This window comes from Coffea arabica, chromosome 2c (assembly GCF_036785885.1).
Source record: "Coffea arabica cultivar ET-39 chromosome 2c, Coffea Arabica ET-39 HiFi, whole genome shotgun sequence".
Lineage (NCBI taxonomy): Eukaryota > Viridiplantae > Streptophyta > Magnoliopsida > Gentianales > Rubiaceae > Coffea > Coffea arabica.
Window position 1 is genome coordinate 14,340,305 of NC_092312.1, and position 233,843 is coordinate 14,574,147.

Below are 233,843 nucleotides of genomic sequence, written 5' to 3' on the forward strand. Positions count from 1 at the left end.
AAGAGGAAGCAAGGAAGTAGGAGGGATAGAGGAGAAAAGTAGAAATGAACTTCACCCAATTACCCTCTCATCCCCAAATTGTCAGAGCCAAGACTCTTTTAATTGGCCCAAGAGTGAGCTGTTTAACGGGCCAACAACAATTTTGTCCGGGTCCCGTGAATGTGCTCTTTCTCCTATGAAGCACGTCTTAGGCTTGGGCTTTGGTTCGGGTCCATCTTGCTTTTTGTGCATTTTTAGTGGGCTGGATTAGTTGAACAATAACAGAAGTGTTAGATCAAACAAGGATTTGGACTCCGTGGGCAACACAGATTGAGGTACTCGCGGTTTCTCGCTATACTACCACCTAATCCACCCTTATTTCCAAAACAATTACGTCGTTTCAACTACCCACCTTCTTATAATCACTTCATGTACCATTGAATTATCCACTACTTCCCTAACAAAAAACTATAGCTTCATTAAGATACTAAGGGGTCTGTTGTGGTAACTTATTGAAAAGTATTTTACTAATAGAGTTTTTAATAAAAGTATTTACTAAGTACTTAAGTTCTTTTAAGTATATTATTTAGATATATCATTTAATAAATACTTGTTGTATTAGATAATGTGTAATTTGAAATTTTTTGAATGTCTTATCTCTTTATTTAGTTCATAACAAAGGATAAAAATGATTAAATTTAATATTTTATTTTTTGACCACGAAAACTATTGTAAAAGTACCAGATTTGAGCTTTGTTAACACTGCGTTTAACACCAGAAGCCCTACTCCTAATTTTATAAGATGATAATTCGCCAAATGCCTCAAAAGTATTTTCAGCATCTAAAAGAGCTTTTTTATCAAAAGCACCGCAATCTCAAATGGAACATAAAGTAATTTAAGACTTTTAGACTACTACTTTTCCAAAAAAAAAAAAAATCATAATTCAACTCTTCTTTAATATCTTTTTATTAGTTGCACAGTGAACTCAAACGCTTGTACTTTTATAATGCTGTCTGGGACGAGACGATGATCTTGTAGTATAATTTAATCTTAAATTGCAAAAGCTAAGATTGGCACATGGAGTGACCAAAAAAACAATGGGCAAAAAGATTTCCACATGAAAGATGAACCCTAAACAATTACATTGGTATATATATAACGTCGTTTTCGGGAATTCATCATTGCTGAGTTGGTTGGAACTTAAAGTAGGTTTTTTGCCACTATTTTGATATTTTCAAGCAGTGAAATTTTGACATTTAAGGATTCTAGTTGTATGGTAAGAGAGCCAAAGAGGGAAAATATATACTCTGTATTCTAGATTGATGCCGGAAACCTCCTTTTTTTTTTCCCCCTCATTGGTATGGATTGCATATTTCGAGAGTTCTTGAAAGTTTTTTTTCACGAAAAACACTATTTGAGAGTTGATACATGTGAGGTAACATGGCATCTAGGAGATGTGTTAAAAAAATATTCTCCAAAATTGAGAATATTACAACAGTATCGGGGGTGGATTGGTGCAATTTAACCTTCATGAGGGCAAAGGTAAGAAAATAGTTTTTTTTTTTTTGAGGGGTTTATTGGAATTAACCAGCCCTATTTTTTATGCTTCAGCAACCAGATAGGATGGCCAGGGACGTCATTTTTCATCCTTAAACATACTTACAGTAATTAATGATGCATTATTGACTTAATCATTCGTCGTCAAAAAGGAACACCGAATTAAGTTTGGACCATAGGAAAATTCCGTGGTCGGTCACTTTGAATCCAGAAGCCAAAAGCGAAGTATTCTCATCTGGATCTTTCCCGCGGAAACACAAGCCCTTCTCAGCCAGTCAAAATGGCACTTTCGCCCAACAATTTGTTCTGATGCTTTTCTTGATGCCTCTTTCATGCCATTTGGGAAAACCCAGCAGGATTCTTGATTATTAAGCTGGATAGGTTTTGGAATTAGGAGCATTCTATTATCATGGGCTGTGGTTATTTGCAAAGAAATAAAATTTGTTGTTTTTAATGACTTTTTTTTCTAATTTTCTTTTACCATCCTTTTATCTCACATTGCAGTACAAAAAATACTACAATATTATTATTGTTAAAACAATTCAAAAACCCTCAATCGTAAGAAATGCTCAAATTTATCAATTACGCTTCAAGATTCCAACTCAACTATAGGACTGACGTGGCCGTTTTACTCCTCAAAAACAATTTGAATGAAAATATGGGATTACTCAATTAATCTGGAGGGGGGTTTAATTTGGAGGCTGTAAAATATTGTCACTATAAAGTCTAGGTCACTCAATTAATAAAAATTTCAAATAGCCCTCCAAACTTCTGAATTAAAAATGTTAAGCAATGCTTTTCTTTCTATCTTAGCTGGTAAATAAAAAAGACTTCCCAACTAAAATGGATGGAATTGCTAAGATTTGGAAATTGAGTGAGTTAATTGAAACTTTTAACTGTACAGTAACAAACTTTTAAATGGATGCGAGAATATCTTCACAGTTAATATCTCAATCTGTCTCCAATAAGTCCAGGGAGGCTCTTAATCCGAAATCATGAGATTTTGGCTTGTTAATAATTTCCTAGTTTTATGATAATAACCACAAAAGTTTACTACGAAATCCTCAAAAGCAATTAATATAATTGCTACACAAGGAGTTTCTAGCCCTCCATAGACGGAGTGGGTTCTACACTTCTATGCCCCCCATGTAATGAAACCATCTATTGACAATACTACTAACTTGTTTGACTAGCTTTCACAAAATTGTTTATATTATTATTAGCCTTGTAATTTTGTTTATTATCTGTAAGAGAGTAAATAACCACTAAAAACAAACATTTACCCCGTTATAACTAAGAATTTTTGTGATTTACATCTTCCATGATTTTGCATGGTAACTCCTGTGAAGTACAAAATGAAGCACGCGTTTGACTTGGGCTTCACTCAGGGATGATTTCAACATGGATTTTTCTCATTTTTTAGCCGACTTCATTAGTTGGACAACAACAGAAATGTCAGATCAACAAGAGGGTTAGGATTCCCAAGATTAATCTGGGAAGCCACAATTTCACACTACTATTTTACTGATGCTCTCTGGAACGAGATGGTGATCTTGTATAATTTACTAATTGATATCGATAAAGTAAGGATTGGCAGTAATTTGGCACCTACTGTGACAGACTGACAATGGGCTTAAGCATTTCAACAAGAAAATTAAACCCTACATAATTAAATTGGTCTACTATGTCGTTCTTGGTCTGTATACTTGTACCCCATCAATAATCTTGACTAAGGATATAAAGCATTTGGGGATTTGAAACATTTGGCATTCAAGATGTGAAAAAATGTCTTCCAAGGAAAATGACAGGAAATTTCTAACGCAAGTAGCAGTGGCAGTTTGCATTAGTAACTGTTGATGCTATTTTGGTAAAGTAAATTGATGTTTCGCGATGGTGATGATTTAAACTACTTTTTAATGCCTTAGGCTTACATGCCAGGTAATTCATCCAAAATTTGTCTCTTATGGTGGCTTTGGCATTTCAAAGCCTGCCTAAATAGTTGAGCTCTAAATCTAAAGTAGGTATTTTGGTTTTCTTTTTCCCCCATTCGTTGTCATATACAATTCATTATCTTGCTCGAAATTCTTTTCTTTTCTTTTTTTACCAGCAGGGAACATGGAATTTAAAAAATGAAGAAATAAAAAGAGATTTGAATATGAAACGTCTACTTTTTGAATCTTCAATTTTAACTATTAGTTCAAAACCTTCTCGGCATCTTGCTCGAATTTCACTATCAATATATAACATAATATGCATGCATAACTGCCCATTTGATAACGTGGTGCTTTTAATCAAACTTTCTTTTGTTTGGCAAAGTTTTTTTTAGAAAGTGTGCATGTCAACATATTTCAGACTAGAAACACTTTATTTTGGTAGAGATATTGCTCCAAGGGCACATTTTTATGTTGTTGAAACATTACAAGTACTTAGGCACAAAAGTATTTACAGTCGGATGATATTTGCATTGATTGTAGGGATAATTTCATAAACCTCCCCTGAGGTTTTATGAAATATCACCTAGCTCCCTTGAGGTTTTCAAAATCTCACTTAGCACCCCTTGAATTGACATTTTGATAACATTGGAAGCTCTTCTAACCAAAAGTAATGTTAAAAAATTCATGTTTGAGGAGAGAGATTATTTTAGTGCCTTTAATACCCTTAGACTATAAAAAAATGAACATTTTACAAACCAAGGGAAAAAAGTACTAAATTGGAACCATCTTAAAAGTGAGGAGATGAAAATTGGTAAAATTTTATGTTACAGCCAATAGTCACTTTTACAGTAGGAACAGATGGTAAAAACAAATACTAGTTTTTAAACCATTTCTACAAATAAAACTCTTCATAGCGTTGAAGGTAATTAGCATGTAAAATCATACATTTGAGCAAAAAAAACTTAGTAATAGATGAAATTCAATTTCAATATCATACAAAAAATTTACTCAAAATACACAGATTTTTTTTATGGGTGTGAAATATGAAAATTTTATTATAGAAAAAGTCAGAATTTGAAAAACTATTTGGAGTTTCAATTACTTTATTTCTCTTACGCTCTACATGAATAGGAATAAATAAATAAAGTTGTGAAACACCAAAAAAGGGAAGAAAAAAAAAAAGAACCTGCAGCTATTATTCTCCAAATGCATTGAATATTTCATTGATTAAATCTTATATTTCATTGATATTTGCAATTCAATTATACATATATATATGTATGTATGTATGTATGTATGTATGTATGTGTGTATGTTTTTATAGACATTGTTAAAGAAAAGTAGAAAATTTAGAGAAAGAAAAACAAGTTCAGAAAATTTAAATATGGGGGTATTATTGACAATTTATCACCTTTGATATTAGTATATGGTCTTACTATCACTTCAAGAGTGTTAAGTGAGATTTTGAAACGTTTAGGGGAGCTAGATGATATTTCATGAAACCTCAAGGGAGGTTTCTGAAATTATCTCTTGATTGTAAAACATTCTAAGAAGGTGTCTAAACATGTTTTTTTTCCCCCCTAAATTCTTATCCGAGCAATGCCATAAAAAAAAAGCACTTTTAGTTAACCTTTTCTCCAACTTTCGGAGGGGGATTTAAGTAAATTTACACGGCAAGTAAGCCAATTACCGTTTTAACACCGAAGAAAATTTAATGACTGCCTCTATTTTCTTTGCGAATGGTGGCATTTTAGAAATGATGGTTACACTCAAACCACAAACTTTTATTAAACTATTCCTTAAATTTCCTTAATCTTTCTCCTTCCTGGTTATAAACCATCCGCTGTGTGGTAAGACTTCTCCTTTTTTTGAGCTTGTAATGTAGTTTTAAGTTAGGATAAATCACCAATAATCATCATGTGGTTTAAGCTTAAACCTATTATTAATCCTTGTATGATATAAAACTTCCCTTGCCTCTCATGATGTTTTGGATGAGAGGGTGAGCTTTAGAGATTACCACTTCATTTGACCCGAATTAATCAGCACTAACAGTGCTATGAATATTTATAAGTGAATTGAGGACAAAAGTTTTTCAACCTCGTGGAATTGATTTTGAAGGGAAAAACTTTCGAATTTGATTAGCACACTAATGTTGGTATTGATGTGAAAACTAACTTTTTTTTATGTGTAATAATCGCCCTACTGACATGAATGACCATTTCTAACTAATACAATTATAAAAGCATTAACAAATTGGCCTGATAGGAGTTAAGAAATCATTATAAATTCTTATTTCTTATAAGCACAACAACATAAAAAATTACTTCAATAATTTGATACTCCCTCTATCCAACTTTAATAATTTTAATTTTTTTTCATGCATATTAATGAAAATTAGTTAATTTTGTCGAAAGAATGTTGTTAAATTGCATATCCGTTATTTCAATTAACCTGCAGAGATGTAAATCAACTCATGTTAGACAATTTTCAACAATCTAAAATTTACTTTTTTATCCCAAAAAAAACAGACACGAAAATCTTTCCGCAGCCCCTGCCATAGTTAAATCAGTGTAATTAGTCCTAAATATTTGTAGAAATTGTCCAATATATGTGTGTCTTTGGTCTAGTTTGACTTTTTTGGGCCAAGCATTCATATTTCAAAGACGGTCCAGCGTTGACTGCCGTTTTAAGTACGTGGCGTGACCGAAACGTCCATTACTTTTTGTCGTTTCAGCTGTCTACGCTCGTAACCTTGAAAATATGTCGGTCGTTTCTTGAGCGTTCCTTCAAATCCGATGTGGCCTTAGAAAGTTTTGTGGAATTTTTTAAAATTTCTTGGATCTTCTGTCCTGAGTCATGAGGTGCATTGAGGATTGAAGGTGGAGACTTGGAAATTTTGTATCTATCGTGACGGATGGTTCAATGAATTTAGGCCAGCTAGCAACCCAATCCTGACCGGGTACACACCCAAAATAATAATAATAATAATAATTCTTAGACCTAACTGCAAATGAAAACGAATTATAGAACTATGATTATGCATCTATAACCTAAAGATAAAAATTGAATTTTTTTTTTTTTACAAGTGAAAGGATTTGAATGTAAAATATCTTACTCCCAATCCAATTCTCCCCTAGTGCTATAATAATTTTTCTAATACTTTTAGGCTTTCACATCCTTTTTCTCTATTTTTTTTTTTAACATTTGGCTTTGATTAGGGTTTGAACTCGAGACTGCTATAGGCGTGTGGCATTGAACTAAAGCTCATTGGTTCCTTCCCCTCTCTGCTACTTGAGACTTGAAAAAGGGTTGGATAGTCTGGATATATATTGAATTATGGCCTCAGAAGCTAAATTTTGTCCAATTTAATCTGGTTGTTGTGGTGCGTAAACTCCTTCGTTATAGAGCAAACACTTGATCATCAAGTTATTAACGTTTTTGTAATGCGTTTTGGTGGAATTTGAGAACTCAGTTACCAATGTTTGACAAAGAATTACTTGTTTATCAAATTTTTTTTAGAAGAGAGATGAGATTTAAAAAATAAGGAGGAGACAGTGGAATTTGAACTCAGAATATCGATTTTTCATCGTCTAAACCTCGAAGTTAAAGTAACTTTTTCAAAGAAAATTACGTTTAGTTATTATTTTGATATCAAAATTGCTTTATACTACAAAAACAGACAAAAAACCCTTCAAAGTAATTTTGATCCATTGCATGTCAGAAATTTCTTTAGCTTGCCAACCCTACTTCCATTCACAGATTAATCATAAGATTTCAACTTCATCTAGTTGCTTTTGAGGGTATGATGCATTGAAATCAACTCTTAAAGGAGCTACAGAACTTAATAGTCTTTGTCTAAGTAATCCATGTGTGTATGTGGAAGTATTATCAATGATAAGCATACAAAAAAAAAAAAGCTCTATAATATCAGTAATGAGGTATTTTTTTTTCACTTGTTATCACCTACATTTATACCTACTACTAGTTCTAATCTAACCCATATTAGGGGGAGTGACACAATAGGATTACGAAGAATCGATGGAAACTAAATCACCGTCGAATCACACGGATCCTGTGCACCGCATGAATCTTAAGCAAAGGAGTAATGGGGTAGCTGATTGCCAATTTACCACACATCTCTGTCATTGCCGCCTCCTTTTGGCATCCAACTGTTGTTAATATATTACTGCATAGGATTCCTATGCAAATAGTGAATTTGCCTAACTGATGTAAGACCTGAACAAGAAAAGGATTGCATTGAGTCAGTCAACTGATACAATCTTGGAATTTGGAGGAACAAATATAAAATTATGTAAAATTACCAATGAACTCTCACCCTCGAGGCTCGAGCACAAAGAATGACATGAAAAAGCACGGTATGCTACTCCTTTGAAAAACCCTAGTACTTTTATCTTACTTGAATATTTGGAACTGGTTTTTTTATTCCCTTTTCTTGCCCAAAAATAAGAAATATATGTTTAAAAAGGTTATTATATTGAAAAAAATGTTTTAATTACATCAGAAACACATTTTTAATCACATTTTTATCTTTTTAATTATCTTTTTATCTTATATATTTCATATCACAAAAATAGTATTACAGTAATAATTATAAAAATTTTCCAGAATAACCTTCTATGCAAAGTTTTCATGACTTGTTAAACAAAGAAAATGATGTTAAATTAGCATTCTGTAAGTGCGGATGCTTGAAACTTCTCATAAATGCATGGATTAATACTTGAATCCACCACACCCCAAAGAACTAGCAACTTTTGTTTTGTTGAGCTCGAAAACCATTTTTCTAAATCTTTTGCCATTTTTCAAGTGGCGAATATGGAACATGGGGCTATAAGATGACATAATTCTTTCATTCTTTCATCCTTTCAAAAATTTTTTTTTCATTCTTTGACATTGTGGATTGCCGAAGTAATAATCTCGCACAAACACAATTCCATACAGTTTTTTTTTGGCCCCCTTAACCACTATTGAATACCTTCATGCAAAAGCAAAAGTTAACTAACTACTTTGAAGTTCATTAAAAACAGGTTTGGAGAATCATATTCTTTTATATTGATTTAACGATACTAAGCTATATAACAAGGTGATTTATCTCAACTTGGAATATATTGGAGGTTGAAAATACAATCTTTGTTAATTTTTCAAATCTAGTGCCATCGTAGATCTTCATATTTACTGCATTTGTTGCATCTTTAGGCCATGTTTGATAACCCAATTCGGTATTTAAATTTAATGGATTCAGATTTTAACATATTCAGATTGTTTAATAACAAAAAATTGAACATCTGAATTAATTAAGCGGCACTGAATTTTCTAAACAAAACTTACTTCCAAAATTAAATGATAAATTATTCATTTATCACTGACTATGATATGCACTCAAATGTATTAGATTTAATACATAACAATTTAGTAACTTAATGAATTTAAACTTCAGATTTCGAATTTCAGATTTCAGTGTTTAGACTTCAGTTTTATGAAAAACATCCTTAGTATATCTTCAGTGATTAGTACACAGATCTAATGCAATGAAATTATGATGCTTATAAGAAAAAGTCTAATGCTTTAAGTATGAAAAAAAATTGGTTATATAAATACCAATTACCACCTCAACGAACTATTGCTACATATTCTGTTAGATACTCTAGTTTTCCAGTATTTTTCTAAACTGTTTGGGTGGGTGAGTGAAACTGGGAAGGAAAGAACAAGAAACAAGAGTGAAAGAGATGGGAACAATCTTTCAATAGGAAAAAACCCCCAAACTATCCAACATTTAATTATGCTGTATCATGATGTTAGATATACTAGTTTTATATTAAGGAAGCATCTTCTTTCCAAGTACTAGTAATAATTGAAGCTCATCATGAAAGAAGGCTAAAGGCAAAGAAACATTTTGGTTGCTTCCAAAATCCCATTTTGAACTTGAGCACAGATCACATAGGGCCATGAAAGCAAAATCTCCATGTCATGGAAAGAAGAGCTCATACAAAAAAAAAAAAAAAACAAAATAAATAAAGTCAAAACCAACATAATGATGCGTCCTCATCTCACTTCCAACCACTGGGATGAGGGAACTGATCCAAGTCCAAAACTCTTGCTTGGTTGTTGGGAATTTTTAATGGTGCATTTATACAGCTACTGTCACAGTGTTCAGAACCCAAGGAGACTTTGGATTTGCATTATTATTATTATTGAATTGTCCAAAGCAAATTTTGTACAACTAGCAGAGGAAAGAAGTACACTTTCTGGTTTGGATCTTTGCCAACCGTTTGTTGGGTCAAACAAACAAAAGATGCCAACTGCACTAGGCAAGAAAAATCAAAACCCTTGCCAATGCAGTCTAGTGTATGGCACTAAGCTAAACCACTTTTCTTTGGGTCAACTCTTGAATTAATTGCGAAAGAAAAAGATTTTGAATCATTCGCCTCTTTAAATCTTTTTCTAACTGCTGCTTTGTTGGGTTCTTCAAGCAGTTAGCAAACTGCAAACCGCCAGATAGAAGCACAAAAACTGGCCAGTCAACAGTCCTTAAATAAAAGTCTACCTGAAAAAGAGAACAAATTCAAAAGAAAGGTAGAAACGAAAAGCAAGAGAGTTTTCTCTTTTCACCGTGTTGTAAACTTCACACAATTGAAAGCAAGCCAAAAAAAAAAAAAAAAGAACTCAAATATGAATGCAGAGGAAAAATTGTTAGTCTTTGTTCCTTTAGATCAATTTTTTTGTCTTTATTTTTGCTAATATATTGAACAAAGAGGAAAATCAGGATCAGGGTTTCTACTAATTTTGCCCTTCAAAGATAGTTAACCGCTAAATTTGACAATTACACTGATCCATCCAGCAAAAGTGCAACTAAGCTATAAATTGCCTATACTTGTCCCCAAGCGATCTAATTGACCTACTTTATTTGACTTACGTCAAAATTACTCAAATTTTTTTAAAGTTAACTACTTTATCTTCTTGTTTTCTTTCCCCTTCAACCCTTTTCTCCTTGGATAGCTGTCCTCCTACATTGAGTAGATCTCATTGGAATTATTTTGCCCTAGAAAGCAAACTATTGAACTAACCTTTTTTCTTTAAACTTTTTAAGTGGAAATAGCTACTAATTAATACTTCAAAATGTCAATATACTCAATGACAATCAAGACTAATATACTATCTTACATGGAGTGATCATGATGCTCATGGAATTCTTTCACCTCTCAAAAACTTTTCTAACCATAGATTAGAAGCATACATCATAATTCATATGTAGAAAGTATTACTTATAAATCCATGAAATCATAGCAACAGATCAGCATCCACTACTAAATACCCTACCTTGCAACTTGTTATCATCATAACCATCTGAAATAACCCACAAACATTGAACGATCCCCACCCAATTATCACAATACTTCCTAAAAAAGAAAAAAAAATCACCCAAAAGGGCACTTTTTCATAAAACATCCATTTTCCCAATTGCAAAGCCATTACAAATCTATATTTGTAAAGTAATGATACAGACATGCATATCTTACTAAGATATTTCTCATTTAGCTATAAAAACATAATGTTTGGATAGGAGATTATCTGGGATAATTTTTTTTGAGAAAAATAATGTAATACCTTTTTGATGTGATATATATAAGATAAAAAAGTAATTAGAAAATATATTTATGATGCAAGGTAATAAATTTACGTAAATAATTTACTATGCAAACACTATTGAGTCTTTACTTGCCGAGAACATTAAGTACGCCAAACACACTTTATTAAGTAAAATTTCGTTTAAATCATCAAATCAAGTTTGAAGTAGTATGAAAGTTGAAAGAATTTATCCATATTAATGTGTAGTTTTACATATATTCGTACGACATACGTAACTCTATTCTTGTAAGGTTCAACAACATGAAATACATAGACTCAATTATAACCCAGCATATGCTTGTAATGTTCAACAACATAAAATACATAAAAATCAATTACAACATAAATTTATCATGCAAATCATCATTGAATTCTAAATAAAAAGTTAAATTTTGTGAATTTGTGTCATGATGTCGAAATACATACATATATATATATATATATACCCTTGTTCTCGTATTAATGTTTGACAATGCAAATTAAAACATAGAACCCTGTTGGAACTAAATTATGATATGAAAGTCATGACTCAAGTGCCTAAGTACAATATGTTCATATAAAGTTATACGGACACCAAATGGCAAAATTGTAAGAGTGGAAAAAGGAAATTGATGAGTGGACTCAAAGATGCATAATTTAATCCGTCAAAGCTAAGACAAAACGAATGTCATTTTCATCCAGGCTGCCGAGAAATTCCTAGAGGAAGAGAGACATTATCGTGAAATAAGTTATTACAATTAAAAGAAAAAAAAACCCAAATAGGAAACAGAGTCATAAATTTTCCATCTGAAATTCAGTCAATATTCCATTTCACACACAACACACACTCACATACAGCCCTTTTTCTTCCTTTCCGTTCGCTTCTTCCACTTCTCCTCCTTCCACCTACGCGGATTCACAATTACCACCTCACCAAAGAAAAAAAATTAAAACTAAAAAGTCAAAAAAATTATAAATATAGGCAATAAAGAAAACTTCCTTCTTCCACCATGTCTGTGGAGGCATCAGTACAAACACGACCCATTCATTTATTATTTGCTATCCAAACACACACCAAGACACGCTCAAACACACACGGAGACTAATTCTTGAGTACAGCTTTCTTTTGGGTTCTGAAGTTTTGATTTTGATCTTCATATTAGCTTTAAGATTGAAAAGGGTCTCTGAATCTACCAATATTTGTTCATATTTTGGATTATATTGGAAGAAATTCTGGATTTTTTGGTTTATGGCTTCAGCAGCGGTCTTCTCATCATTACGGCGACGGAGGACGCCGTCACTGGAGGCTTTATTGGCGCCGGTGGAGTTATCCGAGGAGAAATTATTGGTAATTTTGACAGGAATATCATCTGAGCTGATTTCAACATTTTCTTTGAACAACAAGACGATGTCGTTTCAGCGGAAGAATTCGCGGAACCTGGTCAGAAAGATTGAGGTTTTCGCGGTTCTTCTTGAGTGTTTGATGGATTCTACATCTGGGATTTCATCAATATTGCCTTCTACAGCTGTTTTGTGCTTCAAGGAGTTGTACCTTGTTCTTTACAGGTCCAAGATTCTTCTTGAATATTGCCTGCAATCGAGTAAGTTATGGCTTTTACTTCAAAACCATTCGATTTCTGGTCATTTCCACGATTTGAGTCAAGAAATTTCCACCCTTTTGGATGTTCTTCCTTTGGATGGATTGAATTTGCCTGATGATGTTGTTGAACAAGTACAATTAATAAAGAAACAGTCAAGAAAGTCTAAATTGTTCATTGATAGAAGTGATGAAACTTTGAGATTGAAACTCTATTCATTCTTGAATGAATTTGAGTGTGGATATATACCTGATCGGTTTCAACTGTACTCATTTTTTGTCGAAAAGTTGGGGATTAGAGATGCTAGGAGTGGTAGAATGGAGATTGAGTTTTTGGAGGAGCAGATTGCAAATCATGATGGGGATATTGAGCCCACAGCTTCTGTATTGAATGGATTTGTGGCCTTGACACGTTATTGTAGGTTTCTGTTGTTTGGATTTGAGGAGGATGAAGTACAAATGAGGATCAGGAAGCATAAGAAACTGAAAAAGGGATTGCTTACTCAAGAGATAGCTGAGACGTTTATTACAATCCCAAAGGACTTTTGCTGTCCCATATCATTAGATTTGATGAGGGATCCTGTGATAATATCAACTGGCCAGACCTATGATCGGAGTTCAATATCAAGATGGATGGAGGAAGGGCATTGTACTTGCCCGAAAACAGGGCAAATGCTTGTTCATACTAAGCTTGTGCCGAATAGGGCACTCAGAAATTTAATCATGCAGTGGTGTTCTGCACATGGATTTCCATGCGATCCACCAGAGCATGGCGATCCTTGTTGTGATATAATTGCAGCTACTTCACCTAGCAAGGCTACAGTTGAAGCCAATAAGGCCACTGCACGTGTTCTCATTCAGGAGCTGGCAAATGGATCCGAGGGTGCAAAAACTATTGCTGCACGAGAATTAAGACTGCTAGCGAAAAATGGAAAAGAAAACAGAGCTTATGTTGCAGAAGCTGGTGCTATTCCTCACTTGAAAAAGCTGCTTTCTTCTCCTGATGCAGTTGCACAAGAGAATTCTGTGACTGCTATGCTTAATTTGTCAATTTATGATAAGAACAAAAGCAGAATAATTGATGAAGATGGATGTCTAGAATCTATAGTTCGTGTTCTTAAATTTGGGTGCACTACAGAGGCCAGGGAAAATGCTGCAGCAACTTTATTCAGTCTGTCTGCTGTTCATGACTATAAAAAGAGAATAGCATTAGAAGATGGTGCAGTTGAAGCCTTGGCAGGGCTGTTAAGAGAAGGGACACCCAGAGGAAAGAAGGATGCTGTAACTGCTCTGTTTAATTTGTCTACTCATACAGATAATTGCGTGAGAATGATAGATTCAGGTGCTGTTACTGCTTTAGTTGGAGCCTTGGGATGTGAAGGTGTTGCTGAAGAAGCAGCAGGTGCGTTGGCCCTGATTGTTAGGCAACCAATTGGGGCTGAAGCAGTTGGAAATGAGGAAAAGGCCGTAGCAGGTCTAATTGGAATGATGCGATGTGGGACTCCTAGGGCAAAAGAGAATGCAGTTGCCGCACTGCTGGAATTATGTCGGAGTGGTGGTGCTGCCGCAGCAGAGAAGGTGTTGAAAGCACCTGCATTGGCGGGTTTGCTTCAAACCTTGCTCTTCACGGGGACAAAGAGAGCAAGAAGAAAAGCTGCATCCCTTGCTAGAGTTTTCCAGAGGTGTGAGAATGCATCGCTGCATTATGGCGGATTGGGAGTAGGGTATGCATTTGCAGGGAACTCTGCAACAAGTAGGGAAATAAGTTTCAGTAGTGAATATGTGATGCCTGTGCCTGTGTCAGTGCCGGTATTGTAGTCATAACTTGTACACTTGTTTTGTTATTCATTTTCTTCCCATTTTTGCCTGTAATATTCAAATTTTTTTTTAAGTTATTAGTGTAAAAAAGTGAAATGAAGTTATAGGAATACAATTATTGATTTACTGAGCAATTCTTCTGTTTTGGGCATTTATTTCTTCATATCTGATCCGGAGTGACCTAGAAACTGAAAATGTTGAATGCCGAGAGTTTATTGGACTGGTACATGATCTTTGAAGACTGAATATCACGATTCTGGTTAAAATGCTGGCAATAATGTGCATTGTGAAAATATGTCCGTAAGGTTGGGAAGAAAAGAAAACTATGGATGCTCAGAAGAAAACAACTATGTTAGATACGTGTTATGCTTCTTGGAACTCTTTTCGCTAATGACCAACATGGTTACAATATTTTGGCTCTATATCCAAGAATTATTAATGTCAGAAGCCGGTACCTCTTTTGCCTCTATGGTAAGAGATACTAAAGGTGCATGGATGGGCCATACTGGGGAGAAAAGATGAGGCTCTAAAGAGGCCAGTTACTAGGGAAAGTTGAAAAAGGCGCAATACTTCATGCTTGATTAAGAGTTATTAGGCTTTGTTGCATGAGACTAAGCACTCTTACCAAAGTTCTATGTACTTTCAAATTGTCCAACTTGGACGAACTCCTTGGACTTGATCAAAAGGGAAACAAAAACAAATGAAGGGCAAATAAAGTGGCAAAACATTATTGTCAAACAGGCTCAGCTAAGATGCCAATTCTTGTCAAATCATTGACTGCGCATATCTCTGTTACATTCTCAAGTGAATGTTCTATAGTGTTCAGAACCTACTGAAAAAAGCTATCAAAACAAAACTCTTTTGTCATTTCAGCTTTTCATTGGATGCTTCAGAAGCGTGGTGGATATTGGTTGCTGTTCTTTAGATGTGCACCCACTGTTAGTTCAAGGAATATGTGCCAGTGGATTGGAGATGGGATCCAACTCCAACCACGCGTCCCTAAAATCATTTTTTTTCTGACGCAGCATTGCTGATGCTATCTCCTCCTTTTAACCTTTTTTGATCCTTGCTTTCGCCTTCTCACCACTTTTGCTTAGTGGATGCTGCATCTAATGCCTTGACTGAGACTTTCCATGATTTGGGCTGTGATAAGACCAAACTGCGAAACACCTAAACGCGACTTTCTGTTAATGTCTGGTAGGGAAAGGACGGACTTCTTGGTGGGATGGATGTACGTTCATCAGTTCATCTTTAGGTACATAATAGAATGGCATTTTTAGGAAAGTTCTCGGAAAGCCAATGTAGTGGAGTAAAACTAGCATCCCTTGTCTGCGATTGAAGAATATGCAACTTGGATTTGGACCTAAATTAACCAAATCAAGTGGCATGCTAATTATTTCCTTTGAAATTGAACAATGAATATTTCGGTGCTGTAGTCTTTTGTTAACAGAGTATTCTGTCTCTGTTTGAAACCTATTCCATGAAAACAGAAGCAGAAATATTTTTTGTTACGTTATGTAATTTCTTGTTTGAGTTAATATCTGTGAATTCATTTTCATTATGAATTATCGAAAGTGAGGCTTGTAACCTTTTTTTTTTTTTTTTTTGAATCTCCAAAAATTTCAGCAACTTCCACAAATATCCATTTTGAAATCAGATTAGAAAACCACTGCTACAGGCTGCTGCGCAACCTTTTTTAACCCCTCTAAAATTTAAAGTACTGATATGAAATCCTTTATGCACAAATTATTGCTAGTAGATTTTGTGATATTGGGTTGGTTTTCTGGTCTAAGTTGTGATAAAGACTGATATTCATTTCCTTCTTCCTTTGTCCATCTTTGTTGGTCTCTCTCTCTCTCTCTCTCTCTCTCTCTGCATTGTTATGCATTCATATACTGAGAAACATTTTCGACCTTAGATGTCAACATGGTAGCATAAGCTGCTGCGGGGTGGATTTGCTTGTGCTGGCTGAGGTTCCCCCGATGACCTCAAACAGGAAAGGTGGGGTTCAATAATATTGATACGCCCATGGTTTATGTTGTACTAGTAATGGAGCATGTGCTTTGCACGTGAACACGATGCTTCTAGATTTTTAAATTTTTTTTTTAAAAAATCTATTATTTTGAAGTGATAAATGTAATTGAGACAAACAAATGGGATATTTAATATTTATATTATTTTATATTTTTTCTGAACTTAGTTAGCTCTAACCAATACAAATGCACAAGCAATAAATCATTCTTTGTTCCAAGAGCACAATATTTTTGTCTTTTGGTTAAATTTAGATTACCTAAATGTTATTTTTTATGCCATTTGAGTTTAAATTTTTTTATTTTTGAATACTCCCTTTTAAGTCATTCTATGAATTGTTTATCAGTTATAGTGAGGTTTTCTAATTATTACTATTATTATTATTTTGTTAACGGTGGATTGTAAAATGATCATTCTAATTATAATAGCATATAAATATATTGAAATTCTATTGTTCGAATTTAAATAGCTTAAACTTTGAAGAGAAATGTTTTGATTTAGTGAAACTTAATTGTATTTCTTACTGATGACTTGTTTTATGATTATAGAGTTTATATAATTAAAAATTGTTAGACGTTAAGGCTATTTATTATATAATAGTCAAACTGAACTTGGATATATTTTTATTCACCATTGAAGTACTCCTTGAAATTTAAAAAAAAAATTTATTTTTTGGCTTAATTCACTGTACCTCAAAGGGATGCTTCACCTTTGCAATTATTATTATGATTGGCATTGATGAATATAATATTCATAAATTGTTGTTTAATACTGTTAGTTGTTACAAGAATACGATTTATAAAGTTCATTAAATTTAATCTTTATTGCAATTTAAATAAATAAACTTCCCAACATAAAACCCTTTGCCTACCATTTCCTATTTATATTTTGTATTAAAGTTTTTTACTCCATACTAATATATTCATACTAAAAAGGTGCTCTTAAGGCTTAATTTACTTGTATCCAAAAAATAAAAAGACTTATGGCACTTTTTAAGAGACTCATAGTACCAATTCATTATTTATTAATAATGAAATGCAATGCAATTTGTCCATTTATTAGAGAGGGATGTAATTTTGGCATCATAAAAACTAATATAATTTTTGCTTACACTATTAACTACTAAGATTCACCATATTTTTTAATTAAAATTTGTTCTTTTTTTGATTTAATTCACTATAACTCAAGGGAATGTTTTTCATTCTTGTAATTGTTGGCATAATTGATATTAATTATTGATGAAATGCAATGAATTGGCTGTTCTTTTTTTTTTTTTTTGGTTTAATTCACCAGAATCACCGGAATTCAAGAAATGTTTCTTTGTAACTATTAGCATAATTCTTATTAATTATTAAGGAAATACAATATAATCTGTCCATTTATTAGTGTCAAGGGCAATATTGGTATCATAAAAACTAAGATTAATTTTTACTTACACTAACCATAAAGACTCATTATACTTTTTATATTTTATAATTATTATAAAGTATAGTATATAGTACTAGATAATACATATCTGACTGGCATCATTTCTGTTTGTCTGATAACCTTGGGAGAAATTTCTAAGTTTGTGATGAATTTTAAAAAAATTCTACAAAAGGGGTGATTGTGGCGAGGAATTCTGTCGGGGGGGTTTTCGCATTCGTGAAATGCGAGCTCAAGAGAGCTCGCATTTCGCGAATGCGAGCTCTCATTTGCTCGCATTACAGAGATGCAAATTTTTTTGCTTTTTTTTTTTTGGAGGCAGAGATTTATATTTTTGTATTAAAACAAAAAAGGATTTTGACAATCAGTGATTTTGACAATCAGTGATTCCGGAAATGGGCTGTACCATCCTGTCAGTAGGTTCCTTGTTTCTTATGACAAAATTCAAGCCTGAACTGGATGTCGGAGACGCCCAACGTATTAATAGTTCATTTCCTGTTGAGATGTTCCATGAAGCTTGCCACTCCTCAGGTGGTTCTTGAGGTGTTGCAGTGCCTACAACTTTCTCTGCACTAGATGACAATTGCATGTAAAATAAGCACGGAGGTTGAGAAGGAAACAGCATAACTGAAGAATCAAAACAGGTGGAAGCAGTGAGAAAGAGCTACATTAAAGCACATACCAGGGGCTTTGCCGATCGAACTAGAAACGTAGGACCAAGAACCTTCACGAATCTCTATGATCCTGTCCTCCCATTTAACAGCTGAAGGTGTTTCGCCTCCTCTCCTCCAAAATCCTCCTCCCATCCTGGATCATTCTTAATCATTTGAAACTCAGCATACTGAATAAAGCAGACACAAATCACTGAGCTCGCATTTTCGGAATGCGAGCTCGAATTGAGCTCGCATTCTCAAAATGCGAAGACCCCCATTTACAGAAACCCCTCCAGGAAACGCCCTCGTTGTAGAATTCTTTTGTTTTTTCATCATAAACTAAGAATTCACCCTAACCTTGGTTACCAGTCAAAAAGTTTGTTTGTGTATTCTAAAGAAAAATGACTGATTTGGCTAAACCTGATTAATTGTAGGTGCTTAGATATGCATCTCTTCTCGTGAACTGCTAATTGGAGTTTCGTATTTGCCGCTTCGTCAACTGCTCTCTTATGTCAACCACTCGAGCGTTGTTAGAACTATATTATGCTCTGAACATTCTCTTTAAATTTCCCAATTTCCCCTGAAAAGAAAACTTATGTTTTAGATACCCTGCTCCTTTCTTGAGCTTAATTTCCATTCTTGTGGTATTTGCAGTTTCCATCCGTTCATTGTTTTTTATAGTCTGAGAACCATGAATGACCCCATCCTGAGCCATGGAGATTGCGCTGGACGTGGCCAAGGTTAATTTGATTTACTAATGACAATCACATCTGCAGCACTTGTGAAATGTTATGTACCAGGTAGATGTGGTCATGTAGTCAAAACATTCCATTTTCTATTGATTTAGCTTGATAAATCACTATCGTAAATTGACATACAAAAGCTTCGTAATTCATTAGCTCCAAACATGTCTTCAGGGCAGAGATTGCGGTTATTTTGTGATGCTTCAGGACAGGGAATGCCAGACTTGATGGACTGGACTTAATCATTTGGTGGTATTTATGGAACAAGGAACATGACAGTCTCCATGATGCTAGGTCATTGAGCTAAAATGCATCCGATTCAAGTGTACTAACATAAACTGTCCATACAACCATGATCAAGTCTGAAGAGCTAAAAGCCGGTTACCATCTTCCTAGAAGCCCGAGATAGTGATTTACCTTTCCCCTGGGAAGGTAAGGTAATGATTATGTCCTTCCTAGGAGGGGCTGTCTAGACTTGTATCATGAAGGGAAACCATCACCTCACATGGGAGAGGGAGGCCAATAAGGCTGCAGTTTCAGACTAAGTCCCCTCTTCCTGTCATCTTCATCATTTTCGTAGTTGTAGTTTTGGTCTATAGATGAGAAAAATTCCTTTCATGGCATATGTTTTATGAGTTATCACTAATTCGTTTGTATGATTAGTCATCTGCAATAGAATGCAAATTTTGCTGTTGAACTTGTTCGAAAATGCAAGCATATGTTATTTCTTCAAGATTTTCATCTATTTAGTTCTGACCCTGCTACCTACATCTTCCATATTGGTTATGTGCATGTTATGCATATCAAAAGCTGCATCTTAGTTTGTATCGAGTAGAGGGTAAGCTGTTTTTCTGGGGGCTGTTACGGGTAAAAGTGCATAGAAAAATGACATAGCATCTACAGAGAGGATAATTCAAGGTTAGTTTTTAATACATCACATCTCCATTCTCATCCGTGAATAGTTGCGAACTTGAGATGTCTTGACAGATTATGACTTCACCCCAGAAAAGCTTTACAATTGTGACTTTTTTTAGGTTCTAATATGAGATAGCCACGTTCCAAGAGCTATTGGCCATTTTCTGAGTGTTTTATCTTGTACTTCAAATTCTTGCAGTCGAAGAATTCATTTAACTTCTGAGTTGAAAATTCTTATGTTGCTTATGGCGGCAGTGGGTTCTCGGGATTTGTATCCAAAAGAAAATTCAACAGCGCACAGCAGAGCCAAATTTGGAACGCAAGTACGACTTCTTTGATGCCATTGAGGACATGTATTCCAACCTCTGTTTGTCCTATTCACTTCCATGTCTTTTACGTTTCTGTTTTTTGGTCAATGAGGCAATCTTAGTGATTTTGGCTACTGCTTTGACCGAGTCATCCCCAGGGATAAACATAATTGACAGCCAAAAAACTTTGACAAACAGCATTTTACTTGTCAAAAATCCAAAAAATATAGGGGATTTCAAAACCTGTCAACTAAGATGGTTTTATTTTATTTTATTTTATTTATTTAATAAATCTTTTAAATGGGTATACACCTAAGCTTTAGATGTGTTTAGGTGAAAATTGCTTTCCTGACATCAATCCCTTGCCAAAGTGATCTGAAAAAATGACTAAAGGACCTTTCAAGACTTATGACAATTCCATCCCAATGACTGCTACAAGATCATATGGCACCTAAACTTAGCTGGGAAAGTGTAAATAGCTCACAACCAAAACTGTTAGAACCGAACATGGAAGATTAATAACCAAAGGCTTATTATTGGGGGTATAGTAAATTTTTCAATTTTTCCCCCCACTAAATCTGAAAGGATAATAAGGATCCTAGTAATATTTGGAAGTGCAAACTGATTTCAAACACGAAATTTTCCATTGGCTTAGTCTTATCATCAGTCTGCTAACCAATTTTCATGATAAGAGACCTCAAGAAAGCTATTATTCCAAACAAAAAAAAAAGGGCTATTTTACTAATAATATAATAGTTATATACATAAGTTACCAGTAGAAAATGGTACAAAAATAATTCTCCTTTTCCATCCCCAGGCAGTTCAATTATCCAGTTTAGTTCATCATAGGACCACAGAATTCATGGCTAGATGGTCTTTCAAAGAAGCTTTGCGATTAGTTTTTCTTGTGATCGTAGTCCTCCAAATAAACTTCCTTTCAACAGAGGTGGTAGCTCAAGAAACAGCAAAAATCTCCACTTCATGGAGAAACAATAACCACTCTGTAGCCAATGTTACCAGAGCCTTACTTTATCCTTACTATACTTTCAATGATTCATCAGGGCCTTTTATGCAAATTATTTTGTTAAAAGAGATAAGGCCCCGGGTTGGTTATGCTTGTGGTTTTGTCTCAAATGGAACAGACGATTCTTTTGTTTTCTCCATCGGAATCGTGCACTATCGTACAGATTTCGTTGGGGTTCATTATTGGTCTGATCTTGATGTAGTTTGGTTTGCAAACAGAAACAAACCTATCCGTGAGAATGGAACTCTACAGTTCCTCCCAGATGGAAATTTGATCTTGAAAGATGCAGATGGAACTCTTGTATGGTCTACCAGTACATCTAATAAGGGTGTTGTGGGCATGAAGGTGATGGAAACCGGTAATCTGGTGCTTCATGATGGGAACAATCAAACTGTTTGGCAGTCTTTTGATCATCCAACAGATACACTTCTTCCAGGGCAGAAACTGGTGGATGGTCAAACTCTTGTGGCTAGATTATCTGAAACTAGTTGGAACGAGGGCAATTACTATCTTTTGGTAAACCATCAAGGTCTATTTGCATTTTACAAGTCTAACTCCCCGCAGATGTACTTCAATTTTTTTATTCGTGGAGAAAGGGAAAGCATTGAAACAAGCTATGTTAAAGCAGTAAATGGTACGCTTGCTCTATACATATCTTCAGCTGAGCCAAATGAACCAGATGCAGTGTTTTCAAAGCCATCCAGCATGAAATATATCAGATATGATTATGATGGCCATTTCAGAGTTTATAATGAGGAAAATAGACCTGTTGATCTCTTGGCAGATTTTCTGAGCGAATGTGATTATCCAACCGTTTGTGGCAGTTTGGCTCTATGCTCGGGGGGGCAGTGCTCTTGTCCGTCAGGCTTTGAAAGAAGTGACAACCAAAACAACAGTGGCTGTGTGGAGATAAATCCCACAAAATGTGATGGTCCCCGTTCTCATGGACTACTACATCTTACAGATGTATATTACTTCAATTATGTTGATTCTGATGCTGCAGTCTTGAAAGCGACAGATATTGAGAGCTGCAGGTGGTTATGCTTGAGAAACTGCTCATGCAAAGCAGTTCTCTTTCAGCATTTTTTCAGTAACTTTTCAAGGGGAAACTGCTTCTTACCCTCCCCTGTTCTTTCACTAATAAGTGATGGAAAGCAAAGAAATGATTTTGAATCATCAGCATTCATCAAAATTTCCAATGACATGTCAAATACATCGGGATCTTCTGCATCGTCCAAACGAAAAGGAATTATAGCTGGATTGACTGCAGGAATTTTCTGTTTGTCAGTAGTAATCCTTGGCATCTGCATTGTGCGTAGGAAGAAGCAAAGTACTGAGGAAGACGTTGAGACTTACTGGGAACAGCTATCTGGAATGCCCGTGAGATTTTCTTTTCAGGAGCTACAGGATGCAACTGGAAATTTCTCAAAATTGCTGGGAGAAGGAGGATTCGGCTCAGTTTTTGAAGGAGTTCTGAAAAATGAAGAGAAAATTGCCGTGAAGCAACCCAACAGTTTAGGGCAAGGGAAGAAGGAGTTCCTGGCTGAGGTCCAGACAATTGGAAGCATTCATCATATCAATCTTGTGAGACTGATTGGATTTTGCGTTGAAAACCATCATAGACTTTTAGTCTATGAATTTATGAACAATGGATCACTTGACAAATGGATTTTTAGCAAGGATTCTGTTCAACCTACTCTTGACTGGCTGATAAGAAGGAATATCATCCATGATATAGCAAAAGGTCTGGCTTACCTTCATGAAGAATGCAGACAAAAAATAGTCCATCTAGATATCAAACCTCAGAACATCCTGTTAGATGAAAATTTATGTGCAAAGGTTTCTGATTTTGGCTTGTCCAAGTCCATTGATAAGGATCAGAATCAAATTGTGACTACATTGAGGGGAACTCCTGGTTATCTGGCACCAGAATGGTTAAGCTCATTTATCACAGAAAAGGCAGATGTCTATAGTTTTGGAGTTGTTGTAATGGAGATCATATGTTTAAGGAAGAATTTTGATATGTCAGAATCTGAGGATCGTGTACATTTGCTTGATCTGTTTAGGAGAAAGGACGAGGAAGATAGGCTGATTGATATAATTGAAAGTAACGATGAAGATACTCGACTAAATATTTCAGACATGATTAGAACAATGAAGCTTGCACTATGGTGTTTACGAAGTGATTTTACCCAGAGGCCATCTATGTCTGCTGCAGTTAAGGTCATGGAGGGTACACTGGACCCCGAAATTAACTTGGAACATCAAACCTTGGACTTTAATCCACTTGCAGCCATCAGAAGAAAATCTGAATTTGAAACAACAGTATCAGTTCCACCATCAGTACTATCAGGACCAAGGTGAACAAAAAATGTTGCTTCATCTGTTGCTTTACTTGGCCTTTCTTTTCATGTTAGTTCGTAAACGTCTATTTCTTTGTTCTCCTTACCATGTCATTGATGGTTTATATTATGTTAATTGAGGTAAAGTACAACTTGTCAGAGTAATGTAAAGTATGTACAGTTTTGTAACATTCTGTATTATGCTTACCACCTACAAAGGTTTCCATTTGTTAGCATTAATAAATGACTACCTAATGACACCACATGTACCTATATTGTTTCCATTTTCTCATGCTTAATCAAAATTCTTGCCAGTATTCATTCTGTCCGTGCGTTCTCATATTTCTTTTAGAATTGTCATTTGCTTTCAACATGACCCCATTAATAATATGTAGTTATTAGTAGGTTTTTCCACATCTTGTGACCAGTTACGTGCATTAGGGGATTCTATAATAAGAATACATTATTTTTTTGTATTAGCTCCTTCATATCATTAGATAAGGTGAGTATAGAACTCCTGTTTAAGCAGTCAGATTTTGCTATCAGAAAGTAAAATCTGAAAACCCCAGTCCTTCTTCATAGTAATGATAGTTGACTTCAGAAACTAATTTATACTCGAAATCTGCAATAATCTGTCACAAAACAATCTCACCGGAAGAATTCTGGCCAACTTTCTAGGCCTTCCTCTTTTGAAGAGGTGGTGACTAGCGAGTCTTCCTGTATTTTCAGATCATCAATCTCCTGCTAATAGTCTTTCTCTCTATCTGTAGGGTTTTGTTTCATTAATGTTCCTTTTTCTTATAAATAGATTCTGAACGATGAACTACAATTACATAGATAATTTCTTTTCGCTCCTACAAATACCACTTGCAAAAATTTCATTGAATGGCTATGTTCCATTCAAAAGTTTCGAAACCAGGAACACAGCAGAAAGACTTCAAATAGTGTTTTTCAGATTTTTAAAAGATTTTCGATTCAGCTTTCTCATGGTCCAACCAAAAGCGTCTTCGATTTAAGTAACCCCAAACCAAATGTCCAACATTAGCAAACTTTTTTTGAGTTTCATTCGTTTATTGTTGGTCCTATCAGATTGTGCAGAAAACAAGCTTGCAAGTACCTTAGGCAGTCTTATTATACTCTGTCTCAATTTCACTGATAGGTTTATCAGTGAGAATTTCTTGCAACTGAAAACTTTTCATGAATACAGCTCTAGGTAGAAATTATCGAACTGATGTTTATACAAGAAAGAATAATAGCACCATCTTCCTGAAGTATCAAAAGTTTTGTTTGCTCACCAAGGATTCTCTGAAATCATGAAGGAAAAGGATCTTTTTATTTTATTTTATTTCTGCCGGCGGACCGGGGGGGGGGGGGGGGGGGGGGGGAGGGGAAGTGGAGGAGGTAATTAGCACTGCCGGAATTTCAAAAAGGGGTAAATGACCTTCAGAAAGAAGTATTCCATGCAATTAATGACTGAACATGATACAGAAACAAGAATAGGAACTATAGATTAGAAGAAACAAGATGCAACTTATTATTTATGGTGATGTATATCCTTTCTGAGACTAAGTTAATTGTCTGATATCAAATTCATCAGAAACATTATCACAAATTCTTTACAATAAGAACCACAGATAGAAATTCAGATGCCAACAGTAAAATTGAACGTGAAACAAATGTCATATGCATGTAGATTGTTGAAGTAAATAGTAAGAAAAACATGCATCCCCACTCCAGGGTGAGATAATTAGAGTTCTTGTAGCTAATCATGACATTACCACAATATAAATGAGATGAAGAAGAAGAGCAAGGAGCAAACAGAATAGGCAGTCTTAAATAAGATGTAAAGATTTAAATGATCCTCGTGATTGTCTTGCCAAACCAGTTTTGGGGAGACGTTTCTTCTATGCATCCATATGAATCCTGATCGCTTTCTTATTACCTGTCAGAAAAATTCAATTTTTGTAAGATGTAGATTACGTTGTAATAAGACAAGGTCAGAGCTCATGATTTTATAATAATGGACATCTTTAGAAAAAAGATAACACCATTTATTCTAGGTGCATATTTTCAGATACTCCATCCTGATCTTCCATGATAGAAACAGGTTTTTCCTCTTGATTTTCCCCTTGAACAAGAGTATTGGAGGCGATAAGATCCTGCAGCTTCAGAATGGCTTTTGGATGATACTCTTCTAGCTCTTCATGTCCTCCATTTTCATGCTCTGAATCATCCTCTATCATTTTCTTCCAGAAGTCACGATTTTGATAAGTTTCTGAAGTTACAGTAGCTTTCTTTTCTTCGTTTGAACCTCCTGAGTTATCAGGGGAGCAGAAAGTTTGACCTTCTGTTTGGATTACCATCACTTCTTCTTGCACTTGTTCGTTCTTGTCAATATGTCTAGAACAATTCCCCTCAGCGACAAGCGCCAAGATTTCCTTGCTCATAGAGTTGTCCAACCCTTGATTCTTTGTGGCTTCATATTTACTCATTTCTCTTTTCTCTCTTAGCTTCTGGATGAAAACCTGAACAAGTAGTTGGCTGACCATTTCTTCTTTTTCTCTCTCAGAAACTTTTATGCTCTCTTCTATTTTGTTGAAGTGATTCACCATTTGCTTTTGTTTTTCATTAAGTTTCTCAAGTTCAACTTTCAAACCATGCTGCTCAATCATTAGAGTTTCTAGCTGGTCCTCCATTCTATCCTTCAACAAATTATCTGTAGATCCACATGAAGGCTGGATCATGGAATCATATTCACACTGTTGGTTCCTTCGCTTTATATGCTTGAGCAAATGCCTCTTTCCTGCTTGAAACCATGGGTTTTCATATTCAAATTTCTCCCAACTGATCTTTTTGAACCCCTATAATATTTTAAAAAGAAAATGATCAACTTTTCAAATAAACAAATGTAAAAGCGTTAAATCAATTATATTATGAATCCCAAAGAGAGTTTCACTGTCAAAATTGCCGTTAGGCAATAAGCAAAACAATGCTGTACTTTGACATATCAAGACTACCACATTGAGCACTAAACTTCGTAAAGAGATTAAATTTATGTTACTTGTCCAATTAATGGTGAAGTGTTTAAGCAACATAAAGATGAATTAACATGATGTATGCCAATCGCAGTTGATCATCAGTTTTGAGTAGCCTTTACTACTTACAACTGATCAAATGAGGGAAAGTACTCACGTAGTTGTTGAGCTGATAAACAAAGCTTGAGAAATTGCCATGCCTAAAGTTCTTGGGAAGGAGCTCTGCAGTGAACTTGATTTGGTCCCAAATTGTGAAACTTGTACTGTTTGAACTCCAAGATATGATGGAGTTGGTTTCTGGATCTTCAACCATGTCGAATGTCTTCATCAGAAAAGGAGGTGGAAATGACCTTACTCTTCGTCTCCTCGGTAATGGACCGATACCCCTAGTGTTACCACCATAGCCACCAGCTCCTCCTCCATCACCATTATCACCGCCGGTATCATCAATTGTCTTTCTTTTGCCTTGCATTTGTAGTTCAAATCCAACACAGTCTTTAGCCTAAGTGAACCTTCTTGACTTCAAGAACCTTAAAAGATAAAAAAAACACAATGACTATGCATGCAATGGATTAACCAGATGAAAGAAATGCGGAATTTGTAATCTTGATAAAGTAATAATTACTTTATTTTGCCTATATTTGAGGACAAGATTATTCAAGTTTTTTCAAGTTATTGGATTAGTATTCAGATGATGCTACCTACATAAGGAGTAACGCTGGTTATTTTGGTTTACTCATTTAGTTGTTGCCTTAATGAGATTTTGATCAATCACCACAAATTTAATTATCCCTTGAGGTTCTTTTCAAGTTGTCCGTGCCAAGGAGACAACACACATAGAATTTGCATGTATTCTTCATGTAAAACTATTACTATTACTTTTTGGATTGTAGATCCTAACCTTCCATCTAGATGAATAATAAATGAAGTCAAGTTTACATTTTAAAATACTTGAAGGCTATCAGATCATGGTACACTAGTTGTCCTTTCTTTGATTATTATTTCATTTTGAGCAATTTGATTGTCGTATGGGGCATTTTAAGTTACAAAGCGACATGTTACAAGATGGTTGGCTTGGAGAAGCTAGTCAAGTGCAAAAATTATGAGGATGCTTTTTGTTTTGGGTCGATTGAAATAACAATAAAGTAAAATCTTAAGGGTATATAACATTTCCTTTGCCTCATTTATAGAATTGATTTCATTTTAGCCTTTGAAGCAAACTTACAAGTTCAATCTTGCCCCCAAAAGTGATGAACTTTCAAAATTGTCATGCACACAAGAAATCATCTTCCACTTTGACCTTTTGTCCAAATTTTGTTTACTATTTTATATCTAGTAACTAATAAGTTTACTCACATTGCAAAAATAATAATAAAAAGAAAAGGCGTCCTCACATGAGTTCACAAAAGCCCTTGGATGGGGGCGGGATTGGTTGGATGGTTTGGGAGAGCGAGTTTAAGTGATAGGTTCTGAAATCGAACTCTCCCACTTACACTATAAAAAATAATGTATTAGAAAAAGCCCTCAAATAATGTAAAGATAAGATATTTGGACATACATATCATTAACATAATGATTCTCATTCACGAATATATTGTAATAAAGTCATATAAGTTGAAAATTTCCATCCCATAGTGTTAGTGAATTGAAAAAAAAAAGGTTGGTGAAATTATTTAAAGGGACTTGAAACTTTTATATCTTTTGGGGCTCAAAGAATTCAAGTCCTTAAATGCTTTCTCACATAAAAAATTGTATATATTTAAAAATAAAAAAAGAGAAATTACAAAACACATAAATAAAATAGATTCCAGTTCTCTCTATCTTTTGGGCCAAGCCCAAAGTTTTGAACTTTGTATCGGGCCTTTACCCTCATCCCAGGTTAAACTAAAGTAAATGTAACATTTCACTTGAGCTTTCTAGCCCAACTAACCATCCTATCCGGAAGAAAGAACTTGTTTGGGATTTGGGAACATGCCCTTGATGCGTTACTTCCATTTGGCATTATTTTCACTAGTGTTAAGTGCCCATTCAATGTGTGTGCAATTAGGAAATAATTAAAATGAATCAATTTTGTATAAATTTTATTTTTTACATATAAAAAAATTATATAAAGTTTTCAAGAAAGAACATTGGTTTAAATGATTATAGTAATTTGGTAGATACAATATACTTAGGGTGGTTAAATTGGTAAAATGTGATTAGGTGATTAGAGTAAAAATTAATTTTTATAATGTTAAAATTGAAAATTCAAAAGATAACACAAAGTGTCTATACCAAATGCTATTATTCAGGCATTATATATTGTATAGATATTACTTCCATAAACATTATTCACACTAGTGCTAAAAGCACACATGATATCTGTGCAATTTAGAATTACTTAAATGTTTTTTGCAAATTGATTTTACACAAAAAATCTCATTAGTAAAGAAGTTTTTAGTATTTTAACCTTGTTTTTTCCCATCAAATGATTGTTATGTTAGTTGTTACAACACTTAGAGGTAGTTAAATTGTCAACATGTGTTTAGAGAATTAAGGTTAAAAATAGGTATACATGGTTATTTTGAAAATATATGTTTAGATGGTAAAATGGTAAGTAATCTATACAAGGGTAAAGTTGAGAGTTTATACATTAACAAATGATTGTTTACCCTAAACTCCCTCTCCTCTTATATATAATATAGATACTGTCTCTTTTATAAATAAATAAGAACGAAACCTATTTACCTAGTGTACTCTCGGTAGCGGCTGCGGGTAACAAATGGTAGCTTTCTATTTGTACAGTTGGTTGAATACTTCAGTTGATCTTAGGACTGGAATCTTGGATTGCCTGATTAACCCACAATTTCCTCTAATTCTGAGATTTGCTCAAATGAAAGTTATTTTTGTCCAGAAGGTTTTCAAGAAGGTGTCTATGTTAATAGTTTCGGTGAATATTGGAGAGCAGTTCAACAAAGTGTGAGGATCCCAATTCCCATTGACTTAAAGAGCTAAAACGTGTATATCACTTTGAGTGTGTTGGTCTTGATGTTTCAGCTCAATATGAAACCGAGGTGGAGAGCTGCAAAGAAGCATGCTTGAAAAAACGCTCTCGTGAAGTAGCTCTAGTTCGGTTTTTCTAGTGATTATCAAAAGGTTATCGAGTCTTTCCAGGTCCAGTTGTGACACTCCTGTACAATGAAAGTGGAAGATATAATTTCATCTACATTTATTAAAGTATCCAATGGCAAGTTAAATGCAACAATATCTACTACATCAGCAACAAAAGGTGCTGCACCTGCAAAACCTATCAGGAGCATAGTGGGATCTTCTGCAGGTGTTTTTGCTATATTAGCAGCAGCAGTTGGTTTGTCGATTTTAGTTAGAAAGAGAAGAACCCTGATGAAGGTAGATTTTGATGAAAACTTGGATCAACTTGATTACCTATGAGATTTTCCTTTGATGAGTTGTAGGTTTTAGCGGATGATTTCAGCTGGAAGATCAGAGGTTTTGGATCCGTATATTGAGGTGAAAATTGTGGGAAATATATGCCCTGACAGCTTAGGTGAAGGAAACAAGGAATTCCTAGCAGAGGTCAAGACCATAGGAAGCATTCATCAAGTCAATCTGGTTAAACTGATCGGGTTTTGCATTGAGAAAACAGTGCAGATATCTAGTTTACAAGTTAAAGAGCAATGGATCTTTAGATAAATGGATCTATATGAAAAGCCCTGACCAACCCTGTTGGCAAATGAGAAGAAAGATCATACACGACATAGCTCAAGGCTTGGCTTATCTTCATGAAGAATGCAAATAGACCATTGTCCATTTAGATATATAACCTCAAAATATTCTGCTAGATGCAAACTTTTCTGTAAAGGTTTCTGATTTTGTCTTGTCAAAGCTGATTAATAGAGATGAGATCCAAATTTGACTGCAAAGAGGCACACCTAGATACCTGGCTCCTGAAATGTTGAGCTCATGTATCACAGACAAGGCTGATGTTTACAGCTTTGGAATTGTTGTGATGGAAATCGTCTGTGGAAGGAAAAATTTGGTAGGACTGAATCCAACAAATTTGTACATTTGCTCAATGATTTCATGAAAACAATCTGAGGAAGATCGATTGGTTGACATGGTTTACAGTTACTGTGATGGTGCAAGGAAAATGTCCCAGATATCCTCCACATGGTGAGGCTTGCAGTATGGTGCTTACAAATTGATTTTACCTTGAGGCCGTCTACGTCGACAGTGATTAAACTGGTAGACGGGTTATCAGATATTGAAGGTAGACTGGAATTAGTGTCCTTCATTTCACATATCTCACAGCAATCAAACGAGAGCATGAGTTAATCACCACAGCAGCGGTATTCCCATAAACTCTTTCAGGATCAGGACCAAGGTAGAGTTTACAAGAGGATTTACTGTAACTTTTGCACTTTATAGCAGCTTGAAGAATTCTATGTGTTGGTGTGTAATTACTAATTTCTTGTTATTCTTAGTCTTTATTGATCAATGTGACAATGTTCAGTCCTCCTCTGTTTACTATTACTGGAATTCGTGCAGAATTTGCAGAGCTTCTTCTAGTTGAGTTACTAAACAAAGTCCTGTTCTTATGAACCTAAGTGATATTATAAGACCAAATGCTGTCCACCAACATTTTCTAAATGTGGAAAGTTGGCTTTCAAGAAACCTACTTTGTGGGATTCTCATTCAGCTCTTTCTAGAAGCATTATCCACTCCAGGCATAGACAAGAAAGATGAATATGAAATTTACTATCAGTTTATCATAATACCTTGCTTGTTTCATCACGTTTCTTAATCCAATATAGCTCAAGATTAAGTGCTCATAGTAAACCAAATAGCATTTTCGTTCTAGATTTCTCACGGATTAGTTGTTTACTTGTTGGATGAAAGTCTATAGCACGGTAAAGGCAATATTTTACACATATCCTGGATTAAAGCATAACCTTCACTTCTTTTCCAAAATTTACAGGTATCTCTACCTTTTGCCTTTCTTTCCACTTATTTCTTTCCATTTTAAAATCAGAAGTTGCGCCATTTGGATACTCTCTGGGATTTCTACAGAGGGGTTTTGTGTGTGTTTTGCTTGAATTTTCAAGGATTTAGGGAATAAGACCACGCTAAGAACTAGAATGCGGATTGCTGCTTACTAAAATCTCCCATCTCTTGGTCTAGTTGCTTTGCATTTCTGTTTTCTGTACCTCATTTTATTGTTCTAGCAAATTCGAAACCCGATAAAATAAAATTTATAGAAATTTCTGCAAGGGCTTTTCTGGGTTTCTTCTTTTTGGTGTCATTCCATCGAACTTGGAAAATTTGCAGAACATGTTCAAAATACAAAACAAGATTTTGCTTTTGCTTTAAAAATGGGTCTCCCTATTGCTTCTCCTAGCTTATACAAGATTCCACAGCAGTTACTATCTTTTCAGTACAAGAATGTCAAAATCAGAGACAGTCCATTCTGCCACCTGATTTGGGGTTTTGAATATTTCAGTTCCCAAGTCAAGAGAGGTCCACTTCCTCCTAGCAGGTGGGGTTCCTGGATCCTGCAACAAAGATTTCCCAACATCGTCAATCCCAAAATTACCAACATTTTCTAGGCACTCATTTAGAGCACATTTTTCTATAATTTCCTATTTCATTAATGGCTATTTAATGGCACTTCTGTTCCACTGAAAATGGAGAAAGTATGGGCATTGATGAAGGGGTTGATATAAATAGAGAAGTTAGGCAGTTTTTTACACTGGGCATGACATGTAGCATTCATTATTGGGAAAGGCCACAGCTGGCAATACTGATGGTTAGAGTAAATTGACAATAATATGGCCAGTCAGGCGTTTGCATGCACTTTTTCCTACTCCCATGGTCATACTAGAGGTGTCAAAATGGGTGATTTGGACGGGTTTGAGTTGGATAAAATGGGTAATGGGTATAAGTGAGTGGTGTCAAAATGGGTGATTTGGGCGGGTTTGGGTTGGGTAAAATGGGTAATGGGTATAAGTGAGTCAACTCATTTATATCCATTTAATTAGATGGGTATAAATGGGTAAGTCAAAAAATGAATTGAGTAACCCAATTACCCATTTATAACCCATTTATTTTAACATTTTGCAAACTCATTTAAATTCATTTTTGCAAACTAAGTTATCAATTTATATCACTCTTTGTACCCATCATTAGTTTTAAATATTTACTTATAATGTTCAATAAACTTAATTACCAATTTTTTTTCATTTATACTCTATGTCACAAAATTACCTATTATTTAATAATTGAATAATAAGAATATAAAAATTTGAACTAAGTACTATAAAATTAATATAAAAACTTAATCCAAAATTTTTGAACCCCTAACATTTTTTTCATATATAAATTTAAAATTTCATTTTATAAAGATAAGAAAATAGGCTAAAATTTATCATAAATTGGTAATGCTAAAAAATGAGCAAGTTAACAAACTAAGAGAAAATAAAATAATAAGATAAAACCAACAAATAATAATAATAATAAAACAAAAGTAGTTAACATCATGACAAAATGAAAAATTAGAAAAAAAAAAGGTGGGGGAAAAGAAGAGACTTGGGGGGAAGATAATTTTAAATGGGTTAATTGGGTTTGATGGGTTACCCAATAATACCCATTTAATAAATGGGTATTATTGGGTAACCCATTTATACCCATATACAAAAATTTAAGATACTCATACCCATCTATTCATGGGCGGGTATGGGTAAATTTAGTTAAGTGGGTTAATTTGCCACCTCTAGTCCATACATCATCTCTAATGTATCTAATGAAGCTTAAAGAAATTGATGATTGAAGCCAAATTTTAGGAGATCAAAATCATTGGAATTTACTTAACAATGGGAAAGTTTATATAGCAGCCAAGTAAACGAATCCTAAATCATTCCAATGTACTCCATGGTACCAAAGACTTGTTAGTTGTTTCTTTTTACTTTTCTTGAAGACTTGAGTATCCTTTAGTAGATTCCAAAGCTAGTAACAAGAGAGAAATTGGTTGCATACCTGGTAGAAGTAAAGGTTGTGTGAGAGCCGTCCAACATCCAGCTCCCATGTCCTTGATTCACCAATCCAGCCCTCACCTTTCCTGGTTGGGTAGCCATAGTACGCCCAAACTGGATGTGGCAATATCTGCAGTATCTCCTGAGGCTGAGGATTACTGAAGGGATCACACAAAATGTTAGGCTTTTCAAGATGATTGGCATTTCCTGGTGCACAGTACAAGTGATAGGCCTCATAAGGGAAATGAGCTGCATCAGTGCGATGAACTCGAGTTCCATTAGGAAATGTGTGGTATGGGGGACACAATCTGGGGTCTTTTGCAATGCACCATGATTGTGTTTCTGGATTTATTATCATTTCACTGTATCTTGTTACATCTGAAGTCACGTCGCCGTCGCATGGCTGGCCGTTGTTCTTCCAACAGCTCCCCATATCCATCAAGTAAAATTGGCTGCCTGGACCTCCGCCTCTTATCACATTCAAGGTGAATCTCACCTTGAAATTTGGTGATTCAGGAATCTGTTGACCATATTTGGCATGGACCATATTAACCAGAGAAATTACATTTCTCATAGAGAAAAATAATATGCAGAATTCATATATCCTGTGAACTGTAAAGGAAAATTTGTTTTGAGTAAAAGTGAATTGTTCAGAAACACTAAAACAAGAAACAGAATTATGAAACTTGGCAAAGGGAATAGAGAGATTGTCAATAAATCTTGAAGAATGTACTCACAATTTTCAACATGCCCCTAGTTGAGTAATGGTACCCACCCGAAAATCCATGTGTGGCATCCGATCTCAAGTAAAGCATCAGCCAGGGATACTTGGTTGAGGTTCTCAGTTTATGGTGGAAGATCCAACTTCCATGTCCAAGTTCCTTCTCCCAGGTGACAGAATAGTACGAAATATTCTGCCCCTCTCCTCTGCTAAGATCGGCCTTCAGGTCCCAAGAACCATAAAATCTTCCCTTAAGTGTGGTCTTTCTTGGCCCTTGTAGGGTGGTGTAATCATGATACATTGATGGTTGGTTCATGCAACCGTTGCCAAAACAAGGGAACTGGTTATCTGGACCGTATGGCCCTACCTTGTGGCCATTTTTCGGGCATCTCGCTGCATAAGTATCCATGTTGCCACTTTTAAGCATGATCATCCAAAACTGCCATGGATGTGGCTTGTCTTCTACTTGACATTTATATCCTAAATACAGCTCTTTCTCTGCAGCATAAAGGTCCACATTATGCAATGCCTCTGGCTGCCCACCAAGAAATGGTTGTCCGACTCCTAGTCTATTATCACCCTCTGTAACTCTATGGACCAGAAGGTATGGAAATTTGCTGCAGAAGGAGCACTCATTCACCCCTGTGAAACACAAATACTGATGATATAAGCCAAGGAAGAACACCAATTACAGAAAAATGACGTGTGAAAAGTGAAAACAGAATGCAGAATTTTCCGGATAAAGTTTCATGCTGCAGAATTGGCAAACATGAACTTCTTTCAAGCGTAATGTCAAGAAAAGATGAATAGTAAAAGATAGTACGTTCCCACATCCTCTTTCTATCTTTTGAAATCTGAAAGCCACAGAAACCAAAAATACAGGAAAAAGAAGAACAAAAACTTGCCTTCCTGTTGAGATGAAGCTCTGTATACATCAAAACAATCAGCAGCTCTAGGACTGCCCATGTTAGGAGCTTCTTCTCCAACCTCATTGCATTGATTCCAAGCCTCAATTGCCAGCCTCAAACCATCCCTTTTCATCCCAGGATCACCAACAGCTGATATGAATTCACTTCCCAAAGCAGGAAAGAAGACATTGGAAAGAGACACCACAACCAAAGGGAAAAGAACAAAGCAACATGGGATTCCATGTGCCATTGACAAGTTTCAAACTTTTACTCGTGCAACCAATCTTGCTGTATTTAAAAGCATAGATAAAGTTAGAAGCAGTTAAAACCTAAAAGGGATGCACAATTTATTCAAATCCATTATAGTTATTGTCACATCCCTAACAACTTAAAATCAAAGTGGACCAAGTTTTCTACTTTATTGAAAGCCTGCAGCTTTGCTTAAGTCACCAGATGCAACAAAAATGTCAGTTATATGGTGCAAGTGCATAGATTTATTGGCACGACAAGTGTGTACAAATCTTGTTACAATTGAATCCACACAGAATTTGCAGTAGTGTACGTTTGACATAAAAACAGGCATTTTATGGTGCAGGTAAAAGAGTGCTGTGCAGCTAATTGTCTAGGTAGGTGTTTACACTACTGCTTCCATCATTGGTTTAGGTGCCAACTTGACTGAATACAACATATGAAAAGTCTTATCTCACCAAATCTTTATGCAAGAGCTGGATTAGGCTGATTTGCTTCAAAATGAAAGCGAAATTATTGTGATTTGTCTTCATAGGGGGGCCAACTAGTGCAATGCTATTTAGGTACGAACTTTTCAGTTGAGTTGTTTAGTTACTTGGATGTTTTTGGTAATGTGAATTATTGTGCATTATCAACTAGTCATTGCATCTTAAAATTTGGGATTGATTAGGATCAATTAAGGATTGATTGTATCTTTTCCCTTACTTAATGTTCAAATTCATGAGCCTATAAACATAGGCCTTTTGTACCATCGTAACACATAATTTCTCCAACCAAGATTATCTCTAACGCAGTATGATTGTTTACTTCCTCATTCAAACCCACGAGCCTATAGATAATAGGCCTTTTATACCAATGTACTATATGAAATTGATGCACAATACACAAATTGCCCAATTCATTTTCTCTAACATTTTTGGTCCATGTGTTTCTTGACCCTCTAAATTATTTCATTTTGTTTTTTGTAAGACCCTCTAAAGTTGGGTTGCAAGCAGCTAGCCTCAACTCAATGCACTGTTAAATGCAATCACATTCTGTGGTTGGTACTTTAACTACTATTGCTGACTCTTTTCATTTCCGATTCGCTTGAATTAGAGGTTCAAGTCACATGCAAGAAGAAATTACATATGCCAAAAAGAAAAAAATAAAATTCTAACTTTATCCAATCTCTGGTCCAAACTCTCATAATTTGACGTTTTCCAATAATATGACTCTACATCCTCGAATTATTGCCTTGTGGGACTTTGCACCTACAGGTCCAATTGGGAGCAATCTTCCAGTCTAAATTATCAAGAACCTGATTTGACTCAACTCATGACATATATAGATCTGGCTTGTATCATTAGACTTGATTAATTGAAAATTTTTCGTATTTTTTCTCTTGTTTTCTGATAATTGATTGGTGGGATTGTGCCATGAAGTTGCTAGTCGTACTTTCCAAATTATAAAAAAAGTATACATTCTTTGTTAGTATACATTCCAAATTCTTAAGCATGTCGATAATTTCTCTGTTAGCTTGTTGACTAAAACGACCTTTTTTGTACCCTTTTTGTTTCTTTGGGGCAGCAAAATCAGCTTTTTGACTCAAATCGCAATAAATAACTGGATCCAACTTGCAAAGGCTTGAGGTAAAAAATTATATTAAAAATAAATGGGAACCCGAAAAGCAAATAGTTGAGACAGACATGAACTTTGGAGCTAAGAAATTAGAATTCTTATATTGGAAGCAATTCCTTCATGATGTCTTTGAGTTTGAGTAGCCTTAAGAGGTAGGTATGGTATGCTTTCCCTATACCAATATACTTCAAGAAAGAAAAATTTTGTTAAAAAAAGAATATTAAAAAGAAAACTCGAATGTTATACTTGTATTGCCAATTTTCCCATCAGATAAGTTGCTTTCAAATTTTGCAGGAAATGACCCATTTACGTAAAGAATGTTTCTACTTGTAAACAAGCTTTGAGAATCTCTAAATAGCTTGTCTTGCTTAAGCTTGAAAGATTTTTAATGTAATTGGTGCACAGCCAAATGGACCCCATTTCAGCTCTTACCAAAACACTTTCGGCTCTTTATTCTTTCTTGAGAATGATATGAAAAACTATATTAATCTTCTTTATAGTTGTTTTTACAAAAGGAAGATAATTTGGTATAAAGGTTAACATTGACCTATTGGCTTAGGCCTTAGGGCGGAAAGAAGAAAAAGCATTATTGTGTTGAGGAATTGCAATGCAACATTTGTAGCTAGCACCTAAGCTAAGTACTTGTGAGTAAAATTGAAATGAAATCAATTCTTGAAACTTGAAAGAGTAAAGCCAATTCCTTTTATGTGAATAAACGTTGCAGGTTTACATTTATTTATGCGTTTATTTATACATTTTTTTCTTCTTTTGTGGTACAAAAAAGTCTTAATTGCACTGTAGAGGTGTCAAAATGGGTGACTTGGGCGGGTTTGGGTTGGGTAAAATGGGTAATGGGTATAAGTGAGTCAACTCATTTATACCCATTTAATTAGATGGGTATAAATGAGTAAGTCAAAAAATAAATTGGGTAACCCAATTACCCATTTATAATCCATTTATTTTAAATTTTTGTAAACTCATTTAAATTCATTTTTGCAAACTAAGTTATCAATTTATACCACTCTTTGTACCCATCATTAGTTTTAAATATTTACTTATAATGTTCAATAAACTTAATTATCAATTTTTTTTCATTTATACTCTATTTCACAAAATTACCTATTATTTAATAATTGAATAATAAGAATATAAAAATTTGAACTAAGTACTATAAAAACTTAATCCAAAAATTTTGAACCCCTAACATTTTTGTCATATATAAATTTAAAATTTCATTTTATAAAGATAAGAAAATAGGCTAAAATTTATCATAAATTGATAATGCTAAAAAATAAGCAAGTTAACAAACTAAGAGAAAATAAAATAATAAGATAAAACTAACAAATAATAATAATAATAATAATAATAATAATGAAACAAAAGTAATTAACATCATGACAAAATGAAAATTTTGAAAAAAAAGGTGGGGGAAAAGAAGAGACTTGGGGGGAAGAGAATTCTAAATGGGTTAATTGGGTTTGATGGGTTACCCAATAATACCCATTTAATGGGTATTATTGGGTAACCCATTTATACCCATATATAAAAATTTAAGATACCTATACCCATCTATTCATGGGCGGGTATGGGTAAATTTAGTTAAATGGGTTGATTTACCACCTCTAATTGCACTAAACCTCCTTCGATTGTGGACAAAATTGATTTAATCAGCTCTTTGCCCTTGTTGACTAATGATCAAGAATTTTTTTTTTTTTGGTTAGTTTTTCCATCTCAAAAGATGTTGAACTGACTTCTATGCGCTGAATATCATTTACCTAGGTTCAACTCCTTCTTTTTCTTCATTTTTTTTTTCACTTTCCTTCTTCAGCATTTTACATAACACCACTTTCTCTGCCTAATCTTTTGAATGGTCCTCCTGTACAATTCTATCTTTCCTTTAACTCTTTTTTAATCTAGTATACTGTTTCTGATTGAACTTATAATTGAAAAATAATAAGCCCTAACTTGTTTATATGTTCTTAAATAATTCAATTGCTAGATTAAACATGAACTATGAATTATGCGTTTTACTGCTAAGGAGCTCTGTTGAGTACGTTATTAACAATGATAAATAATAAATAACCAGACTAAAACAAAACTAAAAGAATTAGTTAAAAAGTTACGTATAATAACAGCTGAGGGAAGAAAATGATGGCACAAAAGAAGGATGGAAAAAAAAAAAGATGAAAGGTAAATTAATTTAGTCACTCAAGGGCGTATAAGTCATCATATACCATCTCTTTTTAATGAAAATATTTTTAGTCAAAAGGAACAAAATGAAAGCAAAATGAACCCAGATGGCAAACAGCAACTTACACATAATTTATAGATCTAGTGTAATTAAGCCTGCAACAATTTGTTAGGATAGTTGCATCTTACTAGTAAATACTGCTAAGTATCACCAAAAGGCTGACCCCATCTCAGTGAGTCTGGTTGAGTCAGAGATCAAAGAAGATATAATATCCAATATCCAGATTCTACCTAATCAAATGTTGTCTGGTTGAGTCGGAGGTCAAAGAAGATATAATATCCACTATCCGAATTCTACCTAATCAAATGTAACACCTCCCCAGAAGCAGTATCAACACGGTCGACAAGTATCCAAATGGTTGATGGAACTAAAAGTTAATTGTATTTGTTTTCTTTCTTCATTCTTAAATTCTCAGTGCTTTTGCAAGCAATGGCTGTCCATTTTTCAGACCGAAAGTTCATCTTACTTTACAGGAAAAAGACCCTTGATAAGCTCCAAGAACTACTCTCTTCCTGTTGACCAACAATACACCACTCTATTCAATTTTAACTATATGGAAAAACCCATCAAAGTTTTCAGCTCTAAACTTTATTTCATGGTAGGCGTATGCAATGTATTGCCTGTTTCACATACAGTCATTTCGGCAATGATATGATACAATTCTGCAGTGAAACTCTACGAGCTCATAGACTTCAAAAGAGGCAAAGACTACAGTAGATTGGTTTTGGCTCAGGCCTCAAAGAAGATGAGTTCATAATCATCAGGATTTCATCTAAAATGGTGGCAATGCATCGTCAGCCTGATGAAGAACAAGCTGAAGTTCACGTCTACTCTAATGCTTCGGATGCTTGGAAAAAGATAAAGATGGATAATAGATTTCGCGTCGGAGGAGACTGTGTCCTTGTTCAAAAGGGAATACCATATTGCTTTTCATCTATAGAACTCTCAGAAGGGGGCAGGGAGGAGATAGTACCTGTTTTGCTCTAGTATGATGTGGAAAATGAGGTTTTAAGCACCTTCAGCTGCCAAGACTCGATCCAAAAGAAAAGGTTTTTTTTGGGTTTGCGAATTGAAGGATAATCTTGCTTTAGTCGTGTGTCCAATTTCTCGTACTGATGAATTAACCATTGAGCCAGTCTACATCACCATGCATTGATATTTGGACTGTTGATCATGCTGGAGAATGTTTTAGCAAGAAATATAGTGTTGGTCCTATCAAAATTGGAGCAGAGAAACTTACGAGTTGTTTACCAAGTGGAGAAATTTTGTTTGCCAAAATGGAAACTTCTGATCTCTTTCGTTTGATCCTGTGAATCAGAAGAGTAGGTACATTTATACCTGTGAACAGGAGAATCGCAACAGCGAAATTGGGATTCTTGATGTTTTTTGATTTACACAGAAAGTCTGATTACTATTGAGGGGATGGAGCAATACGAGGAGCAGGTAAAATCTTGAGTGGAATAAAAGGTTACCAGAGTGTGTTTTCCAACACATACATCACAGGTATGTGGAGAGGAGAATCAAAAAATAACTTCAAAATGTACTTTTTCTCATCCATAACAAGTCTGATTTTCAAAATGATTCTTCACTTCTAATGACTATAATAAATTCGGCTTATGATTGTAAGTTTCCAGGATGACCACGTCTTGAATGTACTGTATATTGTTATAAACAATTTTCTACAAAATCTCTTAATTAATAATCTTCATACTAATCTCAGAAGCTGCAAGTCTACTGTGGTCTCTAGAGAATAGACAAGATAATATAATATCTATTTGTCCAAGACAAGATATTGTTCCAAGATTGTTTATCAAGTCATTTGATTAAGTAAGTCCTTTATATCATTAATAATCAGGTTATTCAGAAACATATATTATCTCTCGGTGATGTATCTGATAACAGTAGTATAATTAGCACACTGGTTCTTGGTTGGTTTATCTTATTTTGACTCTTGATTTTAGACAAAATTATTGCTGGGAATTCGATTACAAGCTCTTAATAGGTTTAATCTTGGAGAAATTTAAGCTGATTTTTCCCTGTTCTTGATATAGGGTTGAAGTGATATGAAGAGTTCAAGCAAAAGTGGAGCTGATGCTGTTACTATTTAGCCCAACTATTGGATCCGTTTTTATTAAAATCTTTATCATAAAAAAAAATGAGTTCTTGATAAATAGGTTAAGTGAAGTTTAGATTTGGAGAATGAGTTGACAGTGGGCGTAATCAAATGTCTCACTTCCCATGCGAGAATACATCTAGGGTATGTTTGATTGGAAGTAAAATGTTTTCCTTGAGAAAATATTTTCCGTGGAAGTAATTTTTCATGAAAATTATTTCCCTTTCATCATTTTCAGGTGTTTGGTTAGCTTATTAAAAATATTTTCTTACTTCATTTTTCTGGTGTTTGTTTAACTTTTGAAATATTTTCACTTTTATCTCTATCGTTACTTTCTACACATTATAACTACGTACTTCTTCCCATGCAAAATAAGAAAATTTATCTCATTGTTTAACTTTATAAAATCTTGGAGAAATGTATATATGAATAAAAAATATCTTCTTAAGTAATAAACAAATTGTTGGCCATTTAATGTCAAATATCAATCACATGCAATGTTTATTGTGACATATATCTTGCACTCTCACTGCTGCAAGTTTCTCTAGAAAAGAATATCTCTATTATACATAATTAATTACTAGCATAGGATGAGCAAGATGAGGTTTTTTTTTTTTTTATTTTGAATATACTAGGGGGAGGGTTGGGTTGGATGGTACGGGGGAGGGAATGTAAGGAAGAGATCTTGGGTTCGAGTCCTCCTGTTTACACTAAAAAAATAAAAGAATATACTACAAGATGTTTTCAGTAAGTTTGGAACATACTACAGGCGGGATACATGCATTTTGGAAAACAACTTCAGTAAGTTTGGAAAGGAAGTTGTTTTCCATAAGATAACTTTTGTGCAACCAAACATGGGAAATTAGGAAAATATTTTCCTGGAAAATATTTTCACCCGAAACAAACGGACCCCTAATTTACAGAAGCTTCTGTTTCATTTTACTTCTAGAACAATATTTTTCTTTGTCAGATATGAATTAAAATAAAATCAGGTAGACTCCACATTATTTTCAACCTATATTTTCTTTGGATTTTAATTTGCTCTACACGTTGCAACTTATAAATAAATGGATACATGGTAGTTAGGGAAGAATACGAATAGTCGAATATGCATGGTTCAAGTGCCCCTCTCTATTTAAGCAAGTGCAGTCGCTCTTCCGAGAATAAGGTTAATTAATTTAAGATGCCAATTGAGTGAAAAAAAAATTGCAGAGTATAACTGGCCCTAATTGTTTGTGTTTTCCATTTGAGAGGTCAAGAAATCATAGACTAAATATCAAGATTTCTCTAAGTTCTCTTTTCAAACATTAAATTAAAAATATATATTAAACAATATCTAAATTCTCTGTAACTTGAGCAATAGAGGACATTGTGAACCCAAATTCCTATTGAGGATGGTCAAATCGGCTCGGGTATCCCGAAGGCCGAGCCCACACATCCCACGGGTTAAACCCCTGATAGTTCCATCTCGGACATCCTGTACACTTAGGCGATCGGGGTGAATTCACCTCTTGTTCTCACCTCAGTCAGAGCTATAGCTCACACCGCCGAAGTAATGCCTAAAAGGGCGGACAACTGGAAAAGTATTAGATGTGACCTCTAACACATGCTGACGTATGACTGGCAGCTGCTCTGACACACTACCTCTTGTAGAGTCCGATCAAATCAATATGATACGCTGTCTACATCAAATTTATAGAGACCTGCACCCGCAGCTTCTCTCTTTCTCTCCCGATTGTCCCGTATAAATAGCTGGAGCTCCCACTGAGAAAGGGGATGCAAAATCTCTAATAAAAAAACTAATATTCATCTTCCCACATTACTTGAATATTTACTAACTTAAGCATCGGAACTATACCGGGTGATTTCTCCCCTCTTCATATAATTTGAACAGGTGATTCTATTGTGGTGACCTCCTCGGCTCGGAAGACTTTTTGATCTCCAAGCCACCTTGTCAAGTCAAAAATCACCTCTTCACCTATCATCGGCAACGATAAAGGAAAAGCATCCTTGAATAGAGGTTGCAACGATTGTTATATACAATTGTACGAAATGATAGATAAGAGCACGTATATACTTGCGGGACAACCAGCCACGGATTTAAGGGGGGGCTGGTGGGGGCTTAAGCCCCCCCCCAAGCCGCCGGAAAACCCCCTAAGTTTCTGACTGTTCTGCAATACTCCAGTGAAATTATGCAGGCGCTGTTTTTTTTTTTTTGACTATTGTTTTCTTACTGTTCACTAATTAGTAGTTTCCGCACTAGAATGTTAGAGGACGTGGACATGTTTTTAACTAAATATTCTGGGTTCATGTGTAAAGCTCAAAACTAGACGAAACCTTTCTTTCACTTCTTTTTGATGTTCTTATGCTGCTGCACTCGTGTCTTTGTTTTTATTTCCTTTTCATTGATTTTCCCACTCGTGAATTCTCATCCCAAACTGTCCTAAGCCCTAGCGACTAGGAAGATGCGTTCTTAGAGCGAAACGCTCGATTACGTAATTTGTAAATGAATGTTCCAAGTGAGCTGAATTTCGCAACGTGGCCTTTAAAAAGGCTGGTTCGAGTAATTGTTTGTTGTCCCTAGCTGACATCGAACAATTGCTGGGATACATACAATAGAGGATCAAGAAACCGTTGATTTTTGCTGGAAAGTCTTATACAAAAAAAAAAAAAGAGTAAGTCAAACAACCTGAAACAATTCGATCTCCTACCTCAATTTTCTGGAAATCAGACGCATTATAAGCTTCACGGTGGAGTGAAATGCTTGCACCATTTGCAAATGGATCGCAAAAGGAAGTCTGTGAGGCCGAGACTTGGAGCAAATGGATCATTAGCTTATGTCCGTGTTATTCGGAAGTAGTCACGGTTTTTAACACTTTTTTTTTTAATGATCTAAACCCCCATCTCAACGGATGAAGACTCGCAGAATGCAATTGCCTCCTCTTCGTTATTCGAGTGCAACAACTACCAATACTTCAAGTGTTAATCAATAACAAATTTTTGGGTATGTATAATTATATGTTTTTATTATTTTTATAATTATTGATTCTAAATTTTACTTGTTAAATATATTTATTTCGTCACAAAAAAAAATTTTAATACACTTCAGCCCCCCCAAAAATAAATTTCTGGCTCCGTCCCTGGGGACAACTATATATCAAGATGTTGTAAACGAAAATCTATTGATTTTCTTTTATGTCAGTAAAATCTATTGATGTTTGCTATATATCGTTAGTGTAAAACAAGTTTTTATACGAGCGGATTTAGATACACAACGCATCTTTTTTATATATATTGGAAATTTTTTATTTGTACGCGTGTCATGAATTTATATTCACTTGTATAAATATTTATGACAATGTGTAAGTGCAGAAAAGAGAATCAAATTTTACATTTTTTAATGGGAAATTGTGCATACAATTAATCACAGCTCTTCAAATCAGCGTGGACTATTCCCTCAGGCAACCACTCTTGTGGCATGTCGAGTTTGGTGATCGCTTAAGAGCTAGTGACCATTTCTTTAGCAATCTACTGAAAAAAAAAATTGACAAAATTCATGAACAAATTAAATATGTGAAGATTTTAAGAACTTAACACTACACGAGTAAAGGACAAAACTTGTGCCAAAAATAGGTTATATAATTCACAGAAGAAAACACAATTAGTTTTAGAACTTCTAAATACGGGTTGAAATGCTAGAAATATCGCTATGCTTTTAACATGATATGAAAAGTATAATCAAGTTTAAAGAGTGATTTCTGAATACTTCACAAATAGAATATTTCATGAAGATAGTTAGGAATGACAACGTGGTGGAGGTGGGGTGGCGGACCCCCCCTACCCACTAATCCCCCTCGTCCCGCCTCTCCTCACTTCCCTTATGGATGTCTCTACGAGGGTTAATAAAAATTTGTCCTATAATCTCATTTTAGTCAAATTTTAGCAAAAAATCAAATACTTAAATATCAACATATCACCAAGTCATTATTCATTGTAATTTTACAATTGAAATCCATAATAATCAAATAAAAGCTATTTGAATAAAATCTAACATGACGAGACAAATACAACTAAAATAGTCAAAATTTTATTTTTGAGTTAAATACAACCACTAAGTCATTATTGTGTTTTTTTAAGAAAAAAGTGTTATTTTGATAAGTATAATTAGGAATTTAACATAAATGTATTAGTAAATTTAATATAATTAATTAATAATTTTTATTAATAGACATATATAATTATTAGTATAATTAATAATATTACATATACTAATATATAACTAATAATATTATTATTATAAGTTTGCAACTAATTAAATTACATATATATATACATATGTATTTATGTGTGTGTATATATATATAATATTTCAAACGAGTGACAGGGCGGGGATATCCTCCCTTGCTCATGTCCCATTTTTTAACGAGGAAAGAATTCCCTCCTGTGGGGGTGCCTCAATTGCCAACCCTATTGGATAGTTTGCTCACTTTACACAATCATGTGAGGTACATGAATAAATCCGTTATAAATTGGGCTTTCCGACCTGATTGCACCTAATTGGAAATATCGTACTATTATAGGGGTGCATTGGTGCAATTCCCCCTTCAGGGGGGCAATGTGAGAAAAGAGTATTTGTCGAGGGGTTCATTGGAATTAAATGCATGGTTTCTTTGATAAATTAAAATTGATTAATGCTCGAAAAATTTGAGCTTTTCGACGGCAATTTACCCGTATACGGTATACCATGTTTTCCGGTAGCTATATTATGCTGTCTTTTATGTTGTATTTGCAAAAGCCTACCACGGATTAGTTCTGAATCTGGGGTATACCTTGTAATTGCATTCAAATGTGAGTAATTGATCATAACTGGCACCTCTTTTCTTTCAACTCAGCAAGAAACAAACAAAAGATGTCTGCAATCTTTACAAGCTTTTGTCCACCACCACCGCCACCAATCATCTCTTTCATGGAAATGGCCACTTCCATTTCAGAGCTCCATCAAGCTCATGCTTATATGCTCAAAACTGGTCTTTTCCAACAACCCTTTGCCGCCAGCCGCCTAATGACGGCTGCAGCCAGCTCCTCTATTGACAGCCTCTCGTATGCCCACACTATATTTACCCAAACTCCCCAACCAAACACATATATGTACAACACTCTGATACGTGGTTATGCTACTAGTCCTACTCCGAATGTGGCCCTGTTTTTGTTCCTTAAGTTGCTTTGTGATGATCAAGATTTGCTTCCAGACAAGTACACTTATACATTTGTTCTCAAAGCTTGTGCTAGTCTTTGCCGTGTTAAACATGGGAAACAAATTCATGGGTGTGTGATAAAAAATGGGCTTTCATGGGATGTTTATATATGCAATACTCTGCTCCATATGTATGCAAAATGTGGGTGCTTTGAAGCTGCACGCCATATGCTTGATAGAATGCCTAATAGGGATGTTGTTTCGTGGAATGCTGTGTTGAGTGTTTATGTAGAAATGGGGTTAGTGGACTTGGCATTTGACTTTTTCAGTGAGATGCCTGTGAAGAATTTGGAGTCTTGGAATTTTATGCTTTCAGGGTATGCGAATTCTGGACTTCTTGATGAGGCATGGAGGGTTTTTGATGAAATGTCGGTGAAAGATGTTGTTTCTTGGAATGCGTTGATCACCGGATATGCTAATTCTGGTAGGTATAATGAAGTCTTGGAGCTTTTTGATGATATGCAGAGAGCAAGAGTGAAACCTGATAATCATACACTGGTGACTTTACTGTCTGCTTGTGCTGGTATTGGAGCTTTGGAACAGGGCAAGTGGGTTCGTGCTTACATGGATCGAAATGGGATAGAGGCCAATGGTTTTCTAGCTACTGCTCTTGTGGATATGTATTCCAAATGTGGGTGTATTGAGAAGGCTGTTGAAGTGTTTGACAGTGCATCAAGGAAGGATGTTAGTACTTGGAATGCGATGATTACAGGTTTCAGCGTCCATGGTTTTGGAGAACAGGCATTAAAGGTATTTTCTGAAATGGTTGAAAATGGTTTCAAACCTAATGACGTTACTTTTGTAAGTCTCTTATCAGCCTGCAGTCGTGCAGGTTTGTTATTTGAGAGTCATGAGATCTTTGATAACATGTTTTCTATTTATGGAATTAAACCTAAAATTGAGCATTATGGTTGTCTGGTGGATTTACTTGGTCGATTTGGGTTGTTAAAGGAGGCAGAAGAACTTGTGGAGAAAATGCCACAGAAAGATGTGCTTATTATTTGGGAATCTCTTCTGAGTGCTTGCAGAAATCATGGTAATGTCGAGCTGGCAGAACATATTGCTGGGAAACTTTTAGAGTTGAATCCTCAAGACAATGCCGGTTATGTTCAGTTGTCAAATATTCATGCCTCCAAGGGACGATGGAGTGATGTTGTGGATATCAGAAGGAAGATGAGGGAAAAACTAGTCAGTAAGAAACCCGGTGGCAGTGTGATTGAAGTTAATGGAGTTGTTCATGAATTTTTAGCTGGTGAAGGAATGATTTGATAGCTGGAAAAGGGTGCAATTTTGCCATACATGTGCTGTTGCTCCAAACGGTTAATTACATGTTGTTCCAAGAAGTTCAGAATATTGAGGCCTTGGACAGTCTCAGATGGTGAATGTATAATTAATTGTAGTACAAGTGGCAATCTAGTGGGTATTACAGGTGAAGACAAGTGTGAGGCCTAGTATTGTGAAGCTTGGTTGAATTCTCTTAAAATAGAAATCAGATGCATAATGCTTTATGAAGTATATCAAAATGACGATTCACGTGAAAGGTAAATGATAACCATAAACTGAGATTTGAAAGATTGTTTGGCAAGGTCAAGCTTCATCCAATGTGTAACCGTTCTTGGGCTACAGTCTACATCAATATCATATCTGGTATGTCCTTTGCTAAATATAGTTTCTGCATCCCTGTACAATTAATGCACAGAAATTCTAAGGAACCAACATGGACAAAATTTTGTACAGACATTTTAAGCAGCACATTTTTTATTGAACATAATAGAAGCAGTCCATTCTCTATTTTCAATTATGTTTTAATAGTTAAGATGTCAACTTTATATTCTTTTCTGTGCATGTTTGATGTCATTTTTTTTTTCTAAAACTTGGCTGCATCTGTTGGTTACAAGATAAAATAGATACGAGAAGTGTGAAAGCTCCTTTCAATAATTGATGTCGATCTCTTCAAAGTATTTTCTGACTTTGAAGCATAGCAATCTTCTAAGTACAATTGATGTCTGACTAAACATACTTCAAAAATCACTTTGAAACAAATTTATCTGGGATTTCTTTGGTGTACAACAGATTCAAAAGCACATCTTGCCATATTTCATTGTACAAGTGCTCTCAAAATTTAAATCTAAAGTGCGGTTCAATGAAAATCACAAGTTCATTGCTAGATATTTTTACCTTTTCTTTTATTCCTAAACACTACACAAGGAATTGATAATCAACTCTTGAGCGCTCATTCTGTAAGACAGCAGCAAGATACAGCTCATTCAGTTCAGACCATACCTGCCTGAAGACTTTGACAATTAGGTCATGGTATTCATCATAATTTAATGTCAGATAACAAGCCAAGAGTTCTTCGAGCTCTTCTGGCTTCTCAATGCCTTTCTCTATGATCATCTCAATCATAGATTCCCTGAAGTCATTTTGTGGATTATATGAATTCTTTACAACGGCATAGCTATCAAAGGCTGTTGTGTCTCCTTTTGCTTTCTCCTTTGTCTTCTTTTTCACCCTCTTAGCTTTCTTGATATCCTCTAGAGCCTTGATTTTGCACTCAATCTTGGCAGTATTTCTGGGAGAGTAAGATTTGATTCTGCTGGTTGATTTCCTTCTTTTACTCTGGCAATCTCTGTTGAAGTACACTGACCTCCTCTGCTGCTCTAATTTTGACTTCATTTCTTTTGGTTTTATGTCCTTCAAGTTTTTCCACTGCAAACTAATTTCTTCATGTTCTTTTTCAGAAAGGGCAATACATTCCTCCAAATTCTTAGCTTCCGACATGCAGTCCTCTTCAATTGTTCCTAGATTGGAGTTCGAGAAAGAAAAGCTGGGCTGCTTCACAGAATTTGGGGCTCTTGACTCCCCGAAGTCTTCTCCAGTATAAGGAATCCTTTCTGGGTATACTTCAAATATAATCTTCTCAGCTGATTTGGTCATTATCGCCTCTTCTTCCTTAGATCCTCTATCTGCATTTTTCTCTTTTAACTTCCTTCGCTCTGGTTTTCTTAATTTGTGAGGTTTTGCAGCTTTTTGTTGTGGTGTTTTCACCTCTATTTCCTCAGCGATCTTTTTCCTTCTGAGTGGATCATTTTGCAGTGGAATGCCTGCCTTCTCTTGCAAAACACCTGAGTTTCTTAGGGCAGAGACCATGTCATTGAATTTCCAAGTAACTTCTCTTCCGGCCATTCCCATGACTTCTGATTTAGAATCTGCAGGGCCTCCAAGTTCGTCATCCTCTGGATTGTACCACTCAGAATTTAGACCAACTGTATGCTTCTCTGCTTCCTCCCCAAATGAAAGCCTCCAGTAAGAGTCATCATCTCGATTATAGAACCGACCCTCTCCACAGCGAACAAATGATAAAGAACTTGGGGATGACAATTCTAGTTGCCTTCCCTCCTTTGCTTTCGCTGATATGGGGTCATCAGACCTGCCCTTCTTTTGCTTAAACTTTGAGAGCCAAGAAATTGGGAAGACATGGGTGATTAAAGAAGAATGGGATGAAGTAAATGAAGTATTCTTTCTTCCCAACTTCATCATTTGCTTGAGAGTGTTTCCTTCCTTTGCAGTTATGCCTTGAATTTGATGTAGTTTCAAGTTGTGGAATGGAAAGAGTGATGAAACTCAAGGCGGAATAGATAGATATAGAGCAGTTGAAAGCAGTTAGCATGGCATTGGGGAAGTGGGTCTGTGACCATTTACTTCAAAAGAAAAGCCCGCCTGATTCTTGTGACCACTCGCCCACTTTTTCCTACTTTCTAGTTTGTACTTTGCTTTGTAGAATGGCTGTTCTATCTCCAGGAGACCAATGATCTATGTGGTCCTTTTAACTAGAACCTACCTATTCCATCACCATATAAAGGTCGAATACACAGCAAAAAGGTTATATTCTTTTATTTATGGGATAATTTCCGAAACCTCCCCTAGGGTGTTTCCACCAATTTCATTGACCTCCCTTAAAGTTTGTAAAATTACACTGACCTCCCCTGAGGTTAAGGTTTTTTTAAATTACACTAACCTCCCTTGAGATTAAGGTTTTGATAAACCAAAAATCAGTCCAAATAAGAAAAAATACCATTAAAAAAGTACTTTTTGGGGAGAGGCAAACTTTTATTCCATAAATGGGCTTTATGCTTGTGTACAAGTTATATTGTAAAGGAATGAAAAACATATTAATAAAAATGAGGGAAGGTAAATGCAAATAGCAAACAAAAAATAACTAGCAATTGACTTTCTCTACATAGTTGAATCAATAGCAAGTACATTGGATTACAACGGCTTTTTTTTTTCAGCTCTTTGCCATTTTGCGTGTAAAAGCAACAAGAAGCATTAAGATGGGTCTCATTTTCACTTGAAGAAGCAAATTTTGAGGAGGGAAGGGGGGGGGGAGGAGGGGGACTACTGATTTTGTGTAAGTTTTGCAAGTTGAAGGTGAAGTATAGGTGTAGAAACTATGGTCTTGTCAACCTACAAGGAGAAATCATGGAATTTATTGCAATTGTAATTGCAAGGCATTTGTAAAGATTTTTAGAGTTAAAAAAATCTAGACAAATTGTTGTTTGGTGCATTAATTTCTGAGGGTGAACAAATATTTGGTGCATCAATTGATACTATTTTGTAACTACAGGTTATTATTCATTATTAAAAAAATTTTCAACAGCTGTTTTCATTAATTAGTTACTAACAATTAATTAGTAACCTAATTACCTAATTATCATATATTAATTTTCGATAAGACATAATATCTTATGGTATATGAGTAAATTTTTTTCTAATGTGATGCAAGCAATTGGACCCACAATGCTATTAATTAGGGGACGTTAGTGATATTTTATAAACTTTAGGGGAGGCGAATGAAATTGTCAAAAATCTCAAGGGAAGTTTATGAAATTATCCTTTTATTTATTCTTCATGATTGGTTGGTACAGAGTAATGGTGCTGTCTACTCGCAATAAAATATGTGAGGCTCGAATCTACTGGGGGAAAAAAAGTTGTGATACCGAGATGGGATTAGTTCATCAAAGTGTGTGCACTAAACAAATAACTTGTACTAACTCGAGATAATCCATGCACGGGTTGGATGATTGGACCCGCCTAGTTTCTTTATTTGATGATAATCTACATTTAGGACACATCATAATTTTGTAGAAGTATAATGACAGAATCTCTAAAAGTTTTGCATGAAATCCGAGATTTGGAGAATTATATATATATATATCTATCTATAAACTACATAAAGCTCGGAAGCTTCAACTACAGTTGATTGTGCCGGTTTCGCTGTGATTTTGCTGCTCATTTCGTCCTTTTTGGTCTTTTGGCAGGCTCCCTCCTCCATGCAGGGGCTTTGGTTCCTGCTGCGCTTTTCCTCATTTCTGCTTTGGTTCCCTTCTTCCGATTGTGCCCTTGTCCTGGTTTCTTTGTAATTTTGCAGTCAATTTTGTCCTTTTGTTTCTTGTATCTTTGACTGCTGCAGTTGCTATCTTCAGTTCACTTTCTTTGTCTGCGTTTTTATGTTTATAATTTTCCGTAGCCTTTTATATTTATTAGCTCTCTCCAAAATGTGTATATTGACCAAAATATTGATTTTCTAAAATTTTTTAAAAAATATACAAATCAGTGAAAATTCTGTGTGTATCTAATATATATAAATTAATGAAAGTTCTATGTGTATCTAATCAATATAATCAATTGTACTACTTTGTATTAACATGCAAATCAATGAAAATCCTATGTGTATGTAATATATACAAATGAACAAATTCTATGTGTATCTAATAAATATATATCAATTGTACCGCTTCATATTAACATATAATAAGTGTTATTCATATCAAATAATCATAATTTAAATTTTCCTTATAGATCAATCAATGTGATATATACAAATCAATAAAAATTCTATGTGTATCTAATCAATATAAATCAATTGTACTACTTTGTATTAACATGCAAATCAATGAAAATCCTATGTGTATGTAATATATATAAATGAACAAAAATTCTATACATATCTAATAAATATAAATCAATTATACCGCTTCGTATTAACATATAATAAGTGTTATCTTATCATTCTTAAACCACATAAAGCTGCAAAGCTCCATCTATAGTTAATTGTCCTGGTTTCAATGCAATTGTGTGGCTGATTTTGGACTTTTGTGTCCTTTGAGCCAGCTGAGGAGTTGATTGTCTGCTGTCCTCATCTTGGATTTTGTCACCTTATATTCTGATTATGCCCTTTTGTCCTGGTTTCTTTGTAATTAATATCTCAAATTTGCACTTTGTGGTCTTTAGCCTGTCATATCCCTTTATTATTGTTTCTTTGCTTTTGTTTGTTAGGCCCGCAGCTGCTACCTTCAATTCCCTGATGAACGCGCAAATTTTTCGCTATACAAATCTAGATATATTAGTTGTGTCCATTTTTATACATATTAATTTTTTGCAAAATTTATATATCGATAAATGATTTTCTAAGCAAGATAAATATATGGACGAAAATTTCCTCTGTGTCTAATAAATATAAATCAATTGTGTCACTTTGTATTTGCTTACATTGATATAAAAGTGCTACTTCAACAATATTTGTTAATTATTTAATTATTAGCTTAAAGCTTTTACATTTTAAGATTGAGTGATGTAACATAGATGTAGTGAATACAAAGTGATAGTTAATTAGATACTTGTCTATAAACGAATAAAAATGGATGCTTCTCTATAAAACCGGTGATTAATTACATGTCTGTTTTGAAAAATGTAGGATAATTTCCCTCTATTTCAAAAATGTTAATTTGACAGTATTTCTTTAGGACATCACTTTTATTCTCCTTAAAAATGACGATTAATTATATGCTTGCTTTAAAAAATATAGGATAGTTTCCCTCTATTTCAAAGATGTTGCTTCGATGATACTCTCTCTTAATTATTGTTTCTTTGCTTTTGTTTGTTGCAGCTGTGCAGTCGCTACCTTACATTCTTAATGTAGACGCGAATTTTTTGGGCTATACAAATCTATATATATTCTTGCATCCTATTTGTGTGCCTTTATATATATATATATATATATATATATTTATATATATATATTCATTTTCTCCAAAATATATATGTCGACAAAAATAATGATTTTCTAGAAAATATATATATCGATAGAAATTTTGTGTGTATCTAATAAATATAAATCAATTGTGCCACATTGTATTAGCTTCCATTAATACGACCAATGGTTTTTAAAAATATAGGATAATTTTCCTCTATTTAAAAAATGTAACTTCCATAATATTTGTTAACTACTGAATTATTAATTTAAAGGTTTTGCATTTTAAGATTGAGTAACATAACATAAATGCGGTTAATACAAAGTGATAAGTAATTGTGTGCCCTTATATATATATATATATATATATTCATTTTTTGCAAAATATATATATCTACAGAAATATTGATTATAAGTATAAATCAATTGTGCACTTCATGTTAGCTTGCATTAATACGACTAATTGTTTTTAAAAATATAGGACAATTTTTGTAAATTTCAAAAATGTTACTTCGATAATATTTCAAAAATTAAAAAATTAGAAAATATACCACTTAAAACCAAAATAAAAAAGACAAACTTTTCTCTAAAACTATAATAAAGATAACCAAACTACTAGAAATTTACATACAAATACTTAAAACCACACCCCTATATATATATATATATATATATATATATATATATATATAGACAAAAATATACATGATGCAACTCAAAAAAAATCATATTGACACATGAATCACAAGACAAATAGGAATGCCGCAAATATAACAAACACAAAACTAGAAAAGATAGATACGCTAAAACAATATTAAACAATCATACAAGCTCAAATAAAATATTGAATATACATATATATACACATATATAAATAAATATATAATAAAAATATAACAAACAAACAAAACCACAAAAAATATAAACACTAAAAAAAATTAAACCACTATATCACGTAAAATAAAATACTAAACACACACACATGCATATATATATATATACACATACATATTACAAAATATATTGTATACCTATATCTATATATTAATACAAAATTCACTACAACTTTGAGTAACCTAAAATAAGTCACATAAACGTCAAACAATAAATATTTAAAAATTCTACTACAAATTACAGTGATTAAACTCTATAATTTTCATGTGCAATCATTTCTATTTCTTATAAAAAAAAATTTATACGCATCACCTTACTTTCAATAATATCCATTTAGCAATAAACTATTAATATAAAATCTCCTAGCTCTCAAAATTAATATTATTCTTTACTTATTCAGATTCTATTAATTAAAAAAAATACAACTTCCATCTATTTCAATCACATTCATTCATAACTAAATCAATATCATCTTTACTTATCGAAAAAAAACATAATTAATAAACACATATTTTACCAAGCTATGATATCAAATTATTCCAAATTATTAATTTATCTCATCACACAACACCAAAACTATATCAAAATTTGCCAAAAAAAAATCTATTATCCATTTAATTTTTAACAAACTTCTCATTCTTTCATATCCTTTCCATAGACTTTTCCACTGCAACAATGCACACTCTCATCCTAGCTATCCAAATTATGAAAATATCATCTATCATCCTAAAATACATAAAGTACCAATGCCCAAAGTACAACAAATTATAACACTCTTAATGTAGTTCTCCACCTAATTTTTCATCCTATCAACTTTAAAAAATAATATATATTCCATTAATTTAAATAATATTTACTTATCACTAAATTAAAATCAAAAAATAAAATTTTCTGAAACCAATATTACCCATCAAATTTTCAAATCACATCAATTTTAAAAAAAACAATACAAATCACATCAATTTTACTATATCTATTTATATATAAATCAATCCAATATATCACTCTTCTATCTACTATTCCAACTCCATTATCATACAAAATACTATAAGTCTATATTAATAAATAAATCTTATATTACCCTAAGATAGTCAATAATGGACAGCCCGCGGAATCCGCTGGGCACCATGCCTAGTATATATATATATATGTGTGTGTGTGTGTGTGTGTATGTACATACCCTTACAAATTCTGAAATGTTAATGATTGATAAATCAAAATGTCTAGGCAATTTGAATGCAATACGAAAGGAGATGTAAATTTAATTCACATGCTAAATTGAAAAAGTAGAAAAAAGCACAAAATGCTTTTAAGCTGTAATCTTCAACAAAATAATGCATTTGACTAGGAAAAGTTCAAAAGAAAAAGGAAAAAAGTGGGTATATGGAGTCAGTCACGGACTCACGGGCGTACAAATACAATAGAATTCTAAAGCATGCGAGGATTTCCTGGACAAGATTTAGCAAGAAATACTGAAGGACAAATATGTAGGCTTGGTACACTTTCATGACTTGTGGTTCACAAGAACTTTTTCTTTGGTCACCCTTCAAGACAGCATCTGTAGCAGTTTTAAGCAGCCGGGTTAGTTGTACGTTCGGTTCAATTGTGAAAATCAAATATTCAGCATGTGTTAAGGGTCCATTTAAAATATAATTAGTGTTCATTGAGTTAAATTGTCAATATGAGTAGGCCATTACATAGAAAGTACCAGTGTTTTCCTTTCCGGATGATCTTCCCTACATTACAGATTTTGAAGGAACCACGTCTATTGGGTCAAGTAGTAAAGATCTTAATGTCCCTCAAGTGAGGTTTTTAGTTCGAGTCTTGTGAATAGAGAAAGGAAAAAAATTCACTTTTCGTCCCTAAATTTTGAGATAGAGACACATTTCATCCCCAAACTTTTAGATGCACTTTATTTAGTACATGAATTAATTATTTTTTGTCATATTTAGGCCAAAAACGGTAAATTGCTTGATTTGGATAGAAAAAGTCACGTGCCAAACACGTGACCGTTAAGTAAAAATAATTTCTCAGTCAAAATTAACGACCACGTCAGTCTTCCCTATCCAAAATGAACACTTTACCGTTTTTGGACAAAATATGGTCCAAAATAATTAATTCATGTACTAAACGTGATGCGTTTAGAAGTTTGAGAACGAAATGTGTCCCTAACTAAAAGTTTAAGGACAAAAAATGAATTTTTTCCAATAGAGAAAATAACAACATTAGGAGAACTACTCCTCAAAAGAGGTCCGACGCTGCTTGACCTAATATTATTATTAGTTGGGGCTCAATGCGGTCCCTCGATTTTCAATTTGCGTCTACGGTGTGTTGCATCGCAACAATTTCTGGATACATATGTCATGTGGTTCCGTGTTTGGGTTCTCGTGGGTGCAGGTGACTTTCTTGGGTCGTGATTCTGGACATTTTCAGGTCATGGCCACCAGACCAGAGGATTCAATAAGTTAGACCAATTGCTCACTAAATTAGAAGACTAATCTAACTTTGCAACAAAATTTATCACGCATTGTTCCTACTTTTTCAATCTGCTTTACGTGTGGTGTGGGATTCACAAATCACAGTCCAACTTCGATTTGAAAATACAGGATGCAGGAGGAATGATTAGCCATATGGTTGAAATGATCACGTCTCAACTTCGATTTTGTGGACAAATCAACAACATGTGACTGATAATAATGTTGACTTGAAAGTCAAAAACTATTGTTCACATCATTTAAGGTGAAAATTCATACGGCTTTGAATAGTCTCCAAACATGAAAACTTTTCTTTTAGGGTCCGTTTGTTTCGGGTGAAAATGTTTTCCAGAAAAATATTTTCCTAATTTCCCGTGTTTGATTGCACAAAAGTTTCTGAAAACATTTTCCTATGTAAAATATTTTCACTCATCTTATGGAAAACAACTTCCCTTCCAAACTTACCGAATTTGTTTTCCGAAATGCATGCACCCCGCCTGTAGTATGTTCCAAACTTACTGAAAATATCTTGTAATATATTTTTTTTTTTTTAGTGTAAACAGGAGGACTCGAATCCAAAACCTCTTCCTTACACTCCCTCCCCCGTACCACCCAACCCATCCCTCCCCCTAGTATATTCAAAATAAAAAAGAAATCTCATCCTGCTCATCATACGCTAGTAATTAATTATGTATAATAGGGACATTCTTTTCTAGAGAAACTTTCAGTAGTGAGAGTGCAAGATATATGTCACAATAAGCATTGCATGTGATTGACATTTGACACTAAATGGCCAGCAATTTGTTTATTGCTTAAGGAGATATTTTTTATTCATATATACATTTCTCCAAGATTTTTTAAAGTTAAACAATGAGATAAATTTTCTTATTTTGTATGGGAAGAAGTATGCAGTTATAATGTGTAGAAAGTAAAGATAGAGATAAAAGTGAAAATATTTCAAAAGTTAAACAAACACCAGAAAAATGAAGTAAGAAAATATTTTCAATAAACTAACCAAACACCTGAAAATGATGAAAGGGAAATGATTTTCATGGAAAATTACTTCCACGGAAAATATTTTCCCAAGGAAAATATTTTCCTTCCAACCAAACAGACCCTTACTTTCTCTAATTTTTCACCATTTCAGCATCCAAGGGTCAATATATATAAATATAAATCTACAATCCCATTACTTATGATACAGATCTTCGAATCAAATTTCATTATTCTAAGACCGTTTGCGCTAGCATGGAAGCTCTTTGGCTATACTACGTTGTTCTTGCCTATATTCTTTTTTTTTCTCGGGTTCAAGCTTTTATACAAGAGGTCTGTGCCAAACCTCCCACCAAGTCCGACACCGACATTTCCCATCATAGGACATCTCCATCTCCTAAAACCACCACTCTACAGAACTTTCCACAGCCTTTCTCTAAAATATGGTCCCATAATTTCTCTCAAATTCGGCAACCGCCTTGTAGTGGTGGTGTCTTCACCATCACTGGTGGAGGAATGCTTCACCAAGAATGATATCGTGCTCGCCAACCGCCCTCAATTCCTCATAGGCAAATACTTGGGCTACAATCACACCGGCATAGGGAGCTCACCATACGGTGATCATCTGAGGAATCTTCGGCGGTTGTGTGCCATGGAAATATTCTCCACCAGTCGTTTGAACATGTTCTTGTCCATTAGGAAAGACGAAATCAGGCGCTTGCTTATCAAACTGTCTGAAAACTCACTCCAGAATTTTGCCAAGGTTGAATTGAAGTCTAAATTATCTGAGCTCTCGTTCAATATTATTATGAGGATGGTTTCTGGTAAACGATATTTTGGCATAGATGAAGATGAAGAAAACCATGAAGCAAAGCTGTTTAGGGACCTGATCAAAGAGGTTCTCAAACGTGCTGGTGCATCAAACCCTGGAGATTTTTTGCCATTCTTAAGGTGGATAGATCACCAGAACTATGAGAAGAACTTGGCTAAAATTACTGCTAAAGTAGATGCTTTCTTGGAGGGATTAATAGATGAGCATCGTGGTCATAACAAAGATGCAAATACGATGATTGATCATCTGCTTTCTTTTCAAGAATCCCAGCCAGAGTACTACACCAACGAAATTATTAAGGGCATCATACTGGTAAATCTATTTTTCTTATAATTACTTAGTGCATTTTATGTTTGAATATGTATACCAAAATATTCCTTAGCCTAATCGCACTTAGAGCGGGAGGGTTCAAATTGTTAAAAAAAAAAAGAGGGGGATCGATCGTAGAGAATTTTTCAAATATGAACAGTTGAAAAGAAGGTGCACTCTCCCTCTCCCTGGTCCACCGCCAAGAAAAGTACATAAACAACAATAAGAAGAAATCAACTAAAAAACGAATAAAATTTTCAGTATCTTTTTTTCCTTCTTGAGAACAAAAAAAAATCGTAGTAGTGTTAATATACCGAAAATGAAAAAAAAAATTAATTGTTGTCATTTTTGTATTTGGTATTATGAGGGAAAATTTGTCATAAGCATACCTCTAATTAATTTTTGTAATAATGCTTTTATATCAAAAATTCAAATAATTATAACTAGAACATGGGAGAGCTACCTTATGCATCGATTTAGGTTTAATATAAACATCTCGAAATAATTAAAATTGCCATTTAATTAGTCACAAACATTGATTACTCTTTTGGCTATTAATTGTAGGCGCTGCTCAACGCTGGGACAGACACTTCAGCAGTGACAATGGAATGGGCCTTGTCCCATTTGCTCAATAATCCTGAGTTGTTGGAGAAAGCTAGAGCTGAGCTGGAAACTCAAGTAGGAACTGATCGATTAACTGAAGAACATGACTTGGCCAATCTTCCTTACCTTCACAACATCATCTTAGAAACTTTTCGATTGTGTCCAGCAGGACCAATGTTAGTACCACATGAGTCGTCCCAGGATTGTAACATTGGAGGATACAACATTCCACAAGGCACGATGCTGCTTGTCAATGCCTGGGCAATTCACAGGGACCCAAATATTTGGGATGATCCTGAGAGCTTTAATCCCGAAAGATTTGAAGGAGTTGAAATTGCACCCTCAAAACTGTTGCCCTTTGGGATGGGAAGGCGATCTTGTCCTGGTGCTGGCCTTGCACAGCGGGTGATCGGTGTTGCATTGGGATCTTTGATTCAGAGTTTTGTATGGAAAAGAATTGGCGAGAACAGAATTGATTTGTCTGAAGGGAAAGGATTGACTATGCCCAAAGCTGAGCCATTGGAAGCTATGTGCAAAGCTCGCACCATCATTAGCAAGATTGTTCAAGAAGATGCATCAAGTGCCTAATTTTTTTTTTTTTTTTTTGATGACCAGGGGGTCAAACTTCACAACTTAGATGAGTTAAAAATAGATTTACGTTGTAAAACTAATAAGACAAACTAAGAAGAGTGAAGAATAAAGAGATTAAAATAGAGACAAAGAAATAGTAGGACTATATATCTGTCATTCACTTGTATTTCCGATGGTTACAAATGAGGCTTGTAGTCTTCTATTTATTGGTGTTATAAGACCAAAAGTATATGCACTAATATCATTATCATTATTACTATATAAAAAGTATAATGAGCCTTGACAATAGAGAGTATAAGCGTAAGCATATTTTAATCTTAATTTTTGTTATGCCTAAATTACCCTTATGTCTTTTAATTAAAGTTATTGCATTTCAATTATGACACTAATAAAAAAAATGAAAAGTTTCAATAAATTACATCTAAAAAAATGTTGTAATTAAAATTAAAAACTGCCCGTTTACAACTATATTCACCAATAATATTCTTCATCTCTAATTATTGTATGTGTTAAAATTATTTCCAATTATTATATTTTTATGTGTGATAATTAAAACTAAGTATGTTTTATATACATATTGGATTAGAAGAAAATCAAGATTAATAAGAAGACAAAAGGTTATAAACAGTCAATGAAAAGACAAAAGGTTAAATTGATGATTAAATTCACTATATTATGTCATATTGGCTAAGAAAACTTCAAAAAATTATCGATAACTATAAAAATATAACAAAAAATGTATAGAACTATTGAAATTGATAAAAATTTGTTGTATCCAAATCACAATGTTTTAGTATGTATTTTGCTCAAGTTTTGTTGTGTACACTAGTTTGACACAATACAGAAAATTTTCTCTTCTTACTATCACAATTAAAGTAAAATATGCAATGACTTAGTTTAAATATGACAATCTTCCATCTTCAGAGTTTAATAAACTTTTAATTACTTTGTATATAATAAACATTTTCTACAATTAGCAATTGGTTTATTTTGTTTATAATATGGTTTCTTAGTCAATATTATACCAACAACTTAATCTTCAGAGTTTTTATAACTGTAAAATATACAATAAACTTTTAATTACTTTATACACAATAAACATTTTATACAATTACCAATTACTTAAGTTTGCTCATTATATAGTTCTTAGTTTATATTATGCCAATAATCAAAGTTTTGCATAGAAATTTAATATATTAAAGGTTTTATATATTGAAAAAATATTTGCACGAGTTATTACTAGTTAATATAAGTACATGAATATAGTACTTTAAGTACATGAATTTAGTAGTACCACAAATGAACTAACGAATTATAAGAAGATATATGAATATTTTAATAAACCTTGTAGGAGGATAAATGTTTTAATATATTTCTTGGAGGATAAATGTCCATCAGGAAGGACGAAATCAGGCGCTTGCTCATCAAATTGTCTGAGAAATCTCTCCAGAATTTTGCCAGGGTTGAATTGAAGTCTAAATCATCTGAACTTTCGTTCAATATTATTATGAGGATGGTTTGTAGTAAACGATTTTTGGCCTAGATGAAGATGAAGAGCACCATGAAGCAAAGCTGTTTAGGGACCTGATCGAAGAGGCATTCAAATATGCTGGTGCATCAAACCCGGGAGATTTTTTGCCGTTGTTAAGGCGGATAGATTACCAAAACTATGTTCTTCCACTTTCCTTTAATAAAATAAGGGGATGACATCCCACTCCGTGTATGGGGATTGCCAAAAAAACAAAAAAACAAAAAAAAAAAAGATTACCAGAACTATGAGAACAACTTGGCTAGGATTACTGCTAAAATGGATGCTTTCTTGGAGGGATTAATCGATGAACATCGTGGTCATAACAAAGATAGTAACACGATGATTGATCATCTGCTTTCTTTGCAATAATCTCAGCCAGAGTACTACACTAACGAAATTATCAAGGGTATCATAATGGTGATTTAGTGCTCTATTTTTTTTAATTTCATTTAATCTTTACCAATTTTTCTTATAGTTAGTTAGGAATTTTTATGTTTAAATTGTATAACCAGACGATTCCTTAGCCTAATAGCACTTACAGCAGAAGAGTTAAAAACAAAAAAGTAAATAAACAAGAAGAAAAAATTAACCACATGATTCCGTAAGAGTTTTTAAATATTTGCAGTGAAAAAGAATGTGCACACGCTACCTGGTCCAGTGACAAAAAAAGTAAATAAACAAGAAGAAAAAATTAACTAGAAAAACAACACAATTTTCAATACTTTTTTTGTTCGTATTCGAGGACAAGAAAAATCATAGTAGTGTTACTAAACCCAAAGTGAAAAATAATTATTGTTTCCATCTTAATATGCTTCTAATATTTGTAATAATTCTTTTATATCGTAAAGTCAACTAGCTTTAAATAGAACTTGGGATAGCTACCTTAAATGATTATATCCAATTAGGTTAAGTAAAAACATCTCGAAATGCAATTGCCATTTAATTGTCACAAACATTGATTACTCTTTTGGCTATTAATTGTAGGCCCTGCTCAACGCTGGGACAGACACTTCAGCATTGACAATGGAATGGGCATTGTCCCGTTTTCTCAATAATCCTGAGGTGTTGGAGAAAGCTAGAGCTGAACTGGAAACTTTAGTAGGAACTGATCGAATAATCGAAGAACGTGGCTTAGCCAATCTCTTTTATCTTCGCAACATCATCTTAGAAATTTTTTGATTGTATCCAGCAGCACCAATGTTATTAGCACATTGAGTCTACCGAGGATTGTAACATTGGAGGACACAACATTCCGCTAGACATAACTTTGTTAGTCAATGCCTGAAACTTATGGAGTAATCGCAACGGAGCAGTCTTTGATGAAGAATATTGTGATCCCCTCAGTTTGGTATCATTTTCTATGAATTTCCTGTTAGTGAAATAATAAAATAGGCTGATACAAAAGAGAAGAATAAATACAACCCAAAAAGAAAGTAATAATCGAAAATAACAATAATAACAATCCGAGACTTGTGAACACAATTTCCTTAAAACAGATTCGCCCCCTCTAGGTAGAGTGCTTGAGGTTGAGTAGGCGTCTGTCTCCCAGGATACAACGGATTAAAGGTGAATATGTCAGCACCAAACGTTCTTCACCCCAGCGAACTCGAACTAGAGCAATATGGAACACTATAAAAGATGCAGATGCAAGAAGGAAAAAGAGAGAGAGCGCCCTTTCTTTTGAAACAAAAGAGATATTTATAGATGCTGGCCTAGGGTGACTGTTAGAAATTGGCAACAAGTGTTAAATTCCAGATAATTATCTTCACGTTTATCAAAGGACCACATTCATGTACATACATGTATCTCAATAAGATAACCTCAAAGGAATCCTATCCAAAATCATGTATCAATAATTAATATATATGAATGAATGATAGAAAATTATCCTGGATTCTTTCAAGAGTGCCATTATGAGAACAATTTTCTCATTCATTCTACAATGAATATAGCCATTTTTCCAACAATCCTCCACATGAATGGAAAAATTGTTTTGATTTGACTCTACAGTAGTGTTCCACGACTGAAACCTGCATAAGATAGGTTGGTGTTACCCGTTGAACCTTCTCTTGTGAAATACACTTACTTTACTAGCAATCCAGTAGACATGATGTCTTTGAACTGTCTCGCTTTTTAGTGTAAATGAACCATATATTTCACACAGGAATCATGCTCCATTAGTTCAGTTCTCATAGTTATGTTCGTTTTGGCCATGAACATCAACTTGGTTCAGCAAGAGTTTTTAAGAATTGAGCCCTAAACAATTCTCTTTTGAAGCGGCCCCACTTCACTCTCACATAGGTGATTTACTTAAGTCTTCAGTAATAAATTACTTCACTTAAGAATCATTAAAGCACACATTGTGCTATCCTTAATTCTCCTTTGCGTCATTGTTTCATTACGGAATGGGTTTAGGGGTATCCCCCCACAATGACTACGCTAAATCCTTATAATTAGGTTGTCCCTTTGAACCTAGATCTTGGGATCTCCAGTCAGCTAGGTTGGGTTTCCTTTATAACACTTAGCCTTCCATGGGCTTTAGTCCCATTCCCTTTGCCATTGTTGCAACCAACTCTCTATTCAATCCTTTGGTTAGCGGATCCGCTATATTATCCTTTGATTTCACATAATCAATAGAGATAACTCCTGTTGAGAGTAGTTGTCTAATGGTATTATGCCTACGACGTATATGTCTAGACTTACCATTATATATGTTATTCTGTGCTCTTCCAATTGCTGATTGACTATCACAGTGAATACAAATTGGTGGCACAGGTTTCTCCCATTTTGGAATGTCTTCAAGGAAATGGTGGAGCCATTCAGTTTCTTCTCCACATTTGTCCAAGGCAATGAACTCAGATTCCATTGTAGATCTAGCTACAATAGTTTGTTTAGAAGATTTCCAAGATACTGTCCCACCGGCAAGTGTGAACACATACCCACTTGTGGACTTTGAATCTTTTATATCAGATATCCAATTTGCATCAGCATACCCTTCTAAAACAGCAGGGTATCTAGTGTAATGCAGTCCATAGTTCCGAGTGTACCGTAGGTATTTAAGTACCCTTAAAATTGCTTTCCAATGATCAGCACTCGGATTGCTTGTAAATCTGCTCAATTTGCTCACAGCATATGCAATGTCAAGTCTAGTACAACTCATTAAATACATTAGACTTCCAATGATTCTTGAGTATTCTACTTGAGAAATACTCTCTCCTCTATTCTTAGATAGATGGAAACTATTGTCTAATGGAGTTCTTGCAATTCCAGAATCATTCTTATTGAATTTTTCCAGAATCTTGTCCACATAATGAGTTTGGCTCAAGACCAACCCGTCTGATATTCTTGTAATTTTAACTCCTAAAATTACATCAGCAAGCCCCATATCTTTCATGTCAAATTTTGAATTCAACATGTCCTTGGTAGACTTGACCATTTTGTCATTACTACCAACAATAAGTATGTCATCTACATAAAGACATAAGATGACATAGCCATTGTTTGTTTCTTTAGTGTAGACACATTTGTCACACTCATTTATTCTATATCCATTAGTTATCATTGCATTGTCGAACTTTTCATGCCATTTCTTTGGCGCTTGTTTTAGTCCATACAATGATTTGACTAATTTACAAACTTTATGTCTTGCTCCCGGAGTTATGAAACCCTCAGGTTGCTCCATGTAGATTTTTTCATCTAAATCACCATTTAAGAAGGCCGTCTTTACATCCATTTGATGTATCTCCAGATTTCTCAATGCAGCGATAGCAAGTATCATTCTGATAGAATTTATTCTCGTAACAGGAGAATAAGTATCAAAATAATCCAAACCTTCTTGTTGCTTGTATCCTCTGATTACAAGTCTGGCTTTGTACTTATCGACAGAGCCATCAGGTTTCATTTTCCCTTTAAAGATCCATTTGGACCCTAAAGGTCTACAACCAGGAGGAAGATCCACTAACTCCCATGTATGATTCTGTAAAATAGAATCAACCTCACTTTTTATTGCTTCTTTCCACAAAAATCCTTCAGAAGAACTTACAGCTTCTGTATAGGTTTGTGGCTCCTTTTCTAATAGAAAAGTTGTAAAATCATCTCCAAATGATTTTTCCACTCTAGACCTTTTGCTACGTCTCGGTTCATCTTGTTGAATCAAGTCATGATCATGTTTTTCTTGATTCATAACTTCATGTGTTCGTTTTGATGAACTTGATGCACCAATCAATTTACAAGGAAACACATCTTCAAAGAATGAAGCATTCCTTGATTCCATTATCATATTTTTGTGTATATCCGAAATTTCTGAATTATACACAAGAAATCGATAAGCAGTACTATTATGTGCATAGCCTATAAAGATACAGTCCACAGTTCTAGGACCTATCTTTATTCTCTTTGGTGCTGGAATAGCCACTTTTGCAAGACACCCCCACACTTTCAAGTATTTGTAGGATGGTCTCCTACCTTTCCATAACTCATAAGGAGTTTTATCTTGTTTTTTTCGGGGTACCCTATTTAAAAGGTAATTGCTTGACAAAATAGCTTCACCCCACAGATTTTTGAGGTAATCCTGAACTTATTAACATCGCATTCATCATTTCCTTTAGTGTGCGATTTTTCCGTTCAGCAACACCATTCGATTGTGGTGAGTAAGGTGCAGTTATTTCATGAACAATTCCATATTTTGCACAGTAATCACCAATAGGTGTTTCATATTCACCACCTCTATCACTTCTTAACCTTTTAATTCTCCGGTTAAGTTGATTTTCAACTTCATTCTTGTAGAGAATGAATTTTTCCAAGGCTTCATCTTTGCTTTTGAGCAAATACACATAACAGTATTTTGTGCAATCATCAATGAAAGTGATAAAATATTTATTACCACCTCTTGTTTGAACAAATTTCAAATCACAGACATCTGTGTGAATCAATTCAAGGGGTTCGGTGTTTCTTTCAATTGTTTGAAACGATGACCTTGTTAATTTTGCTTCTACGCAAATCTCGCATTTATGGTTTGAATTGATGTGAAAGGAAGGAATATGATCCAAGTTAATTAGTCTACGCAAAGTATCATAATTAACATGACCTAGTCTACCATGCCATAAATTGGAAGACTCAAGCAAATAAGTAGAAGACTTATTCTTATTATTCACAATAGCCATTACATTCAATTTGAACAACCCATCGGTTGTATATCCTTTCCCTACATACATCCCAGATTTGGATAATATAACTTTATCCGATTCAAAAACCATGCGAAAGCCATGCTTGTTCAGCAACGATCCAGAAACAAGGTTCTTGCAGATTTCTGGCACATACAGAACATCGTTCAAAGTCAATGTTTTGCCAGAAGTCATCTTTAGTAACACCTTCCCTTGACCTTCAATAGCAGATGAGGCAGAGTTCCCCATGAACATTTTTTCACCTTCAACCTTTTCGAAGGTAGTAAACAAGTCTTTGTTTGTGCAAACATGTCTTGTAGCTCCAGTGTCAATCCACCATTCTTTCGGATTTGACCCTATCATATTTACTTCAGAGACCATAGCAGTCAGGTTCATGTTTTCCATGTCTCCCTCGATTCTATCAAGCAAGTTTGCTTCATGCTTCTTCTTCTTTGGAAGCTTACATTCAGTGGACTTGTGACCTTTTTTGTCACAATTGAAGCACTTACCTTGGAATTTCTGCTTAGAGATTTTTCCTTTTGCCCCAAGATTTCGAGTTGGCTTTTTGCCTTTGGAGTTTTGCCCTTGCTTATACTCCACAATATTTGCTTTAGCATCATCAGAAGTTGTTGCCTTGCAATCAGAACCCCTGTTGTCTTCTTCAATTCGAAGTCTAACGATAAGGTCCTCCATACTCATCTCTTTGCGCTTGTGCTTGAGATAGTTCTTGAAATCCTTCCATCCAGGAGGTAGCTTCTCAATAACAGCAGCTACTTGAAAGGTTTCACTCAAAATCATGCCTTCAGCTAGAATCTCATGCAAGATAATCTGAATTTCTTGCACTTGACTGATAACAGTTTTGGAATCCACCATTTTATAGTCTAGAAATTTTCCAACGACAAATTTCTTTGCTCCGACATCTTCAGTTTTATATTTCCGATCTAAGGATTCCCACAGAGCCTTCGCCGTCTTGTGTATTTGATACACGTTATACAGCGAGTCATGCAAGCAGTTCATGACATAATTTCGACAAAGGAAGTCGGAGTGCTTCCAAGCATCAATAGCATTGACAGCTTGTGCATCAGTTAAGCCTTCAGGCAGCTTTGGAGCATCCTCACTTAAGAATCTCGAGAGATTCAATGTTGTCAAATAGAACAACATCTTTTGTTGCCATGTCTTGAAGTTTAGGCCATAGAACTTCTCAGGTTTCTCACTATGGTTGGTAGACACCATAGGAGTAATTTTTCCTTCAGGTTGTTTCACAATTGAGCCAGAGGCAGCAGCATCAGAAGTAGAAATATTGGTGTCTCTTCCTGTATTGTCAGCCATAGAGAATCGAATCTGTTTTAAGACTATTAGTGAAATAATAAAACAGGCTGATACAAAAGAGAAGAATAAATACAACCCAAAAAGAAAGTAATAATCGAAAATAACAATAATAACAATCCGAGGCTTGTGAACACAATTTCCTTAAAACAGATTCGCCCCCTCTAGGTAGAGTGCTTTAGGTTGAGTAGGCGTCTGTCTCCCAGGATACAACGGATTAAAGGTGAATATGTCAGCACCAAACGTTCTTCACCCCAGCGAACTCGAACTAGAGCAATATGGAACACTATAAAAGATGCAGATGCAAGAAGGAAAAAGAGAGAGAGCGCCCTTTCTTTTGAAACAAAAGAGATATTTATAGATGCTGGCCTAGGGTGACTGTTAGAAATTGGCAACAAGTGTTAAATTCCAGATAATTATCTTCACGTTTATCAAAGGACCACATTCATGTACATACATGTATCTCAATAACATAACCTCAAAGGAATCCTATCCAAAATCATGTATCAATAATTAATATACATGAATGAATGATAGATAATTATCCTGGATTCTTTCAAGAGTGCCATTATGAGAACAATTTTCTCATTCACTCTACAATGAATATAGCCATTTTTCCAACATTTCCTACATCAGTTTCGCGATGCAGTTTCAAGGCCAACAAGTTGTTCAACAAATTTTGTACAGCCACGGCCGTCAAATTCTTGCTGGACAAAACCATCTTCTGGTTTTGTGAAAGCAAACTTGGACTGCAGTTTTCCGCAAAGAAGGCTTCTTAGGCGTTGGAGTGGTAACAACTAATAAGAGAAGATAGAGAAATTTTCTTAGCCGGATTTTCAAAGAAACTTGTTGGAGTTTTTGAGCCTGTTGTCGTTGAATCTTATGCAGCAAAATTTGCTGTTAAGTTGTTGCTAGAGTTAGAGTTGTATAAGATCAACTTGGAAGGAGACTCTCAAAGGTTAATCAAAATTATCTAACATATGGAATCTGATGACTCGGCATGAGGGGTACTAGTTGATGATATTCTTGAATTATTGCAGAATTTTAGTAGTTGGGAATTGTCATGGGTGCCTAGATCTTGCAATAGATCTTTTGGATTATTGTGAGTGGAGTACTTGCCCTCCATCTTTCGTTCATTTCGCGCTTGCTGCGGATTTCTCTTCATAAAATCAATTATATGTTTTGCAATCAAAAAAGAAAAAAAAAAGAAAGAAGATTAAATGTTGGAGGAGAAACGGAAGAAAGAAAATGAAGATGTACCTAGAAGTGAAATAAGAATAAAAGTGAAACGACGGGAAGTACGGCAGAAGCAGAGTGCAAAAATAGTTCACAAGATTTTTGGGTCCAATGAATCTAAAATTAGGTTATCAAAATCAACTGAGAATGCAAAAAAGTTACTTAATGCAAATTAAAAACTAAAATTAGGTTTCCAAAATCAGTTAAAAACACACTAGCTCACATCCAACTTGCGAAAATATATACTTAGGGTAGATTTAGACTTTTAGCCCAAGAGCTTCAAGTGAAGACTTATTAGGCTTTTATGCATGCTTTAAGCAATTTATCACTCGCCGAGGATACATAGGAAACAGAGTAAGACCTAAAATTTCCATTAAGATCACAGGCATAATGTGCCTATGACATTGTTTGCCGGTAAAAGTGATCAACTGAAATTCGGATAGTCTTGTCACTTAGTCTCTTCTTAATATTTAAGGGCCAAAGAGACGTAAAATCCGAGTGGTTGAAAGACCATCTTTTGCCATATTTAGCTTGAACACGCGTTAGGTTCAGCATATATAGCTTGTGAAAGCCATTCCAAGCGATCCTTCGTATATCGGGTTCACCCAACAGATTGATGTTTCTTCAAAGAAAGGGATTTCAAACTTGTCCACCAATTATCTACCAAAACGATATAATTTACCACCCGACAAGCTTTGAATCCTTTTTTTTTATTGATATAAGAAAAGCACTAGCATCAAGAGGAAAGAAAAGAGAACTCGAGGATAGCAATGGCTAACGCTCCACCATCAAGTTCTCGCCCAGACCTACCAATTTCTCCTGGGGACCTATTATACTATACACATGCATTCCCATGCGGAATAAAATGTCTGAGCAAATAGAAGCCATGCATGGCAATGACTATGACCGCAAAGAGGCCCGCAGGTACCATGAATGTTAGTGAAGCGAAAGCAGCCCTTCTCCAATAGCCTAGAGTTTCGAACCATGTTGCCATCATCCAAAAAACCCCCGCAATCAACCCTCCGAAAAAAAGGCAGCCAACAAAATTCATCAAGTCCATAATGATAACACTTCTCTTCTTGGCATCTAGGCCTGCCAAATCAATGCATAACAAACATAAACCGATTGCAAAAAGTAGTTCATACGTCAAAAGAGCATATTTTGTACGTACTAGCAGAATCACAATTGAACAAACAAATTGCCTATGTCTTCCAATTAACAAAGCACAAGCCATTGCCTTTTGGTGTCAAAATTCTTGTATCGCTCGTTCTATCCCTACATAAGTAAAGATTTTTCTAAAAATTTCCCTTTTTTTTGAGGCTTTTAACTAAGTGGATTACCAACAATTAACTAGCTTAAAACTAAGAAAAGAAATGAATCACTTAGACTTAATAAATTACTTTATGTAAAAGTAATTTCCAACAATCCTTATTTCTTAAGGGGGGGAAAATGGCTTAGCACCTGCAAGTAGGCCAGAACCACTCGTATGTTGGATAAATTGGAGTGGACGAAGCTATATTTTCGATTGAATGTAACTCATGATAATGTTGGGAAACAAAGCGAAACACATTAGAAAAATAAAGGAGCAAAGCAGATATATTATCCTACCCTTTAAGTGATGAAGAGGACCAACGAGACAGACCAGTAGTGTCTTTATGAAGCAAATTGAAGGAAACAAGAAAAAATAATTAAATAAAGAGTTTGATTTGAATGAAGGCCCGGTAAACATTTAGGGTTTTTACTACAAATTATATGGGAAAATTTTATGATACCTTTTTAGTTACAATTTCTTCAGCATGTATCTTTTCATGATTGTAGTGGTTATGTTTAACTCGGAAGTATGATACTTAAACGGACTAGAGAATCTCCCAGTTATACGAGGACTTACTAGCAGACAAACTTTTGGACTTTCTTTAGATACATGATTTTATGTCTCCGCCTCTTCAGAAATGGTACAGAGTCCATTGCTTAAGCTCCTATTGATGAAATCTTATGACTGGAAAACCTAGTTCTTAAGCTGATTCACAAGGCAATATATCAACAGCTCATTGCGCGGTACGAGTCAACATTTCTACCCTAAATCCATGGCATGCACCTTAAACTCCCCACCACCGCTAGGCCCGCCACCAAGTCGAGAATCAAAATACCGTACCCTATGAAACACATCTTTATCAATCTGTGCCAATTGTTTCTCCTCAACCGAATTTTAACGAAGGGGAATGCAAACCAAAGTATACAAAAAACACAAACGAGCAATTTACATCAAAAGTGAATATGGTAAACATAAAAGCCTATCCTACTACAAAAATAGAATGCACGTGAAACTAATGTACAAGCTATTAGTATTAAAGTAATATATTAAATAAAACGTAATTAACGATGACTCTCCTTCATCACCTTCTGATTTCGAAAGCTCTGAAATTGAAACTTTGAAAACTGAAATTTAGGATATTTGATAACCAAAAACTAAACAAGCAAGAATTATTTAGGGAAAAATTTAAAAACGGAAAGAGAAACGTCCAAGAAGGACGAACGAAAGTTTACTAGGTAAATAGAAATAGGAAAACTTCATTTAAAAAAAGATAAAATTCAAAAAAGCATTATGTAAACTCACAACCTGCTCCTGCAGATTCTGCTCCGGAGAATTCTGAATCTGAAACAGGCGTAACCCTCGAGTTTTCCATGGCTTGTTGTTTTTCTTTTGTTTTTCACGAAATATTTTTTCATTTTGGGTTGTTTTGTGTTTGTGATTTTCGAGATCGAAATAAAAGAAACAAGAAGTGATGGGCTGATAACCAACTACTACTTCAGTTTCCTCATCCGACCGGGAGTTGTATGACTTATCTTCTATCCTTTTTTTTTTTAACACGTTTTTTAATGGTAATATACAACTCCAAGAACTATGACAACAAAGTGTCTCAGTACAAGAAAGTATTAGGTGGACCATGTACAACTACTTCTAAATACCTGGGACCAATTCAAAAAAGCCGAAGATAAAGAAGAAGATTGACGATTTTGGGAAAGGAAAAGAATCACATAATACAGAAAGAAAATAAAATTACATGCAACTAAGAGACCGACAAAATGTCATGGCGTCCCATATATGGAAATGACTTGATGTTCTAGTGACACGGTCCACACCTCACTCGGGCAAACATGCACTATTGGCTATAAGGGCGTAGTTAGTAAACCCGGCTTCGTAAGAAATTCGACAAAGGAACTAGGTAAATGGGTCACTGGTTTAATTAATGGATGAACAGGTGAACGGATGATTATTAATTAAATATTTATAAATATAAAATGGTAATTTTAATATACATAAAATATATAATAAAGTACTTTTAAATACTAATTACTACACTTAGAAAGATATATAATAAATATATAGATATTAATAAAAGATTTAATTTCATTTTATCGTACTTTTAAATAAATAAATAATATAGTCAAGTATAAAACAAAATTTATATCGATTGTTTTAAAAAATGTAGGATTATTTTTTCATCATTTTATTTTTTGTTTAAAAACAAAGTAATTTTCTAACTAATCAATATTGTCAATTTAAAGTTAAAAGGATTAATTGTACAATAAAAAATTAAACAAGTTTATTTTAAAAATATTTATTTATCAAATAAAAACTAAGCAAATAGTAAAATCTTATACATATTTAAATGAAGATCCAATGTACAAATCTTATCAAAAGTATATATACATTTTGTTTAAAAAAACAAAGGCTAACAATTATTTTAAAAAAAAAGTAATCCGGGTCAATTGAAAAATCGGGTGGGTTCTTGATTGAACCACTAGGTCACATGGGGTTTGTTCGAGTTTAACCAAATCAATTTCTTGTCCAATCAAATTAGAGACTCGGCTCGGTCTGATGCCTGAGTCACTAGGCTGACCAGTTCAACTGTCGGGCCGGGTTGGATTTAATAATTATGTACAAGGAAATCAGTGAAAAATCAAGACCAGTAGTAGAGGGTTAGTCTACTTCATTGAACGAATGGGAAGCCATGGAGGTTAGGGTCAATAATTAAAGGTTTCTTGGAATGTTTTGGTAATATTCCGAAATGTTTTAGGCCGTTCAAGAGTTTTAGGGAATAGTTTAGAGTTTGTACACAAGGGTCTTACCTTGTATAGAATGTTTTAGAGATTGAGTGTAGAAAACTAGTGTGTAAAAGTTTCTAGAACTTTTAAAGACTTACTAACTTGTCTATAAATAATCCAAACCCTTCATTTGTAAACACATTACATAATCCTTTGAGTGCAATACAAGAGTTTTCTTAACCTCCAACCTATCTCTTTTTTGCTTACTTCTTTTGCTTCGGCGCAACCGTTCATAACTCAAGTCTTGAAACTTGCTAGTGCCGCACGGACATTGTGTTAATAAGGATTTTAGCCAACTTTATTAATGCCACACAATTGTTGTGTTAATAGGGTTTTCGCGAACCCATAGCATTAGGAAAAGGGTAAGATACTATTATGCAATACATAACTACTTTAAAAACCTTCTTGTCTAATAAAGTTTTTTATGTTTTTGGTTTTTCAGTTATGCAGAAATCCCAAGTCTCATGCATGCATTGCTCATATAAAAAATAATGCAATTTAGGCCTTGAGCACAAAAGTGTTTCCCAAAATTTTGTCTGATCTTGAACTATATCCTAACAAACCATAATACCATATAAAGGAGATGTCCACTTTACTTGTGCCTTGTGCTTGTAGAAATGTTAACCGAACAAGCAAATTGAAATGATTAGTACTCTACATATATCTAGACACAGCCAATTAATTTTTGAATCATAGAAGCCATTTTATTTCGGAAAAGTATGACACTTTTTAGTCTCTCAAATAACATAACATAAAACAACTTGCTTAACACATAATTAAAGTTTACTACCATTTCATTCCTTCACTTAGGCCTCGAACAAAGAATTGAGGTAGCTAAAGTTGATGCTAGTATCATATGAAGTTGATATTTTCACCAATAAATTAGATTTTTAGCCAAAATTAAAGGAATTAGATTAGTCATCAAACTTGAAAAATGTTCCAAAATGAAATATATACCTGCTACATTAAACACCCAAAAAAAACCAACGAAACCAAAAAAAATGAAGTCAAAAAGAAAATTAGTGTTTTTCAAACCCTTTTACAGTGCCAAGTTGTTACCAACACTCCCACAATAGCCATGCAAGGTGTCAAAACCACAGCCTCCTCCTTTCTCAGTCCTTACTCTATCCTCTTCCCTCCTTATCAAGAAACCATTTTCTAGTTCTCTAACATAGTTCTTTATAGTTCTCTAAAACCTGGATTTCTTCTTTCATGGTTCTTCATACATTTTCAATCATTTTCTCATAAAGTCTTCTTTTTCTTTTGTTATACTCCACTGAAAAACTAGAACTGCTTTATACCATAGCACCATTGAAACCCCAAAACCTTCGAGAGCCATTATTATTGACTCACCTTTTTCTTGATATAAGCACTAAAAATGGCAGAAAGCACTCAGCAACTAGAACTCCAACCACAAGGAAACCAAAGCCAACCATAATGAGGAGATAACTGCCATGACTATGGTATCCCCATCAGCTATTTGACTTCAATAGCCACTGATAACGACCTAGCAACGGCTTCTAATACTACTCAAAATCTTGTTTGTCCATAGCGCTACTGTACCTTGATTTTATCTGTGTGGGATTTGCTGTTTTGCTTCTTGAAGGTTTTGTGGCTTTTGGTGAATTCCACGAGAGAACACTGGAAGAAAGAGAGAAATTGGCCAACCAAGCTCCAGCACCCGGTTCAAGCCTATTTCATAGGCTAAAGGTTAACAAGTGTTCTCTTTCAATCAATGTCGCCTCAGCTCTTCTACTTGGGTTTCTCATCTACAAATACACAAAAAGAGGGCTAAAGAAGAGGGAGCTCATCAGAGATACTATGTTTGTATGTATTGGAGGAATCCTACAACCCAAAATGCTCCAGGCTACATGGGTCAGCTTTGCAATTGCTGGGTTTATTGTTTGCTGCAACACATTTAGGCCTATCCTTTTGGCATGTCGTTGCAATTTTTAGGGTCAAGATACCCAGATTGGGGGATTTAGTGTGTTTCCACTTCTGTTTGCAACGTTTGAGGCTTGTGTATGGTTAGTTTTGCTCATCAACGAGTTGTAGTCTCCCTAAGTTTGTTGTTTTTATTCCCTACGTAGGAAGCCCCTCCTCCTTAACCTCAAGGAGAGGCCGATAGATGTCGTCAATACCCAAGTAAGCACCACACAACACATTTCAGCAACAAGATAGCATACAAAACACACCAAGTACCGCAATATCCCGATTGATAACACTTTTCTTTGGCATAATTTCAAAAACTTCCTTGAGAATTAGTGACGATTGCAACCACCCCTCTTGTTTGAAAAATTACAAAAACCTCCTCTAAACAGTATGTTTTGGTAACAAATGGTGATATAAGTACAAAAAGTCTAACGAATATCTTTGCCCCTAATTGATTTTCAAAATAAATTAAATGACAAGAAATCAAATATCAACATTACTTGCTTAGTAAAAAATTTTAAGATAATTCTTTGCAGCAAAATTTAAACCATATTTTAAAGCATAATTTTTTAATGTCTGGACTTTTTTTCCTTTGCTGAGTAAGAAAACATTTTTAACAAATGCATCCCCACTAGTCTACTATTTTTAAAACTAAATAAGAAGTCTATTTATATGACTTAAGAATTGAATATAATGTATTAGGTGAGATAATGTTAGAGTTTCTAGATAAAGAAATTTGCAAAATGCAGTTTTCTTTTTCCTTTACTCCTATTTTTCAATTAAGATTTATAGAGTTGTCAGAATCAATATAATCTTTCACAATACCAAAGAGGTAAGTGTCATTTTTCAAAGTTGGGAGAGGTGATTACAATTGACAAAAATCTCAGGGGAGGTTTATGAAATTATCTCCTTTTCTTTTTGCCATCATATGGGGCTACCAAATTAATATTGCACTACAAGCATAAACCCATAGCAAAAATAGTTCATACGTTGAAACAGCACATTGTACTACGTTAATCACAATATTTGAACAAAAAACAAACCACCTATATGGATCTTCCTATTAACAAAGCACAAGCCGTTGCTTTTGGTGCCAATTTTTGTGTTGCTCATTTTATCCCCCATGTAAGTAAGCAAGGATTTGGCATTTCTCATTTTCATTTTTTCTTTGTAAAAAAAAAACTTCCTTTATTTTGAGGCCTTTAACTAGCTAATAGTGGATAAGCAACTAAACAATTACTTGGGTTAAAACTATAAAAAGAAAAGAACCACCTAAAATTAATAAATATCTTTATGTAAAAGTAATTTCCATCAATCCTTTTTTGCTTAAAAAAAAGAAGTGGCATAGTGGCAATTAGGCCAGAAAATCTAGTTTCTACAATAAGAGGCTTGTTATCTCTCAAAGTCATCACATTTATTCATCCCTTCAATACGTATATATCTTCATGATTATAGTGGCTATATTTAAGGGTATGATACCTAAACGGACTAGAGAATCTCTTGCTTATATGAGGACATACTAGTAGATAAATTTTTGGTTTCTTTTAATACATGATTTTATTTACTAAAGCACTAAAACACAAATCGTTCTTTCCAGAGACATTGCAGAATCTAATGCTTAAACTACAATTAATGAAATCTTGTTACTGAAAAACCTTATTCTTAAGCTAATTTACAACGCAATATATTTGCTACTAGTGACTCAAAAACAACTCTATGCACCTTAGAAATCAACATTTCTACCCTTAATCCATCGCATATGCCCTAAGTTCACCACCAATGCTGCCAACTCAAGATTCGAAATACCATAGCCCATGAAACACGTCTTCGTCAATCTGTGCCAATTATGCCTCCTAACCCGAACTTAAATGAAGGGTAATATAAACCTAAGTCTACATTACAAAACACACAAGCCAGCAACTTATATTGTTTTTTATTTCCCTGCTCCCTCCCTGGTCTTTTAAATCTTACCCATCTCTTATTTGAAAAAAATTTTAGAAAAAAATTCAATTTATATCAAAGGTGAATATCGCAAACATAAATGCCTATTTTACAACAAAAATAACATGCACAAAAACTAGCGTACAAGCTATTAGTATTAAGGCAATGTATGAAATAAAACGCAATGAACGGTGACTCACTTTCATCTCCTTCTAATTTGGAAAGCTCTGAAACTGAAACTTTGATAACTGAAATTATAGGATATTAGATGACCAAAAACTAAACAAGCAAGAACTATCTAGGGAAAAAAAGAAAAAACAAAAGGAAACAACTGAGAAGGGACAAACCAAATTATAATTAGTAAATAAAAATTAAAAAAACCATATTAAAAAAGAAAGAAAAGTTGATTCGAGAAAATTGTGTGTCAAACTCAAAACCTACTTCTACGGATTCTGCTTCAACGAGTTCTAAATCCGAAACTTGCGTAATCGAGTCTTCCATGGTTTTTTCTTTTTATTTTTTTAAGATATATTTTTTTTAATTTTAGGTTCTTTTGTTCTTTTTCTTTTTCCGGATCGACGTAAAAAACAAGTTGTTAATTAACTACTAGTTCAATCTCCTCATCCCACAGGGACTCTATAGGACTTACCTTCCATTTTATTTTTTCTTTTTTTTTTTGAGGGGTAACAAACAATATAAATTTCAAAAATCGTGACAAAGGGTCTCGACACAAAAAGGTATTTGCACGAACTGCACTATTTTTTTCTATTTTTTTTTCTTTTTGGTGTAGTGATATGACAATCTCAACACTGAATGTTCACCATGGAGGTATGGGTCGTAAGTAAAACATGAATATGCAATCTTGCAACTATTTTGTAGATAAGGCAAGTGAAATTTGCTCTCCTAAAATAGCTCTAGGCACTCAAGTTTCTTCTTGTTTTTAAGGCTTATTTTTGAAGGCTTTTGGTGAATTACACGAGAGAATACTAGAACAAAGAGAGAAATTGTCCAACCAAGCTCCAGCACCCGGTTCAAGCCTATTTCATAGGTTGAAGGTTAACAAGTGTTCTCTTTCAATCAATGTCACCTCAGCTCTTCTACTTGGGCTTCTCATCTACAAATACACGAAAAGAGGGCTAAAGAAGAGGGAGCTCATCAGAGATACTATGTTTGTATGTGCTGGAGAAATCCTACTACCCAAAATGCTCCAAGATATATGGGTCAGCTTAGCAATTGCTGGGATTATTGTTTGCTGCAACACATTTGGGCCTATCCTTTTGGCATGTCGTTGCAATTTTTAGGGTCAAGATACCCAGATTGGGGGATTTAGTGTGTTTCCACTTCTGTTTGCAAGGTTTGAGGCTTGTGTACGATTAGTTTTGCTCATCAACGAGTTGTAGTCACCATAAGTTTGTTGTTTTTATTCCTTACGCAGGAAGCCCCTCTTCCTCAACCTCAAGGAGAGGCCGATAGATGTCGTCAACACCCAACTTAGCACCACAAATCCTACTACCCAAAATGCTCCAGGCTGTATGGGTCAGCTTAACAATTGCTGGGATTATTGTTTGCTGCAACACATTTGGGCCTATCCTTTTGGCATGTCGTTGCAATTTTTAGGGTCAAGATACCCAGATTGGGGGATTTAGTGTGTTTCCACTTCTGTTTGCAAGGTTTGAGGCTTGTGTACGGTTAGTTTTGCTCACCAACGAGTTGTAGTCTCCATAAATTTGTTGTTTTTATTCCCTACGCAGGAAGCCCCTCTTCCTCAACCTCAAGGAGAGGCCGATAGATGCCGTCAACACCCAACTAAGCACCACACATCCTACTACCCAAAATGCTCCAGCCTGTATGGGTCAGCTTTGCAATTGCTGGGTTTATTGTTTGCTGCAACACATTTGGGCCTATCCTTTTGGCATGTCGTTGCAATTTTTAGGGTCAAGATACCCAGATTGGGGGATTTAGTGTGTTTCCACTTCTGTTTGCAAGGTTTGAGGCTTGTGTGTGGTTAGTTTTGCTCATCAACGAGTTGTAGTCTCCATAAGTTTCTTGTTTTTATTCCCTACGTAGGAAGCCCCTCTTCCTCAACCTCAAGGAGAGGCCGATAGATGTCGTCAACACCCAACTAAGCACCACACATCCTACTACCCAAAATGCTCCAGGTTGTATGGGTCAGCTTTGCAATTGCTGGAATTATTGTTTGCTGCAACACATTTGGGCCTATCCTTTTGGCATGTCGTTGCAATTTTTAGAGTCAAGATACCCAGATTGGGGGATTTAGTGTGTTTCCACTTCTGTTTGCAAGGTTTGAGGCTTGTGTATGGTTAGTTTTGCTCATCAACGAGTAGTAGTCTCCATAAGTTTGTTGTTTTTATTCCCTACGTAGGAAGCCCCTCTTCCTCAACCTCAAGGAGAGGCCGATAGATGTCATCAACATCCAACTAAGCACCACACAACACACTTCAGCAGCAAGATAGCATATAAAACACACCGAGTACCGCAATATCGTGATTGATAACACTTTTCTTTGAGATAATTTCAAAACTTCCTTGAGAATTTGTGATGATTGCAACCACCTCTCTTGTTTGAAAAATTACAAAAACCTCCTCTAAACAGTATGTTTGGTAACAAATGGTGATATAAGTACAAAAAGTCTAATCTCGCTTATATGAGGACATACTAGTAGATAAATTTTTGGTTTCTTTTAATACATGATTTTATTTACTAAAGCACTAAAACACAAATCCTTCTTTTCAGAGACACTGCAGAATCTAATGCTTCAACTACTATTAATGAAATCTTGTTACTCGAAAACCTTATTCTTAAGCTAATTTACAAGGCAATATATTTGCTACTAGTGACTCGGAAACAGCTCTTTGCACTGTAGAAATCAACATTTCTACCCTAAATCCATCGCATGTGCCCTAAGTTCACTACCAATGCTGCCAACTCAAGATTCGAAACACCATAACCCATGAAACATGTCTTCGTCAATTTGTGTCAATTATGTCTCCTGACCTGAACTTAAATGAAGGGTAATGTAAACCTAAGTCTACATTACAAAACGCACAAGCCAGCAACTTTTATTGGTTTTTATTTCCTTGCTCCCTTCCTAGCTTTTTAAATCTCACTCTTCCCTTATTAGAAAAAGATTTTAGAAAAAAGTTTAATTTATATCAAAGGTGAATATCGCAAACATAAATGCCTATTTTAAAACAAAAATAACATGCACAAAAACTAGTGTACAAGCTATTAGTGTTAAGGTAATATATGAAATAAAACGCAATGAACGTTGACTCACTTTCATCTCCTTCTGATTTGGAAAGCTCTGAAACTGAAACTTTGATAACTGAAATTATAGGATATTAGATGACCAAAAACTAAACAAGCAAGAACTATCTAGGGAAAAAAAGAAAAAACAAAAGGAAATGACTGAGAAGGGACAAACCAAAGTATAATCAGTAAATAAAAATTTAAAAACCATATTAAAAAAGAAAGAAAAGTAGATTTGAGAAAGTTGTGTGTAAAACTCATTACCTACTTTTGTGGATTTTGCTTTAACGGGTTCTAAATCCGAAACTCGCGTAATCGAGTCTTCCATGGCTTTTTCTTTTTTATTTTTTTGGGATATATTTTTTTTAATTTTAGGTTCTTTTGTTCTTTTTCTTTTTCCTGATCGATGTAAAAAAAAAAGGCTGTTAATTAACGACTAGTTCAGTCTCCTTATCCCACAGAGACTCTATATGACTTACCTTCCAATTTTATTTTTTATTTTTTATTTGTTTTGAGTGGTAACATACAACATAAATTTCAAAAATTGTGACAAAGGGTCTCAACACAAGAAGGTATTTGCAAAAACTGCACTATTTTTTCTATTTTTTTTTCTTTTTGGTGTAGTAATATGACTATCTCAACTCTAAATGTTCACCACGGAGGTATGGGTCGTATGTAAAACTCGAATATGTAATCTTGCAACTATTCTGTAGATAAGGCAAGTGTAATTTGCTCTCCTAAAATAGCTCTAGGCACTCAAGCTTCTTCTTGTTTTTAAGGCTTATTTTTTAGGGTTAATCAATTTTTATCCCCTTAAAGAATACCTCATTTCTCAGTTTACCCCTAACTTTTAATTTTGTTCACTTAACCCCCCCTTTAGGACAAAATTGCCCTTGCATTATTTTGACTTTTCATTTAGCTTGTTTTCCATTCTTTTATTTCTTTTTCTGTTTTTTCGTTATTGAATTCTTCCTCTTTCCCACAAAAATCTTCACCTTAATGATTGAAATTAAAAAAGAGGAATTGCAGATATATATCTTCTCCTTAAATGATTAAAAAAATATTCAAATCAATTTCCTAAAATACAATTTTTTTTAGCCTTTCAATTTTTCTAATTTTGGATTTTCCTCTTTTCTTTCTAATTTCTCATTTTATTCTCAAGAAAATATCATAAGATGAAATTGTTTTCCTTTATTTTATTTCTTTTTCACTCTCTTCCCTCTTTTATTCTTCCTAATAGAAATTTCATTTCAACGAAAATTTTTGTTTTGAGTTTGAATTGCATATTTTTGGGTGAAGGTTTAAAATGTATCAAAAACTAATTTTAATTTTTTGTATGATGTCACATGTCAAAAATTTCAATTGGTGATTATTAATCAAGTCACAATTTCATTTTAAGATATTTTTTTGAGAATAAAATGAGAAATTAGAAAGGAAAGAGGAAACCCCAAAATTAAAAGAATTGAAAGGTAAAAAAAATTGCATTTTAGGAAAGTGATTTGAATATTTTTTTAATCATTTAAGGAGAAGATACATCTCTGCAATTTCTCTTTTTTAATTTCAATCATTAAGGTAAAGATTTTTGTGGGAAATAGAAAGAATTAAATAAAGAAAAAAAGAAATAAAAGAATGGAAAACAAGATAAATGAAAAGTCAAAATAATGCAAGGGTAATTTTGCTCTAAAGAAGGGTTAAGTGAACAAAATTAAAGGTAATGGGTAAACTGAAAAATGAGATATTTTTTAAGGGGATAAAATGTGATTAACCCTATTTTTTAAGGCTTTTGGTGAATTACACGAGAGAACACTGGAAGAATGAGAGAAATCGTCCAACCAAGCTCCAGCACCTGATCCAAGCCTATTTCATAGGCTGAAGGTTAACAAGTGTTCTCTTTCAATAAACGCCGCCTCAGCTCTTCTACATAGTCTTCTCATCTACAAATACACGAAAAGAGGGCTAAAGAAGAGGGAGCTCATCAGAGATACTATGCTTGTATGTACTGGAGAAATCCTACTACCCAAAATGCTCCAAGCTGCATGGGTCAGCTTTGCAATTGCTGGGTTTATTGTTTGCTACAACACATTTGGGCCTATCCTTTTGGCATGTCGTTGCAATTTTTGAGGTCAAGATACCCCGATTGGGGGATTTAGTGTGTTTCCACTTCTGTTTGCAAGGTTTGAGGCTTGTGTATGGTTAGTTTTGCTCATCAACGAGTTGTAGTCTCCATAAGTTTGTTGTTTTTATTCCCTATGTAGGAAGCCCCCCTTCCTCAACCTCAAGGAGAGGCCGATAGATGTCGTCAACACCCAACTAAGCACCACACATCCTACTACCCAAAATGCTCCAGGTTGTATGGGTCAGCTTTGCAATTGCTGGAATTATTGTTTGCTGCAACACATTTGGGCCTATCCTTTTGGCATGTCGTTGCAATTTTTAGAGTCAAGATACCCAGATTGGGGGATTTAGTGTGTTTCCACTTCTGTTTACAAGGTTTGAGGCTTGTGTATGGTTAGTTTTGCTCATCAACGAGTAGTAGTCTCCATAAGTTTGTTGTTTTTATTCCCTACGTAGGAAGCCCCTCTTCCTCAACCTCAAGGAGAGGCCGATAGATGTCATCAACATCCAACTAAGCACCACACAACACACTTCAGCAGCAAGATAGCATATAAAACACACCGAGTACCGCAATATCGTGATTGATAACACTTTTCTTTGAGATAATTTCAAAAACTTCCTTGAGAATTTGTGATGATTGCAACCACCTCTCTTGTTTGAAAAATTACAAAAACCTCCTCTAAACAGTATGTTTGGTAACAAATGGTGATATAAGTACAAAAAGTCTAATCTCGCTTATATGAGGACATACTAGTAGATAAATTTTTGGTTTCTTTTAATACATGATTTTATTTACTAAAGCACTAAAACACAAATCCTTCTTTTCAGAGACACTGCAGAATCTAATGCTTCAACTACTATTAATGAAATCTTGTTACTCGAAAACCTTATTCTTAAGCTAATTTACAAGGCAATATATGTGCTACTAGTGACTCGGAAACAGCTCTTTGCACTGTAGAAATCAACATTTCTACCCTAAATCCATCGCATGTGCCCTAAGTTCACTACCAATGCTGCCAACTCAAGATTCGAAACACCATAACCCATGAAACATGTCTTTATCAATTTGTGTCAATTATGTCTCCTGACCTGAACTTAAATGAAGGGTAATGTAAACCTAAGTCTACATTACAAAACGCACAAGCCAGCAACTTTTATTGGTTTTTATTTCCTTGCTCCCTTCCTAGCTTTTTAAATCTCACTCTTCCCTTACTAGAAAAAGATTTTAGAAAAAAGTTTAATTTATATCAAAGGTGAATATCGCAAACATAAATGCCTATTTTAAAACAAAAATAACATGCACAAAAACTAGTGAACAAGCTATTGGTGTTAAGGTAATATATGAAATAAAACGCAATGAACGTTGACTCACTTAGTCAACTTTCATCTCCTTCTGATTTGGAAAGCTCTGAAACTGAAACTTTGATAACTGAAATTATAGGATATTAGATGACCAAAAACTAAACAAGCAAGAACTATCAAGGGAAAAAAAGAAAAAACAAAAGGAAACGACTGAGAAGGGACAAACCAAAGTATAATCAGTAAATAAAAATTTAAAAACCATATTAAAAAAGAAAGAAAACTAGATTTGAGAAATTGTGTGTAAAACTCATAACCTACTTTTGCGGATTTTGCTTCAACGGGTTCTAAATCCGAAACTCGCGTAATCGAGTCTTCCATGGCTTTTTTTTATTTTTTTAGGATATATTTTTTCTTAATTTTAGGTTCTTTTGTTCTTTTTCTTTTTCCGGATCGATGTAAAAAAAATGGCTGTTAATTAACTACTAGTTCAGTCTCCTTATCCCACAGGGACTCTATAGGACTTACCTTCCATTTTTATTTTTTATTTGTTTTGAGTGGTAACATACAACATAAATTTCAAAAATTGCGACAAAGGGTCTCAACACAAGAAGGTATTTGCAAGAACTGCACTATTTTTTCTATTTTTTTTCTTTTTGGTGTAGTGATATGACTATCTCAACTCTAAATGTTCACCACGGAGGTATGGGTCGTATGTAAAACTCGAATATGTAATCTTGCAACTATTCTTTAGATAAGGCAAGTGAAATTTGCTCTCCTAAAATAGCTTTAGGCACTCAAGCTTCTTCTTGTTTTTAAGGCTTATTTTTTAGGGTTAATCAATTTTTATCCCCTTAAAGAATATCTCATTTCTCAGTTTACCCCTAACTTTTAATGTTATTCACTTAACCCCACCTTTAGATCAAAATTGCCCTTGCATTATTTTGACTTTTCATTTAGCTTGTTTTCCATTCTTTTATTTCTTTTTCTCTTTTTTCATTATTGAATTCTTCCTCTTTCCCACAAAAATCTTCACCTTAATGATTGAAATTAAAAAAGAGGAATTGCAGATATATATCTTCTTCTTAAATGATTAAAAAAATATTCAAATTAATTTCCTCAAATACAATTTTTTTTAGTCTTTCAATTCTTCTAATTTTGGATTTTCCTATTTTCTTTCTAGTTTCTCATTTTATTCTCAAGAAAATATCATAAGATGAAATTGTTTTCCTTTATTTTATTTTTTTTCACTTTCTTCTCTCTTTTATTCTTCCTAATAGAAATTTCATTTCAACGAAAATTTTTGTTTTGACTTTGAATTGCATATTTTTGGGTGAAGGTTTAAAATGTATCAAAAACTAATTGTGATTTTTTGTATGATGTCACATGTCACAAATTTCAATTGGTGATTATTAATCAGGTCACAATTTCATTTTAAGATATTTTTTTGAGAATAAAATGAAAAATTAGAAAGAAAAGAGGAAACCCCAAAATTAAAAAAATTGAAAGGTAAAAAAAATTGCATTTTAGGAAAGTGATTTGAATATTTTTTTAATCATTTAAGGAGAAGATACATCACTGCAATTTCTCTTTTTTAATTTCAATCATTAAGGTAAAGATTTTTGTGGGAAATAGGAAGAATTAAATAAAGAAAAAAGAGAAAAAGAAATAAAAGAATGGAAAACAAGATAAATGAAAAGTCAAAATAATGCAAGGGCAATTTTGTCCTAAAGGGAGGATTAAGTGAACAAAATTAAAGGTTATGGGTAAACTGAGAAATGAGGTATTCTTTATTGGGATAAAATGTGATTAACCCTATTTTTTAAGGCTTTTGGTGAATTACACGAGAGAACACTGGAAGAATGAGAGAAATTATCCAACCAAGCTCCAGCACCTGGTCCAAGCCTATTTCATAGGCTGAAGGTTAACAAGTGTTCTCTTTCAATCAATGCCGCCTCAGCTCTTCTACTTAGTCTTCTCATCTACAAATACACGAAAAGAGGGCTAAAGAAGAGGGAGCTCATCAGAGATACTATGTTTGTATGTACTGGAGAAATCAAACTACCCAAAATGCTCCAGGCTGCATGGGTCAGCTTTGCAATTGCTGGGTTTATTGTTTGTTACAACACATTTGGGCTTATCCTTTTGGCATGTCGTTGCAATTTTTGAGCTCAAGATACCCAGATTGGGGGATTTAGTGTGTTTCCACTTCTGTTTGCAAGGTTTGAGGCTTGTGTATGGTTAGTTTTGCTCATCAACGAGTTATCGTCACCCTAAGTTTGTTGTTTTTATTCCTTACATAGGAAGCCTCTCCTCTTCAACCTCAAGGAGAGGCCGATAGATGTCGTCAACACCCAAGTAAGCACCACACAACACACTTCAGCAACTAGATAGCATACAAAACACACCAAGTACCGCAATATCCCGATTGATAACACTTTTTTTTGGGATAATTTCAAAATCTTCTTTGAGAATTAGTGACGATTGCAACCACCCCTCTTGTTTGAAAAATTACAAAAACCTCCTCTAAACAGTATGTTTTGGTAACAAATGGTGATACAAGTACAAAAAGTCTAACGAATATCTTTGCCCCTAATTGATTTTCAAAATAAATTAAATGACAAGAAATCAAATATCAACATTACTTGCTAAATAAAAAATTTTAAGATAATTCTTTGCAGCAAAATTTAAACCATATTTTAAAGCATTATTTTTTAATGTCTGGACTTTTTTTCCTTTGCTGAGTAAGAAAACATTTTTAACAAATGCATCCCCACCAGTCTACTATTTTTAAAACTAAATAAGAAGTCCATTTATATGACTTAAGAATTGAATATAATGTATTAGGTGAGATAATGTTAGAGTTTTTGGATAAAGAAATTTGCAAAATGCAGTTTTCTTTTTCCTTTACTCCTATTTTTCAATTAAGATTTGTAGAGTTGTCAGAATCATTATAATCTTTCATAATACCAAAGGAGGTAAGTGTCATTTTTCGAAGTCGGGAGAGGTGATTACAATTGACAAAAACCTCAGGGGAGGTTTATGAAATTATCTCCTTTTCTCTTTGCCATCATATGGGGCTACCAAATTAATATTGCACTACAAGCATAAACCCATAGCAAAAATAGTTCATACGTTGAAACAGCACATTGTACTACCTTAATCACAATATTTGAACAAAAAACAAACCACCTATATGGATCTTCCTATTAACAAAGCACAAGCCGTTGCTTTTGGTGCCAATTTTTGTGTTGCTCATTTTATCCCCCATGTAAGTAAGCAAGGATTTGGCATTTCTCATTTTCATTTTTTCTTTGTAAAAAAAAAAAATTTCCATCAATCCTTTTTTGCCTAAAAAAAAGAAGTGGCATAGTGGCAATTAGGCCAGAAAATCTGGTTTGTACAATAGGGGGCTTGTTATCTCTCAAAGTCGTCACATTTATTTATTCTTTCAATATGTATATATCTTCATGATTATAGTGGCTATATTTAAGGGTATGATACCTAAACGGACTAGAGAATCTCCTGCTTATATGAGAACAAACTAGTAGATAAATTTTTGGTTTCTTTTAATACATGATTTTATTTACTAAAGCATTAAAACACAAATCGTTCTTTTCAGAGACATTGCAGAATCTAATGCTTAAACTACTATTAATGAAATCTTGTTACTGCAAAACCTTATTCTTAAGCTAATTTACAACGCAATATATTTGCTACTAGTGACTCAGAAACAAATCTATGCACTTTAGAAATCAACATTTCTACCCTTAATCCATCGCATGTGCCCTAAGTTCACCACCAATGCTGCCAACTCAAGATTCGGAATACCATAGCCCATGAAACACGTCTTCGTCAATCTGTGCCAATTATGTCTCCTGACTCGAACTTAAATGAAGGGTAATGTAAACCTAAGTCTACATTACAAAACACACTAGCCAGCAACTTATATTGTTTTTTATTTCCCTGCTCCCTCCCTGGTTTTTTAAATCTCACCCTTCTCTTATTTGAAAAAGATTTTAGAAAAAGTTCAATTTATATCAAAGGTGAATATCACAAACGTAAATGCCGATTTTACAACAAAAATAACATGCACAAAAACTAGTGTACAAGCTACTAGTGTTAAGGTAATATATGAAATAAAACGCAATGAATGGTGACTCAATTTCATCTCCTTCTGATTTGGAAACTTCTGCAACTGAAACGTTGATAACTGAAATTGTAGGATATTAGATGACCAAAAACTAAACAAGCAAGAACTATCTAGGGACAAAAAGAAAAAACAAAAGGAAACGACTCAGAAGGGACAAACCAAATTATAATTAGTAAATAAAAATTAAAAAAACCATATTAAAAAAGAAAGAAAACTTGATTCGAGAAAATTGTGTGTAAAACTCAAAACCTACTTCTGCGGATTTTGCTTCAACGAGTTCTAAATCCGAAACTTGCGTAATCAAGTCTTCCATGGCTTTTTCTTTTTATTTTTTTAAGATATATTTTTTTTAATTTTAGGTTCTTTTGTTCTTTTTCTTTTTCCGGATCGACGTAAAATAAGGTTGTTAATTAACTACAAGCTCAATCTCCTCATCCCACAGGGACTCTATAGGACTTACCTTCCATTTTATTTATTTATTTTTTTTTTGTTTTGAAGGGTAACATACAATATAAAATTCAAAAATCGTGACAAAGGGTCTCGACACAAAAAGATATTTGCACGAACTGCACTATTTTTTCTATTTTTTTTTTTTTTGGTGTAGTGATATGACAATCTCAACACTGAATGTTCACCATGGAGGTATGGGTCGTATGTAAAACTTGAATATGCAATCTTGCAACTATTCTGTAGATAAGGCAAGTGAAAATTGCTTTCCTAAAATAGCTCTAGGCACTCAAGTTTCTTCTTGTTTTTAAGGCTTATTTTTTAAGGCTTTTGGTGAATTACACGAGAGAACACTAGAAGAAAGAGAGAAATTGTCCAACCAAGCTCTAGCACCCGGTTCAAGCCTATTTCATTGGTTGAAGGTTAACAAGTGTTCTCTTTCAATCAATGTCATCTCAGCTCTTCTACTTGGGTTTCTCATCTACAAATACACGAAAAGAAGGCTAAAGAAGAGGGAGCTCATCAGAGATACTAAGTTTGTATGTGCTGGAGAAATCCTACTACCCAAAATGCTCCAGGCTATATGGGTCAGCTTAGCAATTGCTGGGATTATTGTTTGCTGCAACACATTTGGGCCTATCCTTTTGGCATGTCGTTGCAATTTTTAGAGTCAAGATACCCAAATTGGGGGATTTAGTGTGTTTCCACTTCTGTTTGCAAGGTTGAGGCTTGTGTACAGTTAGTTTTGCTCATCAACGAGTTGTAGTCACCATAAGTTTGTTATTTTTATTCCCTACGTAGGAAACCCCTCTTCCTCAACCTCAAGGAGAGGCCGATAGATGTCGTCAACACCCAATTTAGCACCACACATCCTACTACCCAAAATGCTCCAGCCTGTATGGGTCAGCTTTGCAATTGCTGGGATTATTGTTTGCTGCAACACATTTGGGCCTATCCTTTTGGCATGTCGTTGCAATTTTTAGGGTCAAGATACCCAGATTGGGGGATTTAGTGTGTTTCCACTTCTGTTTGCAAGGTTTGAGGCTTGTGTATGATTAGTTTTGCTCATCAACGAGTTGTAGTCTCCCTAAGCTTGTTGTTTTTATTCCCTACGTAGGAAGCCCCTCATCCTCAACCTCAAGGAGAGGCCGATAAATGTCGTCAACCCCCAAGTAAGCACCATACAACACACTTCAGCTGCAAGATAGCATATAAAACACACCAAGTACTGCAATATCGCGATTGATAACACTTTTCTTTGGGATAATTTCAAAAACTTCCTTGAGAATTTGTGACGATTGCAACCACCTCTCTTGTTTGAAAAATTACAAAAGCCTCCTCTAAACAGTATGTTTTGGTAACAAATGGTGATATAAGTACAAAAAGTCTAATCTCGCTTATATGAGGACATACTAGTAGATAAATTTTTGGTTTCTTTTAATACATGATTTTATTTACTAAAGCACTGAAACACAAATCGTTCTTTTCAGAGACACTACAGAATCTAATGGTTAAACTACTATTAATGAAATCTTGTTACTGGAAAAACTTATTCTTAAGCTAATTTACAAGGCAATATATTTGCTACTAGTGACTCAGAAACAGCTCTTTGCACTGTAGAATCAACATTTCTACCCTAAATCCATCGCATGCGCCCTAAGTTCACTACCAATGCTGCCAACTCAAGATTTGAAATGCCATAGCCCATGAAACATGTCTTCGTCAATCTGTGCCAATTATGTCTCCTGACACGAAGTTAAATGAAGGGTAATGTAAACCTAAGTCTACATTACAAAATACTCAAGCCAGCAACTTATATTGGTTTTTCTTTCTCTGCTCTCTCCCTAGTTTTTTAAATCTCACCCTTCTCTTACTTGAAAAAGATTTTAGAAAAAAGTTCGGTTTATATCAAAGATGAATATCGCAAACATAAATGCCTATTTTACTACAAAAATAACATGCACAAAAACTAGTGTACAAGCTATTAGTGTTAAGGTAATATATGAAATAAAACGCAATGAACAGTGACTTACTTTCATCTCCTTCTAATTTGGAAAGCTCTGGAACTGAAACTTTGATAACTGAAATTATAGGATGTTAGATGACCAAAAACTAAACAAGCAAGAACTATCTAGGGAAAAAAGAAAAAACAAAAGGAAACGACTGAGAAGGGACAAACCAAAGTATAATCAGTAAATAAAAATAAAAAAACCATATTAAAAAAAGAAAGAAAACTAGATTCGAGAAAGTTGTGTCTAATACTCATAACCTGCTTCTGCGGATTCTGCTTAAACGAGTTCTGAATCCGAAAGTCGCGTAGTCGAGTCTTCCATGGCTTTTTCTTCTTCTTTTTTTATGATATTTTTTTTTAATTTTAGGTTCTTTTGTTCTTTTTCTTTTCCGGATTGACGTAAAAAAAAGGCTGTTAATTAACTACTAGTTCAGTCTCCTCATTCCACGGGGACTCTATAGGACTTACCTTCCATTTTTAGTTTTTCTGTTTTTTTTGTTTTGAGTGATAACATACAAAATAAATTTCAAAAATTGTGACAAAGGATCTCGGCACAAGAAAGTATTTGCACGAACTGCACTATTTTTTCTATATATATATTTTTTTTGGTGTAGTGATTTGACAATCATAACTCTGAATGTTCATCATAGAGGCATGGGTCGTATGTAAAACTTGAATATGTAATCTTGCAACTATTTTGCAGATAAGGCAAGTGAAATTTGCTCTCCTAAAATAGCTCAAGGTACTCAAGTTTCTTCTTATTTTTAAGGCTTATTTTTTAAGGCTTTTGGTGAATTCCACGAGAGAACACTGGAAGAAAGAGAGAAATTGTCCAACCCAGCTCCAGCACCCAGTCCAAGCCTATTTCACAGGCTAAAGGTTAACAAGTGTTCTCTTTCAATCAATCTCGCCTCAGCTTTTCTACTTGTGCTTCTCATCTACAAATACACGAGGAGAGGGCAAAAGAAGAGAGAGCTTATCAGAGATACTATGTTTGTATGTACTGGAGAAATCCTACTACCCAAAATGCTCCAGGCTGTATGGGTCAGCTTTGCAATTGCTGAGTTTATTGTTTGCTGCAACATATTTGGACCAATCCTTTTGGCATGCCGTTGCAATTTTTTGGGTCAAGATACCCAGATGGGGGATTTAGTGTGTTTCCACTTCTGTTTGCAAGGTTTGAGGCTTGTGTATGGTTAGTTTTGCTCATCAACGAGTTGTAGTCTCCCTAAGTTTGTTGTTTTTATTCCCTACTAGGAAACCCCTCCTCCTCAACCTCAAGGAAAGGACGATAGATGTCGTCAACACCCAAGTAAGCACCACACAACACACTTCAGCAGCAAGATAGCATACAAAACACACCAAATACCGCAATATCCCGATTGATAACACTTTTCTTTGGGATAATTTCAAAAACTTCCTTGAGAATTTGTGACGATTGCAACCGCCTCTCTTGTTTGAAAAATTACAAAAACCTCCTCTAAACAGTATGTGTTGGTAACAAATGGTGATATAAGTGCAAAAAGTCTAATGAATATCTTTTGCCCCTAATTGATTTACAAAATAATTTAAATGACAAGAAATCAAATATCAACAATACTTGCTAAGTAAAAAATTTTAAGATAGTTCTTTGCAGCAAAGTTTAGACCTCGTTTTAAAGCATTATTTTTTAATGTCTGGACTTTTTTTTCCTTTGCTGAGTAAGTCGTGAAGAAACCATTTTTAACAAATGCATCCCCACTAGTCCACTATTTTTAGAATTAGAACTAAATAAGAAGTCCATTGATATGACTTAAGAATTGAATATAATGTATTATGTGAGATAATGTTAGAGTTTCTAGATAAAGAAATTTGCAAAATGCAGTTTTCTTTTTTCTTTACTCCTATTTTTCACTTAAAATTTGTAGAGTTGTCAGAATCATTATAATCTTTCATAATACCAAAGGAGGTAAGTGTCATTTTTCAAACTCAGGAGAGGTGATTACAATTGACAAAAACCTCAGGGGAGGTTTATGAAATTATCTCCTTTTCTTTTTGCCATCATATAGGGCTACCAAATTAATATTGCACTACAAGCATACACCCATAGCAAAAATAGTTCATACGTTGAAATAGCACATTGTACTAAGTTAATCACAATATTTGAACAAAAAACAAACCACCTATATGGATCTTCCTATTAACAAAGCACAAGCCATTGCTTTTGGTGTCAATTTTTGTGTTGCTCATTTTATCCCCCATGTAAGTAAGCAAGGATCTGGCATTTCTCATTTTCATTTTTTCTTTGTTGAAAAAAAAAAAACTTCCTTTAGTTTGATGCCTTTAACTAGCTAATAATGGATAAGCAATTAAAACAATTAATTGGGTTAAAACTATGAAAAGAAAAGAACCACCTAAAATTAATAAATATCTTTATGTAAAAGTAATTTCTATCATTCCTTTTTTGCTTAAAAAAAAAAAAGAAATGGCATGGTGGCAATTAGGCCAGAAAAACTAGTTTGTACAATAAGGGGCTTGTTATCTATCAAAGTCGTCACATTTATTCATCCATTCAATATGTATATCTTCATGATTATAGTGGCTATATTTAAGGGTATGATACCGAAACGGACTAGAGAATCTACCGCTTATATGAGGACATACTAGTAGATAAATTTTTGGTTTCTTTCAATACATGGTTTTTTGCTAAAGCACTGAAACACAAATCGTTCTTTCCAGAGACATTGCAGAATCTAATGCTTAAACTACCATTAATGAAATCTTGTTACTGGAAAACCTTATTCTTAAGCTAATTTACAACGCAATATATTTGCTACTAGTGATTCAGAAACAGCTCTTTGCACTGTAGAAATCAACATTTATACCCTAAATCCATCGCATGTGCCCTAAGTTCACCACCAATGCTGCCAACTCAAGATTTGGAATACCATAGCCCATGAAACACGTCTTCGTCATTCTGTGCCGATTATGTCTCCTGACCCGAACTTAAATGAGGGGTAATATAAACCTAAGTCTACATTACAAAACACACTAGCCAGCAACTTATTTTGATTTTTATTTCCCTGCTTCCTCCCTGATTTTTAAAATCTCACCCTTCCCTTACTTGAAAAAGATTTTAGAAAAAAGTTCGGTTTATATCAAAGGTGAATATTGCAAACATAAATGCCTATTTTACTACAAAAATAACATGCACAAAAACTAGTGTACAAGCTATTAGTGTTAAGGTAATATATGAAATAAAACACAATGAACGGTGACTCACTTTCATCTCCTTCTGATTTGGAAAGCTCTGGAACTGTAACTTTGATAACTGAAATTATAGGATGTTAGATGACCAAAAACTAAACAAGCAAGAACTATCCAGGGACACAAAAAAAAAACAAAAACAAAAGGAAACAACTGAGAAGGGACAAACCAAAGTATAATTAGTAAATAAAAATAAAAAAAACCATATTAAAAAAGAAAGAAACTAGATTCGAGAAAGCTGTGTGTAAAACTCATAACCTGCTTCTGCGGATTCTGCTTCAACGAGTTCTGAATCTGAAACTCGCGTAATCGAGTCTTCCATGGCTTTTTCTTTTTATTTTTTTAGGATATATATTTTTTAATTTTAGGTTCTTTTGTTCTTTTTCTTTTTCCGGATCGACATAAAAAAAAGGATGTTAATTAACTACTAGTTCAGTCTCCTCATCCCACAGGGACTCTATAGGACTTACCTTCTATTTTTATTTTTTTTCTTTTTTTTGTTTGAGTGGTAATATACAACATAAATTTCAAAAATTGTGCCAAAGGGTCTCGGCACAAGAAGGTATTTGCACGAACTGCACTATTTTTCTATTTTTTTTTCTTTTTGGTGTAGTGATATGACAATCTCAACTCTGAATGTTCACCATGGAGGTATGGATCGTATGTAAAACTTGAATATGTAATCTTGCAACTATTCTGTAGATAAGGCAAGTGAAATTTGCTCTCCTAAAATAGCTCTAGGCACTCAAGCTTCTTCTTTTTTTTTAAGGCTTATTTTTACATTAGTTCACATCCAGAATCAGATTTGCAGCAAGGTATCGTTGTTTAGTTATTGCTATTTTCAGTTGTTATAGCATAAATACAACATTTAAAAAAAAAAAAAAAAAAAAAAAAAGAGTGCCCATGTGCACATTGAGAGCGAGATCACAAAGGAAATACAATCATCCTTTGACTGTTAACAAGCAATTTGAAGGGAGCTTTTAAAAAATTTTACCTTTTCTTTTTGTATTTCCTTTGTTAATTGCAATACGTTAATTCCACTAATTAGCAATATGCACCTCCCAATAGACCAATTGGCATTTTAATAAATTGCAATGTCCACGTTGATGAACAAAAAGATAAAACGGGAGAATTGATATGTTTAAGAATGTAGCATTTCTCCTTAAATACCAATCGATGTGCATTTCCTGTTTCATATGAGCCTATAAAATGACAAATATAAACCAGTTGTAGAAATAGTCAGACGTCAAGGGCAAGGCAAATCTAAGCTAGAATTTAAAGTTTTTTTTAAAAAAAAAAAAAAAAAAAAGATTACCCCGTGTACCATAATAGTTCCAGTTATGAGCCCCTAACTCACAAGTTTGTCTCAATTGAACATCCATTCAAATTGGAGAGGACAAAACTATCTACAGGAATAACAAAAGGATTATGCACCTCGTGATATATTGGAGAAACAAAGTGAAACAAATTACCCGTTTCTCTCTGAATCCCTCCCACCCCTCCTACCCCTCCCTATACCTTTCTCACCCCCAATTATTAGGTCATAATTCCAATTCAATATTCGAATTATGAATTTAACAGCTGAGAAAACTTTAAGAGCATTCTCCTTACTGCTGAGCTAACACCAATGGTTCAAAATAAGACACATTACAAACATAAAGGAGTAAAATGAAATAGTTTGTTTTGCTTTCATTTTTTTTTAGATACGATGAAATAAGATGATTAATCTATTCATAAATAAGTTGAAAACAATTAAAAATTGGTCTAATATGAATGAAAATATGGCAAACTTATGATGCCCGCAAAATGAAAAATTAAACACAAAGGAGTAAAATGAAGTTAGTTTTTTTTCTTTTTTTTTTAATCATAAAGAAATTGAAAGGAGATTTAAAAAAAAAAAAAAAAAGTTTGCTGTGATTGAAAATATGGCGAACGTAGGGGCTGCAGCTTATCTGAGAAGAAACTTTAGTAGTTGAGCAAGAATTGAGTTTCTTGAATAAGTGCTCAAGTGCTTTATGCACTAGAGCAATAAAAATGCAATTGCTCAGTTCAAAAATGTTGCAAAACTTAATGCTAAAGCTAAAGCTCATGAAATTCGCAAAGGCCCCCTTCGGGCTATAGTGTACAGCACACAGCCTACCGATGCTATATCGAAGTGTGAAGTGCTCCAAAGACACAATCTGAATTTATAGTAATTATGCAACAAACTACTATGATTTCAAAATTTTAATCTATGAAATCGATGATGAACGTAGTAAAGTCCTAAGACCAAAAGCAAACCACAGAGAAACTAAGATGTTAAGGGCGTAAAAAGCACTAATTTTTGGTGCAGGGGGTAAACAGCCAAGAGCATCTTTGCAAGGCGGGAATGGTGAAATTCTACAAGATAAAAACCATTTAGAAGTTGCGGTTGGCTCTGATGGCACAAAGTTCTAGAATGACCATTCCATTAGTTTTTTACAGATTTCCAATAGATTTTGCCAAGGGAAAAATGTTTGCGATATGGTAGAAGTGAGTTTATTGTACATTATCCTTGTTTTTAAGCTAAGACTTTACTCAAAAGGGCTATTAATTGAAAAAAAAAAAAAAAAAAAAGAGCTTTGAATGAAAAGAGAATCTGTATGTTTATAAAGACGAACTTCACTTTTTTTAAGAGATTCTATTTAGAAAATATTATTCTTGTAAAAGGATGTATTACGAGATTCTGTTTAGGAAATATATATCATTTTTATATTCGCTTATGTTTTGTATCTTTCTCCGGTATTAATAAAATTTTACCTATCCAAAAAACTATATATATTTTTATAAAAGGATGCAGCAGTGGCTATGAGAATTTAGTGTACTCTGAGAATATGGTCAAGACACTATCATTCATCGCACAAGCATTCAAAATTTCACATACAACACTAGTCGTAGTGATAATAAGAAATCTAAAAATAAGTTGAAGGAGTCAATTCGTATTCCAATTTTGCTTTTGCAGTGTTTGCACTCTTTTATGTTATCCATCCTGGCTTGTAATTTTTGTATATATATATATATATATAGATGCATCAAAATTTTCATATCTAAGTTGCATTTTTTGCTTCAAAACTTTCTTTTGTCATCATTGTACATACACAATTTGGACAGCCAACAACAAATGAACATAGTGCAAGCATAATGGTCTATGTCAAAATTCATCGACCACTCTTAGCCAAATTATTGATGAGGCCAATGAAGTAGCTAGAATCAAATTACTGCCCTTCAAAGCGCAAAACTCACAACCACGAAGAAAAGAATACCCGACAACGGAAAGCCAAGGAAACACAACATTCTTAATCTCCCATGTATTTTAAAACCAACCCAGATAAAACGCAATTATCCTACAAAACCTTAAAAAGAAAAAATAATAATACTTGTAGGGTCCACTTCCTCCCCCCGAATGCATGCGCGTTCCACGTGCCAACAGCAGACTCAATTGCTCGCCGCTGAGTTGGGCCCAAATGGTTCTCTCTAAAGTATGATGACAATTAGTCGAAGCAGTTCCGGAAAACATAGGAACATGGAGGGAGAGTGGGCAGAGAAGTGATGAGCTAGCCAGTGTGCAGGTTTTGAGCAGGGCCAGCAGGACGGTATCAGGGCTAGACCGTGGACTGGCACCATGTGGGCTGGTTTCATCGAGGAGAAGAGACACGAGCAGCCGCCAGCTCAAAAGAGCCCAAGGGAGGGAAAGAATTCAGTCAGTTTAGTTAGTCAAGCGTACTGGATATGATTCCACAGATATTTCCAATGCATTAGAAATGGTTTGGTTGATTGATGCATATCCAAAATTGAAGGAAAATGGTTAATATCTCTTAGGACTTATATGGGATGGATATTTAGTTTGACAGATTTAATATATGTATACGGTTTACATGCTAAAGGATCAAGGACTCAAACCATGACAATAGGTAAAAAAATCATTGGAATAAGTTAAAATGCAAAATATAGTTTAACCTATTTACAACACGATTCTGATCTGATCATAGAAATGAAGGTGTGAAGATGTCCTATAGATCAATAATGTATTAAAGCAGCATGAAGCAGCATTTGCGTAACTAAAGCAAATAAGGGAGAGAAAGCAAACTATCACTGAAGGGAGAGAGAGAGAGAGAGAGAGTAGCCTAAAACCTAAGACAAATAGAAGAAGTCAGTAATTGTTCAATTATTATGCACTAATACACGCGCATCATTTGGTTTTCATAATCTATTGACTTGTGGATGTGGTTCCAACCTAATTTCTGTAATTGTACACAATAACCAATTAAGTCACCAATTCACATCTGCACCTACTAAGTTTTTTCCGAGCAGGGTCTATAACATCAGTAATTCTATATACCATGCTCATAAATTTTGCTAATTAGATCACTCCAAGTAGCATAGACAGAACACGAGATAACAATCAACAACATTGATCTCCCCATCCATGTTGAAAACATTTATGGACCTAGTCATTAACAGTATCAACCAACCAAGATGATACTGAAAGGAACAAGTATTCCACACCTGTTAAGAGTAACAAAATTCACTGTAGAATTATTAAGTTTTGTTATAGCTGTTCATGTTCATGAAGAACAACAAAAAGAAAACTCATTTGAAAGGGGAATAAAGAGCAAAAGAAAATAATTTGTAAAATGTCATCTAATGCCAATAAAACACTCAGCTCTGTATTCACAACCAGCCAAAGAGGCAGCGATTAAGCATTCAAAGTATTTTGAACCCCCCCCCCCCCCCCCAAAAAAAAAAAAAGAGTGCGGTACATGACCTACTGACATCAAGTTCTTTCTGGTGGAAGAGTATAATGTCCCAACTGTTCTGGAAGATTATTTAAACTTCTCATGTTCCACCAAAACCTGCCATGATCATGATGTTTACTTTCACTTCTGATGAATTAGTAGAACCAGGATTTTCAGTCAAGAATTGTTCCCAAAATACATCATTGACCCCAGTTGGTCCGTTAGTGGGTACATTAGTGGGATTCATAGCTACTAGTTCGTCTGAGTTAGCAGTATCGTTGATGACAGCAATGTTAGTATTCTGGTCACAGTCCATGTCAATCTCAGAGATCTTGGGCCCAACAGAGACATCATTAGTATTAGGCTCTGTGTAAGACACAACAGGGCTCCCAGCACAACTTGTAGATTCAACCAAGGCTGGAGATGAAGTAAGTCTGTCACATGCTTGACCAACGTTGATCAATATATTTTCCCAAAACGACAGTGTAGAGTCCAACTCCTCCAGCAAATCTTTGTTGAAAGCTAAAAGAGAACTTGCATCTAACTGCTCTTTTTGCAAAATTTGAGAATTTATTTGGGTATTTGCCATGCTGATGTCTTCATTTAGATAACTGTTTCCCGGAATCCTTCTCTTTCTCTCATGAATATGTGGTTCCGGCATGAGCTCCAAAGCAAGTATAGGTCTCTGCAAAATTTTAGACAAGAAGGACATCATGTTCTTTTGCTTCTGTTCCATGAGCTGAACACTTTCTGTCGTACCCAGCACTTGTAATTCAAATCTTTGCTCCTCCTGTTTATACCTCTGTAGTTCAAAAAGAAGTGCCTCTTTATCGCTCTTCAGCCTCTCAACATCATCCTTGTACCTTCGTCTTTCTGATTCACTTAACTGAGACTCAACAGCACCTTGTCCAGAATGACTATGAACAGGCTTACGTCTATAAATGTTCTTTAGAAGATGTGGCTGCCCTCTGACAAAATCATCATTAGCAAATTCCCATTGTTCAGGATCAATCTTCCTGAATCCCTGCCAAAGGAGTTACATATGCCCAAAATTGTTAGAACATATACTCTTAACAAAGGAGATTACATATGTGAACAAAGTTAACACGAAAAAGTAACACAGAAAAAATAAAAAACTAGCTCACATATGTGTTGAGTTGTCTGATAAAGCTGGAAAAGTTATTGTGCTTGAAGTACTGGGGCAGTAGATCCCTTGAAAATTCTGGAGGGTTCCAGACAATGAAGCTTCGGTTATTGCAACTCCATGAAACTATGGCGTTTGTCAAAGGATCATCCACCATCTCGTATGTCTTAGTGAGGAAAGGTGGCAGCACATTTGAACTGCAAGGTTCGTCCATCAAGTAGCAAAATTCAGCCTTGAATTTTTACGCTCAATTGGATTAGTATTCAATGAAGTCGAAACCCTTCCACAAAAGATCACATTCCCTTCCCTCAAGTCCCTGAAAGACCACTTGAAACCAGGTTCAGAGATCCTGAAATGCACCATACACGAAGAAGTCTCGGTTTTTCACTTAAAAATTGGCAAGCGAAATGACATTAGGAATCAAGATTTCCCAACAAAAGTCAAAACCAGAGCCCCAAAATATGAAAATGTCTCAGGTTCATTTGATCCAATCAAAAACCAAAATCCACCCAGACAAACCCCTTCTTTTCTCACATGTTACAACAATTATATAGCCAAAACAACCATACCCCAAGATAAATTCCTCAAATTTCCTTGGATTCAACCAAGCTCAAGTCTTTTGGCAGCCCCAAATCCCTCTCAAACAAACCAACAAACTTCCTATCAATTCCAAAACCCACGACTTTCCTGTTCAAATTCCTTAACCAACTCAATCAAAATTCAAGTCTTTTCACAAATAACCAACAATTCCAAGCAAAACTCGTAAACCCTTTATCACCAACAGCCCTGTAAATCAATCCCACAAAGCTAAACCCTTCCAACATTCATCCCAGAAAACAAAAATTCCTCACCATAAATGAAAAAAGTCAACAAATGGGTCATTTTCTTTGAAAATCACTTGCAACACTTAAACCTCAAAGCCGTTAAAACATCAACCAATGTCCCCTTCTTCAAGCAAAAGCATCAAATTTTTTAACAAGAATCTGCATATGCATATATGTATAATCAAATACACACATGCATAAGCAGAGAATTCGTTCTGTCGAACTGTAAGCAAGGTGTTTGAGATTTTACCTGAAAGAGGGAAAGAAAATGATAGACGGTCGCTCAGACAGAGAAACCCAGAAATTTCTCAAAAGGGTCTTCAACGGTCGGTTAAGGTAGGTAGTATGTTTACGGTTTTTTTGGGATCTGCAAGAATTAGCCAATCAAGGTCTGAACCGTCAGGTACAAGATAATGGGTGGGGTTTTCAGTTGTCCAAGTGTTCATGAAAATAGAAATGAGAAGATGGATGAATAGGACTGGGAGTGTAAATTTATAAGGATCAATTTATGAGGATTTTTCTTATAAGGTTGGAAACATCAGATAAGGATGAATATTTGGCGCAAAACGAACAATTGTGACACAATTAATGTTCAATGTCGCATGTCGTACGAATTGACTTGATACATGGAAAGAAATTTCAGTCTTAGCACGTAGAAATAATATAAAGGGCAAATCTTTCGTGCACAGTAAGTAAGTATCTATATGCATGTTAGATATGCAAAATTTTGTGTTTAAATTCAAATTAAAATGATATGATACACAGTTAATATATACACACTGACGCAGACAGCGTGGGATAAATTAGTCCAATAATAAATCGAATTCTGCTATTTTTGGCAAATGAAAGGGCTGAAAAAGTTGATGCACTATTTAAAAGCATTTTGTGTCTCAAATTTGGCACTTCAACTAATTTGCATGTGTTGTCGGAAACTTTTTAGTTGGAGAAAGGTTGGCCAAAATTGGCATTTGGTTTGTTTTTATGCAATCATGAAGTAATTTGTTTCTAACTTTGTTGAAGTGCTTTTGACACCCAAAAAAAAAAAAAAAAAAACTTTGAAATGCTGCAGTTTGATAGTCCCCAGCCACATATGCTAGCACTTCATCTCTTCTTGAGGATAACCAATGTTTTTTTTTTTTTTTTTGATAAAGAGGATAACCATATATACTCAATTCACGTGCACATTTAATATATGCAAAATTCTAATTTTTCGTCACATATTATGAATTTTCCCATTCAAATCAAGAAAATCTTATCATGAAATTGCTAAATGGTTGGAAAATGCAATGAAAGCAAGCAATTTGGGGAAAATGTTAAATTGCTCCTAGGATTTTTTTTTTTTTTTTTCGTTAAGTTCACGGCATGCAATTTCATGCTAAACATGTAACTGGACGTAACGTACTTTTGAATCATAAAACATTGAACTTATCAGGTGGTTGTCCACAGGCCTTATTTATATCATCCCAATAAACTATGACTATGTTGTCATTTGATTTTCAATTAACTCGTGGGAAGGGAATTCTGCAATTGTCACAGTAATTGCACTATATAATTGTAATTGATCATTCAAATATGTTGAATTTGAATTTAAGTAACTGAGACAGTTCTTTGGACATTATTTATAAGGCATTAAAAAATTAATTTTGCTTGCACCTTTTTTTTTTTTTTTTGGTGCTTATACCTATTGTGTCAATGCATCCATGCTGTGTTTGGATCGAGAGATTTGACGAAGAATTTGAAATTTTCTTAAATCCATCTAGTTGTTTATATTACTCAAAAGGTATCTGAATTTATAAATCACTAATTATTCTAATGATTAAAACGCATTTAGATAATTACTAAATTATAAACCCAAATGTCTCTTAAGCTATTCAAGCAATTAAAATGATTTGGATCCTTTTATCAAATTTCTTGACGGGAAAAAAAAATAAAAAGGGCAGGCAAAGGGTCTCACGTTTCGCTTATTATATGCATGCCGTTTGCCGAGTAATGCATGTCTTCCAAAACAAGCTGCGTGGCTATCGAAGAAATTATTCTCACAATCAAACAGAAAATGACAAACAAAAAACTAATAATAATAATAATAATAAACGACTCCACTAATACACACGAAATGGGGAAAACATCTACCAGGTTAACTGAATTATTGATTACGTAGTTGTTGATTTATGTACAGATGTTGACAGCAACGGTGTCGTCTGGATCGGATGCAGATTTTTTCTTTTATTATTCTATTTTTCTACGTGATTCATTTTTCACGTCGTTGATTGCGTTGGAGAGTTCTTTCTTGAGATATTTTATTTTGTTTGGTTCTTGTTAAAGTAATAATATATATTTTTTTGGTTCTATGCATAGATTTTACATTTGAGTGACGTGAGTGCTTTTGTGGTAATGAGATGGCTAACGACTTTATGGATGGTTTTGTGGAATTTTTATGGATAAAGACGGTGACTTGGAATTTTTAGCACGCGGTGACTTGGAATAGTCTTTCATTCTAGAGTTTTTATCTGGAATGAAAGCGGAAGGTTGATTTTTTTTTTTTTTTTTTGGCCTTCGACAATGCATGCAAGCTGGTTCATTTGCATGTATGAGATGATGATGATATATTTAAGGAATTAAGGAGGTGTTTGGTTCACATTCGTGAATTTGAATTATATATCCTACTATTAATACTATGAGTTTTGGTCATTCATCCGGACAGTTTGGTTTGGGAATGGGGTTGATTTCATTTTGTTTAAGAGGTAATCAATTAATTAGAACCTATGAAAATGTTAATGAGGGTAAAACTTGACGCTCGTATTTCAATTGAACGATGATCTACCATACAATCTGTATGTATATCATTAATTTGGTTTGAATTCGTAGGACTCGTACCTATTTACAAAACACCGTCTAAAAAAAAATACTTTGGTATATCTTTACAACACAGGTTCGCCGAGTTACGAAATGGATTCAATGGAAATTTATATTCTCACTCTTTAGCATGGTAAAATAAAATAAAATATAAAAAATAGCTCGTAATTTATTGTCTGTCCAATATATATATATATATAGACACACACAAACACATGCATGCATATATGCATATATGTATGTATGTATGTATTCTTGTTTTTTGCCTTATTGTCAAAAGAAGGTTAGAGTGCGCCGTAGCAATCATTACACGGTAAACAGAAAGGTGACGCCTTTTTTTTCTTAATTAAGTTTTGCTGGATTCTTGAATTTTTATTGGATAAATGTGTGAAGCCTAGCACGCGGTGTCTTGGAATAGTCTTTCATTCTAGAGTTTTAATCTGGAATGAAAGAGAAAGGTTGATTATTTTTTGCCTTTCTCCTCAAGGTACGACAATGCATGCAAGATGGTTCATTTGCATTTATGACAAGATGATTTGTTTGAGGAATTAAGGGAAGTGTTTGGTTTGTGTTCCGGAAATCCTGCTATGAGTACGAGTTTGCCATTCATCCGTGTGTGTTTTGTTTGGAATGGTATGAAATTTATACTCACCTTTTAGGATCGTAAAAAAAAAAAAAAGCTAAAAAATTTAAAAATGGCTTGTAATTTACTGTCCAACTGAATTTTTTTTTTCTTATTGTCAAAAGAATGCTTAGCCCTTTTTTAAATTAAGTGAAAAAAAAAAAAAAGAAAGGGGCTTAGCTTCCACAACATGATGACAAATGTGATGCTTTTTCCAAGTTTTGTTGGATTCCTGGACTTTACAAGTGTGATTCCCAAATCTCGACACGTACTAATTGTTTTCCTGAACCCAACGAGCCCGTCACATGCAACCCACAAAAGTTGACGGCTAATGCCAATAGTGAGTAACCACTTGGCCAATGACTCGGTGGCAACATTGTTGGTTGGTGAGGGTTCAAATCTCACCGGTAACGAAAAAAACGTAAGCATTGTGTCATAGTATTTCCTTGATCTAGTTGGGTCTGTATACCCATTAGTCCCTACAATAGCCTCCTTAGGCTCCCCTTTCCCCTAGATTAGGATAGAATAGGTTATACAAATGTATCGTTGCTGACAAAAAAAAAAAAAAAAAAAAACCAATAGTGAGTATTTTTTTTTCTCCCTCCAACACCAACAGTAAGTTGGTAACCTTTTAACAAAATTCAGCTCCTAGTCCTTTTGGAGAAGAAGAAAACAAGCCCAAAAACATTTTCAATCCTGGAATAACACAAGTGAAGAGGGTAAAAGAGATTAATTAACTGTCAAGACGCAAGAAAATGGAAGTCCATCTCCAGGGCTTCCTGCCATGCTAAACTACCATTGACACGAATGTCTCACTACTCCCACTGCAGTATCACCAACTCAGCTCCCACTGGCAGTTCCTTTGTCGTAGGGATACGTTTAGGTTGACATGGATCATTCATCAATCTGTCACTTTTTCGAAGGGCCTATACTAAATACTTGACATGGTCCAACATCTAAACATGAATATAATAATGCTTGCTTGCTAAAAGAGCTCATCTAGCCATGAATCCAGACAAATTAGCATATACACAAGTCATAATCACAGAAGAAATATGCTAAATTTCACATGCAAAAAAGTTCTTTATACAGTAGTGTTGAGATTCATGTGCAAAAATGTTTACAAGAACCCAAACTAAAATTTAAACATCGGGGAAGACATAAAATTTAAACATAGGCCAATCAATGTAAGACACAAAATTAATAAAATGAGAACTGGTTATCATAAGATACTGAAGTAAAACTACACCTTATATTATATTTGTAAGAAAAATCTAAACAAAAATTTGCGAAAGTTATTAGAAGTTAATCTTGAGTTCATGATTTAGTTTTGATGGATTTGCTATAAAAACCATTCAATGAGAGTAACAACTAAAATCTAAAAGGTCATAGAAAATGCTAATGCTCTCCTCCCACTTTGTGTACTAGTATTGATAGATAGGCCTATAGCAACTATCGTTTACAATATCTCTACCACAATAATAAAGTCTGTGTATATACTTATTAGTTTGGTATTAACATTTCCCATCGCTTTACGTGTTTTCAAATTTATCCTTACCATTATTATTCACTACATGGACTCAAAGGAAATACAAATCGAATTTGGGTCACATTGAGAAAATCAAACTAAAATTATTTAATGTGTGCTGATGGATCTTAAATTGCATCCAGACTTTTAAGTTTCATCAAACAAACAAACAATCTACACTATTAAGTTTCAAACCTGGAAAAAAATAATACAGGTCCAACTTTGGATTGGAATCCATGAAGTAATTGTTATGGGTTGACCAAAAACTCAGCGTAGCTAATGTTGAAGCACTGATTGGCTGAACATTGGGCTTCAAGTCCAATGCTGAAACACTGTTGGTGCTTCTTTGGGCTGTAGTTTTACAAGACATTTAAGATTTGGATTTGGAATTTTTTAATCTTCTTAATGAGGATTCAGTGATTTCTCAAACTAGGTCAGCCCACTCCCCTCCATTCCAGATGAGTAATGTTTTCCAATTTTGAACAGAAAAATAAAATGGGTAAACTATACTAAGCCCACATTTACCTATATGTTTGTCGCACTTAACTCAGTCAAATTTGTATATCAGCAATTAATCCCTATTTGATTGATTTGTAAGTGTTATTAGACAAGTTATTCCCATAGTAATTTTCTCTTTTTTTTTTGCCTTGTTCATTTTCTTTTTGCTTCTTCTCATTTCTTTCATTTCACCAGTGTACTATACACTTGTTTGCCTTTGCATACTTGGAATCAGTCCTTTGATGCAAAATTTTTTTTTTTTTTTTTGTGTTTTAAAATCGTTTGCTATGAATAACTAAATGATCATAAGCTATGTACATCATATTTGCACTAATTATATTTATTCAATATTCTATTGACTATGCCTTCAATGGTAATCTTGATTATGAGATTTATAGATTATATTTGTAGCGTGAAAATTAGCAATTCATCTATATATGCCTTGAAATATGATAATTAGACATTCAATTAATTATGTATTGAAATGTAATCAATGTGATACTACATACATATCAAGTGCCCAATTAAAAGATTTTATATCATCATAATGTGTTATTAATTTTTAGCTTTTCAAATAAATTTTGTAATTTATTCCTTGTTTTTTGAACCAAATGTTTTTTATTTATTTTATTATGCCATATAGTGAATGGAAAAAATTAATTTATGGTATATTTTGAAAGAAAGAAAACAAGAAAAAAAAAAGGCAGAATTTTGTTACTCAGGTCTAACAACGGGTAAAGTGATAAGAAAGACAACTAGAGGGGCAAAGTGAGACAAAAGTATGACTACAGGGGGTTCGTGTAATTTACTCATATAAAATCCAGTCTAATTTGTCTCCTGCGACGCACGTGCAATTGCGGTCGAGTAATGGATTATGACACTTGGGCTGGGTCCCACGCTCCGAACCAAGTCAAATGCGGCTCCCTTTCCTTTTCTTGACGAATTCCTTCTCGTTTTCATATTCTGGAGCTTTGGACTAAAGAGTAAAGAGTGAAAGTGAATCATGCTAAAATTTAGCATCGTCAGAAGTATTACAAGTTTGATAATACTAGCAAGTTTTCAAAAAAAAAAAAAAATACTAGCAAGTTTGGACTGTCAAAGGGGATAAAAAACACTAGTGAATTCGGTACTATGTTCCTCAAAAAAATATATATATTATATATTAAAATCTTGAATCTGATAACAGAAAAAACTCTAAAAATCTTCATTGACGATTAAATCAATTTCAATAATTGTATTTTTGCTAGTTTAACAGCTAAAATTACATTTTCTCAACCTATATTTTTTATGGTTTGGTTGAGCAAAAGGAAGTGTCAAGTTTACAAACAAAAAAAAAATGCAAAAGGATATTTTTAAATTAATGAAAGATAACACTACCCTGAAAAGGGTGTTTCTTTTTTACTTTATTAAAAATTGAGATGAGTTTATTTCATTGGTTGAAAATGAGATATTAACGGTATTAGTTTAATATATTCGCTTGGCAACGCAAATTGCTCATCTCATTGTCCGGTTAAAAGGTTTCAACAATTTTTACTCAATTTCTTGTAGCTGTTTCTTGCTGAAGAAAGGAGAAGAACGCCGAAAGTCAAAAGTTTACACTTCCTAAACTCTTTGATAGATTGACCATTCGATGCATTAAATGGAGAGTCATTTTCATCTTTTTCTCAACAAAGCTTGATTTTTTTTCAAAATGATTTTGACCTTTCTTCCATCCTCATCCCTTCCTGCGCTAGCATAAAAGTTGGCTAGCGTTTTTGTTTACCACCGGCATGTTTTTGTTTTCACATTTGGAGTGGACACACTATTTAAATTGAAGACTCAGTCATATATATATATATATAATAAAGTCGTATTTTCATTCTTATCCCTTCATATTTTCTCTTTTCTATGTGACTTAACGAGACGGTAAGTAGTTTCCTACGTGAATTGCTCCTTTTTTGTTTAGATATATACCAATTCTTATTTTCTATAAGAATTCTTAATAGCATATGATTCTTATTTCTTACCCAAGAAAGGAACTGGAAAGTAATACGACATAAATATCTTTATTAGATATATCTTCAAATTCATGCCAATAATTTGTGTACTGCATAGGGAATCGAAGTAAATAAGAATTGTTATCACTACAAGAAGTAGAAAAGTAACTAATTTCAAAAGGAACCATTAATAATAGAAGTCAATATCTGATGTTGGAAATAGGATTCTTAATAAATTTTATTATTAAGTGCATTATCAAGACATAGTGCATAGCACGAAATTTATGGAAAAAAAAAGTTAATTGAATCCAATTAACTGTATGTATTTGACCCGTACGGTCAAATATAAATTCCTATTTGAGCACAAGTTTGTAAATTCCTAAAAACCTATTCGTTGTTAATCAAAACATGCAGGTTATACTCATTACTAGGTTATAGGATTCACAATAAATTTCTGCTCAGATGGTGGAGAGTATTTAGTGTGTGAACCCACACCATAGGAGTCCATGCACTTAAAGGACTTCATATAGTTGAGGTGGTATTTCAAGGTAGGTAAAATCTGTATTGAGAACGCACTTTTATTTCCTATAAGAATTTTTAATATTATAGGATTCTTATTTCCTACCCAAAGTTACATACTTTAAACAACTTAAATCAAAATAAATTTACTTTTAATGTTCTTATCAATATCTCTTTATATTCTTATCAATTCTTATTTTTTATGTCTACACTACATATAACCTCTAATATATTGATTTCAAGCATCAAATTCATGGTTAGGTATTTTCAGTGCAAGTGGTTGGCACATTAAAGTATCGATTTTGGGTTTCCACTCCTCTTGATTATCAGGTACATCTTCTTTCAATACGTATTTTTTTTTTTAAAAAAAAGGCATGTTGATCTTCAATTGTAAAAGTTTAGTAATATATCTTGAATTTTGTTTTTTTTTGTTTTTATTTTTTGTTTGTTTTTTATAAACACATAGGATTATTAATATATCTTGAATTAGTAATAAATTTCTCTTATATTTCACATATTATATCTCACATAATATTTTTGCCTTTAATTTTGATAAATCATTATCAGATTGGTGGAACCGACAACCAATACCAACATGAAGCATCTTCTTCCCAGATCTCAATTAGTATAACAAATAATTCTAATCAACAACATTTCAATACACTTCATATGAATCATTCATCAAAGGGTTCAACAAAAACCACAAAGGAATGGAATCTTCATAAAAAGATTTGCATGAGAAGGTAGATTTAATATACTATTTTACTTTCTTAAATTATAATCTTTACGTATTGTTATACACAACCTTGAATACGATAAATCATTTATTTTTTTATACTTAGTTATCCTGCTTTGCTATCATGCAGTGATAATGAAAAATCAATAAAAATTGATTTGCACGGACAAATTGAGGAGAATGTTCAAACAGAAGAAAAACAAAAACAAGTTTCTGAAGAGTAGAATATTATTTGATACTATTTACTGCACTTTTTATTTATTTTCAAGTTTTTTAATGTTATGGTATTGTCGAATGTTATTTTTTCTATTTTTGAATTATTATTTACAGAATTAGATGTTCAAATTTATATTACAATGCGTATATAGTAATATATTTAAGAAAAGTTATAATAAAATATACATTAAATTTGTATTTCGTATCGAAATTTTTATAAAATTGACTAAATAATTTATTATTTTTCGAAAATTCCTGTTTAACGAACGGGTACAAAACTAGTTATACTACTAAAACTAATCCTAGAGGTCCTGATATATATATATATATATATATATATATGTATATGTGTGTGTGTTTAGAGATCTTACCATTCTTATAAAGAAAAGCTATAAATTTCTTTATTGTTCAAAGCTCTAACTTCGAAATCTAGTCAGTCGAATCTCGAGTGTTTGGACGCTGTATTATTTGGAATAATTATTATAATACTTTTTATGATGTGATGTATGTGAAATGAAGAGAAGTTAGAAATATAAAAAGTTGGGTTGAAAATTGTGTTTATAATGCAAGTGAAATATTATTTAAAAAAATTTGTTACTCAATCACTTTCAAATTCAAGAATACAATTGAATTCTTCCTATACATTTATTATGTATTTATAACATTTTCAAAACCTCTTCAAAATATTTAGGGAAATTTTTTTTATTGCACATCGTAAACATGTTTTCTAATCATCTTTTTATATTTTTAATCACTTTTTCTCACATATATCATATCACAAAAAGTAATACAATATCATTCTACAATTTTTTTTTTTAAAAAATCTTCAATCTATATAGAATATCTCTAAATTCCTTGATGCATAATGCTTGAGAAATAATGATAATTTCCCTTTATTTTAATAGCATAGCATGTACTCATTAGTAAATCCTTAAATATCGAACTGTTTGATATCAATAATATCGAGTAGCGTTAAAAATCAAGGGACGAAGGTTTGAAAAGACCAATATCAATCTTGTTCGTTATAAGGTGTCACAATAGTGAATGCTAATTGGTTTTCGACAATGTTATATAGCATTGCAGTCAAATTTGTGTTCATCCAAATTATTTTCAAGCTCTTAGTCCATTCATAAATAACATTAAATATCTAATCAAAGTGTATTTCACCTAAACTTTTTTCAATTTTTCTATGGAAACAATAATATTAAAGGAGAGTGTTTAAACAAAATTAAAAAGTAGAACAAGAGAGTAATAAAATATTATATTAGATCAAAATGAAGCAATAAATCTTAACTGAAAAAAAAAAGATAGATCGAAGGATTCGAGAACTTGAATAATAAGAGATTACGGATTTGAAATCTCCTATTTATATTAAAAAGTAAATAAGAAACCTTAGCTAGAACGCAGCCGTATAAAACCGCATCATCCCACGTTTTCACAGACTTTCCCTGCAACTGCTGCAATTGACAGTCTCCTCTCTCTCTCTCTATTACAAAAGACTAAACACGTGCACGACCCGCATTTCCAGGTCTTCATCGGAATTAAAAGAATCCATGAATGGCACATCTCGTTAATTCTTTACAATCCCAATGGCAAATTCCCACCCATACCCCAATATTTAGCTCGCTCGCCTTCTAAACCCCTCAAATCCTCCGTCCTCGTTCAATTATTTCGACTCTCATCTCATCATTTCACTCATTAAAAACCCAACCCGGTCCAATCAAACCGGCCCAAATAAATCCAACCCCGGTTCAACCGGTGCTTTTTTGTCAATTTTTCCGGTGGAGCTGGGTGGGAGTTGGTTGATAGACGGCGTCGTATCTGTCTTTTTTTTTTTCATTACATGACGTCGGGGACGAGGCTTCCGACATGGAAGGAAAGAGAGAACAACAAGCGGAGAGAGCGGCGGCGGAGGGCGATCGCCGCCAAGATCTTCGCCGGACTGAGGATGTACGGGAATTTTAAGCTCCCCAAGCATTGCGATAATAACGAAGTCTTGAAAGCTCTCTGTAACGAAGCCGGTTGGGTCGTTGAAGAAGACGGCACCACTTACAGAAAGGTTAGACGACTTATCCTACTCAAAAAAAAGAAAAAATTCTGCGCCGGTGATGTCGTAAGTTTCCAATCGTCCGTCGATCTGGAATTTGATTCTAGTGTTTTTTTGCCCCTTGAAAACACTTCTTAATCTTCAAAAAATACTTTCAAGTATTGTATGATTTTTTTTTTTTAAATGAACAACGTTAGTAGCCAGGTAGCCATTCATGGAAGTGAAGACTGAATGGGTGCTAAAGAGCGCCGGGTGCGTTCAGCTCATGTTAGCATGGTTTACCGGTTCATTATTGGGCGGTTGATTGAGCCAGTCAACTGCTTTTGCGATATAGTTGTCCGGATGCCGACTGCTAAATTGCGCTCCACTTGCTTTCGGCGCACGTTAGCATGGTAGCGTTGGAGATTAGTCTTTTTCTATATTATTATTTTTAATAAAAATGCTATTCAAGTGGTAAAAGATGCAGATTTAAATTAACCGTCTGTAAAATTTGCAGTTGAGAAGAAAGTAGATCACGTTCAGACTGCAAAATTTTAACTACCCCAGATTAAATGCTCGAAGCTCAAAAGATTCTCTCTTTTTTTCTTATTGGATGTTTTTTAGCCGAGCCCAAAAAACAATAAAAAATATGAAAGAGAAGATAGTGGAAAGACAACGTCTTAGATTCAATCTATGCAGTCTGATCGTCAGGGGAAGGTTTCTGGACATCCCACCTGGAGAATTCACTCTTAGACAAAAATAGCCTCTTGAAAATGGGGATAAGTCATAAGTTCATGTTCGTAGAGGTAAATTAAATTTACTTAGTATGGGTAGTTTAGTCAATTCAGCTACCCCAATCGTCAGGGCATCTGTCAAATTTCCACCTGTACTCTGCGAGTTGCAGCTTAGATCTACTGTGGTTAGATTTCCCCTTTGACGGTGGCTTACATTTTTATTCTTTTATGAAATTTTCATATTTCAAAAGGGCATTTTAGGCATGTAAAATTCATACAATATTTTCACTACTGGTGGTACTTGATTAGGACAAGAGTATACCTTTTCACAGGAAGAGTACAACCAATGGTGCAGCACTTACTGGACTCTAAATCATGAAATGGGGTTTACGCCAAACTGGGTTTTTTTTCCCCTTTTTTATTAAGTTGGTAAATCTCTCTCTTTTTTTCAAAAAAAATTTCTTTTTCAGGTTTGTCTGGGGTCTATCCTCTTCCTAGATTCCCGGGTTTAACACCTTTTTCTTCTTACTCATAGGAAGCGTGGGCTTGTTGGGTTTTGCGGTGGAGGTGGGGTGTGTTGATTGTCAATTGTGGGCCTAAATTGTTTGCTCACTTTTTCTAGTTTTGTTTGTTTATCTTTTTGGGTTGGTTTCAAAATTGGTATAGTAGTTGTAGCCTGTAGGAGTAGCATGAGATAGATGGGGAAAGTAGATATGAGAAACTTTATGATAATTACATGCAGTGAGCCAGTGATGATTTTGAACAAGGCTGTGGAGCGCGTGGTTTTAACCTTGTAAAAAGTCGGGAGAGCTAGTTATCCAACCTTCTCATTTGAGCTGGCAAGGAAATTGGGATATCATTTTCAAGTTCTCCACCCCGGGTCATATACAGAAAAAAACGTGGAGGATTTTTGTACAGTTGAATAAAGTGGGATTGGATGAAGAGGAGCTGTGGTCCAGTTCAGTCATGGCTGTTTGAGTTATTGGGGTTTACTGTGCTGGGTGTTTTTCTTTCCTTTTTCTGTTTTTTTCCCCTTGTAGGTTGGGGGAAGGGGAGGGAATTGTCTAACGATGCAGTTGACATTGCTATGATGGTGATTTGTATGTTTCTCTTGTCTTTTGGTAAAGAGACTTTTTGGGTTGGAGGAGAGGGGAAAGGGGTGAGGGGGGGACAGGTATCTTTCTTATATTTGGGGTTCCATCATGATATGCTTTAGAATCGCTTTTGTGGATCTGGGGTGCGTACAAATTCTTGGTCCACCATTTTAGATAATACTGAGTGTGTTTGTATTGTAAGTTATTTGAAATATTTTTACTGTAATACTTTTTGTGATGTGATATATGTGAGATAAAAAGATAATTGGGAAGATAAAAAGGTGTATTGGAAATTGTAATGGTGATGTCAGCAAATATATTTGGCCAAATAATTGGCTGTCCAAACACACTAACTGATTTTGTTGGTCACCAGCATTGAAATTTGTGGCATGATTTAATTTTTGATTTTTTAAAGGCAATAGAAATTGAAAAAAAAAAAGATAAGTGATTTTGATTTTGTAAGGTGAAAGAGAAGGGCTTAGATTGGACATGCGGATGTATAGATGATAATATTGTTTTTGGAAGCGAAATTGGATTTTAAATATATGCTGAAAATGACATCTGAGGATTTGGTACGTAAATTATCTTGAAAACCAACTGATCTTCCCATGGATGAGGTCCTTACTTTGACCTTCTAATTCAAAATTTGTTGGGTCCAAAATTTTGATTGATCTTATTAGGTGCAGAAATATCTACGAAAGTTAATATAAATCCAAAAATAACCAACGTTATTTGCTTTGGTTCCCATGACTTTGTTTGGTTTTATGATGACCGAACTATTTTTGGAGTTTATCTTAATAAGTTCCATTCTACTTGCTGAAAGATTGTTTTGGCAGAAAAGGAAAACAAATGCAGAAAATTCTCAGCAAATAGATAGAACCAATCTTGGATTTTTTTTTTTTTGGGTGTTCGGGTAGTTATTCTTTTTTTCCAAGGATTTGTTCGTATTTTTTTACTGGCCTAATCAAATTGATCATGCTTACATAATATGGCTGATTGGTCATGGGTTTATTAAAATAGTGTAAATTACATTGGATTATATGAAGCAAACAATAGCTAACTTGTCAAGGGGCGCGATTTCCAGAAATTGAAGTTAGATTGTTGCGCTAACATTTTAGGTTTCTAGTTCAGATTAATTAAGGAATAAGCTAACAGGTAATATCCAACTATATTTAGTCCAAAACTCCATGCGTGGTTGGTGTTGGCTATCTCATGGAGAATTCAGTGCTAGGTAGCCATATTATGGACCAACGTAATGCATGTTGGAATGCTCTAGAAACAGCTTAGTCTCCTGTTTTTCCTCATCTGTGTTCTATAGTTCTATGCTTTCAGTAACTAAATATTAAATGTTTCACTGTGTATCCTTGAATGGTGGTCTTAAAATGCCTTGCATCCATAATCTACATCTTTTTATGGGGCATCCTTCCTACAACAAACATGTTAAACTTGTTGGGAGTTATGAAAGTCTTGATCATGATATAGAAATCAGGATGTGTTACATCAAGTTACCTCCACGCTAAAGAAGTATTCATGTCTGCTTGCAATAGATCCTTAGATTCTAGGCATGCATTAGTGCCTGCATTTTGGAACCTTGCTGATACCAAAGATTTTTTTCCTACCTTTTTGAGCTTATGATTTCTATTCCTTTGCAGGGATGCAAGCCTGCTGAACGCATGGATATTATTGGTGGTTCTGCAACAATGAGCCCTTGCTCATCATACCAACCAAGTCCTGGCGTATCATACAATCCAAGTCCTTCGTCATCATCCTTCCCAAGCCCTGTTTCATCCCATTATGCTGCCAATGCAAATGGTAGTGCTGATGCTAATTCCCTCATACCTTGGCTTAAAAATTTATCATCCGGCTCGTCACCTGCTTCATCCAAGCTCCCACACCATATTTACATCCCTGGTGGCTCTATAAGTGCTCCAGTCACCCCTCCCTTGAGTTCTCCTACTGCCCGGACCCCACGGATGCAAGATAATTGGAATGAACAAATATGTGGTTCTGTGTGGGGACAGCAATACGCCTTCTTACCCTCGTCTACCCCACCTAGTCCCAGTCGTCAGACTCCCCCTGATTCGGGGTGGCTGTCCGGTGTTCAAACTCCCCAAGATGGGCCTTCATCTCCAACCTTCAGCCTTGTTGCATCAAATCCATTTGGCATCAAAGAGCCACTTTCAAATGGAGGATCCCGCATGTGGACTCCAGGGCAGAGCGGAGCATGCTCCCCAGCTATTGCAGCTGGTTTTGATCAAACTGCTGATGTCCCCATGGCTGATGCTGTTTCTGCTGAGTTTGCATTTGGCAACAGTACCAAGGGACTGGTCAAGCCGTGGGAAGGGGAGAGGATACATGAGGAATTCGTATCCGATGATCTTGAGCTTACCTTAGGGAACTCTAAAACCAGGTAAGCGGTACAAGATTGTCCAACTGTGGCAGTGTATCACATAAATTTCATTTGACATGTTAACAAATTGTTTTGATGTTGCAGATAGGGAGTGAGTTTTATGCGGAACAGAATATCAATCTGTCAGTATGTGTGCATGAGCTGATGTCCTTTTTGCAAAGATGAAGTGATTATCTGTGTCAATACTTCTGAAGGATTATTAATTGGTGGAATCAGTGATGTTATAATGTAGAATAGGGGAAATATTCTTTTTTTTTTTTTCCATTTATTTTTTTAGATCTTTTTCACCGTCTTAGATAGTAAAGCTTAGATATTCAGTATAAATGGATATTCCATGAGTGGCTCTTGAACTTTTTCCACCCATTTTTCTTCCCTTTTTGCACATTCTTTTTTCATTTTACGGCAATTTTTCGCCATCTGCAGCCTATACAAACACTCGTTACATGTGATTATAGTTTGTAACTGGAATCGGCTTGAATGTGAAGGACGACTATTGTGGTAACTTAGTTCTGACAATTGACAAGTTTCGTGTCTACCTGTTGTTACTTCCTGACGTGTGTGGCTTGAAAATTGATAGATCACTGTTGCTTTTTCTGTCGCCTTTTTTCAATTAGAAGCAGAACAACCAAGTAGAAGCAGATGGTAACCTCTTCATGAAATTTAACATATTATCAAGCTAGGCAGAGGTCCTTTATCATTTTTGCCCCTTTTCATAAATGCAACTTGGGTGGAATTTTTTTTTTTTTTTTTTGGGACTTGTTTATACTCTTCAAAGAGCAGGACTCTTGCTTTAAGATAATTTCTAAACCAACTAGTCTAGAAGCGTGCCATGTGAATTCAACAGTTCAGCACGTTCCTTAAAGACCTCAGGTCTGCCCAAGGCGGCCATTCCATTCCTTGTGTTAAAGCTGCGAATTGCAACGAAGCAAATACTAATGCATTTCAAAGAAGAACAAAGTGCACCAGTTTCCTTTTTTCCTTTTCTCAATATGACCATGAATGTAAATCTGACAAGGGAGCTTCCCTCGCTTTTGTCAGATATAGCACATATTCCTTTAGTTTAATCAATACTGTACACCATTAGGCAGCTATTTACATTGGCAAAAGAATTGTGGGAATTAACTGTTCGTATACGAAGGAATAAAAGTGGCTGACAGCAGTTCAAGAGACACGAACTTCAGCTCCTGAACCTTGAATGCAAAGGATACTATACATTTTCGAAACTGTAATGGTAGCCCTTAAAGCTTCTGGTATAGATCTCCCAGTGCACGGTAGAGCATGGCTGCTGCAGGTGGCCTTGGCAACGATCCAATAAGTATGTCAGATGCCTTTAGTAACTGGCTACCATAAAATCTCGAATTTTCTCGGGCCCGGGTTGTGACAACGCTCCCTTCAAGGGAACATCCAACAAAAGCACCTGCTTGGTTGACAACATAGATTTTGCACGACGCAGGATGTCAGAAATTGACTCTCAAGACTTTATAAAAAGTAAACCACCTACACTTTAGGGGCTACATACATTTATACACTATAATAACAAGCATAATATGATTTTTTTTCTAGGTTAGAGAATTGCCTAGCTGAATACTGTTAAATCTATCTTCACATTCAGACCCTAGCAGTTCTTCAACTAACCAAATCATCCATTTAAATATAGAAGATTTCCAATTTAAATGTTGAAGAACAATGGCTAGGCAATACTTGCAATGTTTTGACCCTGCGGTAATTAATGCAAATGCACATAAAAGCAGGCAACAGCAATTCTTTCCTTTCTCCTTTAGTTTTATGCCCCCTTTCTCCTTTAGTTAAGCATAAGCAAATGATTTGAAAAAAAAAAAACCTCAATACTCAAATTGCAAAATTTCTCTATAACAAATAAGGGGTCTTGAAAGGAAAAATAACCTTTACTGCAGCTATATGTATAACAAGCTGCATAGCAACCAGCACCAGCTCGCACATCTGCTTCTGCAGTGCGTCCAATGATTCCAAATGCAGCACTTAGACCAGCTCCAACTGATAGATGTGTATTACTACTGAAGGTCTTCACAGCAGAATTAGTTCTCAGCACTATAATGAAGTCAGTCAATTCTCCTCCAGCCTATGACCACATACATAGCAAGAGGTCAGCATGGTATCTGGTATGATTTCATTCATCAGACCTTGAAGAAAGAAAATCATGTTCGAACTGAAAATGTGTTAATTGGGTTGTTCACTTAGAAAAAATGAGGCTAAAAAATAAGTTACTCCAAGATCACAAAAACATTGTTATTCTTGTCCTGTAAATTGCGCATGGACTCCCCTGAGATATAGAAGTGGTAAGGGAAAATGCACAAGTTTCAGATAACTTTTTATCTTTTTACATTTGCTTTTCCATAGTTTGGTGCAACAACCATAAACAGAACTGACTTTTTATTTTATTTTATTTTTTTTTTGTGGGGGGGGGGGGGGGGGGGGGGGGGGGGGGGGAGGGGGAGGACACACCTTGGCATCGTTGTGTGAAGATCATTACTGAGGAATTTAGTTACACAAGGATTACAGTGAAACAGACCATGGCATTATTATAATGAATGCTTTGCTTGCTTAGCTAAGAAAGAAAATTTAGATACCTGAGCACCCCAGCCCACACCAAAGGTAGATATGGCAGAGGGTGGAGACCATGAACCATCTTCCCTTCGAGCAACCACCAATCCAGTTCCAACATTGTATGTAACCATCATTCCTACTTTGACAACAGTGAGTATGGCTAGCCCTTTCGCATCTCGTAGAATAGCTTCTGGAATTTTCTTTTCAGGTGCCAGAGAACCAACCTGAGCAGTCATACATGCATGAGATTCTTGACAAGGTCCATAAAAAGCATTCAGGAAACCAAAACAACATAATTCACATGCTTTTACAGAGAAGAAATTACAGAGGTTTCCCCTATAAAATTACTGAGTCCATGAGACAAAATGTCACCCAATAAGATAGTGAATGCACAATAGGAACTATAAAAGCTGGGAAGCCAAGCAATAAGTGTCTAGAAAATAGAGTCCGCACAAGAGTCTTTAACCGCAATGTTGTGGTCTAACCTGCTGGTTTATAGAAAGTTAAAGAGTAAAATTGAACCAGCTCCATACCTTAGTATAACCCCGAATGGTATTTGTGGCCTTGTAGATCTCGTACTCCATTGACTGGCCCCATGGAAAATTTACCCAGGATCTTAATGTACTCAGGTCAGTCAGATCATGTGTTGGCAACTGTGCAGCACGGCTTACTTGATCCATCAAGAATGGCTGGACCGACTCAAGACGAACGAAACAAACATCACAAACCCGTTGCGGATCCCCAGTGCGAAACTTTTCTGGCAACAAGCTCCTTCCTTTCGTGCACTCTCCACAGAATATACCTCCACAGAACCGACAATGATGCCTGGTGCACATAATTGGATGAAATTTCACACTGCATAACATGCAAGATGAAGCTGCACTGTCAGGCAACCATTTTGGTGGGTCTGATTCAAGAATTTCTTGGGCGTTACCGAAGTTAGCTTCTGTGAGAGTCTCAGCCATCTCTTTCCATGCTTGCTCAATTAGGTGACCAGATATCCATGAAATTGTATCAATATCACCAGAAGCCATGGAACTGACCTTCCCTCGTGCCACAAGTAACATTTCCAATACCACATCCCACATGGTCAATTCCTTGTCTTCACCTACCAACCCACTCAAGCCCATATCCCCTTCCGGAAGGTACCCTCCGTTTAAGCTAAAACCTCTGCTCCACTCGTCATGCTCACTTTCTGACATTGGTGGAATAGAAACAGGAATCCAAGATCCGGTTTCTCCAAAAAGAGGTGTATCGTAATAGAAGTACCTTCCTTTCTGAGGGCCTACATCTGAATCTAGACTCTGATTACTTTGCACTCCAGCATTTGAGGGCGAATTTTCATCACCAGCTTCTATGTTGTCTGGTTGTGGGTATACAGATTTGGTATTCTTGCCAATCTCTTCTATGTATTCAGAAGAATAAGCATCAGATTTATCACGTCTAGTTATCTGCTGGAATTTAAAATCTTCCTTCTCACCATTTCCATCCTGTGTACAGTCAGGTAGGTTGACATCATTCTCCACATGCTTAGCCATTTGTTGGCCCAGATATCCATTAGTACCATTACTAACCTCTGTGTTTGCTAACTGTGCTTTATAACCATATTCTTCACTTTTAGCCCCTTGGTGGTTGAGAAAAGCTCTCTTTGTAGTATTTTCTATCACAGACTCATGTGGCTCCATTCCATATCTTTCTGGTTTACTTTGTATTCTTGTGAGATCATTATTGTCATCCCTCTCCTCTCCTGTGGTTTGAAGTGATAATTTAGCAACAAACTCTTCAGATTGGGAAATTTCTCCACTCTTCAAACTTCTCTTTTCCACAACTTCATCTCTTGTGCATGTAAGCGATTCCGATGCAGGTTCAGCCATTTTCTGGCTAAGGCTTCTAGCCATATACTTTTGATTGAAAAGCTCTACGTGCTTCCAAGGTCTCTCAGAACCCTATAATCAGAATAGAAACACCAAAAACAAAAAAAATGAGGTTGCTGATCTACAAATTATGGACTGCTTGCAAAGGTATGAGTTTGACCATCTAAAACATAATGTGAACACCTACGCTTGTTCTGAAAGACCCAATTTAATAGGTGCCAAGAAACAATAAAGAGACTAAGAGATTACTTGAACAGAGCATATCACAAGAATGGGAATTTAATGCATACAAAGTGAATATTACTTCTTCAACATTGAACAAAGTTGAAAGCAGATTATAGCTGTGATCAAGTGCTGCAATAACAAGGCAAAGAAACCAATATGAATCGATATTCCATCGGTCTGGTCCTCTATTGCAATGAAGGTAAAAAAGCAACCTCAAACACGCTTAATTCCTTTCATTTGCAATGTGATTTCTGAAACACTTGGAGCCTCCATAAGCAAAGTAAGCCCCACTCACTCTCTTATTGGCAGTTTCACATTCTTATGTATAATGCAAACAATGCAAATTCTAGAACATGCAAAAAGAACGGAACAACATAAATTTTGTTTTAAAAACATCTCTAGTCAGATATCAACTCTGAGAAGTGCCATTTCTCAAACCGGTCAAGAAAGCACTAACTCAACCACCAACACATGTATAATCCAAACAGTATCTAACCTAAAAAGCTCTTCAGACACTGCTATTTTAAGTTATAAAAAATACAAAATAAAAAAACTTTGATTTGGACCGTTTTCATTCTCGTTTTAATCTTCCTTTCAGCAAATTCTCCAATACTATTAAAACCCATCCAATCCAAACTATACTTTTCTGTGACAATCCAACTTTTCCAAGACCCTAGTCACAAACAACCCAAAGTTTGGAAAAAACATGAACAATTAGTTGCCTTAAATATCCAATACGTCTCCACATTGGAAACAAAAATAAGTGTAAGAGAACTAATTAAAAAAAAAATCATAAGCTTTTCCTCCTCCCCCAGAATTTTGGTTCCGACCTTCAACTGTGATACTTACAGATGAACTAATAACTCCAAAAAGGGTCCCTAAAATATCAATCAATTTAACAAAAAACAAAACTTTAACACTAGAAAATAGCTAAACCTCAACAAACTGGAATAAATTGAACAAGAAATAATACATCTTCATAATTCAACAGGAAAAATTTTAAAAACTTGAGGGCCTCAGTGGTTGTTACCAATTCAGGATCAGGGTCCAAAACCCTAGAATCCAAGTGCTCGGTTCCTCTTTCAGCTGAAATATATCCGTCCCCCATGGATCAAAACTGAGACCTGTTTGACATATTATGAATAGCCCTTACTTAATTTTGCTTATTTAATATCAAATTTTTGGCCAAAAAATTTGGGAAATTACTCAATGATCGATTAGAAGATGGCACAAGGAGGAGAGAAAAACGTGTAATTTTGAGTAAAATAAGTGAATGAAGTGTTGTCGTGGATTTTGATTGGGATGTTATGATCGTTTGCGTGGGCGTTCAGGATGCACACGTTTTTTGTCCTCGTACTCTTCTAATCCTCTTGTAGCAAGGCGAGTTAGAAGTTATTATGGGCGAAAATTACTTTTTAGTCCCTTGGATTTAGAGTTGGTCTCAATTTAGTCGGACAAGTTTTGCAATTGAAACCCTATTTTCAGGTGATTCGTGAAACCAGCTCTAGTTTTTGACTTTGAAAAGACTTTTAAAATAGACTGTATGAATGTTTTCCAATGAATAAATAAAAGAGTAAAGTGAGATGTTGAGGATTATAACATTTGTTAGAGACAATTATAGAAAACAATTCATGATTTGGGATTATAATTCTACTATTTGAAAAATAAATTATAGAGACTGAAAAGTATCGTACTTTTAAAATTGTGGTAGTCCCATAGGTACCTAGTATGGTCCATAGTCATTTATTTTAGGGTTAAATGCATAAAATCTTCACGAACTATTACACTAGTTGTATTTTACACCTTAAAGTATTTTAATAGACACTTTACACCTTTAGTCAACAACTAAAAAATAATAAGAAAATTAACTATAATCTTAAATGAGAAAAATACCATTTTGATGGGAATTTTGCTACTTTAAATAGACTAATTTTCACTTTATATCAAAAAGTCTAATTGTTTATACATATATATATAGACTAATTTTGTATTTCATAATTTTCTTCAACGCATCATAATGGCATAACTTCATATAATTAGTAAATTTTCACTTGATATCTTCACAAGAATAAAATTGGAGCAGAATCCACAAAATTTCACATGAATTTAGCACAATAATTGCAATAAAGTTTCAATATTGAACCCAAATTAAAACCCACATATTAGTAAACAAAATATTAGACGCAAAAAAATTGAATAAAATACATAAATTATTTACTTTTCTTTGATAACAATCTTTTTGAACCTAGGCTAATTTGGAAATATGTAAGGTTGTTGAGATTCTTGAATTCAATTTATTCCCTTTCTTCTTTTTTTTTAATTCTATTTCTTTTGTTTTAATTGGCATTCAAAGTGATCATATATTTTATTGTTATATGTTTTCAATTAGAATTTTATTATAAGTGAAAATTAATTCATTTAAAGTGACAACTTTTTTTTTATCAAAAAGATACTTTGCCACTTACAAGCTTTTAATGGAGGATAAATTAGTCATTTCATCAATTATTTGGATAGCGTAAATTTGCTTATTATTTTCTAGTTGACTATGGGTGTAAAGTGCCTATTAAAATAGTTTCGGATGCAAAATGCAAATAGTGTAATAGTTTCGCAAGGGTTTTCTGTACTTAACCCTTTATTTTATTGTTCGTATATGATCTTGTGCAACTGGAAAATAAAAGAGAGAACAAACTTCCTAATAAATAAAAAAAAGAAGTCTAAAGCATAAAGAACAAAGAAATCTATTTCCATCACATGGAAGAGGAACTTAGTTCAAACAAATATGATGATTTTCCTTCCTTCTTTCCAAAAAAAAATCAATTCATTGTGCGTAAATCTTAAGAACAAGATAGCTCATTGTATCCACTTTCTTTCTCTGTCATAAACCATTTTGAAACAAAAGGATTTCAATCACAAAAATGTTTGATCTACTTGCAACTAAAATATACTAAGACCTTACTGTTATTGTTGCTTAAATAAGGACAGTTCTCAATCCTCATAATAGATTACGAGATTCGGCTTTATCAGTTTCAGACAAGTTCCGTATTTGGTTTGGCTTAATATGAAAAGAGAAGACTTTAAACTCTCACAAGAGAGCGTCAACCGGCCTATTAGCTCAGTTGGTTAGAGCGTCGTGCTAATAACGCGAAGGTCGCAGGTTCGAGACCTGCATGGGCCACCACGTTTGTTTTTGGCCTCCGTACCCTCATATGAAATTACTTATTTACCCCTTTCTTTTGTCTTTTTCGGCCACCCCGTTATATCTATTTCCCCAGATATCGCCTTCAAATCTGTAAGGCCCCCAGAGCACCCAAATAATAAAATCCCCAAAAATGTCAATTAATACTAATAGCAACAAGTCTAAATCCGCCCTCCGGCTCCGCCCCAGCTTACATCTTTCCTTCATTATTTTCCTCCTATTCATCGTCCCCAAATCTGTCACCCCAATCCCAGAAACGACGTCGTCCACTAAAGCTTCGACTCGCGGAAGCATCCGAGATTGCACTGATGTGGGGTCAAGATCGGAGTGCTCGTTGAACGCCAAATGCAGGTGGTGCCGCAGCGACACCATCGATGACTTCTGCTTCTCCAAATCTAATGCCTTGCGGTTGCCCTCCCAAGTCTTCACTTGCGATTGAATTTCGGTTGCCAATTGTTTCATTTTGGTGATTAACCGGTTGTTTCGATTCTTGTCCTTGTTGTTGTTGTTGTAGTATTTTTCCACCAAATTTTGGAATTTCTTCCTTTTTCTGGGGAAAAAAAAATTCCCTTTGTCCAGCGTTTTTTCGCTTTGAGATGGAATTTTTCTGCTTCCTGTTGAACCTTTTTCTTCAATTCCTCGTTAATGCAGTTGTATTGTCCTTCTAGAAAAGGACTCGCTAATTCGATTTTTTTTTTTTTTTTTTTTTTTTTTTTTACTCTGGGCAGTAAAGTTGAAGGCTTTTTGTACTGCCAATTAAAGAGAGAGAGAGAGCCAAAAAAAAAAAAAAAAAAAAAGGGAAAGAAAGCAAAAAGTTGCAAATGGGCTTTCAGCCGGAAGTCTGAAAAGTGTTTTTTTTTTTGAAGCTAAAGAGGGTTTGGAAAAGATGTAGAAAACAGAAGTCTAAGGTAAAACTAAAAATTTGGAGACTCGCTTACACAATGAAGCTGCTTTTGCAATTCAACTCTAAACTCTGAAGAACAGGAAAACAGAAGTCTAAGGTGAAACTAAAAATTCTGAGTTTGTAAACTGTGCTACTCTGCTGTTCTGTTTCTTAATTAATGCAGTTGAACGAAGTATATGTTCGACAACGTGTGCTCTGGAAACAAAGACTAAGATGGAAAAAATAAATACTAACATTTCTACTTCTTTGTCATGTTGTCCCTCCTGCGAATTGAGATACATAATTTTTGACAGCATCTCTAGTGTCCTCAACTTCATCCAACTTCTCAAAAAACTGAATTAAATTCTTCAGCTCCCCATCTCCGAGATCATCAATAAACGGGAGAATCGGCAAGGCATTATCAGGCTGAAAAACATACGAATTCGGATTATCATCAACAATCACAACCCTTTTCAAATCCCTTCCCAGCTCGGACAAATCTTTCACAAACTTCCCATCCAGTTCTTTGCACGAATCTCGGTACAATCTGTGGGAAACCAAACCCTTTCCATCAATTCTGTCGAGCACTTGGGAAGCATACTCCTCAATTCCAGCTGTGAACACCACAATCTCAAATTTATTACTCAGGAACTCCAAAAATTCTTCCACAAATGGCCTCTTTAACACGAAGAAATCCACTCTTTCTCCATCTATCATCGGCCTAACTATGAAATCATACTTTTCTGGAGCAGGGCTCGGCTGGGAATGCACCAGAGTCTCGTCCAAATCAAGAAAGACAGTCTTTTTCTCTGGCGAAACCGGTGGTGGAAGTGCAGATCCTTTTTCGTCATCAAACAGAGCCCTTCTGATGCTACTTTCGGGATCTGCAGAACCCTTTTGAAGTAACTGATACCCCCGTTTTCTTGGGCTCTTCTTCTTAATTGGGGTGGCAATGCGCGCTAATTTGGAGAAAATCTTGATGAGGCGGCGGTGGCAAGTGTAAATGGACTTGTTAATCGAAGCAACCACCACTGAAGCAGCGGCGGAGGCATTCTTTACGGGGGATTTTTTCCGGCGTTGGTGGCTGTGGTGACGGTGGCGCGGATTTTTTATGGACTTTGTTGGGGTTTTCTTCACAATCTTGGACACCATTTTTGTTGAATTTCGTGGAGAAGATCCAGAAATCAAGACGAAAGGGGAAAGGAAGAGTGGTTAATTGATGCGGTTTTTAGTGGGGGAAAGGAGTATATGGGGGAACGTGGAGAGAATAGGGTGGGGAGTTTTTAAAATTTTGCCGTTGCAACGGTCGAATTAGTCCGTCCAGCTTGATTGGATATCTAAAAACAAAAAGGTACGTGTACGTTGCTCAAAACAGCAGGCTGAAGCCATCCAAATTTCAAAACAATGTGAAGGAAAAAAGAGATGAGAAAAGAAGAGCACGAACTAAATACATTTACATTCGAACTTTATACGATGTTAGTACTCTAGGAGTCAAGTACTAGTTCAAAATCATTTGCCGGGAATGGATAACTTTTGGATATAGACTAGTGTTGTTTTAACAAAAAAAAAAAAAAAAATAGATGAAGTAGAAGAAGGAAATAGAAAACCACTGGGCCCTCAGTGGCCATCACATTTCAGTGGCTTGTTTTCAAAAAATCCAGGCGGGTGTGCTGTACACCCGTTTGGTCCGGTGATGATTCAGTCCCCTCCGATTTATTCATGAGCCTCCTTAGGCTTGCCCCCTTCCCCTTAGTATAGGATAGATTAGGTTTATCGTCTCCGACAAAAAAGAAGAAGAAGGAAATAGAATATTCCCTTAACACGTTTTATGACTATTTTTTCGCAGCAACAGATCTTCTGTTACACAATGGGTGTAACATTCATGTTATACAATAGTTGTAACATCACTGGAATATATTGACACTCATCATCTTTAAATTATGGATTAATGGTTTTTACACCGACAATGTATAGATGAATGATAATTATGTAAAATTTGAATTTGAAATTCAACTTTACATACATGTCATGAATTCAACAATGATAATATATACACTGTCTCTGTATATAAGATTTATTCTTAAATTATACACTAATTAAGTTAAAATCTTAAAAAGAACTAACGTTAGTGTGTCAACAAGTCCTACACATTAGTATGTTTTGGGCTTTGAGACGCAAGTGAGCCAACCCAAGGCCTACAACGTGAACTTTGTGGCCACGGCATTAGTGTGGGAAAAGGTCTTTTGGACCTTGCTGCTGCTGATCCCAGGATGTTTCTAATTTTGTTTCAGGGTTCAGTTTGATGCAACACTTCTCACTAAACAAAGATCAAAATCTACACAAAAAAAAAAAAAAAAAAAATCATTCTGATTAACCAACCCAGTGAACACTCACAAGCCATGAAACCCTGAATACTCAGCCATATTTTATGAACCGAGGTCATTCAATGCAAAATAATCTCAATAAAGTAAAGTAAAGTTTGTTTCTATACAGTAGTGGTATTGGCACAATTTTACAATTCTCACACAAACACCTTAACATCTGTGCCATACAATATTGGTTAAGTAGAACGTCGAGAAACTAATTTGAAGTATTATTATAGGCAAAGGCACAGAAAGTTAAGAATTAGTAAAGCAACTTTCTTATGAGTTGTGGAAAAACTCAAAAAAGTAAAAGTCGGGGGGGGGGGGGGTCATCTCATTGCCTGCCACTTCGAACATTAAAGCAACCGCCAAATCTTTCTGAGCTCCATGAATTAGGGAAGGAAGACATCGCAAACTAAGGTGGAACGAGCAAAAACATCATTCCATTTGGTTTTGAAATTAATTAATCTGAAACGTAATAATAAACATATCTCCTGTCTCGAAAGTTAAGATGCTTTTCAAGTATATTCCCCTAAATAGCCATATGGTTGGAAAACACTCACTGGAGGAATAGCCTCCGTGTGAAAATGGCAGAATATTGGGAACAGATGAAGACTTGAAGAATACTAACGACTCAGAAAGACATGCAAGTGGGATCGGTAAATAAAGTTGATAGATAGTGGAACACCGGAAGTACAAAGAGTTAGTACCAGTTGATATTGATAATTTTGACTGATTAGAAGCTCTAAAACATCCACCAAATAGTAATATAGTTTGGGAGCTGGGGACTTGGGGCTGAGTTGAGTTGCATTTTGCATGCCAGTTGAATTAGGGTTGCATGCTCGATCGATTGGGTTGAAATCATCATTACTATATGTTGGAGGGCTTTATGACATTTCTTGCTCTTTTTTGTTGGTAGAGTTTACCTTTTCTAGATGGTTTTTTTTTTTTTGGGTAAGACCTTTTCTAGATGGTTAATAAACGTGTAGTACTTGTCAATTTCAACCTTTTTCCCCCTCCTTGAAAAAGTGATTTCTAAGAATGAACTGTTAAATCCCATGATTCAATAATAAAAAAAAAACCGTTAAATCCCATGATTCAGTTTTATTAAGGTAAAATTGATATCATCTATGATGTGAAAAATCTTGACAACATTTATGTGCTAAAAGAAATGGTGAAGCATACCAATTACACAACTCTAGTATAGAGCTTTGATCTCGTAAGAAGTTAAAAATAAAAAGGAACTTGAAGTTATCATTTATTGTATAGATATTCTATAAAAAAGTTAAAAAAATATATATATATATAGAAACATAGTTTTACTAAATAGATAAATTGATTTAAAAAGGGAAAGTACGATTGCATTAAACAACTTAATAGGCGAAACAAATATCAAATTAATCACTTATTACATTTCTTAATAATGCCATACGTCATGAAATTAGAGCCTGTGAATTGTCCTAAAACAGTCAAAGCGTCTGGAGACACAAGCACCTAAGTGATTCCAAAATGTACAGCTACTTTGCCGTCAACGTACGCCAACATTTTGGTCACCCCTGGCAGATTTTAAATGTGGATTCTTCTTGGTTTCACACTACTCTTTCTCACTAACAATTCCCATTTTCATTAGACCTTTGGTTCATTAAAAGGGAGCATACAAGTCAACATGGTTACAAATTTTTGGATACAATTGAAAAGAAAAAAGCTATATTCACAGAGGGGCAAGATGGCTTGGATATTTGTTTACCATTGGGAATGATATGAAGTGTAGATTAGAACTAAACAAGCATGCATATTTAACAACCGCTAACAAAACATTATTAAATAAGTCTCAGTTATCTATTGATTGAGAATCAATCAAAATTGTATGATTTTGGACTTTTCTTCTCTCTACGTGCTGCTTCATAGCGCAGCATTGTAGCTTGAAGCCTTCAAGGATGATTTTTTTTTTATTCATGTATGGAATATGAGGTTTGGGTGAGCACAGGCTATGTTTTCAGACTCGGACCGAGACTCGACTCGGTCGAGGTCAGGGGTCAATAGATTCGACCGGAGTCGATAGGGGGTTGACCCGGATGACGTCATATATATATATATATATATATACCTGCAAATCAAATTTACAAAATATAACAAAAGAACCCAATCATCTAAATTTATATCCAATTCATCAAACAATTCACCTATAATAATAGATTCAAAAGCCTGAATAACAATTTTATAGCTCCAAAAGATAATACAGTACGTGGTCTTCAACATTGTCACAATTCAACTTCGATTCAATTTTCCAATTAAAATGATAAGTTATATAAAACCTTCCCCAACAGAGTTTAAACACAATGGAATATCAAGTTTTCAAAAAAAATTGACCCGGCGAAGAAGGGAGGAGGAGAAATATGGCAACGAGCAGGACAACATAAAATGTCCTATATAAATGATTGTTATGCAATTCAGACAAATTCATGTGAGTGGCCCCATAAATAGCGATACCTGATAGCAGCAAGAAGTTTATTAAGGTGTTTGAAAGTTTTTGATTTAATAGGAATACAAAACCATTGACTGAGTAACCACATATACACCAGACATCAAAAAGAAACAATTATTTATATTCATCAGTATAACCCAAAAAACAATACTAATCAAATAAGCTACTTCAAACAAAGGTTTTAGCTAAATATCATGAATGGCCAGAATACTGGGTAAATAATCAAACACTGAATTTAGTTGTCAAATAAGCATTAAATATTTAAATTAAGCTCAACAATTTTCACAAAATAACCACAATCAAGTAACGAAGTAATACATGCAGAGGATAAAAAGGTTAACAACAAAGTTTTACACCAAAAAAAAAGGAAATAGATTTATGAAAAGTGAAAAAGAAAAAAAATGGAATCTGGGTCGTGCAGCCAATGAACAAGGACTACCCACCTCAAACCAGAAACTGTGTGTATTTGCCTCAACTGAACTAATTCACTAGCTGCCACTGAAGGTGGTCTCTCTTCCTCAACAAGCCTTTCATTCCGCAGGAATCAGCCCCTGAGTAGTGACTGAAGTAAAATACATAAATCTCAGGTTTTCAAGAATCTGCGTCGAAACTCAAGTCCTTCATAGGCGCTTTCCAGTTAACAGACAAACATGTCCATTACATGGTGAATCTCAAGTGACAACGGTGGAGGCTTTTAGAGTTTGGGTTATTGGAGCTGAAGAAGAAAGAAAGAAAACGACGGAAAGAGAAGCAGAGGAGCTGACCCAAGAGTTTTGTTAATTTCGTTTGATTTTTTTGGTTGGTTAGTCAAACTTTTGATTGAAAACATAAGGCCGAAAAAGGAAAAAAAAAAATCGGGATTGATCAAATTATCCGGTTCACCGGTCAAACCCGGTTTATGACCGGATTTGACCAAATTTTTAATACCCGAGTTTCTTAACTAACTCGGACCGGATGCTTGGCCGGTTCCTGGTCGACCCGACCGGTCCGGTTCGATCTAAAAACATAGAGCGCAGGTATAATTCATGGACAAATGAGGTCAACTCGATCCACAGCGTAAAAGGTTTGAAACGAGTAGTCCAAATCGAACAATTAGCATTTGGCTTTGATTTAGACCGTCAATTGCATAGTACAACCATGATTTAGACCATCAGCACAAGGCTGTAAACAGATTGAATTTTTAGCGAACAATTTTAAGTCAATTCATTAAGGGTTCGACTTAATTTCAATTTTTAACGAACGTGAACTCAAATTTAAACAAGAATAGGATTCGATTAAATTGAGTATCGAATCAAATTTGAACTTGTATATATTCGCTCATTAAGATTTGATTAGGCTCGATTAACTTTTTATATAATATATTTATTGATATTTCATATAAAATTACACATTATTTTATTATACTAATATTACATATGTATTATTTATATAATTACTAAAAAATTTAAATAAAAATTCAAGTTAAACTTTAGACTATTAACTGTTAAATTGAATAGAACTCGAGTTGAAATTTAAAATTTCGAATCAAGCCTGATGGTTCACATGTTTGATTCAATTCAATTTGTTTACTAGACCCGTTCAACCATGCACATGCTGGGACAAACTTTTCAAAGTTTGTGGCCCATTCCCAGCCATTTTGTCTCCTACTAAGCCCTATAGAGGAGCTAAGACCCGATCGTTGAAATATAAACTTAGATATAATTTCCTTCGATGTTCTCATGCACAATAGAGGATAAACCTGAATTTGACTCGTATTTGCATTCTTGTGTGTGTGAATAGAAAATATAGGAACAAACTTTTCTTCAAAATTTTCTCCTAGGCTTCGAAACTGATGCACAAAATTCACAATCTCGAACAAATTCTGGTACTGGAAAAAAAAAAGAACAAATTCTGGTAAGAAATATTTCATATTCTGCTCTTCGGTTACTTCATAGTAGCCATCAGATTCTTCCTCAAGTCAGGTGTCGTACATGTTGTATGTGATTAATCAGTATTCACTTGGAAAAGGCATTAAGAACATATATATATATATCTTTTTAATTTGAGTCTTCTAATACAATTATAGCTAACTGGTTAACAAATAAAAAAAAAAAAAAGAGCACAATTGATTAATTAACAATATGTTAAAAGCCAGCATAATTGGGATTACAGCAAGACAGTGGAATATATTTTTGGGACTTCTAAGTATTTGACATTTCTGGTGTGGTTTCAATTTATCAGTCGCAAAAGGGCAGAAATATTGAACTAGATAGAAAGACGTGATCATTGCACTCAAGAAATGTAGTTAATTGTACCAAAAAAAAAAGTATTACACTAGAGAAACAATACTGCAATCGATAGAGATAATCATTGTAGTTCGAGACTTTAAAAGAAAGCAATTTTATACTTCGGACAAAAACTGTTTTTTTTTTTTTTTTTGGGAAAATTTGGAGAATTGGAATAGGAAGACTGAAAGTTCATATGAAGGGTATAAGTTTTGAGAAATTTGCGAATAAGGTATCTGTTACTATTCATAAATTAAAATACCTAGTAAATTATCGCTAAATTACTAATTACGTTCCCAATAATGTGCACTTAATTGAATAGAAATATGAATAGAAATAATGTGCACCTTAAAGAATAAATATGCACCCATGTATCCAAATATACGAATGTAAATCAATATATGTGCACATATGTATATTCAAATGTGAAGATATGATGTATGTGCAAATACAAGTACGAATATCTGCATATAAGGGTAATTTGGTTATTTTGCTTGCAAGGCATTTTCTTTCTACAATTCAAGAACATTAACGCATACCCCATTTTCTTTCTACAATTCGAGTTGATAATATTTTGTAATAATACCGAGCTCATTCAACTAAAATAATCTCAACAAAGTTGGTTTCTATACAGTAGTGGCAAAAGAGAATTCATACACAAACATTTTAACATCTGTGCTGCATATTTGTCAAGTAGAATTTCGAGAGACTTATTCGAAAATGTACCATAAACTGGAAGATACTCGTAAAATTTCTTTCATGCCAAGACTATTCGAAACCATTAGTAATGAATATTAATAAGCATAAACTTGAATAGAAGCCTACAAACTAGTATAATTAGCAGTTACTAATTGCACGAGCAATTGGTTACAGTTAGTGTTGTCATTATTACAGGCAAAGGCACACAAAGACCATGATTATTCTTAATTAAACAGTAAAGTACAACAAAAGGTAATTATTGGGGTTGACTTAGTGGTTAGATGGGGGTTCTTCGAGTTTTCTCTACTGTTAGATTAAGAGTTCAAATCCTAAAACTAGCAATTGGGAATTGAAAAGATAAGAAGGATGTGGGGAGAGAAGGTAGGGTTCAAAAAATAAGTACGACAGAAGGTGAAGCAATTTTCTTGTTAGTTGTGGAAAAGTAAAACCCAGGGGGGTCATTGCCTGCCACTTAGAATATTGAAGCAACCATTAAATCTGAGCTCCATGTAATCGGGGAGGAGATTATTTTGGTCTTATCATAAGCCTGTATACTACAGTCTACAAGCGGATTTTCATACAAGCCTCAATTTTCTAGTAATTAATGCAGGCAGCTTGGTACAATTGAATGTAATTTCTGAAGATCTCCTTTGAGAAAGTCTTATTTTTGTTCTTCATTAATCTGGTTCATAAGATTACAAGCAACCCAGCCACAATAGTAGGATCAGTACAAATAAACTACAACCCGACATTTTAGTACAGTTTAGTAACATTGCAAACTGATTCGTTAATGATAAAATGAGCACTAGCACTCCGTTTGGCTTTGAACCCAAGGCCTACAATTGAACAAGAAATTGATTAATCTGAAACATTATGAATAATCTTCTGTCTCTGAAGTTCAAAGGCTTTTCAAGTATTCCTCCAAACAGCCATATAATTTCCATTTTCCAATCATACTCACTGGAGGAAAACCCGTGTGAAAACGCCAGATTAGAAGAATATTTGGAACAGTTAAAGTTTCAATGTTGCTAATGACTCAGAAAGACATGCGAGTGGGATCAGTAAATAAAGTTCATGGATAGTTGAAGACATGAAGTAGAAAAGGTTAGTAAAGATTGCTAATTTTGACTGATTAGAGGGTCCAAAAGATATGCTAAATAGTAAATAGTGGGCAGTTGGGGTTGAGGGATTGAGTTGGGTTTTGCATGCCAGTTGAATTAGGGTGTCATGCGCAATTCAGTTGAAATCATCATTGCTATGCATATATATTGGGAGCATGATTTGGTTATAATGGTGACAGTCTTGAGCTTTATGACATTTGTTGCTCTTTAATTTGTTGTTGTTAGTGTCTTTATCTTTTCTAGATGGTTAACTTGCAGTGCTTGTCAAGTTCAAGCTCTTGCTCTTTTTTTTTCCAACTTTTTGTGAAAGTTCTTTCTGAGGAATAAACTAATAAACGTCATTATTCCATAAGATAGACTCATGCAAGAGAAAAAACATTTTTTTTTTGCTAAATTGATACTATCTATAATGTGAAAAATCTTGAAAAAGTCAGTATACTAAAAGAATTGGTGAAGATTACTCATAAAAGTGTTATTTAACCCCAATATAGACCTTTCATCTCATATCATAAAAACAAAAAAAAAGTATTGAAGTATACTTATCGTATGTATATTTGTAAATTTAAAAGTCCATGGAAACAAATTTTACTAATTAAAGCTTTACAAATAGATAAAAAGATTTAATTTGAAGAGGAAAACATACATGTTAAACAACAAAATAAGGATTACAAATATCGAATTATTAACTTACATTTCCTAGTAGTGCGGCGCCGCACCATAGGAAATTGAGCAGAAAACTACTTATAATAGCTTAGTAATCTTTAATTCCAAACGTATAGGATGTAATATAATTCATTGAGACCAAAAAAAAAGAAGGAAACTGTATTTCATACAACAGAAAAAAAAAATTGTACATTTACCAAAAAAAAAAGAAAAAAAAATCAGGGTCTACATGATCAATAGCCTCGATTAATACATTGATATGTTTGTACTCCTTGTATTACCTTTGATAAATAAATTACCAGTTTCTATGGAACACTGTGGTTGCATTTTATATACCCTCCAAAATAGTAAAACGTCCAATTTACTACTACAAGAAATGGAAAATGACTATAATTAGAGGCTGCGTGAATTGTCTTAAAATGGTCAAAATTTCTGAAGGCAGACACAGCTTCTAAAGGCCATTCAAAAAGGTGCAACTTCGCCGGCGACGGCTACTCTGGGATCACGGAATCCTTGAGATAGCCCGGCCACCTCCAAAGCAGAATCCTATGTGAATTGATCTTTCATTGGTTTCACACCTTCGCAACGAACAAGTCAACTAAAGAACAGTTCATGCGCTAATGCTTACGATCTTTGGATGCAATTGTAAGGAAAGAGCTAAATTCACACTTGGGGAATTAAAGGCGTAACTTTGCATGCACTAATGGTTAGATTATTAATTATCATTAAATTTTATGATAGAATAAATGATGGAAATGCAATTAATATTTTGCTTTAATTTCAGCATTGTTCATTCAATGTTCTAGTTGCGAGAGCAACAGCTCCAATAGCAATTCCATTTAAGCATACACGTGGCTGTGACAATCTTTTCAAAGTTTGAGGCCCATTGGCAGCCATTATTTCTCCTGCAAGGTCCCGTGCAAGACATTGGAGTAGTAGTATTAAGTTACAATAATTGCATGGACATTCAGCAGATCTGGTTCAGGGCTGATCAATTCCTATTTACCAGCGCATAAATCGGCATAATTGACGTATATACTAAAAGAGTAAACATGTAAAGTTTAAATAACATATAGACTAGTGTAGGAAAGCAAATGTTTTAGTCCATCCATGTTTTGAGAACTACTTAATTTCCAAATTCAATAAAAAAAAAAAAGTTACTTTAAAAAGGGCTCAATGATCTAGACTGTGAAGTAATGCGTAACATTGGCTCTGTTTGGCACTTAAATTTTTTGTCAAGTTTATTTGCTACAAATTTTTTAAAAACTTTAGGTACAGTAACCTTAAAAAAATTTTCAAAATATTCAAAATTTACACACTTCAAAAATTTTTTTAAAAACTTCTACAGTAAAATTTTATACAAACACCCAAAAAACTCACTTGCCAAACGGAGCCATTATTGTTGTGAAGTTAAGGACAGGTTAGTATGCGTTTTGCTCAACTACACCGACACATTTGTATTTCATTTGCAATATATTTATTATATACTGACTAGCAAAAAAAAAAAAAACCCTGGATTAAGCAATTAGCTACAAGTCACAAAGTCAACTTAATTTTTGCAAGATTTTTGGGAGAATATCAACCTTAAAGATTCTAAGCTTGCAGTCTAATTGGCAGGCTTTCTTGCTTTGCTAAGGTTTTCTCTTCTACATAAATAGCCACAACAAACAACCTAACCACACAAAGTCAGCTTAATATATGCAAGTTTTTTGGGAGAATGTTAACCTTAATATATCGAGCCCGCATGCAGATTAATTGGTAGACTTTTGTTGCTTTTTTAGGGTTTTCTCTTCCTTGTGCACAGCAACTACAAACAACCTAACCACCAGATTAAGAAAGGCGTTCGTTGTCTAAGCTTTTAAGGAACAGCAGTTGATCACCAACCATCTCAGGGAACAGCAGTTGAAGCATATTTTTCTTTTGAAATCAATAAAATCATTAACGTTAGGGATTACAACGCTCGGATTTAGCTGGTGAAGACGGCTTTTGTGCTGATGTGCCTATGGGCTATTTCGGCAGTACGTAGAATATATATATATATATATATATATGTATATATATTTTGGGGGCAGTAGAATTACTGGACCGTGAATACCTTATTCTGTATGTTTCATCGCAACAACCTTAAACCCATCAAGCAATTTTGTGAAAGCACATTCCCAACTAAATAAACCAATGAAGAGTGATTTCATAATAAGAGATGTTTTAATGCAATAGTGTTCCATTTATTCTTCATCTCCACTAGCCGATAGAGAAAAAGAAGAAGACTTGTTTTTCCCTTTTTTGTATTTTTGTGGGAGAAACAAACAATATCAATGCTATTATGGAGATGAAGAGTAGCTGCAAATTCTTCAGTGAGGCTTCCAAGTTAATTTAATATTATTAGGTCAAAATCAATATCATTGATCCTAATTACCTCAAGAAATCTGCCAGAACGGAAGGAGCCGCCTATGCAAAAATTCCTACTCCATTTGATAGGACAACAAAACGAATTACAGGACTTGATTTGGACGGAAGAATTTGATAAAAGATTTAAAATCGCCCTAGTTGTTTTGATTGCTTAATAAGGATTTGGGCTTGTAATATGTCAACCACTAAAATATACTTTAAATACTAAACTAATTGATAATTTATAAATTCAAACATTTTCTAAATAATGTAAACAATCAGCGAAATTCGGGAGAATTTTAAATCTGTCGTCAAATCCTTCAGTATTCCACAAATCCTTTGTACCGGATCTAACGTATCATTCTAGAGGCTTGTCAATATATGTTTTTTTCATTGTTTTCTTTTGGGAGAAGTAAAATCGATTATTTCAAGCGCAAATGATCCGTACAACTAACATGGATATATATAAGGCTAAAATAAGAGAGAGCGTCAGATTAAAAGCCAACTTCTGAACTTGTGTCTAAAAGTGATCGGCTCAAGATGCCCGTTTTGCACCATAATAAATAATAGGGTAGTTTATATTTGCCTTGGTCAATGAAATCAGAAGTAACCCGTATCTGGTTGATTTAGCCATGTGGGCAAGAGTTTTTTGTGTTAAATTTCCAATTCAAATGTCGTATGAAGATTGACTAATAAAAAATTCCCAAATGAAGTTGATTTTTCAAGATGGTATGCTTGAAAAGTTCTATATTTAAAGTTATAATTTTTAAATAGTAGACTTTAGGAACAGATATACAGATCATGAAGAAGACCAAAATCCTAGTACATCAAGGACACAGTAAGCACATTAGCTAACACAATATATGTATGGTAGTTAAAGGACAACATATGAAACAAAGGGGAAAGTTCAATATGTTCAAAACGTTAGCTAGAAAGACGTGTAAATAAAAGTCAAGATTAAAGTGCACGAATGAAATTAACCCATTAGTCCCGAAGTTTCGTTGAATCAAGAAACCTTTGGTAAAAAGCTGTTGAAAATTCCAAATTAAGTATTAATGTACTATTATGGGACAAATAAACACCACCAGAATATGATAACAAAATGGACTTTTCCTCTACTCTTTCCACTTTTCCTTTTTAGAGTTAAGAGAAGAGTAAATAGAAAAGTGGCAAATCTATAAACCATGTGAATCCAAAGAGGAGACTGGTACTCCCTCCTCCGTTCTAGTTTGATAGCCTTATTTTTTTTTTTTTCAAATTATAGCATACTTTCTAATTTAAGAATATGATTAACTTTTAACTTTTGTAAAATGCCATTGTTTAATATGTTTTTTTTATCAGTGAATATAACCTATCTTACAAAATAATTGCTTTGATTCATACCTTGAACAGTACAATTTTCTTTTGAAATTGTCGTTGTAGTTAATGTAAAGATATAGTAATTGGTCATATTATTAATATCAATGTAAAAAGTGTAGATATTTTTTCATAAAATTAACTACTTTTTTTTTAAATTACAGAGAAAAGAATTAAGATTATTAAAGTGGAACAGAGAAAGTACCATATTCAAAGAAGACTAGTATTATACTAGTATATCTCAACTTCTTGCTGGCTGGGAGTTGTCTACAAACATTCAACTGCATGCAATAAGAGCATTGATGAGCCAATTTATTTTGAAACTTGGAAAATATATTTTGTTCTCAGATATAAATGGCTGTAATAGAAGATCACTTCGCATTCATATTTTTCTGTATTTCCGGTGGGTTGTTGAGGCAGCCATCAATGCCATTTTCGGTTCATGGATTAAATAAGCCATCACACTTTTCCACGAGATCTACAAAGACAGATAAATATAAGTATATAACCCATGACAAAAACCAAAAAATAAATAAATAAATAAATACACTTAGCAGTAATAAATAAAATAAATAATTCAACCCAGAAGATAATAAAACTCCTGGATCCAAACAGAGCCCAAACTTGAGAGAATTTCTAGTCAAATGCATTGATCTATCCGACAAGTCATAGAAGAACTCTCTCTCTCTCTCTTTCTTTCTCTCTTTCACATACAACACGCACAAACAGCAATAAAACGCAGAAGTTTTGTCTTCCTCTGGATATGCATAAATAGGAGCCTGTACTCTGCTTACAATCAGTTTACAAGTCATAGTTGATCCTTCCTCCTCTTTCTGTCCGAAAACACACACAACACACAGTCAAGAAAGAGTTTATGGCGGAGGCATCAGAAGCTAATGGCAATCATGGGGTGGCTTTGGACGTTAAAGATGAGGATTTGAGTTACAGAGATGGGAAGAATTCAGCATCCAAAACCGTTTCTGACACTTCTGGCTGCCTTCTCACCGTCCCTTTTATGCAAAAGGTGAATTAAGCCCTTCTCAATTCCAACTTCTTCTTTCATTTGCTCACATGGCACATGCCACAGTAGCTTTTGAATTTCAAGCAGATTCAAGATTTTTTTCTCTTTGCTGCAAAATTCAAAATTTTAAAAGCATCCCGTTTCTTTGATCTGCTTTAACAATTCTTAGAATCTTAGTTCTCAATTGTTTCTCCAAAATAATTGGACTAAGGTAGCATTTGACATTTATCGTTTTTTTTCCCCTTGAACTTCAGTTTATATCATATCCATCAATTCTGCAGTTAAGACTAATATATTATGTTCAATGTTCCTAGTAAATTTCTTATAAGCCTTTTTTTACCTAGACCAAGTGTTTATTGTTCCTCCGAGATCTTTCAAGGCATTAATTTTGGAATTTACTACGAAATAATATAACATTTATTTGGTTCTTTTTTTCTTTTAAACAGTTGATAGCAGAGATAGCAGGTACATATTTCTTGATATTTGCCGGTTGCGGTGCGGTGGTGATTAATGCAGTCAGGAACAATACAATTACGGCTCCAGGGATATCAATTGTGTGGGGGCTGGCGGTGATGGTGGTTGTTTACTCAGTTGGCCACATCTCCGGTGCACATTTAAATCCGGCTGTGACCATTGCTTTTGCCACCTGCAAGAGGTTCCCGTGGAAACAGGTAGTTTAATTAACCGACTTATGTACTGTATCAAATTGTTCTTCATATCCTCGGGCATGACTGAATTTTATTAAATAACGAAAGATAAATATTTTGACTGTTGAGGATACGAATTGATGAATTTCTCTATCCACCCCATCTACTTGCTGTCGAAGGTGAATCCATTTTTTGACTTTGTACACAAAAGAAATATATGGGTTATTAATGATTGAAAGAAAAGTTTGCATTATGATAGGTCCACCTCCCTTATCCTTTTTCTTTTTCTTTTTCTTTAGAGTAAAATTTAAGAAATTTTATAATCACATTTATTCCACTTTTCAACAAAAAGAGAATGGCAACTGGCAAGCTTTTGAGGGAATTTTAGAGGGATAGGGGTCAGAGAGGAAAATTGTGATAGAGATTCGGTTCTATGCAAAATGATAAACTACTTGCACGGAAATTTTCAAGTAAGACCAAAACATTGATGCATGGTTTTGCCCTATTCGAGTAGTCATTTGCTGTCAGGTCTTGTTTGCCTTTTCGATAATATTTTGGTAATGTTAGGTATGATTTTGTTTCCTTAGGTGCCAGCCTACATCTCAGCGCAAGTCCTCGGATCAATTCTGGCGAGTGGAACCCTAAGACTGCTATTCAATGGGCACCAAGATCACTTTTCGGGAACACTTCCAAATGGAAGTGATGTGCAATCTCTTGTTTTGGAATTCATAATCACATTTTACCTAATGTTCGTCATTTCTGGAGTTGCCACGGATAATCGAGCTGTTAGTGCTTCTTTTTCTTGAGATCAAACTATTTTCTCGGTGCATAAAAAGTTAATCTAATAAATAATATACTAATAACTTCAATTAAATTAAAAGAAGGAACGTGACAACTCATCCGATTTGATTCCTCTTTATCATTCTAAATTAAATTTTATTCTAATGACTTGTACATACTAGAGATAGTTACGTGTTTTCAACATATAAAAGGGTCTTATGACAGAGACCTATTGAACTCATCGATGACCACTAATGAATGCATCATGTATTTAGACAGTAGAGCCTAATACGTGGTTTAATTTTTTGCTAACTAAGTTTAATTTTGGTTGGTTAAACAGATAGGAGAACTTGCTGGTCTCGCCGTTGGAGCTACCGTTTTACTAAATGTGATGTTTGCGGGGTACGTTGCTGATTATGTGACTGATTGATTCTTTCTTTGGTTTGATTATTTGTTGCCATTGATTTTAATATACCTAATAACAAATCCCATCACTGTCAACCGGTGCATTATTGCTTAAAGGGTTGATTTCGATTTTGTGCCCCAGAAGAATTTAGTAATTGCATCGACTGAGTCTTTGAGAAGCAAACTTGTCGGAACTTGGCCCTCAAACATTCAAGATTCATTTCATTGGCAATGCTCATTCCAACTAAAGATTGGATGCATATGTCCAAAGCCTTTTGGATTTAACTTTCCTTTGGATTGATCTATTCAACGCTAACATTGCATATATTAGCTGATTTGAATGCATGATAATTAATCTGAATTTTGATTTGAATTTAAAATTTTATATGCGTAACATGCATATGCTGAAATTACTGTATACATTATTAATACATAAAAGATTAATTATTTTTTCTTTTATCTTACATTTTGTGCTTTTGTCTAAACACTTTTTGCAATCTAAGGGATTATTAAAAAAAAAAAACTCTACCAAAAGTATGTCAAATTAAAAAAGTAAACTGAAAAGATGAATTCTTAAAATTTAGGGGCTAGCATTAGATTATCCTCTACCCATAAGGTAAATATGGTCGACATCTTGATATTTCGGATTGAAACTAAACAATCGAATTTCCCATATGTTCTGGGAAGTTACTTGTGGTCAAATAACTTATGTTTGGATTGTAAGTTATTTGAGATATTTTTACTGTAGCATTTTTGGTAATGTGATGTATGTGAGATAAAAAGATAATTGAGAAGATAAAAAGGTGTATTAGAAATTGTAACGATGATGTAAGCAAATATATTTTGCCAAATAACTTACTATCCAAACACACTGTCGAATTAGGCCGATTTCTGGTGCATCAATGAATCCAGCAAGGAGTTTGGGTCCAGCAATTGTTTCAAGCAAATACAAATCTTTGTGGGTATACATTCTGGGTCCAACTGCAGGGGCCATAGGTGGAGCTTGGGTCTATAATATCATCCGGTTCACAGACAAGCCTTTGCGTGAAATTACAAAGAGTGGATCATTCCTGAAAAACGCAGCCCGCAACAACTCTAACTGAATAGGAAGCCTTTCTCAATCATCCTTCTTTTTTTTTTTTTTTGGGCTTCCCCCAGGCGCTTCTGGGTTTGAGGGGAACTCATGTAGAAGAACAAAAGTTGTAACACTGTGTAGTGAAATAAGAATATTTGCTTACAATTTTGTTTGTGCAAATAGGAATTCACAAGAAAATTGTCTCTACACAACTGATAGTGATGGGAAAATTGTGCATATAAATTTCAGGACAAAAAAGTGTCATTGCTACGCAGAATGGATCCAAATTTTTTTTTTCTGAAGTATCTTGCTCCAAGATCGATGAAGATGATGACATGACGAACAAACTGATTGGATGGAACCCTGAGCCATCTGGTCAGACAAGTAGATAGGACACCTGATGAACTATGAACTTGATTGAATTTCAGATGGTGGATAGGAAAAGAATATGATACATCGCTTAAAATAATTCGATCGTTATTGTTTCAGAAAACATACATCGTTATTTTTTCAAAAGATGAGTGCCATCATTCCCTAAATATAATGATGCATGGCTAAATTTAATAACGTGTTGAATTTTCAATTACAAAATCCTATTTTAAGCGATATAATGAGAGTTATACGACAGACATGAACTAAATGGCAGTCCACCTGGCATTGCCGATGTTTGTATTTATCATTTAGACATGTCATGTTTTTTAGGTGAATTCTTTTTAGTCATGGGCGTTCATTATTACATTTAGGAATAAAGATATGAAAAATTATTTGACAAAAAAATAAAGATATGAAAATTTTCAATTAGAGGCCATACGCTATGATATTCAGGCAGATATCAGTTTTGATATCTTCAAAACTTGTTGCTATGTAGCTTGGAAGACTTTTTTAGGTCTTTAGGGATACCCAGCAATTGCCTGCGTTGTAAAGCATATTTAAAATTCACAACTTAATCAAAATAGTGACTGATCACATGCTTTGCCCACTAGTTATACCAAATTTCAGGTTGAAAGGAACTTGATAAACGGCAAATTAATACATATGTCACGTAAGCTATATGATGTTAATTTTTTTTTTTTTTTAATTTGAAAAGAAGAAAGAATAGAGAGAGGCTAGGGCAAGTAGTATGAATCTGAAATACTGAGGTCATCATAGGAGATTTATATAACTTAACAACTTGCATAGAAGCATTTGAAAAAGCATAAGGAATTGCAAAAGAAAGTAATGTGCACATTCTTGAACTGTTTTTAATTAAGTAATTGTTTGATTAAATTTCTCCCCAGGTAATGTAGGTTTTAGTAAGTGGTTTGATCCACTAAGTTTCCGGCTCATTTTTGTCGAAGGGTTCTAATTAAATTTGGGAACTCAGTTGCTTGGTGTTTACAGAATGCACAACGAGAATGCTGAGTGTTCAATGAAGTAGTTGGCGGCGGGAAATGCTTTGCTTATTCTGGCACTTTTTACGGACTTATGATTGAAACCCAGGATAGCGAGGGCACATATCGTGATAAATTCCTGGTTGTTGAAGCCATAACTGGTCTCAAGAAACTCATCTGCAACAAGCATTAATCAAGTGCTACTCTTCATCTAAGGATGATTAATGTATTCTGATAAGTAATTATCTGGTTTTATGTATGTTAAATTTCTATTAACTAATTGTATGCAGGATCGATTCTCTGTTGTTTGCAAGTAAATTGCTCTGCTCATGCATGATTAATTATAAAGTCATCATAAACAAAATCTTACTTTGAATCCAGTCCCTAAAAGCAAGAAAAGGCTTTCGAAACCCATATTTGTCAGGTCGAGTTATATCTTAGTTTCTTTCAAATCACTAGCAACACCCAACATATGCAAACATAGTGAATCATTTACACGAGGGAAAGTTTTAGATTCAAAAGCACATTATATATATGCTTTTAAAAAAAATAATAGTAGATCCCCTAATTGGGGAAGTTGTAGTCTTGGCCGCCCTTTTTTCTTCTGATTATACTTTTTATCCCGACTATTTGAATTTTTATGTAAACGACGAAGGAAAAATGCAACTCAAAAGTATGCGATCATACGGATGTTCTGATGAGCGCAATGAAGAAGGTTTTTTTGCAGTAATTTGCTTGCCGCCAATCATAACTGGTATCCAAAATGAAAAGCCAAGTAGTTTCGACAGATAGAAAATTCTTATTAAGCTATCTCAGGGAGAATATGTTGCAGTTGAACATCTGGAAAAAATTTATTGTGTTTCACCAACTATTGAAGATGCAAGTCTCAAATTTCTGGTTCATATAATCAGATTATTCTCATATTGATTATATCAGCTCAGCTACCATGTTGAGCCTGTGTTTGGTAATACTCTGTTAGAACTGGGTCTATGGGGATAGCTTTAAGTCAATGCTGATTGTTGTTGTGGTACCAAATGAGGAGAGCACGGTAAAATGGGCACAGAAAATTGACTATTGAGATCCCTTTTCTGGATTATGTTCCCTTAACCAGCTGCAAGACCATATCCTCCAGGAGCTGAAGTCCACGGCGGAGAGAAACAAGCTCATTTTTCATTTTCTGCAAACCTTGAAATGTTGTAGAATATCTCATCATCATTGCCTTATCCTAGATGACCATCTAATGGCTGTAGAATATTGTTTGTTAAACATAAATAAAGTGTGGCATCCTTTTCAACTTCTGATGTTATACACCTTTTCAGCTGAGGGGCTTTGTGCATATCAAAGAAATCATTCTGCAACCTTACAAAATGCAAATGTTACCTTCCCTTGGTAGAGATAGAGAAAATTGATTGATGTTTTCCTTTTCTTTTTTTTTTTTTTCACCTAATAGGACAGGAGTGAGATTTAAGAAGCGAGAAGAGAAAAGGGAGATTAGATGCTAGAACATCAAATTCCTACTTGTGAAATGGATTGATATTTTCCTTCCCACTACTTGGGAAATAAGAAGTTATCTGTCTGAATATCTTAGTGTATGTGCATAATTGAAAATTTTCATGTTTTTTTCTTTTTATGTCAAATAACGTTTCATAAAAAAAATGACGTTTCATATCTTCATGACCAAATATATGCCTACATATAATAATGGATGTGCATGATTGAAAATTCAACATGTTATTATATTTAGGCATACATCATTATATTTAGGTAATGATGGTAGTTATTTTTGCAGGTAAGTTGTGAGCAGTTGTGACCTAATGAGATGAGAGTTATGTTTTAAACCTAATACGACTTTTCTAAAACACTAACTATCAAATTATGTTAAGCTATGTATCATATCATTTTTCTATCTACTTGTGTAAAATTCAATCGTTCATCATGTGTTATATCTATTTGTCTGATAAGATGGTTCATGTTTCTATTTATTTAGATTTTTTAACATCTCGTCATCTTCATTCATCTTTGCACAAAATTGAAAGCATATAATCTTATATTACTATAGAATGTTGCAAATTTTGTTCTTGTACATGAGAACCCCTCAAACACACAACCCCCCCCCCCCCCCCCCCCCCCCTCCGCCCAAAAAAAAGGAAAAAAGAAAAGAAAAGAAAAGAAAAGAAAAGAAGGATGATTGAGTAAGGCTTTACATTTCAGTTAGAGTTGACGCGGGCTGAGTCTTTTAGGAATGATCCACTCTTTAAAGCTCACGCGAAGGCTTGTCTGTGAATCGGATGATATTATAAACCCAAGCTCCAGATATGGCCCCTGCAGTGGGGCCCAGAATGTATACCCACAAAGATTTGTAATTGCTTGACACAATTGCTGGGCCCAACCTCCCCGCTGGACTCATTGACCCACCAGAAATCGGCCTGATTCATCAAGACATTAATACAAGTGTGCTTGATCAGAAGCTTCGGCATCAGACAGTAACTTCTTCGGAATATATGGGAAATACGAGGGTACAACTTCAAATGTTCTAGGCTCTCTAATCTGTTGGTAGAGGAAATTTTTTTTTTTTTTCTAATCGTTTGGATTGCAAAAAGTGTTTCTACAAAATGTACTACGAATGAAAAAATATTAGTCCTTTATCCATTGACAGTATACAAATTAGTTTCAGATGATACAGGTTACACGTGTAAAATTTTAAATTATAATTTAAATTAAGATTAATTGTCATGTATTTATTTAGACCAAAAAATGTATGCTATATTGGCATAGAGTAGAGTAATCGAGAGAAAAGCTGAAAAGACTTTGGACATATGCATCAGATCTTTAGTTGGAGTGCGCATGCTGATGAAATGAATCTTGAATGTTAAGAGGGTCAACAAGTTTGCAATTGCAAAATTCAAAATCAACCCTTTTAAGCACTAATGCATTGGCATATTAAAATCAATGGCAACAAATAATCAAACCAAAGAGTGAATTAATTAATCAGCACGTACCCGGCAATCATCACATTCACTATAACGGTAGCTCCAACGGCGAGACCGGCGAGTTCTCCAATCTGTTTAAGCAACCAAAACTAAAATAAGTTAGCAAAGAATTAAACCCGTTGGTTAGGCTCCGCTATCTAAATGTATGATGTATTAGTAGTCATTAATGAGTTCAATATGTCTGTGTCACAAGGCCTTTATTAATGAAAACACGTAATTATCTTTAGCATGTACAAGTCATTAGAATAAAATTTAATTTAAAATGATAGAGAAGAATCAAATTGGATGAGTTGTCTTGTAGCTACCTGAAATCCCCAGTCAAATCTATGTGTTCCTTCTTCCAACTTAATCAAAATCATAAGTATATTACTCGTTAGATTAGTTGGCTTTTTATGCACTGAGAAAATAGTCGAGTCAAGGAAAAGAAGTACTGACAGCTCGATTATCTGTGGCAACTCCACAAATGACGAACATTAGGTAGAATGTGATTATGAATTCCAAAGCTAGAGATTGCACGTCACTTCCATGGGGGAGTGGCCCTGCAAAGTGATCTTGGAATAGTAATCTTAGAGTTCCACTTGCCAGAGTTGATCCAAGGACTTGGGCTGAGATGTAGGCTGGTACCTAAGCAAAGAAAATCATACCTAACGTTTACCAAAATGTGATTAACAAGACAAAGAGGAAGGGGTTCACCGATTTTTGTAGGGAAACAACATCTTATGGCAAATAGAGCTCAACTATACATACATTAACCCACAATTTCTTGTGTGGACAAAGTCAGAAAGGGTTTTCACCTTCAACAGCAAGTAGCTAGATGGGATGGATAGAGAAGTTCATCAATTCATTGGCTCAACAGTCAAAATTTTTTCTTTTTCTTTTTTTTTTTCTTATTTAAAAAAAATTCAGTCATGGCTGAGGATATTAAGGATAATTTGTTTGATAGAGTACATAAATTACACTACCTGTTTCCATGGGAACCTTTTGCAGGTGGCAAAAGCAATGGTTATAGCCGGGTTTAAATGTGCACCGGAGATGTGGCCAACTGAGTACACAACCACCATCGCCGCCAGCCCCCACACAACTGATGTCCCCGGAAACGTAATTATATTGTCCCTTGCAGCATTAATCACCACCGAACCGACGCCGGCAAATATCAAGTAATATGTACCTGCTATCTCTGCTACCAGCTGTTATACCAAATGAAAAAAAGAATGAATTAAGTATTTCATAGTAAAGATCTTGGAACAATTTGGTCTAGGTACAAAACGTTACCACGAAATTTACTTGGAGCATTAAACGTAATATATTAATCTTAACTGCGGTATTGATGGATATGATGTAAACTGAAATTCAAAAGAAGAAAATGCTCATGCTTAACTAATCCAATTATTTTGGAAAAACAATTGAGAAAAATGATTATAAGAAATGAAAATCAAACTTGAGAAATGGGATGCCTTTAAAAATTTGAAATTTGTCGCAAAAAAAAAAAAAAAGAGAAAAGGAAAAACTTCCTTGAATTTGATAGAAAATGAGTAGCCGTTTTGGCATGTGAATGAATGAGGGAAGAATTGAAGCTGGAATTTGCGAGAGATTAATGTATAATTCACCTTTTGCATAAAAGGGACGGTGAAAAGGAAGCCGGAAGTATCAGAAATGGTTTTGGATTCGGCGTTCTTCACATCTTTGTGACTCAAATCCTCATCTTTAACGTCCAAAGCCACCCCGTGATTGCCATTAGCTCCTGATGCCTCAGCCATAAACTAGTTACTTTTGATTTCAGTGGTAAAGGAGAATATTTTAGTATATATTATCGTGCAATGCAGGCATTTTGATCCTCCATTTAAATTGAAAGGATCCAATTGTCTTTTATGTGCTGTTCGGTTTCAGACATCAATTCAGAAGTTTGCTTTTAACCTGACAATCTATATATATTAGTTGTACGATTCAATGGTGCATGAAATAATGGGTTTTAACTTCTCCCAGAAGAAAACAGACTGTGAAAAAACTTATAGACAAAGACTCCAGAATCATGCCTGAGAGATCCGGTATAAATGCATTGTAAAGTAACCAGTGTTGCATAGGCGGCTCCTTCCATCCTGGCAGATTTCTTGAGGTAATTAGGATCAATGATATTGATTTTGACCTAATAATATTAAATTAACTTGGAAGCCTCACTCGAGAATTTTCAGCTAATCTTCATCTCCATAATAGCATTGTTTGTTTCTCCCACAAAAATACAAAAAAGGGAAAAACAAGTCTTCTTCTTCTTCCCTTCTTCTTCTCTATCGGCTAGTGGGGATAAAGAACAAATGGAACAAAAATGTTGTTTTGTCCTTGCATTAAAACAGCAATGACTATCTCTTATAATGAAATAACTCTTCTTTGGTTTATTTAGTTGGGAATATGCTTTCACAAAATTGCTTGATGGGTTTAAGGTTGTTTTGATGATACATACAGAATAAGGGATTCACGATTGTTATTCTGCTGCCGAAATGTCCATAATAAGAACAACAATAAAGCCGTCTTCGTAAGCTTGTATTCGAGGGCTGCAGTCACTTAAAAGCCTAGGTTAATAATCTGATTGATTTCAACAGAAAAGCATGCTTCAATTCATAATCGAACTTGGATTTTTTTTTTTTTTTGGATAAAATACTGCACACTTTTATTAATAAAAACTGTACTAATAGCAGAAATTACATTAGACATATGCATATTTATATATGATGGATCTAACAAAATAACACAAAATATAGATCTCGAAAATTAATAAAAAATTTCACGGTAAAACTCTAAACATATACTATAAATATCAAATAAAACAATGTAATCCCGAAAACATCCATGAATGTTTCTAATCGCCAAATCTGCTAATGAACATATTGATAACATCAATTTTAGTTGTCTCCCTCCCCAATCTAACGAGGCAAATAGGTACTGGAATATTTAAATTCTTGTAATCAATCAAATATTTAGAAGTCCCAAAAGTATATTAATTCCACTTAGTGTTGTTGTAATCCCAATTATGCTGGCTTTTTAACAGAGTGTAAATTAACCAATTGTGCTCTTTCTTAATCTGTTAGTCAGTTAGCTATATATATACATATATATTCTTAATGGCTTTTCCAATTGAAATTGCAGCTGCAGGTACTACGACACCTGCCTTGAGCAGAATACGAGATGGCTACTATGAAATAAAGCGTTGAATTTTCAATTATGCGTATACATTATCATATTTAGGCATGAAGGCATGAAACTTTTACATGACATAAAAAGGAAGAAAGAGACATGAAATGTTTCAATTATGGGCATACACTATGATATATAGGTAGATAAAAGTTTTAACTTCCTATTTCACAAGTAGCGGCAACTGGCAAGGAAAAATATCAATCCATTTCACAAATAGGTCATAGAGATTCCGGGTTCTAATCCCTCTTTCCCATCCCTACTTCTTAAATTCCATATTTTCCTTAATTGAAAAAAAAAAGGGAAAATATCAATCCATTTTCTCTATCTCTACCAAAAGAAGGTAACATTTGCATTTTGCAAGGTTGTTATACCAATAGCAGTCTTATTTATTTTTTACCCTCCCACCCTTTTTTTCATACGTTTCCATCCCTCAACTACCAGACATGCGATTCAAATCCTGAACATTGCTTCAAAACATTGTTATATCAATAGCAGTCATTCACTCATCTGTAATATGCATCAAGCATTCCACAGAAAATGCTCAAACTACATACAAGTCAAGAACATTGCTCCTGCTCTAACAGCATGCAAGCTACCTATTGCAAACTCCAAGGAATGTAATGCCACAAAGCGCAATGGACTATCTTTTAACAGCAGCGAGTTTCTTATACAGGTCCTCAATTCCCCCCTACAAACAAAAATAAATGAGGAAAAAAAAAAAACAATAGCATCATTGCAGGTTTTTTTCCCACTTCTAAGAATGTTGAGTGGTTGGTTTAGGAAGAAACACATGGAAGCAAGCAAAACAAGGAGGAGCGGAGTTAGGTTACCTTGTAGTGCTTAAGTAACTGATCTCTTTTCTTCTTCAAAGTTGGAGTCACCAAATCTTTTTGCAGCTCAAAAGGTTGGGGTTCCAGAATGATTCCTTTGATATGCTCAAAGCCTCTCAGCTGAAATTGTATAAGATCAGAAGTTGAAAAAGATGCTATACTTCATTTATGTTCAACAAACAATATCATATAACCATCAGATACTAGATAGTCATCTAGGATGAGGCAATGAGAGATATCCTACAACGTTTTGAGTTTTCCAAAGTAAACTGAGCAGGATGATGTTTACAGTCAAATTGAAGTAGAGAAGAAATTGAGTAATAAAATTAAACACGTTGGTTATTGATCAGAAGGGCATCCTCTTTCAAACCAAAACAGATTATTTATCCGCTTTCAGATGCTTAACAAGTGTTGAAGTTGTTTGACATTAAATTCATTCTCTAAGACACTAGACTAACACCAGTAGATAGTTCTAGGCTAAAATTCCAGGAATATAAAACCAAAATATGGTGGTGTGGGAATTGTTTAACTTTTCAAGGTTTGCAGAAAATGAAAAATGACCTTGTTTCTCTGTGCTGTGGACTTAAGCTCCTGAAGGATATGGTCTTGCAGCTGGTTAAGGGAACATAATCCAGAAAAGGAATCTCGATAGCCAATTTCCCGTGCCCATTTTACCGTGTTCTCCTCATTTGGTACAACAACAGCAATCAGCATTGACTTGAAGCTATCCCCATAGACCCAGATCTAACAGAGAATTATCAAACACAGGCTCAACATGGTAGCTGGGCAGATATAATACGAATATAATCTGATTATATGAACCAGAAATTTGATCCTTACATCTTCAATTGTTGGCGAAACACAATAGACTTTTTCCAGATATTCAACTGCAATGTATTCTCCCTGAGATAGCTTAATTAGATTTTTCTTTCTATCGATAATTCTTATAGCGCCATTTTCTGACATCTCCCCTATGTCACCTGATTGCATCAGAGGATGAAATGAATAAGAAAAACATACAGTTCAACAACTTTCTAGTAGAAAAAAGAAAAGAAAAGAAAAGAATCACCTGTGTAGAACCACCCATCTTTTATAGTTTCTCTTGTTAATTCTGGGTTCTTGTAGTATCCCGCAAAAACCATCTTCCCTCTGACACAAATCTCACCACGAGGACGATCTCCAAGTGGATGGTAGCCCATTTCTGGAACTTCCTCCAGGCGCACTTCATTATATACGAATGCAGAACCAACTGTTCCGATCAAGCACATTTCGTCGGGAAAGCCAACAGCGGCCAATCCACTGGTCTCTGTTAAGCCTGGATAAACAAATTGCAGTCTCTCTGACTGGGATATATAAACATTTAGATACAAAAGTGAATTCACTGCATGATCCTGGAAAATTTAAAACAATTTCATGCCATGAACTTAATATATCCATTGGCAAGTTTCAAGGATATATATCAGAAATGTACAAAAGTCATCGGGAAGAGTACATGCACATTTTAGTTACATCAAATTCTGGCAGCTAGACAAAGTTTAGTTCTCCAATATCATGTAAAATATCTTCCCTGCAAATTAATTATATTTGCAACAACTTGAACCATGCCTTCCCAGTGAATTTCATAATGGATTGCCAATCTCCAACAATAAATGTGTCAGGGTTGTCAAGGAGTAGCACACCCTAAACTTCTATCTGTGGCAACTCAATATCTAAAAAAATATTTTCTTGTTTGACCCAATTGGTCATTCAATCTTCATTCTCGGACTGAAACACTGCAATTAAACATTTGTACTTCAAGATTAATGCCACCACTATCTAGACTGAGATTGGGGAATCATGTGCTGCTATTTTGAGGATGCATCTAGAACTATTTATTTACTCATTTGAGGATAAACCAGTGAGCAATAGAAACCAAAGATGATTGAATCAGCTTGAAAAGTTAAAAAAGCAGTTGAATCAAGCCCTACTCATCAGCCGGAAAGAATTTTACCTTCATAAAATATATAGTGTTGATAGTTGTTACTTTAAGTTAACACTGTATTAGTACTATGGAAGAGATGGTCCCTATTAATCATAAGTTGAATACCATAGCCTTGCAAAACAAAAGCACACGAGGTAACCCGCAAGAATTCTTCCACCTCACTGCTTAGAGGTGCACCACCAGAAATTATTAGGCGAACCCTGCCACCTAACCTGGCCTTGACCTAATTACCAAAACGAAGAAAGATAAGTCAATTGATCACATTCTTTTTGCTTGACCATGAAAAGAAGTTGTCTTTATGATTGGAAGCCATTTCGAAGATACTTAATAGCACAGTAAATCAACAAATTTTGCCCAACAATCATATTAAGGATCAAGCAGATATCAGTACCATGGGATAAAAGGCTTAAGATACAACTTTTTAGTGTCTGCCTCATGCAGAATCTAGTAAAATATGGAAGCGATAGATCTTTTTGTAACATTCTAATTTCCCTTTTTTCTATTATTTATACAATCAGCTTGATTAATGCTAACTATACTATTCAAAAGACATGACACCCAGGATTCTTTAGCCAAAAAAAAAAAAGATAAAAAAATGGAAGTCATGAATAAAAGTACATCTACTACCTTCCTAAAAGCCAGAAGATCTGCTATTGGAAATGCATCTTTCTGTTTGTAGCCTAGTTTCATCCACTTAAGCTTGCTGAGACGAGGCAGAAAATCAATTTGCATTCAGCGTAAAAAACGTTACAGGGAGAAGTATGACCAAAATGACCACTTAATGAAGAACAAGGAACGACAACTAATGAAAATATTTACTAGTTGTAAAGCATGCCAAAAATTTTCCTCCTCACTGGATTGAGTTCTTCAAGTGCTTTTAGAACCCCTGCAAGAGAGGCCACAGCATTTGCTAGTTAAAAATGTTTGAGAAAATATGCATAGATGATCAATGACTAGCAAAATTTCCTTACCTTCACGCACTCTTTCAAAAACTCGAGGTACTCCGGCGAGAAAAGTTGGCTTCAACTCCATTAAATCATCCTGTAGCTCACTGATATCCTTGATGATGCACAAGCAGTAGCATTAGCTATTCGTAAATCATCCTTAGACTACATAAATTTGAGAGCTACACCTTAGTATTTGCTTATGAAAAAGCTTGTATTGATTAGATGTGAAATGAACTTAATAACATCATAATCTTCAACATACGGAATCGACACAAAACCAAAGGATTACCATTTTTTGTTAATTAAATGCTCTATTTTCATTTTTTGCACTAGAGTCACCATTAAACCTTGCGTTTCAGATCCTTCGTATACCTTTTCTTTACATTTTCTAGTCAAACCATATCATTTACTTGAGCAAGAAAATTAAAAGTAAAAGCAGATGATGGCACTATGCTGTGCTATAGATTGAAGTCTTACCCCATGAAAGTAACCAACAGCAGCACCCTTGTGGAAAAAGTATTCCTCAATCATACGATCAAGGATGTGAGCAAGAGGGAGGAAAGATATGTACACATCATTCACTGTCATCTGGTCACATATTTTCACTTGAAGTAATTAATACAGGCTCAGAAAAGGGGAAGATACGAATCAATAATAAATGGAAAAAAGATTTAGACACAAATATTCATATATCTGGATCATGCACAACCTGGAAGAGCAAACAGGTAGATTTTGTGAAGCAAAACATCCAGGCGATTTGAAGGTGAAATCATACAGTGTTCAAGAAGTAGAAGATTTCATATAATAAGCATGAATACGTGTTTGATCTGCTAAACAGATGCTACATACCTTATCTTCAAATTGTTCCATGAAAATATCAACTCCTCTGATGCATGTTGAAATGTTTTCATGAGTCAATATAACACCTTTTGGACTTCCACTGGTTCCACTAGTGTACATTATTGTACAGATATTAAATGGCTGTGGTGGCAAGACCTCTGAGGGGTTGTCTTTTCCCTAATAAAACAGGGTAACAAATCAATTAGGAGGTGGAACTATGTATATCAACACTACTCATACATGCATGGCAACTGAAGAACAGATCCAGAGTGCATAAAGTACCTTGAAAGCCTAAGAGGACATGTCTAAGTTTTAAAGACCGGGAAAAATTATTGCACTGGGAACTGAAACACGAGTGACTCAAGACCACCCCGCCATAATAATGGCTTGAAACACTGGGAAACTGAAACACGAGTTACTCAAAGACAGCAACAAAAACAGCTTCACTTCTACAAATTTTACACTTGAATCATTTGAACACATTCAAAATGCTCAGAAGAATATCATTCCAATAATGCACTATATTCATAACTAATCCGCTACTACATAGCGACACAACAAGAACTTTAAGCACAGAAGGGCCAAAAGGCCATGTGTTGCTTTAACTGCTTAAGTGAAATAATTTAGGCAAAGTATGTATTATCAAACTGTGTTAGTTATACACGCTTAAGATTCTAAATCATGTGAGGAAACAATGTGGTAAACAAAAAGTCCTACCTGAATATCTTAAGGTCACCTACTTGACCAATTGGAGAAAGTCTGACAAAGTACGAGGGGAGATCAAAAGTATGGTTAAGTCCCTCCTTAAAAGCCTAATAATGTTGATAACCAGATGTCAACAAACAGAACACTTTGGAGATTTTCCTTGAAAATTCAATACAATCTGAAACAAACTTGACAAATTATGCCGATGTATAACTAAACGAATAATGCTAACAGCTTAGAATAAAGGATGCAGCTAGTGTATGTGGTTGGTGCACAGAACATTTCGCAGATGCAGGCCAGAAGAAAGAGTGAGAAGAAAATATGACATTTGCTTTCTGAAGTAATGGCCTAGGAAACTTACATTGATGATAGAAAGAAAAAAGCGTAAAAGAGTAAGAGACATACCATATAAAGAAAATCGTTCCAAGAATATGATTTCACTCCAATGGAGGCTGCTCTGTTCTTCTCTTCCTCTGTCAATGATGTGAAGCAAATTATCACTGCAACAAGGAATGAAGCAAATATAAGTGTCGTGCGACAACAAGGATTGAAGCATCACTTGAGAAAATGCATTCCAATTGCACAGCAAGAATTTAAAGGCAGACTCACACTTCAGTTGTCGAGCATGTTTGCAATCAGAACTCAAAAGCTGCAAGGGTAAAACAGAAACATTTGATTTGTTTTTATTAGTTACTTAAAATAAGTTAAATTTATGACAGAAATTAAAAAAGGTCAAGTTTTATAAGCTTTTTACTTCTTTCACTTTCTTATCCTGTATGAAAACAAATTCAATTCCTGCATGATCTATTATAAAATCAACAGCTCCTGGTCCTGCCCGGCCAAAAAGAGAAGTCAAAAGAACACGTTAGCAGTTATGAGCTCAAATATCTAAAAAATTGACAAACTATACATGCTTCTCAACTCAGTTCTATTGCCTTGCATGATATAGGATGAAAAAAAAGAAATAGCTAGTAGAATGCCACGCGAATTTAACTGAAAATTCTACTAACACCAAGAAATCATATTCATGCATGCTCATTCTCTTTCGTGTCTCTCAGCTTGTCTGACAAACCAGGAGCAATTGTTATTGAACTTTGAAAGTACGGAGAGAACTCCTCAAAGTCCATTTTCTGAAGCCTTTTTTAGTATATAGGTTAAAAAGATCGATTTTAGTGGCATCACATACACTGTAACTTTACAAACATATATAAATAATCTTTCAAATAGTTACTTTGTATCATTTGGGATTTTGAAAATTCACAACAATATCTACCAATCAGGGTACAAATACCTATAGGTAGGTATGGCCACGGTTCCAGAACCGCCGGTTCTGGTTCTTCAAAGATATAGAACCAGAACCGCATAGTTCTGATTTCGGTTCCTTATGGTTCTGGTTCTGGTTCCGTATAGTTGTATACAATTTTATTTAATTCTTTATCCCTACTAATTTTAATACGAATATAACAATATATTTAAAATTTCAAATATAATGTACAAAAATAAATACAAAATAAAGATCATATTTTAATTTTATTATTATTCTACAAAGTAAGAAGTAATAAATAGACAATACAAATTTTATGAAAAGTACATTATATTGTCAAATTAAAAAATATATTACACTATCAAATGGTTGTCATGTATTGACTCTCTTGAGTTGGACAATCATCAATGTTGAAGATTTCATTTGAAGAAATATTGCAAAAAATATTTTTTTGCTTGCTTGATTTTGAAGATGAGCTACTACCATCAAAACTTGCCATTTTTTGATAGCAAATAAGCAAAAAAAAAAAATTGTAAGTAATAATTTAATACTTACAAATTATAATGATAGATATTAGACGAATAGAAATAATTAAATAATTAGTAAAATATATAGAAAGTCCATAAAATTTAACCTTTCTTAAAACCTATTAAACACAACTAACTTTTTTGAATTATCTCACTACTTATATTAATTATTTTTAAACCAGCTGTTCTGGTTCTGGTTCTATTTTTTAGAGAACCAGAACTGAACCTTTATCCAAAGTTCTGCCAAGGTTCTGGTTCCATAGTTCTGGTTCCGGTTCTAGTCCGGTTCCAAATGGAACTGACAGGTGCCGAACCTGTGCAATAATAAATACCTACTCGAGAAAAATACAGATTTTGTATATAGCGGTGAGTAGGGTCGAATCCACAGGGACTGGGGATAATTCGTTTCTTTTAGAGTCCAAAGTATGGGGGGTTTTGGATTGAATGCTAACTAAATAAATTAACTGCAGAAAATAATTAATTAAAAGAGATAATTGGAGAAACTCTAGCCAAGGGTACACTTCAGAAATGGTTCATGCACTGATCATTGATTCACAGATAATTCCACATTTATTAATAGACCAGTTATAGTTGTCATGCACGCGATAAACAACCAACCTTTCCTTAATTTCTCGATAGTTAAGGTACGACCGTTAACTATTTCTCTAACCCAAAAACAACCCTACGTACGACCATAGGATTTAATTTCTAGATTGCATTAATAATTAGAAAGGCCCAATCCTAACTAACAAACACGCTACGAGGGTTCGTTTAAGTTAGATCGTATGCTCCCCTGACATAAACCCAATTACGCCAGTTGCTACTGAGATAAAGATAACGAACAATTACGGATTCAATTATCCTTATTTAGCAAAATAGCCTATGTGAATAATTAAATATTGCGCATCTATTCAATCACTCACACGAGCTATAACGGTTAAAAGCAGGAAACATATAAATACCAATAAATTAAGGAAGCAATTAAAATAAAATAGATCTCACAATAATTGTTGAACCAAATCTTCAGTTGTCCCCTTGACTAGAAAAACTTAGCTACGCCCCATGAGAAAATCTTCCCGTTGGGGAATATTGTCGAATACCTGGCGTGTATCAGATGCCAGTCAAAAGAAATAAAACTAGAACTAAACTAAAAAACTAAAAACTAGAGCTGTCTAAAAGGATCCCCCCTTTTGCTTCTGTACGTCTCCCCTTAAAAAGCCAAAAGAAAGAAACCTAAAAGCTATTTCCTGTGGTCCCCACACATGTGGACAAAGCCTCCAAATTACTTCTTGGTCCAAGTCTCTCTCCGTTGCTTTCTTTGAAAGGCTCAAATGACTAAATGCCTTTCACTAGCTTGTGGTCCCCACACAATTCAAGAGTCCAAGGTCCTTAGAAGTCTCCATTTTCCCATAGAAGTCCCCCCTTTTTGGTAATTTTCTGCTTTGTTCCTGAAATTAAGTCCCAATACCAAATATAAGTAAATATTAATAATTAAAACAATATTTGGTAAGAATAAAAGGGGAAATTAACAATAAAATTACTAACAATTAACAACCTATCAATTCCCCCCACACCTAAACCATGCTTGTCCTCAAGCATGAGAACAGTAAACAAGCACCGATATTTGATAGTGGCTATTGCTCTATCCAACAAATTGCCAAGATACCAAGAAAAACAATAATCAAGCATCAATGGTCAAGTCCAAGAATCATCACTCCGGTTAGCTTCTAAACCACAAACTTCTCTAATTTCAGGTTAACTAATCTAAGAAAAAGGAATAACGCATAACATTTATCAGCAAATGGTCCAACTATTAACCAAAATCTCAACATTAAATCCATAATTCGGCAAGCTGACTAACACAACCTTCACTTTTTTTTAGCACATTTTTCTACTTTTTTTTTTTTTGTTTTGATTGATTTTTTTTCTCTTTTTTTTTTTTTGTTTTGATTCTTTCTTCTTTTTTTTTTTTCAATAGTAACAAAAGACTTAGTCGCTAGCCATTTAAGCCTTTTGACGCGAACTCCAACATTGGCAAGATGAAAGAGCCCGGTTACTCAGCTTCTATCGCCACGTGACCACGTACTCATAGGAATTACTATCTTTTGACGCGAGAATCAACACTTTTAGGTGCAGATCCCCGGTTACTCAGTAGTAACTAATAGCGGAGTACAGTCAAGTTTATTCATAGCTAAAAATAAAAAAAACTCAATATAACACAACAACCAAAAGAAAACTTGCATCAGCTAGCCTCATGTTCAAACATGGAGAACTAAAGTTAATAATCGGACCAATTTACATGAAAATGCCAATAATCATTCCCTATGTCTAGGAAAGTTAACCAAAAATTATAAGAGCCACATAATCACTGATATTCACCAAAGGAATGCTCTTGAATTCAACCACATTAACTCGACACATTTTTATTATTAAAACTTGGTAAAAGTAGAAATAGGGGCAACAATCCAACATCAAATTTGGCAGTCATAGGAGAGCTAGACAGATAAATGACAAAATGTAAACGAAAACTAGACAAATAACAGACTAAAAATAAAAGAAAAATATCTGAAAACTAAGAACTAGAAAAAGAAACTAGCAAAGAAACTAGCACAGCTATCCCCCCCCACACCTAGATCCTACATTGTCCTCAATGGAGGGAATAAAACAATTAAAGTGAAGAGGACAAAGAAACTTCCCTCTCGAGTGGCTAAGGGTATTTGGCAGCTGCGGAGGGAAACCAATGTGGTGAAGTACATGCCCCAGTTCTGAGACATCATAACTCAATTCAACCAGCAAATGCACAACTCTGTCCACCCAAAATCTCAACAAAGTCTCCAAGTGGATAGTTAATTTTCAACTCAGAAGCGGCAATTCCAGCAATAGCAGTATAGAAAGTAGACAATAACCACACAATCACAAGTTTTTCCTTTTTAATCAGGCAGCCAACCAATTGGAAATAACAAATGCTAATCAAAATACCCCAACCAGTACCACTGGTGCAAAACGTAGTCCAAAATCAATGAAATAGATATAACAGAGCAGAGTAAATGCTACCTATGGCCCCCAATGCATCAGCTAACAGTAGAAGCTATACAATGCCACACTCGCAACAGATACTCCAACAAAGGCAGCAAATGAACTCAATTGCAACGACTACGGAAGGCAAGTGAAATCAAGAGACTAAACACACCCAGTAAACCAAAATTAGTTAACCAACTTCAAGAAGCGATACAGGGGTCACAATGCCCTTCCGACTCAACAAACAACCCAGAAATTTGCGCTACTACAGTCCTAACAATTCAAGCAATAAGCCCCAATATTTATCCAGTAACCAGTGAATAATTCCAAATCTCCAAAGAAAGTCAACATAGGGCTAAAAGTATAATGGACAAAGCAATCAGCGGGACCCCAGATTTATAATAGAATATCTCGTGAAGCAGCATTGGAAACAATGGACAGACCACTCCCAACAATTGAAGTAAATTCGTCCAATTTCAACAGGCAACACAAATGCCACAAATTCCACCCAATTCAACTACAGGAATCATCCAATCACCCCAAAATTGCAACAAGTGGCTCCAGATGGCCAATTAAATGCACAACTTCACCCACCCCAAAAGAATTAGCAATTCCAAGCTAGAATAATCCAACCAGTACCACTGGTGGAAATCACCCAAATATGCATAAGCTACTACCAAATATCACCGACTAACACTGAGAAATTGGGGGGCAAGTGTCGAATACCTCCACTGGGACTACCCCAGGCGGCAGACAGAGAAGCGGCGTTGAAGTTGGTGGTGGATGGCTGCGTCCGTGCGCAGAGCATGGCTGCTGGACAGAGGCTGCTGCACGTCCCTGTGGGCTCGTCGCCACTTGCGGAGGGAGTCGCGTGGGGCTTTAGTAGCGGCGGCGCAGAGGCTGGGCCGCGGCTTAGTGGCGCGCCGGGGTCGCGGGCTGCGCGCGATCTGGTGGAGAGCAGCGGAGAGCGGCGGCGGGGCGCGCGATTGAGTTGAGGAAGGGGGTGGCGCGCGGTGGAGTTTGAGATGGCGGTGGGCACGAGCGGCGGACAGAGCGAACAAAGGAGAAGAAAGAAAGAAAAGAGAAAGAAAGAAAAAGAAAGGAAAGAAAGAAAAGAAAAGAAGGAAAAATTTTTTTTTTTTTGTTTGTTTGTTTTTGTTTTTGTTTTTTCTTGATAATTGAGAAAAATTTTTTTTTTTTTTTTTTGATAATTGAGAAACCAAGCTACGGTTGAGAAAATTTCTCTTTTTTTTTTTTTTTTTAATCCTTACCTTTCCCGCGAACGTGACGCGGGCACGCCATGCGGGCAAGAGAGCTCCCAGAAGTTTCTGCTCGTGAGCTATCTGCACGTCACCACGCGGGCACGTCATGAGGGCAAGAGAGCTCCCAGAAGTTCAGAAATTCCTGATCGTGAGCTTCCTGCACATCATCACGCGGGCGCGTCATGGGTGAAGGTCACTTACAAATCAGCAAAGACGAAGATCAACACCCAAAATCAGTCAAATTAAAGGGAAAACAGATTTAAACTATGTCACTAAACCAATAAGCAATTGAAAGAAATAATTGGGCTGCCTCCCAATGAGCGCCTTTCTTTTATGTCTTTGGCTAGACATGGTCATGTTTTGTTCATGGAGGATAAAATCTTGTGGCTCGTCTTAATGCTTCATCTTCAATGTGATCCTGGTAACCCTCATAGATGGAGTAATCTTTGAGCACACGAGCTACAGTCTTCCATGGATTAGTTGATGGCGCCAAATAATCAAGCAGTGATCTCAATTTTTCCTCCACCCCTCCATCAAGAGCACTCAACGGTTCAAGATATTTGACCATAGCTACTCTTAACTTATTTCTGCCATGAGACTCAAAAACTTCCGATATAACAAAATCAATCTCATTAACAGAAATCATGGAATAAGAGTTAAGAAAATGCGGGTTAGGGAATGGAGGTGGTGTCACCACATTTGATGATTCTTCACTGGATTCTTTCACTTCAATGGGTTGCGGTTGGGGTTCCATTTCTTCATTTTCGGCTTCTTTTTCAACTGCATCTGTAGACTTCTCATTTTGACATTCTTGCATCTCCTCGTCCTTGTCCTTAGGGATCACAGGCTCAGGCCCTTGAACCTCTTTCCCACTCCTTAGGGTCATTGCGCTCACGTTCTTCGGATTCAACTCCGGTTGAGATGGCAATTCACCTTGGTTCTGGGAATCCAAACGATTGATTGTTGTAGCCATTTGACTTATCTGATTCCTTATACCCTGCATTTCGGAGTCCGTCCTTTGTTGATTTTGCATAAGAATTGCCTCCGTCCTTTGCTGATTTTGCGCCATGTTTGTCATCATTTGTTTTATCATCTCATCCAAAGATGGACCAGAGCTTGGGGGCGGAGGTGGTCGGGGTTGGTATTGCTGCTGGTACCCTGACAGGGAAGATGGTTGTTGAGACTCTTGCTGTTGAAAATCCATTGGCCCGGTCGCATAATCAAAACTGGAATTATCCCACCATCCTTGATCATACCCGTTTGAATAAGGGTCATACTGCATTTGATATTGGGGTGAAAAATCTCCAAAAGTATCAATTGGAGCACTTAGATTGTCTTGAAATGCGGGGCTTGTGTCAGTTGAATAACCTGAGTCAAAATAAGTTCCACAATTTGCAACAGCCCATTGATCATTAGGAAAAACATGAGTCTCATAACCCCATTCAGGAACAAAGTCCAGTCTATCATCAAAATATGGAATATTAGCAGCCATAAACTATATAAAAAAAAATAAGAGAAAAATAAATTAAAAATGAAAACAAGGTGAACTCAAAAAGAAACAAATTAATCTGACACCAGTCCCCGGCAGCGGCGCCAAAAATTGACAGGTGCCGAACCTGTGCAATAATAAATACCTACTCGAGAAAAATACAGATTTTGTATATAACGGTGAGTAGGGTCGAATCCACAGGGACTGGGGATAATTCGTTTCTTTTAGAGTCCAAAGTATGGGGGGTTTTGGATTGAATGCTAACTAAATAAATTAACTGCAGAAAATAATTAATTAAAAGAGATAATTGGAGAAACTCTAGCCAAGGGTACACTTCAGAAATGGTTCATGCACTGATCATTGATTCACAGATAATTCCACATTTATTAATAGACCAGTTATAGTTGTCATGCACGCGATAAACAACCAACCTTTCCTTAATTTCTCGATAGTTAAGTTACGACCGTTAACTATTTCTCTAACCCAAAAACAACCCTACGTACGACCATAGGATTTAATTTCTAGATTGCATTAATAATTAGAAAGACCCAATCCTAACTAACAAACACGCTACGAGGGTTCGTTTAAGTTAGATCGTATGCTCCCCTGACATAAACCCAATTACGCCAGTTGCTACTGAGATAAAGATAACGAACAATTACGGATTCAATTATCCTTATTTAGCAAAATAGCCTATGTGAATAATTAAATATTGCGCATCTATTCAATCACTCACACGAGCTATAACGGTTAAAAGCAGGAAACATATAAATACCAATAAATTAAGGAAGCAATTAAAATAAAATAGATCTCACAGTAATTGTTGAACCAAATCTTCAGTTGTCCCCTTGACTAGAAAAACTTAGCTACGCCCCATGAGAAAATCTTCCCGTTGGGGAATATTGTCGAATACCTGGCGTGTATCAGATGCCAGTCAAAAGAAATAAAACTAGAACTAAACTAAAAAACTAAAAACTAGAGCTGTCTAAAAGGATCCCCCCTTTTGCTTCTGTACGTCTCCCCTTAAAAAGCCAAAAGAAAGAAACCTAAAAGCTATTTCCTGTGGTCCCCACACATGTGGACAAAGCCTCCAAATTACTTCTTGGTCCAAGTCTCTCTCCGTTGCTTTCTTTGAAAGGCCCAAATGACTAAATGCCTTTCACTAGCTTGTGGTCCCCACACAATTCAAGAGTCCAAGGTCCTTAGAAGTCTCCATTTTCCCATAGAAGTCCCCCCTTTTTGGTAATTTTCTGCTTTGTTCCTGAAATTAAGTCCCAATACCAAATATAAGTAAATATTAATAATTAAAACAATATTTGGTAAGAATAAAAGGGGAAATTAACAATAAAATTACTAACAATTAACAACCTATCAGGAACCATGGCCATGCCTACCTATAGGGATAAGGAAATAAAATTTTGATAGATCTGAGAGAACTAGTGGTTAAGAATAAGAATAGTGCGTAGCTTTCAAAGTCACATGGCCTGTAACATTTCTAAAGTTGCGAGAGAGAAAGGAAGAACACAAAAGCATTAATTAAGCCAAGTAGATGTGCTGAAGCTTTAAATGGAAGCATGAAGATTAACTTCACCAAGCGTATCGTAGAGAGGTACACAAATTAAACTCTGGGAACCGCAGGCCTGCATAGCATATTCAAAGTTATTCAACCTGTTCGGGGATGCGACAAATTGTATTCATAATAGAATGGAAGAGCTGGATAAATTTCCAGAAAAATTTTACTAATAAAACAAATGGAAAGTCACATTCATCATGGAGATAAATTATTCAAACAAACCTCCATTGCAACAATCCACTGCGGACAATTTGATCCGTAGATTCCTACCCGGGCGCCCTATAAATAGCATAATCCAACCAAAGTTTATGTTTTCAGGCAAATGTCTACACCTAATATTTCTATTTGAGCAACTGAACATTGATATATATATATCTTGTAGATTCAGTAGTAGTATGCAAACAGAAAAAGAAAAAATTAATTCAAATGCTCCAGTAAAGTATTGATGCTTCCTTACGGGTTGAATTCCGCATGCTCGTAGCGCTGAACCAGCGCACAGAGTTTCTTGGTACACTTCTTCATATGTTTTCCAGACATAAGGGCCCCACTAGAGACAATAAAAAAAGGTCCAGAATCAAAGGCTCAGCGAGGATTGATTTAGTTTTAGGGGATGAATTTGGAGACGAAAGAACACATGCAAGTTGTTTTAAGATATACAATTTGCAACTTTTATGCTTAAAGAATGTTAATTGGAAAGTAAAAGTTTTAATTTTTATTAAAATGGTTTCAGATATAAACCAAATCGAATTAAATAGAGTATTTTTTTTTATGCATGAAGGACAAAAGTGCAAAAATAATATCAAAGTGTTCTATTTGATAATCTAATTCAACACTTAAATCTAATGGGTTTAGATCTTAGTATCTTCGTATGTGTTAAATAAAAAAAAATAAAACATCTGAATTAATTAAGTGGTATTGAATTTTTCTATGCAAAACTTGTTCTAAAAAAAATAAGTGATAACTTATTCGCTTATCACTTAATGTAATATACACTCAAATATATCAATTTAATACTTAACAATTCAGTAATTTAAAGGATTCTAATTTCAGATTTTAATTTTATCAAACACGCTTAGAGCAGCACTACATATTATTAAAACATGAAATTAATCTTCTATCGACAAATTAATAACAAAAAGAACCATGAAAGTCAATCAATCAAAGATAAATTCAAAGAGAAAAGGGACAAAATCAAGCCGAGTGGGGCAAGAGAGTTAAACAAAATCTTGCAGGGGGTAAAATAAAACTCTATAAAACGTTATAGGTAAAAGTACAATTCCTCAAAAGTTAGGAGCCCTCTGCCACCGTGCGACTGAAGGAGAAGAAAACTGAAAATAGAAGGCAGGTGGTGGATGATCAATGAAGACCTGGTGATTGAGAAATTCACGCCATCCTAGCATCCTATTTCTTGGATATTTTTCAACTGAGGCCCTGTCAAACACCAATATCCATCCCAGAGATTAAAAAAAAAAAAAAACTATTGAGAGTACTTGCGGAATGAGTTTAACTGATAAAGAACGACCAGCCATAAGAGAAGCATGACTGATGACACTACTAATGCTGGTGCTGGACATTGATTCATGAGTTGTAATTTTTTTTTACCTAAATATTTCCCAAGCTGTGGATAAATTAGGATCAGTAGGCGGAAAGTCATGCCGGGCTATTAGATTTCGATATACGGGGCCAACCGACGGCTGGCCGTCGCGGCCTTCCCTCCCTTCTTCCACCTTAGCGGCAAACATCTTCATGGCTGTAGTGTAATCTGCAGAATGCCAGAAACAAGTCTTTTTCCGATGACTGAGAAACTCAGACTTTTTCGTTACTAAAGTTGACCTGCGAGAAACAAGTCAATGCAAGAATTTCTTTGGCCCGGATCCACGAGCTTCCACGATGGCCAACAAAAAAGTGGCGTGTACACGTAGTATTTAGATGCCACTAGGCTAGTACGGATTAGCTCAGCCAGTAAGGTTGGACTACTTTCTTAAAAAGTTGCGTGTTTGACTAGTGACACATCAAGATTTTGTATTTGTAAGTCAATTCGTATGTCTCTTGTAACCTATAATCAAGCGCTTGTCCTAACCAATCGTGATGGTCGGAGTTAAAATCATCCGAATTTGCTATTAACAATCGCGTCTATAATTGTACATCAAATTATAGATAAAATACAACAAATCAAATCGAATCGAATCGAATCAAATCGTATCTAACACAACCACACTCAACCATACCTGAGTCAAATGCTCTAATTTGGTTGAAAATTGTGACAGGAGGACCGAAAGCTCAGTTTGTCAGTCTTAAATTCAGCTGGTGGGATGTTTGTTTCAGATTTGTACATTCAAGTCCTACCCGCCAAATCTTGCCAACTTCCCTTTTATTTTTGTTTCTTTATATTTGTTTGTTATTTATTTTTGGTTTTACAAACGGCAATTCCGACTATGTTATTTTTTGTAGTGGAAAAGAGAACCCAACTCGGCAAAATAAGGAATTAAACAAAAAAAAAAAAACCATTTAAACTCAAAAGTGTGGACTAATATAAGTATAACCTCTGAATTTTGTTACCTTATTTTTTTTTCCCCTTTTTATCTGGTGACCGGTGACACAATGTCATAGTAATAACTAATAAGATGCCATAATCAAAAGAAGTAGAATGAACAAATTATATGCCGTAACCAAAAGAAAGATCAAGGTAATTTGGGAGTATTTTAAATCTTTTGCGCAAGTAAATTTCGGAAAAATGAAAATTTCCATATGGGGAATTTCCACCAAACCAAAATTCAACTAAAACAAATGAGCAAGAAGATAAAGAGTGGCTGATACGACAGTGATGATGCAGGCGTAGTTTCTGCTGAACTTGTGCTAGAATTGAAACATACACAACACGCGTAATTTGTCGAGGGAGTTGGTAACTGAGAATGGAGGCTAAATAAGGAAAAATTATCTTATGCATGAAAATGGGAGAAATGAAATTTTGATCTCTAATGTTTAGCATGTGTGTAATTTTACTTCCTAAAGTTTTGAGAAAAATGAATTTGGTCCCCAATATTTGGTATATGGTGCAGCTTAACTCCTTAAAGTCTCGACAAAGACAAATTTGCTCCTTAATGTTTCTAATTCGAGCAAATTTAGGACAATTAACGGATTCTCTCAATTACTTATGGAACCAATCACATGCAAGCATATTTGTTAAATTATATGCAAAAATTGAGTTTTAGAGCTTTTTGCTTGGGAGTAACGGGGATAGAGAGATAAAATAAGTTCTAAATCATTGAACTAGGTGCTCAGATTGATTTCAATTTTCTAGTTTAATAATTTATTTTACTGATTAATTAGTTAGTACGTGAACTCTATGGCCCTGTTTGGCACATGAGCTTTTTGCCAAGTTTGTCTGCTGCAAGTTTTTTAAAAACTTTAACTACAGTAATTTTAAAAAATTTCTCAAAAATTTTAAACTATACATTTCAAAATATTCAAAAATTTACACACTTCAAAATTTTTTTTAAAAACTTCTACAGTAAGTTACAGTAAAGTTTTAAACAAACACCCAAAAAATTCATTCGTCAAACGAGACCATATTAGTCCTCAATCTTGTTATTTAAAGTTAGTCGCTACTTTGCCACTTTATTTTCAAGTTCAGTTTAACAGACAAGTGCCTGCAGGTGACTAAATTTTATCAACAATTAGACAAAATTCTTCAAATATCCTAAATCTGCTTTAAATTAGATATAGTGGTGGCTAGATGTGCTCTTGCCAAAACTTCAAGCACTAAAACTGCACAAGTGCTAAATATTAGAGACTAAATTTTCTGTAGTTAAAACTCTAAAAACTAAAATCTCACGTGTTAAACGTGCTAATTAACTCAAGAGATTACCATTGAATATTGCAATAACAAAGATTAAGTTCAACATGGAACATGGAGCTATTTCTCAAGTTGAAGAAGATGCTTGGTATGGTGCAATTAAAAATATTGGTTTAAAGGGGCAATGTAGGATATTTAAACTAAGTCATTTTATTATTTAGTTTGTTTTGTAGGATGCTTGCCTTTGTAGCAATTACCAACATGGGAATAAGTTTCCCTGTCCCAAAAATGTCCCTGGGTTAAGCTCGATTACTTGGATTCTTTTTCTATCAAACTGGCACTTGTTATCATATTTTCGTTCTACTCCCTGAAATAAATACAAAATACTAAAAGTGAGTAGAATCTAGCAATTAATTCACATCGGGTCATGTAATAGAGGAAGTTAATTATAAAATAAATGATAAAATTGCAACCTATCATAGTTAAAGTTTTTCAAAAACTCGTAGCAGATAAACTTAGCAAAAAATTTGTCTGCCAAACAAGGCCATTGGTTTAAAGGGGCAATGTAGGATATTTAAACTAAGTCATTTTATTATTTAGTTTGTTTTGTTTAGGAAACTAGTAAATAAGTCCATATATGATTTGTTAGTTACTTTACAGTCCAATTACTATATAAAAACCTTATATCGATATTTCTCGTATCAGAGAATTATCAAGAAGTTTCATATCAATAAAGTGGCCACCTAGCTTTGTGTCATTTACCATTTATCATTTGTGGCCTCGGCTTTTATTTCGTCTTTTTTTCTGCAGTCGTTCTATTACACAAATAAAAGAAAGCTTTTATTTCGTTATTATTTTGCTTGTAAATTGATTCGAGAGCTTTGTTATAATTATAAACATTTTGATGTCCTACAAACGTTTAAACATTTAAACCAAAAAAAAAAATGCTCCAGCAAAGAAAAAAAATCAGGTATTCAATTCAATGAGGAAAACGAAAACCTGGCAAAAACAATGCTACTTTGGCCAACCGTCCTATATTAGAACAGAACCATTCTAAATCTTGCGGCCGGCAGCATATTGGATGACAAAATAATTCCATTTAAACCACATAATTAAAGAGCTATGGATAGAAATCCAATCAATGTCTACATAAGTAAAGTATTATTATCGACTATAATACGGCTGAGACATACCTTGATCAACAAATTGTAGCTGATACTAATATTTGCTACCTGTCAAACCTGCAACTAAAATGGGAAGCACTTCTTCAATTTTACAATTCTACATGGACAACCCAATTCAAACAGTGAAACACCATAACACATATAATTTTAAAAAAATACCTATTCAAGAAAATTGCTGAAAAATGGAAAAGAGGAGTAGCTAAACCAGCAAAATCTCACTCTAATATGCTGTGTAATTTATAGTCCAGAAACTATAAGCAAATGAGAAGAATTCAAGCAGCCGGAGTTATGGTAACAGCATAGAAACCAAACTGCTTCACTAATTCCCGTTCTGTCATACTTTTAGCAAATCATTGATTAAGTTTGTAATAAAATCAGCTTCTACATACAAATGCACAATGGCATAGACTCACTTTAAGATTAAACAAGTAATTATAAAAATCTACTAAAAGGCAGATAAAGCTATTTAGCACTAATTGCCAAGCATTGAACTGTTAGACATTCTGCTCAATCGATTTAGGAAACCAAACCTTGAATCACTAAATTAACCCTCCGTGAGGAGATGAAATTTGTCACCATTTATCCCCAAAAACTGCTTTTAATCTATGCTTAGGCTTTTAAGCTGTAATAAGAGTCGATTGTTTCCATTTCCTTCTTTTCTTCCCTAAACTAGCTCTCCAAATGTTTATTTCCCTTTCTATTTTTCATTTATTATCATTTTTGAAATCACAACCTAGGACTGGAATTTAGGTTAAATGAAAAAAATAAATTTTAAGAGAGTTCATAAAAGTCTATTACCATTTCTTCTACTGTTTAAGTTTCAAGAGAATTATAGATTTTTATATATTCCTCTGTGTCTAGTAATACTTGCAATATAGCAAAAAATATTTGCTTAGATAATAAGTTTTCTGTCCAAAATTTTCCGGTCAAATAAATGTTTATCGAATTCATCTTCTCGCACTTTACTATCCAACAAGGCCATTATTCTCTTTATCCAAACAAAACACAAGTGGCTACTTACCCAAAAAAAAAAATGCAAGTGGTTGTCAATTTTTATGTTTGCTTTCTATCTAGATTGAGCTTTATATCTTGAGTTTACACAGCAGGACGGGACATAGGAGAACTAGAATTTGATTCCAAAATGATTGTCTGTTTCCTAAGTGATTGTCTATTTCAGGAATAGCTTGCTTTTTGTCTTATCTAATTAGCATATCTTCCAAGCTCTTATTTCCTGGATAACGTCCTAAAATTTTCAAGTTCCTCAACAACAATAGCGTGGTGCACCAGAATTTTGCACTTGAAAATTAATCAAACAGCAGGGATGAGGATACTTAGATATCTATCCCTTTTGTAGCCAAATGTTATCGTCTCTTGAATTTCCAAGGTTGATTTCTTTTTGTCCTAAGGCTTATGATAGAGCGTTTATTTGGCACATTTTACACTGTTATTTTGTCCTAATTTTGGCTATTCACGATGCTAAGAATTGGAATTTCACTCATATTTCATATTTGTATGAATTATAAGTGGTCGGCATTAAAAATGATCTCTGGAGGCAAATTTCCAGAAGACCCTTCGTCTCAGAGCGTGGCCACGCCAGAAAAGGTAGATGTTACCGAAAGTCGGACCCCGATCCACGTGAACCCGAAGCGTGGGATCAGAACTCTTGAGACAAAGCTTTGCTCCAGGCTTTTGTTCAAGATGTCTCTTTTACCTTTTTTTTGGGGCGGCGGCTATAAAAGGAAGAAGAGGCCAGATTCGTGGCGGATGAAATTTTTAGCTTTCGTCTTATTTCTTTCTCTTTGTCTGTCAGACGCTTTTTCTTTTCTTTTGTTCTCCGTCGGCCGCAGATAGATTAGCTTTGATTTTCTTTTCGAAAGGGGTCAGGCGATTGCAGACTTTTGTAGCTTTTCAGTTGTGACACTTTGACTCCTTAGTTTTTGTTTTGACTCTGCACAATTTACGTTAGCTTTTGTTCGTACACTTGCGGCTCCAAAGCAAAGACGAAGGTAGGGCCTTCTCTGTTGTTACTGCAATTAATTCCCCTTCCCCAATTCTTCGGCGAATAATTGAATGAATTCAATTAAATCACGCGGGATTGACACGATGAGGAGCGGCTAATTTTCTCCTCTACCCAAAGGTTGACGCGAAAGCGCGGTTCATAATATCCGTGAGATCTAATCGAATCTTCATTATTTCTTTCAATTTATTGCTATTCGTGCGTTTCCTGAATTAATTGTTCATGGGTATTTTATTAATTGAATATCAACGGTCGGATATTTGATTTAATTTAATAGCCTACTGCGACGTTAATTAAATAGAATCCGTAATTGTTCATTTAGTTAACACCTCGTGGCAACCACCATAATTGGTTTTATGATGGGGAAATGCAAGATCTGGTTTAAATAAACACTCTTAGCGTGTTTATTGGTTAGGATTGGGTTCTTCTAGTTTTAATGCAATTGGGTAATTAAATTCCTACGGTCGTACCTAGGGTTGTTATTTGGTTAGAGAAGCAGTCAATGGTCGTACCTTGACTGTCGAAAAAGTAAGAAAGAATTGGTTGTCAGAACTTGTTGATAGCTATAACCAATCTAGTTATGAATGGATGAAATACCTTTGCATCGATGAGCATTTAATTGGACCGTGCTTGAGTAGTTGATCCTTTGGGTGGAATATTATTAATTGCTATTTTTAGTGAATTATGCTTTGTGAGTTAGTTTTGAATTTTGTTTGTTTTATTTCATTTTTATTTGCCTCCCATTGAAAATCCCCCATTTTCGTTTTACTAATTTGGAAAGAAATAGTTTCCTACCCGCTCCCTGTGGAATCGACCCTACTTGCCATTGTACACAAAATTAATATTTTTATAGACTAATCTGGTATATCGGATCAAACAAACTCTTCGGGAGTAGGGTGAATCAAGTAACCCATTGCACACCTAGGTCCCTACTCCAGTACTTGGATTTGTTTTATAATTAATTGTGGTGGTAATTAGGACTTTTTACTAATTATTATTGCACAGGTTCGGCACCTGTCAATTTTTGGCGCCGTTGCGGGGGAGCGGTGTTTTGGTTAATTTTGTTTCTTTCCAGGTTGTTTTACTTGGATTTGTCTGACATTTTTCTAGTTTATGCCTCGTTCTTCTCGCACAGGTGACTTGATTTTCGACCTAGAGGTAGAGAAGATTGCGCGCCGAACTAGAAAAGAGACTAGACAACTCAGAGAGGAGCGGTCTAGCATAGCTTCTCAGGAGCTAGATTCAGAGATCGAATCATCAGATTCAAGTGGTGATAGTCTAAGTGATCAAGGCCAAGAGGACATCCTTATGGCAAATGCAAGGACACTGAGGGAGTTGGCTGCCCAGAATTGCCCCAGCAGCCCTTGTGCATCACATTTCCAACATTGGCAGAGAATACCTCCTTCGAATTGAAGTCAGGGCTAATTCACCTTTTACCCACGTTCCATGGCCTCTCAGGTGAGGAGCTCCATAAACACATCCAGGAGTTTGATGTGGTATGCTCCAGTATGAAGCCTCCAGACATTACTGAGGAACATATTAAACTCAGGGCTTTCCCATTCTCCCTGAAAGATGCGGCGAAAGATTGGTTATACTACCTGCCTGCAGGTAGTATTACCACATGAGCCCAACTTAAGAAGAAATTTCTGGAGAAATTTTCCCTGCATCTCGGGCGGCTAGCCTGAGAAAGGAGATTTGCAACATTAAGCAGTACCCTGGAGAATTCCTATATGACTATTGGGAGAGGTTCAATAAATTGTGTACTAGATGCCTACAATATCAAATTAGTGAACAATTATTGATCCAATACTTCTATAAGGGACTCCAACCGTCAGACAGGAGTATCATAGATGCTGCGAGCGGGGGAGCACTGGCAAATAAAACCCCGAGAGAAGCATGGCTGCTCATTGAGTCGATGGCAGAGAATTCTCAACAGTTTGACTTCCGTGAGAGTAACCCTACTCGTAGGGTCAACGAGGTGGAGACGTCGTCCATTCAGCAGCAGATATCGGAGCTGACATCTTTCGTTCGACAATTAGCTGTGGGAAACATGCATCAAGCAAAGGCTTGTGGAATTTACACAAATGTGGGCCATCTCACTGACTCGTGCCCTTTGTTGCAGGAGGATGGGGCTGAACAAGTGAACATGGGCGGAGGCGTGCCCGCGCCTCGAAAATCGTACGACCCATACTCCAACACGTACAATCCTGATTGGCGAGACCACCCCAATTTCAGTTATGGTAACAAGCCACAGAATTTATTTTCTAATCGTCCACCAGGATTTCAGCAACCTTGGCAGCAGAAGTCTCAACCCTCGTCCTCAAGCTCAGGGAGTTCTTTGGAGGAAATTGTTAAGAGTTTGGCCACAACTACTGCTCAAATCCAGCAAGAGACTAGGTCCTTGGTCGTAAGCACTACTCAGTTCCAACATGACACCAAAGCAGGTATGAAGGACATGGAAACTCGCATGAGTCAAATGGCAACTGCCATTAATCGCCTGAAGTCCCACGTTTATGGAAAATTGCCATCACAACCTGAGGCAAATCCCAAAAATGTAAGTGCAATGACATTAAGGAGTGGCAAGGAAGTGGAGGGGCCAAAGGTCACGAACTTGAAGAGTAAAAGTGAAAACGAGATAGAGAAGGAGATAGAGGAAGAAGGACACATTCGTGGAGGTCCTGAGGTAACTCTTACACCATCATTACCCGTTAAATCTAATTTATCCCCTTTTTCTTGCAGGTTGGAAAAGACAAAGAGGGCAGAAAAGGAAAAAGAAATCCTGGATGTCTTCCGCAAAATTCAAGTAAACATCCTCCTATTGGATGCGATCAAGCAGGTACCCAAGTACACAAAGTTCTTGAAAGACTTGTGCGTTGACAAAAGAAAGCTAAGGGGTGATGAAAGAGTGATGGTAGGAGAGATTGTACTAACTGTACTTCAAAGGAAACTCCCACCCAAATGCGGAGATCCAGGTATGTTTACTATCCCCTGTAAGATTGGCCATTCTAGTATCAAAAATGCCATGATAGATTTAGGGGCTTCTATTAATGTGATGTCTAAATCAATCTATGATTTTCTAAATTTAGGACCTTTAAAAGAAACGGGAATAATAATTTAATTGGCTGATCGTATATGTGCTTATCCGGATGGAATAGTTGAGGATATTTTAGTGCAAGTAGATGGATTAATTTTTTCTGCTGATTTTTATGTGCTTTACATGGATGATAGAAGTGCCCCAAATCCATCACCCATTATATTAGGAAGACCATTTTTGAGTACTGCCCAGACTAAAATTGATGTTAGTAAGGGTACTTTCACGATGAAATTTGATGGAGAAATAGCCCACTTTAATATTTTTGACACAATGAAACATCCTGTTAACTCTCATTCTGTGTTTGCTATGTATACCACTAATTGATCTGTGCAAAAATTTTCTAAATTTGCTTATAGGGATAAATTCAAGGTTGCTGCGAACAAGTCCTATAGGATGAATGCAATTCATGAGCTAAAAATGGAGAGAAAATTTAGAAAAAATGTTGCACTCAATGGCCACGTGGATCCCGGAGGAGGGCCACCAATTACAAGAAAAATTCAATTACATCCAGACTAAAGAGTGGTGTTATGTCTAGCCAAAGACATTAAAAAAAGGCGCTGCTTGGGAGGCACCCCAAGGATTCTTTTGTTTTAGTTTTCTTATATTTTTGAATCTTTTGTTAAGTGTTAGTGTCATTTAATGGGTTGTTATTTTGTGACAGGAAGTTGGCAGTTAGACATGCCCACGCTAGGTCGTCACACCTAAGGAATGGAGTTTTGGAATTGATGCTTCAGTCTTCTCCTTCCTGTTGGTGTTGCGTCCATTGCCGCCACTCCACCTTGCGTCCGCCGCCACCACACCACCTTGTGCACATAGCCGTCTCACCCCCCTCCGCCTTAGTATCTCGTTTTCCCTCCCCGGTGGTCAGGGAAGTTTCTCTTCTTTTCTCCTAATACTTTATTTGTCTATTCTACATTGAGAACAATGTAGGTCTTAGGTGTGGGGGAGTGGCTTCCATTAGTTCTTTTTGCTTTGTTACTCCAAAAAAAAAAAAAAAGAGAGAGAGAAAAAAAAAGGGAGAAATGATGAAAACATTGTAGTTAGTCGGCTTTTTATTTATTTCTATACTTGTTAGTGTTGGGGCATGTTGCTGTGATGAATGACACAATCAAAGTGAGTGGGTATGTGGTCAAATATGCTAGCTGTGCATTTTGTTTCCCTTGGCAATGTCGTTGAATGTTGAATATGCTGGAATTGACCCATTCTTGTAACTTTTGGGGAGCTTTTGAGCCTTGCTTGAGCATATTATTCTTGTTTGCTCTATTTTTGTTTGATTGAGTGGGTATTGCACATGGTATGAACATTCTAGAACTTGCTATTTTGTACACGTCAAGACCACATTCTGTTGAACTGGATGCATTTGAAATGATAAGGGCATTTAGGATTTGACCTCTTTGAGCTTTCGAAAGAAAATCATGCATTCACCTTGTTTCCCAATAGTGAACCAATTTGAGCTTTTATCATTCGCTTTGGTTGTTATCCGTGTTTGTTAACCGGAGACCTTTTTAAACTTTCTTGTTTAACCCTGTGTTGTCAAGGGATGTCTGAATTCCATCATTTGTGCAAAGCAAACAAATCTGAGGGTGCAAGGGTTGTTAGAATAGGATCTGTATAATAGTACCTTTGTGAAAAGGGGAGAAATTGACAAAAAGCCATTGATCAGAAGACTCTGTCTTACAGGACGTGCCCACGCCTTGCAAGACATTCTCCCTCAATTAAAAAAAAAACGAAGGGAGTGATCGGGCGACTTTGGCTTGCAGAGCGTACCCACACCTTGCAAGATATGCTTCCTTGCTAAAAAAAAAGAAAAAAAATGGCACTTGCACAGTGTGTACAACAAATGAAGACTGCCTTGTTTGTGAAACTCCTCCGGTAAAGCACCGTGGTTATATGGTGAGTTTCGGACATTTTCTTGATACTTGACCCCCTATTTGTACCTTGTTATCCCACATTTCACCTGGACTCCATTACAACCCTATCAAAGTCCCTTTGATTTATGTATTTAGTTCACTTTTGAGTGGTGGAGATGTGATAAATGTGCAAGCATATGGTAATAGGATTCCGTGATGTTGATTTGAGCGTTCCCAGAATTCATATATTTGCTTTGAGTTACAACTTGTCCGGTGTGTTCTAATTTTGGTGATATTGTCAGGGATCTGAAATGCTTGTGTTAGTATAGACTACTGCATGACCTCTGCTCTCTTGGTTGTACTCCTGAGCTCCGAAATGCTTGAGGGCAAGCATTGTCTAGGTGTGGGGGGATTTGATAGAGCGTTTATTTGGCACATTTTGCACTGTTATTTTGTCCTAATTTTGGCTATTCACGGTGCTAAGAATTGGAATTTCACTCATATTTCATATTTGTATGAATTATAGGTGGTCGGCATTAAAAATGATCTTTGGAGGCAAATTTTCAGAAGACCCTTCGTCTCAGAGCGTGGCCACGCCAGAAAAGGTAGACGTTACCGAAAGCCAGACCCCGGTCCACGTGAACCCGAAGCGTGGGATCAGAACTCTTTAGACAAAGCTTTGCTCCAGACTTTTGTTCAAGACGTCTCTTTTACCTTTTTTTTGGGGGCGGCGGCTATAAAAGGAAGAAGAGGCCAGATTCGTGGCGGATGAAATTTTTAGCTTTCGTCTTATTTCTTTCTTTTTGTCTGTCAGACGCTTTTTCTTTTCTTTTGTTCTCCGTCGGCCGCAGATAGATTAGCTTTGATTTTCTTTTCGAAAGGGGTCAGGCGATTGCAGACTTTTGTAGCTTTTCGATTGTGACACTTTGACTCCTTGGCTTTTGTTTTGATTCTGCACAATTTACGTTAGCTTTTGTTCGTATACTTGCGGCTCCAAAGCAAAGACGAAGGCAGGGCCTTCTCTGTTGTTACTGCAATTAATTCCCCTTCCCCAATTCTTCGGCAAATAATTGAATGAATTCAATTAAATCACGCGGGATTGACACGATGAGGAGTGGCTAATTTTCTCCTCTACCCAAAGGTTGACGCGAAGGCGCGGTCCATAATATCCGTGAGATCTAATCGAATCTTCATTATTTCTTTCAATTTATTGCTATTCGTGCGTTTCCTGAATTAATTGTTCATGGCTATTTTATTAATTGAATATCAACGGTCGGCTATTTGATTTAATTTAATAGCCTACTGCCACGTTAATTAAATAGAATCCGTAATTGTTCATTTAATTAACACCTCGTGGCAACCACCATAATTGGTTTTATGATGGGGAAATGCAAGATCTGATTTAAATAAACCCTCTTAGCGTGTTTATTGGTTAGGATTGGGTTCTTCTAATTTTAATGCAATTGGGTAATTAAATTCCTACGATCGTACCTAGAGTTGTTATTTGGTTAGAGAAGCAGTCAATGGTCGTACCTTGACTGTCGAAAAAGTAAGGAAGAACTGGTTGTCAGAGCTTGTTGATAGCTATAACCAATCTAGTAATGAATGGATGAAATACCTTTGCATCGATGAGCATTTAATTGGATCGTGCCTGAGTAGTTGATCCTTTGGGTGGAATATTATTAATTGTTATTTTTAGTGAATTGTGCTTTGTGAGTTAGTTTTGAATTTTGTTTGTTTTATTTCATTTTTATTTTAGTTTTGAATTTTGTTTGTTTTATTTCATTTTTATTTGCCTCCCATTGAAAATCCCCCATTTTCGTTCTACTAATTTGGAAAGAAATAATTTCCTACCCGCTCCCTGTGGAATCGAACCTACTTGCCATTGTACACAAAATTAATATTTTTATAGATTAATCTGGTATATCGGATCAAGCAAACTTTTCGGGAACAGGGTGAATCAAGTAACCCATTGCACACCTAGGGTCCCTGCTCCAATACTTGGATTTGTTCTATAATTAATTGTGGTGGTAATTAGAACTTTTTAGTAATTATTATTGCACAGGTTCGGCACCTGTCAGCTTATATAATAATAATAATAATAATAATAATACTTTTTGCAGGCATCATAAAGCTCTTTCCTCATGAGACGTATTAACAAGTAACCTAATGAGAATAGTACGTAAACTTAAGTCATATTACATTAACGACGCATATCATACCACTATATCTTGTCAAATCAACAAAGGAATGATTTTGGCACTCCACAAAAATCTTTAAGCATGCACTTCGCTCTTTTTTTTTTCTCATTAATTAAAATAACTTAATAGCCATGCACAATTTTGGATTTCAAATGATTAATGCCCATCTGTGTTTAAATTTTGTTGGCAACCTTTTTTTTTTCCCAAATATTTGTAAGTCTACTATGTGTGACATGTGTAGTACTTGTACTTGTACTTTTTATTTTTTCTTTCATTTTTTTTATCAAGGAACTAAATTGCCGAATGGTTAATAAATTTCGTAACGACAAAATGAGGGATGTACGATGGAGATGATCCATTTAACTAAAGGTTACCGGGAAACCGACAATTATTGCAACTTCATTTTCATTTATGACATCATGAATTAAAAGGATTCTTTTTGTTCTTGTTGTATTATCAGAAAAGGGGCAGCATCTTATCAAGAGTGTAAGTGATAATCGAGAATTTGCCAGGGAGACCTGGAAAAGTTTAGATTCTCTAGATAGGATATTATTTTTCTTTTCAAATTTCATCAATTGACTGATGAGAAAAGAAGCCCTTTCTCCCTTTCTTCTCTCTAGAAAAAACTCTCTAACTAAAACTCCTTTCAACTCTCTCATGACAAAGAGAACAGATTTTTCTGATCTTTTTCCATGGGAGGAGCCCTCTCTATAACTTTTTTTTCATTTGTGTTAATAAAATATTTTCTAAAATTTTCTAGTGAGAGTTTTGCTCTTCTTAGGGTTGCCTACTGAGATTTTTCTTCTCTCCTAAATTTTTTTAGTATGAGTTTTTGATAATATTTTTTATTTTTCTTTTATTAGATCTAAGTCTTTTCAGATTTTGATTATCAGATCTAGAATTTCTTGGATCTATTCGATAGATCTCACCATAATATCTGGACTTGAAACAGTAGTTAATCAGCAGATCTGACGATTGGAAGCATGCACAGATATTCATGGAGCTATAATTATTTTATCTCATTTTTCAAATTTGGAGATTTACAATATAATTTGATAGGGTGCATTTTAGTGGGTATTTTGGGCATTATTGCACAATTAATTGACTAAATACTTTCATTAATTGGATGGATTCTCCTGATATTTTGTTTTGGTGCTAATTGCAGGAATGGATGCTGAAAAGTGCTTAAATTCAAATTTTAGAAGATTCATCGTACGTGGGGCACGCTTGAGAAGCTGAAGAAATCTAAATGTAATAGATGTTATTTTATTATATTTTGAGGGAGTCTTGTTTTAATTTAAAAAAGAAAAACAAAAACAAATAACAATTCTGCCGATAAGGAAAAACGGCGGCCTGGAACTTCGGATGACAACAGAGGGAGGAAGGAATCTCTTCGTTTAGCTTAGGTTTTTTGGGGGCTGGTTCTTTTCTCTGCTTTTGAAAAGGGAGTTAGCCGTAGCGAAAGAAAACCATTAGAGGAGCAGAGACAAGAGCCTCCATTCTTGACTTTTGTATTGCTTCCCATCTTTTGTTGACTCTGGAATTCCTTAGCTTTTGATTAATCTTGACCAAATTGAGAAATCAAAAGAATTGAATTCTTTCTCTCGTATGCATTGCTAACAAAGGAAGGAAAGGCTAGCCGCAATTGTGGACCTACCAACTGTTTGTCAATTTGGCTTTGACCGGAATCAAGCAGTTGGAAAACATTTCTCTCGTACATCTTGTGCTAGCAATCAGGGGAAGAAACCAAGAGCAGCCGTTGTTGACTTATCTTGGCTTTGGTTTTCACTTTTGCTGAACACAATTGAAGTGAACAATCTGCCTTTCATACGTTTGGGCTTTTGGAGACAATTGCAAGAAATCAAAATTTCTTGTTCTTGTCTTCTGTTCTTGACCAAAAGAAAAAGGTCCGATACGGCGACTTATCCCGATTCTCCCTGCGTAGCTTGTCCTTCATTAATGGAGGGTTAATTCGCTAATTCTAGTCAAGGGAAAACTGACGAATTGGTTCGGTATTTACTGTGAGATCTAAACTGTTTTAAATTACTTCCTTTATTTATTGATATTCATATGTTTTCTGCTTTTAATTGTTATAGCCTTGTGTATGATTGGTTAGTGCGCAATAATTTATTATTCAGATAGGCTATTTTGCTAAATATGGGTAATTGAATCCGTAATTGTTCGTTACCTCTATCCCAGTAGCAACTGGCATAATTGGGTTTATGTCAGAGGAATATACGATCTAGTTTAAACAAACCCTCGTAGCGTGTTTGTTGGTTAGGATTGGGCCTTTCTAATTATTAATGCAAGCTAGAAATTAAATCCTACGGACCTTAGCTATCAATAAATTAAGGGAAGGTTGGTTGTTTATCGCGTTTATGACAACTATAACTAATCTATTAATAAATGTTGGAATTACCTTGAATCGATGATCAGTTGCATGAACCATTTCTGAAGTATACCCTTGGCTAGAGTTTCTTTTAGTTATTTCTTTTAATTAATTATTTTCTGCATTTAATTTGTTTAGTTGGCATTTGATACCAAAACCCCCCATTAATCTTGATTTGAAAAGAAACAAAATATCTTGCTAGTCCCTGAGGAGACGACCCTACTTACCACTGTCTACTAGTTAGGGAATTCAGTTAAATAATTAATTCAGGTGTATCGGATTAAGCAAACTCTTCGGGAACAGAGTGAATCAAGTAACCCATTGCACACCTAGAGTCCCTGCTCCAGTACTCGAATTGATTATTGACTGTTTTAAGTGGTAGTTAGGTTTTATTTATTATTATTGCACAGGTTCGACACCTGTCATAATTTTTATTGTTCTTCAGATTTATAGTATCCTTTTTTCAGATCTATTCTTTGATATTTGTGTATGATGATGTAATTTTTGCTATTAGTGCAGACTTTAGTGAAATTATGATATTTTATCAAAAAAAAAAAGATGGGATAACATCCAGCATTTTGACATGTACGTGCTATTATATTCAAGCTAGTGAGGACCCTTGAGGATTAGAAAGTTATAAGAATTATCCTAGTGTTATATACATTGTGATTTGCAGAGTTATAGACAAAAATAAACATCTAAAATATTATTCTTTATTGCCTCAAAATGGATGAGTTGGTGGATACACCTAAAGTCAAGGAAAAGAGAAAGTGAATAGTTTTGGAAAATTAAAGATTGAGAATTCAGGGGTCCAAATATGGGATTAGGCAAGATTTAAGGTAGACCTAATTTATAGATATACTTATAGACAGGAGGCGTATATAGTGACGATATCATTTTTATTTCTTTTTCATCGCCATACATAACATTGATTTGGTGATTCTTGAATACAAATGTATGATGTCTATGTGTAAATATAGTCTACCTAATATGCTTTACTGTTGAGTTTGACAATACAAGAAATCCTTGAACAAATCGTTCTAATCATCCCCATCTTCCCAACGTATTATCTTTGGATTTGATAATTTTAGAAGAGGGTGTTATTATTTATGGTGTTCCAACGTTGTGACATTGTTGAAAGTATATATGGAAGTTACCCTGCAAAGATAACGGTTATAATTCATAAAAACCTAATTAAAATTTAAATTACAAATCAAATAAATTGATATAACTTATCAAATAAGATGTTAAAATTAAAATTTAAAAAATAACTAATTCCCAATCCTTCCCCAAGTTGGAGAGTGTACACTTGTAGCTTCCAAGTTGAATACCGAAATTTGAAATGGATCATGACCGATCATTTTGAATCTCTTCAGGTCATGGATTCTTAATATTAAATCAAAATAAGGATCATTGGTTATCGTGAAAATGTCACACACCCTTAAACAGAAATACTTTGATGGGAATAGGACCCATAATATGATCCATTAATTGAAATGGCATATAAACTATTGAAAATATTGTAAACAGGAATAAATACCTTACAACATATATTAAAAATGAACATCCAAAAAGGGATTAAATGAACTCCCTCAAGAAAGACGTGCAAAATTACATCCATTAAAAGGATCGGGAACACCGTTAGGAAAAAGATGACCGCTCTTGACATAAATCATCGCTCTTGACATAAATTGAAAGGAGAAAAATTACCAAATTAAGATTTCCATGAAAGAAATTGAAAAACCTTCAAGAGATAACCATTTTGCTACAACTTTTCTATACCATGGTTGTTGAGAAAGATGATTGTTCTATCACGGTCCTTCCACAAAAGGAGGGATAAATTATCACTCTTGTTCATTCCATTGCAGCATCTATTTCCTCCTTTCTCCTGATACTGACGTAGAAAAGAATAAAAGAAAGGAAGAAAGCTCTTGCTAATATTCTTGGTGAATAATGCCTTTTCTATCAAATACATATTTGTCACTAGATTCCCAATTTCCATGCAAGGCCAAAACGGCATTTAAGTGTTAAAGTATTGCCTATAAAGACAAGGAATGAGGTAAGTTCTTTCTTGTGCAAAGCCTAGTTTCGACAACTACAGCCAGTTATAAAATTCCATTATCTCCGTTAGTAGCTAGCTAGTTCCCTTAGGAAAAAATGACTGAAGTCGTAGCCAAATACAACATCAATGTGAACGAATTCGCCGCCAAAAGTAATCTTCTATTCTCTCAAAATTCGCACATCAGTTTTGTATTTTGCATGCATGTGCATATATTTCTTTCACAAATCCCTTTTTCCTTTGGTTCAATAACAAGTGGCAAGTATTTTATTTTCCAGGAATTGAAATGAGTTTTTGTTTCTTGATGGAAATCAGTGGCTGCGGAGGGATTCCAATCAGCTGAAGTGGAAGCTATAATGAAGGCAGTTGGAGAAAACAAGAAATGGAACGCAATTGGAGGACTCAGTGACACGGTGAATAATGATCATATTCCTTTCATGAAATTTTTCATTCTTTCTTGGGCGCGTAGTTTTTGACTTGTTTCTGCAATAGTATTGCTGATTTGAATCAAATCAAAGGCGCCCTTCAACTTGTTCACGGGTTTTATATGTGTACTAGCATTTGTAAATATATGGTTAACTTGTACGAGTCAGTCCTTAAAAGTTTTTATACCTTAGAATACCCCAAAATACAGCGTATACTTTATGTATTTTGAGATTTGTCTTAGCTAACTAAAAATTTGGTATATAGTTTAGATAGAATGGTAGATCTTTTATTTGAAAAGAAAGAAAGGATTTAAATAATTTATCAACTTGCACAGAAGCTCCTGGGAAAAGTAAAAGGAGTTGCTATTGAAAGTCTCGAGCACATTTTTGAATTGGTTTAAGCAATTAAAACTTTTTATTCATCTTGTCTACTTTCTTGAATTGCTTGATTAACCTTCTCCCCGAGTAATGTAATTTCTTACTAATTGGTCGGATCAACTTAGTTTTTGGCTACTTTTCTAATGGATTTGGATTAATTCTGGGAACCCAATTATTTGGGGTTTACAGAAAGCCAACCTCCAAGGTTTAGGTGGTACTAAGACTGCACAAAATGTGGACAAGGCAGTCCCTCGTGATGTTCAAGAGATGGCAGAATTTGCTGTGGAAGGGACCAAGCTGGTTTTGATAAAAGTGAAGCGGGTAGTAGTTTTTGGCGGTTTCTACTCGCTTCACATGTTAACTCAGGATGACAAGGGCACATATACAGATAAAGCACTAGCCTTGAAATTTAAAAATGGCAAGAAGGTACGCCTGTGGTACAAACATAATGAACATTAATCAACAGCTGCTCATGAATTGAGAATGATCAACGTACTTTGCTAAGTACGTTAATTATCTGGTGTCTGTATGTGGTTGAGTATTATGTGTGTATGTTCAAAAGGATGGATGTACCGCTGAGGCACATCTCCCTAGTACTGTGCTGAATCTCGAAGGTGCGCTTGTACCAAGAATGCACCATTACATAAATAAAACCAGCTGTGTGTGTTTGAGTTCCTATATTACAATTCGTTCGCCTATTCACTTCCCAGCAGTCTAAGAGTAATTGAAAACTCTTGAAACCTGACTACATGTTCTGTGTGAGTATCTGTTTCCTGTACCATACCTTTATTCCTCAAAACCTTGAAGTATGTCAAAACGCCGACTTACACCAAGTCGAATTATGTTGTTGGTTCCTTTTAAATCACAAGCAACGCCCAAAATATGCTAACGTATTGAGACATTCACATGAATGAGAGTTTCTAGATTCCAATGCAATTTAATTATATGCGTCAAAAAAATTTGACAAACCAGTAGAGACCCTTGAAGTTGTAGTCTGGACCGATGTTTGCTTTGATTATCATTTTTATCCCGTCTATTTATATTTGTAGTTAGAAGACAAAGGAACAGACAAGTAAAAAGTACTCCCTCCGTCCCACTTTGATAGTCATATTTTTTTTCACACAGTTTAAGAAAAAGTAGTTAACTTTGTTGGAAAAGTAAATTTTGATTGCTATTTTCCTAAAATACCCTCACATTAAATATGATACAACTTTATGGGAACTTGAATTGATGGTAAAAAAAGAATCAACTCTCATTAAATATGGTAAGTTTATAATAACAACTACTTACATTGAATAAGGGTATTTCAGAAAAATTAAAATACAACTACATTCTTCAATTGGAAAGTGGACTACAATTTGGGACAGATGAAAAAGAAATACAGGACTATCAAAGTGAGACGGAGGGAATATAAGATTACATAGATGTTCTATTTAGCGCGACTATAAGGTACTGCGATAATTTGCTTTTGCCGCCATTGTCATTATTAAGTATCCAAAAAGTAAAACTCTACTTACTCAAAAAGATATTGCTTGACAAGTGAACCAAAGTACCAAACTAGATGTTACAAGAGTTAATTTTTTTCTGTTTCTATAACAAGCTTTCAATGTCTGATTAGCAAAATAATAAGAATAAGAACTAATACCCAAAGCAAAACCTAACTTACATTGAGTGAAACGGGGAGCTTTCTTTGGTGATGAAGGAAATGGAAGGAATCAAAACCCCCCCAAAAAAAAAGAACTTAAAAAGGAAAAAAATGAACATTATATGGAAATAGTAGGAAAATAACACATCTTCATGACGTTTTTGTCCAATAACAATAAATATGGGGCAAATTACCCACTCAAAATATTAGACGGGGCAAAGGTAAACTCCCCCAATAAATAGTTCATGGAGGATTTTATTTTACAAATTATTTAAAACTAGCTGCAGGGTTGTAAATGGACACACTCACATCCATCACTACAGATGTAAATGGATGCACTCACATTCATTGTCGATGCACACATTGTTTAGATTTTCGATTATGTGCTTGTTATATTTCTTGAAGGAATTGATGTACGCTCAATTAATTTAGTGCATAAAATTTAGGGATAATTTCAGAAACCTCCCTTGAGGTTTTAACAATTTCTTTTAGCTCCCTTGAGATTTTTAAAATTACACATATCTCCTTTGTCATTTAAAATGATAATACTACGCTTAAATATTTTAATGAAATTCCCTTGTTTGATATACTTATACTTAGAATGACTTTTAAAATTATTTTTTCATTCTTTTTCCTTCTTATTCCTTTTTATTTTAATTTTTTTGCCAATAAAACTGTAGAACTACCACTATTACCTCTAGTTTTTATTGATACCGAAGTACTATCGCTATAATTTGGTGTACATTTGAGTTAGTTAGTTAGTTAGCCTCAATCCGTTCCTATTTAAATGACTTGAATAGCCAAACCCCTTAAATTCAAAAAATTAATTAGTTCCTAAAATTTAATAAAAATTTTACCTGGCTTTCCAAAACTACCTTTTATCTTTCATATTTGATAGAGTAATTATTCGGCACATTTTTTACTGTTATTCTGTCATAATTTTAGCTACTCATGGTGCTAAGAATTGAAATTTTGCTTATATTTCGTATTTATGCAAATTATAGGTAATTGGCGTTAAAAGTGATCTTAAGAGGCAAATTTTCAGAAGATCCTCTATTTCGAGGTGTGCCCACACCAAAAACTGAGGAGACTAGTTTAAAAGCCAGACCCACGGGCTTGATAGCACCAGGAAGGCACTTAAGAATTCAGGTCCACGTGGACTGCGAAGGCGCATGGGATTAAAACCCTTAAAGGAAGTCCTAGTCCTGCTCCCTGACTCTTTGTGGGCTTCTACTGGCGGCGCTACAAAAAGAGAAAAGAAGCCAGATTCACGAGGAATCAATAGATTAGCTTAAGTTTTCTTTTCCCATCTGTGAGACGTCTTCTTTTTCTTTGGACTTTTCCTCCTTAGCCGACTTTTGAAGGGAGAAAACATTAGAAAAGCTCCGATTGTTTTATTTTCGCAGGGCTGGTTTTCCATTAATGGAAAACTAGTTTCTTAATTCTAGTCAAGAGGCAATTGAAAATCTGATTCAGCAATTATTGTGAGATCTAAATTATTTTAATTATTTCCTTCATTTATTGATATTTATATATTTTATGCTTTTAATTGTTATTATAGCTATCGTGTATGATGAATAGGTGCGCAATATTTAATTATTCACGTAGGCTATTTGCTAATTGGGGGTAATTGAATCCGTAATTGTTCGATTATCTCCATCCCAGTAGCAACTGACGTAATTAGGTTTATGTCAGGGAAACATACGTTCTAATTTAAACAAACCCTCGTAGTGTGTTGGTTAGTTAGGATTGAGTCTTTCTAGTTATTAATGCAATCTAGAAATTAAATTCTACAGTCGTACCAAGGGTTGTTTCCAGGTTAGAGAAATAGTTAACGGTCATACCTTAACTATCGAAAAATTAAGGAAGGATTGGTTGTTTATCGCGTGCATGACAACTATAGCTAATCTATTAATAAATGGTGGAATTATCTATGAATCGATGATCAGTGCATGAATCATTTTTGAAGTGCACCCTTGACTAGAGTTTCTCCAATTAATTCTTTTAATTAATTATTTTCTGCAATTAATTTATCTAGTTAGCATTTAATTAGCATTTAATCCAAAAACTCTCCATACTCTGAACTCTAGAAGAAACGAATTATTTTCAGTTGATAGGTTGTAATTTTATTATTTATTTTATTATTAATTTTCCCTATTACCTGATCTAATGTGAATTAATTATCTGATTATACTCATTTTTGGCATTTGTACTTATCATAGGGACTTGGAGCAAAATATAATAAATGAGTAAAAATCTCGCGTTACAAGTGCTGTCTGGCGGGGTCGTGTCAACTCAGATCTTCACAAGTCCAGAATGTACGAGAAAGGCGTGTGATATCAACCACCAATTGAAAGTGCAATATGGGAGCCGCAAATACTCTATTAGCTGGTCATTTGATTTGAATTAACGAGAGCAGTTTGGCATGGAAAGGAAACTTACTTATTAGGACTCTAGTGCTAATAAGTTTCCTTTACTTTTGGGATGGCGTCTCAGCGGGAAAGAAGAAAGCCAAAGTTTGATTAGGACTCTAGTGCTTTTGGGAGTAGGGCCGGCCGCAAGATAGAAACAAATAAAGCAACAGACTAAGTGGGGGGATTTTTCTATAATGGAGACAGTACGGATGTCTCCAGCAAGGGAAAAGCTGGCCAGATGAAGCATCCATTGGCACCTGTCCAGCCACGGAAATCAAGGCTGCATGGAAACCGAAAGGAGAATTGCTAAGCCGGTGTTGTTGCAGGCGCACATGTTCCGGTTGGACTTCCACGTCAAACCAGATGGCGAGAAATCTTTGATGTTCCAGTTGGACGTCCACATCATTGCAAGCGTGGAAAGATGATTAATTTAAGAACGTTTACCAACGGAACACTAAATTGCAAGTGGTCCCTAAAAAGAGTGGCCAGTGAAAGGGGTAATTTCAGAAACATCCCCCAATATTTTTAACAATTTCTCTGAACTCCCTCTCCCTTAAAAATTAAACAATTACACATATCTCCCTTGGGATTGAAAAAGACAATTTAACTCTTAAATATTTTAATAAAATTCTCTTATATGGTATACATATATTTACAATGAGTTTCCAAATTATTTGTTAATTATTTTTCCTTCTTATTTTCATCAATAAAACTGTAGAACTGTCACTATTGTGTCTAATTTGTATTGTAACTAAATGTCGAATTAGAAAAAGTTTTTACAAGTTAATTTTATATGTAATTGAATATTTTTGTTTATTTTGTTTTGTATTTCTTTCTTTTTAATTGACAAAAATGAAAAAGAAATGGGCCAAAATCACTATTAAATAATGATAATTCCATGACTTGAAAAATTAATAAACTCTAAATGAGTTGTCAACATATTTTTTGTAGTTTATAATTCTAAATCCATAATAAAATACCAGAAAAAAGTTTCTAATTAATCATAATTATAAAATTATTATAGTTGTTTATAAAATAGCAGATATGTACATTTTCAAAATTTGGCACCTATTTCATATAATTATACTACATAATCTTATAATTGTATAGAAAAAAATTAAAACTCATTATACAACGGCATTTATGGGTATTCAAATAAATTTGGGCAAATCAATATTATTTTAATACATTGTTACTAAAAGTATTGAATTAATGGACGTAAGCATAATTTTTGAAATCTCATGAGAATTCGATGAAATTGTCAGAAACCTCAGGACTCATGAGATTTCAAAAATTACGCTTACCAGGAGAGGTTTCTGAAATCATCCCCAAATAAAAAGCATAGTATAGATACAAGTAATTTGTAGCAGGTTTAGTATGTTCATGAATAACAACAAAAAAGATTGCCAGCGCAATCTTTTTTTTGCATAATGATTAATAATTAATGAATTGATCCAGGGTGTAAATAATTGTATAATAATCTTTTGTTAAAGTATTCATAGTTGTATGAAGAAATAATTGCATTTGAAGTATTTATGTACCATAGTAGTCTTTAAAAACTTATGTATACAAAAATAGTGTGGTGCAATCATATCTGCTAAATACTACAATTCATACAATAGATGAAATGTATTCTCTAGGATGGTAATTAAATTTATGATGTGTGTGATTATATTGATCGGCATCGGTATTCATTTTAAGTAGGAATAAAATGAAACATAGCATAGTGCATTTGTGCATTAGTGATGTAGTGGTATGTAACAAAGTTAATAAGTTAAGCAATATAAAAAGTGTATTAATAAATGTACATGAAATTACTATGTACGATAATGCAAGTGTATTGAAAAAGGATAAATAAAATTAGAAGGCAAGGATAAAAAGAATAACTCAAATGCATTAGGTGTGATAGAGGTTATTAGAAGAGACAAATTATAAATGAAATTAGTTGGAAGAGAGTTAGATGAAAAAATAAGTAAAACTCAAGTAGAACAAATTAGTTGTTATACAATCAAAGTTGATAATGTCTATATTGGCAGAGTATAAATAATGATTAATTCTTGAAATAATAATTATGGTATATATGTGTATTAATGTATGCGTGCATACATGTGTATATGTGTATCTATATCTATATGTATTCAGGAAGGGGTTTTTAGCAGAAACCCTCTCAACGACTTCTAAAATTTTCATTCTTTTTCCTAAATTTTTGTATTTATTTAATACATAAAAAGTAGTGGGTTATAACCAACCCTATCACTAGGCAAATTTAAAATTTAAAACTTTTCCACTATCTATTTCATAAACAGTTTGTTATTTATACTTTAAATCCTTTTTACTCCTTAATTAAAGACAAATCTCATTTGTAAGCTATTTTAATACAATTTTACATTTGTATAATTAAGAAATACTTTAATTTTGCATTTTTAGTATCAAGAAAAGGAATAAGTAGGAAAAGGACAAAAAAATTAAATATGAATAAATATAGAAGAGGCATTTTTGTCCTAAAACATAAAGGAGACAAGCAAAGTGTCCATTTATTGAGTTGAGGAGGTAATGCAACTAAATGTAAAGTTAAGGGGCTCCTATAACTGCTCTTACAAATCCTATAATCATGCTCATATTTTCCCCACATTTCCCCTACGTTTTCCACTCCACATTTCTAAAACAAAAACCGACACCTACTAAAATATTTAAAAAATTTTTAAAAAATTCTTTTAAATTTGCACACATATAAGGTGTGCCGTTCTCACCGGTATTAAATAGCATGTGTTCATAAATAACATATACTTTGTTATAGCATACACTTTATGATCATTATTTTCCTAATAACGTAAGGTAAAAAAGATAAAAATAAATAAAGAATGTTTTAAAATGATTAAAATTAATATCTAGATAAAAATAGCAAAGAGAAGAAAATATTTGATTATATGAGAGAATGATGAAAAATATCAAGAAAAGGAGGAAGTAGGAAAATGGCAAAAAAAATTAAATATTAATAAATATAAAAGAGGCATTTTTGTCCTAAAACATAAAGTAGACGGACAAAGTGTCCATTTATTGAGTTGAGGAGGTAAAGTGCGACTAAATATAAAGTTAAGGGGCTCCTATATATTACCGCTCCTACAAATCCTATAATCATGCTTACATTTTTCCCACATTTCCCCCACATTTCCCACTCCACATTTCTAAAACAAAAACCAACAACTACTAAAATATTTAATAAATTTTTAAAAAATTCTTTTAAATTTGCAAACATATAAGGTGTGCCGTTCTCACCAGTATTAAATAGCATGTGTTCATAAATAACATATATTTTGTTATAGCATACCCTTTATGATCATTATTTTCCTAATAACGTAAGGTAAAAAAGATAAAAATAAATAAAGAATGTTTTAAAATGATTAAAATTAATATCTAGATAAAAATGGCAAAGAGAAGAAAGTATTTGATTATATGAGAGAATGATGAAAAAGGAAAAAAATTAAATATTAATAAATATAGAAGAGGCATTTTTGTTCTAAAACGTAAAGTAGACAGGCAAAGTGTCCATTTATTGAGCTAAGGGGTAAAGTGCAATTAAATATGTTGGTACAATTTTTTAACCTTTTTTTATTTATCCTTTTATTATCATTTTTTTCAATAATCTCAGCACTGTGCGTAGCACGGGCATTCATGCTAGTTTACTAGTAATGATGATGGAGTCGAACATTCCATATAGGCGCACTTTTGGCGAATATGAGAAGTGGGATTTACGGGCTGCAAGAAAGGTGTGATTAAAAGTAATAGGATGGAAGCAAAGAAGAGTTAAGTATTGTCACGTTTTTTTAGTGTAAGTGGCAGGTCTCGAACTTGAAAATAGGTCCATCCCACGTACCATCCAAATCATCCCTTCCTCTCTAAGTTTTATCTATAGTACAAGTTAAGGTGTCACGAACATTCCGAGTTCAGTTCATTTGAGTGACAAAAAAGATTGATTGTATAATAAATAAATCAAAGTTGAACACGATGTTAGGTTCATTTAATAGTTGAGACGAGCACGACCCTATTCACAAACTATTCGAATAGTTCATGAACACATATATAATGACAACGAATAAATGAATAGCAATATTAGTATATTTTTAAATATACGATATATATGTCTTGTTTGAATAAAAAAAGTAATTATACATGAAATGAATATTATTTAATTTGTTAAAAAAATAAGCATAATTATGAATTTATTCTAAATCACAAGTGATCTTTAAAATGCATAATTAAATAGTTTTCAAAATGAAATTGGAGTTAGAGCTGAAACTTGAATTCGATTGATTTAATTTAAAAAATTGACAATGAATTTGAAGTGTAACATATATACAAATTATTGAAGGCAATTCGAGCAACATTTATAGGTCATTTAATATTCAATGAAGGACGAATAATGTTCATATAATATGTGAATAGATCTTGAACATCATGTAATTAGATGGATTTGGCTTGTGGAAAACATATTATACAAGTATAATAAAAGTAAGAAAATTTGTGAAACTAGTAAAATTAAATGGTAGAGAAACAGAATGGAAAGTAGATGAATGATCGCTTGGTAAGTAGAAAAAAAGGAAAAAAATTGTGTCCGTAATTTGGCAGAGAGCAAAATGCACAAGGTATTAGCAATGCATTAAAACCGTTAAGACTATCTCATGGATGTAGTTACAACATTGCATTAAAAATGACCTTATTGATTAAAAAAATGGGAAAAAATTTCCAAATTGTATCGTTAACCTCTTAAACGGGAACAATTATGAGAGTACTTAGTGATGCAATATGTTGCTTTAATGAAGTCCCAAAAAGTTTAGGCCATTTGTCAACGAATGTAAAATTAATAATATATATCATAGGTGTCAAAGCATCTCATTTGTATGTACATTTTTTGAATGCCTATCGTAAAAAATAGTATTCACATAATTATGGATAACTTAAAATGTGAATCTTAAAAATGAAATAACTAATTGTATGGAAATGTGTTGTAGTTTGTACTTATATAATTTACATCAGTCTAAAATAGCCAATACTGAGGACATTAAAATAAGAATTCTTCCCAAAGCAATCTAAGAATTTAAAGGGAATCTTACAAGATTGGTTCATTCTTATGTCTCTGATAGATGGTCATAATTTCATCCGGGTTTGAATCATACAGAGGGGTACAATAAAGATAAAAAAAATCGTTAAAAAAAACGACAAAGGGTTGTGTATGTTACGTGAAGGCAATCGAAAAAATATATTGAAGATACTTATGTCTTTACAAAATACCATTTCAATTCATCTTATTTTATTAAATGTGGGATGTGATATAATTCTGAAGGATGAAGCGAATATATCTGTAATATTTTAATAATTATTTAAAAATTATTTTTTTATGTTGTTTAAAAAATAAAAAATTATTTTGTAATGTTTTAAGCTCGAGGTAGATTCAAAACTGAATGATACTTGCCAATTTGACAAGGGTCTAGCTTCGTAGCGGTTTAAGGCCTATGCAAGATTGGAGCCCGGAGGATGCATTCAGTTTTTAAATGAGTTACTAACAAACAAACATGGCCTGCTATTGTGCACTTTTTATTTCCCGCTAAACGTAAACCTTGCACAAATATCCCTACCCATTGTCCTCCAAAGCAATTTATTCGAGTCCAGGGTATTTGTACTTTTACTTTGCAAAACAGTCCTTGGTGCTAATTCATTTGAATTATTTTAATTACCTATTGCCACCTCAACTCACCACTAAGCATTCACGGACTCATGAATGCCACCTCACTCACTTTCAAACCGGTTTGAAACCGATACTGTTGTGCTGCAAGGACACAGCACATGCTGGCACTTCCCATTAATGCTGCTGCGGTGGCTCATTGTACATCACATCTTTCCAACCCGTTGCTTTACTCTTCCTGGAGACATCCGTACTATCTCCACTATATAACCATCCCTAAGTGGGGGCAGCCGGGACTTCACTTTGGATTTTTCCCGTAAGCCTCTGGCTAGAGGCTACGGAGAAGACATTAGCATCCCCTATCACTTTGTACTTTTCCTCTTATTCTTAAATATTCGGATTTCTTCATCATATAGAGAAGAATGTCCTCGACAATTACTGCTGAATTGTCGCATGGGATTTTCTCCATAGAGATGAATTAACTCTCCTTTTCTAGCTAAGGAACTATAAATGCTTTGATTCACCTAAAAATTATGAGATCGATTTAATTTTATCTTTTTTTTTATTTATTGGTATTTGCATATTCCCTGGTTACAGTGCTCGTGATTGTTTAATTAATTGATTGTCTTGGATCCGGATAATTAATTAATTTGATAATCTATTGTCAATTGGGACGTTAAATCCGTAATTGTTTAATTATCTCAAAATAGTGATAACTGGCATGATTGGATTCGTGTCAGTGGAATACGCGAGCTAACCTAAAATAACCCTGGTAGTGTATTATTTGATTAGAATAAGGCTCCTCTAATACGTAAGGCAATTGAGGAATTAAATCTTACGGGCGTACCTAAGATTATTTCTCAATTAAGGTAGTGATTAACGGGCGTACCTTAATCACCGACACAGTAAGGAGAGATTGACTTTCATCGCTTGTTTGTCAGTTATAACCTATTTATTGGTAAATAATTGGATTTGGCTTTGCATCGATGATCAATTAGGTGAACTATTGCTGAAGTTATTTCTTGGCTAGATCCTTAATTATCACCCATTTGATTTTAGTAATTTATTATTTAATTTTTTAGTAGTTTTTTAAATTTTATTTGAATTTCTTTGATTGTCACCTTCTACACAAAAACACCTCCTTTGTTACTGTGAATTTGAAAAGAAACAGTTACACCCAGTTCCTGTGGATAGGACCTTGCTTACCACTATTTACAAAACTTAACTTTAGTTGAGCAGATTTTTATTATTGCACAGGCTGACAACCTGTCATTAGTCCCTGTGGATTCAACTCTACTCACCGCTCTATGAAAATTTATATTTTTCTCGAGTAGGTATTTATTATTGTACAGGCGCGACACCTGTCAATAATTTAAACTATTTTTATGTTTAATGTTACAAACACTGCGTTTGATTTCTTATAATCCCAACTCAAGAAAGTTAAGAATATTAATCAAGGTAAATTTGGCAAAAGTTCATAAATGATTTCTTAATATAATAAAAGGATAGATAAAAGGAAACACTTGGTTGGGGTCATTTAAATAGGAACGGAGGGAGTAATAAATTTAGATACTAACACAATAATTTTTTAGCACAAATTTTAATATGAAAAATGTGCTGTGTTATTTACACGTTCTTGTGTTGGCGTTTACATTTATTGTTTTAGTTTCCGCCTTTGCTCTGGTAGTATTTACACTGTATTATATAATTGCCGCTGACAATTGTAGAGAATCTTGATCCGAAAGGCATTCTCTGGTGATGGATCCAATAGTTGATGGACGGAAGACTCCGGATCATGGGCCTCTACAATTACCAAAGGCAACTTCAAGGTACAGCGTAGTCACAGTTACAATAAATGTAAACACTAAAACAAGAGATGTAAATACTAACATAACAAGAAGTAAACGCAAAACAAAATTTTTTTCTTATAGAAATTTGTTCATTAAAATTTGTTGTGTTTTTTATATGTCTTGTGCCTAAAAATTTGTTGTGTTTTTTACATGTTTTTACAACAGCATAAAGGTAACAATTAACAACTTCCACTGTTGTTAAGGGACATACATACAATCACTGTTATCATCATAACAACGAACAACATCATCTTATTCATTTTTTCCCTAATTCCATTCAGCTTTTTTAAATTTACATGCTACAATTTTGTTTCTTCAGACAATTTCTTCGATTTTTCATTCTTTTTCTCCAATTCTTCTACTAGTAGCCTCAAAGTTTCATTCGCTTGCATCATTTTTTTTTTTTTGTTGCTTGCTGTGATTTAGTCTCTTTGAAATGGCATTAGCATACAATGCTAATTAACTAATTAGTGTCTTTGAAATGGCATGCGAGTAACTAATTAACTATTTTCTTGATCCTTTAAGAATAACAAGTAGTAGCATTATCCATAGTCGAGGCAGAGTATATGGCATGTACATATAGTGCTGCTCAAGCATTATGGTTAAGAAGAATGCTCGAATTTCTACGACACAAGCAAATCAATCCTACCAAAATTTATTGCGATAGCAAATCTTTTATTGAATTGTCAAAGAATCCAGTACTTCATGGAAGAAACAAGCACATTGACATCAAGTTTTATTTAATTAGTGAACTAGCTCAAGATCAAGAGATTACCATTGAATATTGCAAGAACAAAGATTAAGTTGAACATGGAACATGGAGCTGTTTCTCAAGTTGAAGAAGATGCTTGGTATGGTGCAATTAAAACTATTGGTTTAAAGGGGCAATGTAGGATATTTAAACTAAGTCCTTTTATTATTTAGTTTGTTTTGTTTAGGAGACTAGTAAATAAGTCCATATACGATTTGTTAGTTACTTTACAGTCCAATTACTATATAAAGACCTTATATGGATATTTCTCGTATCAGAGAATTATCAAGAAGTTTCATATCAATAAAGTGGCCACCTAGCTTTGCGTCATTTACCATTTATCATTTGTGGCCTCGACTTGTATTTCGTCTTATTTCTACAGTCGTTCTATTACAAAAATATAAGAAAGCTTTTATTTCGTGATTATTTTGCTTGTAAATTGATTCGAGAGCCTTGTTCTTATAATTATAAATATTTTGAGGCCCTACAAACATTTAAACATTTAAACGAAAAAAAAATGCTCCAGCAAAGAAAAAAAAAAATCAGGTATTCAATTCAATGAGGAAAACGAAAACCTGGCAAAATCAATGCTACTTTGGCCATCCATCCTATATTAGAACAGAAGCATTCTAAATCTTGCGGCAGCATATTGGATGACAAAATAATTAAATTTAAACCACATAATTAAAGAGCTATGGATAGAAATCCAATCAATGTCTACATAAATAAAGTATTATTATCGACTATAATATGGCCGAGGCGTACCTTGATCAACAAATTGTAGCTGATACTAATATTTCCTACCTGTCAAACCTGCAACTAAAATGGGAAGTACTTCTTCAATTTTTCAATTCTACATAGACAACCCAATTCAAACATTGAAACACCATAACACATTAAAAAAATACCTATTGAAGAAAATTGCTGAAAAATGGAAAAGAGGAGTAGCTAAACCAGCAAAATCGCACTCTAATATGCTGTGTAATTTATAGTCCAGAAACTATAAGCAAATGAGAAGAATTCAAGCAGCCGGAGTTATGGTAACGGCATAGAAACCAAACTGCTTCACTAATTCCCGTTCTGTCATACTTTTAGCAAATCATTGATTAAGTTTGTAATAAAATAAGCTTCTACATACAAATGCACAATGGCATAGACTCACTTTAAGGATTAAACAAGTAATTATAAAAAGTTACTAAAAGGCAGATAAAGTTATTTAGCACTAATTCCCAAGCATTGAACTGTTAGACATTCTGCTCAATCGATTTAGGAAACCAAACCTTGAATCACTAAATTACCCTTCCACGAGGAGATGAAATTTGTCACCATTTATCCCCAGAAACTGCTTTTAATCTATGTTTACGCTTTTAAGCTGTAATAAGAGTCGATTGTTTGCATTTCCTTCTTTTCTTCCCTAAACTAGCTCTCCAAATGTTTATTTCCCTTTTTATTTCCCATTTATTATTATTTTTTAAATCACAACCTAGGACTGGAATATTAGGTTAAATGAAAAAAGTAAATTTTAAGAAAGTTCATAAAAGTCTATTACCATTTCTTCTACTGTTTAAGTTTCAAGAGAATTATAGATTTTTATATATTCCTCTGTGTCTAGTAAAACTTGCAATATAGCAAAAAATATTTGCTTAGAAAATAAGTTTTCTGTCCAAAATTTTCCGGTCAAATAAATGTTTATCAAATTCATCTTCTCGCACTTTACTATCCAACAAGGCCATTATTCTCTTTATCGAAACAAAACACAAGTGGCTACTTACCCAAAAAAAAAATGCAAGTGGTTGTCAATTTTTATGTATGCTTTCCATCTGGATTTAGCTTTATATCTTGAGTTTACACAGCAGGACGGGACATAGGAGAACTAGAATTTGATTCCAAAATGATTGTCTGTTTCCTAAGTGATTGTCTATTTCAGGAATAGCTTGCTTTTTGTCTTATCTAATTAGCATATCTTCCAAGCTCTTATTTCCTGGATAACGTCCTAAAATTTTCAAGTTCCTCAACAATAATAACGTGGTGCACCAGAATTTTGCACTTGAAAATTAAGTAAACAGCAGGGATGAGGATACTCAGATATCTATCCCTTTTGTAGCCAAATGTTATCGTCTCTTGAACTTCCAAGTGACAGGTCGTCAACCTGTGCAATAATAAAATTAAACCTAATTGCCAGTTAAAATGACCAAAACCCAATTCCAAGTACTGGAGCAGGGACTCTAGGTGTGCAATGGGTTACTTGATTCACCCTGTTTCCGAAGAGTTTGCTTGATCCGATATACGCGAATGGAATGGTTATTCCTTTTCACAAATGATTAGGAATTTATAGGCAGGGCAAGTAGGGTCGTATCCACAGAGACTGGGTATATTTGTTTCTTAAGAAATCCAAAGTAACACAGGGGGTGATTTTGTAGGAACGACGATAATTAAATAAATTCAAATGAGAAAGTAAAAATAAATAATTAACTAGAAATTAAACCACAATTTGCTGAACTCAGGATAACAATAATTAAAGGCCTAAATTAATTAAAATAAGGTAGCAATCAAAAACAAAATAAAGTAGGCAATTAAAAGTCAAATGGCAATCCACTACACTCAAGGAAATATTAACTAAAGATCTAGCCAAGAAATAACTTCAGCAATGGTTCACCTAATTGATCATTGATGCAAAGGCAATCCCAATTATTTACCAATAAATAGGTTATAACTACCAAACAAGCGATGGCAGTCAACCCCTCCTTACTGTGTCGGTGATCAAGGTACGCCCGTTAATCACTGCTCTAATTGAGAAACAATCCTAGGTACGCCCGTAGAATTTAATTCCCCAACTGCCTTACGTATTAGAGGAGCCCTATTCTAACCAAATAACACACTACCAGGGTTATTTTAGATTAGCCCGCGTATCCCCCTGACACGAATCTAATCGTGCCAGCTGTCACTATTTTGAGGTAATTAAACAATTACGGATCTAATACCCCAATTGACAATAGATTACCAAATCAATTAATTATCCGGATCCAAGACAATCAACTAATTAAATAATCAAAAGCATAGTAATTAGGGAATGCACGAATACCAATAAATAAAAAGGAAAGATTTGATTAAATCGATCTCACAATTTTCAGGTGACCCAAAGCATCCGTCGTTTCTTGACTAGAACGAGGGGATTAGCTCATATTGGATGAACTGAGCCCGCGGGAAATCTCAACTAAAGTCACGGCCATTGTATGTATTTCAAGAGCCGCAATTCGTCGAACAGTAAGAACGCAAAATGAAAGTCTAAAGCTGCAATTGAATCTGTCTATTAGTCCCAGCCTCCGTATGGCACAACAAAACCAACGGCACAAGGTGGAAAAGTCAAAGCTAAAAGACAAAGTTGCTTCCTCCTCACATGCGTGGAGAAAAGCTAAAAGAAGGCTAACAAGAAAAGTCCAAGTCAAGAGAAAGTCAAAGATTTTTGCTAAGTTACGGATGAAGAATCCCCCCAGCCAAAGCCAGCCGTCCCCTCCTTTTCTCCTACTCCTGCCGCAGCTCTCCCGCCAGGGAAGGAACAAAAGCCCTTCTTCGGTTCAGCCCATGCCCAAAAGAAAGGGCCCAAAGATTTCTTCCATTTCCAAAATTGCCCCTGAGACAAGCGCTGCTACTTGCTCTCCTTTTCTATCAAATTGGTACTTGTTATCATATTTTTGCTCTACTCCCTGAAATATACGTAAATTAAGAAAAGTGAGTAGAACCCATCAATTAATCCACATTAAGTCGGGTAATAGGGGGAAATAATAATAAAATGAATTGATAAATTGCAGCCTATCAATTCCCCCCACACCTAAACCATGCTTGTCCTCAAGCATAAGAAAAGTAAACGAACACCAAAACTCGATGATGGTCATTGCCCAATCTCCTATATTGCCAAGATATTCAAGAGAAAAACATATATCGGGCACTAGTGAATAAAATCCAAGAAGCACCCCCCCCGGTTAGCCTCTAACCCCCAGATTCCTTCAATTTCCAAATTAACTACTCTAAGAAAGAGGAATGGCACACAACATTTATCAGCTAATGGTCCGAATATTCACACAAGTCTCCATATCTAGTCCATAAACCGGCAAGCTTCCCTATTATTTAGTCTCTCTCTTTTTTTTTTCATATTTCATTTTCTTTCGATTTTTTTTTTAAGCAGTAATAATTAACACAAAAAGACTTAGTCGTTAGCCGTCAGGGCCTTTTGACGCGAACTCCAACATTTTCAGATGAAGGAGCCCGGTTACTCAGCCCCTACCGCTATACAACCACGTACTCATATAAAGTACCACCTTTTGACGCGAGAATCGACACTTTTAGGTGCCGATCCCCGGTTACTCAGTAGTAACTTAATAGCGGAGTACAGTCAAACTTATTCACAGCCAAACAATGCACAAGCGCAAAATAACAGCACTAACAATCAAACATAGGAGCAGCTCGCCTCATTATTGCCAAAACATGGAGAACTGGAGTCAATATTGGACCAGTTCACCTTAAAAGGCCATAGTCATTCCCTATGCCTAGAAAAGTTAGCAAAGAAATCGAAAGAGTCAGGCAGTTCAATATTCACCAAGGAGGTACTCAGGACCCAACCACTTTAACCCGATACATTTTGTATTTTAAGAACTTGGCAAAAGTAGACTTGGAGGCAATAAACCAACATCTCAATTTTTAGCATTCACATGAAGGGTAAGCACCATGAAAAAAGAACGAAAACGAGCAACTAGAAATAAAACTAAGAAATGCTACTAAAAACTAAAAACTTACATTTTTTTTTTTTGTTATTATGTTTTTTCTTTTTTTTCTTTTTTTTATTAACCAACAAAAACTACAAACTAAAACTACTAAAAACTAAAAACACTAAAAACTACTAAAATGTAAAGCTGAAAACTGAAAACTACTAAAAACGGACCACACTAGCATAACCTTAGATCCCCCCCCCCACACCAATAGGACACATTGTCCTCAATGTGACAAATAAGAACCAAAAGTGAAGCAAAAGTGAGAGGGGAATCAGCCAAACTTCCCTGAAATCGGGTCATAGCGGAGGGCGAGGTGGAAACGGAGGTGCAAAGCCTGTATGCATCAGAAACTGCGCCAAATTCTGTGCTATGCCGGCGACATTGGCGTCAACGTTGGCCATCCGAGCCTGCATAGTATGAACCTCCTCCCGGAGTTGCTGCCATTCAGTAGTCCCATGCGGCGGAGGTGGCGCAGAAGAAGATGGCCCAGCCGCATCCTCGGCAGATCCAAGAAAGGAGGAAGGCCCTGCCCGGGACGAATGATGCGCACCCGGAGCTCTAAGTGGTCCCGGGGGCGTGAACTGGTAGGAACCATCAGGCAGGCGCTCGATGGCTCCCATCCTCTCCAAGCAGTCTACGTCCAAGAACTCCATCTCGCACGCCAAATGTAGGTCGTGGTCCTCCAGGTCAAGAACCCCCAACTGTATCGCCAAGTGAGTGATATAGGACCCAAGGATAAGGGGTTTGTTCTTCTTGGCCAAGACGGTCTTGAACTGAGCGGCCAACCAACACCCCAAGTTCACCTTGATATTGTTCTTCATACTCCAGAGGAAGAAGAACTCAGGGCGAGAGAGTATGCCAGAGCTGTCCTTGCGCCCTGAGTAGCTGTAGGCTAAGAGTCGCTGAACATAGCGGGCACTAGGGTCCTTAAGAAAGGAGCTCCTAGACCGGGAAGGATCGTAGCGCTGCCGATCGACGGACATGTCTTCCCACACATCATGGTAGTGGGAGAGGAACGGCTCTACGTAGTCACAAGCACTCTCTGCATACTCCCTAGACCCAGCATACTCTCTAGTGATTAACCCAAATGCCCGATTGAATTGGGTAATGGAGAAATTGAACTCTCGACCCATGAGCCGGAAATGAATGACCTGTGGGGTGTCTACGGTATATCTCGTAGGTAACTCGAACTCAAAGGTGGAGTAAAACTCCCTAGTCAGCTCGACAAAGGCGGGGCATAAGATATCGAGGTATGAGCGCCACCCGATGGCTGTAAACATCTGCTCGACTTCCTCTCGTATGCCTAGACCCATGACGGTTAATTTCTCCCAAGTTTTGCATGGTGTAATACGCCGCTCGCAGACCTTAGCATATCGCTCCTGATCAGCGGGTCTAGTGAAGGTTAAGTGTCCCCCAAAGTGAGTAGGGGTATCTACCTGCGCACCCCTACCCCTACCCAAACGGGTTCGAGCACCAGAAGAAGATGGTAGGTTGGTAGGTGTATTCACAGGGATGGAGGCTTGTGGAGGTGGCTGAGAACGAGAGGCCCTAGACCTAGAGGATGACTTTGGTCGGACCATATCTCCCCCACTTAGCTCCACTAGGACTACTCCAAGCGGCAAACAGAGAGGCGGAGGTGAAGCTGGTGGTGACTGGCGGTGTCCGTGTGCAGCGCGCGGCTGCCGGACAGAGGTTGCTGCACGTGCCCGTGGGCTCGTTGCTGCGCGCGGCGGCGCTGGCTTGGGCTGGCACTGTGGCTAGGCGACGATGGGGAGAGGCGCGCAGAGGAGAGGCGGCGCGCGACTCCAGCGTGGATGGAGGCGATTCAAGGGAGTTTGGGGGGACACGGCTGCCTGACTGCGGTGGGCAGCGGCGGCGTGAGCAGAGTGGCTACGGGCTCGTTCGTGGGTTGCGGGTGGCGGCCAAGGAGGAATGGCGGCGCGCGGAGGCGCGCGTGAGGAGCTCGCTGCAGCGGGCAGCGGCGCGCGGCTGTGGCGGAAGTGGAGGCGGACGGTGGAGATCTAGTGGTGGATGGCGGAGGTCGCGGGCGAGATGGGTGGCGATGGAGAGAGATTTGCTGACAGAGGCGCGGCGGGCGGCGATGGCGCGCGGCTCCGGCTGGTCGTGCGTGCGCAGAGAGCAGGGGAGCAGCAGGGGAGAAAGAAAGAAAAGCGAAGGAGAGAAAGAAGAAGAAAGAAAGAAAAAGAAAGGAAAGAAAGAAAAGAAAAGAAAAAAAGAAAAAGGAAATTTTTTTCTTCTTCTTTAGGCTACGGTTTAGAGGTCACATTTTTCTTCTTCTTGTTTTTTTCCTTTTTATTATATATTTTTTTTTTATTATTATTTTTTTTAATTGTGAATTTATTATTATTAAAAATATATATATATATATATATTTTTTTTTTTGAATAAAGGAAATAATAATAATAGTTTTCCTATATCTTTTTCTCTTTTTTTTTTTTATTTATTTATTTGAATCCTTACCTTTCCCGCGAACGTGACGCGGGCACGTCATGAGGGCAAGAGAGCTCCCAGAAGTTTCAGAATTTCTGATCGTGAGAGTCATGCACATCACCACGCGGGCACGTCAAGAGGGCAGGATAGCTCCCAGAAGTTTCAGAATTTCCTGATCGTGAGCGTCCTGCACATCACCACGCGGGCACGTCAAGAGGGCAGGATACCTATAAATCAGCAAAAACGAAAATCAACACCCCAAAATCAGTCAAATTACAGGGAAAACAGATTTAAACTATGACACGAAACCAACAAGCAATTAAAAGAAACAATTGGGTTGCCTCCCAATGAGCGCCTTTCTTTAATGTCTTTGACTAGACATGGTAAAGTGTCATTGATTAGAACACGGTGGTGCGTCTAGCCTTATTGTCTCCCCCTCTCCACCTGAAAATCCTTCGTAATAATACTTGAGCCGGTGTCCATTCACCACAAATTGGTTGTCTGTCTTAGTACTCCGGATCTCAACTGCACCATATGGAAAAACGTGAGTAACAATGAAAGGTCCAATCCAACGGGAACGTAGCTTACCTGGGAACAACTTGAGCCTGGATTGGTACAGGAGAACCTTCTGACCAACCTCAAATGTTTTTCGTGAAATTCTTTGGTCATGAAATGCCCGGCTTTTCTCCTTATAAATCAAGGCGTTTTCGTATGCTTCGTTCCGGATCTCCTCCAACTCTTGCAAATCCAGCTTCCGTTGAGCACCGGCCTCCTCTAAATTCATATTGCATTGCTTTATCGCCCAAAAAGCCTTGTGCTCAAACTCCACTGGAAGGTGACACGGCTTCCCAAATACCAACCTGTACGGTGACATCCCTATAGGAGTCTTGTACGCCGTCCGATAGGCCCATAGTGCATCTTCCAACCTTTGGCTCCAGTCTTTCCTATCAGGGCGCACCATTTTCTCTAAAATGGACTGAATCTCCCGATTCGACACCTCCGCCTGACCATTGGTCTGAGGGTGGTATGATGTTGAGACCCTGTGGAGTACACCATACTTGCGAAACAACACAGCTATGGTTCTGTTGCAAAAGTGCGTTCCCCTATCACTGACAATAGTTCTAGGCATTCCAAACCGCACAAAGATATTAGACCTGATAAAATCTGCAACTACTCTCGAATCATTAGTTCGAGTGGCCTTAGCCTCCACCCATTTAGACACATAATCAACTACCAGCAAAATATATAAAAAGCCAAATGAAGTAGGAAAAGGCCCCATGAAATCTATACCCCAGACATCAAAAATTTCAACAAAAATCAACGGGACCTGGGGCATTTGATCTCTACGGGCTATATTACCTACCCTTTGACAGCGATCACATGACTTACAAAATACATAGGCATTCTTAAATAATGAAGGCCAATAAAATCCACTTTTCAAAACCTTATGAGCAGTTCTCTTTGGTCCAAAATGACCTCCACAGGCAAAAGTATGACAAAAAACTAGAATTGATTGAAATTCCATTTCACTTACACATCTCCTCATGACTTGATCTGCACATCTCTTCCATAGGTACGGGTCGTCCCAGATGAAATACTTGGCATCGCTCTTCAATTTATCCCTCTTCGATTTCGGCCAACCTGCAGGAAAATTACCAGTTACCAAATAATTGACCAAATCAGCATACCAAGGCAACTGAGAATTTAAGGAAAATAGGTGTTCTTCGGGGAATGCATCCTTCAATGGCTCGCTATCCTCTTCAACTAGTATGCGACTCAAATGGTCCGCTACTAGATTTTCTGAGCCTTTTTTGTCTCTTATCTCCAGGTCAAATTCCTGTAGTAGCAATATCCACCTGATGAGCCTCGGCTTTGCATCTTTCTTGGTCATTAGGTACCTTAATGCTGCATGGTCAGAAAATACAATTACTTTAGCACCTAGCAAATATGACCTGAATTTTTCTAAAGCAAAAATAACTGCAAGAAACTCCTTCTCAGTGGTGGAGTAATTCAACTGGGCTCCATTCAATGCCCGGGATGCATAATAGATGACGTGAGCTGCCTTCCCTACTCTTTGCCCCAATACAGCCCCAACAGCGTGATCACTGGCATCGCACATGATCTCAAATGGCAAATTCCAATCGGGGGGTTGGATGATTGGGGGTGAAGTCAGCAATTCCTTCAGCTTGTTAAAGGCTCTCTCACACTTATCATCAAATTCGAAGGCTACATCTTTTTGTAGGAGTTGGAACAACGGGGCTCCAATCTTTGAAAAATCCTTGATGAACCTTCGATAAAAACCTGCATGTCCAAGAAAAGAGCGCACCTCCCGCACACTCGCGGGGTAAGGTAATGCAGAAATAATGTCTATTTTAGCCTTGTCAACTTCTATGCCCTTAGACGATACAATATGACCCAGGACTATCCCGTGCTCAACCATAAAATGACATTTTTCCCAATTAAGCACAAGATTAGTCTCTATACACCTTATCAGGATTAATTTCAGGTTATCTAGACAAGTATCAAAACTATCACCATACACACTGAAATCATCCATGAAAACTTCTATTATTTTCTCAACATACTCGGAAAAGATGCTTACCATACATCTTTGGAAAGTCGCAGGTGCATTGCACAACCCAAATGGCATTCGTCTGTAGGCAAAGGTCCCGAACGGGCACGTGAAGGTTGTCTTCTCTTGATCCTCCGGGGCAATTGCTATCTGAAAGTATCCTGAAAATCCATCCAAAAAACAATAATAAGCCCTACCAGCTAAACGTTCAACCATTTGGTCAATGAAAGGGAGAGGGAAGTGGTCCTTTTTAGTGACGGCGTTCAGCCTACGGTAGTCTATACACTGCCTCCATCCCGTGGGTTTGCGCACTGGCATGAGCTCACCCGTTTGGTTGGCTTCTACCGTTACTCCTGCCTTCTTTGGGACTACCTGGACCGAACTCACCCAAGGGCTATCAGATATTGCAAAGATGATCCCCACATCTAGCAATTTTAGAATCTCTTTCTTTACAACTTCCATCATGAGGGGATTGAGCCTCCTTTGAGCCTGCCGTACAGGTTTGGCATCCTCTTCTAGTCTAATCCGATGCATGCAGACGGCCGGGCTGATTCCCTTAATGTCTGCAATTGTCCAACCTATCGCCTCTTTATACTCTCTAAGGACCCGGATCAATTTCTCTTCCTGGGTTTTTGACAGTGCCGATGAGATAATCACCGGGAGTGTCTCATTATCACCCAAATATGCATATTTCAGGTGCTCTGGTAGAGGTTTCAACTCCAATACAGGTGCCTGCACCACAGATGGCAATACCCTCTGGTGAGACTCGGGAGTAAAAATAGGCAAGACTTCATGCCTTTTCGTGGTGGTCTGCAACGAGTGTAATGCACCTATTGTGCATTTTAAATTCTCGCTCCACTCCACCTCAGGAGTTGTCCCCAACACGAGGTGCTTGGTTAAAGCCACCTCCAGCTCATCCCTGCCATCAGTTTCAAACACTTCCTGCACTACAGGGTCAATAGCACTCACAGAAAAAACTGAGCTAAAGTTGGAGTTCGAGGGGTATTTCATAGTATCAAAAATATTAAAATGCACAATTTCCCCATCAAACTCCATGGACAGAATACCCTTATTAACATCAATTTTCGTCTGTGCTGTGCTCATAAAAGGTCTACCCAATAACAGAGGTGAGGGGTCAGGGGAGTGATCATCATCCATATCAAGTACATAAAAATCAGCTGGAAACACCAAATCATTAACTTTTACCAACACATCTTCAACCAACCCATCAGGATATGCATTAGTTCGGTCAGCTAATTGAATGATTATTCCAGTTTCTTTTAATGGACCTAATTTTAGAGAAGCATAGATAGACTTAGGCATGACATTTATTGATGCTCCCAGATCCAACATGACCCTTCTGATCACAGTATTACCTATCTTACAGGGAATAGTAAACATACCTGGGTCCCCGCACTTTGGTGGGAGCTTTCTCTGCAGGACCGCAGACACATTTTCCCCAACTATGACCCGTTCATCTCCCCTCAACCGCCTTCGGTTGACACACAAGTCCCTTAGGAACTTGGCATACTTTGGTACTTGTTTGATGGCGTCTAAGAGGGGGATATTTATCTCAACCTTGCGAAAAACCTCTAAAATCTCCTTCTCCTTATCCTGCTTCTTTGATTTTTCCAACCTGCTAGGAAAAGGAGGCGGGTTAGCTTTAACTTTAATTATTGGGTCAGGAAGTACCTTTGGATCTGCACCATTGCTATCCTCCCTTTCGAGCTCATTTTCGATCTTCTCTTCATCCTTGTCATTGGGAAACACAGGTTCAGGCCCCTGAATTTCTTTCCCACTCCTTAGGATCATTGCGCTCACGTTCTTCGGATTCAGCTCCGGTTGAGATGGCAGCTTCCCTTGGTTCTGGGACTCCCAACGGTTCATTCTGGTGGCCAATTGACCTATCTGATTCCTTATGTCCTGCATCTCGGAGTCCGTCTTTTGCTGATTTTGCATAATAGCTGCCTCCGTCCTTTGCTGATTCTACGCCATGGTTGTCATCATTTGTTTCACCATCTCATCCGTAGATGAACCAGATTGAGGGGGCGGAGATGGTCGGGGTTGGTATTGCTGCTGGTATCCTGGTGGCTTATTTGGCACAAAGTTAGACTACCTGTTTTGCGTGAAGTTGGATTGCCTATTCCCACCATAACTGAGGTTGGGATGATCTCTCCACCCGGGATTGTAGGTGCTTGAGTAAGGGTCGTACTGCTTCCTTGGCGCGGGCGCGTGGTCAGCCATGTTCACCTGTTCCGCAGTTTCTTCCTGAATCATTGGGCACATGTCTGCAGAGTGACCTATACCAGTGCAAATCCCGCATACCCTGGCTTGTGATGCATTTCTCACAGCCTGTTGCCTAACAAACGCAGTCAACTCATTTAGCTGCTGCTGCACAGAGGGTGTCTCTATCTCATTCACCCTACGTATTGGGACATCCTCTCTTATACTGAATTGCTGTGAATTCTCTGCCATCCCCTCTATTAGCTCCCGTGCTTCCTGAGGGGTTTTGTTCACCAGTGCCCCTCCACTTGCAGCATCTATGATGCTCCTGTCTCTAAAAATGAGCCCCTCATAGAAATATTGTATGATCAACTGCTCACTTATTTGGTGATGGGGGCACCTGCGCAACAAGCTCTTATACCGTTCCCAATACTCGTAAAGTGACTCTCCGGGATGCTGCTTGATCCCACAAATTTCTTTCCTTAGGCTTGCAGCCCTGGACGCCGGAAAATATTTATCCAGAAATTTTTTCATCAATTGGCCCCACGTGGTGATGCTACCTGGTGACAGGTAGTACAGCCAGTCCTTTGCAGAATCTTTCAAGGAGAAGGGGAATGCCCTCATTTTTATCTGCTCTTCTGTGATTCCCGGGGGTTTCATACTGTTGCAAACGACATCAAACTCCTGCAGATGCTTATACGGCTCTTCACCTGGTAAACCATGGAAAGAGGGTAAAAGCTGAATCAGACCAGATTTTAGTTCAAATGGAATGTTGTCATTTAAAGCGGGGAAAGTAATGCACAAAGGCTGCTGAGTTAAATCAGGAGCAGCCAACTCCCTTAATGTTTGTGCATTAGCCATGCTGAACTCCTCCTGGTCAGAGTCACTCGAAGTGTTACCAAACGAATCTGTTGGTTCAACTTCTGACTCGGGTCTTTGAGATGTAGCACTAGAGTGCTCTTCTCTGAGCTGTCTGGTTTCCTTTCTCGTTCTACGCGCGGTCTTCTCTACCTCAGGATCAAAAACCAAATCACCTGTGCGACAAGATCGAGGCATACACTAGAAGAAAACCAGAAAATTAGGACAAAATTGAATTTAGAAAGAAACAAATAATAACGCCAGTCCTCGGCAGCGGCGCCAAAAATTGACAGGTCGTCAACCTGTGCAATAATAAAATTAAACCTAATTGCCAGTTAAAATGACCAAAACCCAATTCCAAGTACTGGAGCAGGGACTCTAGGTGTGCAATGGGTTACTTGATTCACCCTGTTCCCGAAGAGTTTGCTTGATCCGATATACCCGAATGGAATGGTTATTCCTTTTCACAAATGATTAGGAATTTATAGGCAGGGCAAGTAGGGTCGTATCCACAGAGACTGGGTATATTTGTTTCTTAAGAAATCCAAAGTAACACAGGGGGTGATTTTGTAGGAACGACGATAATTAAATAAATTCAAATGAGAAAGTAAAAATAAATAATTAACTAGAAATTAAACCACAATTTGCTGAACTCAGGATAACAATAATTAAAGGCCTAAATTAATTAAAATAAGGTAGCAATCAAAAACAAAATAAAGTAGGCAATTAAAAGTCAAATGGCAATCCACTACACTCAAGAAAATATTAACTAAAGATCTAGCCAAGAAATAACTTCAGCAATGGTTCACCTAATTGATCATTGATGCAAAGGCAATCCCAATTATTTACCAATAAATAGGTTATAACTACCAAACAAGCGATGGCAGTCAACCCCTCCTTACTGTGTCGGTGATCAAGGTACGCCCGTTAATCACTGCTCTAATTGAGAAACAATCCTAGGTACGCCCGTAGAATTTAATTCCCCAACTGCCTTACGTATTAGAGGAGCCCTATTCTAACCAAATAACACACTACCAGGGTTATTTTAGATTAGCCCGCGTATCCCCCTGACACGAATCTAATCGTGCCAGCTGTCACTATTTTGAGGTAATTAAACAATTACGGATCTAATACCCCAATTGACAATAGATTACCAAATCAATTAATTATCCGGATCTAAGACAATCAACTAATTAAATAATCAAAAGCATAGTAATTAGGGAATGCACGAATACCAATAAATAAAAAGGAAAGATTTGATTAAATCGATCTCACAATTTTCAGGTGATCCAAAGCATCCGTCGTTTCTTGACTAGAACGAGGGGATTAGCTCATATTGGATGAACTGAGCCCGCGGGAAATCTCAACTAAAGTCACGGCCATTGTATGTATTTCAAGAGCCGCAATTCGTCGAACAGTAAGAACGCAAAATGAAAGTCTAAAGCTGCAATTGAATCTGTCTATTAGTCCCAGCCTCCGTATGGCACAACAAAACCAACGGCACAAGGTGGAAAAGTCAAAGCTAAAAGACAAAGTTGCTTCCTCCTCACATGCGTGGAGAAAAGCTAAAAGAAGGCTAACAAGAAAAGTCCAAGTCAAGAGAAAGTCAAAGATTTTTGCTAAGTTACGGATGAAGAATCCCCCCAGCCAAAGCCAGCCGTCCCCTCCTTTTCTCCTACTCCTGCCGCAGCTCTCCCGCCAGGGAAGGAACAAAAGCCCTTCTTCGGTTCAGCCCATGCCCAAAAGAAAGGGCCCAAAGATTTCTTCCATTTCCAAAATTGCCCCTGAGACAAGCGCTGCTACTTGCTCTCCTTTTCTATCAAATTGGTACTTGTTATCATATTTTTGCTCTACTCCCTGAAATATACGTAAATTAAGAAAAGTGAGTAGAACCCATCAATTAATCCACATCAAGTCGGGTAATAGGGGAAAATAATAATAAAATGAATTGATAAATTGCAGCCTATCACCAAGGTTGATTTCTTTTTGTCCTAAGGCTTATACAATAATGATAATAATATTTTTTTGCAGATATCATACCACTATATCTTGTCAAATCAACAAAGGAATGATTTTGGCACTCCACAAAAATCTTTAAGCATGCACTTCGCTCCCTTTTTTTCTCATTAATTAAAATAACTTAATAGCCATACACAATTTTGGAATTCAAATGATTGCCCATCTGTGTTTAAATTTTGTTGGCAACCATCTTTTTTTTTTTCCAAATTGTATGTCTACTATGTGTGACATGTGTAGTACTTGTACTTGTACTTTTTATTTTTTCTTTCATCTTTTTTTATCAAGGAACTAAATTGCCGAATGGTTAATAAATTTCGTAACGACAAAATGAGGGATGTACGATGGAGATGATCCATTTAACCAAAGGTTACCGGGAAACCAACAATTATTGCAAGTTCATTTTCATTTATGACATCATGAATTAAAAGGATTCTTTTTGTTCTTGTTGTATTATCAGAAAAGGGGCAGCATCTTATCAAGAGTGTAAGTGATAATCGAGAATTTGCCAGGGAGACCTGGAAAAGTTTAGATTCTCTAGATAGGCTATTATTTTCTTTTCGAATTTCATCAATTGACTGATGAGAAACGAAGCCCTTTCTCCCTTTCTTCTCTCTCGAAAAAACTCTCTAACTAAAACTCCTTTCAACTCTCTCATGATAAAGAGATCAGATTTTTCTGATCTTTTTCCATGGGAGGAGCCCTCTCTATAACTTTTTTTTCATTTGTGTTAATAAAATCTTTTCTAAAATTTTCTAGTGAGAGTTTTTTCTCTTCTTAGGGTTGTCTATTGAGATTTTTCTTCTCTCCTAAATTTTTTTAGTAAGAGTTTTTGATAATATTTTTTATTTTTCTTTTATTAGATCTAAGTCTTTTCAAATTTTGATTATCAGATCTAGAATTTCTTGGATCTATTCGATAGATCTCACCATAATATCTGGACTTGAAACAGTAGTTAATCAGCAGATCTGACGATTGGAAGCATGCACAGATATCCATGGAGCTATAATTATTTTATCTCATTTTTCAAATTTGGAGATTTACAATATAATTTTTATTGTTCTTCAGATTTATAGTATCCTTTTTTCAGATCTATTATTTGATATCTGTGTATGATGATGTAATTTTTGCTATTAGTACGTGCAGACTTTAGTGAAATTATGATATTTTATCAAAAAAAAAGATAGGATAACATCCAGCATTTTGACATGTACGTACTATTATATTCAAGCTAGTGAGGACCCTTGAGGATTAGAAAGTTATAAGAATTATCCTAGTGTTATATACATTGTGATTTGCAGAGTTATAGACAAAAATAAACATCTAAAATATTATTCTTTATTGCCTCAAAATGGATGAGTTGGTGGATACACCTAAAGTCAAGGAAAAGAGAAAGTGAATAGTTTTGGAATATTAAAGATTGAGAATTCAGGGGTCCAAATATGGGATTAGGCAAGATTTAAGGTAGACCTAATTTATAGATATACTTATAGACAGGAAGCATATATAGTGACGATATTAATTTTGTTGCAGCACAATATTTCACTGGCTATCATTTTTATTTCTTTTTCATCGCCATACATAACATTGATTTTGTGATTCTTGAATACAAATGTATGATGTCTATATGTAAATATAGTTTACCTAATATGCTTTACTGTTGAGTTTGACAATACAAGAAATCCTTGAATAAATCGTTCTAATCATCCCCATCTTCCCAACGTATTATCTTTGGATTTGATAATTTTAGAAGGGGGTGTTATTATTTATGGTGTTCCAACGTTGTGACATTGTTGAAAGTATATATGGAAGTTGCCCTGCAAAGATAATGGTTATAATTCATAAAAACCTAATTAAAATTTAAATTACAAATCAAATAAATTGATATAACTTATCAAATAAGATGTTAAAATTAAAATTTAAAAAATAACTAATTCCCAATCCTTCCCCCAGTTGGAGAGTGTACACTGGTAGCTTCTAAGATGAATACGGAAATTTGAAATGGATCATGACCGATCATTTTGAATCTTAATATTAATCAAAATAAGGAGCATTGGTTATCGTGAAAATGTCACACACCCTTAAACAGAAATACTTTGATGGGAATAGGACGCATAATATGATCCATTAATTGAAATGGCATATAAACTATTGAAAATATTGTAAACAGGAATAACTACCTTACAACATAAATTAAAAATGAACATCCAAAAAGGGATTAAATGAACTCCCTCAAGAAAGACGTGCAAAATTACATCCATTAAAAGGATTGGGAACACCGTTAGGAAAAATGTGACGGCTCCACCTCTCCCTAGGGCGTACCCCAGGGTTCGGCGGGTCGCCCGCCCAGCTCTTGCCAGGACTCAGTCGTTCACTATAGTCCTCAAATAAATACAATACAAATCTCAAGTATACATCAAATGGTCCACAAATACACATCCGTCTCCAATAATTACATGTCACAAATGCAGCGGAAACTAATCCCAAATATACATAAAATAATTCCAAATCCAAAATTGTACAAAGTTTAGGCCATCCATACACGTGCACAAGTACTACAAGTCCTTCCTTCGCCACGAGTCCTGTGGAGGGGAATAAAATAGTTTTTGGGATGAGCTAAAAGCTCAGCGAGTAACCAGAAAATCATTAATCAAATCGGTTTCACAATAGTTCATTTCAATGATGTCATATAGCAATGATGTCATAAATTAAATGATAAATCCGGAAACAACTACATCATTTGCAAAACAGTAAATATGGATTATCAATAATTCAAGAAACATTTACAATGGAAAGCGATAGTAACATTCATGAAAGGATACATTCATTCTCCTGACATTTCCTCGCTCATTTGGTCATTCATTTCATTTCATTCACCCCGTCCCTGGCTTTTGGCCAGGCTCCACCAACCTACATAGGTAATACTCGAGTATACCAAACGTTCACCCAAGTCCCTAATCACCCGACCGAGACCGTTTCTGGCTCGAGATGACCAGTAACAAGGGGCAATGGCCAGTTCAGCCCAAAAGGCTTACATCATGCGCAACTAGCATTTCAATAATTAAATCCTTGAAAATTGCACAATTATTTAGGTCGAGTGCGATAAAGTACACACTCGCCTAGAAAGCTCGTTTTGGAAATCATTCAAAGCACTTAACACGTTATCAATCAATAATACAAGTCATGAAGTTAAGAAAATATAGCAAATAAGGAACACTCACATGCAAGCACGCATGATGTGCAAGAAAACAGTTCAAAAATAACTTTGGAAACAGTTTAAAGGTAAATAATGCAAGAAAACGGTACAAAAGTAACTTTGGAAACAGTTCAAAAGTAAATAATGCAGGAAACGGTTCATAAATAACTTTGGAAATAGTTTGAGGTCACTCACCTCCATGGCTCAGAAATCATCCATCATATAACATTGCCTTGTTCAAATCCAAGTCTTAGATCACAAACTCAAAGCAATCAAACCCTTTAAAACTTCGGACAGCACTTCCCCTAAATTTGCTTACTTTCCCAGCCATCATGGCTTCATTATTTCCTCAGCCAGTTCCAAAGTCACACAAATAAGTTTATCCAATAGCCATTCAGTAAGCTCCAAGTAGTACTAGCACAAGTCAAGCTAGGGAAAAGTCCGGAAATGAAAGTTAAGCTCAAAACCAGAAAAATAGTTTTGACGTCATTTTACGGTAATGGTACAAAAGGCGCTACAATTGTCGGATGAAGGTGAAAGACCCACCGTTTCGAAGCTAAGAGTTAGGGCTACAATATTACAGAAGGTCACTCAACCCAGTTTCGAGTGCAAACAGGTCAAAAAGGCAAGATACCACATCAAAAACGTAAAACAGATTCACCAAAACGCATTCTAGCGGAAACATCATAACTCAGGCTCTACAAGTCCAAATCCAGAAATTCCAAAGGTATATGGTAGCTAATACATCAAGCTACATTTCATCAGAAGACCTCAAAGTCCAAATCATGCATTTTCATGATCGAAAATGGAAGACTACACGAAAACAAAAATCTGGGTGTGAAACAGGTTTCAAAAACAGTCAAGGGTATTTTGGTCATTTCACATGCTACAGTGGTCTGATCAAGCTGAAATTTTACAGGCAACTATTTTATAGCCTTGGCTACAACGTTCATGTTTTGGCCAAAATCTAATTCGGTGAGAATCAGGGTGAAAGGTCACGGTCAAATTGAGTGAAAAGGCAACCCTGTTCGCAGCACCCCTTCCCAGACCAGTCTCAGTATTTCCGACTTTTCTCACTCCACACTACTCCAATTGACCTGAAATTTTACAGGAACCTTTAAAACATCAATACCTACAACTTTCATGTTTTAAACCAAGGCCAATTCGGCCTCTAACCATGAGATACAAAACCGGACAGAATTGGGGATATAAAACCCTAACTTTCTCAAATTCCTTCCAAACCCAAAATTGGTTGCAATTACCAATCATTTACACCTACTAGAGTTATTAAACATCATTTCCAACCATCATGGACAGCCACAACATCATGATCAAATTAAACCAGAAAAATCATCAATAAATCAAAAACTTCACCAATTCATCTCAAACCAAGAAATAAACCATAAATTTCAGCACTTTAGCTCCCACTAGGCATAACTTAAGCTTCATTAAGTGTAGGAGGAAGTTCAATCACCACTCACCTTAACAATAGAAGAGAGAGAACAACTAGGCACCTTAACCTTCCAAATAACTCCACCAAGAGCTTCAATCTTCCTTAGCTAGCAAGTTTTATGGAGTGATTTGCAATTTAATCGGTTGGAACTCAAGATTTGAGCAAGAATTGAAGTTGAAGTTGAAGAAACTCTCTCTTGTTCTTTCCTCACCAAAAATTTCGGCCAAGACAATAAAAATGGAAAAAATTGGGTCAAAATTTGGTTTAGTAAAGGTTAAGACAAGTCCAAGTCAAAGTCAAGGTCCAATAGTTAGGTGACAAATGGTCCTCTAGGATTTTAATCTTATCCTTTTGTCTCTCCAAGATTAAACCATCTAAGTAACCTCTAATTATCTCTTAACACCTTGTAAAATAATATCACTTAATACAAAATTCCAAAAAGTTGTCAAAAATATAATGCATTTACCGCACTAGCGGGTCCCACGTCCAAAATACGCTTTTAATTTCTCAAAAACTAACCGATACTAGAAAAATCATTTTAAAACTATTTTTGCTCATAAACTTTATCTGGGAAATTTTTCTAATCAAGAAAATGTAGAAAAGGCGGGCGTTAAAAAAAATAAACCCTAGAAAATTAGAAAATTTCCGGGTTCTCAAACTCATTTTTTTCGGGGCGTCACAAAAAAGATGACCGCTCTTGACATAAATCATCGCTCTTGACATAAATTGAAAGGAGAAAAATTACCAAATTAAGATTTCCATGAAAGAAATTGAAAAACCTTCAAGAGATAACCATTTTGCTACAACTTTTCTATACCATGGTTGTTGAGAAAGATGATTGTTCTATCACGGTCCTTCCACAAAAGGAGGGATAAATTATCACTCTTGTTCATTCCATTGCAGCATCTATTTCCTCCTTTCTCCTGATACTGACGTAGAAAAGAATAAACGAAAGGAAGAAAGCTCTTGCAAATATTCTTGGTGAATAATGCCTTTTCTATCAAATACATATTTGTCACTAGATTCCCAATTTCCAAGCAAGGGCATAAACGGCATTTAAGTGTTAAAGTATTGCCTATAAATATAAGGGATGAGGTAAGTTCTTTCATGTGCAAAACCTAGTTTCGACAACTACAACCAGTTATAAAATTCCATTATCTCCGTTAGTAGCTAGCTAGCTCTCCAAGGGAAAAATGACTGAAGTCATAGCCAACTACAACATCAACGTGGACGAATTCGCAGCCAACAGTAATCTTCTATTCTCTCAAAATTCGCACATCAGTTTTGTATTTTGAATGCATGTGCATATATTTCTTTCACAAATTCCTTTTTTCTTTGGTTCAATAAGAAGTGGTAAGTATTTTATTTTCCTGGAATTGAAATGAGTTATTGTTTCTTGATGGAAATCAGTGGCTGTGGAGGGATTTCAATCAACTGAAGTGGAAGCTATATTGAAGGCAGTTGGAGAAAACAAGACATGGAACGCAATTGAAGGACTCAGTGACACGGTGAATAATGATCATATTCCTTTCATGAAATTTTTCATTCTTTCTTGGGCGCGTAGTTTTTGACTTGTTTCTGCAATAGTATTGCGGATTTGAATCAAATCAAAGGCGCCCTTCAACTTGTTCACGGGTTTTATATGTGTACTAGCATTTGTAAATATATGGTTAACTTGTACGAGTCAGTCCTTAAAAGTTTTTATACTTTAGAATACCCCAAAATACAGCGTATACTTTATGTATTTTGAGATTTGTCATAGCTAACTAAAAATTTGGTATATAGTTTTATATAGAATGGTAGATCTTTTATTTGAAAAGAAAGAAAGGATTGAAATAATTTATCAACTTGCACAGAAGCTCTTGGGAAAAGTAAAAGGAGTTGCTATTGAAAGTCTTGAGCACATTTTTGAATTGGTTTAAGCAATTAAAACTTTTTATTCATCTTGTCTACTTTCTTGAATTGCTTGATTAACCTTCTCCCCGAGTAATGTAAATTCTTACTAATTGGTCGGATCAACTTAGTTTTTGGCTACTTTTCTAATGGATTTGGATTAATTCTGGGAACTCAATTATTTGGGGTTTACAGAATGCCAACCTCCAAGGTTTATGTGGTACTACGACTGCACAAAATGTGGACAACGCAGTCCCTCGTGATGTTCAAGAGATGGCAGAATTTGTAGTGGAAGGGACCAAGCTGGTTTTGATAAAAGTGCTTGCCTATGTCAAGCGGGTAGTAGTTTTTGGCACTTTCTACGGGCTTCACGTGTTAACTCAGGATGACAAGGGCACATATAAAGATCAAGCACTAGCCTTGAAATTTAGTAGTGGCAAGAAGGTACGCCTGTGGTACAAACGTAATGAACATTAATCAACAGCTGCTCATGAATTGAGAATGATCAACGTACTTTGCTAAGTACGTTAATTATCTGGTGTCTGTATGTGGTTGAGTATTATGTGTGTATGTTCAAAAGGATGGATGTACCGCTGAGGCACATCTCCCTAGTACTGTACTGAATCTCGAAGGTGCGCTTGTACCAAGAATGCACCATTACATAAATAAAACCAGCTGTGTGTGTTTGAGTTCATATATTACACTTCGTTCGCCTATTCACTTCCCAACAGTCTAAGAGTAATTGAAAACTCTTGAAACCTAACTACATGTTTTGTGTGAGTATCTGTTTCCTGTACCATACCTTTATTCCTCAAAACCTTGCTGTATGTCAAAACGCCGACTTACACCAAGTCGAATTATGTTGTTGGTTCCTTTTAAATCACAAGCAACGCCCAAAATATGCTAACGTATTGAGACATTCACATGAATGAGAGTTTCAGTGATGTTTGCTTGAAGTTGTAGTCTGGACCGATGTTTGCTTTGATTATCATTTTTATCCCGTCTACTTATATTTGTAGTTAGAAGACAAAGGAACAGACAAGTAAAAAGTACAAGATCGCACAGATGTTCTATTAAGCGCGACTATAAGGTACTGCGATAATTTGCTTTTGCCGCCATTGTCATTATTAAGTATCCAAAAAGTAAAACTCTACTTACTCAAAAAGATATTGCTTGACAAGTGAACCAAAGTACCAAACTAGATGTTACAAGAGTTAACTTTTTTTCTGTTTCTATAACAAGCTTTCAATGTCTGATTAGCAAAATAATAAGAATAAGAACTAATACCCAAAGCAAAACCTTACTTACATTGAGTGAAACGGGGAGCTTTCTTTGGTGATGAAGGAAAGGGAAGGAATCAAAGACCCAAAAAAAAAAAGAACTTAAAAAGGAAAAAAATGAACATTATATGGAAATAGTAGGAAAATAAGACATCTTCATGACGTTTTTGTCCAATAACAAAAAATATGGGGCAAATTACCCACTCCAAATAATAGACGGGGCAAAGTTAAACTCCCCCAATAAATAGTTCATGGAGGTTTTTATTTTACAAATTATTTAAAACTAGCTGCAGGGTTGTAAATGGACACACTCACATCCATCACTACAGATGTAAATGGATCCACTCACATTCATTGTGGATGCACACATTGTTTAGATTTTCGATTATGTGCTTGTTATATTTCTTACGTGTATTGATGCACGCTCAATTGATTTAGTGCATAAATTTCATTGCGCTTGTTATATTTCTTGCATGAATTGATGTACGCTCAGTTAATTTAGTGCATAAAATTTATTCCTACACATCCATTCATTCTTTGAAATAGATAACTATATATGTGAATGTACACAAAATCTTTAATCTCAATAATTCTTGCTCCAAAATCTTTATTCCTGTAACGCATGAGATTTAGTTCCCATCTCTCGGGGGTAGTCCATAATTAAAGGTAGTGGAAGGTAACAGAAGGAAGCAAACAAATTGATTGAGGTTTACGTGCAATAGATCCTAACTTTACATTTAGAAATATTATTTTAGCAAATAGGGGCCGTTGATTGTCACAAATAATTATATCTGACATGATTCGATTACTCCCACATAAGAAAGTATTTCAATTGTAGCAAGAGTCGATTGTTCCCATTTTCTTTCTTTTCTTCTCAATCTAACTCTCAAAGAAGAATATTAAGTTTCCTTTCTCTTTTTCATTCATTAATTTTCTAAATCACAACCTTTGAATGAGCTATTAGGTTGGTGGGCAAAGCTAAATTTTAGGAGAGTTAAAGTTAGTTACCTTTCTTCTTGTCTGTTTAAGTTGCAAGAGAATTACAGAGTTTTATATTTTCCTAAATTTCACGTCCACCAGAACTTGCAATTTAGCAAATGAAAGTAGCTTTTCCTCAAGACATTTTCCGTTCAGATAAATATTTGCCAATTTCTTGATCTTGCTACACATTCCAACAGGGCTATTATTCCCTCCATTCAAACAAACTCAAGTGGCTATATATTTTAATAGTTGCTATCTGGAATCTGGTGCTTGTTTTATTTCTGAGTGTATATATTTTTCACGAAAATTTTGCTTTCTTTCTAAGCTAATTAGGAGTGTAAAGTCATGGAAAATCTTGTTCTTCACCTTCCAATAAAGGCTAATAATCCCTCTATTCAGACAAAACTCAAGTCGCTATCAATTTTAATGGTTGCTCCTATCTGGACTCTGGAGTTGGCTATGTATCTGGAGATAATCCATTTAACCAAAAGTTATTGGCAAACCAACAATTATTGCAAGTTCTTTTTCATTTATGACGTTCTGAATTTGAAGGATTCCTTTTGTTCTTGCTAAATTGGGTTGTATTGTCAGAAAATGGGTAGCATCTTATGAAGAGTAAAGGCGAAAATAAAGAATTTGCCAAGGAGACCTGCGCAAATTTTAGATTTTCTAGATAGGGTGTTATCCCATCTAGAAAATCTAGAGAGGACCCCTAAGGAATAGACAATTACAAGAATTATGCCAGCGGCACATACACTGTGATTTTCAGAGCTATAGATAGAAATAAATATCTAAAATATTGCTCTTTTACCGCCTGAGAATAAAAAAAAAAAAAAAAAACTGCATAAGTGGGTGGATACACCTAGATTCAGGGAAAAGAGAAATTGAGTAGATTTCGAAAATTGAAAGGGTTGAGAATTAAGAGGGTAAAATATGGGATTAGGCATGTTTGAAAGTAGACACAGTTTATAGACATGAGTGAGGGGTATACAGTGGCCATATTAATTTTCTTACAGCACCATATGCCACTTGCTATCATTTTTATTTCTATTTCATCGCCATACTTAACCTTGATGTCGTGATTCTTGAATAATTATGTATGATGTGTATGCGTAAATTGGCTTATAAACATAGTCCAGCTAAGTATGCTTCATTATTGAGTCTGACAATACAAGAAATCCTTGAATAAATCGTTCATTCCTTTGTTGAGGGTAAGAGTTGCATTAATGGGCTAATCATCCCTATCTTTCTCAACATATTATCTCCGGATTCAACTCTTGTTTCTTCCATTGCAGCATCTATTTTTCCTGCTTTCTCATGATACTAACAGTGTCTACTTTAGAAAAGAATAAAAGAAAGGGATAATTTCAGAAACCTCCCCTGAGATTTCTGACAATTTCACTGAACTCCCCTCAAGTTTGAAAATTTGCACCTACCTCCCTTGATTTGATAGTTTTAGTAACAAAACTTTTAAATAATATTGACTTGGTCAAATTTTTAAATAAATATCCAAAAAAGGTCCTTGTGTAATGAGTTTTAATTTATTTCCCTGCACAATTATAAGATTATCTAGTGTAATTCTAAGGAAAAGGTGTCAAAATTTTCATGTCCATATATACTATTTGATAAACAACTATAATAATAATTTTATCAATATGATAGGATATTTTTTATAGTATTTTATTATGGATTTCGATTTACAAGATAAAAAAATGTTGAAATAATTGATTTAGAGTTTATGAATTTTTTTGAATAGTGGGATTATCATAATTTAGTAGTGATTTCGGGCCATTTCTTTTTATTTATTTTTAATTTTAATACCCAAAAATAAAAACAACTATTAGCAAAAAAATACTGTATTACACATAAAGTTAACTCACAAAAAAAAATCACTAGTTCGACAATTGATTACAATAGAAACTAGAGGTAATAGTGGTAGTTCTACAGTTTTATTGACAAAAAAATTTAAAAAAAAAAGGAATAAGAAGGAAAAAGAATGAAAAAATAATTTTAAAAGTCATTCCAAGTAAAAGTATACCAAACAAGGGAATTTCATTAAAATATTCAAGGGCAGTATTATCATTTTAAATGACAAGAGAGGTATGTGTAATTTTAAAAATCTTGAGGGAGCTAAATGAAATTGTTAAAAACCTCAAGGAGGTTTCTGAAAGTATCCCTAAAAGAAAGGAACAAAGCTATTGCTAATATTCTTGATGAATAATGGCTTTTCTATCAAGTGCATATTTGTCGCTAGATTCCCAATTTCCAAGCAAGGGCATAAAGGGCATTTAAGTGTAAAAGTATTGCCTATAAATACAAGGAACGAGGAAAGTTCTTCCATGCATAAAACCTAGTTTCGACAATTACAACCAGTTATAAAATTCCATTATCTCCGTTAGTAGCTAGCTAGCTCGCTAAGTGAAAAATGGCTGCAGCCATAGCCAACTACAACATCAAAATGAACGAACTCACAGCCGACCGTAATCTTCTATTTTCTCAAAATTCATACAGCAGTTTTATATTTTGCATGCATGTGCATAGGTTTCTTTCACAAATTCTTTCTCCTTTTTTTTGTGTTGCCTCAATTACAAGTGGTGAGTATTTTATTTTCCTGGAATTGAAATGAGTTGTTGTTTCCTGGTGGAAATCAGTGGCTGTGGAGGGATTCCAATCAGCTGAAGTGGATGCTATAATGAAAGCAGTTAGAGACGACAAGACATGGAACGCAATTGAGAGGGTGAATAATGATCATATTCCTATCATAACATTTTTCATTCTTTCTTGGGCGTGTGGTATTGATTTGTTTCAGCAATACTATTGCTGAGTTGAATCAAATATCAAAGGCGCCCTTCAACTTATTCACGGGTTTTATGTGTGTTCTAGCATTTTTATAGTTAACTTGCACGAGTCAGTCTTTAATTTTTTTTTTTTTTTTGGGGCAATATGTAGTCATTTTATTAATCATCAGAAAAAAGCTTTACAAAGGATGAATCTCCTACTGCATCAGAGTACTACCGTATTTCAATCTACATCTATACATATAGTACCGATAATCAGCTAGCTAATTCCTAAGACATTCATTAGCTAATCCCCATTCCAGTATCAACTCTAGATTCTCCTTACTCCGAGGGGCTTTTGGCCAAGAGCAAGTAAACTGCAACACCTTCATTACTGATAAAACCAGCTGAAACATTTGAGTTTGCAGATTGCTGAAAAATTCTTCCATTCCTTTCCTGCCATATATGCAAGATATTGTGGCAGATAGGACCAGTCGCCTAAGTTTATCAGCAAAAGAATCAGACATCATATGTTTACTCCACCATCTCACTTCCATTTTGCCAACTCATGCTTCCTCTATATAACAAGCACATATTCTGTACTTTATCCCAGAAGAATGAGAAAATTCACATTGGAAGAAAAGATGGTCAATGGATCTAGGAATACTTCCATATAGTACACAAAGAGGTGATATGTTCTGCATCTTCCACCTGCATAGCGTATCTTTGCTCATCAACTTCCCTTGAATAGCTAACCAAAGTATGAAGGCAAATTTAGGAATATAGCCCTTTGGTTCATACAGTTCAGTCCGCAACTAAAAATTTTTGAACGTAAGAATATCACAAAGTACAACATAAACTCTATGTATTGTGGGATTTGTTTTAGCTAACTAAAAATTTGGTATACTGTTTATATAGAATGGTAAATCTTTTATTTGAAAAGAAAGAACAGACCAGCGCAGTATGAATTTGAGGTCATGATAGGAAATTTCGAAGCAGTATGTTTATATAGAATGGCTTCTCGGTTTTAGTCGATTTGTTTGACTAACCTTCTCCCCCAGTAATATGTTTGTTTGGATTGGTCTTTATTTCCCCAAATATATTTGCTTACATCATCATTACAATTTCCAACACACCTTTTTACCTTCCCAATTACCTTTTTATCTCACATACATCACATCACAAAAAGTGTTATAGTAAAAATATCTCAAATAACTTACAATCCAAACAATAATTTCTTACTAATTTGTCAGATGGGCTGAGTTTTTGGCTACTTTTCTAAAGGGTTTGATTAATTTTGATTTTTTGGGGCTTACAGAATGCCAACCTCCAAGGTTTATGTGGTATTCCTACTGCAAAAAAGGCAGACGTGACAGACATTAATGTAATAGAGATGGCAAAATTTTCAGTGGACAAGTACAACGAGGAGGCTGGGACCAAGCTGGTGTTCATGAAAGTGATTGCCTGCGCCTTGTGGAATCTAGGTGTTGTCACTGTCTACGCGCTTCTCATTCAAACTCAGGATAGCAAGGGCACATATATTGATAAAGCAGTGGCTGTTGATGTCACGATAATCGGAAAGAAACTCTTATGGTACAAACATTAATCAAGAGCTGCTCTTGAATTGAGAATGATTAACGTATTTTTACTAAATACTTCAATTATCTGGTCTCTGTGTGTGGTCAAGTGTTATGTGTGGATGTTTAAAAGAATAGATGTATTGCTGAGATGCACCTCCCTTGTACTGTAATGAATCTTGAAGGTGCCAAGAATGCACCAATAAATAAATAAAACCAGCTGTGTGTGTTTGAGTTCATGTATATGTATATTTTGTTTCTCCATTAATTAATTGCATGCAGCGTCCAATCTTTGCGTTTTGAATGTTGATCGATTACTCTACTCATGACTAGTTATAAAGTCCTGCTAAATGAAGCTTTATTAAAATCGCGATCGATGAGTCACACAAGTGAAATTAAACACAAACAAAGTGGCAAAGATGAAAACGGCCAAACAGACGTAAAACCAGAACGAAACTTGCTGAATGAAATGTACATAAGAATTTAACAAAAGCAAAAATACCTACCCACAGCTAAAGTCTTAAATGATCCAAACCTCAACATCACTTGGAGAGTCTTGGTTGATTACACTTGCTAGAAACTAAACTAAATGGAATTCTATTTAAACCGAAACTAGACCTTAAAAGAAATACTGAAAGTGGACTGGAAAGCTAAACAATTGCTAAAGCAATTGGAAAGCACTGGATTTGCTAAGCAGCTTTGATCTGTATCATGTGGACTTCACATTATCGATCCTTGCTTTTCTATTGAAGCCATTGAAGAATTCTTCCCGGCTTTAAACTCTTATCTTTTACCCCTTTTTAGAGATAGAACCTTCATTGCTTATGTCCATCGATCCATGTCCGATTGTTTCATGACAGGTGTTAAAGTTGTACAATAATAAATACTTAAATAAAATACAAATTTTTGTATATAACGATGAGTAGAGTCGAATCCACAGGATCGAAAAAAATTGTTTCTTCTAGAGCACATAGTAAGAGGGATTTTTATAAAAATGAGAACAATTAAATAACTCAAATTAAAAGGATTAAATGAAAATTGATTAAAGTTAAAACAATAATAGATAAATCTAGCCAAGAAATATCTTCGAAAATGGTTCACTCAGTTGAGCATTGATGCAATAATAATTTCATTTACCCATTGATAAACAAGTTATAACTGCCAAACAAGCGATGACAATCAACTTCTCCATTCTGTATTGATGAGTAAGGTACAACCGTTAACCACTGTTTTAATCAAGAAATAACCCTAAGTACGACCTTAGAGTTTAATTTTTCAATTGTCTTAAAAATTAGAGAAACCCTGTTCTAATCAAATGACACGTTACGAGGGTTATTTTAAATTAGCCCATATGTCCCTCTGACACAAATCCAATCGTACCAGTTACCACTATTTGAAAGCAATTAAACAATTACGGATTTAACTGCTTTAATTGGTTATAGGTTATTAGATTAATTCAAATGTCGGGCCCTAAATATTCAAATAACATAATAATCATAAGAAATTAAATCAGAGAATATACGAATACTAGTAAATAAAAAAAATAAATATAATTAATTCGATCTCATAATTTTAGTTGAACTAAATCCTTCGTTACTCCTTAACTAGAATGAGAAGTTTAGTTCATCTCCCTCGAAGAAATTGCATGGAAAATAATACAATCCATTGCCAAGACCATTCTTCGATTATCAAATAAAGAGTCAAGAGGAAAAAGAGAAAAACGAACGTCGTTCCCTATTTCTTTGCCAAGCAAAAGATACGAACTGAATTGTTTCTTGCTTTGTTTTATACTCCTCCTTTAATTATTTTCCTAAATAATTTCAAATTCCCAATCGGCCAATGATTCTTTTTAAAAAGTCAAGATAGATAGACTAGACTAGTATCCTATTAAAAGTGAAAGACTATCCATTCGGTGAGGAGAATCTGACCTTCACGACTTTGATTTAGAATTGGAGATCTTCAAACATGCCAAATCTCGAGTTTCCCAAACGTGCAGTGTAATACTTTGATGCACCCATGCTGAACAGGATAAAAGTCCAGTGAAAAATCATGCCTTTAATTCTTTTTTGCTCTTAATCGCTATAACCAATATCAATTATCAAATATGAGTAGAATCTAATAATTAACATAATATTTGATAAAATTCATGGAAAAAATAATCATAAATTTAATAACAAAAATGCAACCTATCATTTGATTAGCTGGATCTTCATCAAGTCAACAACCAACTCTAACAACAACTCATCTAACCGATCTGCGCTACTTCACATCTTTAAGGACTTTTGAAGCCAAGTACTTCGTTTTAATTTTCCAACGAAGTTCTTCAACCTACTCTCCATCTTTTTTGGGTAAGAGTTTATTGAAGCTGTAAGCTTGTAAAATGGCTGAATTTTCAGTATCAAAGTTGAAATATGAATAACAACTAGCTAAGGTTTCAAATAACGGGAGGGAAGAGTTGCTTAGAAAGGCATCAATTCATGACAAACTATGTCCTATTTCAAGTCAATCAAGAAGATTTTTGGAAATTGTCAAGGAAACTTAGGATAAACAGCAAACAAGAAATTTTCTTTTTTTTTTTTTTGGCAAATCCCGTACACGGGACAGAAATGCCACCCATTTTATTTTATTAAATATAAATTCAAGTATTACAAAGAGTTGAAGACAAATAGAAAGATAAACATAAAAGAAAAGAGTTAAAGACAAATAGAAAGACAAAGATGAAAGAAAAAAGGAGTGCTTTCTCCCTTACAAATTGAGTGCGCACAAAAGAAAAAACCTAGAATACAAATTAACGAGTATCCAAACAAGAAATTCTTTTTGAATACCTCTTATCCTGCAAAACTGAAATTCTCTTGGAGATTACTTAGAATATCCTAATAATTGTGTGTAATTAGAATAGGGGAGAATTGTAATTTTGGTCCCCAATCTATAGTGTATGCACGGAATTATCCCCAATCTATTTCGAATATCAATTTTAGTCCCCAATCTATTCAATTTTGAGCTAAAGTGGACAATTGACGGAATCTCTTCAATTTCAATTGGAACTAAGTCATGTGAGATCACGTGCCGGCACCTAAAGCCCTTTTTTCAATTTTTTAATTTCTAAAACACGTTTTTTTTTAATATTTTCTGCTTTCTCCTGCCTTTTGTCTTATTAAACAAAGACATGAAAGGGGTAATCTCACAATCCAAATTGCTCCTCTTGTTGGCCGCTGCCTTCAAATCCCCAGAACCCATAGCATGAGTAAGAATCTCAGCTTGGCCTCCAAGTCCAAGTCTCGTTCTTGCCTCCATTAGTAATGGAGATAATCTGCAATCAACGCCAGAGACGGACCCAGTTTAGCTCTCCTGCACAAACAACAGGAGCAGCAGCAGTACTACTTCATAAGCAAGTAGTCGAGAGAAAAGAGCGGATGATAATAATTGGAAATCAAAAGGATTATACGGACCAAATCATCAAAGGGATTATACTGGTAAGTATATTCTTTCTCTATGAACCATTCTTCACTGTTGAACTGGAATGAGCATTCAATTGAACCATTAGTATATTATTGGTAGGTCATGCTTACTGCTGGAACAGACACTTTGTCGGTGACTATAGAATGGGCCTTGTCTTTTTACTCAACCATCCTGAGGTGCTAGAGAAAGCTCGAGTTGAATTGGATGCTTAAGTAGAGACTGATCGACGAACATGATCTATCCAATCTTTCTTATCTTCATAATATTATTTCAGAAACACTTCGGTTGTGCCCAGTAGCACCAATGCTAGTGCCATATGAGTCGTCCGATGACTGTAAAATTGGGGGATACAATATTCCGCAAAGCACAATTTTGCTAGTTAATGTATGGGCAGTTCACAGGGACCCAAACGTTTGGGATGATCCAACAAGCTTCAAGCCAGAGAGATTTGAAGGCTTGCAGGTTCAGCCATCAAAGCTGATTCTATTTGGGATGGAAAGGAGATCTTGCCCTGGTTCTGGCCTAGCACAGCGGGTGGTGGGTTTGGCCTTGGGATCTCTAATTTAGAGTTTTGATTGGAAAAGAATTGGCGAGGAAGAGATTGATCTGGCTGAAGGGACAAGAGTGTCCATGCCAAAAGCCAAACCACTAGAAAAAATGTGTTTTAGAAATTAAAAATTTGAAAAAGGGGTTTTAGATGCCGGCACGTGATTTCACGTGACTTAGTTTCGATTGAAATTGAAGAGATTCTGTCAATTGTCCACTTTAGCGCAAAATTGAATAGATTGGGGATCAAAATTACAATTCTCCCGTTAGAATATCAAACTAAATTTGTAACTCATACGCTTGTAAAACTTGTATGCAAAAACTTTCCCCTAAAATTTCATAACCTTTTTTTTTAATTTCATAACTTAGTATTGTTGGTTGGCCAATATTGATTATTTTAGTAGCATTTTTTATATGCATTAGTAAGAACGTCTATAACTACCTAGATACACTCGTATCACTATGTTGCACATATGCACGATATCTATTTATGTATAGGGTAAAGTCCATCAAAAGTTACCAAAATATTTCAAAGTTTCATTTAGCTTATTGAATAAGGATCATTACTAATTGCCCCAAGATTCACAGACCTTTCATTGGGCAACCATAGATATATGTGGTTTACAAGTTCTTTTTATACATGCTTCCCCACCTCATCGCAGTGAGAGCTGGGTCCTGGGAATTAGGCCTGTTGGTCCACCAAATAAGAAGAATATTAATTAACAGGTTGAGTGGTGAGGTGAGAACACATTTACTATAGGCCCATTTGGCAAATAAGAGGGCGGCACAGAGAGAGAGAGAGAGGAAAGGAAACAAAACCAAAAAAAAAGTTACCAGCACCAGGTGAGGTGCGGCCGGTCAGTGTTGGCTAGTGGCAGGGATAGTGATGGGTTGAGTTGGGGGAGGAAGAAGAACGGAAAGAAGGTAATTTTGTGTGTGTTTTGGGATATTTTAAAGTGTGTATTTTAAAATTTTTGGCAAAATTTTTGAAATATATTATAATTAAAGTTGTCAAAAAACTTTGTAAAAACTTTTTTGCCAAGCAAACCCATAATTTATCTATTATTATACTATTCAATAGTTGATATATTGTAGGAGTTTGTAATACTTTGACCTGTGCTATCTTTCAATGTTTTTCAATCATTTTATTCTTCAATAATCTTCATTCATGTTATCTAATGGTTATTAGTTAGTTTAATTCAATTTCAAAACCCGGCAGTTTAGGCGAAAAAAGGAAATTAATTAAATCAACTTAGTGAAAAGCCTGTATAAGTAAAATTTACTACTTTAATATTTCCTAAAATTAAAAAAAAATGAGTAAAAGTTTACCCAAAATCATGACAATTAAAACAAATAATAATTACTGAGTTGTATATAATATAAAGATGTTAGATAGTTTTCTATAATAATAAGAATGTTAAATATTTTATCTTAAAATTTAAATTATTTTTAACCAGTTCTAGTTCCCACGCGTAGCAAGGGAGATAAAGCTAGTAATTAATTAAATAAAAATCTAGTTGACTCTGGCACTCTAGTATCATTGGCAATGTTACTTGAAGGAATTGGTCGACAACAAAATATTACATTAAATTTGAATCTAACAAAGAGAGCCTGAATCTTGAACAAAAAAATTTTGGGCGTTAGTGTGGGATAATTCATGGGTCTTTTCTTTTCTCTTGTGTTTCAATTTATCATGTTTTAACATAAACCTAACAGAAGAAAAATGATTTAGCAATGAAATGAACCGAATGACTAGTAATTAACACGTGTAGAAGTTTTAAGCGAGTTTAAAACTTTCAGTAATTAATTTTCCAACACTAGTTTAGTAGCCTCCCCAATAACTTACCCTAGTCTGGTCATGGGTGGAATCTTTTTCAACCTACACACAATCCATTTTTATTCCTTTTCTAAATGAAAGAGAAATTCTTGTCCATGGGACATGCAAACAGCCCAGCACTCGTAGAAGTAGCATCTTATCTTGTAAATAATTGGAGAGAATCACCAAAGACTGGTAATCGAGCCCTTGATTTCCAAGGCCTAGTCTGGCTTTTTTGGGAATTTACTAAAGAAACAAAAGGAAAAAAGAATGTTAAGAAAAGACAAAATTTGTGCTATATTTTATTTCTTCTTGTTGTGGGTCCTGAGAAAGAAATGGTGTGATTTGATACTTATTTTACCTTTAAAGTTTTTCCTTATTTTTTTTTGTGGCAAATATGACATTATACTAAATTATTCATTTAGCTTTACCTTGTCAAGGCATTGGTCCAGTGGCTAAAATTGAAAACTCAAGTATTAGAGATCTTAGTTTCAAATTCCTTTGCCTCCTCTCCATTTCTTAAATCCCACTCTCTTGCTGGAATAAATATTTGTCAATTTCTTCATCTTGCACTTCACATTCCAACAGGACTATTATTCCCTCCAATCAAACTCAAGTGGCTATCAATTTTATTAGATGCTATCTCGACTTTGGAGTTAGCTTTATATCTGAGTGTAGATCTTTTTCAAGAAAAGGTTGCTTTCATTCTAAGCTAATTAGGAATCTAAAGACATGGAGAATTTTCATACATCTATATCTATTAGAATTTATTTTCAAAATTTATTGTTGTTAATTTTTTATGTTATATATGGTACCTAAGAATGAATTCTTTTTTCCAGTACGTTATGCAATAATAATTCTTTTCAAAGGCATCCTAAAGCTCTTTACTCATATACTATTATCCGGTAGAGAAGTGATAACGCGTAATCTATTGAGAATAACACGTAAATGAAAGTCAAAGTACATTAAGACTGCATCTTATCAAATCACCAAATTAATGATTTTGAGACTAACAGAGAACTAGTATTTAGCCCGTGCCTTGGTATGATCATTCTTTTGTTTTATTAGTTGTGAATTTGTGCAAGTATAAATACTTTAAGTTAAACAAATAATAAATAAACCCGCATAAGTGGATCGATATCCCTAATTTTTTTTTTTAGTACAGATGGAAGATTTTGAATCCAAAACTTCTCTACTACATACCCTTCTCCCATACCAACCAACGCACCCCTTCCCCCATATATGCCTAAAGTTTAGGGACAAAAGAAATAGAATAGGTTTGGATGGATTAAGGGTGAGAATTATCTATCATTTTCAAAAATTTAGTGTCTCTTATTTTCCTATTTTCCCAATTACAAATAAGATTCCACATCGAGCATTGCTTCGATCCTTTTAAGTAATAAGGGCGAGATACTAACTATTATCACATTTTGTCATTGACATGCAAAATTCTTGGAAAAGTTTGACTGAAAGTTAATGTTTTCCCATCAGAATATAAATGTGAGTGCCCTAAGTATATTTGTGTGTGTTTGTATATATATAACAGTGAAGTTAAATTAGAAAATTGTCTAAATACTAGGAGGAAATATTTAAATCTAAGTGTGTACATTATGACTGGAGAAAAAAATATATGGATCAGGCATATCCTTAGGCAGACCCAATTTATGGATATACTTACAGATCATGAGATATATTTAGTCACCATATTAATTTTCTTACAACACCATACATTACTTCCCATCATTTTCAACACATCAAACACAACTGTAATTTTGTGATTCTTGAATATTAAGTGATGGGTAAGTTAGTTTGTAAACGTGGTATACTTAAGGATTGAAGGAAATTAAGCCGCACTATCTTAGTATTTAGTTTTCTAATTATTTTAGTTTCTTGTTTTGGTGTCATATTCGTTTAGTTTCTATAATAGATTAGAAAATTCCAAATCAATTCCAAATAAGTCTCAATTTATAATTGTGTTTGTTTAGAAAGTTCTACAATCTATAAATATTACTAGTCTAGTACATTGTTACTTAAAATGTTGAGTTGAATCAAGTTGTGAGATAGAGGAAAACCTCTAAATTGAGATTTCTGAGTTGTCATAAGTGAAAAGTTGCAACTTGATATTGTTATTATTCAATTTTGAGTTAATAAAATTATTGAGTATTTATTGTGTATTTATTCTTCTCATCTTCCCACAAATTTTTTGTGCGTTAAAATTACTTCCACTATACGTATGTTTTTTTGCTCCAACAGATGGTATCAAAACTCTAGACTTTGGTCCTAGAGCTTGTTCGTGAAAGTAAGTTATGAGTTCATATTATTTACAATATTGTGATGTTTTTATCTTTGATGATAAAAACAGTTTTGAAACAAATGGAGTACGATGATGAAAATATTTTTTCAAACAAATAGAGTTTGGGATATTATCCAAACAGGGTTCATGAAACCTACAAAAGGCGTCAAATTATCAAGTAGTGTAGTTAAAGAATTGGAAAAAAATAGACAGTTGGATGGCAAGACATTTCACTCTCTCATTATAAAAGTCTAGTTGCATGGAGTCAACATGCAAAGAGGGCAAAGGAGGCTTAAAAAACTTTGATGAATTCTTATTGTGGTCATGGTAGAGAAATTGGTGCCAAGGAAAAAGAAAAAGAAGTTTTTGATGAGGTAGAGAAAGATGAAATTACACAAATTGTGGGTGCACATGAAGATGAAAATTTTGTGATTCACGAGGAGATTTCACATGTGGTTGAAAGAGAAAGCAAAATCATTGATGAGATTAAAAAAGGTGATTGAAGATCATGATGAGCCAGAAATTCTTGATTATGTTGGAGTTAATAAATAATTTGAAGAGAAAAATCAAGTTATGGAGTTAGTTGATATCAATTATGGAGTGGACAAATTAATTAAAAATTGTGGTGCTACTTTAATGAATGAGATTATTCATGTGGACAAATCAAAACAAATTTGTGATGATATTGAAATTTTTATTGTGAAAAGTATGATTACGTGTTTTTGGGAAGTTTTATGGGTGATATAGATGAATTAAATCTTGAAGTGTTCAATCAAGAATTGGTGAACATGTTTAAGCTTTTCGACAGAAGTGATCAAACTAAGAAATTATTTGAGAAATACAAGTTTTGTTTATTGCTACGTGTGAAGATGAAATTAAAGACCAATTAAAAGTTGAGGATGAATGTTGTGTTCACTACAATGGAATTATTCACGAAAATTTAAGCTCGAGATGGCATTGAAAATGGCCACAACGAAGAGTTTGGTTTAAGGGAGGTAATGAAGGAAATTAAACTAAACTATTTTAATATTTAGTTTCCTAATTCTTTTTGTTTCTTGTTTTGGTGTCCTGTTATTTAGTTTCCATATTAGATTGGGAAATATCAAGTCCGTTCCAAATAAATTTTGGTTTGCAAATATGTTTGTTTAGAAAGTTCTACAGTCTATAAATACTAACAGTGGAGTACATTGTTACTTAAAAAGTTGAGTTGAGTCAAGTTTTGAGATAGAGAGAAAGCCTCTGAGATTTGCTTCCCTCGGAGAACTGTAAGTTATCATAAGTGAAAGGCTACGACTTAATATTGTTATTATTGAGTTTTGACTTAATAAAATTATTACATATTTGTTGTATGTTTATTCTCCTTTTCTTCTTACATATTTTT

At 35.0% G+C, this 233,843-nt stretch overlaps 17 protein-coding genes, 1 long non-coding RNA gene, 2 other non-coding genes and 1 pseudogene across 26 annotated transcripts; 11 read left to right on the plus strand and 10 right to left on the minus strand.

Annotated features, from left to right (window-relative positions):
* The first annotated feature begins 11,914 nt into the window (after positions 1 to 11,914).
* Positions 11,915 to 14,643, plus strand: LOC113726212 (U-box domain-containing protein 17). Its single transcript, XM_027249803.2, has one exon. It carries the CDS (start codon positions 12,344 to 12,346, stop codon positions 14,507 to 14,509), a length of 2,166 nt encoding a protein of 721 aa, XP_027105604.1. The 5' UTR covers positions 11,915 to 12,343; the 3' UTR covers positions 14,510 to 14,643.
* Positions 14,644 to 18,456: 3,813 nt separating this feature from the next.
* LOC113723960 (uncharacterized) lies at positions 18,457 to 18,916 on the minus strand. Its single transcript, XR_011839754.1, has 2 exons — positions 18,648 to 18,916; positions 18,457 to 18,537 (listed from the first exon to the last, which is right to left on the minus strand). It is a non-coding gene; the product is annotated as an uncharacterized lncRNA (long non-coding RNA).
* A 1,972-nt stretch (positions 18,917 to 20,888) lies between these two features.
* Positions 20,889 to 24,213, plus strand: LOC113726213 (G-type lectin S-receptor-like serine/threonine-protein kinase SD2-5). Its single transcript, XM_027249805.2, has one exon. The coding sequence runs from the start codon at positions 21,447 to 21,449 to the stop codon at positions 23,970 to 23,972; it is 2,526 nt and encodes an 841-aa protein (XP_027105606.1). The 5' UTR covers positions 20,889 to 21,446; the 3' UTR covers positions 23,973 to 24,213.
* A 1,788-nt stretch (positions 24,214 to 26,001) lies between these two features.
* Positions 26,002 to 27,457, minus strand: LOC113723961 (heat stress transcription factor A-7a-like). The gene is made up of 2 exons (XM_027246919.1): positions 27,143 to 27,457; positions 26,002 to 26,811 (listed from the first exon to the last, which is right to left on the minus strand). The coding sequence occupies exons 1-2, from the start codon at positions 27,455 to 27,457 to the stop codon at positions 26,002 to 26,004; spliced, it is 1,125 nt and encodes a 374-aa protein (XP_027102720.1).
* Positions 27,458 to 32,256: 4,799 nt separating this feature from the next.
* LOC113726214 (uncharacterized) lies at positions 32,257 to 36,042 on the minus strand. Its single transcript, XM_027249806.2, has 4 exons — positions 35,637 to 36,042; positions 34,748 to 35,373; positions 34,015 to 34,530; positions 32,257 to 32,534 (listed from the first exon to the last, which is right to left on the minus strand). The coding sequence occupies exons 1-4, from the start codon at positions 35,887 to 35,889 to the stop codon at positions 32,406 to 32,408; spliced, it is 1,524 nt and encodes a 507-aa protein (XP_027105607.1). The 5' UTR covers positions 35,890 to 36,042; the 3' UTR covers positions 32,257 to 32,405.
* Positions 36,043 to 46,350: 10,308 nt separating this feature from the next.
* Positions 46,351 to 51,040, plus strand: LOC140004142 (pentatricopeptide repeat-containing protein At4g18840-like). Of its 2 annotated transcripts, XM_072074502.1 has the most exons (3): positions 46,351 to 48,770; positions 49,865 to 50,021; positions 50,150 to 51,040. In XM_072074502.1, exon 1 carries the CDS (start codon positions 46,779 to 46,781, stop codon positions 48,390 to 48,392), a length of 1,614 nt encoding a protein of 537 aa, XP_071930603.1. In that variant the 5' UTR covers positions 46,351 to 46,778; the 3' UTR covers positions 48,393 to 48,770; positions 49,865 to 50,021; positions 50,150 to 51,040. The 2 variants fall into 2 exon arrangements, with proteins under 2 accessions (XP_071930603.1, XP_071930602.1); XM_072074501.1 differs by having other exon boundaries at positions 49,865 to 51,040.
* Positions 49,041 to 50,663, minus strand: LOC113726216 (uncharacterized). The gene has a single exon (XM_027249811.2). It carries the CDS (start codon positions 50,661 to 50,663, stop codon positions 49,323 to 49,325), a length of 1,341 nt encoding a protein of 446 aa, XP_027105612.2. The 3' UTR covers positions 49,041 to 49,322.
* A 7,679-nt stretch (positions 51,041 to 58,719) lies between the features above and the next one.
* LOC113723962 (cytochrome P450 81Q32-like) lies at positions 58,720 to 60,853 on the plus strand. The gene is made up of 2 exons (XM_027246920.2): positions 58,720 to 59,661; positions 60,223 to 60,853. The coding sequence occupies exons 1-2, from the start codon at positions 58,720 to 58,722 to the stop codon at positions 60,847 to 60,849; spliced, it is 1,569 nt and encodes a 522-aa protein (XP_027102721.2). The 3' UTR covers positions 60,850 to 60,853.
* Positions 60,854 to 62,239: 1,386 nt separating this feature from the next.
* Positions 62,240 to 228,482, plus strand: LOC140035510 (cytochrome P450 81Q32-like; annotated as a pseudogene).
* Positions 99,156 to 101,969, minus strand: LOC113726217 (heat stress transcription factor A-4c). Of its 2 annotated transcripts, none has more exons than XM_027249813.2 (3): positions 101,601 to 101,969; positions 100,528 to 100,842; positions 99,156 to 100,406 (listed from the first exon to the last, which is right to left on the minus strand). In XM_027249813.2, exons 2-3 carry the CDS (start codon positions 100,738 to 100,740, stop codon positions 99,483 to 99,485), a joined length of 1,137 nt encoding a protein of 378 aa, XP_027105614.1. In that variant the 5' UTR covers positions 100,741 to 100,842; positions 101,601 to 101,969; the 3' UTR covers positions 99,156 to 99,482. The 2 variants fall into 2 exon arrangements, with proteins under 2 accessions (XP_027105614.1, XP_027105613.1); XM_027249812.2 differs by having other exon boundaries at positions 100,528 to 100,875.
* Positions 111,743 to 116,925, plus strand: LOC113726219 (BES1/BZR1 homolog protein 4-like). Of its 3 annotated transcripts, none has more exons than XM_027249814.2 (3): positions 111,746 to 112,357; positions 115,805 to 116,562; positions 116,647 to 116,925. In XM_027249814.2, the coding sequence occupies exons 1-3, from the start codon at positions 112,142 to 112,144 to the stop codon at positions 116,648 to 116,650; spliced, it is 978 nt and encodes a 325-aa protein (XP_027105615.1). In that variant the 5' UTR covers positions 111,746 to 112,141; the 3' UTR covers positions 116,651 to 116,925. The 3 variants fall into 3 exon arrangements, with proteins under 3 accessions (XP_027105616.1, XP_027105615.1, XP_071930604.1); XM_072074503.1 differs by lacking the exon at positions 111,746 to 112,357 and adding an exon at positions 112,374 to 113,487; XM_027249815.2 differs by lacking the exon at positions 116,647 to 116,925 and having other exon boundaries at positions 111,743 to 112,357; positions 115,805 to 116,566.
* Positions 117,503 to 122,596, minus strand: LOC113726220 (uncharacterized). The gene is made up of 5 exons (XM_027249816.2): positions 122,275 to 122,596; positions 119,679 to 121,091; positions 119,169 to 119,369; positions 118,465 to 118,660; positions 117,503 to 117,979 (listed from the first exon to the last, which is right to left on the minus strand). The coding sequence occupies exons 1-5, from the start codon at positions 122,350 to 122,352 to the stop codon at positions 117,801 to 117,803; spliced, it is 2,067 nt and encodes a 688-aa protein (XP_027105617.1). The 5' UTR covers positions 122,353 to 122,596; the 3' UTR covers positions 117,503 to 117,800.
* TRNAI-AAU (transfer RNA isoleucine (anticodon AAU)) lies at positions 124,346 to 124,419 on the plus strand. Its single transcript has one exon. It is a non-coding gene; the product is annotated as a tRNA-Ile (tRNA).
* LOC113726221 (uncharacterized) lies at positions 125,330 to 126,710 on the minus strand. The gene has a single exon (XM_027249817.2). The coding sequence runs from the start codon at positions 126,473 to 126,475 to the stop codon at positions 125,594 to 125,596; it is 882 nt and encodes a 293-aa protein (XP_027105618.1). The 5' UTR covers positions 126,476 to 126,710; the 3' UTR covers positions 125,330 to 125,593.
* Positions 139,289 to 142,755, plus strand: LOC113726222 (aquaporin NIP1-1). Its single transcript, XM_027249818.2, has 5 exons — positions 139,289 to 139,686; positions 140,130 to 140,354; positions 140,918 to 141,115; positions 141,451 to 141,512; positions 142,399 to 142,755. The coding sequence occupies exons 1-5, from the start codon at positions 139,537 to 139,539 to the stop codon at positions 142,616 to 142,618; spliced, it is 855 nt and encodes a 284-aa protein (XP_027105619.1). The 5' UTR covers positions 139,289 to 139,536; the 3' UTR covers positions 142,619 to 142,755.
* On the minus strand, positions 144,737 to 148,900 carry LOC113722251 (aquaporin NIP1-1-like). Of its 3 annotated transcripts, none has more exons than XM_072074505.1 (6): positions 148,558 to 148,900; positions 147,913 to 148,137; positions 147,386 to 147,574; positions 146,960 to 147,021; positions 146,165 to 146,386; positions 144,737 to 145,137 (listed from the first exon to the last, which is right to left on the minus strand). In XM_072074505.1, exons 1-5 carry the CDS (start codon positions 148,705 to 148,707, stop codon positions 146,215 to 146,217), a joined length of 798 nt encoding a protein of 265 aa, XP_071930606.1. In that variant the 5' UTR covers positions 148,708 to 148,900; the 3' UTR covers positions 144,737 to 145,137; positions 146,165 to 146,214. The 3 variants fall into 3 exon arrangements, with proteins under 3 accessions (XP_071930606.1, XP_071930605.1, XP_027101477.1); XM_072074504.1 differs by having other exon boundaries at positions 144,737 to 145,312; XM_027245676.2 differs by having other exon boundaries at positions 144,737 to 145,145; positions 148,558 to 148,899.
* LOC113722267 (long chain acyl-CoA synthetase 1-like) lies at positions 150,612 to 166,351 on the minus strand. Its single transcript, XM_027245677.2, has 19 exons — positions 166,175 to 166,351; positions 165,940 to 166,003; positions 165,030 to 165,119; positions 164,795 to 164,851; positions 164,591 to 164,639; positions 156,194 to 156,270; positions 156,049 to 156,088; positions 155,845 to 155,939; positions 154,744 to 154,911; positions 154,372 to 154,482; positions 153,919 to 154,006; positions 153,767 to 153,833; positions 153,575 to 153,650; positions 153,053 to 153,170; positions 152,036 to 152,281; positions 151,807 to 151,946; positions 151,528 to 151,710; positions 150,967 to 151,086; positions 150,612 to 150,824 (listed from the first exon to the last, which is right to left on the minus strand). The coding sequence occupies exons 1-19, from the start codon at positions 166,318 to 166,320 to the stop codon at positions 150,777 to 150,779; spliced, it is 1,983 nt and encodes a 660-aa protein (XP_027101478.1). The 5' UTR covers positions 166,321 to 166,351; the 3' UTR covers positions 150,612 to 150,776.
* LOC113728301 (small nucleolar RNA R71) lies at positions 173,248 to 173,354 on the minus strand. Its single transcript, XR_003458030.1, has one exon. It is a non-coding gene; the product is annotated as a small nucleolar RNA R71 (small nucleolar RNA).
* On the plus strand, positions 183,166 to 184,643 carry LOC113723070 (uncharacterized). The gene is made up of 3 exons (XM_027246335.2): positions 183,166 to 183,315; positions 183,478 to 183,575; positions 184,155 to 184,643. The coding sequence occupies exons 1-3, from the start codon at positions 183,261 to 183,263 to the stop codon at positions 184,422 to 184,424; spliced, it is 423 nt and encodes a 140-aa protein (XP_027102136.1). The 5' UTR covers positions 183,166 to 183,260; the 3' UTR covers positions 184,425 to 184,643.
* Positions 216,947 to 218,427, plus strand: LOC113722278 (uncharacterized). The gene is made up of 3 exons (XM_027245685.2): positions 216,947 to 217,088; positions 217,251 to 217,348; positions 217,929 to 218,427. Exons 1-3 carry the CDS (start codon positions 217,034 to 217,036, stop codon positions 218,208 to 218,210), a joined length of 435 nt encoding a protein of 144 aa, XP_027101486.1. The 5' UTR covers positions 216,947 to 217,033; the 3' UTR covers positions 218,211 to 218,427.
* Positions 222,328 to 224,587, plus strand: LOC113726223 (uncharacterized). Its single transcript, XM_027249819.2, has 3 exons — positions 222,328 to 222,474; positions 222,646 to 222,731; positions 224,090 to 224,587. Exons 1-3 carry the CDS (start codon positions 222,420 to 222,422, stop codon positions 224,375 to 224,377), a joined length of 429 nt encoding a protein of 142 aa, XP_027105620.1. The 5' UTR covers positions 222,328 to 222,419; the 3' UTR covers positions 224,378 to 224,587.
* Positions 228,483 to 233,843: the final 5,361 nt, after the last annotated feature.

What these genes read in the sequence shown, in the direction of transcription:
- LOC113726212 (XM_027249803.2), top strand. Translation starts at nt 12,344, where the DNA reads ATGGCTTCAGCAGCGGTCTTCTCATCATTACGGCGACGGAGGACGCCG.
- LOC113726213 (XM_027249805.2), top strand. Translation starts at nt 21,447, where the DNA reads ATGGCTAGATGGTCTTTCAAAGAAGCTTTGCGATTAGTTTTTCTTGTG.
- LOC113723961 (XM_027246919.1), bottom strand. Translation starts at nt 27,457, where the DNA reads ATGCAAGGCAAAAGAAAGACAATTGATGATACCGGCGGTGATAATGGT. An exon ending in TTTATCAGCTCAACAACTAC is followed by an intron (nt 26,812 to 27,142) that starts GTGAGTACTTTC and finishes AAAATATTATAG; the next exon opens with GGGTTCAAAAAGATCAGTTG.
- LOC113726214 (XM_027249806.2), bottom strand. Translation starts at nt 35,889, where the DNA reads ATGGCACATGGAATCCCATGTTGCTTTGTTCTTTTCCCTTTGGTTGTG. An exon ending in CTAGGGGCATGTTGAAAATT is followed by an intron (nt 34,531 to 34,747) that starts GTGAGTACATTC and finishes TATGGTCAACAG; the next exon opens with ATTCCTGAATCACCAAATTT. An exon ending in ACAACCTTTACTTCTACCAG is followed by an intron (nt 32,535 to 34,014) that starts GTATGCAACCAA and finishes TCTTTGTTGCAG; the next exon opens with GATCCAGGAACCCCACCTGC.
- LOC140004142 (XM_072074501.1), top strand. Translation starts at nt 46,779, where the DNA reads ATGTCTGCAATCTTTACAAGCTTTTGTCCACCACCACCGCCACCAATC.
- LOC113726216 (XM_027249811.2), bottom strand. Translation starts at nt 50,663, where the DNA reads ATGATGAAGTTGGGAAGAAAGAATACTTCATTTACTTCATCCCATTCT.
- LOC113723962 (XM_027246920.2), top strand. Translation starts at nt 58,720, where the DNA reads ATGATACAGATCTTCGAATCAAATTTCATTATTCTAAGACCGTTTGCG. An exon ending in TTATTAAGGGCATCATACTG is followed by an intron (nt 59,662 to 60,222) that starts GTAAATCTATTT and finishes TATTAATTGTAG; the next exon opens with GCGCTGCTCAACGCTGGGAC.
- LOC113726217 (XM_027249813.2), bottom strand. Translation starts at nt 100,740, where the DNA reads ATGGACGAACCTTGCAGTTCAAATGTGCTGCCACCTTTCCTCACTAAG. An exon ending in TCAGACAACTCAACACATAT is followed by an intron (nt 100,407 to 100,527) that starts GTGAGCTAGTTT and finishes CTCCTTTGGCAG; the next exon opens with GGATTCAGGAAGATTGATCC.
- LOC113726219 (XM_027249815.2), top strand. Translation starts at nt 112,142, where the DNA reads ATGACGTCGGGGACGAGGCTTCCGACATGGAAGGAAAGAGAGAACAAC. An exon ending in ACGGCACCACTTACAGAAAG is followed by an intron (nt 112,358 to 115,804) that starts GTTAGACGACTT and finishes ATTCCTTTGCAG; the next exon opens with GGATGCAAGCCTGCTGAACG.
- LOC113726220 (XM_027249816.2), bottom strand. Translation starts at nt 122,352, where the DNA reads ATGGGGGACGGATATATTTCAGCTGAAAGAGGAACCGAGCACTTGGAT. An exon ending in CCATTCGGGGTTATACTAAG is followed by an intron (nt 119,370 to 119,678) that starts GTATGGAGCTGG and finishes ATGACTGCTCAG; the next exon opens with GTTGGTTCTCTGGCACCTGA. An exon ending in GTGTGGGCTGGGGTGCTCAG is followed by an intron (nt 118,661 to 119,168) that starts GTATCTAAATTT and finishes ATGTGGTCATAG; the next exon opens with GCTGGAGGAGAATTGACTGA.
- LOC113726221 (XM_027249817.2), bottom strand. Translation starts at nt 126,475, where the DNA reads ATGGTGTCCAAGATTGTGAAGAAAACCCCAACAAAGTCCATAAAAAAT.
- LOC113726222 (XM_027249818.2), top strand. Translation starts at nt 139,537, where the DNA reads ATGGCGGAGGCATCAGAAGCTAATGGCAATCATGGGGTGGCTTTGGAC. An exon ending in CCGTCCCTTTTATGCAAAAG is followed by an intron (nt 139,687 to 140,129) that starts GTGAATTAAGCC and finishes TCTTTTAAACAG; the next exon opens with TTGATAGCAGAGATAGCAGG. An exon ending in CTAAATGTGATGTTTGCGGG is followed by an intron (nt 141,513 to 142,398) that starts GTACGTTGCTGA and finishes CTGTCGAATTAG; the next exon opens with GCCGATTTCTGGTGCATCAA.
- LOC113722251 (XM_072074505.1), bottom strand. Translation starts at nt 148,707, where the DNA reads ATGGCTGAGGCATCAGGAGCTAATGGCAATCACGGGGTGGCTTTGGAC. An exon ending in AAAGGTTCCCATGGAAACAG is followed by an intron (nt 147,575 to 147,912) that starts GTAGTGTAATTT and finishes TTCTTTGCTTAG; the next exon opens with GTACCAGCCTACATCTCAGC. An exon ending in TTGCCACAGATAATCGAGCT is followed by an intron (nt 147,022 to 147,385) that starts GTCAGTACTTCT and finishes TTGCTTAAACAG; the next exon opens with ATTGGAGAACTCGCCGGTCT.
- LOC113722267 (XM_027245677.2), bottom strand. Translation starts at nt 166,320, where the DNA reads ATGAAGATGTTTGCCGCTAAGGTGGAAGAAGGGAGGGAAGGCCGCGAC. An exon ending in ACCTCTCTACGATACGCTTG is followed by an intron (nt 156,271 to 164,590) that starts GTGAAGTTAATC and finishes TTGGCCGGGCAG; the next exon opens with GACCAGGAGCTGTTGATTTT. An exon ending in AGGATAAGAAAGTGAAAGAA is followed by an intron (nt 156,089 to 156,193) that starts GTAAAAAGCTTA and finishes TTACCCTTGCAG; the next exon opens with CTTTTGAGTTCTGATTGCAA.
- LOC113723070 (XM_027246335.2), top strand. Translation starts at nt 183,261, where the DNA reads ATGACTGAAGTCGTAGCCAAATACAACATCAATGTGAACGAATTCGCC. An exon ending in GAACGAATTCGCCGCCAAAA is followed by an intron (nt 183,316 to 183,477) that starts GTAATCTTCTAT and finishes GATGGAAATCAG; the next exon opens with TGGCTGCGGAGGGATTCCAA. An exon ending in TTGGAGGACTCAGTGACACG is followed by an intron (nt 183,576 to 184,154) that starts GTGAATAATGAT and finishes TGGGGTTTACAG; the next exon opens with AAAGCCAACCTCCAAGGTTT.
- LOC113722278 (XM_027245685.2), top strand. Translation starts at nt 217,034, where the DNA reads ATGACTGAAGTCATAGCCAACTACAACATCAACGTGGACGAATTCGCA. An exon ending in GGACGAATTCGCAGCCAACA is followed by an intron (nt 217,089 to 217,250) that starts GTAATCTTCTAT and finishes GATGGAAATCAG; the next exon opens with TGGCTGTGGAGGGATTTCAA. An exon ending in TTGAAGGACTCAGTGACACG is followed by an intron (nt 217,349 to 217,928) that starts GTGAATAATGAT and finishes TGGGGTTTACAG; the next exon opens with AATGCCAACCTCCAAGGTTT.
- LOC113726223 (XM_027249819.2), top strand. Translation starts at nt 222,420, where the DNA reads ATGGCTGCAGCCATAGCCAACTACAACATCAAAATGAACGAACTCACA. An exon ending in GAACGAACTCACAGCCGACC is followed by an intron (nt 222,475 to 222,645) that starts GTAATCTTCTAT and finishes GGTGGAAATCAG; the next exon opens with TGGCTGTGGAGGGATTCCAA. An exon ending in CATGGAACGCAATTGAGAGG is followed by an intron (nt 222,732 to 224,089) that starts GTGAATAATGAT and finishes TGGGGCTTACAG; the next exon opens with AATGCCAACCTCCAAGGTTT.